This window comes from Lycorma delicatula, chromosome 7 (assembly GCF_047948215.1).
Source record: "Lycorma delicatula isolate Av1 chromosome 7, ASM4794821v1, whole genome shotgun sequence".
Taxonomy (NCBI): Eukaryota; Metazoa; Arthropoda; class Insecta; order Hemiptera; family Fulgoridae; genus Lycorma; species Lycorma delicatula.
The window spans coordinates 8,731,588-9,012,690 of NC_134461.1; the positions used below are offsets into that span (position 1 = coordinate 8,731,588).

A 281,103-nucleotide genomic window follows, 5' to 3' on the forward strand; every position below is an offset into this window, starting at 1 on the left:
CTATTGAGAATAAACATCGTGACCAGTAGTTACAGGCTGGCTGTTATAAGCGGTTACAGAACAGTTTCGTGGGAGGCAGTCTGTGTTATAGCCGGAGTCAAACCAAGATATCTTGGCTAATGAGCATAAGGAACGCTACATTTCCAAGGTAAATAACCTATTGACATCAGAACGAAAGAAGGAGATTGAAGACCGGGGCCTTGCGTCTTGGCAGGTCAATTGGGACGAATCCCCCACAGGTCGCTACAAGCACGGTATATTTCCTATACTGTCTAATTTAGATGCGATTAGATGGGTCTCTCCCAATCGGTATATCACACAGTTTCTCTCCGGTCATTGTGCCTTTCAGGCGAGTTTGGCTAGGTTTCGTTTGGTGGATTCGAGTCGATGCCCGGATTGCGGGACTGACGATACAGTGGACCACGTCCTCTACGTCTGTCCCCGATACGAGATCGAACGTTCACGAGCTGTTAGGGAACTTGAGAGAATACATTCCTTTCTGGATCTCCGTATTAAGTGGATGATCCGCGAGGAACGGTATATAATGGCTGGTTTTCTTCGCGCCCTTGCGATGTGTAGGTCTGCAGAGGGAGTTTGATCGAGGTACTCGAACGTGGTAGGAACCCGGGTAGGTAGGTTGTAGGTAGGCGCATCGGCATCGTGCCACGGTTATGTCGGTATTGTTTGTGATTCGATTTGGGGCTCCCGCTGGTGGGGGTGGCTACGCTGCCGGGGTATGGTAGTCCGTGAGACCGGGGACGGTCTTGATTGTGACTTGGTAATGCCACGCGAGACACCATGATGGGACCGGGTAGTGGTGCGGGGTTTATACCCGGTTCCTACGCGGGCCAGAATGAGGTTACGTTCCCCTTGTTAGGTGACTTAATTTGGGTGTAAGTATGAATTTCTATGTTGCGTAAAACACAATTTTGATCGGTACGAGTGTAGCACTGATTTAACTTTAAACTCGTTCGTTTTCTGAGGCATTCACAGTCACGAACGGTGCTGTCAAATCTGAACTAGGCGCGGGATTCCTGCATCCGCGGTTCCGGTCAGTTAGTTTGAGGGAATCACGTTAGGCTGGATGTGAAGATGTCCGTTTGAGGCCTACTTGAAGACGAAATTTGATATGTATTTACTGATGCAAATGTCTGCCGAGACGTTTACATCGGTGGCATCCCGATCTAGTCCTGCCTGATGACTGGGAGATGTAATCAGTTAGAGGGTAACGTCACAACGTCGGTGTCTTCCCTCTACGGGGTTGGGATTACTTTTAGGAACTGCCTGCTTACCTTTAGATACGTCTTATTCAACGGTACCTACCTCTCTAGTGCAACCTTAACTATATTTTCGTAGCACTGGACAGGTCAGATAAACTACAGAATTTATCACACAAATGCCGACTTCAAAAAACTTATTAAAACACCAATTTTTTAGAAGTTTTGTTAATTCTATGTTAGTCAAGATATTAATGGTAATTTCATTGTTACTAATTCAAATAAAAAACTTTCAGATCACATCATCCTATATAGCATAGTAAGGAGTATAATAGGTCACAAGACAAATAAAAATAAAGAATTAAGAAATTTGCTAGGTTTTGAATGACGGTTGTCGGTGATGTTAATTAATTTGAATTTTAAACATTTGTAAGGATACACTGAACCAAATTTACAAAAATAAAACTATTTTGAATTAAATTTTTTAAAACATTTTATTGCGATTTACTTTATTCTGTTATATGCGGTGGTTCAATGTGTCGTTATAAAAATTTATATTTCAAATCGATATCATCGAAATCACCAAATAATGCTATTTCTCAGGATATTATATGGTAGTGAAATTTGGTTGTCACCAAAATGAAAGAAACATTTTAAAGTCGCTCAAATAGAATTTACAAAGACTGGAAGGATTTTTTCCGGTTACACAGTGTATCATTATGGAAATAACGTACTGTAGAAAATAGTATATGGAAATGAAATAGAGACAATTAAAATGAAAATTTAGAAATTATATTTAATCAGAAGTTGTTGAAGAACGCTAAAAATACAACGAAGAGACGATGTAAACCAGGGCGACTTCAAAGCAGATAATTTTAATTGATATGATATCGGAAAAGTTTGATTTATTATCCAAGCCATGATGCTCAAAAAAACATGTTTTTTGATGATTACCATTAAAACCAGTAAACTCATTAATTGATTTCTTTTTTTTTTTCTAACGACAGTTTGTGTACGATTCATTCACGAAATTAAAAAATCGGAATTCAAATCATTGTAAATGGATAACATTTCCAAAGGTACAATTCATTTCAAGAACTTAGAATTTTGTGTTATAGCCTTTTATTTAATTGTTGACTTAATAGATCAGATAACTTTTCCTGAACGGTGTTGCTTTGCTCTTTATTACTTTCCTAATAAAGGCAAATATTGGTAACAACCTAAAGCAGCAAACTTTAATTTAAAAAAAAAATTAATTAATATTTGAACAAATTTTTAAAAATTAAAATATAGTTCTAACTCAACAGTTAAAAAATGCCATAAATGACTTTTACAACAGATCAGACAAAAATCATTAGTAATTTTTCTAATGCAATACACAAAAGTATATCGTAAACGGGTCGCGCGTTAAATTCTTTTTTAAAAATATTAATGTGAAACTTTAAAATCTGTATTACAATTCCCTTCAATTGAAATACGTAAGTATTATAAGCGTGTAATAATATTTCTTATTAACCTCCGCGACGGGGATGTTTGGCAGTAAGAGCTCTGCCTCCTGGACCCTCCAGTATTCATTATACTCATGCTTGCGAGAATAATAACCTTAAATTGAACGGATTTTAATTATAAAATCCGTTCAATTTATAAAAACTATCAGTGTATTGTAATTTCTTCAGAGCAATAGTCTGGTCAGTACAGGACCCACTAAATGGTTTTTGATTTCCCGTCGCGGCTTCGCTCGAAATTCATTATCAGTTATAAACTACTATCATAATGCTACCAAATCTCATAAAAATGGATTCAAAAGCGGTAGTATAAAACGGCAAAAATGTAAAACAAATTATGTTTTTTTTGACGCAATCTGTTTATAGCACGCGCTAGATGTCACAAAGATCTCAGTTTTCTTAACCGTGTGACACGTAACTGTACATCGTCCTCTGTAATGGTGTTCATGTTTAATAATGAATTATACTAATTCATTAGCTACATATATATCTGTAACACCTGCAATAATAATACAAAAAGAAGTTGTAATGAGATTATTAGATATGAAAAAAAAAAAAATATCACTTTCAAAAGGAAGTATTAATTGATCATTAGTTTAATTAATATAAAATGATAAACAAACCGTTTGCTATAAATTGAGTAATTATTTTTAAATTTGTTCATTCTTATTTGGTTGCTCTAATATAATGGACGTGTGTTATTACACTAGATTTCGCTCCTTTATTAAGTTAAAAGGATTGGAAATAGGAAGGTATACGAATCGATCTGGCCGCATATTAATAATCCGACGCTTGCACCTAAAAGATTGGCTTTCTTAGGATTTATTTATGATGGTGACGCTGATTTGATTAGGTGTCAAAATTGTCGAATTAGAATCGGTATGTGGAATGACGATGATGAACCTTTTGTAGAACATCTTCGTCGTACGCCTTCCTGTCCATTCTTTAGATAACCATTATCATTGTCATCATTATAAACGGTCCTTTTCAGGACCACCCGAAACCCCCCGAATCGATAACCGATTAAATCATAATTCCCTTTACACGTATTGTAAATCGATTAATGATTTGACAATGTTATCGAAACGGCCGGTGCCAAGACCAGGATGTAAGAGTGGTGAGGCCGGTAAAAGATAATAATAAAGATCCTTTTTTCTTTTCTTATATTCCTATCCCCCAGAATTAATATTCTCTTCCCGTTCTTACGAAATATAATCATTTTAGAAATAAGTGTCAAAACGTCAATAGCTAAAGAGCTTCATCGTCAAGCTCGACGTAATTACCCTACAAGAAGAGTAGTGTTGAAGGGTATACAAGACCAATATCAGGCCGATGTGGTCGAGATGATTCCTTACGCTAGAACAAATGAAATCGGTGTATATTGACGATGATTAATTGCTTTTCAAAAGTGGCTTTTGGTGTTGCGCTAAAAAATAAAACGGGAACGGAAATTGCTAAAGCCCTGAAACTTATACCGGATAAACATCCAATGCGTCATTTTCAAAGCGATTCGGGTAAAGAGTTTTACAATCCGTCGGTGAAAAAGTTGATGAAATCGTACAATATAAACCACTATTCTACACATTCGGATAAGAAAGCTTCGGTCGTGGAACGTTTTAATCGCAAACTGAAAACAATGATGTGGCGAAAATTCACGGAACAATGTACAATTAATTTACGAAGACGAAAGCAACTTATTAAAACTTATACGCCCTAAAATAATTACATTACTCGTAACTAATTATATGTAAATAATCTTCAGATGTAAACGGTTTATCTTGAAAAACCTACACGCACACACAACAGCTGTTATTCAATCTGTAAAACTAGTTCTATTCGTCAGACAATATTCATTTTAAAAACGTTACCGCTAGTTTTTACTAAAGGTAAGGTTTTTCTTTGTAGAAATTTTTACGTAAGAAAAAAAATTATTTTAAGCGACCTTAAAAAAAGGAAAAAAAAGCTGTAAAAGTCAATTGTTTCCTTCGGCTATGGATACGAGGTTCCGTATCCGTAAATGAACAGGTGTGGGAAAGTAGTATACATCTCAAGAAATCTTGAAGTTAGCTGTTTAATAGGTGGAATATTGAAATATAGGTAAAACATGTATCGTTGCTATTGAATCGGCCGTGGAATTTGAAATTGTCTTTGAATAAATATTCGGGTTCTCGTTAAAGCAGTTTATTACAGCAGTTATCAGGTGGCAGGAATGAAAAAAGCGGTATTATTTTATGTAAATATTTAAGTTACAGTATTTGATTTTATAAAATATTTTTTTATAAAACGGTATTCTAATTTACATTCAAACAATAAATTTAGAACACAATTTCAGACGCGTAACTGCTTTTCTGTTACAACAGACATCTCGGTATTTGCCTGTTCAAACGAGGAACTAAAAAAGCTTTTGTGATCTTCAGAATCCGTTCAGTTATTTATATAATAATTCAACAGACGTTACTCAGAAATTCTCAACGCGCTTTAAAATCGGACTGATATTTATTTTACTAACGTAGTTTATCCATTAACTGGATTACGGGTATCTACGATCTATCGCTAAAAATATCCATCTATCCTTAATGTTACTCGATTGAATAAGATAAAAAGTATTTTTCACCTACGTTGAAGTCTAAACCTAGACAGAGATACCGAGTAACATCTACGGTGTACCCAAAGTAACACGCACAAAGCGGTAATTAACTCGTGACCGTTTTAAAATGTACAATATTTAATTTCAAAGCGTTAGAAAAATTTAAGAATATTATTAAAATTAAGAAAAATCAAAATTATATTTTTTTTAAAAATTAACTCGCACCAGAAGAGGAATTATACGCCCGCGCCCTTTATTAGAAAAATTTCTAATCGTTATAATCAGAATGAAACGATTCCGCAAAACTACTTTTTGGTTTGTTAGAATGTTCACTTTTGTACTACTAATTCTGATAATATTTATATATTTATCTTTCTATTTGCACAGTAACAAAAAGCTTACATTATGTTACTGTTACTTTATTACGTTACTTTACGAATAATAAATGAATTTTGTTGCGTGTGAAAAAAGCCATGCCTGACCGGAATTCTAACTCGAGACCTTCTGATGAAAGGCTTTTTTCTTTTTCCTGTTTAGCCTCCGGAGAAAGGCTTTTCCTGTTTAGATAATTCTTCAGAGGATGAATGAGGATGATATGTATGAGTGTAAATGAAGTGTAGTCTTGTACATTCTCAGTTCGACTATTCCTGAGATATGTGGTTAATTGAAACCCAACCACCAAAGAACACCGCTATCCACGATCTAGTATTCAAATCCCTATAAAAGTAACTGCCTTCATTAGGATTTCAACGTTAGAACTGTCGACTTCCAAATCACCTGATTTGGGAAGACGCGTTCACCACTAGACCAACCCGGTGGGTTCTTGATGAAAGGCTGAGACGCTACCACTCCACCACGGGGAACAGCAATTATAATAATAATAATAATAATAATAATAATAATAATAATAACAACCGTGCTTTAATTCCATTGTTTAGTTTTACAACGCATTGTTTACGATAAATAATAATAATGCGTAATAATTCACGACGTATAATAAGCTTTGTTTAAAAATATTCAACCGTTTGAGAATTAAGAAAAAAATAAAATAATACTTTCATCCGAAAAAGACCGCTTCTTAGTATCCGATTAGAATAAACAAATTATTAATATTATAAATTTATATTAATATTTTTATCAAAATCAATATTAAAAGTTTATAAAACATTTCCGATTGTAAAAAAAAAAAAACGTGTAAAATGTCGCAAGTTCTTAAAATATCATTTTACTTTATAGCCAAAAAAAATAATAAATTTTATTTTGCAAAGTAATCTGTCACAAACAATCAAACCGATATTTTTCTTTTTTACTACTACTGTAAATACTAATTAAACCTTAGTTTTATTTTTTAGTAGTCGTTAAACATTTCTATACTCGAATCACCTTTTCAGATCAGGAAGCCAGTAAAGTGGCTCTGTGCGGTGATAAGTTTTTAAACGCTGTTACAAAATCATTTTATATGGGATCTAAGTCGGTTATATTTTTTTATATTCACAAAGAAATCAGTTTTATTATACAATTTGAACTATGGTTATACGAATTAAAATGTTTTATTTGGACAAGAAAGAATATGACCATTTTTTTCTCAGAAATGTGCTTGTGTGTGTGTGTGTGTGTGTCTGGTGTATTATAATTGCTATGAGGGTTACGGATTTATTTATTATTTACAAAACTAGCTTATTATATTAGCAACATAACGATGTATTGAAACACATAATAAGTTATGTTATACGGCACACAAAAAAAAAAAGGAATTTGTGGTCATAAATGTGTCACTTTTATTTGAGACCTAATAAATCTTTTCTGACAAAAGATATCGGCATCAATGAAACACATACCGATTCGTAATGAATAACAGTATACAGTAAAAATAGTTTTTTGTCAATCTGAATAGCCTTTTAAGTGGAGGGGATTTTTATAAAACGTAGTTTTTACTGAATCTCTTTCTTTATACTAACATATGTTACTTTATTGTGTGAGTGAGTACGAGTGAACTGCAGTAAGTTACTTACTATCGCAAACCGGCGTTACGTTGGTAATATATTATTTCATTATTTTTTTCAAAATTACATCGGTTTTTTTTTTATTCAGTGCGATTTTTTTCACATATTGGGCGTTTTTTTAAATTTGTGATTTTTTTTTTATTTGCCGTAATTTTCTTTTTTCGAGACAATGAATGACGAACAGATTAGGTTTGCTCTTGACGAAGGACTTTCAGATTATGACGAAAATGACAGTGACGACCTTGAGGGCTTGGACGACATCAAAAATACTGAAATTAGGAGTAACGATTTTTGATGATCCAGGTCATTCGATTAGTGATACTGACACGGAACAGAAAATAAATGTAGCCGGTTCAGTTCTACATCCACATGCTGAAGGAAACTGTAATATATTTCATGAAATCCATTATCGTTCTCCAGTGCAGTTGGATGTTGAAATGCAACCAGCTGTTGATTTTCCTCTCCAAGATGAGGAACTTAACACGGCGGAGTTACAAGAAAATCCAACTGACCGGGCCCAAAATGACGAAACAGTTACAGATGACGAAGGTTACGAGTTGAAAGGTCGTCTGCCGGTTCTTGGAAATCCCTGGTTAGTTTGTACTGATAGGTGTAAATATGACACACTAAACAGTTTGCCTTTTACGGGTCCGGAACCAGGTGCATTTGTAAAGAATCCCGACCTTTTGGCTAAATCCGCTCCTCATAAGAGAGGTCGGCCTAAGAAGCGTGGTAGGAATTTACAGAATGTGCCTGAATATATTCCTGATCCCCGTATTCATGGGCAGACGCCGTTTGCCGTATCTATGTTGTTTTTTGGGGCTATCCTTGAAAAAGTAACATCACAAACTAATTTGTATTTTCAAAGCCGTAGACCTGATAGACCATTACCTAAGGACAGAATTCAAGGTGACGTTAGTCTTGACCAGACGAAACGTTTCTTTGCAATCATCCTGGAAATGGGTCATACTGTAAGACACACTTTACAAGAATACCGGTCGACTGACGAGGTTTCCCATTTCGCTTGGTTTGGGAATACATTACCGAGAACTGTCTTTCTTCATATTTTGAAGTATTTACACTTCACTAACCAGGATCCACCAATAGAATCAGAAATGCAAACTGGTAACTATGACCGTCTCTGGAGAGTACGCGAAATATTTTAATTTGCTCGTCAGAAATCTCGTGAACTCTGTAATCCACGACAACAAATTGTAGTTGATGAGGTTTTATGCGCCTACAAGGGTAGAGTCTTGTTTCGGCAGTATATACCTAGTAAACGAAAGCGCTTTGGGATAAAGGTTTACAGACTTTTCGATAATTCTGGGTACACATTCGATATGAATGTATATCTCGGGAGACAACGAGAGGAACAAAATGTAAACGAAACGATTACTGAACGTACAGTTATCAATCTAATTGCAGGTTATGAAAATTGTGGATATCATTTGTATATAGAAAATTTTTTTTCATCCCTGCAATTATATCGACGACTGAAAGATGTGGGAATTCTAGCTTGTGGAACAGCTCGATCCAATCGTGCTGGAATGCCAGCTGAATTCACACGAAACAGACGTAAACAATTAGGTATGACCAGACACCGGTTAGCCTGTCGTACGACACTGGATGGAATATCTTGTATTCTATTCAATGACAAGCGAATGGTAACACTTCTGTCTTCTATTCATGGGCCTGCTGAAGAGGGTAAATACAGTGTAACAATTCACGGTACAGAAAATGTCGTGAGACCTGTAATGATTGTAGATTACAATAATTATATGGGGGCTGTTGATCAATCTTATGTAAGAAATCGTGAATTTTTACGTCTTGAAAGTTGTGAAGCAAGACATTTTCCTAAACGTGAGGGAACAAACAGTTTTAGACAATGCGTTGTGTGCTCGGCAAACGGCATTCGCGTAAGATCAGTCTGGAGGTGTGTGGCTTGTGAGGTACCACTCTGTATAGACGGATGCTTTCTCGTGTATCACACACGCCAAAATATCACCAACTAGGGGTAAGAGCTTTTTATTTATAAATTTATTACTTCATTTTATTTGTTTAGGTTATTTATTATTTGTCATCTATTTCATTCTTTTGTTTTTTTGGGGAATCTCCCATATTGCGATTTATATGTTGGTGTAAAAACTAGTGCGCGCTCGTAATTTCTTATTTTATATATTATATATATATATAATATATATTACGATTTTATATACATAGTAACACAAAAAATACCTGTTGTTTGTACCGAATTGCTTGTAATTACTGGGGTAATTATTATGCGTTTCATGAACTCTATTGCCCCCCCCCCCCCGTGGCGTGTAACAGCAATACTCTGTTGTAAAAAAAGTTTTTTTACGTAATAAATGCTCTAAGGAAGTCTTATAATTTTTAAAATAAATTTTACATTATATGTAACGCTAAGAATAAAATAAATAACTATAAAAATTTCTCGAAACTGATATGCTAATTAATCTGTAATTTATGACACGGGTTTTTCATCATATTTTGCCCAACTTTCAACCGATTTGCTTGAAAGTATTTTTTTTTAATCAGCAAACTATGTTTCATAAACATAAATAAAAAAAAAAAAAAATTTCGCTAATAAAAAACGCGGTAGAAATGCGCAAAAAAAATTCTGCAATTAAATTATCGTAATTTTTGTACGGTTTCAATTTTTTTGTTGTTACAGGCATAAAAATATCCAATCGTAAGGTTTTTTTTTGTCAGAATCTGTTAAATCTCGTTAATATACTGTAATTTTTTGAAAATTTTTTCACAAGAGGGTAGCATAAGACTATGAAGAGAGGCAATAAGATACCAACTATTTTTGCGGAGCGCTAAGAAGCGCGGAGCATTGTGATGGGAAAAGGTTAAGGGATATCGTGTTATAAATAAACAGAATGTCGTTGTAATAGACCGTCTAGAAAGTTACGGTTACAAGTTATACGGGTTTAATGTTTTACGTTTGATTTACGATTAAGGTTTTCATTTGGCGCCGACTGAATCGAGTTATTTACGAATTAGATGACAGTTATATTTAAAGTTACATCACTTGTTAACAAAAACGATAAAGTATACCCGTCAAGGCTAACACATGAAGTCACCCGGTACATTACAGCACTAATACGATGAACGCACACGCTGCAGTAAAATCTCACTATTGCAAACAACAGCTACGATAGTTATTAACGCTGACAACAAAGCGTGTAGCCGATGATGTACTATATTCTATTCTGGAAGTTTTTTCATTCATTTTGTACTTAACTGATCTCTCCCTAACACGGAAATGTTCATAAAAGTATTAACGGATCCGTTAAAAAAAAAACCTTAATCGTATAAAAAAATCAATGATTGTAAAGGGGATATTTGAATTATTTTACAAAAAAATGTTAATAATTAGAAAGTAAAATATATTAATGTAATTATCATAACGACAAATCAGTTACAACAATTACGGATTTGTACATTTGCAGTTACGAACATCGACAGATTACTAGTTAATTGTTTTATATACAGAATTATTCCAAATTGAACCGCAATCTCGAGAGGTGATTTTACAGCCAAAAATAGGAAAAAAAATTGATATACACATAGGTCAAAGAACGGTTCGTTAGCGAGTTTCGGCTCGCGAAACAACATTTAGCCCTGCTTTGTGCTTTCTCTATGAAATTAAACGCTTCTAAAATTCTCGGAGTAAAAATCTAGCGGTATATTTGATACCTCCATATGGATTTTATCGAAGAGATCGAGTAAAATTGGTCCCAGACTTCTATCTTACTTTCACGGAAAATACATTTTTCTTTTAGAAAATTGATGTACCTAGTATCTATTAAAATTAAACAGAAATATGAGAAATTCAACTTTAAATAGAGACAAAGCGCACAAACCGGATCGGAAAAGTGATACGATTCTAAACAAAACAATTTTCATAAAAATGCAAAAATTATAAAAATAAATTTCAAAGACATTCTTCTAAAACATTATTATTTTTCATAGGTTGTCAATAACAGCTGATCAAGAATTAAGTTTAACATTTGAATACTGATTTGAGCGGTTTTGTGGTGTTATTGTTCGGTCAGTCATTCATAATGTGCGATACCACAAATTTTTTTTCTTTTAGAGTTGACGGACTTGCTCATTTACAGTACAGTAAATCAATAAGTGGTTTTGGGGTCTGGGAGACGTGAAATGCAAAGATATGTCAAAAGTTTCCGGAAGTCGAATCATAGTAAATTGATTATAAGAAAACTACCCATTAAAATAGGTAGTTTTCTAATGAAATCTACCTAAAAGTAGGGATAACAAATGAGGATTTATTTACTTACACAGCAGTTAAATGACAATTACATATTTGACCATTAGTACATGCAGTATTAAAAATACCCATTAAGAAACTTTTCAACTACAATAATACATATACAATTAAATCAAGCAACAATTCATAATTAATATAAAAAATAACTTATAAAATGGTAAATATTAAGTAAACTAATTTAATTTAAATAGCTTAACACACAAACATAAATATATATATATATATATATATATATATTTACACACATGATTTACTCACAATTCAGCAATTGCTGATAAACATTTATCACTTATGCTCTCCGCATTTCAGCTTGATATCGATCATTTGATATACCAAAAAATGATGAAACACGTTTCAACAATTCTCGTCTTTCAGGTGTCAACCTTCCTTGAAATCGAACTGCATTGGTGATATAATGCATAGCAAGCCATTCTAAAATATATAAATAAAACTATATTACAAAAAAAAATCAATATAAATTAATATCATAATAGGTTGATTCTTTGTATTTTATTATTATTTATATTTTATATAACTAAAAATAATAATACACAAATAATAAATAACAATTATATAAATTTTATTTATTATTTTACATTATTTGCATTTTATTATTTAAACGGTAAAATAAACTGAATTTTTTAAATGTTCAAATTCTTTACATTATTAAATTCATTTATTATCAGAATACAGTGATTTAAATAAAAAATGTCAGTTAATAAAAAAGAGCATCAAGAAAAGGAAATAAATTTATACAGTAACAGAATATTCTGCTATACCCTCACATAGATCTAAACTATTCCTAACCAAACTACACCAGGACAGTAGTGCCCACACAACTCCAGTATAGGTGCACTGCTTTTGATTTTTACCGGAGCATTAATAACAATGGATAAGTGATAAAATTAGAAAATCAAATTTTTTTCCAAACCAAAATTGTTTGAAACATTACTTAGGTTCTCAAACATATGTGCTTTAAAAGAGGATTTCAAAATGAAAACACTTTACAGGTTCCATAATGACATTAAACATCAAGAATAGTAGTAAAAACAATATCACAGATGAAATGATAATCAAAACATCTATTAAGCAAGCCGGTTGTAGTGATAGGCATGCTGGCTTCTAAATCGACTGGTATTGGGTTCAATTCTGGCATTTTTCATCGTTCTACTTACATAATCATAAGAAAAAATCATTTGTAATTGAGAGCATCTCTGTTGAGTGAATAAATAACAAAGTGGCTACCTGATTTAGGATAAAAGTCACTCCCAAGTAATGGAACACCTATCTTCAAGATTAACAAGCATCCATGACCAGGATTATTAGGAAAAGTAAAGAGTGCAGAGTTTTCTGCTGCCTTCTTCACAAAGTCAAATATATTTTCACACAATTATCCCAAATTCAAAAAATAAAGTTATTTTGTCCACAAATGACAGTTTCAATCTGTTCACAACAGGGACTGTCTAAATTAGTCAACATCATACTTTTAAAGAAACCAAATTTCACTGGCGCCTCTACTACTTCAGGTGCTTTACATGTATTACAGCATCATCATAAAAGAGAATGGAACAGATCATGTAAAACAACAAATTAATGTATCCCTTTTCAGTCCAGAAACAATGTAATACACTGCCTCCAACCAATTCAGGACAATTAAAAATATTAATTACATACTGCCTCTAACCAACTCAGGATAATCACAAATATTAATTAAAATATGTTTATCAACAGAAGGATTCATGTAATTTATCATTATACTACTTAAAAATTCAAACTATATAATAAATCCTACGCACATACATTTTAAAGTCACCCCATTTCATAGCTGTCTGTTTACTATTTCTTCCATATTCAAACACAAAAAATATTTATAGTGATAATAAATTAATACAATTTTACAAAGCCCATAGCAATGCTATTAACTGCTTTAATAATATAATTTCTTGAAAAATTCTGGCTTAGACAGTGTAACCTCATTTTTTGCTATACACAAATTGTTTTTCATAGACACCACTACCTTTTCATTCATACTGCAGATTCTATTTTTAAATCTGTGAACAGGGTATAAAATAATTTTTATATAAAAGCAGATATTAAGAAACCAAAACCACTGACTGCATATACAGAGAGAAGATATAGATAAAATACTACTATATTATAATACTAACTAATTAATAATACTTTAGTAATATAAATGTTATAATACTTGTTTAAATTTATGTCAGAAAGATAGTACTGCACGTAAAATACGATAGAATTAACAGCAATGTCTAACCGACAGGAGAGCATAAATCCAATCAAAAGTATTAATATTTAATTGGCATCGATTAACATTAACTATCTGCTTTTGTTGTTTATAAAGCGCTACTTATGAAGCATACAAATAATATATTTTATTAATTTATTCTAAAATATCTTTTATCCTACAAATTTACAAAAGAAAAAATAATTAAATTACATTTTTCATTTACTAATTTTGAGATACTCCTATGATCAATATTTACCTCAACTGTTCAAGGTAAATGGTAAGGCAGTTCCTTTTGTTATCCATGAAGTCAAGTAAGCACTTGATATGCTGTATATAATTTTTACATTTTATTATGAATACCGCTGCTTTTTATAAGATAATACTGCAGAAATTAATGAATCTATATAGTATAAATTCATGGGAAACATTATTACCTTAATGATATATTCTTATCTTGTATGAAAACAAAGGTTCGAATCCAGAACCTTCAAAATGAAAGACAGAGATATTAATTCCACCACAGACATTAGCAAGTGAAAAATTATAAATATAATAATAAAACACAAAATTTAGTAAGAAAAATATACAATTACAAAATCTGTAGTAACAGCACATGAAGCATTTGAATATATTAATAATATGAATTATAAATATAATAAATGTAATATTTGTAAAATAAAGCATCATCAGTTTATCAGAAAATAGAGTAATCTACACAAGCTGGTAACTTAAACTCAAGTCAATAAATTAAAATATAAATGTTCATTTGCAAATTCCTAATTGATAAAAGAGATTCTGTATGTTACTCAACAATTATTAAATATGCTGATGATGCCACGGCTACTTTCTCTTACAACTTGTTTTTTTTGCAATTTCAGATTTATATAATATATTCAAGTAAAAGAAATTTTCCAATATTTAAAAATTTAATTTAAATTTGTATTAAAAGTGTATTTTATACGCATTTCTTTGAAAAAAACTGTATAATGTACTTTAAATTTTCTGCAATGATTCATGACTTAAACACATGCAGGGGTTCAAGCATAGGACTTTTTAATTTATTACTTACAAAAAAAAAGTGTAAGTAACCCTCCTTGTGTTTTACTTAAATATATAATAATAAACATTTACTAGTGCCTACCTCATACAAAAACTTGATTTTGATTTACATTTTTTATTTACATCAAGAAGAATAACTATTACTATAAACACTTGCTTCTTCATGGCACCTACATCACACCTATTCTTCTTAAATATACCTCTTTCCTTCTCAAGTTTCCATTCTTAAGTATATTCTACCTCCCTCCCACAGTCAATACTCAGTTAACAAGACTCAGGTCTAAATCCAGTCAGTCAGGTCTACTCCTAGACAACTCAGGTCTAAATCCAGTTATTTTAATCGGTTTTTTATTGGCCATGTTAAAATTGAAATTTATTTTCTAGGAACCAATTAACAGCACTGTTTCAGGAATGAATTGAATTAAATTTTGGGTAACACCTAAACCTCAGATACACATCATCTATAATCTTGGACAGGTTAATATATTCAGTTCTTAGAAATACATTCAAATGAAAAGATAAATATAATTTTAAGAAGCAGATATATATTTGCAGTTATAAAGTATTTTCTTACCCACATTTATCAGTAAAATTTACCTACAATTTCAAAAATAATATGAAGATCTTACTTTGAAATAACAGACACAATTTTCGTTATGGTTCTTTACAGCACTTCCAGTAGATATCGGTTGTAAATTTTTGCGTATTTAACTGCACAAAGAATAAATTTTATTTTTCTTCAAGATAATAACACACTGGAATTTTCAGCTGGGTTCAAGACCTTGAATAACATATAGAGTAAGATGTTCAAAGTAAATAGCTAGTTACAGCTTACATTTTCGATTATTACACTTGTAAAGTTAAATTTCAAATAATTAAAATTAAAAAAATTTGATTTAAAATTTACACACATAAAACATACTTCATGATTACAAATCACCAAAATTAACCTTAAAATAGGCCAAGATTCTTCCATTCTTTACTTTTAATCTTACCTACAGTACTTAATTAGATCAGTAAATCAATAAAATCACTATAAGGAATAACATAATTGAAAGCTAATACTCTCACTATTGTAAATAGCAAACAGTCAGTTTTACACCTCATATATATATTTTTTTTATTCCAGTTCATAATAAACTTACTAAACATTTTTTATTACAAATGGAAAAGAGGCTCTGTAATATTAAAACATTGATGTACAAAATTTGAAAACAATGTATATCCTTTTTTTGAAAACCTTTATAATGCACAAAAAAATTACCATCACCTATTTTTAATAAAGTACAGACTACTACTAAAGAACCTAATACAAAAAATTATTTATTTTTAATTCTTTATTTAAATAATCCATACACTTATATAGATTAATAACATTTGGTATTTAAAGCCATTAATTAAGATAATTACTTTTTTCAAATCACTTAAAAATACCAGCCCCATCAGGTACATGACTAACAGATATATTAGTTCAAGGGGCATAAATTTTCAATAAGATTTGTTTATACATTTTAATCAAACATACATAAATCACACAACAGAAAATTTCAATTTAAAATATTAGCATTCATTAATTTTAAAGAAAGAATTAACAGTTTTATTCTTTAATAATATAATTATGAAGAATCAGGTCATTAAAGTATCATAATATGAGATAAAGATTTAGAATTTTTTAATTTATTATGATTAATAAATTTTGATATAGAATATGTATGAATTTTATTTTTAAATTGTCAATATCAAAAACAAAATAATTTAACATCTCAAAAAATAAAACCTCTCTTTAAGATTCATTGTACTAACTGCAATATAACATATGGAACTATTAATTAAAGTTAACAGAAGATGAATTCTAAACAAAGATCAGAGATAAATATTCCTGAAAAATAAGTGATACAATAAGATCATCCATTTTCTCCATTTACAGTGTATCACAATAGATCTAATTTTATGAGTAAAAACTATTTTTAACAGCAGAATCAAACTAAAGTTTTAGGGAACATTTATAAGACAGAATAAAAAAAAAAAGAAAAGTATATTGTTCTAATTTTGGATCATGTCTTGCATTTAAAAAAAATATATATTTGTAAATATCTTAACTGAGATGCCAAAAATCGGTTCTATGGTAGTAACAATCATACAAAAGCCCCTTACCTATACTCCGTTTTGTGCTTAATAGATCCCATTCATTATTTTCTTGCGTAATTTCTACTAACACAGAGGGGTCCTTCATTTTTTTGGCCTAATACCAAGTTTATTAACCACTATCTATATACTAACATAATCACTAACACATAAACAAACACAACTTTCAGACAGACTTATAGGCCACATACTAAGGCATCCTGGAATAGTCGCTTTAATATTGGAAGGACAGGTAGAAGGGAAAAATTGTGTAGGCAGGCCACGTTTGGAATATGTAAAACAAATTGTTGGGGATGTAGGATGTAGAGGGTATACTGAAATGAAACGACTAGCACTAGATAGGGAATCTTGGAGAGCTGCATCAAACCAGTCAAATGACTGAAGACAAAAAAAAAAAAAAATGGCCGGCCTCCGTGGCGCGAGTGGTAGCGTCTCGGCCTTTCATCCGGAGGTCCCGAGTTTGAATCCCGGTCAGGCATGGCATCTTCACACACGCTACAAATCATTCATCTCATCCTCTGAAGGAATACCTAAGCGCGGACCCGGAGGTTAAAAAAAAGAAAAGTAGTTACGGAATTTAGTTCGATCCTAATAAGTATCAGAAATAAAACGCGCGAACCTTAGATGACACTGAATTTTCATAATTTTCTTTCAGTAAAATGAATGTTATTGAGCAACTAAGTGGAATAGTTAATTATATTAATTTTTTTTTACTTATAATTATTCCTTTTTAATAATATATAAAATATATTTGAAGAGATAATGGTTAATTTGAATTGGTTGGTGATTTTTCTCTTAAAACAAAACTTTTATTTACATAAATTCATCCATTATATTTATTCTGAAATTACCCATATTTAAAATCAAAATAAAAATGTTGGGTTGTCAACCCACATTGAGGTAAATGAGCATTTTCTTAATTTAAAAATGTAACATTTCAAAGCTGTCATCTGTAATAACTAAGAGATAGGTATACACTTCTTCCACACACACTTTAACTATATACTGAAGTAAAAAGAATTGTATTTGAATTCATCTTAATTGTAGTGTTTGTCATTTTTAAATAGATATATATTTAATGACAGCTGAACGAATAACAACATGAAGCCCTGAGGCTTGTATATGGGAATTTGATGCATGAAATTTGCAGTGTGTGGAGGATGACAAGGTATCTAAACCTAGAACCTTCTGCATAAAAGGAAGAGATATTATCACTCTATCAGTTTTGATGATATAATAAAATTATATCAAAGTTATGACCGTCTTGAACAGTAATTGATTTGCTGTTACGGTAATTGTTTGACCGGTTTGATATACAAATATATTTTTTCTCTTTGTTCGTCTCTTAATTTTAACACACATTGTCAATTATCTGTTATACATAGTATTTGTCTTCCTTTACTGCTTTACAGTGGCAGCTTGTATATAGGCACTGTGGAACTGCTGCACTCCCTATTTTCACTTGATATTATCGATAACATTTAATACACTAAGTCCTTTTTTCTTTGATCTGTATTTATACTTGTACAACACATACCCTTAAGCTTAAAATTTGATTGCCAAATCCATCCAAAAACACGCTGGAAGGACGAAAGAGAAGGAATTAGTAAAAACTAATGTGTCTGTTTCTGTGTACATAGAAATTTAAATTAAGCACCATTAGACTATAGTGTTTATAAGCAGACATCTTATTAAGTTATATAATAATACTAAAAAATATCTATATTGACATTTTATTTATTCAGTTAAACTGAATACAGTTTTTAAGCACAATGTGCTTAAAAATCATGTATTCTTGAATGTGATTAATTGTAGAATTAGATTATTATCCTGCTTCCGACTATTCTATTTGATTCATTTTTTTCACTTCTTTTATTTTACAGAAAACTTTTAACGATGGCCTTAAAAAGGCCCAGAAAAAGATTTTCTGGAGCAGCACCCCCACTAAATTTAGCTATGAGCCACCACTGCTGCTTTAACCATTTACACTATCAGCAAACTCCATAACTTGAATATCTTAATATATAGTCCACCCACCTTGTTCTTTTAACAGGATTTTGTCACTAATATTCTTTCCTTTCCAATTTTGACCAAAAAATGCTTCATTTCACAAAAAAATTAACCCACCTTGTTCTTAACATTCTCCTGCAACACTATCCTTTAAAAGTCCCTATTCTATTCTCTAATTTATGATTTTCCAAATGTCTATGTTTCACGGCTATATAGCATTTTACTCCACACAATACTTAAAATATTTCTTTTTAATTCAAAAATTTATGCTTGATATCCACAGATTTCATTTCTGTTTAAAAGTTTTACATGCTTGTGCCAATTAGAATCATCCTTTGTAATTTTATTAAATTATAAAATTTTAAATTTTGGGGACACCGACCCACAAAGAAAACATCCTTATTTAGCTGACGGTGGCCCTCCTGCAACACACTACGCCACTGTTCTGTGAAGTACTTCGCAGCAACAAGTTGACTAATTGCCAGTGATCGTTACACAGCCCAGACGATGTGTACATAGAGCACTGGCCTTGCAGAAAATCGCTACCGTTAATGCAAATTGCAAGTTTACAGTACGGGGCCAAAGGCCAAGAAATGATCCATTTGAACTGTAAATGTCAGATGAATGAATGCAGAGATATAACCAAATTTTCTATTAATCGTGAGTGATCCTGGTGTTAGCAACAGATAGCCCTCAATTGAATTTTGAAAATCGAACAATTGGTTGGGAAGATATTGTAAGAGCACCCCACTGCATTCCCCCCCCCAAAATAAATCCCGTAGTGCATCCAAATAGTGTCAGTTGGTAGCTGGTGATGGTAAGATACCTTCCGTTAGGGGTCAAGAATTTTTTTCAAAGCACTAGGACTGACCGTTTTAGATATTTGCATCGGCTTCGTTGCGTGAATACCGGGAAAATTACCTAGATCGAAGAGCAACGGATCGTAAAACATTCGAGGATTTGCAGAGGCGAGTTTGAGAAACAAGGTGTCCTAGAACCATTAGAACATTTTGTGAGAAATTCCAACGCCATAAAAACAATATTGAATGCGGCACAGGCATCTCCCACCTCAAGCGTCAGAAGGTTGTCCGCTTCGGTTTCGTTTCGTAACAGAGTGCGTGGTGGATGTTATACGAGCAACAATTATTAGTTTCATTCTCGAATTGCGTACCAGAATTATTACAGAGTGATTTTGATTAACGGATGAAATTCTGTCGACGGTTAATTTGAAAATGTGAAATTTGAATTTTTTCAAATAAATCTTATGGAACTCTTGGAAGATATTCCGCTTGCAGATAAAAGTACAGATGTGGTTTTTTAATGATAGCGCATCTGCTGACTACTGTCACCATGAATGAACCGTTTAAATAATACATTTTAGTAAGCGATGGATCAACCCACCGGGTTGGTCTAGTGGTGAACACGTCTTCCCAAATCTGCTGATTTGGAAGTCGAGAGTTCCGGCGATCAAGTCGTAGTAAAGCCAGTTAGTTTTACACGGATTTGAATACTAGATCGTGGATACCGGTGTGTTTTGGTGGTCGGGTTTCAATTAACCACACATCTCAGGAACGGTCGAACTGAGAATGTATAAGACTACACTTCATTTACACTCATACATATCGTCCTGATTCATCCTCTGAAGAATTATCTAAACGGTAGTTACCGGAGGCTAAAAAGGAAAAAAGAAATAAGTAAGCGATGGATCGAAAGAAACGTATCGGTAAACGGCCACCTCGATCTCCCGATCTCACGTCACGGGCTTTTCCCTTTGAGGTTGGACAAAGTCGTTGGTTTTTTCCGGTCGTATTGGCATACAAGAAGAATTGAGACATCGTTTAATAAAATGTCGGGCTATTATTAGGAATAATAATAATACTATTAGACAAGCCGGGCTAGCATGGATTTGCCGAGCTGCACTAAGCGTTGAACAGAATGTCGGCCACATGAGGGAACTGGTTCAAAGAAACGTGTGAAGCTTTATCACGTAATCGGTTTGATATGTTTTTTTAGAAAAAAAACAAAAAGTATGATTTTTATTTTTTAAATCTATCTTTTATCGGTTTTTCTTTTATCGATAAGTTTTTATTTGTTTTCTTTTGCGTTATTTTATTCAAACATTAATGAAAATTATTCTGTTTAAAATCGTATCGCTTTTCCGATCCGTAATCGCATGAAAGAATGAGAAAGAGAGAGGCTATGAGAGAGAAGATAATCACATGAGAGGAGATCGCGTGTATTTATGCGATTTGTTTCTAATTAAAGTTGAACTTTTCACATTTACGTTTAATTTTAATAGGCGTTATTTGCACCGATTTTCTCTGTTTTAAATCTTTTACAAAGGTCAATAGAAATGTTCTTTATCGGTAAATTAAGATAGTTATTTATTCAACATCTAAAAAAGTGTATTTTAAACAAAACCTTTTCGTGTTTTACCCCGTTTTTCTTAAAACCTAACTGAGATGGAGGTCTCAGTTAGGTTTTACTACGATCGCTTTTATTTAATTTCTTAGATGAAATCCATAAGTTAACTTTAAATTTACCTCTCGGGTTGTATCGAAAGAATTTTTAGTGGAGTTCAATTTCACAGAGGAAGCACAAAGCAGGTCTAAATATGTCGTGAGCCGAAACTCTTTAAGGACCGTTTTTTGACCTATGTTAAGTGAACTTTCTTTATCTCGGCTATATAAATCATCTTCCGAGAGATTTCCAGCTATTTGGAATTACTCTGTGCGTACTGTATATGTCCCGTATAATTGTACATATGTTTTAGTACGATAATTAGCCGACACGTCATTGGTAATCGCCTCCAGAACCTGGTTATCTATTGTTTCTCAGTAATTATAAACGTTCTGGAATATAACCTTGTCTTATTGTAACGTATTATTCTTTAGTATTCGACTGGTTCTCGTTTGCGCAACATTCACGTTGTTAGCGTCAAATATTACAATGTATTTGTATTAATCTTATTACATAATTACGTATTTCCATTTGCATGTACGTTAAAGCAAGTCGCATAATAATTTTGCGTGTAATTAAAAGTAAATTTTTTTAAAAATACACAGAGTAGATAGAAGTTTACTTTTTTACGCAGAGTAATATTTAAGTACGGGAACAATTTTACACTGCATATCTGAGAAGTATTTGGAGGCAGAAAGAAACGAGGGTTCTACACAGTTAAAAAATCTGCATTATGTGGGTTTTTAATTTTTTCCGCCATCTTGAATCCGCCGTATCGAATAAAACTTAATTTATTTAAATTCAAGGTTGACATATGACACGTGATTTCGATTTAAAATTTTACAAGAAAAACAATGACGAAACCGTTTTTCTGTTAATGCCTTCTTATCGAGAAATAAGCATTCAAAGATGCGACGACGAAAAAATCGTGTTAACAATAAAAAACGAAGTAAACCGCCCTGCAGGAATAACTATATTGCATTTTACATTCGTAATGAGTACAATGACTATTTCATTGTTTTCGCATAGCGTTCGATTTGATGATAGTCAGAGGAACGAGATTATATAATTCGATAATTTTTTTGTACTAATAAATTCACAACGATATATTTGTGTACTTGTTTTATTTCTGTTGTAATATATTTTGCGCTACTAATTAATATTTGACATTATATTATTGCTGTATTCTATCACGTTCTACTAAGAGATACGCATTCGAACTGCTTTTATTCACGGTAATAAAATCCTCTTTACTACGGTGCCTGTATGAACCCACACGTACAAAATTTCCTACGCATCCACGAGTATAATCTTTACAAGCAATCGAAAATGAATTTTCAGATTAATTTTACGGCAGTAAGTACTAGTACTTCTCGATTGTTAGAAACGTTTAATCGGAATGAAAATCCTATAGAGCTATATTTATTTAATAAAATTAGATTTATAAATTTATATTTTAATTTACGTAAAAAAAGATTAATACGCGATTTCAAACCGGTTTAGAAACGGAGTTGGTAACGAGCTCTCCTGCTACGACAAATGTCATTTGACCTCACAAATTTCTTAACTTTTGAAAATGTATAACCAGTTAATGCCGTTGTTATCACTACTAACCTTGGCAGTCGTTAAGAGTCTATTAATTCAAAATTATTAATAATATAACCGGCACTCCTCAAGAAATATCGGGATTATTTTTATGTAGTTTACTAAATGTAATTTAAAAAAAAATAAATCCTTAGTTTTTCAAAATGATTAAAAAATTATCTTCAACCGATTTCTAAACATATGTACCGTTATATCCCACGGTGTATTGCAATAAACAGAACCGACGATAAAACAAAGAAAATGGATTTACTACGTTTTTAATATTTTGTTGATTTTATTGTATACAATGAGCAGTCGATAAGAATTATTATTCTAACACAATTAATAGTTAATATTCCAGTATCAGTTGCTACACCATGCGTTGCGTTTTCGTGGCCACAATTCCAACAAAACGCGAACGACTTAAGTGATATTTTTTTAAGATTACGTGTAATAAGAATAAAAATCGGGTGGGGTTGCGTTAAGGCGCACGGCTGTTAGTTTAACGTGAAACGTTACAGACCGTGGATGAAGTTCCTGTTGGATGAAGTTATCTGTAGATTAAAAAGGGAGAGCCACCGTCGTATTTTTTGACAGGATCGGGATTCTATTGGTATTTATCGACTTGTTACAGGTACTATACAAACGAAATGCCTGTGCATTTTCGCCCGAGAATTTAATCCGAAGAGGAACGTTGCTTTACATCTCTGTAGAATCAAATTCGATCACTAACGCTGCAAGATTGACAAACGGATTGTTTTCAAATACCGTTTTGAAGCGTTTGTCCGCTGCACGCCAGCGGTCCTGCATCGATTCGACTGATATTGATATCTATCAGCCCGGAGACGTCTTCAACAGATGTATGATGGGTGTTATCTTCACCCGTTATATCCATCAGTTCGGATACAGCAGCGATAGAGGTGCTTGCGCCGTCGGCGTTGTTCACTGAGCGCGCCGTCCCAGCTTTGCGACGCTCCCAAAACAAGTCTCGCTCGCTCGGCACCGGACATTGGGGTACCTGTGCCCCGCCCATAACCTCCCCTTTCCAACGATATGCGTAATTTATAATTCCGACTGGCTTTTGTGCGGGCTGAGGCTGACATATTGAACTTTTTTACAGGTTTAATTTAATTTTTTACAAATAAATATCGTCCAGAATACATTTATTATTATTTAAATCGACCTATCTCGAAAAATCCTAAACAGAAACACACGAATTATCCCGTTACCGCTTCTACGTCGTAAGCTACACCGAATGGAAATGAGCGAGAGCGCCAGTTTTGTCCGATCTGCGCTGCGCTCCCTCACCGCCAACGCCCTCGCCAGTGGTGCAAACTCAGAATCGTAACGGTGTGCTGGCCGTGTAATTTATTAAAATGACACCGCGTTTACGTCTCCGAGACTAATAGTTTGTTAGTTTCTGGTACCCGTTTGTTTCTGTGTGATTTTAAAGAGGTTTCACGCCAAAAAAAGAGATAAATTGCTGTGGATGTTTCTTAATATGTTTTACTTTAGTAGATAATATTTTTGTTTTCATAAAATCAGCAGGTGTGCACAAGTTACAGAGATGGATAATTATACTCATGATCCAATTTTACAGAGTTATGTTTGCTTAATTATGATTAAATTATGTTGTAGATTCCAAAATTTTCTAAATTTAGCTTCTTTATACATTATACAGATCTATTCTAAAAACCCATTCTGCCTTGTTAGATAACAGATAAAGGATACTAGGTGCGTGATAAGAAACGTTTTCCTATTACGGTCGTGTTTAAATACTACAAATTTTTTACACCAAGGTACATGTATTTTTTTTTTATAACAAATTACGAGATCAAAGCTTTAACAAAAACATCAAAGCGTGTCAATTTTTCGAATTGTTTTTAATTTATTGCCGTTAAGTGTGGGAACAAAATCTTTTGGCCCGTTAAATTATTTATATTATATCATAATTAAATATTTTGAGTTATAAATATTTATTTGTTATCGAATTTATTCTTTTCAACTAATATATGAAAGAGCTTAGAACATTAGGAATGAGATTTTTTATCATTATGCACACTCAATTGATTTTGTGCCTTATTATACGAATACATGCGTTTTCTTATAGAGTAAATTTTATTTCATATATTTATTTAATCCGTTCTGAATTGACGATTAAATTTTTTTGTTTTATTCTTTTCCGGCTAGTTACAGAAACGTGTTTTTATTTTGCTCAGCATGGTTTATATTCCTGTGGAGATTTGAAAACCCGTTCTGATACTCCTGAATTTGTTGTGTAATTAAATTTTTACTTTTTTTTCCAATATATTTCTTTTTTTTTTTTTAATTTAGTCCAATTTAAAAAAATTTGATTTGTATAAACAAATATTATATAAGAATATAAGGTGAAACTGTGTTCTTTTTAAATATATATTTTTTTATCATTTTTGTAATCCCAAATTAATTTTATATGGATACGGTTTTAATTTATCATGTTGTCCGCTGCAGCATCCAATTCTATTTTTATACTCGTGTTATTCTATATAATATTTAACAATTTTGCTAGTTTTTATCCGATTATTTCTAATAATCGATTTTGTCGAAAAATTGTTTGTAAAATAAACCAGATAAAAACGGACAAATAAAACTAACCGATTTCTGATGATGATTGTAAAAATTCTTTTTTCTTTATTTTACGCCGCTTGACTTATATGAAAGTTATAAACTCATATACAGAATGAGAAAGTCTAAAGACTTATACCCTCATGCAATTATGCAGGCCGAATTAGTTTTTGTTAAACAAACTTCCTAGCTCTGTAACTTTGTAATTAGCCCACGATTGTACATAATAGAATTAAATAACAAAACTTTCCTCTATAGAATAATACATTTTTTTTTTTTTTTTTTTTTTTGTCTTCAGTCATTTGACTGGTTTGATGCAGCTCTCCAAGATTCCCTATCTAGTGCTAGTCGTTTCATTTCAGTATACCCTCTACATCCTACATCCCCAACAATTTGTTTTACATACTCCAAACGTGGCCTGCCTACACAATTTTTCCCTTCTACCTGTCCTTCCAATATTAAAGCGACTATTCCAGGATGCCTTAGTATGTGGCCTATAAGTCTGTCTCTTCTTTTAACTATATTCTTCCAAATGCTTCTTTCTTCATCTATTTGCCGCAATACCTCTTCATTTGTCACTTTATCCACCCATCTGATTTTTAACATTCTCCTATAGCACCACATTTCAAAAGCTTCTAATCTTTTCTTCTCAGATACTCCGATTGTCCAAGTTTCACTTCCATATAAAGCGACACTCCAAACATACACTTTCAAAAATCTTTTCCTGACATTTAAATTCATTTTTGATGTAAACAAATTATATTTCTTACTGAAGGCTCGTTTAGCTTGTGCTATTCGGCATTTTATATCGCTCCTGCTTCGTCCATCTTTAGTAATTTTACTTCCCAAATAACAAAATTCTTCTACCTCCGTAATCTTTTCTCCTCCTATTTTCACATTCAGGGGTCCATCTTTGTTATTTCTACTACATTTCATTACTTTTGTTTTGTTCTTGTTTATTTTCATGCGATAGTTCTTGCGTAGGACTTCATCTATGCCATTCATTGTTTCTTCTAAATCCTTTTTACTCTCGGCTAGAATTACTATATCATCAGCAAATCGTAGCATCTTTATCTTTTCACCTTGTACTGTTACTCCGAATCTAAATTGTTCTTTAATATCATTAACTGCTAGTTCCATGTAAAGATTAAAAAGTAACGGAGATAGGGAACATCCTTGTCGGACTCCCTTTCTTATTAGGGCTTCTTTCTTATGTTCTTCAATTGTTATTGTTGCTGTTTGGTTCCTGTACATGTTAGCAATTGTTCTTCTATCTCTGTGTTTGAACCCTAATTTTTTTAAAATGCTGAACATTTTATTCCAATCTACGTTATCGAAAGCCTTTTCTAGGTCTATAAACGCCAAGTATGTTGGTTTGTTTTTCTTTAATCTTCCTTCTACTATTAATCTGAGGCCTAAAATTGCTTCCCTTGTCCCTATACTTTTCCTGAAACCAAATTGGTCTTCTCCTAACACTTCTTCCACTCTCCTCTCAATTCTTCTGTATAAAATTCTAGTTAAGATTTTTGATGCATGACTAGTTAAACTAATTGTTCTGTATTCTTCACATTTATCTGCCCCTGCTTTCTTTGGTATCGTAACTATAACACTTTTTTTGAAGTCTGACGGAAATTCCCCTTTTTCATAAATATTACACACCAGTTTGTATAATCTATCAATCGCTTCCTCACCTGCACTGCGCAGTAATTCTACAGGTATTCCGTCTATTCCAGGAGCCTTTCTGCCATTTAAATCTTTTAATGCTCTCTTAAATTCAGATCTCAGTATTGTTTCTCCCATTTCATCCTCCTCAACTTCCTCTTCTTCCTCTATAACACCATTTTCTAATTCATTTCCTCCGTATAACTCTTCAATATATTCCACCCATCTATCGACTTTACCTTTCGTATTATATATTGGTGTACCATCTTTGTTTAACACATTATTAGATTTTAATTTATGTACCTCAAAATTTTCCTTAACTTTCCTGTATGCTCCGTCAATTTTACCAATGTTCATTTCTCTTTCCACTTCTGAACACTTTTCTTTAATCCACTCTTCTTTCGCCAGTTTGCATTTCCTATTTATAGCATTTCTTAATTGCCGATAGTTCCTTTTACTTTCTTCATCATTAGCATTCTTATATTTTCTACGTTCATCCATCAGCTGCAATATATCGTCTGAAACCCAAGGTTTTCTACCAGTTCTCTTTATTCCGCCTAAGTTTGCTTCAGCTGATTTAAGAATTTCCTTTTTAACATTCTCCCATTCTTCTTCTACATTTTCTACCATATCTTTTTTACTCAGACCTCTTGCGATGTCCTCCTCAAAAATCTTCTTTACCTCCTCTTCCTCAAGCTTCTCTAAATTCCACCGATTCATCTGACAACTTTTCTTCAGGTTTTTAAACCCCAATCTACATTTCATTATCACCAAATTATGGTCGCTATCAATGTCTGCTCCAGGGTAAGTTTTGCAGTCAACGAGTTGATTTCTAAATCTTTGCTTAACCATGATATAATCTATCTGATACCTTCCAGTATCGCCTGGCTTTTTCCAAGTGTATATTCTTCTATTATGATTTTTAAATTGGGTGTTGGCAATTACTAAATTATACTTCGTGCAAAATTCTATAAGTCGGTCCCCTCTTTCATTCCTTTTGCCCAGCCCATATTCACCCACTATATTTCCTTCCTTGCCTTTTCCAATGCTTGCATTCCAATCTCCAACTATTATTAAATTTTCATCTCCCTTTACGTGTTTAATTGCTTCATCAATCTCTTCGTATACACACTCTACCTCATCATCATCATGGGCGCTTGTAGGCATATAAACGTTAACAATCGTTGTCGGTTTAGGTTTTGATTTTATCCTTATTACAATAATAATAATACATACGTAACAATTTTTAAATGCTTATTAAATCGTCAATTTTTCTTTAATATTAGCGTATAACTACGATAGTTTGCATCCAGAAATTATATTACCAGATGACTTCCGATTTACTCATTTATAACAGAAGTAAAATTTCATTAATATGAAAATAAAAGTGAAAACCAAACGATTTTCGCTATCTATCGGTTATAATAATATTCAGACGTTTATAAAACCGTATTTACTTTTTACAGACTTCTCGGTCGATAAATGATTTGTGCGAAATACCGACAGAATATTATGATTACAAAATCCAGCAAAAGGTAAGGAAATTCATTCCCGTAAAAAGGGATGATTCGTGTGTTTGTTTGTCGTTTTGATGTACGCGCTCGCATTTTTATTTTGGCTGCTATTGGCGCAGAGCGGATCACGTATGCACGGGGGAGCTGTGCGCAGCTCACAAACGATTCATTCGTTCGAACGATTTATACTTCTTTATACGAACGATTTATCTAAAAGTATATTTGTGTTTTGGGGATGAAAAAGGGAAATATCGGGGTTAGAGCTGCGTTAAGAAATCACAAGTCAAGAAACAGCTAATACTTTTCAGGATTTTGATGCCTTTCGTTGTTAGTACGTTAAATTTATGAACGTATTTAGTTGCAGTCGGCAGAAACATTTAACAGAATCATGTGTAACGAAATGTAAACTATGTAACATTTTCGTGGTGGGCTATACACTCGCCTTTTTTCTTGTATTAATAACTACACATGTAATCGAATAGTAACTAGATTCGTCTTGGTGTGCGATTTACGCAAAAAACTACTAGATAGATCTTATTAAAACTTTGCGTATTTATATGACAAAAACTTTGCAAAATAATGACAATGCCGCTAAGGAGCGGCTTTGTCATTATTTCCGCTTAGAATTATCACGATACTCGTATTAGTGTTTAAGGAACTAAAGACACTCGTTAAAGAAAATAATTAATCCTTTACTTCATTATATTTCTGTTACCACAGTAAAAGAAAAAAAGATCTGGCAGTTCAGATTTATATACTTTTAAATATTTTAATATTTTGTTGTACGATTATTATAAATTTATTATTATTATTGTAATTTTAGCTTAAATTAGCACGTTAGGGAAATTTTGGATTTTAATTGTTTATTTAGCTGTCGATATTGAACTGTCGAAAGTTAAAAAAGATGCATTCAAAAAACTGAAGTAACCGTTTTTATTTTTGAGTATTCTAAAAGAATGAGTACATCTGCGTCCTCTGAAACAACTGAAGTGCGTGATTCTCGGTTACCTTCTGGCCGAAAGGACTACGCCCAACCCACCGGGTTGGTCTAGTGGTTAACGCGTCTTCCCAAATCAGCTGATTTGGAAAGCCGAGAGTTCCAGCGTTCAAGTCCTAGTAAAGCCAGTTATTTTTACACGGATTTGAATGCTAGATCGTGGATACCGGTGTTCTTTGGCGGTCGGGTTTCAATTAACCACACATCTCAGGATTGGTCGAACTGAGAATGTACAAGACTACACTTCATTCACACTCATACATATCATCCTCATTCATCCTCTGAAGTATTATCTAAACGGTAGTTACCGGAGGCTAAACAGGAAAAAGAAAAAAAAGGACTACGCCCAGACTCGAGCTGCCATAAATTTGTAACGGAAGTTGCTGTTAAATTCCTTACTGTTTAACCTCACGCGGTTAAATTCCTCACTACGATGACTGATGTCATCGTAGAGCTATCATTGTCGCATAAGGTGACCGTGGAAACGCTTTACCTTGCGACCCGATTTTCCAAAGTCACGTGCCAACTTACAACCGTGTAGTAGCCCTGAAAACGGCTGTTTCGGGTTTTTGGAGTAGGGTGGCCCTGAAGAGGGCCGATTGTAAGTTTTGTGAGGTAGCCCTGTGTAGAGTCGTTGAATCCGGTCGCTGGACTTTGGAGAAGTCGGCTCGACTTTAATAGGGGAGTGGCGATGAGTTCGAAATTGTGCCCCGCGTAATCTCCGGTTGGCGTCGCTCGTCTTCCGCCGGCGCGTCCGAGACGGTTCTCCCCCAGCGACCCCGCGTTGGGCCGACTCCTGCTAGCAGGTCGGTCGGTTATCCGCCGGTCAGGGCACTTGAAGCCCGGTAAGCAGGGCCGGGAATGTGGCGACCGCGATCAGGCTACCTCGGCGGACCGGCCAGTTCTGCTGCTCCGGCGGAATGTTAGCATCACCGGGAGATCTTACATCCGCCCAGCCAAGCAATCTCCTTCTTGTTCTTCTATCTTATTCTTTTTCTTTTTATCGATTTATTCCTGCCGGTATTCCGCGAGAGATTGCGCTCACAGTACTGGAATCCTGCCTATAAAGCCGACCAGCGCATGATGGCGCCGTGCCGCTGTGGAGGGATGTTAGGCGGTCAGCTACCTTTGAGGAATGGATGCTTGTGCAGGCGCGTAGGCAATCGCGCCTAAATCTGAACGGCTGACGTCGCTGTCGCCGATATAAAGCATAGAATCTGGCAACTCGCTTTAATGCACCGATTAAGTATATGATTGTGGGCGTATTGGCGCCATAAGAGTAGTGTGTTCGGATACGAAAAGGGGAACCAAAACCGATATATTGTACGTTAGGAACGGTTCATTTACTTCCGACTTAAGAACCGTCGAAGGTACGTGAAGCACAGTCGGAGAACATCCTAAATCCAAAAAGTGTTCTAAACAATATAAGAACCTATAAAAACTCCTTTCAAATGATTTCTTTTCTAGTTTTTATCAGTATTATTTTAATAACAATGACCGTTACTAACACAGCAAATATCTAGACTGTTAAGGGGGGAAGGAAGCCCTAACGAAGGCTAGCCTAACGATAATTTAAAATAACAAAATTTTACATTACCTTTATATCGAGCCGGAATTATTATAAGATGGATAAAATGTAGATCATATTTACTTAAAAGAAATTCAGATACATCGATCGACTTCAGCTATACTAATGTGGAAACAGAATTACGATACAGCAAAATATTTCGCGTGTAAAAAAATCAGTCATTTAAAATACTACGTGCAAATAAATCAATTTCTGGATAATGATATGCATCCTCTGTGGCAACTCATTAATTGAGAAGAGGAAACAAGGAATGCCTTAAATCTTACGGTATTAGTCGGACAGTAGAGTCTATTATTAGAGTTTAAAAAAGGGAAAGAACATCAAACCGATCGAATCATATAAAATTATAAAGTAATACTACGCTTGCGATTACGATTAAATTTTTGTATTTTAGCACCGGCTATCAAGATTATTCAGAGTTCACCAAAATAATCTTGTACAACAGGCAGCCCGACGTCTACAAAATTAAAGAACTAATAACAATAATTTCTTTTTACTAAAAATAATTCAGAGCTAATTATAGAACTAAATATAATCGTAACGTTAATTAAAAACGATGTAAAGATATTACTTTGACAACGTAAAATAAAAACGCGTAAGTTTCACAAAAGAGATATTAGTGTTTCATATTCAAAGCGAAAGACTACATGACGTAAGATCTATAAATTTTCGGCTATTTTAATTCTACTTTAAATATTAATTTCTATTTACATTTGTACCAAGCGTTACTATAAGTATTTAATTCTACATTGTTAATCGATTTATAAAATTCTCTTAATCGCCTAAGAAAATCAATAATATTTGTACGATGCAGAAATAATAAAAAATATTTTTCAACTTTCCATCTATTCTCGTATATTAAAATAATAGAAAAATTTTATTTTTTATTTTAGGTGTCGCACACCTCGTTCGGCAAGTAAAATTATTTTCGCCAAAGATCAACGCATGTGATTACTTCTTTGTAGACCGACGCTTGTTTGCCGATAGTAATACTGTGGACCGACACTGATCTATCATATAGGTTCTAACTTACTGAATTGAATAAACTACACGACTACACATTTGCCGTGTTATTTTACGTGTATTTTAGTGGATCCGAGTAGGTCTGAATTAACTGAGCTATGCTGGGATCTTCAATAATTATCAGAAATGAATTAACCGTTTAAAGTGTTTTATTGCAAATTATTATTCTATCGATCGTTTTTATACCGATTATATTTTAATTTTTCTTTTTCGATTCCAATCTACGTGAAAAAGTTATCCGATTGTTGCGTCTTATGCCGGGTGTCCGAAAAAGGGCACCAAAGTTTTAAACAGAATCTACTTTCTTACATTTAGAAAACAAATGTACCCGATTCATTATGTGAAAGTGCAATGTCTATAGGTTTTTCCTCTTACCGCTCAATAAGAGCACCGTTTACAGAACTGAACTCCGTCAAGCCGACAATCCACCTCGTTTCACACTCTGAGAATTATGCCTCCAGGAATCGCTTTCTTGCTGTTATTCTTCGGAGCAGGTGGTGAATTGACTGGATTTTTTCTTGATATACGATCCTCTTCGCTTAACTCCAAAAAAAAAAAAAAATTCATGTCATCTAATCGCGATGCCCAAGGAATTGGCTTTTCCCTTCCGATCAGCCGGAAGGAAATTCTGTTCAACCTATCGTGGTTCACAGTCCGCCCAGTATCTGCACGGTGTCCACGCCTTCATCCTGTCGGAATAGTCTTTTTTAGCGCGTTAGAGTACACTATGCACGAAATAGTATATATTTAGAAAAAAAAAAAATTGCCGAAATGTTCGATTTTGTATACACATATTCATTCATTCGCGCACAGTTCCACCGAATCGTGTATATTTTCTGATTCCTGTACTCACCGTTTACGGTGATTTACAACTACGCGAAAATGAAATGTCGCTTCACCAAAATTACAAATGCTCTTCGAGCGGTTTTTATCGGCAGAAATAAAGTCTAACGTGCTTGTTACATAATAAAATCTTTACGGTTTATCGTTACGTTTAATTTCACGGACAAACAGCGTTATTTATTTTTACGAAATAATATACGTTCTGTGCTTTCTCTTACGGCATCCATCACGGTATTCAAGCTCTAGCTAATAAAATATCGACCTTGGCAAAAGACTTACCGTATTGTTGGGGGAAGCTAACCCTGAGTACTATGGACAGGTACTTGCTGGCCTTTAGCGGCCTAGGCGTGGCAGCGAATTGCTCTCTAGGCAAAATAAATTTTTATTTATTGATGTCATATATCTTTTAGTAGTTGAGGGGTGCGCCTACCCACTTTAGTAATATATGACAAGAGAGTGGTGGGGCACGCAAGCCGGTGGTGTATGGCACCGTCCTTAGTCCGCTCACGCTGTTAGGTAAGCTTTAGGAGCTATTTAGGATACCGGTCGCTAAGTTGTTTCGAGTGTCAGTTGCCGTTCGTAGCACGGACTTATGCTTTGAATGGGATGGTGGCGAAAGAAATGCCAGACAAACCAAAGGCCTAAGCCTTTTTTACCACACTTGAAGTATTTTTTGTATATATATATATAATTTTTCCATAAAATTGTAATAAAATTTTAAGCTACTGCCAACTATAGAGTACGATGAAGAAATAAAACAAAAGGAAAGATTTCGTAAAAACAAGAAACTGACATGTAAATCTCTTAATTATTACCTTCTCATTATCAGTTTATGCGATTCTGTAAGCACTGCTTTTTTGATTTCACATTCATGAGCTTACAATCCAGTAGCTGCCGTATTCATCCAAAAACATAAATAATTAAGATTGGTATATTACCGATCCGACGTGTCTTGACACGTAATATCTACTGCAAGCAGAATATCTACTGCTTGCAGTAGATATTCTCGAACGATATGCTGTACACATTTCAGATTCGATTCAAGTCGATATTTTTCTCTCGCGAAAAAAATTAGAAGATATTTCATCAGATGAACAACTTTCTTTCTTTCATTCTTTTTCCTGTTTAGCCTCCGGTAACTACCGATTTGGATAATACTTCAGAGGATGAATGAGGATGATATGTATGAGTGTAAATGAAGTGTAGTCTTTGTACAGTCTCGGTTCGACCGTTTCTGAGATGTGTGGTTAATTGAAACCCAACCGCCAAAGAACACCGGTTTCCACGATCTAGTATTCAAATCCGTGTAAAAATAACTGGCTTTACTAGGACTTGAACGCTGTAACTCTCGACTTCCAAATCAGCTGATTTGGGAAGACCGGTTAACCACTAGACTAGACCAACCCGGTGGGTTTAGATGAACAACTTAAAATCGCTTAAAGTCACGTGTTTCCGACCGTAAACAAGTAGCTGAAATTTCATTTTTTTATAAGAAGCACGTGTAAAATTTAGTCCCTTTTTCCGGATGTATAACGCTAAGTGCGTAAGGATGAGTGCCTTAGAAGACTTTAAGTGTTGGTTGATTTTTATTGTTCATTAAGACCTTCCAGAAAACGATGAATCATTCAATGTAATCACTTTCGTAGATGACAAGACTTAATATTTTTGTTAAAAAAATATTTTAAAACAATGGAAAATACGACGTTAGAAGCTCAAACAATTAATCAGCGGATGGATTGTAAACATCTAATTTTAAATATGGAAAAATCCATGTTTAAGTTTGAGTTAGGTTTCTTTGTAATCGGGCTTCTCCGGTTCTTCCCGTGAATAGAATTCGGGTTAACGATAAAGCTGTTATTTCTGTTGGTCACGAAGCGAAGTTTCTGGGTAGTTTTTAAGACTAGTTCTCGCGATATGACCAAGTTTATTACTTTTATATAAAAATTTAGCCGTACTTTGTCCTAAATAAAAATCTAAAATTGTGTTCATTATTAAATATTTATTATACCAACATATATTCTCGTATAAAGTATATTATCATCTTTTGGGTCTCGGGTCAACAAACATGAATTTTGTAAATCTACATTTAATATATTAAATATGTTAACTTTTTATCGAGTTTAATCATATTTGTATAATTTTATTGGTGTTTATAATTTATTTTCTACTTCCTTGATTTATGGCAAATGTATTTTTATGTTCTTATCAAAATTTTTTTCTGAATCTTATTTAATTTATTACAGTAGATCTCTTCTTTTGCTTTGTTTCTCTTAACGGAAAAGACATCAAAGACAAATTTTGTTTGTATTGTTTGTGAACAGTTGAAAGAATTTTAACGCAGATTCCTCGAAGATTGAAAGCGGAATGGGTTAGATTACACTTAAATTTTTGTGTCTGTCGAATGCTAAACCCCAATCAGATGCCATTTTTGTCGATGTGATCTTTATATTTTTTGTAACTTACATTGCCGGTTTTCGTTCTTTTTCTTTAGAATAGGTTGTACCTATCCAAATCTATCTATCCAATTTTATCTACCTACATCAAATAATCAGTGTCGTAACCAGAACTTCTGTCTAGCTGTCTTTCGAAAGTTTCTTTTTAATTTTTTATTTGGATTTTATGCTAATAACCAACGAGTATTCGTTCAGTACGTAATGCTACTAATATTCTGCTTATAAAATTTAACGAACGCTAAATAATTAAAATATTATGTTTGTTAAAAACTCGATATTTATAATTTTTTTTAACATAATTACAGAATTTTCAGTTGACCTCAAGGCTATAACATACCATATAATTTTACGGTTGTACAGGTATATGAACAAAATAAATGATATTATATTTGATTAGTTTTGTAAGTGGTTTTAAATCGAATAAAAACTTGTCGCACAACTTACGTACAATAAATAAATAAATAATTTTCTTTAATGCATTTTGAACCGTATCCATTCAGTCAACTGTCAACGTTTGTGTAGTATCTTCAGATAATTGCATTAACCGAACATTACATTATTTATAGATTATTTTTATAACGTTTTGTATTAAAATTATAAAACGCAAATGTTCAATTCGTTAAATCATTAAGTTACGCAGCAGAACCTTTTAAATTTAATCTACATTAAAATATTAAATCGCTCTTTTATCATAATGTATATTTTATGAAGCGTATATATAATTAATTTATACTTTTTTTTATTAATTCACAAATATCGATACACTTTAGCTGCTATGTGCAGAGCATAAGCAATGTAGTGATTTTAACAGATAAATTTTATTTGGTTAATCATAAATACTGTAAATAGTTACATAGGAATAATATAAAATAACCGACTCGCATTCTTTTGTATATCATTCAGTTCGAATAGTATTAAACGTTTTTAGATTTTTCGGCTTACTTCCCTTAAAAGTAACAAGAGCCGAATTTGGATACTTCAGTTGTGACTAGAAGTGTTATGAATTTTGGTATACGTATTTAATCTTAAGCGTAATTTTTTTCCTACTTGTTCTTTCCGATATATTTTCACGGTATAAATACACAATAAAATTACACGTCACCTTCTAAACTATAAAACATTCTACCGTATTTTTATTCATCGATTATAATTTTACAGTAGTTAACACTCATACCGCTGTTTAAGAATATTAATAATATTTTTATAAAAATCGGAAGATTTGATAAAAGTGTTCAATCATATTTTCCGTCGTATAATCTAAACAAATATTTTGAAAAGGAGTACGATAAATATTTTAATATTGCTTTATTAATAACCATCGTTCTATTTCCTCTAGTACTTTGCTTACCTGGACTACAAAAATTTCAACAATCATGTGGTGCCTGTTACAATATTTTATGTTTATTTAATGACTTTTCCAGTTCTTACGAATTTCACGTTGAATTTTTATTTCGTTTACAAAAAAGGATGAAAATTTCACATCGCTTACTAAGTACGTACACGGTAAATATTAGACGAGGCGCATTAGAACACCTCACACCATCGCAATTTGTAGGAAAGTAAGATGGCTGCATTATGATTTAAATGAATATTTTTCTAAAGTCAAAAATGCATTCAGATGTTTTGTTTAATCGTTTTTATACCAGATATGAAATTACACCGTTGATAATTTTTTCATTTAAATTAGAAGATCATGTCCGATTTGGATTATGGATTATTTATCATATTTCAATATCCGTAGTTGTAGCTCTTTTGGCCACCAAATCAAATGAAATGGTAAGATAGTTTTTTTTAAAAATTATAATGATGTTTAAAAAAAAAACGTAATTATGCTCATTAAGATGTTTGTTAGTTATATTTACACAACTATTTTAATCATTATTCACACAATATTTCAATGTTTAATACTTGTTGGGGTAAGCCGACTTGGAATAATTACATTTTTAGTTTTTATAACAAACAAGAGATAATTTTAACCGTTTAAAGGAAATCACGTAACCGACTTTAAATTAAAATTTAAAGATTGATTTCAGGAGACGAAGACATCTGTTGTGTTTAATAAATATTTTATTTGGACGTTTGTAACCAAAATAATTTCAAGAATATTTTATACTTGAACTTAAATATTGAATTTAGCCGACAAAAAATTATTATATCACAATATCTACGGATATATATTTAATTATTTTTGTGTTAAACACTGCTACCTAACAAAACATTTAAATGTTTCATAACGATCAAAATGTAATATTTTCTCAGGTTCGTGCTATCATAAAGGATTTATTAAAGATGGGCACAGTTGTTATTGATGTCGACTTAAAGGATGAGGTAAATACAGATTTATATAGTGAGTAGATGTTAGCGTTTGTGGATGCACGCAAAAGTTGAGGATTTTATTTATTAGTTTTAGGTTTGTATGTAGAGCTAGCACACACACTCAATAGAAAAATGTACATGGACAAATTGACAAAGGTTTGGCTAAAAAAAAAATAATGTAAATTTAGAAAATAGTACAAGTTTTGGATAAATCAGTGGTCAAGGAATATCGTCCCCTACTAATAATTCGCATATGTTCTAGCAAAACAATATTGTCTCGAATAACCCATTTTTATAAGATATATTTTTAAAACTAATATTCAATCTTTACAAGCATTCATGTCACGTATCCATAATTAATAACGTATTGATACTTCAAGAACTTTTTTTTCAAGTGGAGGCTCAGAAAAAGATTTTATTTTCCACCAGATTCCTTGAAAACTCACAAAAAGTACATTATCAGTTGCATCCGGACAAACTCGTATAAAATTACTTGAATTATAATTCCACATTTGATGATTTTATATTTTTTTTAATTTCTTATAAATTTTAATATTCTAGTCTTGAATATTTTTTAAAATTTCACTTTTACTTTTTTATAATTTCAGTTACAAACTTTTGCGGTGTTAAAAAACGTAATGTAATGCATTTTCATATAAAAAATACATTCGCTTTGTACAATAATATAACGGAATGAACAAAGAAATCTTTAAAACTAATAATTTCTTTTATAATCCTTGGCGATTAGATTCATTAATAATAAAAATATTTTAAATTCCGTTTTTGAAACACAGTACAACATAATTATTATAAATATAATATTAAAAAAACAGTTTACCAATGTATTAGTTGATTTCTTCATATTTATAACAATGTGACACTTACAAAACGGAAGTAATTATTTTAAGTTAATTTATGACTTTAACATTTACAAAATTTTTATCTTATGACGATCAATTGTTACGTTTCTAATTTTATCTTGTGAATTTGATATATTTTAATTTTAAATTATTATAAATTCCTCCTGAAGATTGCAGAGTACCCGAAAACGTTTGAGGAATTCAAATAATAAATTGGCAAGCTGTTTTTAATATTATATTTATAATAATAATATTTTACCTATACTGGAAATTTGCACGGTCAAAATTTTGAAAAATATGGCGTACATCCCTTGTGGTAAGTCTACAGTTCAAAATATCTACCTATAACGATACAAATTATCAACTCCTGATGCAAATATCTATCGCATTAAGAGGTAATAGATAATTGTAAATCAAGAAAATGGAAAATCTCATACCGGTAATCGATTTAAAATAAACTAAACTTTACTGCCGAGTTAAATTGATTGCCGACCTCCGTGGGGGGAGTAGTAGCGTCTTGGCCTTTCATCCGGTGGTCCCGGGCTCGAATCCCGGACAGGCATGGGATTTTCACACGCTACTTGTCGTTCATCTCATCCTCTTAAGCAATACCTAACGGTGGTCCCAGAGGTTAAAAAAAGAAGTTAAATCGATTATGCCCTGAAAGTCTTTCATCGCTAGACAAACATATAATCATCGATAGGTCATTCGACGTTGTAAAATATTTAGCTGTCCTCATAAACAGAATCTAGTTACGTGAATTTTTCCACAGTGTGTTTGGGCAAAAGTACAGAAAGAATTCTTGAATTTCAGTCACATATTCTATAAAAAAAATACGGATAAAATGTAAAATAATTATTCCTCTTATGAATAATTTAGATTCAACTTCAAAATGAATGTGAAAGTTAGTCACACGTTTTGGTTACTGAAATTATTCTCTTGCAGTTACCGCTTACAGAATTTCAATCAGAGATAACGTTGTTCATGTAGCCTTCTTAATTTGTAATTTATTCGATGAGAAATGAGACACCATCTTTTTCAGAATGTTGCTAAGGATTGCTTCAAATGAAGCATTCTGTATTTTAACTGGAGAAATGTGATGTACAGCTTCGCAAAGTTATTTTATCTTTATGCGATTTTTTTACAGATCTATTACTTGATTAGTCAGCTGCATGCGACTCCATTTAACGTGGGTGGAAACTTCGGACTTGTTATAACTAACGCTGCAATTATTAAGGTATCAGATTCTCATTTTTACATAGTTAAACGTGTAACATATATTAATAATTATATAATATTCCGTTTAGAATCGTTTTCATCGAAAAAACCTCCAGAAAGTTTTACTTAACCTTAGTAAATCCTAATATTTGGTCTTAAATTAAGCATATTAAATTTCGGCACGGAGGATTAATTTAATATTTCACACTTCCACTACAAAATTCTCTGGTTTGGTGAATATATTTTCTACGTATTCGGGAACTACTGAGTGTTTTAATCGATTAATAAAAAAAAATTAATTGCTACATCCTACATCTAATGGAGTGAAAACGAAGTTGTTCGTAAGAATATGTCACGTTCGCAGTAATGACTGACTCCTAAGCTCTGACGTCAGAATGATTTCCCTGTTAATGAAGTGGCAGAACAATTTACAATGTAGTAGTCTTTTCTCTGCGAGATGTTTACTGCTTCTAAATTTCTGGATCCTCAATTTATTATTATTACGCTTTTTTTCAATCGACAATCAGATCCTAAGTGCTTTAAACTAAACGATTAGTGGATGAATTCTAATGATGCGGAGGACGCTTTCCTTCCATTTGCATTCTTAATATCTGCGAGGCTGTGAGAGTAACATTACTTACATATGAGTAAGAAAATTTGGAAAATAATTTGGTTGTAAAAATCATCATTCTTTGTCTAAGGTGCTTAGGAGAAAATTCCTGTCTCCCAATTCAATACCATAAAAAGTAGCAAATAACATTTTTTTCTTGATCTTTTCTTTCTTGTGGCGAATAATAACTTTTTAAATTTTTGTAATAAATTGATTTCGTTGTAATGACCTGAAATAATTGCATTGTTTAAAGGATTACCGAAATCAAAATTAAATCTGGTTGACGTTATTATAATTTTTATTTAAATTTCAATGAAATTTGGGTCGGTACTTTTATCGAAACATATATATACCGTAATTTTTTTAATATTTTTGTTTTCAGAACACATTTAAAGAATAGCCCTAAATCTTGTATACCTTCAAAAAAATACTTACAATTAACCGATTTGCTATTTTATATTAAAAATTCTTTATGTAACTCACTTTTTTCAACTTTGATTAGTATTAAGAAAATAAATTATATTTTGTTTTTTAAGATTTTATTTAGTAAATTTAAACTGTAATCGCTCCCTTGGATTTTTGTACATTTCTTAACTACTTGATTAAACAAATTACAAATAAATTCCTGTAAACAGGGCCCTTAACAATTATAAATTAGGCATTTACAATAAAGAAATCACACATCAAAGCAGCAGCACCAGAAATAATGAAAAATACTGCCTGACCAATTCGTATAACGTAAATTAAAAAAAATGTTATATGAAAATGCAGAGAGCCACATTTTCTTGGAAAAAAGCAGCTGTAGTTTTCCATTGCTTTCAGCTGCGCAGTACTCAGAGGACCGAGTGATGTTGATGTGGCCGTTTAAGTCATTGTGACTTACGCCCCTAACAACTACTGAAAGAGCTGCTGCCCTCTTTCAGGAAGAATGTATGGAAATAATTAATTTATTCTTTCTTTCATAATTTTTCCGCAGTTATACGTTGTACGATAAAAACAAATATTTCTTAACGAAAAACTATATAATTAGTATGTAACACTACTATTATAATCTAATCGCTGACATAAGTTTTTCTTTTTTCTAGGTTCTAAATGAGATCGTAAATCAATTAATATTAATTTTCCAGTCGGATCGTGATGAATTGTAGAACATATTTTTAAAATATTCAAATATATTATCTTAGATGAAAAATAAATAAATTTTTCAAGACAATTAAGAACAAAATGAAACCATTAAATTTTCTGATTTGTGATTTTACCTTATTAAGATTTTAAAAAAACCAAATATGTAACACAAGTAAACTTAATAGTAATATCTCCAAATTGTAAATGTATTAACAGAGTTTATCATAAAATCCTGAAAAAATTTAATAAATTATTATTGAATTTAATAAAATAATTATTCTTTCGACATATTTACTGAAGATAAATTCATTAATTATCCTTGATTATTTTTATTAGAAAAACAACAACGTAAACCCTAAGAAAAGGTAGAGACCGTTAATAGTCACAAGTTGTAATACCGCAAACAACATATCTGGCTTAAATTAAATTTTATCATCGCTGAAGAAGCGATTTTAGCATCGCTTCTTCAGCGATTCGCGGATAGGTAAAAAAGATGTGTTATAAGCAGGAGAGTCGATGCAAGTTTATCGTATTTAAAATGAAACTTAAGGAGCAACAAGACGGATTGACGGTTTGTTATTTCGATAATTTTATAGCCGATGGAGTCCAGGTCAAAATGAAACGAGGACACGCCAATGTATTTAGGAGTAATATTAGGTTCTTTATTGTAGGCCCTTATATATGTATATATATATATATATATATATATATATAGGTCTTGAAAAATTACTTCGTTACAATGTTTGGGATTTGTATGTCGGTCTGGAACTCGCACATTAAAAATAAAATGTAGAATTTTATTCAAAAATGGTTAGAAATATTAAAAATGATGGAGAAAAGACATAATAAACCTAATTCACGTCACATACAATTATGGATAGCTGTATCATAAAAATGACAGATATACAATTGAATGCAGTGAAATTTGTTTAATACGGGCTCGTTGAATACCCGTGGGAAAGTTGAAATATTTTTTTTTACAAAATATAATTAGACAAATGAACAGTTTAAACTGTAACGTTCTATAATAAATATCTTACGCGTAGTTTGAATTAATTATAATATAATATCAAACATTGTATTTTAATCAACGACCCAATAAAGTTCCGCGATTATGGCAAACAGATTAGATACTTGCAAAATTTCACTATGGGTTAATAATATGGTTACTGAAACTTCCTTTAACGCTTTTAAATCGAAATAAGTGAATTTATTATCATATTATACATTCATTATCGAAAATAGAATCTATGAAATAAAAATTGAACGTTTCTAAACAAAATATTATTTGATAGAATTTATTACTGCTTGTATAATCTGGGAGAAACAATACTGAGATCTGAATTTAAGAGAGCATTAAAAGATTTAAATGGCAGAAAGGCTCCTGGAATAGACGGAATACCTGTAGAATTACTGCGCGGTGCAGGTGAGGAAGCGATTGATAGATTATACAAACTGGTGTGTAATATTTATGAAAAAGGGGAATTTCCGTCAGACTTCAAAAAAAGTGTTATAGTTATGATACCAAAGAAAGCAGGGGCAGATAAATGTGAAGAATATAGAACAATTAGTTTAACTAGTCATGCATCAAAAATCTTAACTAGAATTTTATACAGAAGAATTGAGAGGAGAGTGGAAGAAGTGTTAGGAGAAGACCAATTTGGTTTCAGGAAAAGTATAGGGACAAGGGAAGCAATTTTAGGCCTCAGATTAATAGTAGAAGGAAGATTAAAGAAAAACAAACCGACATACTTGGCGTTTATAGACCTAGAAAAGGCTTTCGATAACGTAGACTGGAATAAAATGTTCAGCATTTTAAAAAAATTAGGGTTCAAATACAGAGATAGAAGAACAATTGCTAACTTGTACAGGAACCAAACAGCAACAATAACAATTGAAGAACATAAGAAAGAAGCCCTAATAAGAAAGGGAGTCCGACAAGGATGTTCCCTATCTCCGTTACTTTTTAATCTTTACATGGAACTAGCAGAATGATGTTAAAGAACAATTTAGATTCGGAGTAACAGTACAAGGTGAAAAGATAAAGATGCTACGATTTGCCGATGATATAGTAATTCTAGCCGAGAGTAAAAAGGATTTAGAAGAAACAATCAACGGCATAGATGAAGTCCTACGCAAGAACTATCGCGTGAAAATAAACAAGAACAAAACAAAAGTAATGAAATGTAGTAGAAATAACAAAGATGGACCACTGAATGTGAAAATAGGAGGAGAAAAGATTATGGAGGTAGAAGAATTTTGTTATTTGGGAAGTAGAATTACTAAAGATGGACGAAGCAGGAGTGATATAAAATGCCAAATAGCACAAGCTAAACGAGCCTTCAGTAAGAAATATAATTTGTTTACATCAAAAATTAATTTAAATGTCAGGAAAAGATTTTTGAAAGTGTATGTTTGGAGTGTCGCTTTATATGGAAGTGAAACTTGGACGATCGGAGTATCTGGGAAGAAAAGATTAGAAGCTTTTGAAATGCGGTGCTATAGGAGAATGTTAAAAATCAGATGGGTGGATAAAGTGACAAATAAAGAGGTATTGCGGCAAATAGATGAAGAAAGAAGCATTTCGAAAAATATAGTTAAAAGAAGAGACAGACTTATAGGCCACATACTAAGGCATCCTGGAATAGTCGCTTTAATATTGGAAGGACAGGTAGAAGGGAAAAATTGTGTAGGCAGGCCACGTTTGGAGTATGTAAAACAAATTGTTGGGGATGTAGGATGTAGAGGGTATACTGAAATGAAACCGACTAGCACTAGATAGGGAATCTTGGAGAGCTGCATCAAACCAGTCAAATGACTGAAGACAAAAAAAGACAAAAAAAAAAAGTATAATCTTACATTTTTTCATTTTTTCAGGTTGTAAATGTAATTATAAGTCAACACTAAATTTAAAGCTGAATGATGATTAATTGTAGTAGGTATTTTTTTTTTTTAAATTACAGAGCAAATAATTGAAATAATATCCATTTTTTAAGACAACAAGTAAAGCGGAAATCCATAAAGTAGATTGTAAAAGTCGGTCGATTATAATTATTCATTTAGTAAATTAAAATAATAAAAGCACACTGAACTTATAGCAAACATCTACCCTTAATCCTGGTTTGTGAATATCATTCAATAAAATAATTTATTATTCTAACAAAATGATTTTTTTCAAGGTAAAATCCCTTAATAACGCAAAACTAAATACAATTTTTGTACAGAGCTGTCCCTCTGATTTGGTCCGTTTAATTTCTAATATCATATATATCTTAAATGTTAAATATATTTTCTCATTCACATCTTTTCAGCGAAAAGGAAACTCTTTAGCGCTAAAAAAAAAATAATAAAATAAAATATATCAATAATGAGATTATTTATGTCAAAGCTAACATTACAAATGAAATATTGTTTTACGATAGAGAAAATAAGAGAAATATGATCATAAGTTACTAACTAATGATTTTTGTACAGAGTTGTTGAAATTGCATGCCGTAGATTCAATTGTTTTCCACCGTGTTATAAAGTTTTCTTGAAAATAATTAAGAATAAACGAGTCGCAGTAAGATTTATTAGATTGTCTGCAAACTTCATAAGAGTAATGTTTTTTTCAAATTATAACATTGAAAGCGGTATAGAAGTAAATGCGGTACATTTCAATCGACGCACCGATTTGGAAATGAGCATACATCAATCAATTTTCCGGCTTTTTTATTGTATTCGTCAGGCAAAGTGGAATGCATTGAACCGAATAAAATTTCCTCCTCAATTAAATATCCCTAATGTTTATTCGGTGATCTTCCATCACCGTCAAACTGTTGTTTTTTTTTTTTTGCGAATTTGCTAGTAGAGAGCCGACCATATGATTTGTTGCTCCAAATTTATTTTGGCCGTATTTATAACGATGTCGAAGATATAGCTTTGTAACTAAAATACATATGATTTTTTATATTTTCAGTTTTTCCCTTCGACTTCTTTCCACTTTTTTCAAACAATAATTAAATGTATACATGTATCATACGATATCATTCAAGTAAGTCATTTTCAGCCAAAACAAGAATGGAACTAACTAAAGACACAACCGAATGTTTTGACTACTTTTCTGCAGATACTCTGGTTTAGTCAACAGTCACAGTTGTTATACAACAAGGCACGTCCGGTCCCCATCAAGTAGTGCAGATAAATGGAAAAAAAAAAGGTTTGATTTTTTTTTTCGTACCTTATATATACGGCGAGTACCCAAAATTTTTGCGCATTTAAAACTACTTCTAGTCTTAGGGGAAGAATGATGAAGACGTGAAACAAAAGGAAAGATTTCTTAGAGACGAGAAACGGGCATCCAAATATTCTATTTGAATACGCATACAGGTTATTTTATTTCACAGTCGATAATTTACGAGTGGTAATATGGAAAACAACTCGCCTAACTGCAATTATGTTTGTCGACGCTGAATGAGAATTTCTCATCGAGATTGAATTGACGGGAGAATTACCCATCGGAGTAAAATTTTAATTAGGTTATACTCTATTAGAATTAAAAATCTAGGCGTAGGAAAACAATTCTTTTCTCTCAAAAATGATCGCTTCAAAATAAAATAAAATAATCCTTTTAGTTTCACGACTGAAATATATATTGAAAAAGAGAAGTTCTTTCTAGCTTACGAATTAATACCGTCTTTTGGCGAATTGGTAACCAAGTACAGTACGCTAAGGTAGACACCACATTGTTATCGACCACCTATACGCGCTTAACCGTGTGATATAAATTATAATGTAAACGAGTATATAAATACCGGGTGATTTTTAAATATGGAAACACCTTTACACTGTATATCTCGAAAGTATTAGTAGGCTGATAAAAAATCGGGTTCTACACAATAAAAAAAATCTGCATTAAGGGTTTTTATTTTTTTCCGTCACATTGAAACAAACTAAATTTTTTAAATAGAAAGTCGGTCAAATGACACATTATTTCGATTTAAAATTTTACAAGGAAAAAAATGGTGACACCCGTTTTTCTGTTAATGTCTTCGTAAACATTTAAATTTGCGATAACGGAAAATCCTCTTCACAATAAAACGCGCTGCGTGAACAATTTTATTGAATTTTACAATCGTAATGCATACAATAACGAAATTATTTTGATCGCGAGGATATGTAGAATAGAGGTGAGAACCTGGCTCTCTTGAGTTCTGATTCCTGTTCCTTGTCGAGGTTAAACTTAAGTTAGAGAGTCAGTATCGGGATACAGCGACTGCGTGTCTTGTTTGTATGTCGAGACAAAGTGTTCGTAATGTAATTTTTACATAAGGAATTTACCCAAATAGATTATTGTAATTCTGAGGTGTATGGATTTCCTTAATTTTACTGCTCGCTGTTACATCAGCATCGCTATTACAATTTTACAAGTATCAATAGATTCATTAAAAACCAAAAAATAAAGCTCAACCCGGGGGATAGGATTCAATTTTGTTATCGCTGAAGATTAGATTCATATAGACTTAATTTCTGGAATTTTCTGTAGTCTTACCGTTTAGACCGACTAACATATGCTTCTAAATTTTCTTTTCGTATCTGATTTTATTGGGGTGTTGGGCGTCCACGAGGTGCGTTTTGTAGTCCTTCAGCCACGCTTTCTGGTAGAATTCTTTACTTAGCTGTATATTTTTTAGGTATAAATAAGTTGAAAATGATGACTGAGAAATAACATCAGATTTTAGTAAGTAATTTCTGTTTATATAATTGGAATTAATTAATTTATTAGGTTTTCCAATTTGCTCGTACGAGGTCGAACTTATTAACCTTAAATATTGAGAGATGCTTTAAACAGAGATGATAATCTCGGTTCAAATTACTGCGTACAATCAGCTGTTATTGTTATCAAAGATTATATTTTAGGTAAACCGCGATAATAAATTGAAACCAAAAATTAGTTAAGGAAAAACTCTTATTAAGATGACTTTGAAAGGAAAACACATCCGTTGGATGAAGTTCTTAACATAAGATTTATAATTCTTTCACCGTTCCTTCTATGTATACATATAAATGTAATATAATGTATGAGGAGTATTCACCAGAAGATGGAAACATAATATAGAAATATTATAATACGGAAATAAATGAAGGTACAATGAAACATATCTGCAAAAGGTTAATTTATGAAATTTAAAGAGACAAGATTAAACAGACTGGTAATTGTATTAAATGTAACGAGGAAGATAATCCTAAATAATATTAACAATCTTAATCCTAAAATGTATAAAATTCGGTTAAATTTCTTAACTTGACGCATTGCTTTTCTTAGAATTAACAGATTGCTGCTTTTGCTCTAATCTCTGTAATTCATATAACTAAGCAAATGGGAATACTTTTTTTTTTACGACAGTAGTGGGAAAATTTGCCTCAACCAAACACCCAGTAGTCCGTACATACTGAGTGTGTGGGGTTCCCCGCCTACTGCAGCGGGACCCGCTTATACTTTTTCCTGTTTAGCCTCCGGTAACTACCGTTTAGATAATTCTTCAGAGGATGATATGTATGAGTGTAAATGAAGTGTAGTCTTGTACATTCTCAGTTCGACCGTTCCTGAGATGTGTGGTTAATTGAAACCCGACCGCCAAAGAACACCGGTATCCACGATCTAGTATTCAAATCCGTATAAAAATAACTGGCTTTACTAGGACTTGAACGCTGTAACTCTCGACTTCCAAATCAGCTGATTTGGGAAGACGCGTTAACCACTAAAAAACCACTCCCTCACGCATCGTGATGCTGGAAATGCCGTCGATGGCATAACTTCATCACTACGCGCGTCACGGGCACACCTCACATTCATACAAATATTTACACCTCTCAATCACACTCTATTTACAAATATATAGACACTACATAACACATTTTGACACCATTTACAATCAATAATATAGCTCGGAACACATACACCACAGCTATGCCGGCCTAAGACAACAGGAACGCGTCCCGCGGGAGCCATTGGTGTCGACAATGCCGGGGCACCCCCGTTCCCCACCCCCGAAGGCTGGCGCCCATTGCTGCCCTCAACCGACATCTCCGTTATCCACCTCGCGGTCCTCCTCTATCAGTTTCTGCAGTAGCACCCTTTTAAACCTTTTAAGCCTTTAAAAAGGCAAAATAATTGTGATTCTTTTAACCCAAAAATATCATCACGCTACGTGAATAAAATATTATAAGGTTATTTACTCGTCGTACATCGAATTATTTAATGCTATCGATAGTTTAAATATCTTTTGTTTTTAAATGAATTAAATATTTCTCTCAGGTCTTTAATTTTACAATTCATATTTCAAATACGTACCACGTTATGTACAAAATACAAGCTTCTGGCTAGATTTCGTCATACTCATTAAATCCTTTATGTATTTATTCTCGATCGGCTTCACTGAACGTACGCATACAAGTATGTAAGAGTTCAGTAAAGTGAAATATGATCTGATAAAAAAAGCGTTAGGGCTTACTCTGAAAGCATTATTATTAAATTTTTTGTAAAGTCTACGTACTGTTTTAAATGAGGGCGACCACCGAGTTTGAAAATGTACACGAAACCGTGGTATGTAAGCATCGCTCCTTTCGTTTCATAAAATAAACAACACGGTTTTTACGCGCTGTTCAATAGTCAAGTCTTCTTTTGCCAGCCATCTTGGAACGATACGCAAACAGCGGACTCGGAAAGAGAATAAACGAATATTCGTGAACTGCTGTCGCTTCTGCTCACATAAAATACATTAATAACCTAAACAATTATTGCCAAAACAAATGACGGATCGTTTCGTGCGCCACTCTGTAGAAAGTAGATATAAAAATATGCGATTTGAGGAAATGCACTTTATTAGAAACTAGCGATTAAAAATGAAATCGCTGTTTTGTTCTCGACTTGAATAATTGTTCTGCATATGAGGAAGAGAGTAGCCGTGACTTTACTTGAATGTCTGATCTGAATTAATGCAGTACCGTAAATTCTTCCAAGTTAAGAGGGTTTTGGATGGGAACTGAGAAAATATTTCTAGGATGTTCTGTATAAATTAAATTAAACGATAATTACCCAAAACTAAATTATTCCGTTCGAAATTTCTGTTTATCATTATTACTGTAATATTATCTTTTTGTTGAATATTTTATTTTCATTCGTCTGGAATATTCTACCGTTTTTGTGACCTTTGGTTTCACGTTTCAGTCCACCGAACACGCTTTTCTTTTAGTCGATATATAAGTTACCGCATCGTTTCAGTTTACTGTATTTTTTCATATGTATAAACGATTTACATTATAAGTTTGCGTGCTACGATAAGCGGTGTTACAATTTTAACGTGTTACCTTATTATCCTGAATTTATTTGCTTACTATTTAGACATGGATTGCTTAACTCTTCGCGTAAATTTTAATATAATGTATCTTTTAAGAAATATAAAAGTGTTTTTTATATAACTTTAACGATTTATAAATTTGCGTTGTCCAATTTGAATAGAAAAATATTATAAGTAATGTAAAACGAAATTCACACAAATATCTGAAGACACGATCTATTAATTTAAATGAAACAATTATCAGCGGTGTACATGCATATGTTTTATAAAAATGATTAAACAAACGTTCCCATTTGAATGAATTTACTTCAGAAAAGTATTCACTTAAATCATAATGCAGCGATCTTATTTTTTCTATTAATTTTGTTGGTGTGTCATGTTCTAACGCGCCTCTTCTAAGATTTACGATGTAATATTTTCATCCTTTTTTGTGGACGTGATAAAAATATAACGTTAAGTCAATATTAATTTAATTTTAAATCGTTTACCGTAATTAATTTATCGACCTCAGATTGCCTGGATGGTGGTCTACCGATCGGTATATAAAATGTTTAGCTTGCGATTAACATTTTCTGTCGATCAGTGTGCATTCTACACTTCACTTTTGGTGTCTTAAGAAAGAATATTATGGAGTATTAACTATTAACAGATTATCGTTTTTTCTCCGGTCTGTGTAATTCACATATCTAAGCAAAAGGCAATACTTGTGTTCGTTTTATCCCACAAATATCATCACGGTACGTGAATAAAAATACTTTATTATAAGGTTATTTACTCATCGTACATCGAATTACTTAATGGTATCGATAATCTACCCTTAGAAGGAAAAAATTGTGCAGGCAGGCCACGTTTGGAATATGTAAAACAAATTGTTAGGGATGTAGGATGTAGAGGGTATACTGAAATGAAACGACTAGCACTAGATAGGGAATCTTGGAGAGCTGCATCAAACCGGTCAAATGACAGAAGATAAAAATAAAAAATGTACCCTTAAAGTAACTTTTGTTTTCAAATGAATTAAATATTTCTCTCTGGTCTTTAATTTTACAATTCATATTTCAAAGATGTACCACGTTATGTAAAAATACAAGCTTCTGGCTGGATTTTGTCATACTCGTTAAATCCTTTATGTATTTATTCTCGGTCAGTTTCACTGAACATAGGCATACAAGTATCTAAGAATTCAGTAGAGTGAAATACGATCCGATAGCAGTAAAGCTAATCGGTGCGTATGATTAATAGAAACATATGACGGTTTGAAATTAAGATAAAAATTCATTTAAATCGTTTTTCAAGCGATGATTAACATTACTTTCAGGAAAAAGAAGACATTTGAAAACATTTAGAGTTAGACTTATGTTTCTTATGTTTGATCTGGTAATCAAAACCGATAAAGATATATTCATTACATCTTTAATATCCAATAAAGTAAATCGAAGTATATCGTATAACCTGATTGAAAAATGAACTTTCAGACCTATAATAAAAGTCGTAAATTTTAAAAGTAACTTATCCAGTCTTCTTCAAGTTTCTTAAAAAGCATTCGTATAATTTTATTTCTAAATAAAAATATGTTCTTTCATAAGGTGATAATCGGCGATTAAAAAATACATTTCATTTTTGTCCTAGCGACAAAAGCAAAATAGGGCGAATTCGTGAGTCGTTTACGGAGTTGTAAATTTGTAATTTTTTTTTGTAAACAGATTATTTTCGCGAACGTAAATTGACATCAATTTAAGCGGCGGAAGTCGCTAAAATTTTAGTTTTAAGGATTCCGAAGCCGTTTTTGTTGGCCGATTCCGATTTATTTCTGCTTTATTAGAAACAATCATTGACTCTCACAGGAATTTCCCCGATCAACCGTACCGTAATATTCATTAAGAAATAAACGTACCCGTAAAATACCATTCACGAGCATTTATTCTTATTATAAGCGACAGTGGTAATTATTCTTGAATAATTAAAGCGATGTTTCTCGTTAGATAATTTCAAGATATTAAAAAAAAAATCTAGTTGTAAATGATAAGAGAGAAATAACATTAACATTTAGAAAGTAATTTATGTCTTTACGGTAATAACGGAAAGTAGTAAATTTGTTAGGTTTAAAAGCTTAAGCTCGTCTTGAAAGGAATACTTATATCTTGAGATATATGAATTCCATCGATTAAAATTTGAAGGTTTTACAGTAGAGTAAATGGCAGAAATTTTACAATTTATATGGCAGAAAGGCTCCTGGAATAGACGGAATACCTGTAGAATTGCTGCGCAGTGCAGGTGAGGAAGCGATTGATAGATTATACAAACTGGTGTGTAATATTTATGAAAATGGGGAATTTCCATCAGACTTCAAAAAAAGTGTTATAGTTATGATACCAAAGAAAGCAGGGGCAGATAAATGTGAAGAATACAGAACAATTAGTTTAACTAGTCGTGCATCAAAAATCTTAACTAGAATTTTATACAGAAGAATTGAGAGGAGAGTGGAAGAAGTGTTAGGAGAAGACCAGTTTGGTTTCAGGAAAAGTATAGGGACAAGGGAAGCAATTTTAGGCCTCAGATTAATAGTAGAAGGAAGATTAAAGAAAAACAAACCAACATACTTGGCGTTTATAGACCTAGAAAAGGCTTTCGATAACGTAGACTGGAATAAAATGTTCAGCATTTTAAAAAAATTACGGTTCAAATACAGAGATAGAAGAACAATTGCTAACATGTACAGGAACCAAACAGCAACAATAACAATTGAAGAACATAAGAAAGAAGCCCTAATAAGAAAGGGAGTCCGACAAGGATGTTCCCTATCTCCGTTACTTTTTAATCTTTACATGGAACTAGCAGTTAATGATGTTAAAGAACAATTTAGATTCGGAGTAACAGTACAAGGTGAAAAGATAAAGATGCTACGATTTGCTGATGATGTAGTAATTCTAGCCGAGAGTAAAAAGGATTTAGAAGAAACAATGAACGGCATAGATGAAGTCCTACGCAAGAACTATCGCGTGAAAATAAACAAGAACAAAACAAAAGTAATGAAATGTAGTAGAAATAACAAAGATGGACCGCTGAATGTGAAAATAGGAGGAGAAAAGATTATGGAGGTAGAAGAATGTTGTTATTTGGGAAGTAAAATTACTAAAGATGGACGAAGCAGGAGCGATATAAAATGCCGAATAGCACAAGCTAAACGAGCCTTCAGTAAGAAATATAATTTGTTTACATCAAAAATTAATTTAAATTTCAGGAAAAGATTTTTGAAAGTGTATGTTTGGAGTGTCGCTTTATATGGAAGTGAAACTTGGACGATCGGAGTATCTGAGAAGAAAAGATTAGAAGCTTTTGAAATGCGGTGCTATAGGAGAATGTTAAAAATCAGACGGATGGATAAAGTGACAAATGAAGAGGTATTGCGGCAAATAGATGAAGAAAGAAGCGTTTGGAAAAATATAGTTAAAAGAAGAGACAGACTTATAGGCCACATAGTAAGGCATCCTGGAATAGTCGCTTTAATATTGGAAGGACAGGTAGAAGGGAAAAATTGTGTAGGCAGGCCACGTTTGGAGTATGTAAAACAAATTGTTGGGGATGTAGGATGTAGAGGGTATACTGAAATGAAACGACTAGCACTAGATAGGGAATCTTGGAGAGCTGCATCAAACCAGTCAAATGACTGAAGACAAAAAAAAAAAAAAAAAAAAAAAAAACAGTAGAGTTTCTTTTAATATGTAATCGTCTTTATAATGTTAGACAATTACTTCTGAATAAGTGGAAAAACCATACAGTTAAGTACATGAAATGTATTAAGAGGTTAAGTCGTTAAATCTATAAAGACGGAATTAAAAAAATCGATAAGCGGACTACGTGTAGGAAAACGATAAGGGACGTTAACGCTACCGTGTATAAAATTCAATTGTTTGGTTTACTAAAGGGTATCGATTACTTTATCATTGATCAGCCTGATGATTATATTAATTTATATTATTTAATATTAGTGAGAGAATAAAAAAGTCGAGTGGCTGCAAACATCAAAATAAATTAATAAATAAATCTTTATTACGATCACAAAAAAGATACATCTTATATACATCACTGTAAGATAAATTATAAACACCAATTATAAGATAAAAATAATAGACGTGTTTAAAGTATATATTAATTATTTAAATACCAACTCGTGACGTGAAATAATGCTAATTAAAAATAAAAGATAACTAAAAAACAATTACAATTCAGAAATTTATTGAAAATATATTTATGTACGCGTTAAACCGGAGGGAGATAAACGGTGTTATTTTTCTTTTAATTAGTATTACTGAAAAATTCATCAACAGAATAAAATCGTTGGGGGTAAGAGGAATCCCCACGACTAAAACAGATTCTTGATTTGTTTTTTTGAAAAAGGTTAATGTAAGGACTACCGTGTATTATATTTCCTTTATATACCTTATTCCGGTTTCAAATTTCAGAATTTTTAATAACGATACTATTAAATATCACTTTATTGTTACTACTTTCCGGAAGGCGGTAAAAAAGAAGAAAGAAGTATGACATTTTTTTATCCGCTAAGTTGAGTAATTATTCGCGGTGACGTATATACTGATATGTATTACCTTTCCGACCGTTTGATAATATTTATCCGATATATTTTTCGGTTCCGATCAAACTATTTTCATTACTGAATTGTTTTTTTTACAAGCCAGTTTTAATATTTTTTTTCTTGAATAGAGGTCAGTAAAGAAAGAGATTGACCGGTGAATCATATAACTTTATAAGTTAAAACAGATAAAATGGGATGTAGTTTTTTTGTAGTTTGCGTTTTTATTATTATTATTTTTTTGTTGTTGTAATAAACACGAAGTTTATTAAGATATACACCCTCAAGAAATATGTTAAAAGGAAAAAAAATGTTTTTAATACTTGATTTATTTATGAACAACTTGTTCATCGTTTAACAAAATGAGTTATTTACTACAAAGTTTACTTGTTGAATGTATACGCGCGTCTCTCTCTCTCTGTGTGTGTGTGTGTGTGTTTTACGTAATAAGTTAAAATCACAAATGAAATATTTTTTTCTGTTTTTGTTCTCAATTTTATTGTAAAATTGCTTTCATTTCTTCTCAATCGGTTCAAATGTTTTATAAAATACGCACCGCAATTAATCACCATCCAGCTGGAAAATTACCACTAAATCATTTACAACCTCGTTTAGAACCTGTAAAGAAGAAATAGTTTTATTAGCCGAAAGGATATAACACTAGTAGTAAATTATATATTGTAATATTTATAATTATTTTATTATGTTTATAAGAAACGTGTTATTTTATCTTAGAATTTAATTGAAGAAACATAACGAAAAATAGAACAAATTGAATACATCATATATCCAACCGCCCGTGCAAAATCACCTTTTGGCATTAGTGCTGTATTTTGCTCTGAGGTATCTTTATTCTATATTAAAACGGTTCTATATCTAATTTAATTAATATTAGAGTTGTACTATTAGAACAAATCCGTTTATTTATTCCTGACTCCTCGTACGCTTTATTTTGTTTTAGGAGTTGGATTTTGGGAGGATATTATTTTTGGTTTTATTGCCGAGATTAAACGGTATTCACATTTACAACAGATTTTTGGAACATCCGTTTGAGTGTATTTATTAGCGACAAAATTTGTATTAATAAAATGTATTTTTTTATTCGATATTTTAGAAGTAATTAATTTTTATTCCTTCATAGCGATAGATGATTTATTAAAATTTATAAAATTAAAAATAGAAGAAACGTCGACTAAATAACAGAGCGACTAGAATATAAATTTATATAAAAAAAACCTACACAAAATTAATTCACATTGTTTTAAGACGAATCGTTTTTGAAAAAAAGCCGGCAATTAATTGTATAATTTTGTTGGCCATGCTGGCCAAGATATGCTCTTCGTCTTTGAAAAATCCTTCCCATTTTTGAAACTACATTAATGATTAAAATATAGATTAAAAAAAATTTTTTTTTCAATTTTTAAGTATTCCAAAGGGGAGAGATACTAAGTTATTTTAATGAATTTATTATTTAAAATGTTTTGAGCGTTATAAATTTACAATTATGAGTATATATATTTTTTTTTTAGTAGCTCCCTTTTTCAAGGTAAAGCATTCCATTAAAATTGTTTTTTTTTAGTGTGGTGATAATATACTAAAAAAACAATTAGAATACATTCAAAAATATAGCCGTAATTCTAAATAAAAAAATTTGTAAGTTTTTAAGAAGGGGTGAATATTTTCGCCAAATAGTTTTTTAAGAAATTCTAAATAGTAAGGACTAGAAGTTCTAAAATTCTTCTAGTATTTAGTAGTTCTAAATAGTAAGAAAATTCTAAATTACTAAGAACCTAAAATACTATAATTTTTACATTATAAATGCAATGTGTAACTTGCGAGGTGGATTCATCAATTTCTTTTTTATGAAGCAAGATGACTTAAAAATGGAAAATATAGTATTTTTTTGGAGGGACTGAGTATTAAATAATATTAAATAATGTGATCTTGTGGAAAACATTTTCAATTTTTGTGAAAAAACGCTTTTGCTAAATCGCCCCGGTACGATTTTACAATTTATTTCTTCCAGTACATCCGCACTGCTTTTTCAAATTTTTGCAAAAATTGATTTCGTTCTTTTCCCCGGAGGATCGTACCAGTCTATCAAAAGTTTGAAGAAATTGATCGGCCGGGGTCCAGAGTTATAAGACCAAATACAAGCCGATGTACGTACATAAGCACAAATATCCGTCTGAGAAAGCTTGGAGCAATGGAATAAGAACACTTTTTGCAGATTATTCACAATCTGTTTAGATTTATTATTATTTTTAAATAACTCCTTAAGGTACAAAACTTAAAAACAAACAAATTCTTTTGGAATTTTTTATCGGCCCGTGTATTTTCCCGTTACAGGTATAGTTTCTGTAGCAGCATATCGCTTAACTTGCTGCTGACAGTTCGTTATACGTACGTAATTAGTCTTTCCTTCACGAACTCAGAGATATTAACGATAAAAATGATGTATAGAGTACTCCACACCGTTAGCGATTATCCACAAGTCGTTTAACTAAAACTACTTAGAAAGCGATTGCTGATAAAAGAAAGGTGAAATAATAATAAAGTGAGAATCTAACACCGGAGAAACGGTAAACATACAGCAGAGAAAAAGTTACCGTATTGTGAAGTGTTCGGCCACTTTACTGTCGGGAAAATCTTCCTGTTATCAGTAGTAAAGAGAGCCGAGTCGATGATATGTAGATATCTACAATCTACAGTGTGTAGAGCTCATTTTCTTATAAACAACTCTATTTTCACTGAACTCGATGCACGGTGCAAAAGTTATATTTATATTATATAATATTAACGTAATAAAAATAATATAATAAATAATATTATATTAATAATAAACATTATAATTTTTTGAAATTAATTTATAATATTATTTTATATTATAAATAATATTGGAGAAGACCAATTTGGTTTTAGGAAAAGTATAGGGACAAGGGAAGCAATTTTAGGCCTCAGATTAATAGTAGAAGATTAAAGAAAAACAAACCGACATACTTGGCGTTTATAGACCTAGAAAAGGCATTCGATAACGTAGATTGGAATAAAATGTTCAGCATTTTAAAAAAATTAGGGTTCAAATACAGAGATAGAAGAACAATTGCTAACATGTACAGGAACCAAACAGCAACAGTAATAATTGAAGAACATAAGAAAGAAGCCGTAATAAGAAAGGGAGTCCGACAAGGATGTTCCCTATCTCCGTTACTTTTTAATCTTTACATGGAACTAGCAGAATGATGTTAAAGAACAATTTAGATTCGGAGTAACAGTACAAGGTGAAAAGATAAAGATGCTACGTTTGCCGATGATATAGTAATTCTAGCCGAGAGTAAAAAGGATTTAGAAGAAACAATGAACGGCATAGATGAAGTCCTACGCAAGAACTATCGCGTGAAAATAAACAAGAACAAAACAAAAGTAATGAAATGTAGTAGAAATAACAAAGATGGACCGCTGAATGTGAAAATAGGAGGAGAAAAGATTATGGAGGTAGAAGAATTTTGTTTTTGGGAAGTACAATTACTAAAGATGGACGAAGCAGGAGCGATATAAAATGCCGAATAGAACAAGCTAAACGAGCCTTCAGTAAGAAATATAATTTGTTTACATCAAAAATTAATTTAAATGTCAGGAAAAGATTTTTGAAAGTGTATGTTTGGAGCGTCGCTTTATATGGAAGTGAAACTTGGACGATCGGAGTATCTGAGAAGAAAAGATTAGAAGCTTTTGAAGTGCGGTGCAGTAGGAGAATGTTAAAAATCGGATGGGTGGATAAAGTGACAAATGAAGAGGTATTGCGACAAATAGATGAAGAAAGAAGCGTTTGGAAAAATATAGTTAAAAGAAGATACAGACTTATAGGCCACATACTAAGGCATCCTGGAATAGTCGCTTTAATATTGGAAGGACAGGTAGAAGGAAAAAATTGTGTAGGCAGGCCACGTTTGGAATATGTAAAACAAATTGTTAGGGATGTAGGATGTAGAGGGTATACTGAAATGAAACGACTAGCACTAGATAGGGAATCTTGGAGAGCTGCATCAAACAAAAAAAAAAAAAGAAGAAATTATATTAGAATTATATCGTTTTTGTCTTAAGTCATCTGATTGGTTTGATGCAGATCTCCACGATTCCCTACCTAGGTCAAGTTTCACTCCGATATAAATCTACGCTCCAAACATATACTTTCAAAAATGTTATGCTGAGATTTAAATTAATTTTTGACGTAAGAAAATTATATTTCCGACTGAAGGCTTGTTACGCCAGAGCTATTCGGCATTTAGATGGCTCCTGTTCATCCGTTTTTAGTGATTCTACTTCCAAAACGACAGAATTATTCCGCTTCCTCAGTCTTTTCTCGTCCTATTTTTATATTCAAGTGGCCGACTATTTTATTTCTACTGCGTTTCATCACTTTCGTTTTGTTCTTGTGTATTTACATGCAGCAGTTGCTTCGTAGGACTTCATTCTTGCCATTCGTTGTTTATTCTAAATATTTTTTACACTTGACTAGAATTAGTATATCATTAGAAAATCGTAGCGTCTTTATCTTTTCGCCTTGCCCTGTTACTCCGGATCTAATCTTTTATTTGTCGTCATTAACTGCTAGTTCTATTTAAAGATTCCATTTTTTTATTGTTTCTTTCTTATGTTCTTCAATTATTACTGTTGCAGTTCTTCCGCTTTCCTCTCAATTCTTCTGTGTAGAATTCTAGTTAAAAGTTTTGATGCGCCGGTAATTGAGCTAATTGTTTTCTATTCTTCACATTTATCTGGTCCTGCTTTGTTTGGTATCCTGACAACACTCTTTTTGAAGTCTGACAAACTTCCCCTTTGTTCGTAAATATTGCACAACAAATAGTCCAATCTATCTATAGTTTTCGCATCTGCACTGCGCAGTAATTCTCTAGATATCCCGTCTATCTCAGAAGCTTTTTCCAATTCAAATCTTTTAAAGCTTTTTCCAATTCAGATCTCAGTATTGTTTCTCCTCTTCGACTTCCTCTATAACACAAGTTGTAATTCATTTCCTCCAATATATTCCAATCCTATGAACCTTTTCCTTCGTAACGTAAATCGGTATACCATCTTTATTTAACGCATTATAAGATTTTAAGTTGCCGTACCACAAGAAAATTCTCTTTAACTTTTTTGTACGTTCGACATATTTTACCGATGATCATTTCTCTTTCCGTTTCTCAACACTTTTCTTTAGTCCACTCTTATTTCGTGATTTGCACTTCCTGTTTATAGTATTTCTTAATTGCCGAGAGTTTCTTTTATCTTGTTCATCGCTAGAATTATTACACTTTCTCCGTTGACCCGTCAGCTGCAATATATCTTCTGATATCAAAGGTTTTCTACCAGTTCTCTTTGTTCCGGCTAAGTTCGCTTCTGTTGATTTAAGAATTTCCTTTTTAACATTCTCACATTTTTCTTCTATATTTTCTACCTTATCTTTTTTACTCGGACCTCTTGTGATGTTCTCCTCTAAACATCATCTTTTCTTGTTCTTCCTTAAGCTTCTCTAAATTCCACCCGTTCATCTGACACCTTTTTTCAAGTTTTAAAACTCCCAATCTACGCTTCATTATCGCTAAATTATCAATTAAGTATCGCTATCGATTTCTGCTCCCTGATATGCTTTGCAGTCGACGAGTTTATTTCTAAATCTTTATTTAACCATGATGTAATCTGTCTGATATCTTGCAGTATCGCCCGCCTTTTTCCGCGTGTATAATCTTCTATTATGATCGTTAAACAGAGTGTTGGCAATTATTAAATTCGTGCAAAACTCAAAAAGTCGATCCCCTCTTTCGTTTCTTTTGGCCTGCCCGTATTCACCCACAATATTTCCTATGCTTGCATTCCAATTTAAACTATTATTAAATTTTCATTCCCTTTTATGCGTTTAACTGTTTCGTCGATTTCTTCGTGTACACACTGTACCTCATCGTCGCCACGGGAACGTATAGGCATATAGACGTTAACAACCGTTTTTGACTTAACTTTTGATTTTATCCTGACTTCAACGATCGTGTCTCTCTGCTCTTTGAAATACTTTACGCTCTTCCCTCGCTTTATGATCATTACGTAACCTATTCCTGCCCGCCCTTTATTTGACGCTGAGTTAATTATTCTAGATATTTATATTTATTTATATTAATATAATAATTTATATTATAATTATATTTATTTTTATAATTTGTAAATTACTTGAGTATTGTTTTCGGATTTTGTAGGGAACATTCACCAATCTTGAGAACTGCAAACTATTAAAGTAGTTCTAGGTATGAAATTCTATACCGATCGATGTAGAAACCGATTCGTTATGATTTACTACGGGGAAAACGGACTGACCGATGAGAAATTTTCAGGAATTTTATTAGTTACAATTAGAGAAACAGAATTTAAGCACAGTTTTATGTAATTATAAAGACACGTTACGCTTTTAATAAGTACAAATGAGAACTGATACCTTAATGATTATAGCATTACTAATAACAAGTCTGAAGCTTCCACAAGCATTAAACGGTGTCGCATGCAGCTGACTAATCAAGAAATAGATCTGTAAAATTAAAATCTATTAAGCAATTTTCATACAAACAAGATAAAATTACAAACAAACGTAAAGTTAGAATTTATTTCTCAATAATTATTATACAGAATATCCCGATGGAATCAAACCTCGTTAATGAGCATCGTGTGAAATGCGACTTATAATTTTAACGGAGTAATACTCGTATGTCTCCAAATTTAAAGGTAAATTGGAAAGCACAATTTCATATCGAAATGAAAACTCATTCAAGACATGGCGTCTGTAACGGTTCAAAATCAGCTAGCTATAACCGCGTGACCACTATGATATTTTTCCGCTGTAAGTTTCCAATATAGTTTAAGTACTATTATTTCTACTGCTGAATCCATTTTCCAAGAATTATAAAAAAATTACTATCCATAAAAACGGTTCCTATTCTATTCGATTCAAATTTCCAGTTTTAGAGGATATTCCTAAGCAGTAGCGACTCGTAGCTAAAATTAGTGGGGGTGCTGCTCCAGAAAATCTTTTCAAAGCCACGGTTAAAGTTTTCTGTAAAATAAAAGAAACTAAAAAAATAATGAATCAAATAGAATAGATAGTAGCAGAATAATAATCTACATTTTATCACATTCAAAAATACGGTACACGTGTTTTAATCACATCGTGCTTAAACCCCGTATTCGGTTTAACCGAATAAATAATAAAATTTCAATAGAGATAATAATTTTTAGTATTAGATAATAACTTAATATAGCGTCCGCTTCAAAACACTATAGTCCAAGTTTTTAATTAAAATTTTTACGTACACAGAAACAAATAATAATAACTTATTTATTACTAATCGTAATTTATTTTATATTTTTATACGTTCGTAATTTATTTTTACTAATTATTTTCTCTTTCTCCCTTCTAGAGTGTTTTTTGACACATTTGGTAATCAAAGAGCCCTTGCTTTCCGCCATCTTCTGATCGCTACTGAAAAAACAACTAAACCGCATTCGTATTCCTTCCGCCGACGAAACTAGAAAAACCAACGAACAAGGAACGTTCCGAACACCGCGGTGTAAAACAAAATCTACCTTCCACTAGTACGCCACGGCTCTGCGAAAGCGACAGTGCTCTCTCTCCCCCTCGCAGCCTTTCGTGCAGCTTCCTCCTATGTGTTCAACAGCCAAACACCACACCGCTGAAAATATGAAGCCCACAGTTCCATACAAAGATTTTTGTATCTTTTTCATAAACCGGAGGATGGCTACTGACATTAAGCTTAAGGATTATATATTGTACAAATATAAAGAAAGAATTAAAGAAAAAAAGGACTCGTTATATTAAATGTTATCGATAATATCAAGTGGAAATAGGGAGTGCTGCGGTTCGACAATGCCTACACACGAGCTGCCACTGTTCCCTGTACATTCAGACTTCCAAAATAAATACCATATTTTTTAAAAATAACTTTTTTTGTTACTTTCTATTCATTTGCAGCTTGTTTGGTTACTGTCCGTGTAAATTTTTTTATCGAGTGTGTACCGATCCACTACGCAAATCTAAAACTAGTAAATAAAATCCTAAAATTATGCGTGCATCCACATATATAAATATTTATTCAAAAATCAATTTTTACCTCATTTTTTAAGTCGTCATCAATAAGCGCTGTGTTCATCTTTAAAAAATCTTTTACGATTTCACGAACCTGAGAAAAGATAAATCATAAACTTCATAAAACAAACTTAAATATTTAAATAGCAGTGTTTTTACGAAATAATAATTAAATATTTTACTATCGATAATAGGATAATTTCATTGTAGGAATCTCAAGTCGATACCGTTTTAGTTACCAAAATACAATAATCAGGTGCAAATATCAAACATTTCTTTTTATAATTCGGCGCTAAACGTTCAAACGGAACATTTATTAAACGCTATAAGATCTATTGAACAAAACAGATATCCTCACCTGCCGTTTTCAATCTTTAAAATTTAATTTAAAATCAATCGAATTGCCTATTCATCTAAACAAATAAAATTACCCCTTGTAATAAAAGATTACAAGGTATTAGGTAGATTTCCCTGATATTTTATACGATACTATTTTATAAAAGATAACATGCATTTCTAAGTCGGCTTACCACGGCATTTCTATGAATTCAACAGAGAAGTTTTGTACGGATATATAAAATTAATTATGTAGATATAACTAATAAACCTTTTATAGAACATAATTGCGTTTTGAAAACAAATAATTAAATTTATTTTTCAAATCTAACTTACCATGTTGTTCGACCTGGTGGACAAAACAGCTATTACCACATATACTGAAGCATGATAAAAAGTCCATAACCCAAATCGAACGTGATCTTTCAATTTAAAGGAAAGAATTATCAACGGTATAATTCCATATCTGGTATAAAAATGATTAAAAAATCTTTCCCATCCGAATGCGTTCTTGACTTCAGAAAAATATTCATTTAAATTGTAATGCAGCGATCTTATTTTTTCTATAAATTTTGACGGCGTGTCATGTTCTAACGCGCCTCGTCTAACGTTTTCCGTGAACGTACTTAGTAAACGACGTAAAATTTTCATCCTTTTTTGTAGACACGATAAAAATACAACGTTCATTACGAAACACATATGCATTGGAAAAATCATCAAAAATTGAAACAAAGTTGTTTGAAGCATCATATGAACGTTAAAATTTATGTAGTCTAGGTAAACGGATAGTAATAGAAACGGAATGACGGTTATTAATAAAGCAAAATAAAAATATTTATCGTATTCGTTTTCAAAAAATCTATTTAGATTGTAGGAAGGAAAGTACGATACCACATTTTTATCAAATCTTTCGATTTTTATAAAAATATTTCTAATATTCTTAAAAAACGGTATGAGCGTCAGTTGTTGTAAAATTATACTCGATGCGTAAAAATACGATACAATATTTGTTAATTTAGAAGTCGGTCTGTAATTTGCAAATGCATTTTTGCCGTGAAAATACGTTGTAAAGTACTTGTAGGAGTAGATTATACCTAAAATTAAATACGAATACCAAAATTCATAACACTTCCAATCATATCTTAAGTATCCAGATTCGGCGGCTATTGTTTCTTTTAACGGAAATACACCAACAATTCTGCAAATGTTTAATACCAATCGAACTGAATCGTATAAAAACGAATACGAGTTGGCCATCTCGTATCACACCGATATTACAATTTATTGTATTTTAGTATTAAGAAAGTAAAATGAATTCTATTTAAAGGACTGTATCGCATATACTGTGAACACACAAGCTGAAGTGTTTTTTTTTTCAAACGATAAATAAAGTACTAAGTATGGAATTTCTTTTATAGTCGCACTATTAAATATACATTATGATAAAAAAGCAATTTTATATTTTATCGTTTAATGTAGACGTTATTGTTAATAAATTAAAAAACTTATTGAATGTAACTTAATAATTTTATGAATCTTCAATTACTTTGAGGAATTTTAATGCAAAAAAGTGATTCGTCAAAAATATATGTTACTTAGAGAGTATAATTTTAATGGCGCCAATGAAAATCATTTATTTTTTATATTTAAGTGACGTAACAAATATATACCCGATTTCAGAGAACTTTAAAACTAATCAAATATGCATTCTATTTTTTTTTTTTTTTGTATATGCAAGGCGTTTGTATCTGCAATGCTAAAATCGTACGATACGTAACAGTAAATTATACACCTATTGAAAAAAAATATATATACTATAAAGAAACAGGGGAAATTATTCGACTCGTAAGAAGGAGCTTGACGTTTTTCATTATTCATTTCAGGCTGAATTTGTTGAAATTTTAACCTACTCGAATATACTAATAAACTTTACAGATATATATATATATATATATATCGCCAGCGCCGCTGTTAATCAATTAATCACTAACAGTAAGTAACCATTTTCTTTCTAAGAATTTTTATTGTATTAGAATCTTTGTCTTAATGTAACAATTTTAGTTAGCTATTTTGTACTTCTCACACCATTATCATGTATGTTTAATTGTATATTACATTGGCAATTACGCTAAACGGTAATAATAATTATTAAAGCGAATATTTAATAATAATTAAAATACTATATACATTCTATATATTTGAAATATTAATTGTGTATAAAATAAAAAAATGTTTTCTAGAAAGGCAACTACGTTAGGCAAAGATTTAACTGACGCAGTCGGTAGGATACCTTGACTTCAATTAGCGCATTTAATTAACTTCGATCTCAGTCGTTAACAAGGTAGATTAAAATTAGGGCAAACTTCGGAAAGATTATTGAACGTAATTTTTCGTTTGATGTCATCGAAATTCCACTCTGTGAATTATGAAACCTTACCGATGGTGAGGGGGCTTGCGTGCTCAGTGATACAGTGCAGCTGGACCGAAGGTGCAACCATATCGAAGAGGTATCTGTTGAGAACCGGATTAAGGAATGATTGCTGAAAGAGGGCAGCAGCTGTTTCAGTATCTGTTAAGGGCGTAGGTCAGGAAGAGTTAAAACAAAAGAAGTTAAAACTCTTTAACTTCTAACTTTAACTTCAACTGAAAACAATGGAAAACAACCGCTGGTGTTTTTTCCCAAGAAAATGTAGCTGTCTGCACTTTCATATAACATAGATGGAGGCGCCATCCTTGGTAAAATATTCTCTCTTTAAACGTAAAATTTAAAGACGGAAATAGATAGGTTAAATGTAAATGTAGTAAGAATCACTGAGGTTCGGTGGGATGAGGAAAACGACTTTTGGTCGAGTGATTTTAGAATAATTAACTCAGCGTCAAATACAGGGCGGGCAGGAGTTGGTTTCGTAATGAACAAGAAATTAGGGAACAGGGAAGAGTATTTCAAAAAGCAAAGCGATGGAATCGTTGTAATGAGGAAAAAATCAAAACCTAAGCCGTCAACGATTGTACACGTCTATATGCATATACGTGCCCGTGATGATGATGAAGTAGAGTATATATACGAAGAAATTAAACACATAAAAGGGGATGAAATAAAATAATAAAAATAATTAGAGATTGGAATGCAAGTATCGGAAATGGTAAGCAAGGAAATATTGTGGGTGAATACGGGCTGGGTAAAAGAAATGAAAGGGGGAGAATGAAAGACTTATTGAGTTTTGCACGAAGTAGATTATATCATAGTTTAGCAAAAATTTAGAAATCAACTCGTCGACTGCAAAGCATATCCGGGAGCACACATCGATTACAACCGTAATTTAGTTAATATTGAAATGTAGATCGGGGTTTACAAACCCGAATAAAAGGTTCCGCATGAATCGGTGGAATTAAGAGAAGTTTGAGGAAGAGGAGGTAAATATGACCTTTGACGAGGACATCGCAAGTGGTCTGAGTAAAAAGATAAGGTAGAAAGTATAGAAGAAGAATGGGAGAATGTTAAAAAGGAAATTCTTAAATCAGCAGAAGTGAACTTAGGCGGAACAAAAGGAACTAGTAGAAAACGTTGAATATTAGACTATATTGTAAGTGACGGATGATCGTACAAAGAACAAGAATACTAGCGATAAAGAAGGATTTATCGACAGTTATGAAATAATATAACCAAGAAGTGCAAATTACGAAAGAAGAGTGGAAAGAGAAATATCATCGCTAAAATAGACGTTGCGTACAGGAACGTTAAGAAAAATTTTGTGCTACGTAAGTTAAAGTCTAATAATGTGTTAAATAAAGATGGTATACCGATTTATAATACGAAGAGAAAAGTCGATTGACGGAGGAAATGAATTAAATTAGAATCTGATGTTATAGACGAAGAAGAGGACGTCTAAGAGGATGAAATTGTAAATACAATAATGAGATCAGAATTAAATAAAGCATTAAAAGATTTGAACGTGAGAAAGGCTGCTGGTATAGACGGGATATCTGCAGAATTACTGCGCAGTGCAGGTGAGGAAGGGATAGGTAAATTATAAAAACCGGTGAATAATATTTACGAGAAAGGGGAAGTTCCGTCTGACTTCAAAAAGAGGGTTATTGCATGGATAAAATCCTACGCAAGAACTACCGCGTGAAAATAAACAAGAACAAAACGAAAGTAATGAAATGCAGTAGAAATAATGTAGATGGACCACTAAATATAAAAATAGGAAGACAAAAGATTATGGAAGTAGAAGGATTTTGTTATTTGGGAAGAAATATTACAGAAGATGGAGGAAGCAGTAGCGATATAAGGCGAAACGAGCTTTCAGGTAAGAAATATAATTTCCTTCTACGGAATTCCATTTATGCTTGAAATAAATTATGCAGTTAACGATAAAGCTGTTATTTCTGTTGCTATTGAAGCGAAGTTTCTCGGTAGTTTATAAAGCGACATGTTCTCGGGAAATGACCAAATTTAATATCTCAAAATTAATCCGTACTTGGGCTAAATAAAAAGCTAAGATTAAGTTCATTATTAAATATTTATCGTGCTTACTTAATATATTCTCGTATAAATTATAATATCATCTTTTAGGTATTGGGTCAACAAACGTGAATTTTGTAAACCTTCATTTAATGAATAAAATACGAGGTAAGTCAATTATTATCCGCGATTTAGTTATACTATTGTTTATGTTGGTAGTACTGTCGTGTTGCGTAGATGACGCGTGCGTGGTGTAATTGTTGTTATGTCTGTGCAGGTTTGTTACTGCTAGGTTAGTTCCATTATCGCTGTCCTGCCGTTAACCATGGCTGCTCCGCTTTCTGTTTGTATCAAAGAAGAGCAACGTTCAGCGATCTGTTTTTTGTGGTCGGAAGGTGTATCAGGGGCCGAAATTCATCTAAGACTTTCGGTACAGTACGGGAACAGTGTGTTGCCGCAACGGAGTGTACAAATGGATCGAAAAATTCAAAAACGTTCGCACATGTATTACGCACTACGAAGGAGCCGGACGACCGTTTACCGCCACAAATGAGGAAAAACTTGAGCGTGCACGTGACACGGTTTTCTTAGACAGACGAGTAACTATTAATGAGGTGGCACATCGTCTGCAAATTAGTCACGGTTCTGTCTACGAAATCATCCACGACACACTTTGGTCTGTGCAAGATGGGTCCCAATACAACTCACACAGTCGCATAAACAAACGCGTTTGGACATCTGCTAAAAACATTTGGATCGCTACGGTAACGAACGGGACATCTTCTTATACAGAATCATCACCGGTGACGAAACACGGATCCATCATTACGAACCGGAGAGTAAACGGCAGAGTATGGAATGGAAACATCCAAATTCACCCTGCAAAAAAAAGTTCAAGACCCAACCGTCCGCACGAAAACTGACGCTTACGATTTATTGGGACTCACTAGGCCCAGTACTGGGTTATGAGGAAAGGGCACAACAATAAATAGTGCGCGTTACAATGAGATGCTTACTGCCAAGCAGAAGCCTGCAACTCGAAGCAAACGCCGAGGACTGCTGTCGAAAGGTGTTGTGTTGTTGCACGACAATGCCCGTCCACATACTGCTGCCCGCTCTGCTGAAACGCTCTAGAAACTCAACTTTGAAGTACCGGCTCATTCTCCGTATAGTTCTGATCTTGCCCCTTCTGACTACCACTTGCTTGGTCCACTCAAAGAGGCATTAAGGGCCGTCGATTTACCTCGGACGAAACAGTGAAAGAAGCGGTGCATTCCTGGCTCGCAGCTCAACCGAAAACCTTCTTTTATGAGGGCATCAGGAAGCTTATGCAACGATGGACCAAGTGCGATGAAATGCAAGGGGACTATATCGAAAAATGATGTACATGTAAGTCTCCTATTTGTACACTGCGGATAATAACTGACTTACCCTCGTACGTTAACTTTTTATCGAGTATAATAATATTTAGATAATCTTATTTGCGTTTAGATCTGTAATAAGTGTATTTTTGTCTATCGTTTTTACGAATTATTTTCTGAATCTTATTTCATTTATTTATTTACGGTAGATCTCTTCTTTTGAGATTTATTTCTCTGAAAGGGGAAATAGATCAAATAAAATATTTTATTTGTTTATTCTATTTTGTTTGGTTTACGTTTACGAACAACCGAAAATCTTTTAACGCAGAATCCTTGAAGATTAAAAGGGTATGAGCTATATTACATTTAAATTTTCACATCGGTTTAATGCCAAACCCGTATCCGATGATGTTTCTGTTGATTATTCGATGTGTTCTTTAATTTCCTTCTTACTTATATTGACATTTTCCGTTCCTTTTTCCTAGAATAGTTTGAACCTATCCAAATCTACAATTCCCATTTCGTTTTCCTTGATCTAGTAATCGATGGTGCAGCCAGATTTTTTATATAGCTGTTTTTGGAGAGTCCTTTTTTATTGTTTTTACCAGGAACTTATGCTAAAGGCTAACCTAGAGGCTTAAGTATGCGTTAAGTAATCCTACTAGTATTTTACTTAAAATATTAAAAATATTATGTTTGTTAAAAACTCAATATTTATAATTTTTTGTAACGTAATTGCTAGAACTTGCAGATGAGCTTCAGTCTTGCTATAACATATTGTATAATTTTATGCAAGTACTCGTATATGTAAAATCAAATGAAATTATATTTCATTAGTTTTATAAGCGGCTGTAATCGGATAAAATCTCGCTGCACCGGTTACGTGTAATAAATAAATAATTTTCATTAATACATTTTTAACTGTATCCTTTTGTTAACCGTCTACGTTTGTATAGAATCTTCAGATAATTGTAGGAATTATTTTTACATAATTTATAACGTTTTATACTAAAATTATACGACGCAAATGTTCAATTCATTTAATCGTTAAATTACATACCAGAACATATTTAAATCAATTAAACATTATGTTTATAATAAAATATAAAATCGCTCTTTTATCGTAATGTATATTTTATAAACCGTATATGTAATTAATTTCATATTTTACAATTATTTTATTAATTCGCAAATATCGACGCACTTTAGCCGGTATGTACTTTTAACAGGTAAATTTTATTTCGTTAATACAGTAAATACTGATATCGGTATAATAAAAAATGACCGACCCGCATTGGTTTTTATATAACACTTGGAATAGTATTAAACATTTTTAGATATTTTGTTTTATTTCCATTAAAAGTAACAAGGGCCGAATTTGGATACTTCATATACACTGGAAACGTTATGAATTTTGCTATTCGTATTTAATTTTAGGTATAATTTATTCCTACGCGTACTTTCCGCTATATTTTCTTGGCACGAATACACACGTCAATTACAGGTCAAATTCTAAATTAACAAATATTCTATTGTATTTTTATTCATCGGTTATAATTTTACATGTAACACTCGTACCGTTGTTTAAAAATATCAGTAATATTTTTATAAAAATCGAAAGATTTGACAAACGTGTGCAATCTTCTTTCCCTCCTATAATCTAAATAGATATTTAGAAAACGAATAAACACTTTTTTGTTTTATTATTAACCGGTCATTCGATTTGTATTAGTATATGGTTATTTAGAAAACATAAAAATTCAGATGGTGGTTATAACAATTTTGTTTCTTTTTATAATAACTTTTCCAGCGCGCATGAGTTTCATACTGAATATTGTATTTTTATCATGTTTACAAAAGAAGGTGAAAATTTTGCATCGTTTACTAAGTAGCTTTACTACAATAAATATTAGACGAGGCACATTAGAGCACGATACACCATCACAATTTATAGAAAAAGTAAGATCGCTGCATTAGGATTTGAACGATTATTTTTTTGAAGTAAAAAATGCATTCGGATGAGAACTTTGTTTAATCATATTTATACCAGAAACGCAAGTATACCATCGATGATTTTTTCAATTTAAATGAAGCATCACTTTCGAGTATTACGAGGATTATGGCCTTTTTATGATATTTCAGAATACGTGGTTGTAGTCGTTTCGTCCACTGCATCAAAGAAAATGGTAAGATAGGTTTGTTTGTTTTTTTAAAAAACCTAATTATATTCGGTAAAATGAACGTTAGTTATATTTATAAAACAAAAGTTTCCATCAGTTTTCCTGAAACTCACAAAAAGAAAATTATCAGTTGCATCCGGACCAATTCTTATAAGATTACTGTTAAACTGTAATCCGAACCTTGATGAGTCGGTCTTTTTTTATTTTTGTACATTTTTATATCCTAGTCCTGAATATTTTTTAAAGTTTTACTTAAACTTTAAATTTTTTCATAATTTCAGCTACAAAATTTTTTCGGTAATAAAAACTGTAATATAATGTATTGCGATATAAAAAATATTCTTTCGCATCGTATAATAACATAAAGAAATAAAAAAAGTACTCTTTAAAAGTAATAATTTCTTTTATAATCCTTGACGATTTGATTCATTAATAGAAATAACAATACTTATCCTATAATGGAGATTTACTCGGTGAATATTTTTGATGTGAAAAACATTCTGTACTTCGTTGATGGTAAATCTGCGGTTCAAAATATGTAACTTATAATGATACTGATTACCACTCCTACTGCAACTATCAATCGCGTTAACAGTTTTCGGGTAATTTGAAATCAAGAAAAAGGATAATTTCACAGCAGTATCGATTACTGAAAGTAAACTAAAATTTGCTACCAAGTTAAAGATATTAGGCCTTTTCAGGTTCTTCCATCATCCACAATGAAGTTGGAGCTTATAAATATTTAAATTTAATAAACTAATTAATTGGTATAGAACCAATAATTTTTAATGACGAATTCACTTTAGATTAAAATTTTTTGAACTTATGTAATAGCAACTCATCATTCTTGGTACAACTTTCACTTTTAGTGAATTTTAGTGTTATTACTTTTCAAATTCAAAGGAAGCAAATTAGGAAGATACAACTCTAGAATGCGATGGAAAAAATATGATATTTGAATATATACATATTCAAATGTCAGAAACAGTAACCATTTTTAAACAAACTAAACATCACAAAATACAAAACGAACATATTAAAAGAACATAGGAAGCTAGATAATGTTAAAAAATACTATGTCATAAAAGTACATAAAAGATCAAAATCAAGTCATTCACAAATTTAATTTTTTTATTTTACGTTCTTTTTTTTGTAATTTATTATTTTTTTATTTTTTACGAGTTCATATTCCCTAAACATCATTAATATTTTCAGAACATATTTCATATTTTCAGAGTTCTTTTCATTCTCTATGGCAAACTAAGGAACTCATTATTGTCCACACACTATTGTTCATACTACAAAATTTATTTATTCTATTTTTTTTTTGTCTCTCAAGCCAATATATTTTTTGAGCATCATTTTCTTCCCTCTATGTTACATAATTCCTAATCAAAACTCTCTCAATAGTTCCTTCAATAATGTTTTTATTTTGACCGTAAATGAAAATTTATTTTTCAGTTTCATTTTGTATCCAGCATCAATGGCAATTTCTCTTATTCAAGCTGCAGTCTTCATCTGATATGTTTCCACATTCAGGTATATTCTGACATTTTCCTTTTAATTCTAACACGAAATACTTGTTTTATTTCACCGATTGACCAATTACAGCCGGTTTCTGTAATAAAGGCTCTATAATACATTCTCTTAGAATAGTCCTATTCTCTAAAATTTTTCTCTTAAGACTGTTCTCTTGACATTTTTATATATAAGTATGGTTATAAAACAAACACATTAAGATGGGTTATGAATTAGTGACAAATTAAACAGATCTTATTGGACATATAAAACCAACCGACACACTCCCGCACAAATTTTATAAGAACTAAGTTAACCAAAACAAAAAATACATTGCAATAACATGAACAGACAAAAATATAAAAAGAACTATTCTTGGATTAAAAGGTTTACACGATGAAGCCTTTGGAACAAAAATCAAAACAAACAAACCACTGCACGCACAGCATAATCAAACATAATGACCCTGGAGTACACAGTAAACTGTAAATTGCTGATGCTGTAAAATGATCTACAATGAATATATTATTGTGAATATTTTCACTACTCACAGTTCAACCCGTTTATAAAATATTATATAACTAAAAGACTGAATCAAAATAAAAGAATACAACACTTCAAATAAAGAATAATTAAAATTACTAACCCTTAGTACTTCTTTATAAGCGGTAATTGCAGGTCTCTCCATTCCTGCTTGCTGAAATAACTTTGCCAAAGCCATATTCACCTTAGGTGTTCTTTGCTTAGCCGAAATAGACTGCAATATATTGATAGCTTCATCAGACTGATGTAATTTTACATAGCACAAATGTAACCGGTATTTAATATCTAAAATAATTAATTCATAAACCAATTTCAATTAGAATTTCAAAAAAAATAAAAATAAAACAAATCAAATAATAGTTGATGTTTTAATTACAAAAAAAAAATATTTGAGGTTCAGTCATGTCGTCTGCTAAACCCTAAATTAATCAAGAATTTAAGTGAAGCAAGAATAAAATGTCCATTATAAACAGACTGAAAAGAGGATATGAGTAACATACTTTTAACATAAATTATTACAACAAAACTTTTTTTTGTCAAAGCAATTTGCAATGTCAACACACCCTAAAAAAAGCTCTTCACCTATCTTTCCCATGCACCACTATCACTTAATTCTTTTCTCTCTTTGAAAACTATTGGAGTCTCTTATAACGGTGAAATTAGACTGTTGCTTTTATTTTAAATAAACAGGTTTATAGAAAAGTAAAAATTGTATATAGAAGATATATAAGGGTTGGGGGAGAAAATAAGAACTTTTAGGTAAATAAATTCTGCTATAAGTATAATAATTTATTATCAATATAACTAGTATGATGATCTACAGAGACCTCATGGATGCTGTGTGCACTGACACAAACAAATATTTATATTATACTATCACTATATTAAGTTAGGTTTTAACTCCAAGTTTTCCTCTATTTTTTTTTTTTATACACTTATATTAGAAGGGATTCATCATTATTATTCAATTTTCTGTAAATAATTTTTATTCCAACTTTTTAATTAATTTCGTTAAATTTACAATATGACAGAAAATTTTATTTACTACATTCACAAATTATATGAGAACCTTTATTTATCATGAAATGTGATGTTCATGACATGAAATGAGTGACATTTAGGTTATTAACCGTCAGAAAATCAACATATAATGAAAAAACTTATTTAAGGAATAAAAATTACATGAGCAATGGTAAATCAAGCGCAAAACCCGAATCAAATTTAGTACCGTTTTTAATGCAATTAAGTACTGATTGGATTATAGGTAAAAAGTGTGTGTGTGTGTGTTTATGCATGTGTGTGATAAAACAAGCATATGTCATGAGAGATTCATAATCAACACCTAGCCAAAACTACATAAGATAGATTGTTGTATGTTTGTATATACATTCATCTTACAATGTAAGTGCACACACGAAAGGATTTTTTTGAAATTCTAATGGGGGTAAAAATTAAATTTACTATCATTTTTAATTTTTTAATGACAAATAATATATCTACTTGATTTTCGGTGTGTATAATCATAATTTGATTATGTAAAAACCAATTTGTAGATTTTTTAAATTCCATGTTTAAGGGTTTTCAACTTTTTTTAAATTCAGAAATTTTTTGAATTTCTCAGAAACAAATGAAGATATCAAGATTATTTTTCGTGTGTGTAATCTTCATGTGAATATCTAAAATACCATTTCTAGATTTCTTAAAATTTGACCCTGAAAGAGGTGAAGAAAGGTAAAAAAAATGTTCAACAACGATTACAAATTTTCCTCATTTACAACTGTACTGATGAAATATTCAATAGATGTGCGCTTCCAAATACTCTTCAGATAATCATCTAAAAAAAGAGAGAAACAAAGTACGATCAACGCTTATCAGTGTTAAATGGTGTAAATGGTGTTTATCAGGTAATGCTAAAGAGTAAAATACATTTTTACTAGTATGAAGAACAGATAACTAGCTAGTATACTGACATAACATATTGGGCATATATATATATCAGGAACCAGCTCTGCATTGAGTAACAACTACTTTTAAGATGGAGGCCAACTGACTATTCTGAAACCGGCATATTTAAAATAACTCAAAAGTTTCAGGTCCTACACTGACCAAACTGTTGCTCTGACAAAATTACAACTCACTGATAGTTTCTCATAAAATGAACATGCTGTAGTATTTATGATTATTATTGTCGCAAGCAACAGTTAATGTTGCTTATGAGAATAATAATTATGTTAATTAAAAACAAAGAGTCAAGGAAGCAAAGACCTTGGCTAGATGGGACAAGGAAGTAAAGCGAACCATGGCCAGCTAAACATCCACTAACCCACCGGGTTGGTCTAGTGGTAAACACATCTTTCCAAATCAGCCGATTTGGAAGTTTAGAGTTCCAACTTTCAAGTCTTTTAAGGGCAGTTACTTTTATACAGATTTGAACACTAGATCGTGTATGCTGGTGTTCTTTGGTGGTTGGGTTTCACTTAACCAAACATCTCAGGAATGGTCAAACTGAGACTGTACAAGGACTACACTTCATTTACACTCATAAATATCATCCTCAGTAATACCTGTAAGGTCATTCCCAGAGGCTAAACAGGAAAAAGAAAGAAAGTTAAACATCCACTAACCATAATTGAAAATCCAATAAGTAACCAAATAGCTCTGGGGAAGCCAGTATATATTATGGCGACTCAGTGTAGCAAGCCATTTTGGTTTGCTGGTGACGGATGAATAACAAACTCAAATACCCATTCAAAACCATCTATCAAATCGTAGTGTACCAGACCTAAAAAGGTCTGTAGTGTACCAGACTGGCTACTACAGCATTGAGCACAAACAAGCCATGATACAGAGAAATATCTGTGCCATTGTGATACAACTAAGTTCACATCGTCCCCACTTCCATGCGCCCGCCTGGTCGCTAAACATTTAGAATACATTCCTATGTATTCATAATGTATGAATACTTTATGAATACATAATGTATTCATGAATTCTGAATATAAATTCCATTTCCAATATTCTGAATTATGAATAAAATTCTGAATAGTTTTTGTAGGAAAAAAAGAAAATATCATCACAGTAACCATCAAATGTACAGATCACTGTACCAAATATTAGCTGTATTTTAATATAAACTTTAAGCATTATTTTTTATACTTGTCATTTTTAAAAATCATGTTAAAACAACCAAATTTTTATGAGAAAAAGTAATTTCTCCTTTTAACAAATGCACCGGCGCCCGCCGCACGCGCACACACACACAACACAAAACAAACAAACAAACACACCCATGTGCATTTCTATCTTATAAATTATTTTAAAAAACCTTCCAATTATTTTTCTCAGAAATATTATAAATTAATACAATTTACATATGTAAACAATACTTGTATTTAAATATTTCAAATAATATAACAAATATCTCAAAATAAGCTGTCAATTACAAAGTAAAAACCATTTTTTATTAACCTTGCAACAAGTTTTTTTTTGTCTTCAGTCATTTGACTGGTTTGATGCAGCTCTCCAAGATTCCCTATCTAGTGCTAGTCGTTTCATTTCAGTATACCCTCTACATCCTACATCCCCAACAATTTGTTTTACATACTCCAAACGTGGCCTGCCTACACAATTTTTCCCTTCTACCTGTCCTTCCAATATTAAAGCGAATATTCCAGGATGCCTTACTATGTGGCCTATAAGTCTGTCTCTTCTTTTAACTATATTTTTCCAAACGCTTCTTTCTTCATCTATTTGCCGCAATACCTCTTCATTTGTCACTTTATCCACCCGTCTGATTTTTAACATTCTCCTATAGCACCGCATTTCAAAAGCTTCTAATCTTTTCTTCTCAGATACTCCGATCGTCCAAGTTTCACTTCCATTTAAAGCGACACTCCAAACATACACTTTCAAAAATCTTTTCCTGACATTTAAATTAATTTTTGATGTAAACAAATTATATTTCTTACTGAAGGCTCGTTTAGCTTGTGCTATTCGGCATTTTATATCGCTCCTGCTTCGTCCATCTTTAGTAATTCTACTTCCCAAATAACAAAATTCTTTTACCTCCGTAATCTTTTCTCCTCCTATTTTCACATTCAGCGGTCCATCTTTGTTATTTCTACTACATTTCATTACTTTTGTTTTGTTCTTGTTTATAAACCGTAAAAATTAATTATTTTTTCTTATCAAACTTTGGAGGTATTGAATCGACTTAAAAAAAAAAAACATACATCGTTTAAAATTTCGGTTTTTCTACCGGTGGTGGGCGTGCGATTTTAAAAATGTTTTTTTGCAAATATTGTTATTTTTTAATGTTATTTCTATTAAAACGCCGGTTTAGGTAAGAGTAGGTGTTGCGATATATACGCGTGAGGTAGAGTAGAACGTGAAAAAATTTACTTTCGTAAAATGTTTGTGTTATTAATGTACAAAATACCGTAAAAATTAAAAACGGTAATTAATTAAAAGCGGAGTTTGAATTTGTTATTTGCCGCGATGCGGAAAATTTAACGTGAAAAAGGTCTACTTACTGTTACATAACACAGAGTTTGTCATAGAACAAGATATTAAGTCTATACTGTACTCTCCTACAGTCATCTTTTTCACATACGTAGTACATATTTTTTTGCGTTATTATAATATTCGTGTAATTTTCATAGCGTTATTATAATATACCTTCACTTTGTATTCTTTTCTTTTCAAAATGTCGATCAGATATCCCGAGCATTAAAAAAATCGCAAAACGATGCGTTATTTAGAAATTCATGATCCAGTCGATGCGAGCGAATAGTAAACTTTTTTTGTGATCGAGGAATAAATGATATTAATGAAGTTTACAGCGTACACAACTCGACTTGGACTTGCAAAACAGGAAGGCTGCAAAATGTTCTGTTTTATATGTGTAAATTAAAAAAATATCTTATATTTATTTCAAGTACATAAAATAATTATACATCGTAGTTAGTAAATGCTATTAGGAATAAAAAAAAATCTTTAGGAAATAGTAAAAAACAACCAAATACGTAACGCGAAAGAAAAACTATTAAAGTAATAATTATAATGTAAATCTAAAAGCGCAGCTTTTAAGTGTAATTTGGTTTTAGGACGATTCGAGTCGAAAGCGAAATCAGCTAAAAACAGTCTAAAGCTTTTATATTGGAAGGACAGGTAGAAGGAAAAAATTGTGTAGGCAGGCCACGTTTGGAATATGTAAAACAAATTGTTAGGGATGTAGGATGTAGAGAGTATACTGAAATGAAACGACTAGCACTAGATAGGGAATCTTGGAGAGCTGCATCAAACCAGTCAAATGACTGAAGACAAAAAAAAAAGTCTAAGGATTAAACATTTTATCTCGTAAGATAGAATCGAGGTTGGGATTACTTCACCATTTAAGTTTATTAAAATCATTTCCTTTATTCGAGTGATAGGAAACGTTTGTCCATTTTCATTAACGGTACAATTTTTTATTAATCGATACGTAATACAGCCGTTTGTTTAAAAATGTTTTCGTTTAATTGCTGACTAATGAGAAAACCGTGTATTGTGACCGCTACTTAATAGAAAAGTATAATTTGTTTAAATAAACTTCGATAAATAATAACATTATTAGTTATTAATTTTGTCGTTGTTTTATATTAGTATTTAATTATCGTTTATTATAATTTTACATTTTGTAACAGTCGAGTGTCGCCGTACATATTTTCCAATGTTTTTAAAGCTTAAAAACTCGTTCCATAATGATGATAAAATAACAAGGTTGTTATGTTTTATTTTCTGGTTGTTTTTCTGCTTACCTATGGGGTTTCATTACATTATTGAATCGCGTAAAAATTAAAGGAAAACTAAACAAAGAAAAATAATTACGTTTTAGTGTTCTTTTTAACCCGATTCGACTTTACGCCTTTGTAAAACTTGGACAGATTTAAAAATGTTAATAATATAATTAAAATTTTCTCATCACCCGATTTTCTTTCTAAATTTATTTTTATAAATTTTATTTATATTAAATTTTTTTATTTTATATTTATATAAAAAAATATTAACACGAGATAATGAAAGAGTTACACAAAGTGCGAATTCAGTTGATATTAATTTTAGAATCGATAACAAGAACAACCTTAAACCGATTGCCGTTAATCGATCGCCTTCCAGAACATACATTTTTTCCCTGATCGGCTTAGATTCTTATTTACAAAATATAAAGACGGATGATTACGTATTTTTAATACGAATTTGAATATTCACGATGATAATAATAACTTGATAAATGAATTTCTTGCTATTATGCGACTATATGAATTTAAATTATACGTAAACAAATCTACACGTTTACAAAACAGTCCCGATGACGTAATTCCGTCTACCGGCTGCACCGACCATATTTTCAAGAAGAATTTAAAGTACCTACTTTGAGAGAAATAAATATATGTCAAGAAAGTAATACTACACGTAAACAAATATAAAAATGAATTTAATTTTAAAAATACACCGTACAATACTCGTTCGGCAGGAAAAAATACTTATACCGCATTCTTTTCAAACAACAGTTTGCAAACATTAATTTTCGTATTACACCATTATATTTTCTAAAGAAGGCCCCGACCATTTTAACGTCCAAATAATAAAGAGTAATCCAGTAAAATAAATAGATGAACGGGTGAAGCACAATTGAATATATATATTAAATTACCACATCGAAAGAGAAAAATAATCCGCACTAATAACAATAAATTTAACATATAATGAATATCATACGACAAAATGAATAATATACTAAAAAAATCCACATAGGCAGTATAAATTCATAATTGTATTCCGTTGTCTTTTAAATATTTATTGTTGTGTTATCATAGTTATCTTGTTTTTTATTTTTGGTTTTATACAATTTCAATGTAGATTTAAATAATTTTACATTCTGATGCTATGCATTTTTATTTACTTAATTTTTCAATTTAAATTTTTACGTATCATGTATATTTATTTAGGTAATTATTGTATTTTTCATTAATTCCTTTTTTAATCTTCCTGTTATAATAATATGAACTCGCGGATAGCGCACAAGGTTTCTTTTGCTATCTGCGTCAAAGATAAATATGTTGAATAAAATTATATATGTAATTTTCAATCGACGATAAACGAATATTAAATGTTTTAGGTATTTTTATAAATGTGTCATCCAGTCGCTAAACACATATCAAGACTTAAATATTTTTTCAGAAACGTCAAAAGAAATACTAGTATAATTATGATAGCTACCTGATTTAGAAGAAAGAAGCATTTGGAAAAATATAGTTATAAGAAGAGACAGACTTATAGGCCACATACTAAGGCATCCTGGAATAGTCGCTTTAATATTGGAAGGACAGGTAGAAGTGAAAGATTGTGTAGGCAGGCCAGGTTTGGAATATGTAAAACAAATTGTTAGGGTTGTAGGATGTAGAGGGTATACTGAAATGAAACGACTAGCACTAGATAGGGAATCTTGGAGAGCTGCATTAAACCAGTCAAATGACTGAAGACAAAAAAAAGAAAGGAATTTACGATAAACATTTGTTTTATAAGTCATTACTTACGTCTTAAATACGGTAACAATATATTTCAAATTTTATAAAAATCAGATGCCAGTCCATAACAACCGTATTATCATGCAATTCTAAACCGATATGAAAATAATCCCGTTATTTAAAGGCTATTCTGTGAAACGAGAATACAGATCTATGATAATTATGTTAATACATTAAAATATGTTTAGTATTACACAAAGTGAAAAGTAGAAAAATATTATTTTAAACAGCATTAATGAAAAAAGATTCTAAAATACGTTTCGCAAGCATTTATAGTGTTTCGTTTACTTTCCTTTTCTATCTTCAACGGTGTTCATTTTCCTTCGGCTTATCATATTACCGTACGGAGTAAATTAAAGTTTGGAAACGGGTTGAAACCGTGGATGGTACTTACGTATTAACGCCACCGCAGCTACAGCTTTAAAAACAAAGTATTGTTTTTAAATTTTTCACCGAAATCCGGTGGAAAATGGGCGGATAAAGAGTTTAACATAGATTCAAAACAGTCTCTTTATTAATTTTAATAAATGGTTATTTATATTTATTTATTTTATAAATATATTTAACCTACGCTCGCTTCGCTCGCTAACCTTGATTAATTTACAGGAGTGTTTTGATTATTTAAATAATAAATAATTGCAATAATTACTGAATTTATTAAATAAATACGGTGTTAATTAATCAAGGTTAGCGAGCGTAGGTTAAGTTTGGTTAAACTATATTTATAAAATAAATATATTAAAATTAATAAAGAGACTGTTTTGAATCTATGTTGAACTCTATATTGGCCCATTTTCCACCGAAATCCGATTGACTACTTTGTTTTTAAATAAAGTTGTAGCTGCGGTGGCGTTAATACGTAAGTACCCTGTGGAATACTAGGAGGTAGAAATAAATATGGATCTACGTAGTTAAAAAATTTCTACTTTATGAAACGTTTGAAATCTTTTGTCAGCCATCTTGAATCCGCCATATTGAATATATATATATATATATATATATATATATATATATTTTAAACAGGAAACGATACGTGATTGTAATGTAATGTATTACGGGAAAAACAATGGCGAAAACCATTTGTCGATCAACGCTCTCGCCTTTTAATTATGAGCAATGAAATTTTGAAAAACGGAAAAATCGCGATAGAAATAAAACGAGTTAAAATTCCCCCGTAGTAACTTTTTTATTACGTTTTACCTTCAGAATTACATCCAATGACAAACATTATTCGCTAACTAATTAATTAGATTCGCCTAATTAAGGTCATATTTTATTTAGGCACATTTGTTAACGATTAAAAAATAACATTTGAATAACATTAAAATCTGGAGTTAAGCTTCCCTCATCACCCCTAACATATGGAAAAAACATCAATCGGTAGGTAAGGATTTTCAAATAAAAATACAAATTGACTGTACTAATTCGTTTAACTATCAGAAGAATAAAATACATATACATACACAAACATGCGCGGGCGCACGCAAACTCACACAAAAATGCAAACAAAAACAATCAAACAAAAATCAACAATAATTTGATGTTTATAAAGGATTAGGACACACACAGAGAGAGAGAGAGAGAGAAAGAAAGAAAGAATGAAAAAGAGAGAGTGTGAGAGAGAGTGACCGAGCGAGAGAGGGGTTTTAAACAAATTATTCAATACTACTTTTTAAAATATAATACAAAAACGTAATACTTTACATTCTATATTAACTATATAATTAAAAAACGAAACATAGGTGACCACTTAAAAATTAAATATATACGTATTTTAATTAAAATCCTTATGTTTTAATAATTATGTATTAGATAGAACAAATAAAATATGTAAAAAAAAATACATACCAAGATGTTAAAATAAAGACGTTAATTTTGTCTATACAAAGCAACACACACATTGATGATACGTAAATTTAAACCTCGACTGGATCGGGTGAGTTAGACTGTATACTGTATGTTCGTTCATCTCCGCGTACAATCAGTGATCTTCGATTATACACGTCTTAACTTGAACAATATAGATTAATGTTACTGTTCTTGTGGTACAGTTTTATATGAATTACGTAACACACGTGCGCGCACCCTCACATATACACTCGAGATCTATTTAAAACATAAAATAAATGATTAAAATAAATCTTACAATAAACTGTTAAACATAATTTAAGATTCATTTTATGCGTAAATATTTTTATTTATTAATAACAGTTAAATAGCTAAATAAAAGTTTATTAAAAACAAAAAAAATAGATTAATATCAAAAAATTAAATTAAAAAACCATTTAGAAATCGAACCCAGGTTTTAGAAAATATACTGATATAAATTAAGCATACCACTCTTCTGATCACCGTAGCGGAGTGGTAGCCTCTCGGCATTTCATCTGGAGGTCCAAGATTCGAATTGTAATCAAAATATATTTGATTACATATAAAAAATTATTTAAAAAAAAACTTAACTAATATTTATATTAACATTAATAAAAAAAAGGAGACATATTATAAAAACCCTGCAAAAAGTAAAAAGTAAGAATTAAAACAAATTGAAAATTTTAAACAAAAAAATATAAAATATTAACAAATATAAAAAATAAAAGAATACCTTGTGATCTGGGGGTGTCCATGTTAAAAATTGATCCCGAGACCTTCAGTACATTAGTCATTTGCTGTACTATCTCTACTAACTGTGTTACGATAACAGTATATTATCAAAATGAAAATGAGACACAATTAAATATTTTGTTCAATGTTAACAGCTAATTACTATATAAGAACGAAGTAAGACAAAATCTGAACAAACATAGATTAAATTTCAAACATTACTTTTTGTTAGATTAATAAAAAATAAATCTCTCTTTGTGTGTGTGTGTGCGCGCGCGCGCGTTACAACTCTCATTATCGAGAGCTTTACCTACTACCATTAAGAAAAAAAAAAGAAGTGCAACACTGTCTGCAAGTAAAGAATTAAGTAAAAAATTATTTTACTCAGAGTAAAATTTTAAGATACTAAACCCATGTTGATAATATTGTCACACACCCTTGATCATTTCTAACAATCGAAAATGAGGAACTCCTGAATGAAATTACTCAAACACATAGTCAAAGTGAATTGCTAATGTAATGGAACCATCTAATTAGTATAAAAATGTGACTGTGACCAGAAAAAACAAAAAAGAAAAAGATTTTTTATGCCTCGTATTTATGGAGGGGTTTGAATTATTATCAGAAAATATCGTACTTACTTAAAGAGACATTAAATTATATGAAAGCGTTTATCTATTCTGAGTAAAATTTTGAGATACACGATTCATAAGGTCCATATCTCCCTGTTTAAACAATTGCGTCCAAAATAAATTGGTATCAGTGTCTCATATAAAGAAAAAATAATTTTAATTTTTATCTAAATCAGTTAATCCAGTCTGGAGATAAGGAAAAAACAGATTATGTACACAAGTACCTTAATGATTTTGGAATGCTTTAGTACTAAAACTGTATATTTAAGTTAGAGAAGGTCCATGAAATCTTTGTAGCTGCAAAAACCCTGAAATGCAAAATTAGACCTGCTTAACATACTTTTTTAATATATATTGTGTAGCTGTACAGTATAACTACATCCTGTAAATAAGTACACACACACACATATATATATATATATATATATATATATATATGTAATTATTTATTTTAGGTATATAGTTATATTATACAGTTGTATATATATTTAATGATAGATAAGTTAAACTTACCATAATAACTTATCTATTTACTGTGTTTTGTTGGTTTAAATTTCTTTTCATATTAAATTTAATTAGCACAGTTAGTCAGTATGTTAATGAATTATTTGAACTTTCAAAAAATTATGAGTATATATATATATATATATATATATATATATATATATATAAAATTATTTAATTGAAAAACAATTACAGTTTTTTGGCAAGGCTTACAAGTAATTATCTCCTAAAACTGCCATCAACATTGCAGGAGAGTCAAATGATGAAATTATCACATTTGAACCTCCGAGACTCTATTTAATATTTATTTATATTGATGGCATAATTAGATGGGAAATTGACCCTAGTATTAAAATGACCAGTTGACATCCTATGAACACTTTTCTTTAATTGCACCATAGAACTAGAATATATCATGTAAGATGAAACAAATATAATAGGCATAATTTAGTAAATTAATTTCAGTTTTGTTTTTGTAATTAAGTTAAAATGCAGTTGGCTTTTATCATAAAACATTTGGATCGTTTCACGTTTTAGAAAACATAAGCTTTTGTTAGAAAAGTTACTAACTGATTATCTCCTTCATACTGCTTATGAAATGTGTGTTCAGGTTAACCCAATATTAAAAAATCTGATAAATACAGAAAAAATTATTTCTTTTTTCACACCACACCTTAGTCTACTTTTTTTTTGAAAAGTTGGAAATGATTGCCTGTCAAATATGGTAATAACAGTATTATGTAGTCAATGTTGGCAATATCGAAATGAAAAATTATTCAAATCTTTCATTTCAGTATAGTAATTTTTTGTTTAAAAAAATTTCACTTATTCAAAAAAATTCAAGTTAATTCATAAAAAAACATGCAAATGAGCTATCAGAAGAATCTCTTCTACAAAGTAAAATAAAATGTTATAAGTAGTATATTTGGTAAAATAAGCAAATAAAAAATTAATAAGTCTTTATTACGATTGGAGTATAAAAAAACACTATAGATCATGTCACTATAAGATAAATTATAAATATAAACAAATTATGAAATAAAAAATAGATATATATTAAGTTCATTTTAATTATTTAAATATAATTACATAAAATAATGTTAAGATAAATATATTAAGTATTAAAAAACATTACTACAAAATCATTCAGAAGCCGCTATTGAAAATTATTTTGATCATATATTAATTACATATGTACACGTTGGACGAGCTACAAATAAATCTTTTTTTTTTTTTTCAATTAGTATTATTTAAATAAATTCTGTGTAAAAATATTCAGGAATTGTGTGAGATAATGATTAAGGAGGAACTGAGATTGCTTGATTGCTTTGTGGGGAAAGAACTGCGACACAAAACAAACCGAAAGTACCTCAGCATGATGCATGACAAAATCCTGACCTACAAGCAGCATACTTCCTTGCCGCGCTGTCTGGCTATAACTAGATATTAATATGTTCAATTCAAATTAATACATTATTTAAGATAAGTAGATATGAATATTTGTTTTAGTAATGCGTGATGATAAAAGTTCCTTGCTGCGCTGTCTGGCCGGCGCCTGGTAACTTGCTAACGAAACGTTTTCGGACCTATGTTTATATGAACTTTTTATTTTTAGCCTCTAGAATGAGTTGTCAAAGTATTGCCCTATCCTCCTGAATCACGCTGTATATTGAGTTTGATTACGAATATAAATTGATTATTAGATGATATAAATAAATAAGTGAAAATCTCGTTATAAGCTCCTTTGTGTATGGTTGGCTGTTATAGTAATACGTTCATTCATAGTTTAAGTGAAAAGTTATTCTCTTTAATATTTTATGTAATTATAAGTTTGTCAAGACTGATAATAAATTATAATAATAAAAAAAATAAAATAGTTTAATATTAGACAACATATAACGGATGGTCTGTTGTTAAAAAAAAAAGAAAAAACTGATCGTGAATGAAACGGTTTGCGGACCAAATTTTACATGGAGTAATTTTTGATGACGCTTTGTTGTTTATAAGTAGAGGTTGTTGATGATGTATGTCGATGAAAAACATGATGACTGTACAAAAAAAGTTACGAAATCTAACCAGTCTTGCACTTATTGGCGGGGAATTGTCGGTAGAGTATTACTCAATACTACAGTGCCTCTAGTCGATATTGTTGTTTAAACCTAATCCACTTGTTAATGTATCCAGTTTACTTTTTAATGACATATTATGATTAAAGAAAGTTTTATTTTTTCGTTAATATTATTACAATTTCTGAAATAAAAATTTGCAATTGCTTTATTCTTTGTTTGTACTATTCAAATTATTTATCAGGTTAAAAATGTTAGACTCGAGATTAAATTCATTTATTTTTACAAAATAAATTAATACATTTAATAATAATAAATTAATTAATTTACAGTATTTATCTCTTAATAATGTATCCAAATAGTTCTAAATAGTAGCAGCAAAACAATATAAAAAATCAAATAAAACGAAACAAGTTAAATATTTGGTTATACTTTGGGTTATTTGACCATTAATTAACCAGAGAAGTAAAATACGTCCATCGTATATCAAATTTAACAGTACGTGATATAAGCAAAGTGTATTTCTGTGTAAAAAGAAAGTTTTTAAACATGTAATTTTACATGTTTTAAGTCTGGTAACTAGAGTGAAGCATACTAGCAAGAAAAAAATTCGTATCGGTATCGTTATTAAAAATATACTGATTACTGAGGCTCCTGGGTTCAACTCGCAGATAATTTACCATTTGTTCACCGATATCAGTTCGTGTCGTTAATTATTTATAAATCAATATATACTTAGGAATAACACAAAAAAGCAACTAATTTTTGCTTGGAAAGGAAGCAAGATATAACATTTTAATAAATTTGTATAAATATATTTTTCAAATTTATCGGCTTTGGTAGTAGTTTTTATTTAAACAATTATATATATATATATATATATATATATATATATATATATAAAGGAGCGGAGCTACCAATAAAATTTTAACGAAGTTTATACAAAAAAATTTAGAACATTCTATCAGTTTTTATTTTTGTAATTGCAAAGGTTTTGCTATAACAAATTTGAATGAGAAAAAAATAAATTTATACAGAGTAATACATTTCAATATATATAATTAAAATTGTGCGCGCGTGTGTGATTATACAAATAAATAAATAATTTAATTAATATATTATTTATAAAGAGATAATAACGTTTACTTAAACTGAAAATTACTTCAAAATTATGTAAGACACCCGTTCGCTTCAGTTAACGTACAGACATTAATATTCGTAATAGGGAGTTGTATTCATAAAACACAGTTCTAACATTTACTGATTAGCATCAGTAAATGGCAACATAGCGTCTGTCATAGCTGACAGACGCTATGTTGCCATTTAAACTTGATTTTTTCCCGCCTTGCCAGTGTACTCGCCACAGTTGGGTATCAGATAAATCGCTGCGTTGCATTTGTCTTATATCTTATTCAATTCATTTTCATAGAATAAATCTTCCTTCCAACAAGCTAACCCAGTAAGGAAATTAATAAAAAAAATTTTTATTACTTATGGTAAAATTTTTATAATTTTTTTTCTTAATTTAATAACGAATCATTATATTATCATTTTACTATTTTTTATAAAAAAATAAATATAAAAAAAATAAATAACGTATAAATTATTGCTTGTTTTAAGTACTCGAGTTACCAGAGATTTTCTTATAACAAAAAACAGAAATTAATTCTGAATCAAATTAAAAAATATAATCTGAGATTAATGTTCATTAAAACGTCGATTATTCGGACCTCCATATCTAAAACATTTTTCGACTTAAAAGCGGTGACAAATCTAAGAGATAAATAAAAATAAATATTAAAATATTGTTTGTTGAACCAAGACTCGGATTTAAGCAAGAGTGTATTTGTAACGAAGTTATTAGTTACGTAATTTCACAGCCGATGGTAAATAATGACGTAATGCGCTAGCATTTCACTTAATCAATTTTACCTTCTCAATTCATAGATTTAAAGCGTATGAAAAATACCAAATCTTGCCGGGATTAAACCCAGAACTCTCCACTGATTCTACTGCTCTTTCCGTCGTGTGTGTTTCCTCAGTTCATTCAGGAAATGTTATTCTGTTTTATATTTGCGCTAGATATAGGCCGACATTTTTTCATTATATTTTATTCATTTACTAATTATTAACTCGTAACAAAAAATAAAGCTAATTAGCCAACCCGTTAATTTAAATAGTTATCGATTCTTCGACTGTTTTGTTCACAAAAACGTTTTTCTGCAATTACACTCTCAAACTGTTCCTTCATAAAAATAAAGATTATATGAAAGTAATTTGGAAATCGTAAAAGTTTTATAGTCATTTTACTAAAAATTAATTAAACTTAACAAAATTAATGATCTTCTCCACCAATAGTATTTTATGGGGGACTGGTGCATATAATTTTTTAGCGTCTTAAAAAATTATTATTTATTATTTTCATTTCATTAAAATTAAAAAATAATAAACTGTACTTAAATTGTAATATTTTTTTATTGTTATAATTATCCGAGATATGATTATGCATAAATGTGCCGCAGGGTTGAACATAGAGCAACGCCCGTGCGAAGTTACGTTGGGTAACTAATTGTAGTACTAGACTGCATCTTAAGCGAAAAATAATATTACTGTCTTTTTACCTCATACCGAGCGTGGGAACACATGCACAGGTAAGGAGTATTTCAGACCTTTTTTACTTCCTTGTACGAAGTAAAGGAAGTATTGTGATCGCGAAAAATTTCGCTTTTCAGATTTCAACCAAAATATTCATTTTGACCATCCCTGAATCCATTTGACAGTTTCGACGTGACCTCTGTACTTATGTATGTATCTCGCATTACTTAAAAACTATTAACCGTAGTATGTTGATATTTTGGATTTAGGACTGTTGTAACATCTAGTTGTGCACTCCTCCTTTTTATTGCAATCGACTGAACCAAAAGTGTCCAAAAAAAGCCCACTATTTCTTAACTGCAGTAATAAGCCCTGATTGAGAGCTTTTCAACGATATATCATACTTATTTTCATTGGTTCCAGAGTTATAGCCAAGTAAAAGTTTAATGAAATATTTGGATTTTACAAGGAGAAGGCACCTCTCATTGTAAAAAAAAACTTTTACTATGAATAATAATTCAGTAATAACCAAAAAGAAAAAAATATCATTAATTTTTATGAAATAAAATTACATACTTTTTCATTTAAAAAAAAACGTGTAAATATAATTTAATTTATTAACCTGTGATTGTAAAAAAATTACAATAAATAATAATTCAATAATATGAAGAAAAAAAATCAAAAAATTCTTTATTAAAGAATTAGAGGATCGTATTTCACTTTCAAATGAAATAAGTTTATACCAAATGAAGCAAAAAATGTGTATATGTAATTTAATAGGCATACAAGGAAGTCATGTGGTGTCCCACATCAATTTTTTTTTTTTTTTAATTATGACAGTGAGGTAGATAAATATTTTCGTACGTAAAAAATTAACGGGATTCGGATCCAGAACCTTTTGGATATAAATCAATTTTGTGATACATTTAATCTGATAAAGTAAAATGAAGTGTACAATGTTTTGTCAACCAGAACGGTAGTAATAAAAAAAACAAAAAAAAAACAAGAAAATTGTATCCTGTTACCATTTTAATACGTATTATGTGTTGACAGTTAGTGAAGCGTGTCAATTGATTTAATTTCTAATGCAGTAAATTTTTTGTAAAAAAATACTCTTCCCGTACATTTTTTGGGTCAATGAAATCAAAAGAATGAATTCGTGATGTACAAAAAATTTCAAGTTTTAAGTCTGTTGCGTAATTAAAGAATAATGGAGGGCGCGCGCGCTCACACACACACACACACACACAATGTTTTATTAACTTACTCGTATGTATTGTTAAACCAGTCAGAGTGACGTTGCATCTGAATTAACGTTCTTTTTGTATAGTAAAGAATTCTGGGTTCGATTTCCGGTTACGTTATCTTACATTATTATCAAAATTCATAACATGAAAAATTAAAAATCATAACCTAAATAAAATTGGGTGAATAGTAACTGACGTTTGTCGGCCTCCGTGGCGCGAGTGATAGTGTCTTAGCCTTTTGTCCGGAGGTCCCGGGTTCGAATCCCGGTTAGGCATGGCATTTTTACACGCTACAAAATTATCATTTCATCTCATCTTGTGAAGCAAGTACATAACGGATGGCCCGAGGAAAGGAACAAATATATATATATACTTTGTATGTTGTCAATACGATTAAAATAAATTAAAAAAAAAGAAAAGAAATGGTTATAAATATTCGTTTTATTTATCGAGAGATAATTTTACAAATTATACTGCGCTATCGTAGACAAAACTGCTCGCCGACGCGCTGTCTACTACTCCAGTTGCTATGAGACGTACAACTGTTTCAAGGTTAAACTACACAACTGCCGTCTCGAACGCGCGGCTGCATAAAACACGTTTAACAATAATAATAATAATAATTTACAAATGTTTAATACTGTCTAAAGTAAAGCCATTCGGTTTATTTCTTTTTCACACCCTCCGAGATTTTTATTCTACTTTTTATTTTTTTATCATTTTTATTTATTTATTTTATATAGCATATCTCTCGATTTTTTTTTAAATATTGTTTTTTAACATTAATGCATAGTATTTAAACTGTTCTGAAGGAAGATCAAGTCTATTCTTTAACGTTACTTAATATTTATTTTTACATTTAGTATGTGATTTTGTGCTGAAACCTAGAATCGAAATCGCGACTTTCAACTTGTCAGTCTTTTTTTAATAGGTAATATCAAAATAAGTATTTTTAAAACCAAGAATCGAACCCGCTTACTTCCAATTACACCAATCTTTTTTCTTTCCTTTTTTAGGTTTTTTAATTATCTTAATTATAGACAAAACCTACATTAGAAAAATTGAACTCTGTGAGAATCAAATTGAGTCTAAATTTACGTACTTATTTTTTTTTTATAAGGATTATGCGTGCAATTTATAATAGAATCTTCAATCTATGGTTATTTTTTTAATGCGTAAAACTGATACAGATATTACACATATGGAGTGCTGTCCAAGCTGTAACCGAAGCCTAAAGATTAAATATAAAATTAATACAAAAAATTTAATCTTCTTTAAAAATAATTCCTAAATTCTTTTTTGAACAGAGGAAGGTTAAGAAGTGTAACGATAATAACTGAAAAATATATAACACTTCAACTTGACGAGTACAAAACCTGGCTTACTCGCAGAAATGAATTTACTATTTTAATTCAATAATTTATTATATTAGGTTGGAGGTTGTGTGTGGAAGTATGGTATTGACATTTTGAAGTGAATTAAAATTTCAAGCCTGACCGGTATACGAAACCGGGATCTTTCGGATGAAAGGGAAGATATTACTACTCCACCTCGGCGATTGGCGAGGTGATTAGTTGATACGTGCTGAAGTATTAATTACATTAACTTATAAACTTAAAAGAATTGTAATAAAAAGAACAAAGATAGAAGATAAAAAGTATAAACTTCTATAGAATGTGATTTTTAGTGAAGATCTAACAAAATAATTAAATAATTTTTTTTAAGTAACGGAGTAACAGTACAAGGTGAAAAGATAAAGATGCTACGATTTGCTGACGATATAGTAATTCTAGCCGAGAGTAAAAAGGATTTAGAAGAAACAATGAACGGCATAGATGAAGTCCTACGCAAGAACTATCGCATGAAAATAAACAAGAACAAAACAAAAGTAATTAAATGTAGTAGAAATAACAAAGATGGACCGCTGAATGTGAAAATAGGAGGAGAAAAGATTATGGAGGTAGAAGAATTTTGTTATTTGGGAAGTAGAATTACTAAAGATGGACGAAGCAGGCGCGATATAAAATGCCGAATAGCACAAGCTAAACGAGCCTTCAGTAAGAAATACAATTTGTTTACATCAAAAATTAATTTAAATGTCAGGAAAATATTTTTGTAAGTATATGCTTGGAGCGTCGCTTTATATGGAAGTGAAACTTGGACGATCAGAGTATTTGAGAAGAAAAGATTAGAAGCTTTTGAAATGCGGTGCTATAGGAGAATGTTAAAAATCAGACGGGTGGATAAAGTGACATATGAAGAGGTATTGCGGCAAATAGATGAAGAAAGAAGCGTTTGGAAAAATATAGTTCAAAGAAGAGACAAATTTATAGGCCACATACTAAGGCATCCTGGAATAGTCGCTTTAATATTGGAAGGACAGGTAGAAGGAAAAAATTGTGTAGGCAGGCCACGTTTGGAATATGTAAAACAAATTGTTAGGGATGTAGGATGTAGAGGGTATACCAAAATGAAATGACTAGCACTAGATAGGGAATCTTGGAGAACTGCATCAAAGCAGTCAAATGATGAAGACAAAAAAAAATTCAAAAGAAAATATAGATTTCTCTTTTAATACAGTTTCTAAAATACATTTCCTGTTTCAGTAATAATAATTATTAAAGTATTCAATACATAAAACAGTAAAATTAAGATAGTTCCTGTGAGATGTTCATTGTACTAAGAAATTTGTACTTATTTTCAGTAGGCCACTAACGGTAGCGAAGCGCAACAAAGAACAAATACATATAAATTATATTTACTATTTATACAAATAATGTATCTAGATTTAATATAAAAATTAGGCATTCCTATAAAATTATTTAAAACATTAGTCATTTTATAAATTTTACCTTTATAAAATTATTTTAGTTCATTTATAAAACTGATGAATTAATTTTATAAAAAATTTCGCGATATTGATGTATCAACATCAAAGAAAAAAAAAATTAAAACATCCTTCTTATTTTGAATAAAAAAAATTTGTAAACTGGAAGATTATTAAATAACTAGAATAGATTTTAAATTTAAAAATATCAATAAAACACGAGTTTCATCTAAAAAATTCATCATATAAATTGTAGCAAGGTACTTTTAAAAATCATGGTGAAATTTTAATTTAGTTTTCATTAAACTATAAATGAAAGAAAAGAAATGTTTAATTTTAAACCGATATATTAAAAAAAAAAAGTTGTATACAATAAATTAAATCAAATGTTCATAAATTAAAAATAATGTCCTAAACTGTGTGGATTTCCTTTCTAGAAAATTCTTCAGTTACCATACAAACGATATGCATAATAGTAACCGATTTTGATGAGACTGAGAAATGTCTCTTAATTGGCACGACATTAGAAGTTTTACAAACAACTTTATTACTTTTCTTTGTTTTTGACTGGTCGACGATATTAAGAGTTTACTCGCTATATTTTATGTTCTCTAAGACGGAAAAGATATTATTATTTCATCAATTAATATAATGAAAATTGGTAAATATAAAATTAATTTGATTATAAATTATTTTCTTTTTTTTAAATTTAAATTAAATACCTTAGAATAAATAATTCATAAAATCATTTTATTAAAACATTTGAAGTGAAGAAATTCGAAAAATTCAAATTAGCTTAGTATGGTTTTAGCAGTCAACTACTGATTTCCGTTGAAAGAGGAAGTTAAATCCGTGCGTAAATATTTACTTGATTTACTGATAATCTATTTTTATTGTAATTGTCCAGTTTTTAGGTAAGATAATATTTAAGTTTATTATTTTATTTATTAATATTATTTAACTACATATGTTTCGTAAAAATCATGTTTGTAACTTTCACGTAGGTTAACAATAAATTTTAATCTATTGTAAGTTTAATATTGGATAAATTTATATTCTCTGAGAAAATAAAAATATAAATTACAACTGTAAGTAAAAGAAATACTAAAGTTTATAAATATTTTTTAAGGTGGATTATCTACGTATTACAGTTTAATTATCATATAATTAAAACAGTCAGGCAATTTAATAACCTAATAAAACGATTACGAAAGTTCTTGTTATAACAGTCACCTTTTTCTTTTAAGATAATTAAATCATTACGTTAGTTAAAAGTTTGTGTTTGGGAATATGGGAAGGAAATTTGTAGTTTGTAAAATAAATACTATGCCTAAATGATTTTCGATCCTGGATCTTCTAGGTGAGAGGCTGAGTTTTTACTACTCTACCATAAATATCAGCGAAGCGATAATCCTACTTAAAAAAAAAACGATTAGAAGTGTAGATTATGTTTGTTTAAAATAATTATCAGTTAAAAATACGTAAAAGTAAACAATTTAATTAAACGCTTACCGTATTGTAAATGCGATGAGTTTTACCAAACATTAGTATGATTATTTAAAAATAATATTATTTCTGAATTGCTCTTGATTAAACTGAACTAAAATAGAAACACAATTATGTTATTTTTAAATACAACTATTTAGTAGAAAATAATATTTTCCCTTACAATAAAACCACAATTGTTATTTGTGCTTGAAATATAAAAAATAATTTATATGTATACGTGTACTAGGGGTAAACTAACTTTTAAAATAATATAAAACAAGTGTTGATTTATTTCTTCATCGCAAAGCTGAACAATTGCTACTGTAAAACAGTTAAAAAGATTAAACGTGTGTCCAGTTTAGTCACGTCTTTCTATACCCCGCTTATTCTTTTCTCATTTTACTCCCTCACTCCTTTCAGTATGTTTTTTTTTTATTATAAGCTATAGTGCGTGTATCTTATTTCATGTAGCACGTACTCATTTTTGTCCTTGAAAATTGACTAAACAGCATTTTTTGTTTTTATCCCTCTCACACACACACACACACACACATATATATACACACACACACACACACACACAGAGAGAGAGAGAGAGAGAGAGAGAGAGAGAGAGAGAGAGAGAGCGCAACAGATTAAAAGACTTTGCTTTAAAGGAGACACAGAAGCGACTAATGGTTATAAATAACTGGTAATCTATTCGATAGTTTACAATAGAAAATGAATATAATTTTATGCTACCGTTTTTTTTTTGTCTTCAGTCATTTGACTGGTTTGATGCAGCTCTCCAAGATTCCCTATCTAGTGCTAGTCGTTTCATTTCGGTATACCCCCTACATCCTACATCCCTAACAATTTGTTTTACATATTCCAAACGTGGCCTTCAATCGACAAAACCATTTGTCGATCAACGCTCTCGCCTTTTAATTATGAGCAATGAAATTTTGAAAAACGGAAAAATCGCGATAGAAATAAAACGAGTTAAAATTCCCCCGTAGTAACTTTTTTATTACGTTTTACCTTCAGAATTACATCCAGTGACAAACATTATTCGCTAACTAATTAATTAGATTCGCCTAATTAAGGTCATATTTTATTTAGGCACATTTGTTAACGATTAAAAAATAACATTTGAATAACATTAAAATCTGGAGTTAAGCTTCCCTCATCGCCCCTAACATATGGAAAAAACATCAATCGGTAGGTAAAGATTTTCAAATAAAAATACAAATTCGTTTAACTATCAGAAGAATAAAATACATATACATACACAAACATGCGCGGGCGCACGCAAACTCACACAAAAATACAAACAAAAATCAACAATAATTTGATGTTTATAAAGGATTAGGACACACACACAGAGAGAGAAAGAAAGAAAGAATGAAAAAGAGAGAGTGACCGAGCGAGAGAGGGGTTTTAAACAAATTATTCTATACTACTTTTTAAAATATAATACAAAACGTAATACTTTACATTCTATATTAACTATATAATTAAAAAACGAAACATAGGTGACCACTTAAAAATTAAATATATACGTATTTTAATTAAAATCCTTATGTTTTAATAATTATGTATTAGATAGAACAAATAAAATATGTAAAAAAAATAGGATGTAGAGGGTATACTGAAATGAAACGACTAGCACTAGATAGGGAATCTTGGAGAGCTGCATCAAACCAGTCAAATGACTGAAGACAAAAAAAAAAAAAACTTTTTGTTAGATTAAAAAATAAATCTCTCTTTGTGTGTGTGTGTGTGCGCGCGCGCGCGCGCGTAAAGTAGTAATCGGCTACGATAGATAAATTTAGAAATAATGAAATTATATCATTACATCCTTATGTACCACTCGTTAATCTTTTCTATAATCTATAATAATTTGTAGTTCAGCTGTTTTTCTTTAAAATAATTAGCTATTGAAGAAGTTACAATCTAATTGTGGAAAATTCTTCACATACTAATCTGCAATCGAACCCAAGACCTTTGGTATATTATGTAGCAAGGAAGTACGCTTTCTGTGACACGGTTGCGGCGACATTACATTGTTATTGTTAATTATAATATTCGATTTTTTAAATTTCTGCTTTAAATTAAAATAAAACAATGTTTAGTAAAAAAGAAAAATTATAAAAGCACGCACGCGAATGTACTTTTATATATATGTGCAATAATCACGTTTACGTGCGTGGTTATAATTAATTGAATATTAGGTAAAATTAAATAATTGAAAGCCTCATCATTACTCGTTTATGTACCGTTAGCCATGTTCTTTAGCTAACAGATACAAGTGAATTAAAAAAATTGCTTTCATTTATTCATTAGTCTAGTCTTTTTTTAATAAAAAAAAGTAAAAAAAAAATGAAAAAGAAATTAGAACAAACATTTTGGCTAAATTTTTGTCGAAAAAAAATTAATAATAAATCTGACCATGTAACATAAAAACCGACCGTTTTGATCTACAGAACATATCAATGTAAATTTCAAGAAAAGTGAGAAAATATTTGTAAAGTATTTCATATGAATAACAAAGGCAATTTATCTTTCTAAAATAGATAGCTAATTTATTAATTACCAAATGTAGACACAGGCAAACGGTTTTGTTGTTAAACAGAAATCTAAATTTTTAAAACAAAAAACAGAACTTCAATAGAATATTGAAACCCGAAATAATTAATAAGTAAAGCACATTTAAATAGAAATAATACGTAAATAAAACGTTTAGTCTACAAAAGATTCAGCAAAACCCCTCTTATAGTGTATCGGTACTTACTTGAAAGCAAATTATTTTAGTTACATATTTTTATAAAGTAATCTGTACTTAATTTTAATTAAAATAACAAGAATAAAAATATATTTGGCAAACCTAAAAATAATCATTTTTGCCAAAATAAAATGTTTAGTTCATTAAACTCCCAAATTCCTCCAATATGTTAACCAATATAATCACATTTAATTGTGTACTAATTTCTTATTACAAAATATTATAATTTGAAAGAACTTACCTCATTTACACGTACAATTATTTTCTATACGGTTGTCAGATTCACGTAAAATATATTTAAATATACTGAATTCTCTAAATACAAATAATCAAATAAACAAAATTTGATAACGGTTTTAAAAACACAACTACAAATCGTGAAGAAATAAACTTTATTTACTGTATGACAACGTTAATCTTTAATAACACTTTTAATATATTAATCACTTTTAATAGATTAATATCAGAAAGAAAATGTTAGATAATATTATTATGTAAGATTTTTTGATTTTTTTACATCGCTGAATATAATGGAAACAGCTAATAATATTATAATCAATTATAATTTTTCATCAACGTAACACACATTTTGATCTACGTAGTTGTCTTGATGAATTTCGACGCGACCAGGGGGAGAACGTGAGAGTCAAATGCATTCACATTATCTCTGCTCTCTCTCCCCTCTCTCAGTCAACATACGTACAAACTAACCGCAGTAGTAATATTTTTCCTCCGTTCTATTGTTCAGAAGCCATCTTTTTTTTATATTGTTAGGTTATTTTTACTTTTAATAAATTGAATCTCGTGTATTAAAAGTGATTAAATACGATGACTGAAGTTTCGAATTTTTTTTAAAAATATTTTTTGTCCAGATAAATTTTTTTTGTGTGTAGTGACAGGGTTATTAATCCTAGGATATCATATTCGAATCCTAATCAGACTCATTAAAACTGTACGAACCACTGTTTTACAGTGTAAAATTTATTATGATGTTTGGTCATCATTACTTTCAACGACAGTGTAATATATGTCTATAATGTCAGTTTAAACTTCAAAATCATCAGTTAAAAGTTCTGATCACTTTTAAATTGATAACGATGTTTTGAAAAAAAAAAATCGGGCATTATTATTTTCAGCGAAATCGGTATGATAGGTGATAAAGGTTGTAAATGGATTTTTTTGTATGATAGCTAATGACGTTATCTTATATATATTATACATAAGAAAGGGTACATCTTATATTAAATAATGATTTCTGAAAAAAGGGCGTATGTCAAAAATGGTCCACACAGACGATTTTTAACGAAATTTTGAAAGGCTTACTCGAAAGTGTGTTTTCCAACTTCCTGGAACGATAGCCGGCAATTTCATGTGTCTAGGTCCAACCGTTCTCGACATACTAGCGCGAGCGAAATTCGCATATGTCAGTTCACCTTATGTAAATGAATGAAAGGTGGTTTTCATGCGATTTTTTAAATTTATAATTTTTTTTACGACCATAACGACGCCCGACGTTATGGATCGGGTGTCGTTATACAAAACAATTTGTATACAAGAGGTACTTTCATTAACTTTAATTTAATTGTGGAATAAGTGAAGGTTGATACTGTAAAATTTAACATTTTTTCAGCTATTTTATCAAAGTTTTTTTTCTTATAAAGTAGAAATACTAATAAACTAGCTTAAATATAGGATCAATGCCACTTTTTTTTGTCTTCAGTCATTTGACTGGTTTGATGCAGCTCTCCAAGATTCCCTATATAGTGCTAGTCGTTTCATTTTGGTATACTCCCTACTATATTTTAAATTAACTGTTCTTTCTACAGTAGTAATCTATGCCTTTGTAATTGTCATTTCAGACATTGTAAAAAGACAGGAGGAAATGTTATAAGTACAGCGACTTAAAACAAACTAATAGTAACTTACTGAGACAGGCTTTCTTGCGTGACCCCACATCAAAATGAAATAAAGTGTATTGAGAATGGACCTAATACAAGGTCCTCAGATATTATTTGCAAACAAGTTTTCTTCAAATTTATTCCCGTCAAATATTCCATATTTACTACATCTACTTCAGAATTAAAAAACACGATTCAAACAAAGTTTAAGTAGAGAATAGTTTAGAATTTAAACATTTTGTTCAAGGTAGAAAAGATTATTTATAGAGAAGATATCTAAAAATATTAAGAGATAAATTATTATGGAGATTTTAAATGTCTTATATTCATTAAGAATAAATAAAAATTAGATTTTGCTATTGAGAACCAAATTTACAAATACCTTTTTATGATGAAATATTATTTTTGAGTCCTTATATATTTACAATGTAAGGTTTTTATTGAATTTACCATTTTATTTCAATTAACATAATTTTCAATTGATTATGAAGAGCGATAGAAACATTAAAGAAATTTTTCATCTGCTTTAAAAGTTATATAAAGCACAAGTTTTGATTAACAAATATTTATGAATGAGTGACAATTATCAATATAGGTCTGCATATTTTAGATAACAATACAGAAAAAACATTCTTTGGAAATTAACAATTTATTATAAGTTCAACAATTAATTATACAGACCGTTAAGGTTAGGAATGGATCTAAACAAGTGTAATCCTGATCTAGTAATAAAATTTATTTGATTTGAATGATAGCAAATGATTTGCTATCATTTATATACTACTATGCTAAATAATTTATTAAAATTTAAATTATCATTAATTTTATGGGTTACAGATCAATGACCAATGAAAAGGTAAAGTAAAAGAGATGTATACATCAATCTAAGATTTAAAATATGAAATAACTGCTGTGTTGAAGACATTGTTGCAACACAGGTTGAATTGCAATTCAATTTAAAATAATATCTGTTAGAAGTTAACGCAAACAAAGCAGTTGTTAATAATACCAATAAAAACATACAAGATCTCTCAAAACAATTAGATCTCTCTTAATCACACAGAATAATTAGTGCATACTGTATGAGGACCCCGCATCTTACCCTGATCACCAATTTTACACTGAAAGTACAAACGATATGCTTTTTTAATTTTTTTTTTTTTTTTTGTCTTCAGTCATTTGACTGGTTTGATGCAGCTCTCCAAGATTCCCTATCTAGTGCTAGTCGTTTCATTTCAGTATACCCTCTACATCCTACATCCCAAACAATTTGTTTTACATACTCCAAACGTGGCCTACACAATTTTTCCCTTCTACCTGTCCTTCCAATATTAAAGCGACTATTCCAGGATGCCTTAGTATGTGGCCTATAAGTCTGTCTCTTCTTTTAACTATATTTTTCCAAATGCTACTTTCTTCATCTATTTGCCGCAATACCTCTTCATTTGTCACTTTATCCACCCATCTGATTTTTAACATTCTCCTATAGCACCGCATTTCAAAAGCTTCTAATCTTTTCTTCTCAGATACTCCGATCGTCCAAGCTTCACTTCCATATAAAGCGACACTCCAAACATATACATTCAAAAATCTTTTCCTGACATTTAAATTAATTTTTGATGTTAACAAATTATATTTCTGACTGAAGGCTCGTTTCGCTTGGGCTATTCGGAATTTTATATCGCTCCTGCTTCGTCCATTTTTAGTAATTCTACTTCCCAAATAACAAAATATTTTAAATAAATATAAAATTTGAATTAATTTAACATTCAATTTTTAGTAATATTAATTTAATATTAACAAACTTTCATTTAAAAAAAAAAAAAAAAACATTTATATTTTAATAAGGTAATTAATTATCAACAGTAAATATTATTATATTTCTGACGGGAAATGAAATAAAGTAATTAGTGACGTTAATTGCAACAAAATAAAACTATATTTAACTAAACTGACAATTAAAGGCCAATTCACGAAATTTGTTATCTGCTTTGCTGCTCTTCGTGGCAGAATGGTAGCGTCTCAGCCTTTTTTCTGGAAGTCTCGGGTTCAAATCCCACTCAGCATGGTATTTTCATACGCTACAAAATTCCATTTCGATACCTCACGCACTAGCTTCAAGCTTATTTAGTAGTGATATCATCAAGCAAAAAAAAAAAACTATTTAGAATAAAAATAATTTTTCAATTTTATTATTTTTGTCGATGAATATTTTATTTGATCAAGTTAATTAGTGTTATTTTTGCTCGATTGCGTAGTATACAATGTAATATGTATCACCTAAAGTTTCATTTCCCTAATTATGTTTTAAAAATTGTATACTAATTATTACTCGAGTCAATTTTAAGATACGGTATTACTGTTTAGGGTCATGCTGAGGATTGTTATTCAAATGTAATCCGTTCCACTCAAAAACAAGTAATTAAAATTATTCTAAAAGCTTATAACAATATACATATTGTAATAAATATCCAAGCTTTTCATAGAGTCCCAGACTTCTATCATCCAGAGGTCTGCTATATCAAAACATTATTGTGGATAACTTTTTCCCATCAAACTTTTTAAAAATAAAAAACATGAACTATGAAACTCGTAACACATTATTTTATACACCAGCCTCATAACAAGTATGACTATCGTAAACATTGTTTTTTTTTACATTGTCATATCCGGTCTCAAAGATTTTCTCAAATTTGTCACAAAGCACATTTCATTTAATTTTTCTTAATCGAATGAAGTGCTGGGTTCGAATCCCGATCAGGAATCGTATTTTTCATATCCTACAAAATTCCATTTTGATATCCCACGTACAAGCTTCAAGCGTATGTGGTTATATCATCAATAAAAAAGAAAAAAACATCGTAAATAAAAATTCGTGAGTAAAAATAGCTGAAAAAAAATAAAAATAAAATTTAGCTTATTTAATAAACTACGAGTGATAAACATGATAATAAAATAAAATGTTATATTTAAACAGAAATATTTTTATAAATCATTTTCTTTTTCCATCCACATTTCTGTACCCGCTTCGGGGGACAATTCAAAAAATTCGGCCATCATTCATTCTTCATTCTTCTACTCGAATCATTGCCTACTATAAATATAGTTTTTATCATTTAATAATATAATTTTGTTCATATCAAGATTCGTCTTTGTCTAATCTTCTGATCTTCATCTAATTTAGATCCTGTAACAGGTCTTAAGAATCTAATCTCTCTCTTTTGCCATTGTCTTTGGCTATTTGACATTAGTATCCGTGTTTTACTTTTATAGATATTTCGTCGTAACTATAAAAAACTTTAAGAACTTATCTCACAACTGAAAAATAAATACAAAAACCTAATAAATCAATATCTAAATCCGATTTGTATGTAAATATAATCTTTTGTTTGATTTGTTTTCTAAACGATATTTTCCATAAAAACAAATAACTTGTTCTCTTTGAACTTCAGTCATTTGACTGGTTTGATGCAGCTCTCCAAGATTCCCTATCTAGTGCTAGTCGTTTCATTTCAGTATACCCTCTACATCCTACATCCCTAACAATTTGTTTTACATATTCCAAACGTGGCCTGCCTACACAATTTTTCCCTTCTACCTGTCCTTCCAATATTAAAGCGACTATACCAGGATGCCTTAGTATGTGGCCTATAAGTCTGTCTCTTCTTTTAACTATATTTTTCCAAATGCTTCTTTCTTCATCTATTTGCCGCAATACCTCTTCATTTGTCACTTTATCCACCCGTCTGATTTTTAACATTCTCCTATAGCACCGCATTTCAAAAGCTTCTAATCTTTTCTTCTCAGATACTCCGATCGTCCAAGTTTCACTTCCATATAAAGCAACACTCCAAACATACACTTTCAAAAATCTTTTCCTGACATTTAAATTAATTTTTTATGTAAACAAATTATATTTCTTACTGAAGGCTCGTTTAGCTTGTGCTATTCGGCATCTTATATCGCTCCTGCTTCGTCCATCTTTAGTAATTCTACTTCCCAAATAACAAAATTCTTCTACCTCCATAATCTTTTCTTCTCCTATTTTCACATTCAGCGGTTCATATTTGTTATTTCTACTACATTTCATTACTTTTGTTTTGTTCTTGTTTATTTTCACGCGATAGTTCTTGCGTAGGACTTCATCTATGCCGTTCATTGTTTCTTCTAAATCCTTTTTATTCTCGGCTAGAATTGCTATATCATCGGCAAATCGTAGCATCTCTATCTTTTCACCTTGTACTGTTACTCCGAATCTAAATTGTTCTTTAACATCATTAACTGCTAGATCCATGTAAAGATTAAAAATTAACGGAGATAGGGAACATCCTTGTTTTACACTTTTTTTTACCTGGATAAAATAAAAGTATCTATTTTTAAATAATTTGTTCAAAATGGTTCCTTTGTTCCTGTAAACAATAATAAAGTTTTTGTTAAAATTCACAATTTCCTTTTATTAAAGTCGGTTTAGTTATATTCCATTGGATTGGCATCTATCTAAATCATCCTCATTCAGTGCTTGATGCGCTTGAATTTTATACGGTAAAAATTTATTCATTTTTAACGTATTGAAAACGGGATAATGTAGTTTCACGGGATATTTTACGAACTGAGGTCTAAGGATTTGCTACTATATTTCCCAATATTTCTACCAGAGTTAATTCGTCTAAAACCTTATGCCCTGCATGTTTCTTATTCATGACAGATCCCGTTTCTTGGAATTTTTTTATAGTTTTCAAATGTAACAGTGTGAAACTTTTTATTTGATGCCGTTCATTAAACGCTTGGACATTTCTAGAACATTCATTTTGTTCTCCGTATTTAAATCCATTAGTTTAGTCCTTTCTTTCAGATTGTAAGTCAGTTTAGAGAGACAAATTTACTAAAGACAAAAAATTTAAGGCCTAATGGTAGAACAATAATAAACTAAAAGCCAATTTTAACTACAGACTACAACAGTTTAAATCAAACATGATGATGAAATAAATACAATAAATACTTTTTGCCACTAATTTTATACAATATGAAAGAAAACAATTTGTAAAAATTTACCATAGAAACTAAGATCCCAATAATTGGCAGAAAATTATAACCGGTTATAACAAGGTAATCAATTTTTCAAGATGTTGCCAGCAAAGAAGTAGGTACCGTATCGTTGGTTTCTCATATTGTTTAACTGATGTTATAATGTTGTGTTTACCGGTACGTTTTTTTTTAATGTTGGAGAAACCTAAAGCCCATATTTTTAAGAATAACGGACAATTTCCGACCTAATGCTTTGGGTCAGTAACACTGTATCCCAACGTAACCTAAAAACACTACATTTATAATCATTCTTTCAATACCGGTGAACCAATTTTTATTTCATTTGTACCAAATTACTTGTCATCCAAAGGGCCTTCCAATAAGTTGTCACAAGCCACATCGTCTAATTAAAAAAAAAAAGAAAGTTTTGTGGGAATTTAAAAAATAGTTATCACAGTTTTAACCCGTTGGACTGAAATTTAAAAAAGTTTTACCCTAAATGGGTTTTTGCACCTACCGAACGAAGGGGTGGGCGGATTTTAATTTTCTTTTCACAAAAATACATTATTTTTTCCGGTTGTCAATTAATGTAATTAAATGTTACCGTTGCGAATTTAAAACCTTCGAGTTGGGGTAAACGTAGGAGAGAGGGTGGGTTCCACCCATTTGAAAATAATTTTAATAGGTTCCTCCCGATAACGGTATACATTCCTGCAAAAAAAATATGATGGGACTGATAGCTGTTGAAAAACAAATGCGATAACTTTTCAAATGATCACTTGGTATTTGAAAAAAACACTATTAACCAAAAAATGTTCAGAATACTTCTTTTATTATAAAAATTAAAATAGCCATTTGCTAAGTTAGGTAAATCTAAACGAAAATAATTGCCGAAGTTCAATTATGTTTATTTTTTAGTATAATCTCCCTTAACCTCAATGCACTTAGCGTAACAATATTTTAGGCCTATTACGCAATTTTATTTCACATTTTCTATCCAAATATTCAAAATAGTGATTTAGAAAATTTGACACGTACTGTTATTAGATAATTTGATACGATGAGCCATTTCTTTAGATTCAAGAATAGATAGAAAGAGCTAAATCTTGCAAGTTTAAGTGTGGAACTTCAGTTTGATCATGTAACAGTTGATGAATAAATTGACACGTCTTGAAAAATCAGACCTTTTTTCTTATCAATTTGTAGTCTGTTTTTCTTGATCTATTTACTTAGATGCCAAAATAATTTGGCATAAAAGTCGTTTTTTTTTTTGCATAAAAATCGTTTGTTTTTTTTTTAAGACAGTTAATGAAAAAATATTTGTTCCTTGTATATTTTGTCATTTTTTTTTAGAGATACTGACCGTCTTTTTCGGTGGCAATCCAGTCTTTTATGATTATTTTAATATTTTTCATCTCGTTTGGGTCTCCGCTGTGGTATTTGACTTGAGGAAAGTAACAACAGTTTGGATGATATATCTGAAGGAGTTGTCTTCCGGACGGGGGTTTTTATGTGAACCGTCTGCCATAGCAATCATGGAAGATAATTTTCTCGAATAAAGTGACGCAAGATAATATATCGCAAGCTGTTGGCGGTCGGGTGGTCGGGCGTGCCCCGAATCATCGATCCTGTCTGGGCCTCCCACCTGACTTCAAAGTTAGGTACTGCCTGACTCGCCGTACCGACATCCCAGAGCCCGCACGTAGAAGAAAGGGCTCCGATATTCTTACGCGTGAAACAATCCCTGCCGAGTCCCAAAGTAACCGACCCGAGTGGAACGGTGCAAGTCTTCGATAAAGCAAGCTCACAAAAGCTCACCTCTAACCCGGTTTCCATTACCGGGAAGGGGGATAACACTCCCCGTTCGCGTTCCGCTCAAGATAGATCAAACAGACCACGGACATTCCTCCCGCATCCGATAAAGCACCAAAAGCAAAAGTTTAACCGTGACCTTCTCGGACAGCTCGGGATCGGCAATCCCGTACTTCACAAGGGTATTCCTGAGCAAACCTATTGCCCGACGGACAACATAGTGAAAGCACAGAATGCCATGTCGTTGCCAGATCCAACGTGTGCGTGGATATAACTGCACGAACGTGGATTTTGTTCAGGACGTTATTATTACGCGTAGGCATAACATATTTAATTTCTAAACTTTTTTCATTAGGCGTATATCTTACATTTGTTGGATTTTTTTAGACGTTAACTATTTATCTAATAATAACGCGATATAAAATCACAATAAACCGTACAAATTGCGATGAAAATTTTGAAGCGATTAGTATTAAAGGAATCTCAGATGGAAATGAAAAATAAAATTAATATAAAGATGACTATGTACCTTTTTAATATATTTTTTTCTTTCGAAAGCCGGAAGGGTTTGAAGATATTTAACTGTAGATGATGTATTATTTTCTTATTTGTAGGATTTTTTAAAGATTCTTTTAGGTGCTATAAATATACGCGAGCAGCAGTAAAAATTATTAACCGAATTAAGTAAGTATTTGTGTTGAAATGTATATCGGAAGATATGGATGGAAGCAAATAAATTTTATAAAATTTTAAATGACAAATACTGTAAGAAACGTATCTGGGAAACATTTGTATTTTTTCCTTTTTATATAATATTTTTAATTTCAGTTATAAAATATTCTGCATTATTTTATATAATTTTCTAATTTTTTCAGTTGAAAAATGTATAATCTCGGTGTTCAGTTAAACAAAAAATAAAATATATTATTAAACATTTCTGTTCAATTAATTATTGAATATTAGTTTGATAATGTAATGAATATTTAGTATCGGTATAAAAAAGACATATATAAAAATAATAAAAGCTAATTGCCGACTACATCCATCGGATGAGGGGTAAGTAATCATCTGTTTGTACAAATCCAACCGGTTACAACCGACCTTCGGGTTGTAACAGTTTTTTGATCTGTTAAATCCTAATAAAGGCAGTTACTTTTATACGGATTTGAATACCAGGTCGTAGGTTCTTTGGTGGTTGGGTTTCAATTAACCGTCCGTCTCAGGAACGGTCGACCTGACATTTCATTTACATTCATACATATAATCCTGATTTACCCTCTGAAGTAATACGTCGGAGGCTAAACAGTAAAATAGAGGTCTTTGATTTGGAAGTAATATAGAATATTTACCGTGGATAAAATTTAAAAATTTCGTTATTTTCAAATTTTAATGACTGTATTCCAGAAAGCGATTAAAAAACTCTTTTGTTTCTTGTAATTGTTTTTCGAATAAATTCCTCGTTGTCCGGATAAAACGATAAATGTGCGCTAGGTAAAGTTATGAAAACAAGAAAGCCCTAAATAAAACAATTATTGAAAAAACAAATACTCGACTACTCTAGTCGTACTCATCTACCTAGAATAATTTTGAAAAAAAATAGTTAATCAAGTTAATTTTTTTTTTTGTTACAAGCGTTTTATCAGATACGGTAAGTTAGCGATGTGGAATTTAATATTACCTCTACATCTGATAGTAGTCAGGTGACTGTGTAGACTATATGGAGGTGATTGATGGTCTGCACTTTGACTAACTGACACTTGAGTACGACATAAAATACACAAGTAATATTAAATTTTACTCTCTGAATAATTTCCGAAAAAATTATTAAGACTAGCTGACCGTTCATTCATTCCGACTCCGATGCGGTATTTTGGATGTCAGAAATTCGGAAGTACTGCGGTGCGATGCATAAGGAAAGAGATCTGACCTTGTAGTGACCCGTTACATCCGGATAACCGTTGAAAAGATCCGCCGGTTTTTGTCAACTGCCATGGGCATCGATCTGCGAGATTGCGAAACTGTCCGATTTAAAAGGAGGAAGTAGCGATCTAAAAAATAAACGTATTTAAAAATCCGGCTACTTCGAAGCTAGAAAAATCGTACGTAACAGATCACAGAAATTTGCATCTTACGGTTAGGTTTTAGCAGTTTTCTCCAAACCTAAAAAACAGTAGACTCTTTTTTTAACGATTTATTAATAATGACGAATTGAAAAGTCTACCGTTTAGAGAAATAGTCCGAAACCGACGCAGAAAAAATTGTCTCAAAACAAAAGATTGCTACACAACCTAGGATGAGCTTTCGACCAGACAAAAGGTAGAGGAAAATGAAGCTAAGCCGTAAAAGAAGTTTGAACGTAATTTACCGACGTTAATTCTGACGATGATTGCTTTATTATTTTTTTTTAATTTACATTTTTAATGAGCTAATAACAACAAACTTACTACCTAAAACTAGTACCTACTATTTTAAATAATCTAAATATACTTTTGTCATTTCCAATATATAGGCGGCGGGAAGTTTATAATACGTGGGCATTTTAACGGGATCAAATAGCAATAGACCGGAATTTAGGGGCTCCGCACTTACACATTACATTGTCATGTTATGATTCTGCACTTCCTAATTGTTTTTGGCAGTCGTTTTTTTTAATTTTTAACTTCTTCAAAGCAGTAATGCTGTAAGATAAGTAATTGAAAAACAAATCTATGCTTATTTCGGAAGTCACGTTGTTTTAAAGCCGTTTAAAGCTTTCATAAATCAATGCAACGTTTTGTTCTGAATTTATACTACTACAATCGATATCTTACATTATTTCATGTATCGAAATGCTACAACCCAACAATACATCTGGTGATAGCAGAGTAAAAATGTTCCGTTAAGTATTGTAAGTTTTGTTGAAGTAGTTTGAAAATTTGATTGATGATAGATCACATTGTTTGTATAATTAACTATGTTGTAATAAATGCCGCAAAACACAATGTGTGAAAAAGAAAACGATTTAAAACTTCAGGTAATTTTTGTTACATTCTGATTGCTGATTATTTTACCATACCGTTAACGTTAGGTTATATGTATTTTTTTTAATGAAATTATTTATACAGAGTTAATTAAATTATTGGTTTGTAAAGCTGATATTTTAACGTTTTTAACCGCTATCCTCTTCCAACCTCTTAACTTTGTTTCCGTTATTGCCCACGTAGGTTATTTTGATTTATTAAATTGACCAACATTGTAACGTGATACTCGATAAATTGCTGACAGGTTTGATTAGTTTAAATAAAAAAACTCTCGGAAGTATAGAAAGAAAATAAAACTATATGTTAACAAATATAGTTAGTTGAAAACTTCACAAAATATTACATTGAAACTAATTAAACCCGTACTTATGTGTTAAACGGGGATTCATTCGATTTGCGCCGTCTTTAGTTTACTTTTGCTATTATAAGTTGTACTAATTTTAATATATAACGTTAATTAGACGAGGTTAGGAACGAAGCAAATGTAGGTTTTGTTAGGTTAGATTAACATAATCAACATAGCCTACGCCCCCTCCGTTCGCTAACTTTGTATAATGAACGTTAAATGTGCCAATACAACTTATTAATACCAAGACTTATTTTTAAATTAAATACAATAAATAAGTTACAAAATAACAACAGAAAAACAATGCAAATTGAGTGGCTCCTGTTTACACATAAGTACCAATAAATTGTTACTTATTACTTGACAATGTAATGACAAAGACGTAATGTAAGACAAAGATGTAATGACAAGAAGAAGTTTGCTTGATAGCAAACTTCTTCTTGACCACATTTATGCTTCATTTTGTTATTTGCTTATCCCTGCATTCTTTCAACTATGTATGTGCTCTTGACAGAGGATTGATGAAATTTTGAGAATGATTGATTGTAAGATCATAATGCTTGTTTTAAGAGTACACTTATCATACATTATTATGGATCCTGGAGCTGTATGTTCCACAATTATTGGCATGTCGGCTCTTCTGTTGTTCACAGTAAATAGAAAACACTTGTTTGTTTCCTGGCAAATTCCTCCAAAATCTCGTTTCTCTTTGATTAGTCTTCTTTCACTGGACATCCTTTTTCAAACAGTGACTTATTATTAAATAATGGTTCCAGTCAATGCTATTATGATTTATTTGTAGTTCTCATTAACAGAAAGATATGGTTATAATTTCGTAACTGCTTGAATATATGAAAAAAATTATTTTATTCATACCTAGTTTAATCCTTGAAAACATGTATTTGGGCGCAGCTGCACTTCAACACAACAATCTCTTTTTTTTTACATCACCAGCTTTTTGTGGTCTTCTGAAATGTTCAATCCCATTTTTTGGTTATTTGCACATAATTTAATTTTCAGTAAAATATTCACACACCTCATGTCATTTTTCACTTATAAGCTCATATGGTTAAAATAAAATTGTGGAAGGTAACTGCATATTGAAGAAGGTCAATGATAAGAATGATGATAGGAAAGTGCAGTGCAGCAGGTAAGATAAGAAACAAACAAACTCTGTTGAACTACTATTCATCCCTATCACTCCATTCTAGTTATTAGGTCATTGTTTTTATAATATTATGATAGTGCAGGGAGAATAAAGGAAGTGGATAAAGGATAGTGTGGGGAGGAGGAGAAAAATTGAAAAAACCCTTATTTATTTTTTACTGTTTATTGTATTAGTTGTTTTAGTGAGTGATCATTAATAATATATTGATTTTGAATAAGTATAAGGGCATTGATGAAAAACTTTCTTGTTTTGAAAATCACCAGTAGTGTTTTTTAGTCTGGATAATGTAACAATTCTATGTTAATTTAATTTTTATTTTTTCCATATTTGTATAAAATAACCTTATTCACTGGTTATGCTGAATATCAAAGTTTAATAATTTTTATTACTCGTGAAAGTGATTTAACTGTTTTGGGATTGAGATAAGAATAAATTTTCAGAAAATATTGTTTTGTTTTCATTTTTTAAATTATGACATTGTAAATTAACTTATCTTCGAACATTGATCAACACATGTAAAAAATTAATTCATGCACAAGTTAAACACAGTTTCCTTATTGTGACAACAAAACTTGTAGCAAGTAAGATATTTCCTACAAAGGAAATATCAGTAATTTTTTTAAAATTACATATTGCATATATCATTGCAAGTTCCTAAGAATGTTAATAGAATATTGCTAAAGAGTATAGGAAGTAAAATCGATGACAGCAAAATCTAAGGAAAGTAGAAAGGAGTTATAATGTAGTAAAATGAAGATAGGATCTTAAAAATCATGTTGTGATGTTTTATTTCTGTTGTGGACTTGCACAGATGTGAGACTTATGTAGTAAAAAAAGAAGAAAGAAAGGATTGGACCAGTTGTTATGGGAGTAGAGGAGATTGGTGTCAAGTTGAAATTTGAAGTAATGAAGAGAGTATTTTTCAGACTGCCCTAACTGATCCTAAACAATTTATAAGAAAATGGTCATAATGTTCACTTTAAGTGAACTGCCCTCAATATAATTTTTATGAAACATTCCAAAAAATAATTGTAATTGAATTATTAAAGAAACAAGGAAAATTTTGTAAGTATGGTACAACACAAAGAGCAATACTAAGTTGCAAAGGGGCCTCGCAAACAATTAAATCAAATTATTAACCAGAAAATATAACTTCTAAATACTGGTAAAATGAACTGGCAATCGGTTTCAAAAGAAAAATGTGTAAAACAATAGTATTTCATATAATATATACAGACACACACATACATATATACAGTGAATGATCATTCAAGGTTTGGTTAAATAGTGGTCATTTTGAGGAGGAATCGTAAAATTATATACTGTATTGTGTTAGTAAACTTGTAATAGACATGGGGTTTTATACTGTAAAAATTAAGGATTATTTAAGGAAGCTAGCTTCTATGGAATATGCCTAATGTGGTGTTGAATGTATTGCTCAATAAAATGCAGTATGTAAATATAAAATAATGTTTAATACACAGTATAATATCTACTTAATTAAATAATTTACATTTAACATGTTTAAAGTAATTTTAATTATTGGCTACAAATAAAAAAATTTATTTATTTTTTAAAAATAATTGTTAATTTTGATTTGTTTCTCTGCTAGTCTTTTCTTTTTGATAGATTTTCAATTTGATTTTCAGCCTTTCCAAATAAATCTATTTGTATAGTATTGTTTAATTCAGATACCATTTTTTTAAATGGCATATAACGTGTAGACTTTGCCCTAATGAAAACGTCGGAATGCCATCTTCTTCCACATCATTATTTTCATTTGGGTTTTCGAGCTCAACAATTTCATTTGCTATTGCAAACAAATTTTCTTCGTAGTTATCATCGTGTTCTGAGGTTAGTCCCCCATCCTTTGAGTCGCAGTACTCCCGCTGTTTCTTCAGCACACTCGTCCATTAATGCTTCAATTGTGATACTTAAAGGCAGGTCAGTGCAATTTTTGAAACAGTCAGTGATTGTTGATACTCTTACCAAATCTCATGATAACTTTATCCAGTTTACTACATCAAATACAGTAACACATTTAGTTAGGTGTTCAGACTCTTCCATTCTTGCAGTCAGTGCTGAGAGAATACAGTGATGATGAAAGAGCTTGAATGATAGAATAATTGCTTGAGCCTTTAGAGGCTCTGTTTCATGTACAATATTATTGCACATAATACTTGTGACATCAAGATTGAACAATATTGACATCACACACTCTCATTCTTAAATGAGCTTCTGAGCTTCTAAAATGATATTGCTTAATTTTTTATGATTTGTGCAATCTAAAAATGATAAAATTTTTTGAAAATCACCCAATTTATTGCATGTAATGCACAATATTTTTAAAATTTCTGTTGCCCAGTTGCGCAATAATTCAAGTAGATCGCCAGTGTTTGTAGATTGTAAACAAAATTGTTTTTTTTCTGATTTTCTATAAACATAATATGTGGCCTTTTTATTGTTTCTGTTCAGTTCGATTTTATTTTACAAGTGTCTAAATTTATTTACTCAAAAATTTAAACTAAAAAGATTTCTTATTGAAATTTATACATATTTATATACATTTATACATATTACATATTTATTTACATATTTATTACATATTTATATATGCCTGTTCTTTGGGACCAAAATAATCCAAATTATAGTGACAGAAATGCAAAATCATCTACTTTTAAAAATGATTAGACTTCTATAGAAGTAATCCAGATGTTACCTGACTGGATGTAGTTATAAAAAAAATTTACGTGTTAATTTTTGGAAAGAATTGCTGAAAGTAAAGCAGGCTGTAACAACTGGGTCTGGGACTGACAACATTTATGAACCTCACCTGTTTGGTATTTTAATGAAATTAAGTTCATTGTGGACCAAGAAACTCCACATAACAGCCTGTCAGCCTTGGAGGTAGAAGAATCTGAAGAAATGATTAATGTAAGTAACTTATTAAGTATTAAACAAATTATATTATTATTAATATAAATCTGTTTTACTGAAAATATTACATAATTTCTTATTAAAAAACTTTGTAAATTTTTCAATCTGGTACTAAAGAATTATTTTGTAAAAAGTTACAAATGTGCAATGCTGAGCTGAATAATTTTTCAGTACAACTTTGACACACAAAAATAAATGAAAATATTACAACACAGTATAATTATTAAAGACATTACTATTTGAAACACTATAATACACTTATGTAGAATAAATAAGCAACAAATGTTAATTAAGTTGGTTTGGTTGCAGTTAAAAACCCCTTCATCTTGTCAGGTACTCTTCCTTCATTGTTAAAGTATTTACAGAGTTGGTCTCTTATTTCAATGGCAGAATTAAAATTTCTGCCGTGTTTGTGAACTTGGAGAGGTGGAATCTGAGGATCCGCTTGTAATTCATTAGACATTATCAGATGACTACTTTCAGTATAAAATTATGTAAATAAATGTATGCTAAGGTATTCATTACTATTGCTGTAAGGTAAGGTAAGGCGAGGCTGTAAGGTATAACACTATTGGTATTTTCTGTGGACTGAGGTTTATAGTTGTTTTAAACACTCTAAAGCATTGTGTTAAAAGATACTGAATGCATTCTAAACAATCTTTTGGGCTGTAATTGAATACTTATATTTCCTTGTTAAAATTCTGTCTAGAATAAGGTTTCATTTGCTATGCAAAAGAATGTTATGACTTAAGAAGTATCTTAAACTGGGTTAGTTTTGGCAGATATAATTGTTTATTTACCAGACAAGTATATAACTCAATGCCATTGATAACCCCTTCATCCGATACTCTGCCATAACAACTTATATCAGCCATAAAATATTCATAATCTGGTCTTGCAATCGCTATTAGAGCGATACTATGAAACCCTTTATAATTAAAATAATGTGAACAAGTTTCTGGTCATACTTTAACTCCAATATGTTTCCCATCAGTAGCACCCATACAGTGTGAAAATTGCCACTTGTTTTCAAACTTTGATGCATCTTCCATTTATTCCTCTTCAGTCCTGGGGAACTGCAGCAAAAAATGCATTTTTTCAGAAAAAAGTTTTTTGATTGCTGAAATGAAAATACATAGTGCTTTAACTACTATATTAGTAAACTGTTAAAAAGTGAATACTTTTTTAATCTTTAATCCAAAACAGACTACTTCATAATTAATGTAAATTTTTATGAAATTTAATGATTTCGCATTCCTGTCTAATTTTCAGTCATTTTCCTTTCCAGGATTCTCTTGACTCTGATAAAGCTGAAGAAGGGCATGAACAGTCTTCAACTTCCTGTACTCCAGTCCTGCCATTTGCTTGTTCTACATCACCAAAAAAGAAAAAAATGAGAACTGAAGTTGTGCAGTGTGAGAAGACTAAATCAATTCAAAGCCTTCAAAAAGAAGAGGACGAGAATATTATTTTAGCCTGGTCGTATGCAATAAAGTTGTCTACAATGACAACATTACAGCGCTTACTGGCTGATAAACTAACTGATAAGTGAAATTTTGATGAAGGACCAGTTAGATAACTTAACAAGAGAGACATATCTTTACACAAGAGAACCTCCCGAACAATGTTCATTCTTCTGTTAGTAATTATTCTGCAAATGAAAATGTTTAATTATATTAAACCAACTTTCAAAAACTGAAACTTAATAATTTTCTTGGTTTGTAAATAGGCGGATTATTTTTTATTTCTAAAATTCTATATTGTTAATTAACATTAAAATCTGTTATAAAATGTAAACATATAAAATTTGTTTTGCCACCAAGAAAGTTTTTTCAATTTTCCATATTGATACTATACTGTTTAAAAAAAATCAGTTTTAAAATTACGAATTTGTTATAAGCTACAGAAACATCATTAAATTACATGTTCGTGTACTGGCAGTAGTAATAGACGGCACCAGTACTTTTGTGTATTTAATAATTTTATCAGTAATTAAAACTAAATAATAGTATTAATTAATAATAATAATTGTAATAACTGAATAATTAGTATTATTGTAATAATTTATTTAATATATTAGTAGTAATATAATTTTAATAGTAATAATTCTGAACCTACCTTTAAATATTTCTTCAATGATTTTATTATTGCTTCGCATGTATCCTGAACAGTTACTGAAAATACACTGGTGGGGAATTCTCATAGAAAACCAAAGTTCTTTAAAATATCTGCCTGTACCTAGAAAGTTTAGAGTAACAGTCAGTCGCATTCTTGCACTAACTGATTTTCTCATTACATTATCTTCTTAATGATAGGTCCAACAATTCTGAGAAGTTCTTCAAAAATTTTGTTGTTCTCCAGTAGTACTTGTAATCATAATCATCAACATTTTCTTTAAAATTTGCTTATCACTATTTGTACTTTGGTTAAAATATTCTCTGCATCACAACTTTCTTTTGTTTTTTGGTTTGCAGCCATTTGTAGTAAGCAACATATGAACAAAGTAGCTAAACGTTTCTTTGTATCCATATTTCAGGAGTTCTGTACTAAAAGACTATTACAGGTTGTACAATAAAACAATTTGAGCAAGTTGTGCAGCCTTTTAAAACTGCTTGGACAGAAATATTACGTAAATATTTCATTTTCAAAATATTGTACAATCTAGGTTGCTTAGTAATACTGCATGTGTAGCAGAGGCTTAAGGGTTGTAGCTTGCTCTAAGTTTTAGCAGGTAAAAATACAAATTTTACATGCAATAATCTGGAGTTAGGTGTGTGACATATTACATTATGTAAAATCATAATGGATCTTTTATTTTCATGCTTCATTTTCTCATTGAATTTATTTTCTTGGAAAATTAGGATATCATCCATGATTTTTTATTTGCATATCAGTGCTTATCTATTGTTAACATGTTTGTCTTTGAAGAACACCTTGGTCTAAGGACCATGTTAATTGCAAGTGGTCTTTCTTTTTCGACAACAGTGTTCAAGCAAAACATTACCGTTATACGATCTGTACTTAGGTTCCCACCAATGCACGTTGAACCTTTAACTCCTAAGGTTTTATCAGGTATAGCATGAAAAAAGAGACCGGTTTTGTCCAGATTAAAAACATTGTGTAAATGGTTATTTTTGATTATGCCTGTTCTATTCTTAACAACCAATCAATTGTTAACATAATTTTCACTTACTCAGGCACTTTCTCCACTTACCACAAGAAAGACAATATTGTTTCAAGTGCAGAACTTATGAAGCCAATTAAAAAAAGCTTTAAATTGCTCATTATTTAAAGATTTCACAAATAATAAAGCTTTTTCTTATATCACTGGCCTGCTGATCGGTAATCCTCTACTATGAGCTTCATTAAACCTTGCAAAAGTAAGCTTATTAATTTGTTCAAATTATGACCGAACAAATTTTGTTCGAGCCTAAGACCCATATGGACCCTCTGCATTTAAAATGCTATCAAGAGAATAAGTTACAACTGGATTTGATGCTTGTATTAACTGAAGTAACTCTTTTAATCATTGGTTTAACAAAGGAAATATTCATCTCTTTAGCCACTCTTGCACTTTTGCTTTAAGAGTTCTCATATTTGGAATTTTTCCCAATTTGCAACAATGTTACGGTATGTTAGTGAGAACTACAGAATTTGGTTTCAATTTTCCTAAAAGTTTTTTGGAAACCCATTGTTGAAAGTTCCTATCGCTCATACTATTGTGGTAGTGGCCTGTTTTTGGCTAACTGTGTATGTCAGTAAGGCATTAGGAACAAACCCATCTTTTCCTCCTGCGTGAATTATGATAACCTTTTAAAGCCTTTGGAAACTGGTGGATGAAGCCCTCACTGCTGTCATTTTCCCACAATTTAGCAGATGAATGTGAAGCTAAAATGTAACTTTCATCTCAATGTGTGATTGGTCTATTTTCTTCTCAAAATTTCTTAATGGCTTTCAAATAAAAATTCTCTTCATAGCAGTATCTGGTTTCTTTGTCAACAATATTCAGTTATTTGTTGTTTTAGTAAAAGGGTAGTAATAACTACCGGGCGATGATAATGCCCAGGCGTTTTTCGCCCACAAAAAAAAAAAAAAAAAGATTGTAAATTGTGTAATATAAACCTTAAATTTGTTTCTCCTTCTTGCCAACAGAGATCATTTTGAAGCTTATTTTTTATTCTTTTGATAGTATGTACTGTTTTATCTGTCAAGTAAAAATTTTGATTTCTTCTGAAGCTTGAGTAATCAATTGTCAATCATTCTATGAGGTTTTTGTCTCATGCGATTTTTATGTGGTGTACAGAAACTTGACTCACCATTTTCATTTGAAAACATGCTTTCAGCTTCCCTTTTTAAATATGTTCACACTAACAGATGCACTAGTAGCTTTACTAACATGAAACCGAACCTGTTGCTAGGGAATAAGAAAACTGTCATCTGATTTCTTAGATTTGTTGAGCTTAGCTTCTTTTTCTTCCATAAAATTTAACATGTTATTTATGATTTCTTTGCTCTGAACATACAGTTTTTTATTTTTTAATTTGCTTTTAGTTACAGGATTCATTGTTAACAAAAAAAAGTCACTAAAATAAATTATTTTGTTTCTTGTGAATGCACTAACACTATTATGCCCTATAACAAAAAGAAACTGCAATCCGTTTTTAAAACCTACACATAATATACTTTACGAACAGAAAAAAATTATAATTCTTTAAAAAATTTTACTTAATAGATTTAAATTAAAAGCACACAAATAAATTTATTAAACTTGCCTTGTTACAGTTCAGAAGATTGTGATCATACTGTCATGTAAGAAGATACTAAATATGTAACATATTCATAAAGTAAGGGTCATCGGCTTGAATTTAAGTACAGCAGCAGGTCTGAACACAGTTTCATGCATTCAGGGCCATCTATTGGTTATTTATGAAGCCACTGCAGTTGTTCTGATGCTATAATCATTTCCCTGCCAGTGAATGCAGATCGCAAGTCCACGACAGTTGTTTCTACCGCAGTTATGAAGTGCGTGCTGTAATTCGATTTTTGTATGCAAAAAGATCTGAAACTGCTGAAATTCATCAGAAGTTGTGTCTAGTATATAGACCTACAGTAACGAGTGAAAGAAAGATTAGTCAATGGTGTCGAGACTTTAAAAATGGTTACATAAATGTGCATGACAAAGAGCGGAGTTGCAGGCCCAATATTCAGACTGATGAAATCGTTAAACAACTGAACCAAAAACTGCGATGACATCACAATTCACAAAAATGAATTTCCACGTGTTGGATGCTCCTCTATCTATATGACTATCACAGAAAAGCTTGGATATCACAAATTATCGTGCAAGTTACTGAAAATGCTCACCGACCAACACAAAGAGCAAAGAATGTACAGTGGATGAGCATTTTTGGACCGCTATTGACAAGATGGAGATGATTTGTTTTCCCACATTGTTATGAGTGATGAGACGTGGATATCGTACAACAATGCAGAATCAAAACAACAGTCAATGCAGTGGTGCCATTCAAGTTCCCCAAAACCGAAAAAGTTTAAGTAATCTCCATATTCAAGTCGAAAAATGTTGGCTACTATTTTTTGGAATGAAAAAGGCATTATTTTGGTTGTAGCAGACATTACAACTGACATGTACTGCAAAACACTTACCAAACTGAGATGTGTGATCCAAAATCAACAATGCTGGAGTTGTCTGGTGTAATCCTCCTTCATGACATGTGTCCTCATACCGCGGTGCCTTAACCAAAAAGAAGATTCAAGATTCGTTGGGAATTTTTTAACCATCCTTAATATAGTCTCAACCTTGCACCTAGCAAACGACTAGTTCCTCTTCTTGCATTTAAAAAAGTGGCTTAGTGGTCAATGGTTTGAAAACACAAGGATCTCAAGACTGCCGTTATCAATTGGTTTAATTCCCAGGTGGCAAACTTCTATGCAGAGGGGCTAAAGAAACTAGTGCAGCGTTACAAAAAGGTGCTTAGAATAGAATGGTGATTATGTGGAAAAGTGAAGTAGATATGTAGTATACTAAAACTAAGTAAAACCTTTTCTCATAAGTTAATTTTTTTTTGATGATCAAATGACCCTTACTTCATGAATATGCCTCGTACTTAATAATTGTTATATGTTATAAATCCAAGCACCTACACGTCTACTGTAATATGTGCTGCATAACATTAATCATACTTTAAACATAATTTAAAATGCAAATGTAGATACAGTAATTAGACAATGATGTCATTGTAAATATGATTTTATAATATTATTTATGTAAGAACAATTTATGTGTAATGCATGCGTAAAGCTCTTCAGCCTCCTGTGCAGTCCATTCCCCATCACAGCACCAATCTTCAACTTACAGTGCAGACCCAATAAACAAGTTTCATTGAAGAGAAGTGAAGGAACATGCGCAACATTTTGTTTTCATGATTCATTGCCTTATTGCAGTAGGCAACAGTCTGCCGACTTAATTCAATAAATTGCATGTGTGTTTACAATAATTGCTAATGTACAGTACACATGTACAGTCACCACTATGTAACGGTGAACTTGGAGTGATTACAATTACCACCCAACATAAAAACATGTTCCTCACTCTTAGTAATCCCCCTTACCAAATAATTGTTGTATTTATAACAAATGAATGCAACAATTTTGAAATGGAATAATCAGCTAATTCTGTATTGTACATTGTAAAATGTACTAGTGGATGACAGAATATTATCTATTGCTAATTACATGGTAAATATTTTGATAGATGATTATTACTGTAAATTTAATTAATTACTGGAAAATGGATTATCCAATTAATTCCTCAGCTAGAACTCTTTCCTCTCTCTCATAACCTATTTTCAGGGTAATTGTCACTATTATCACTGTCGCTACATAAAGAGACAATGAAAGATTCTGTCAGAGAATCTGTTAACAATACTTGGCTCAATATTCATCTTCAATTTTTTTAACCTTTTCAATGTTCCAATGTTTAACCTTTTTAAGGTTCCCAGTGTTGAGGCTTGCAACATGTTTTACCTCTGATCATACCATCTCAATTAGATTTAAATCAGGATGGTAAGGTGGAAGCCACAGAACTTGATGCCCACTTCTCTCCAACAGTTCGTCAAATAGGTATCATTTTCTGTTAACATTGTTCAAGTTAATTAGTACACACAATTGTGGTTAAAGCATTTGAGATGAAACTGGAATATGATGTTTCTGAAGCCAAACAGTCATGTCTTATTTCTTGCTTGATGACACCGGAAGTTTTTCAGACAGGTATTTATTTACAGAGCATTGTCAATAATTACTACAGACTCAAGAGGAAAGTTAGAAACTAATTCTTCTTCAACCCACTTTCAAATATTTTTTAGTATTTATGCTATCATGGTAATTACCACTTTTTGATTTGGCTGTCCAAATTAACATTACATTTGGAATCAAGTTCATTTCACCTCTGGCGTGAATTATAATTAAGCTTTCACCTTTATTTATTGGTAAATGAAGTCCTGCACTGCTGTCGTCAACCCATAATTTTGTCATTGAATGAGATGATAAAAATTAGGATTCATCTAAGTATACGATCTCCCAGTCACATTTTCTAAAATCACTGCCTGCAAATTAGAAAAAACCTTTTCTGCCTCATATAATTTTTTCTAACTATAATTTTCCTTTTATTTTCTGTTTTGCACCATTTAAAACCTAATTCCTTCAGAATTATTCTTAAGCTATTTTCATTGCCATTAAAATTAAAATTTAATTTTAATTTTCAGTTTGTTACAGAGATTGTTAAATAAATGCTTTATATAAATGCTTCAAATTTTTTAATTTTCATGCAATCATACACGTATGCATAATTTTACATACCTGTCTTTGAAGCTTTTTACATTTTACAACAGTCTTAAATTCAGCCATAATTGTTTGCATGTTAAACTACATTAAAAAGTTTGAACCATAAACCATGATAAAAAGTTTTTACAAATTATCGTATCTTACATTAATCGACCATGTAACAAAATACACTACACATGTCAAAAGAACCGTACCCAGAGGCTGTACTACAGAACTGAGCTTTATGTACAAGGAAAAGCAAAAGAGAAAGAAAAATAAAAAAAAATAATTGTTTTGTATTTGAAACACAATATCACTTGCTTAATACTGTAAACACAAAAATACATTGCTTCATAAAAAACTGTTGCATCATGTTTATGATACTAAGAGGTGACTAATCATAGTGTGCCAATGTTTCAGGGATAAATATTATGACAGTGATGAGTGGACTGATCATCCAAGCTTGCCGTTACGTGGCAGCTACTGTACTAGCTTTAATTTGATGTAGCTTATTATCAGCAGTATCCAACCACTCATTCTGTCAAGCCTTCTCTAAACATTTCAGAAAGTTTGTATGATCAGCTATAATGAGGACAGCTGACAGTGGCTGAATAGAAAAACTTAAACAGAACAAACCAGAATAGTTAAGCCATCTCTCTGGGTTACATCATTAGCAAAGAGTAATGTTGATTAAATAGTTCTAAAAAAATAACAGAAAGTGTAATGAAGAGAAAATAAAATTACATGAAATGTAAAAGGAAGTGAAAGCCATCAGAAAGTCGACATTTTAGCTGGATCTAGAATGGCAATTGATATGGTGCAAGAGAATCTATTTCAGGACAGATAAACTGTATTTTGAACTAATAAAATGAGTTTAATGTAAAGTTTTACTTATGTTGTAGTGTATGTTCTTCTTAAGTGATGTTTTTCAACTATTATAGCCTGCAGTTTTTTTTAACGTTATGTGATTGTGTTGTATTATATTATGTGTCGTATTATATTATATTTAATTATATGAATCTTAAAAATATTATTTCAGTATATCCATTAATGTATACATTATTATTTTTTATGTATGTTGTATTATATTATGTGTCGTATTATATTATATTTAATTATATGAATCTTAAAAATATTATTTCAGTATATCCAATAATGTATACATTATTATTTTTTATGTATGTAATTATTTGTTATTAGCTGCCCTTTGGACCACCTCCTGTGTGTCCTGATGCTTTGAAGCAGTTGGAGCAGTATTTATTGGATATAGAACAACTTCCTACGTACAACTATGAGAAATCTCATAAATTTTGGTCAAGAGAACCGCAGCTATCAACACTTTAAATTTTTCTCCTTCGTTGTTTGCTACAACCTTAAAAGTAAATATCTCATTTATATTATTATTTTATCTCCTTAACTCATTCTGATATGTAGTCACTGGTACTGAACTGTTACCTCCTAGTCATTTTGGCTAGTTTTTTCATATTAATATTAAAATAAAATTAATATAATATTTGACTTGAAATATGATCGAAGGTCATAACTGAAATCTACTTATGTAAATAAATAAAATAAAATTGTATAAAATATAAAAATAGATATTAAAAATCTTGTGTGTGTGTGTGTGTGTGTGTGTGTGTGTGTGTGTGTGTGTGTGTATATATATATATATTTAAAATGAATGTTTGTTTGCTTGCAATGAAACTTTAGTGAGTAGTTGTGTGCACGCCCACAAAGGTTTCTGAATTAGTTTGGACCCGCTAGACAGCGCTGGGGTCGAGATGTTTTGAAAAATTGCATTTATGGTTCGATTTGGCTCATATTTAGAATATATATTAGTTACATGAAAATAAATATTTTTGTGAAAAATGGAAAAAGGGAAGATGTGAAAAAGAGTGAGGTTAAATTTTGTGAAGTTCCATAATGTTCACTCCTTTAATGTTTTCTCAAACTTTTATTTGAATTCATTTAGTCTATGTATATACTCAAAACTAGCAATGGTGAAGCATTGCCAGGTCAGCTAGTATTAATAAAATGTTGAATACTCAAAGTGCTGTCAAGAAATCTTTTCATCGTAAAATTATTACACTTAATACGTGAAATACACATTCATCTAATACACACTATGTATTAAAAATATATTTGGTTAAAATTTATCTTCATGATAAATTTATATACCAGTGATAGTGATAAGAAATGTGGTTAATGACCGTACTAATTGGCACATTACCTAATATATGTTTAACTCAATATGTTGCACTTCAGAATAAGACTGATGTGAGAACTTCTTGAAATCGTTCTTGCTTCTTACTCTGTATCTGGTGATTAATATTTTTAAATGCAATATATATAAAATTGGAAACATGTCAATGTACCATCTGAACAATTACATTTTTTTAAAGTAAAAATTAGATTTTCTATCTTTAACCTTCTCTGGTCTTAGCTGAAAAGATAGGAAATTCCATGTTTACTTTTGGTTAATGGATTTAATATTTCTTCTATATTACAAAATTATTAATTATAACATTATGTAATGTGCTACATGAATATTTGTTGTTGTTTTAATATAGCATAATTTTATGTGTGAATTGTGAATCTGAATCATTGAGACCAGTATAAGTAATGGTTGAAAAAAAAAATCATAAATAATTTTTATGTGTTTTCTACACAATGACACTACCTGTTTAAAATTTTCACTTTTCATCACCATCCCAACTGTAATCAATATAGAAAGGTTTTATTAAATCTGTGAGAATAGTAATTGTTAATTAACAACAGTTTGTTGTATTACATTAACTCTGAAGCTTTATTATACTAGGTGTCCCAAAAGTCGCTTGACCAAGAAATCTATTCGTAAAAGATTTGCTGAGTTGGATATTGCTCATGGTAATGTGCATTGTATTTTTAAAGCATTGAAACTAAAAGCTTATCATTCACTATTGCATCAAATTTTAACAGAAGATGGCTTTAACAGGCGTGTTGAGTTTTATTAATGGCTTGTAATACGCTGTAAGGCATAGCCTAACATTCAAAATCACATTTTGTGGACGAATGAAACTTTCTTTAAACTATATATCAATCGTCATAATTGTGTGTACTGGATTGACACAAGGTACTTGAGGTACTAAATATTCCAGGCATCAATGTATGGGCTGGTGTATGGAGTGATGAAATTGTTGGTTCGTACGTTTTCAGTGGCACTGTAAGTGGCGATTCTTACCTTGAAATGTTACAAGAAGTAGTTTTACCTTAGCTACAAAATAATCCTTTGTTTGAAAATATAATTTAATTTTTAAAATCTTTAAAATCATCACATATTTACAAATTTTTTGTTAATATTTGATAAGTTATTTTCTCAAATCGGTAATAATTTTAGTTTTCAGTAGTAATTTTCTCAATTCAGTTTTCAATTTTTTTAATAGTTATATATATTTATTTATAAGTTTACCATAGATTACATTTCTAATCTTATAATCTGGTCTCCTTGTTTTGTATATAAATGAGAAAGAATAGTTACATTATTCTCAATATGTTATATGAACATAGAAGAAAATGTTCTCTTAACTATCACTATTGCTGTTAAATTCATTCTCTTAAACAAATTATTTCTTGCACAGATTATTTCAAGTTTGTTATTATTGTTTAAAAAACAGCAAAATAAAATGCTATATTTTTGCTCATAAATGAAAATACATGAAGTTCAATGACATATAGATTGGTAGTGATCCAGACTCACAGGGAAGACAAAAGTTTACTTGAATATTTGTTTGGAACAAATCACGTGGGTGTGTATGATTCTTAATTTTTGAGATTCTAATTATTGTAAAAACGTTAATCATTTTTTCACTTATACTATTTCAAATCCTCTTTTTGTTTATTTGTTAATGAACAAAATAATTTAGATTATTGGATTAGATAAGTAGATAACTGTTACAGCAAATGTATTAAAAGTAACCTTTTCTTTATTGCATTGCATCTTAAAATGTTGACATATTGAAGTTGTTTATTAGTATTATTATTATTATTATTATTATTATTATTCTAGTACTTGTTTATTATCTCACCGCCATTTTTTTTATGCAACTTCATTTCATGAGAAAATGAGTATAACATGTATTTAATGTAGCAAAGAAGTACATTTTTTTTAATGAAAAATAAGAAATACAAAACACTTTAGATTACGTTCACTCTGTGTTTGACAAATCATATGTATATCAGTGTAAAATGGTAACCTAACCAAACGTAACTACGCTAGCTTCGCATATCTAATTAATGAGCTTAGCGAGTGAACAAACAACCTACGCCCACTTTACTTGCTAACAGACATATTTTTTTGTTTTAATACATTGTAATAATAAATTTAATTCTTTGTTTTTTGACAAAGAAATTGCATAAAAAAAACTGGCGGTTTGATAACAAACAAGTACCATTATTTTATTAATACTAAAGAAATTTTTAGTTAAAGATAAATATTAAAATCTTTTTTTGTATTAAAATTTCAGCCTGAACGTGACCCAAAAACAGGGGAATTGCTAAGATTCAAAGAGGTATTTGTGACTGATTTTGCTGATGTTGACGAGTTTAATGATAAAAGTAGTAGTAATCCTGCTAATAATGAAATATCAATTGATTTTGAAAATTGTTAGTATAATTTAACTAAATAAAACTATTTGTGCATGCATATACATTGTTAGTAAATTAGTTTTTAGTCGTTTTGTTAGTTATTTAAGTTTACATTAATAAATATTTAATTTAAACTAAGAAAAAAAGAGTTGATAGATTGACTATTATATTTTTAGAAAAAAATTGCTCTTTCTGCAGTTTATTCATTGACATTAAAATTACTTTACAAAGTGATGTGTACATTATTACAATTTAAAAAAAAAAATTAATTATTAATGTTGGTAAATTTGTTTTAAATTTACTTTTTTATTTTACTTTTTTATATATAAATATATATATATATATATATATATATATATATATATATTTTTTTTTTTTTTTGTAATTAATTTGTATTGATTGCTACATTAATTTTTCTGAAATAAATGTCAACAGCATCAAGTGAAATCAAATCATCAGTATTTAATATCATCATCTGAGGGAACTGATTTATTAGATTTGGCTTTAGTCATCAGTTTTTTAGCTGTTTTCACATCCCTCAACTTCAGCATGCTGTTCTTTTTGAGACATTTTAAATATTTTGGAACTATCACATTGAAAGGATGCAGTTTATGTTACACCTGGACCCAAAAAATTACCACTATTTTTTTATTTTATAAATACAAATATAAATTTAAATCATTTTATTTCTGATGTGTTGTTAACCCCTTTAACAAGACATATTTTGGTTTTATCTTAAATATGGATAACATTTTAGTATTGTTTGTTATTAGTACTACTTTATAAAGGCATTAATCTGAAACAGTCATTTGTTTTTTAAGAAATTGGATTCTGTTTTGCAGATGGTGAGAATTACTCTATTGCCAATATAGTATTTTCAGCTAAATCAGTTAAAAAAATGGAAAAGGTCCATTATTATTATATAAGTATTCAGTATTATTGTAGTTATTTTTTATTATTAAAATATTTGAAGTAATAATTTTTAAGTTAGTTGAATTATGTTTATCTTACCTGAATAAATTGGGTTATTTTTATTATGTTTAAACCTTTTATCAAACTTCTTATATTATTATTTTGTGTTGAGTATAATGCATATGAAATTTAGTGATATGACAAAACAAGAAAATTAAGCTGTGTATGGTAATCTATCGATAGTGTCATTGATTTATTTCAAACAAACCCTATTAATCGGTTTATTATAATTTTGGGAAAAGTACCTAAGTTTCTTTCCCTGTATTAATAGATACTTTTATTTGAGAAATAGGTTATATATTTTGGGACCTGGTAATTGCTGAAATTGTCAGTTTTAGGCTTTCTTATTAAAGAAATGTGTTTTGGTTATTTTAGTCAGTTTGGATGATTTGATATTACAATCCATTGTAATTTTATTTACATATATCAAAATGGATGAAGATACAGAAATAAGAAATAGAGATTATCAGTACATTTGGCTCCTTAGTATTCAATATAGGAGGCTCATTTTCACATAATTTTATTCCTAAGATGCATTTATGTAGAATGTATTAAGAATTTTTATTAACATTCTACACTATATCTTTTTCCTTGGCATTGAAAATTGATAATGTATTATATACACAAAAGTTAAAATGTTTTATTTATATGTATGCAGTTAGAATAGAAAATAATGGCATTGTATGGACATAATGTTATGTCCATGTTATGTTATGTTATGTTTTTGACATAATGATTAAAGTAAGTGAAGTTATACTCAAATGCCTATTTTTAACTAGTAAAAGAAATTTCAAACATTATTTTGCTGGAAGAAAATAAAAAACTTTTTTAAATTTTAAAGTAAAACAGGTAGATCATTTTGGATTTTTACTCTTAAAATTATCCAAGTTATCATTTTACATTTTTTTAAATTTAAACAATTTTATAGATATCAAAAATAACTAGATGATGGCATATTATCTTCACTTTGAAGTTAATGGTTTAGCGCTGATTTTTTATTCTATTATTCTGAATATATCAAAATATAAAATAAGTTATATACATTAGCTTAAAATAATATATATAATCATAATATAAAATTACTGCCGAGGTGTCATTTTGTTCTAACAAGAATTTTGTAAAAATATTGTTAAGAAAAAAGTAATTTTATTAAATACTGTGAAATCTTATTCACGCTTCGCGTATTCGCAATTTCATTATTCACGTTGTAATATTTTGCGATGTCTTTTCTATATTCACGGCTAAAATTTTCCATATTTGCATACATTACAATATGTAGTGACAAAAAATCAAAATATTAAAAGATTTAATGGCGCAGGTACAAAGTGAAACGTGAAGAGGTACAAGATACGATCTCTGAAAATACCCAAGGCAGTAAACTATCGCGTGATCTTATCCAGTTTTTTATAGATCCATCTTAGAATAGAAGCTTAAGCTTTAAGCGCAGATTTGAAGACGCCATGCAAGAATACACAGAACTTCACGTGGATTTAAAAACAAGAACAAGACAAGGAAAAATTACAAATTTTTATAAATATAATCCAAAATACTGTAGGTTAGTTTTGTAAATTTCCTTTACAGTAATTTTAGTTTTAGTGTACTGTAGTACTGTTTTTTTTTGTTTTTTTTTTTTTACTTTTTTAAGGCAGTTACTGAGTACAATTTGAACATGTAACACAGTTTTCTAATACAGTACATACTGTACGTACTGTAGTGAGTTTTTAAAATAAATAGTTTGGTAAGTGCTTATGAGTTTGGTAAGCTTAGAGTAAATTAAGAAATATACTGTATTTTGTTAAACACTTTTTGTGTAGTGTACCTATGTATTGTACTAAACCAGTGCTTATAATTAATGTTGCCGTCTGTATTTTATCAGTAACATCACCCTAAGAAAGTACACATGAATTTTTTTCATTTAACATAGAACTTAACCATTCTTCCTTAAATGAGTATTAGTTCTGGTTCTATATTTGTTTTCTGTATTCACAGCATTTTTACAGTCCCTTAACCCCACAAAATAAGGAGATGTTACTGTACAGTGCTTCTTGAGTTTGGACACAAAGGGAATATGACAAGACTCTTTGTTAAAGGCGCGCCTGCAATATAACTGTTATATTGCTGGATCTTGTTGGTTGTATAAAATACTTTCTTTCATTTTGTAATAAATACAAATAATTTTTTGTATTGACATTCTTTGTGTGGTTTTAAGATGATTTTATACATAAAATTACTCTTCAGTTAAAGTGTAGTAGTAATAATAATAATGATAATAATAATAATAAAAGACTACTTATTAATTTATACTAATTAACAAAGCACATTATGTGAACACATTTAAAAAATAATGAGATATTATACTGCATACGGTATTTATTCAAAATGAATGTTGTATTATTTTTATAACATGTAATTACTTACATGTTACAAAAGACTTGCAAGTTATGGGTGATCTGTACAAAATAGAAAAACTTTTCAAATTCTTGAGTTCTGTTGGGCTTTTTTTTAAAGTTACTTTATTTTAATTTTGCACTCCATCGTTACATATTGATAATTCTTAGTGTAATTTTTGTTTATATACTATGCAGTTTTAAGAGTAAAATGATTGTGCTAGACAGAAAAAAGGGAAATTCAATGGACATAACTATAAATGGTAGAAAAATAGAAAGGGTAAAAAAGTTTACTTATTTGGGAGCAGTTTTTTCTGAGAATGGCCAAAGAAATTAGTACAAGAGTACAGAAGACTAGTGGATTTTATCAGAGTGTAAGAAGTCTGTTTTTATCTGTAAGAGGTATCCATTTTCTGCTAATGTAAGAAATTTGCAAAAATATTTTTTAGAAAAAATATTATTATTGAATATATATTGCTCATTTCATCATTCTTAATTTTTATGATGTACCTATTTGTTAGTGACAGTATCTAACAACTGTTCCACAACAAAAGATATTAAATCTGATTCTCCAAGTGTTTTTTTTTTTCATTAATTTGAAATAACTGTATGTGTTTACTGACTGAATCATTATTTTTTACTGAAGCAGAAAAATTCAGTTTTCATTTTCGATTGAATCCATTCTTTTCTCATATAATTTCAAAGCAGAATTTTCTTTTTCTCTCAATATGAGGCTTTATTTCTTCATTAAAGAAATTACAAGCAATGGTAACCATATTTATCCACAGTATATTAGGGAAGCACTGTATTACTACATCGCTGGGCATACCAGAGTTGTTAGGGAACTTAGGAGAATAAACTCCTTCTTTGATTTGTGAGTCACCTAGAGGACTCGCATAGATTGAACAATTGTCACTGACTTCCTTCGATTCCTCGCCCAGCATAGGATGACCAAGGGGATTTAGTAGAGTAGGAACCCGGGCGGCTAGGATCTGCCTGGACAGTTTGATTAGCTGAAGATAGGTACTTTGGCGGCGAGCCATGTTTAGTTAGATCTGAGATGATTATAAATTATAGCTAAATTAAGCTGTTGGCAGAATGGCGACTGCACTGCTGAGAGCGTGGATCCCATGCAGCCGTGAGGTGTAACGGCATCTCTACGATGGTGAGGTGAATGTCATAAGGGACTCTGCAATGGAGCTGAGTGGAAGCAGGAGGTCTGTCCGCCTCTCCCTTGTAGACCAGACCGGAGTCCACAATTTAACCTAAGTCGGGGGTATGAACTAAGTTGAGTTCAGTAAGAGAATTTAGGACTAAATTTTGTTGTTGTGATCAACATTTTTGATGGTATGTTGTGTTTAAACTTGCCTCAAAAATTGAGACATTCACGAAATTGGCTCAATAAAAGTAGAAGTAGGTGCTGGGTTCGTGCTTCCACGAACTCGGTCAGCTAGTTTAGAGGGATATGATGTAGGACATTCAAGAAGTCCGGACAAGGCCTACAGTGAAGGCAGTAAGCTGAGTTAATAAATCACTGATGCAAATGTCTATCGAGGCATTTACATCGGTGGCATCCCAATAAGGCCAGGCTTATTACTATGAGATGTAAAAAGTCAGAGGGCAATAGACGACTCCCATTAAAGGCCACCAGGGCTAGAAATGGGGGCTATTAAAGGCCACAGGGGGTGTGGCGACCGGAACATCACTAGGTGGGTGTCTTCCCCTATGGGATTGGGATGTATAATACATCATTAAATTACTAAGATTTGGGATTCAGTTGATTTCAGTTTTTTGTATGTATTTTCTAATCTTGTAAGTGTTTTTGTAAACTGGAGGTGAGATTTATAAATTGATGATTGTCAGAGCTCCTTCCTTTATACATCTCTTAATTAGTTAATTTGTCTCAGTGTAAAAAGTTAAAAAATTATTGTGCATTGAAGTTTTAAATTCCTATCCTCATGTTATGTGATTTTTTTTTATGAAAGTTCTGTGTTATAAGCGAAATTTTTTTTTGTGTTATAATTGTGTTTAATATATTTCAATATTTAGTGGTTTATTTTTATGTTTCATGAAACAGTGATGAGCACTCCTCCTGGTATGAAGTGTGGATATGACTTTAATGTAGTAGATACACAGCAGTTCCCTGTACTTCCGGCTAAGAAAAATGTTATTAATTTGACAAACATTTTACAAGTAGAAGATTCACTGGGTTTAACTATACAAGAGAAGAAAAAAGATGTTAAGAAAGAAGAAATAAAAGAAACTAAACCAAAACCTGTTGCTAAAGTTGTTAACATTGATACTGAAGAACAGGAAGAAGTTATTCCAGTAGTAAGTTTTCTTTTGTTAATGTTAAAGAGTTATCTTTTCAGAAATTCTAATTTCAAGCCCCTTTTTATGTGTGTGTGTGTGTGTGTGTGGGGGGGGGGTGAGCTTGTTCTCATGCACATGCATGCATGTGCAAACTTATGCACTTCATTTCTGCATTTTTTATAATCCAATACAGCAGACTAAAGTTTGCTTGTGTAGTAATATGATATATGACATTTATAGCATGTGAAAATGCCAAGGCTGATGAGAATTCTAACTGAAAGTTAATTCATAAACTCACTTTTAAATTTGAGAAAATCTGTTGTGAACATAGCATTTGTGATATTGCTGGAAATTGTTATTACTAACAAACAGATGAAACAGTTACTATTTAAAGTACAAGAAAGGTTTTTTTATGAGTAGAGAAGTGAAAATAAGAAACTGCAGTGTACAATTTTATGATGTTATATTTGTGAAAGTTTTTGAAAATTGAATCTTTCTTCAATCGTTATTATGTAAATGATGAAGAAACAGAAAACCAACATTCAAGTTGATTTTCCACTACATCAGAAGCATCCCTAAAGTTCTTGATGAGTAATAGAAACATGCTACAAAGTGCATAGAGATTCATTGCAAAATGAATTCTTGTATGAATGGAATGTTACTTTGTACTTACATAGTGTAAATTTTCTAAATCTTGACTGTTAATTGTGGTTAACAATTTTTCTGCCACATTTTGACATGTTTTGTTTAGAATTAGGTCAGATTTCCTAAACTGTTAATGTTAGTTGACTAGGTTTTCTCAGAATAAAATTTTCTACAAAATTTTGTTTACTTGCAATTTGATGAAGTTATTGCTTTGTCAAACCTAAAAAATTTTATTTTGCGACATAATTTTTTTGTGTTTTGCAATAGTTTTATAAAAAATTACAAGAAATTCCGTTCTAGGACCTGTTTTATTAATTTTTCTGATTATAAACTATTAAACCATCAAATCTATCACTCAATTTCAGTTCCAAGAATCTCATTATGGCTTCTTTAACCTTTGGAGCATAGATTAAGACAAAATTGTTTGCAAGCTACATGTCAGAATCTAAGCATTACCATACCCATGTTTATATGAAATTTTTTTTCTTTTTTTCACTTGTCATATCCTGAAACTCTGTCCATTTCATTGTAAGATACCCATTTATTTCAATTTTGGTTTACACGTATGCTTGTACATGTTCATGTTAGCAGTTCTGTATTTACAACAAATTTTCCCAAACCTTAAATAGGAGTTTATGAATAAACTTTTAGTGAAAAACAACCTGGTCAAACCTAGACATTTTACATTTATAATATTATAAATAAACCTTGAGGCTTCCTTTAGTAGATTAGCCATAAAATGATCCAGAAATGATAAAAATAAATTGATAAAACTGAATTTCTTGTAAGTTTTTTTAGAAACCTTAGCAAAACACAAAGAAATTGTAGCAGAATACATTCTTTTAGGTTTGACATAGCAATAAACTTCATCTAATTGTTAGTAGAATTGCCATAAAGTGATGCAGAAATGATAAAATTGGAGTTACCCTAGTATATGATTGTGGAATATAATTGTATATATTAAACTAAATTTTAAGATATATGAATGACGTCCTTTTTTTAATAAATATTTGTAGTGGTTTATTTTAATATTATTTATGTTTATAGGAATCTAGTATTCCAGTTCTGAAGATTTCTGAAACGCCAAGTTTAAAAGTTTTAGAGAAAGCTGACTGGGCTGAAGAATTGGCTGTCAAGCTAGTTCTGGATTTCAAAGAAAGAGTTCCTAAGATGGCTTATAAGTGGGATTTTGAATTAGATCCATTTCAACAGTTGGTAAGTGATATTTTTTTTTATTGATTGTTGTTTATTAATCAATAATGCTATTACGTTATTGGTGTTTTTTTATTGCACGAGGTATTATTTGTGTGTTAGAAAGTTACTGTGGACTTTTATGACGTTTTTATGTGCGTAATTGTAATAATTAATGGACTGTATACCTTGATGCTTTAATGTTGGGATATAGAAGTATATGGAAATGTAGAATTTAAAGTAAGGATAAAATGTTTATGGCTAAAGTCATGCTTAAATAAATCATTTCATAGAATGCTAGGTGCAGTTTTATTGTATGTTGTTGGTATCCGTTTGATTTTAATGAACACAACAGCAGTCAGTGGCATTTAAAAATTATGTAAATAAAATAATCTAATTGGTTATTATTCTTATTGATTATTAATAATAACAATTATCTGTTTAATTAATTGAAAAAATAATCATCATTAATATTGCATTATTTATCTTTTCATCTTATCAGCAATAAGCACTGTAAGAAACAATGCAATGGATCTCTGCTTTTATTAACTTTGTTAAATCTTAGAACAGTAATAATGTGTAATAACTGTTTCTTATTTTATAATACATGTATAAACTGCCTTTAAAACTCCCATATTTAACTCTGAATTGTATAAATACTCCTCATGTTTAACCATGAGGGTTCTTAATTTGTTTATTGTGGATTTCCCTTTTTTTATAGAATTTTTTTTTTTTTTTTTTTTTTTTTTTTTTTTTGTTGGTGTTACTTTTATTTACAGTTTACGTTTAATTTATTATTTATTTTCTTCCAATTCTTTTTTTTTTCCTTATATTAATTTTTGTTTCAGTTTTTTTATAAATATTTCTCTTTTTTTTATATTTTTCTTGTTTATTTGTTGGTTCTTTTATGTTTTGGTTATTTGAGGATGATTTTTTTTTGTTTTGTCTTTTGATTTTAAGTTGATTCCTTTATTTTTGTTTTTTATTTTTTTTTATTTTTTGATGTTTTAAGTTTTTTATATTTTTATTTTGGTTTAATTTATTTTTATTTTTTCAGTTCTATGAGGTTTTTAAGATTTTATTCTTCAGGTTTTTTTTAAATCGGTTTTTTAGTTTTTGTTATTTTAGTTATAGATTAGTTGATGTGGGTTGATTAGAATATTTTGTTTCTGGTGGTTTAGTTGGATTTTTTCAATGGTTAGGTTTTTTTTTTGATAGGTTTACTTTAAATATTCTTAGGTTTTATTTTTTATTTATTTTTTTTTTTTGTTCGGATAGCTTAATTAAAAGCCTAACATTGAAATTGTTATTATGAATTTTTTCTCTGGACATTTATAAAATTTATTTATTTATACATTGAAAGTGTATTGTTTTTTTTAAACTATATAAATAAGAATAAAGTGATTCCACTTGAAAGGTAGTTAGCGGCTCCTTTACTTTTTATTCTTTTAACTGGATATAATCAATTTTTTCATTAACAGTGAATAGCTTCTATTTAGCTTCAGTTAAATTGAGTATGAGGATTATCCTTAAGATTAAGTCAAAATTAATTGTAATTTTACTTCTTTACTCTATTTAAGAGAAATTGATTATTCAATAATTTTTATTTGCAAAGTAAATGTTATATTTAACTATTCTCCTTAGTTTCGTCATTCTAGTATTCCTATTTTTCATTCATGTATAAGTCCTATAATTAGGATTAAGATTGTAACTGTTGATGAAATCAGTCATTCTTCTATAATTATCATTTTTGTTGAGAATATTGGTATGATTATTGAGATTTCAATATCATCGAAGATTAAGAAGATTGTTGCAATTAAAAAGAAGTGAGTAGAAAATGATTTTCGTGTCGATGATATTTTTGAAAATCCACATTCGAATGGTGAATTTTTTTCTCGTCTTATTTTATTTTTTTAGAGATTAATATTGTGAATGTTATTATTATAATAATAATTAATCTTAGTGAAATTATTGTTATTGTAATTTTGATTATCTTTTTAATTTTTTTTTAATCTATTAGTTGGAGGCTAATTATACTTTTTGTACTAAAAAGATTATTATTATTTTCCTCATCAGTAAATTGAAAGATATAGGAATAATCAAATTACGTCTACGAAATGTCAGTATCAGATTGCTGCTTCTAAACCTAGGTGATGTCTGGCTGAAAAATGTATTTTTATGCATCGTACCATTGAGATTATAATGAAGGTTGTTCCTACAATAACATGAATACCGTGAAATCCTGTAGTTAGAAAAAATGATGATCCATAAATTGAGTCTGCTATTGTGAAGGTAGATTGTTGATATTCTCATTTTTGTAGAAATGTAAAGTATAATCCTAGAATGATGGTTAATATTAATGATTTGTTTGATATTGATAATTTATTTAATAAGATTCTGTGATGTGCTCATGTTACTGTAATTCCTGATGAGATTAAGACAATTGTGTTTAATAGGGGAATTTCTAATGGCTTAAATGGTTTAATGGGTTTTGGTGGTTAATTTATTTCAATTTCAATTGATGGAGCTAGTCTTGAGTGAAAGACTATTCAGAAAAATGATACAAAGAATATTATTTCTGAGACAATGAATATAATTATTCCTATTTTTATTAGTGATTTTACTTTATTTGTATGATTTCCTTGGAATGTTGCTTCTCGTGTGATGTCTCGTCATCATAATATTATTGACATTGTTAACAAGGTTAACCCTAATATTATTAAGTTATATTCTTTTGTTTGAGTTCATTTTACAGTTCCTGTTAATATTGTTATTACATTTATAGATAGCATAATTGGTCACGGTCTTTTTGTTACTATGTGAAATGGATGATTTTTTTTCATAGGGTACTTCTCTAGAATAAAGAGTTACAAGTGTGGCAAATACGTATGCTTGAATTATTGAAATTGCTGTTTCAAATGCTGTTAAGGTTATTTGAATTGGTATAATGAATACTAAGATTTTAATGGATGATGTGTTTCCTAATAGGGTTATTAGTAGGTGACCTGCAATTATATTTGCTGTTAATCGAACTGCTAGTGAGATTGGTCAAATAAGATTTCCTGTGGTTTCGATTAGAATTATTATTGGTGAAATGGCTGAGGGAGTTCCTTTTGGTAGTATGTGTTTGAATATCTCATTTGTGAAGTTTTTTCATCTGTATGTTGTAATTATGATTCAACTTGGTAATGCAATTGACATTGATACTACTAAATGACTTGTAGATGTGAATACATAAGGAATTAATCCTATTATATTTCTGATTATGATAAATATAAAGATTGATATTACTATGATTAAAATTTCTTTTTGGTGAGTTATTAATTTAAATTCATTTATTAGTTTTTTTCTATTATTTTTATTATTATATTTATTCGAGATTTTTTGGTTCAGTATCATTTTGGTAAAATTATTGTTGTTATTATTATAATTATTCAGTTTCTTTGTAAAAGTTTAGTTATTGGGTCAAATGTTGAGAATAGTCTAGTTATCATTTTCAGTTAATATAAATTTTTATTTTTTTTTTATTTTTATTTTTTTTATTTGGATTTAGGTTAGTTATAAAGAATAATTTTGTTATGTTTATTATGATTGTGGCTGTTGTTATTATTAATATGATGTTTCATATAATAGGAGATATTTGTGGAATCAAGATGCACATAAAATGTATTTTTTATTTGACAGTTAAATGTTTTTTTTAAACTAGCCTCTTTCATTAAGAGTATTCGATGTTTACTATATTTTGGTTTAAGAGACCATTACTTTCTTTCAGTCACTTAATGTTTATTAGTTTTATGTTTTTATTCATTTAATGAATGATTTTATATTAATTCTTTCTATAGTAATTGGTATGAATCTGTGATTTATTCCACAGATTTCTGAACATTGTCCAAAAAATACTCCTGGGTTTTTAGTTATTAGGCTAATTTGGTTAAGTTGCCCTGGGATTGCGTCTATTTTTACTCCTATTGATGGAATTGTTCAAGAGTGGATTACGTCAGATGATGATACAATTATTCGAATTTGTGTTGAGAATGGGATAATTATTCGGTTATCTACTTCAATTAGTCGAAATGATGATAAGTCATTCTGTGGTTTTATATATGATTCAAATTCTATTTTCTTGGAGTCTGAATATTCGTAAGATCAGTATCATTGATGTCCAATTGTTTTAATAGTAATTGATGGTTTGATTACTTCTTCTATTAGGTATAAGGTTTTAATTGATGGGATAGCAATAAAAATTAAAATGATTGCTGGTATTATACCTGGTATTATACAAAGATTGTTTCTATTATTTGATTTTCTGTTAATATATTATTTGATAATTTATTTTTTGTTATTGTTGCTATTATAATTGTTACTGTTACTGTAATGGATAATAGAATTATTATAGTGTGATCATGGAAATTTAATAGTTGTTCTATAGTTGGTCTGGCTCTATTTATTATGTTAAATTTTATTCATGATGATATTTCTAAGGAAATTATTTTTTTATTTATTAATGAATTTTAAGTTCATGACAATTTTCTGCCACTCTTAGAATGGCTTAGATACTAGTGGTAATTCATTAAAAGAGTGTTCAGGGGGTGGTGTAATTGAAAATCATTCAATTGAGGATGATTTATTGTTTTTAAAGATTGTAATTCGTTTAAATGCTATGGCTTCTCATATGATGAATATGAATATTATAATTCTGATTATTGAAATTAATGATCCTATGGATGAAATTATGTTTCATGTCATGTAATTATCTGGGTAATCTGAATATCGTCGTGGTATTCCCGCTAGACCTAAAAAGTGTTGTGGGAAGAATGTTAGGTTTACTCCTAAATATATGGTTGAAAATTGAATTTTTAATCATTTTTTATTTATTCTTATACCTGTTATTAGTGGGAATCAGTGAATGATTCTTGCTATAATGGCGAATACTGCTCCTATTGATAATACATAATGAAAATAGGCTACAACATAGTATGTATCGTGTAAAATTACATCAATTGAAGAGTTGGCTAGAATTACTCCTGTTAATCCTCCAATAGTGAATAGAAATACAAATCCTATAGATCAAATTATTTGGGGTGATTTTTTTTTTGTTATTCCTAGTATTGTGGCCATTCATCTAAAGATTTTAATTCCTGTTGGTACTGCAATAATACATTACAAATGAACCGGCGTTAATAGAATACACTTTTTTAAAAATATACTGTACAGTTTTTTTTAGCAAGAAACACTAAAATGAAAATGCATTCACTGGCGCGACTACAGTTTTACTACACAGTATTTGGATACTGGGTATCCGATCGATCACTGTAATGCGCAATACTGTTTGTTTAACTTATTCTATGGTATAGTACTGTATTTTTAAACTGAATATTATGACTACTTAATTTACCGGTGGGGATAGGACAGGTAAAATTTATCTTTAACCACGCTCCTCTTCAAACTTTCACTTAAATCGTTTAAAATACGCTATAGAGTTTGATGAACCTGTTTGGATGGTTTTCACAGATCATTGTTTGGCCCCAGTCTTTCCTGGAATTTTGCAAACAGAAAACCCAAGAAATTAAAATAACTACCAACCTTTGTAATACCTCAATGGAATTTATACTGTATGTACTGTACTTGAATTGTACATACTGTATACAACGTCTTGTTACAAACCTTTTGTTCACCCTCAGACCTGAGTTGAACAGGCCTAAGATAAAATGTCACATCCTTACATATAAATCGTAAATGTACATTTTGTTAATGAAGAAATCTCAATTCCTTGCATTGCGATTATTTGGTTAACTTTTTTTGAATTGCAGTATTTTAAGAAATGAAAATACTTGTAATAACCAAGTTTATGATGCATCGATAACTTGCTAAAAGCAAATTAATTTAACATTTATGAGGTAGAAAACAAACAAATCTCAGAATTTTGTACGTTACAACTAAGTTCTTGTTACAAGTGAGCTTGTTATTCAAGGGTTCCACTATTTTTAAAATAAATAGTAACTAAAAAAACCTACATAAATAAATGAAAGTTATTATAAACAAAAAACAAAATTAATTGTTAAAGAATGAGATCAATTAAAATTTAATCTTTTTTCTGTTCAGCCTCTGGAACCACTATAAGGAATCATTACTTCAGGGATGAATGAGGATGATATGTATGAATATAAATGAAGTGTAGTCTTGTACAGTCTCAAGTCGACTATTCCTAAGATGTGTATACGTCTCATTTTTACCATATTTTATTATACTATCTACACATTTTCAAATTACAAAAAATTCTTACAAAACATCTATTAAACTTAAATATAGTAATGATAAATATAAAGTGAAGCTATTTATATAGAGTATGCCATTACATTTTCAGGGTAACAGACAAAATTTTATAACTTCTGGATAGATTATATATAATGCATCTTTCATGACAGAAAGATTACTGGTGCAGTAATTTGATCCTTTACACTGTCTATCATCGTCTTGCCTTAATGTACATAAACATCTGAAGAATAAGTTAAACTAGTCAGGATTCCTTTCTCTCAGAATAGTAATGTTCACTGTATAGTGTAGCATGATGGCATTAGTTGTTGGGACTGAATACCAATGCATTTTGATTGGCTTAGTAAATTCACAGTTAACAGAAGAATGTAACCACTTTTTATCTAATCAGTCTCACATAGAATTGTTGAGAATGGCTATGCCATTTTTCAGAGATTACAGATTTCTTAAAAAAAGGTCAAGTGAAATTGTTTAGTTATGGTACCTTTCTGTAATAGTAAACGACATGAAAACCTACAATAAAATAAAGTTGTATACTGTATTCCAAAAGAATAGAAGATGAGGCAGGACAAAGAAAATACTAATTCGGTTCAGAGAGAAAACCATCATAAATATTATTAGTAATATCTCATTAGCTAATTCAGAACTATTACTCCAGAAGATGGTGGGTCTTGCAATGCTTTTTTTTTGTTATTACCACTAACTGAAGAATAGTTTATAATTTATTAGGTAAAAAATTTCAGTACAGTAAATACTATTGAAAATTTTTTTATTACTTTAAGATATGTTTCTAGTAGAGAAACATAGTGAATTTTTGGAATAAATTATTTATAAAAAAATTAAAACCAGTGTGTCGGTGCATTGACACACTACAGAAGTGAAACTTCTTTACGCAACATTATATGACTTATTAATGATACAAAATAACATACACACAATACAATTTTTTATTGATAAGAAATTTGAACTAGCAATGAAATACACATATAAAAAAAAGAATGCGCATATACGAATTAGCTGTGTATAAAGTAAGAACGAGTGTGTGTTTACACAACTCGCGTGTTAGTATCGATCTATCTATAGTTAGTATCGACACATACAACTAGTGTATGACGTTTTTTCGTGACACTCTTTTTATTTCAGTTGACTCCCCATCCTGAAGCCTGCATTAAGAAGCTTTGCTTCAATAATAATTATTTTAGATTTAAAATAAATCTTTTAATGAGACAAACTGCGTGAAATGGACAAACATAAGTTTTACAATTGCATAAATAAATCAAAATCAAAACAAAAAAATTAGTTTCATGAATTTCTATTGAGTTTCAACCAATGTTTTTTAGTTGAATAATGAGCAAAGAATATAAAGATTACTACTATTAAATCATTATCATAATAGAGAGAAAATTCACTTTACAACTGTTATTGACACCAATAGAGGGAAAAATATCTGAGAATACAATAAATATTATTTCATTGAAAAAACATTTAATATATGATCTGGAGCAGCATCAAATTTAAATAAAAACATTTTCAAATCTACAGATTTGAGTTTCTTCCTAAAAATTCTCAGGACATAAAATTAATGATAATTTTTACATAAAATTACTGAGAAAGAGGTTACATAATGTAATCACAAGCGTTACTTTTAAAAGTTTACAAAATGTTTGAATTAAGTATAAATATAATTAAATCAATATTAATCATAACAATTATTATTTTAATTTATAATAATATTTAAATTAATACTTACTTTTAATGAACTTGTAAAGCCTGGTTATTCAATGGGCCACTATCCAAATGGTATGGAATTACAATGGTGAGATACTGCAATGTGACCCAAGTAAATCCATAAATTAAATTCAAAACAATAAAACATACATACATAAGACAAAAAAAAAGGCCTCTGGCTTTACAATAGATCTATTTACTTAAGTTTATTACATTTACTGAAAGTCACTGCACTGAAGTTGGCTATTAAAATAAAACTATAAATCTTTCTGGTATAAAAAAAAGAACAAATTGACCTACCAAAAATGGTCTGATCTTAAATTTACTGGTCAGTCTGGCACAAGTGACTTTTAATCAATCAGACTTTAATGGATGTATATTTCTTCAGGTAAATGCAAGATAATCGGGGAAGTATCATCCTCATTATTAATAATCTATCAGAAAATTTTAGTCATGTTCTTGGTAATTTTTTTTATTACGCAGCACACATACATTGTATCCTGATAAAGAAGTGTTATTAAAATTAAACCTTATCAAACTTGGACACCATTTTAAAAAAGAACTGTTTCAATATTTTTACTTAAACAAAAACAAATGTTTTTATATTTAGATTACAGAAAGCAATCAGATAATGTTGATCTACCTGCACAAAATTAAATTTAAAGTTAAATTTTCACAAGAAAAAACCTACTTCATTTCTATAAATTTTGACTAGTTCGCTTTCATCCATAATTAGCATTAGAGGACAAACTTATTGTATACAAACAATACCAGGACTTTTCCTGGTATCTTTGAAAATCTTGGTGCCTAAGACAGCAACCTCTAAACGGTCAATCACAAAATCTATACAAACATTTACAAATGTACGAATAAGTTAACTGAAATCAAATAGGGTAAAAATCATAAATGCAATCTAGGATTGATAATCGATTCATAATCGAACAGTACCTTCTGTTTTCAGTACAAAGAATTCTGAATGAAAATGTCAGAAGTGATTTATAATGACAGAACTGTGGCAGCTTCTGTACAAGTTCAATCAACAGCCTGTAGTACATCACAAGATTCTCCTTTAGTGTTTTGGACAGGATACTTCACCCACTACTTTATGATGATACACAATCAATTATCATTTTAAAATTAAATCATGTTAATTTTAACTGTGTCTATTAATTAAACTGCTCTTTGATATGCTTACATGTGATAATGAGGCAGACTAGATCTCGGCTCAGGAAATTAAGAACAACCATGAGTCGATGTTCCCCAAAGTACTTCTATTAATGTTGGGTGAAATACCACTAAAAGTTGTTTTAATCTGTAACTTCCAGTTATCTCAACACAAAGGCACTTGCTAGAAATTTTAATTAACTCTGAGAAATAATAAGTGAAAATCACCATCTAAGGTTACTTTATAAAAATATTTCTAATGTGGCTCATAGTACTGGGAATTCCTTCTACAGTACAGATGTAGTCGTAGTCATCACTGGATGATACATTATTCTGTAGCGTGGTAAGTTCTATACTACTTGGCAAGTCACTATGAGTATTGTGATGTAAGGCCATTAATTTTTTGCAATGACTCAGTGAATGGTCTGTAATCAGTTAAGATAGATGCTCAATAAGTCCAACAGTTTAACCAACGTCCATTCATATATAAATTCCTTTGTACTGTTACATTATATTTAAATTTTATTAAATAAACCACCTAGTACAGAATATTGAATCAAATCTTACCTTAGTTTTATCTCAATATTCTGTTCTTGATGGTTTAATAGAATAAATATATATATAAAATCAGGGTTCACTCAAATTTTTAAAACGTGATTTTTCCTGACTCACTGACTATTTTCAGAATCTTTCCTGATTCTAAAAAACCATGATATACATGAAGTTTAATATTTTTCCAAACAACACTCAAAATAGTTTATAACTGAAAAGTTTATTTCAAAAACCCGTTATGTGCAATGATACTTATATGGAATGGAATGTAATGAATTTCTGAAATAGACAATTCAATTATGATTTTTCAACTCGGAAATTCAAAAACTGGTGATATTTACAATATCATCAATACAAAATTTCAATGTAATATGAAAAAATATCTCTCAATAGAAGTATTGTAACTTTATTCATTCAATCATTGATTCATCTGTGGTATAAATTGACCAGATATTGTTCAAGGAATCTGTCCTGAATTTTTTTGGTCAAATTCCTAATTTTATTATTCTGTCATTGTTAGCTGTTTCATTGCTGGCAAAATGAACAAATTTTAGAAGTATCTGAAATCAGTTCCAGTTACCACAAAGAATTGATGTATCCCAGCCAGTCAGAAATTTTGGGATATTTCACTATCCCCTTGTGTATTATTATGGGAAAAAATTTCCTCATTTCATTAGAAACGGTGTCAAACCCCTGGCTGTAGCGATAAGAATGTTTTCTTCAATTTTACATCATAAAATTTGTAACATTTCTGTTTGTTTTTGCTACAATAACGTTTAAAATTAAAAAAAAAATTTTATATACAGGTTATCATAAAAGAATGGTTCGGTTTTGAACATGGTTTAAATTAAAACAGAATTACTAACAGTTTATGTTTTTTATTTTTAAAATTTGCCATCTGAAACATTTTTTTACATAATTAATAAATTTCAATATGTGCGCCCTTAGTCGCTCGACAAATGTCCAAATGATACTCAACTTCTATCTAAACATTAGTTAACATTTCTTCGTTAATGGTTGTCATTGCTTCATCAATCCTGTTTTTTAAGTGGTTTAGGTTGTAAATATTTTGTGTATAAACAACGCTTTTGATGTACCCTCACAAGAAAAAATCACAAGGTGTCAGGTCTGGGACTCCTTGGAGGTCAAAGTATGGGTCCTTGCCGACCTATCCATCGATCTCCAAATTTTTCGTTCAAAGCGTCCGTGACCGATGCATTGAAGTGCGGGGGAGCACCATCTTGTTGGAAATGAAGTCGATGAATGTTTTCGAGTTCATCCGGCTGAGTAAAGCAATAATCTGTTAACACGTGAAGATCAAGATACGCAACTCCATTAATTGTTTTTTCAGCAAAGAAGAAAGGCCCTATTACACGATTTTTCATCACACCACACCAAACATTAACTTTAGGCAAATTGCGTTGTTTCTCAATAATTGCGTGTGGGTTTTCAGAGCCCCGTATTCGTGAATTGTGTCTGTTAATGCATACATTCACGTGGAATGTAGCTTCGTCTGTAAAAATTATATCGTCTAAAAATGATTCGTTTTCACTTATTCTGTCCGACATTTCAACAGCGAAATCGTAACGTTTTACACCATCATCAGGTTTCAATTCCTGCAGTATTTGAATTTTATAAGCATGTAATTTCAGTTTTTTATGTAAAACTCTGTGAACTGTAGATTTTGGAATACCTAATTGTAGCTATGGAATTATGGAATAGTAACTCGCTAAACTCACCGCAACAACGATACAAGAAATGACGTGGTTACAACTGCTGATAAACAAACCTTTGGGTTGGAGGCTTTCAGGGATACCAATATAACATCTAGAAATTTCCCTACAATCTTCCTATGAATTACTGAAACCGCACCATTATTTTATGATAACCTTGTATTTCAGTAATTGTTAAAGGAGGGGAAAATAGTACATAATAACAATGACACTGCCGAAATTATGGCAGAAGCTTTCAACAAACTTTTAAACTGCGAAGAACCAGGGAAACTTCTGAAAATCGACATAAACACACTCATAAAATCCAAACCAGAAAACATAAATCTCCCAACAGCCCAAGAAGTTGAGACTGCACTCAAGGAGCTGAAAAACTATAAAGCAAGCAGGGAAGATAAGGTTTTCGCAGAAATGTGGAAATATGCTGGCAACTCAACTCGGACATCCCTAACATCGCTCTATCAAAAATTTGGACGACAGAAAATTTGGGCCACTGGACAACTGTAATTCTCCCACTACACAAGAAAGGGGACAAGAACAATCCAGATAACTACAGAGGGATATCCCTATTGGACTGCGCATACAAAATTTTATCCAAAATCTTGTACAATAGAATCAAGGAACAACTGGAACATGAATTGGATGAATATCAAGGAGGCTTCAGGCCTTGGAGAAGCTGTTCAGAACAAATTATCATTTTAAAATTGATCATGGCATACTATAAAAAACAAAAATAAGCCTCTGTCTGTAACCTTTGTGGACTTTAAAAAAGCGTATGACTAAACATAGACCCTCAATGATAAATGTACTAAGAAGCTTCGGAATTCACCCAAAACTGATCAAGAAGATTAACAATTACAAAACACATTAACAAACACAAAATCCCAAGTTAAGTTTAGAGGGGAATTCTCTGAAACATTTATCATAAAAACTGGATTGAGACAAGGAGATAGCCTTTCACCACTGTTGTTCAACTGTGTCTTGGAATGTATAATGAGAAAATAGTTCAAAGTTAACCTGAAGAATATAAACCCCCCCCCTTGCAAATAAAACTTCAGTAAATGGCCAAGAGATTAAAATTGTAGATAAATTCATGTATTTTGGAGGAATCATAACATACAACCTCAATGAAAAACCAGCTAGGCATAACAGAATAAATAAACTGACTAGGGCGCAGCATCTTACCAAGAACACCTACAACAAAAAAAAGTCTCTCAATTGCAACAAAATTTAAACACTATAAGATAGTCACACAACCAGAAATTACATGTACAAGTGAGACCATCTTCAAAACAACCAATACTGCAGCAATAGACAAGATCCTCAAAATAGAAAGAAGGTTAGTCAGAATGTGCATAAACAAAAAATATTAAAAGAATGGACACTGGAGGCTCACTTCAAATGAAACAGTCTATAAAGGAATAGAACCAGTAACCAGCACAATAAAAAAGAAATGGATCTCATTCTTGGAACACCTAATCAGAACACCAGAAAATAGAATCATCAGGAAAATAATAGAAAAATTATGGAATAACAAAACTAACATAAAATTAATTTTAGAAATCAAAGAAGACATGAAGAAACTCGAAATTACAGTGCGAGATTTGAAGAACAAAACAGACAAAATTAAGAAACTTGAAGGCAAACAAACTACTAATGACTTCAAGAAAGAAAACCGTTTCAAACCAAGAAAGAAAGTTAAGATCTGAAAGAATGAAGAACTGGGCTAAAAGGAAACTGAAAACCGTCCTATAAAAATTGACTAAAGTGGTCTAATGTGGGCCATACAATTAAAAAAAAAAAAATAAATTCTTAAAGCTTCTTTATTCTTGGAGTACGTAGTATGATAGTTATATTTTTTTCTTTACCTCTGAACTGGATATGAAGAGGTAATTTGGCATCGTCAACTTCATGCCACTCATCTTCTGATAGCTAGCTCCATCTGTTCTATAGTTTCTTTTTTCCATTTCTAAACACTGTTCTGGAAGCATATTTCCATTATCCGGTGAAATGTCTGAAATGCTGTCAGGCTTGTATAGAGAAATATACTTTCTTCGTTGTCACTCAGCAGTATGGAAGTTCTTAATCACTCAGTTTCTTTTGTGTTGGTCTACATCAGGGGTTCTCAACTTTTTTGTGGTACGGGGTCATACATATTGCTATTTTATTTATTTTGTTATTTCAACTTTTTGTCATGGGCAAAAAGTTAAATAATAGGTGTACACATGCACCCTCGAAGCTATAAATAGCTTCGAGGGTGCATGTGTGCCCGCAAGGAGAAGGTTGCGAACCCTTGGTCTACATGATTTGAAGTTGCTACAACCAGAAAATCTTCAAACACTGTTTGAAGATGAACAATTTTGTAAAATGTTAATTTGTTTTTTTTTTTTAACTGTGAAATATTTAATAAACCATAACCAAAAAAAAAACTAACCTAATTCATAACTAAGAGAGATAGGATTCGATATAAAAAAAATAGGATATCTGATATGAAAGTTTTCATTTTATTTTTACTCATAACAAAATGTAATACAAATTTAGCATTTTATAACTGGTGTAAACTGACTAACTAAAAACACATTATACAAAAAACTTTCGAAAATAGTACGAAAAAATAATCTCCTGTTATACAACAAACAATAAATCTGTCACATAACAATTGGAGTTCATAAAATAGGAAAATGAAGCAACAGAAGCTAACAATGTGACTGCAATCTGCAATCATATTGTCTGATGTTACTTACAAGCCACATAAAATAAGAAAGCATTCACAACAGGCCAAGAAATATTAACAGTGTATATTGTAAAAGTGGGTTTTAGAAGCCAGCTTGGCCTGTATATAATGGAATCTTTAGTGCCGGCACATCTCATGGCTTTTACATAAATCTGAGTAATGCCCACATATCTCACGGCACCCCAACCCCGTAGGGGGAAGACACCCATTTGTGACGTTAGCAGTCGCCACACCACCCCCTCAGTTTCCAAGCCCTGAGGGGCTTTACCAGAGGTCGTCTTAAGACTTTCTAACCGATGCCACTGACATAAATGCCTCGGCAGACAGCTGCATCAGTAAAATACAAATCAAATTTCGCCTTCACATAGGCCTCAAACGGACATCTTCACATCCAACCTAACATGATTCCCTCAAACTAACGAAAACCGCAGAAGCGCAGACCCAGCACCTAGTCCAAATTTGACAGCACCGTTCATGACTGTGATTGGCCCAGAAAACGAACGAGTTGAAAGATAAATCAGTGTTACACTCATACCAATCAAAATTATGTTTTGTGCAACATAGAAATTCAGATCTACACCCAAGTAAGTCGACCAAATTAAGTCATCTAACAAGGGTAAGTAACTTTATTCCTGTCTGCGCAGGAGTCGGGGACAAACTTGGCACCCTCACCTGGTCTCATCATGGAGTCTTGTGCAGCATTACATTACCAAGTTACAATCAGGACCGCCACCAGTGGAATGAAGCCACATCCCCGGTCGCACAGGCTACCATACCCTGGTAGCGCGGCCACCCCTGCTAGCGGGACTGCCAAATCAAATCATAAACAATACCAATATAACCGTGGCATGATGCCAATGCACCTACTACCTCCGACCAGTCCAATGCCTAGGCCGGAATCCTAGCCACCTGGGATCCTGTCGTGATCTTACTTCATTCCTAAATTAGTAAACAGTGATCTTTTATAGAATAAAAAATTTCAGATTTATCCTTGGAATTTTAAGAAATGAAATTTATTTAATGTAGGTAGCAATTTAAAGATAATCAATGTTTGGCCGCTGAATTTTTTCCAGTACAACAATTTTAGTTCAATGAAATCTTGCTATAATGGTTTCAAAAAAACCGACAGTTTTTGTCACTATAATAAGATTGTAGAGAGAGTTAAATACAGACTTAAAAATCAATGCAAGTTTGATCTACTTTTTACAGTGAAGATAATCTTTAGAATTTTAATGTAAAAATAACTTAAATAAAATTTCCTATTATGGAAATAAAATCTGAACATATAGATAAGAAATTAGTTTGAATCATGTGATAGAAGATTTATTTTGTATTAAAATTTTAATGAAAAATTTTAATTATTTTATTAGCTGACAATCCAGGTAAATTCTGATACTGCTACCACATACAGTAAGTGTTTATCTTCTTTGAAAATGTATTTTGGCAGTCAATGTTATTGTGTGCATGCGAGTTTTCTGTGTTTGTTAACAAATTTTTTGAAACATTAGCTTTTTTGACATATAACCTTGTTATAATTTGGCCATCCAGTGACAACTTATATGGAGGCGGTTCAGAAAGTAACCTCCATTTGGGTATAAATAAAAAATCTGCATAGATAAAATTTTTTTATTTTAACAACTTAAAACTGCAGCTTTTACAAATTTACAAATACCTTCTTCATAAAATTCAGCCGCCTGGGTACCTAGCCAACCTTTCATGGCATTTTAAAGTTTGTCGTCATTGAAGTGCTGTGGCGCAAGCCAATTCTTCATGTGAGTGAAGAGATGAAAATCACTTAGTGTCAAGTCTGCGCTGTAAGGGAGATGATAAAAAATGCCTGATTGGAATTGATTCAGAAGTTCTTGAATTTTGCGAGTGCTGTTAGTATGAGTATTATAATGCAAAAAAAACAACATAATGGCTTGCCTAAGTATCACAGTAGGCTGCTGAAGTAACTGCATGCGTCACACAGCACTTTAATGATGACAATGAACTTCAGAATGCCGTGAAAGGTTGGCTATGTACCCAGACCGCTGAATTTTATGAAGAAGGTATTCGTAAATTAGTGAAACGCTATGACTAATCCTTGAATTTAAATGGCAACTGTTTTGCAAAGTAGTTAAAAGCTACAGTTTTAAGTTGTATGTAATAAAATATTTTTAACTACGCAGGTTTTTTATTTATAGCCAAATGGATGTTACTTTCTGAACTGCCCTCGAATGTTTTTTTAACGATAACGTGATAAACGAAAAAAAAAAATCAGTTTCAGTTGGGTTAATTTTGTAATGCACTTAAATTATTATCAAATGTTACAATTAAAAGTGAGAATATTATGGGATATTATAAAATATAGAAAAAGAAAAATTACTTTTATATTTTTGTAGCTGAATTTCATTTTCATTTTTTTATTTTTTAGGACTTTAAGTTCTGCAGTCTTAAGCACTTTCCCTTTAAGTCTATTTGAAAATACAATACTGAAAAAACTGATTTGAATTCAAAATAGTGTAAAGTAATATATTTTATTAGAATGCATACTACATTAACACGGATATCTGAAATAAGGGAAAAGATTAAGTCAATCTAAATTTTTGATATCGTTTTATGATTTTTTGCCTTTTTTATACATAGTACACAGCTATATGTAATTTTACAGAGCTAAATGTATTAGTACTTAAATAAGTACTAATAGTACTAAGTATTAGTACTTAAATAAGTACTAATAATACTAAGTATTAGTACTTAAATAAGTACTAATAGTACTAAGTATTAGTACTTAAATAAGTACTAATACATTTAGTAACAGAATAAATATTCTGTTCAGTTTATTACTAAGTACGTATACATAGTTAAACGCGTTTCTATATACCCCTTAAAAGAAAAATTTTTTTTAATACGTGATAATAGTTTTTTTGAGGAGGACATCGTACTATATTTGTTATAATTGTATCCGCATTATAGCGGGGTTGCACTGTTTTAAAATGAATCAAGTAATAAGTTAACTGAAAGTTCATTTTTTGTAATGAAAGTATGCTGATTGTTTGTAGAATTAGGAGTCCAGCTTTATCCAGTAAGCTCCTCACTCATTCAGTCATTTATTGGGCTTTTTGTATTCCCCAACAAAATTAATTTTAGGAGTTAAAGTTACTAGATGGGCTCCGGCTGTAAGCACATCTGCTTCTAACTAAACATATAAATGTCAAGGATACAATAATTTTATGGGTTTAATTATATTTATATATGTACGTCCTTAACACAGATCCAGTGGGTACCTAGCCAAAATCCACAGAAAATCTGGGAAAGTAGCAATCATAAAAAGCCCTTAATAGTAAAAAAGAAATAATTTGCCCGTAGAAGATCAGGAACAAGACAAACTAGTCACCTAGAAGAATGCTTCAAGAATATTATCAAATAGTGAGCAGGTTGCTCTTCTCAATCGTCAATTACTAGGAGATGAGGCATTTTTATTCAGGATGGGTGCAACACATTATTAATTTTGTGTTAAAAAATATATTTTACCTTGGTTTAATTAGATACTAAAGAACCACGTAGGATGGGTTCTGGAATTTTTTTTAAAAGAAAATTCCTTCTAGTTCCCTGAATTGTGTAATGTTTGTGTTCAGAAGTATCTAAGTAAACTTTTAACTGTTCCAGTAATGGTGGGTATTCACCGGAAAGTATTTTTTAATAATTAGACTTTTCATAAAATTTGCTCAACATTAAACAAAGAAAAAAAGATTGTAGTTTTAAAATGGATGTATTTGACAGGCATTATTATTTTTATTTAAACTGATAATTTGTGTGTCTTTCAAATGGTTGATATAAGAATTTTACTTAATTTTTTTTTGGGGGTTAAACATTTTGAAGACAAAAATCTAAAAAAAAAGAAAAACTCTTTTAGGGAGAATTAAAATTTCCTACTTTATTTTAAATGGTAGCAAAATTTGACGTTATGTAAAGAATACAGAAAGCATTTAATGCCTAACCCGGTGGGTTAGGCATGCTAACCCACCGGGTTGGTGTAGTGGTGAACACGTCTTCCCAAATCAGCTGATTTGGAAGTTGAGAGTTCTAGCATTCAAGTCCTAGTAAAGTCAGTTATTTTTACACAGATTTGAATACTAGATCGTGGATAACGGTGTTCTTTGGTGGTTGGTTTTCAATTAACCACACATCTCAGAAATGGTCGAACTGTAACTGTACATGAATACACTTCATTTATATATCATCCTCATTCACCTTTGAAGTATTATCTGAAAGGTAATTACTGGAGGCTAAACAGGAAAAAGAAAAGAAAAGGATTAAGACATGCTATGAAGTTAGAGGAAGTCTCATTTGATTGATAAAAATTGATTGTTTGAAAACATATCTTTTTTATTACTTTCTTCTGATAATATTGAAATTAAAGAAAATTAGCAATTTTTTTTGTGTGTTTTTATTGGTTGGTTCTAAAATTTTTTTTAATAGTTTATAAAATGATTTCCAATGCTTTTTTCCAGAATTTAGCAAGTACACTTTGCAAAATAACCAATCATTTTTTTGCAAGGGTTAGATAAATAAATAAAATGCAATTTAGATCATAAAAAAATATAATTGAACAAATTCTATAACATTGAATCGAAAATATAAATAAAATTATGTAATATTTTGCGGTGCTCCTATGAGGAAGTTATCTCCCCATGGCATTGAAGTGCACACTTGGGGAATCACTTGTTTATAATATTAAAATGCATGCAACTTTACATTATATATATATTGTCAAGTTATATATTTACATTCATTACCTGTATGTATGTGTCTTAATGTGTCTTATATCTCATGTACTTTATACATGTACGAGGTGTGATAAAAAAATACGGTGAATGAATTTTTATAGCGGCAACTGCCGACGCTATATCCATATGCTGTAATTTGTCCAATAGCATGATCAACTGAGACAGCCAGGGACAAGTTGTAACACGTTCCGGGTTACCAGTCAGCTGCCAGAGCCGCTAGAGTGAGGTTGTGTTTATCGTGTCTGTCGCGCAACATGGATTTTGAACAACGCATTAACATTAAGTTTTGTTTTAAGTTGCAAAAGAGTGCCAAAGAAGCTCATGAAATTTTAGAATCGGTGTACGGTGATAATGTGGTAACTCTAAAGACTGTGTACAAGTGGTATGACCGATTAAAAAACGGAAATGAGTCTGTTGAAGACAAGCAGCGTGCGGGACCTCAGTTGAAAATGTGCAAAAAGTGGAAAAAATGGTTTGTTCAAACAGGCGAATGACTATTCGAGAGCTATCGGAAGACCTTAACATCTCGTACAGATCCGTTCAAAGCATTTTAACTAATGAATTGCAAATTCGAGTTTCGAGAATTGCAGACGAGTGAGTGCAAAATTTGTTCCCAGACTTTTGAGTGATGAACAGAAGGAAAGTCTTGTGTCAATTTGCACGGAGTTGAAGGGTTGTCTTCATGCAGATCCGGACCTCATGGCCAAAATTGTAACTGGAGATGAAAGTTGGGTTTATGGCTATGATCCTGAGACCAAAATGCAGAGTTCCCAATGGAAAACCAGTTCATCTCCTCGCCCTAAAAAGGCACATCAGTCAAAATCCAACATCAAGGTCATGCTCGTTGTTTTTTTCGATAGTGAGGGCATAGTGCGATCAGAGTTCGTTCCAAGGGGAACAACTGTAAACTCTGAATTTTATAAGGGTGTACTGCAACGTTTGCGAAACGACGTACGAAGAAAGCGACCAGAAAAATGGACCAATGGCTTCCTTCTTCACCACGACAATGCGCCATGTCACACCTCGCTTCTCATTCGTGAGTTTTTGGCCGAAAAAAGTGTTCCTGTCTGTCCACATCCGCCATACTCGCCAGATTTAGCACCATGCGACTTTTGGCTCTTCCCAAAAATTAAAACTGTGCTTAAAGGAAAACGTTTTGACAACATTGCTGTCATTGAGAGGGCCACGACCGAGCAGCTGAAAGCCCTTCCGAAAGACGCCTTCCAGAAATGCCTCCAGTCATGGAGTCAACATTTGGATAAGTGCATTGCTAGTCAAGGACAGTACTTTGAAGGAGATTAAATCAAATTCTATGTAACCTTATTACTTTTTTTAATAAAAAATTATTCACCGTATTTTTTTATCACACCTCGTATATGTGTACTGAAACATTATCTATTTTAATACTTCCTTGCTGTGACAAATTCAAGTCTGCAGTTTTAAGTGCCATTATATTGACTTTCTCATTCATTAGTTTGTTAGCATCCTAATATTAAAAGTAGCAGCTAGCCGTGTTAACATTATTTCTAAATAAAAACAATTGCATCTTATTTGAACTTGAAACTGAATATTGCAGGTGATGCAATCACCTGCATTCTTTTAATACCAATGCCGTGTATAAATACCAATGCATCTTTTGCAATAGTTTGGAAATGTACACTGATATCTAGCATTTTGAAAATAAAAATAATGAAATTATTACTGAATGTTGCAAGTTCCTTGCTTTTTATTAGGGTATTGCATTTATTTGCCTATGTGAATTATTAAAAACATTGTTTTTAACAGTTTTGTAAAATATATTACCCTATTTCAATAACATACTAAAATAATTTTTTTTTTTACAGATAGGGTACCATCATAACAACAGCATTTATTTTTCATAAATCACTGTTTGTTGATGTAAGTGTTTTATTGTTTTAATTCACAACTTTAGTATTATTTTTACTGTTATTATTATTATTACTTTTACGTTAAAGTGCCTTAGGTAAGATAATCACAAAACACCGAGTTGGTCTAGTGGTGAACTTGTCACACACATCAACTGATTTTGAAGTCAAGAGTTCTAAGATTCAAATCCTAATTAAGGCAGGTATTTTTATACAGATTTGAATACTGGATCATGGATATCGGTGTTCTTTGGTGGTTGGGTTTCAATTAACACCACACATCTCAGGAATGGTTGACCTGAGTCTGAGCAAGATACATAGTTCATTTACATTCATATTTATTATACTCTGAAGTAACACCTTTCGGTGGTTCCAGAGGCTAAACATTTAAAGAAAGTAAGAACGGTAAGATAGTCACAGACACCACTATTTGTATAAGTAATAGATTTGTAATCATTTCATTTGAATTATATTGGATCATCATGAACAAGAGATTAAATTTCATTAATTTATTGGTTTGTTGATGTTTGTGTTTAAATATTTAAAAAAAATTGTCTTATACCCGGTTTCAACAATAAGCATTTTTTTTTTCTTTTTAACTTCCTTGTACGAAGTAAAGGAAGTATTGTGATCGTAAAAAATTTCAGTTTTTCAGATTTCAACAGAAATATCCACTTTGACCATCCCTGAATCCATTTTGACAAATTTCGGTGTGACATTGTACATACATATGTATCTCACATAACTCAAAAACGATTAGCCATAGGATGTTGAAATTTTGGATTTAGGACTATTGTAACATCTGGTTATGCACCTCCCATTTTGATTGCAATTGACTGGACAAAAAGTGTTTGAATTTGAATTTTTGACTTTTTCTTAATTGTAGTAATAAGCCCTCATTGAGAACATTTCAATGATATATCATAAGTGGTACTTATTTTCATTGGTTTCAGAGCTATAGCCAAATAAAAGTTTAATTAATGAAATATTTGGATCTTACAAGGGGAAGGCTTATCTCCCTTTTTTTTTTAACTTTTTTTTTTTTAATTTAAATATATTGATTTATTAATAATTATTAACCCCTGATTGTAAACAAATTTTATGATAAATTTTTTTTTTTTTTTTTTGTCTTCAGTCATTTGACTGGTTTGATGCAGCTCCAAGATACCCTATCTAGTGCTAGTCGTTTCATTTCAGTATACCCTCTACATCCTACATCCCTAACAATTTGTTTTACATATTCCAAACGTGGCCTGCCTACACAATTTTTTCCTTCTACCTGTCCCTCCAATATTAAAGCGACTATTCCAGGATGCCTTAGTATGTAGCCTATAAGTCTGTCTCTTCTTTTAACTATATTTTTCCAAATGCTCCTTTCTTCATCTATTTGTCGCAATACCTCTTCATTTAAATAATAGTAATTCAATAAAAAAATTTAAAAAATAGAAGTCATTAATGAAATAAAATTTTATTTACTTTTCATTTAAAAAAAAAAATGTGTATATGTAATTTAATAGGCATACAAGGAACTTATGTTTTATCCACATCAGATTGTTTAGTTCTACTATTATGTGTATTGTACAGGGCGTTTCATAATGTTCTTCTGAGTTTCGAAAATTCATTAACAAAAAGCTATTTCATTCATAAGAATAAAACAAGTACTGTACGAAAGAGTACTTCAAATAGGTTTTTCCACATATACTAGGCAGTTAGTAAACTATTTGCTCGTTAGGCGTCAACAGTAGAGAAAACGGTTGCCATGGGAAGCAAGAAGTCGTTTTGTGTGTTAGAATTTCACTTGTCAAAGTCAGTGCAAATTTCTGTGCAACGTGCGTTTCGGTTGAAATTTCATAAGGGGCCACCAAGTGACAATTCAATTCGTGCATGGTATAAATAATTCAGTGAAAGTGGTTGCTTCTGCAAGCGAAAATCAACTGGTCGTCCATCAACCTCAGAGGTCAATGTCAAACGTGTGCGTGCACGTTTCATTCGCAGCCCGTCAAAATCGACTGCGGCTGCAGGCAGAGAATTAGGAATTCCGAAAACAACAGTGTGGAGAGTTCTCCGTAAACATTTATTATGCAAACCGTACCGTCTTCAATTAATCCATAGTCTTTTTGTTGGAGATAAAACACATAGGCTCGGTTTTTGTTTAGTTACAGGAAAAGATGTTGTTAGATGAAGGTTTTCTAAACAAGATAATTTTCAGCGATGAAGCTACTTTCCATATTAGCTGCAAAGTAAACCGTCATAACGTGTGAGTTTGGGGAACTGAAAACCCACACGCTTATGTGGAACACATTCAGGATTCTCCGAAAGTAAATGTGTTTTGTGCGATCTCTCGTGAGGTAGTGTATGGGCTGTTCTTTTTTATGGAAACGACAGTAACCGGCATGATATACCTGGATATGTTACAATTATGGCTTATGCCTCAGCTACTCAACGACTTCATTTTCCAGCAAAATGGTTGTCCTGCCCATTTTCATAACAAGGTTTGACAGTACCTTAACACAACATTACCTCGGCACTGGATAGGACGTGCATCTGAAGAAGACCAACACATTATGCTGTAACCACCAAGATCATCAGACCTCACGCCATGTGATTTCTTTCTCTGGGGATACATGAAAGGTAAGGTGTTTATCCCACCAATGCTGCACGATATCGCTGAGCGAAAGGATTGCATAATCAACGCAATCAACTCTTATCGAAAATGACATGTTAGAACGAGTTTGGCAAGAGCTAGACTTTCGTGTTGATGTGTGCCGTGTCACCAGAGGAGCACATATTGAACATTTATAGATTTTAACAAAAACTGTTTGAGTCCCTGCATCACCTTGTACATCTTTCATTTAGGGAAGTGAAATACTTTTTTTGTACTGAATTTTTGTAACTCCTAAGAACATTATGAAACACCCTGTATTAATGACAGATTGTCTTTTGTCCCTTGTTCTTATTATTATTTATCAATAATTTAATTTGGAATCTTGACCATTTATTGGTAACCATTTTCACTGGTAACACAACTGTATCTAGCATGAAGATAATTATTTTAAGGATTTGAAAATTGTTTGTTAAAAGTTTAAACATTATACATTTAATAGATTGTACTTTAAACATGGATAAAACTGTCCCATTGTGCTTCTCAGGTAGATGTAATATTTGTTACTTCTCTATAAAGTACCGTAACTCTCAGATGAAATCTGAGTTACCTTGCCCAGACAGGAAACTGATAATTATAACTTTCTAAAGCCACGGTCTTAGTCTTAAGGAATCAGCCCTCACATTAGCCTCCTGCTTGACTGTGTGCTGTGCACTCAGTGCAATTCTACGTCATTAATGGATGAAAGGTCTAAAATTGCTTATGGCAATTCCAGACTAGTATAGACCCAAACTGGTTTGTACTGAGAGCTTTAGTGCTTCCTGACAATCTGAACATAAAATTACACATCTATTAATATAACTCTTGCCATCGCCTAGCTATTGGCAAGTGCATCCATTTGCTGATAAAATCAGCAAATATATGCCTGAAAGACTACTGTATTTCTCCAAAGCTCAAAACAAGATATTTTGTAAGCAAAAAAAAATACAGAATAAATAAAAAAGAATGATTACTAAGGAAGATAAGAATGAAAATTTTATTACAGTAATAATGTTATAATCTTCAGCTAAATTCTATGTATGTAAAATTTGTATCTAGTAGAAATGAAAGGACTATTAATTAGTAGGTACTAATGTTCTAAGATCAACAAAAATTGAAATTGGTAATATGGTAAAATTGGTAACAGTTCTTTTTTTAAAAATGTATGATACCTTCAGAAAATAATTACAATACAGATTAAAGTAGAGGTTCAGACCTTCTTGCCATCCAGAGAGCCCATACCTTGTTATTTGAGACTTTTTGTCATTCCAGGTATTCTTAGGTTTCTTAAATTCCTTCAATAACAAAAAAAATTGTGATATTAACTTTTTAACCAACTTCATTTTTAAGTATAAAAACCTGAAGAATGTAGAAAAAAGTTAGGAATCCTTGTCACAATCAAGGTCTTTATAATTACTTATTTCCTCCACCCTTCAAAATATAAAAGTTATTTTGATGTTCTAAACATTCTTTTCAAAACTTCTACTTCTAGAGCAAGTAAAAATCTCAATGATCATGATCATATATATATATATATATATACACACACACACATAGGGTCACTCCTTTTCCTAATAATCTTCAATTATAGCAAATTTAATTGACTTCATAATTAGCATGATATGAATATTTAAAAAAAATCAATTATTGTTGAAATCTAGGTATATAAAATTAAACTTCTACTTACATATTACCATCAATATGATCTTTCCATGCCATAATCCACTTTGTAGTACTTCTATTAGTTAATTTTGTTATATGATACAAACAATACCTGTTTTAATAATTTGTAAGGGAAGTTACATCATAAATCACGTTAAAATATATTGTAACATGATATTTATGATATGGCACTCTTATCCATAGAAATTGAAAAGTTTCCCTCCTTTGTAAAATAAATTACAAAAATTGTATTTTGCACTTATTTGGTCGTATGATATTTTTCTGGAAATAATACCTACCATTTATATGTGTAATGGTAGAACATAATCAACATAGTACTACTTGTGCTAGATTAGGAGTATACAATTATTTATAAGAAGAAAATTTAGCAACAGCTCACCTTTACAACAGGTGCCAATAAACATGATAATTTAAGTTAAATGAGTGACCTTTTTCAATTCACAGAAAACCATACCAGATCAAGTTCTCTCATTGCCAATCCTTAGTATCCGATGAAATATAAACTGAACTGAAAATTATGTTTGTCTTCCTAATATCAGAAATTTTTTGAGATTATTTACGTGGTTGTTGTATTTGTGAAAGACATCAATTAGTATTGTTAATCAAATTGTATATATTGATGCTAAGTTATTATGTGTCAGCTTGCTACATTATACTACCCTTACTACACTATAATACTTTACTAAACTATACCTATACTATACTCTTACTCAACTGTATGTATCTACTTATCCCATGTATTTCCTAACCCCCTTAATTTGGCCTGGGAAAATCTTTAAGGGCTAGAGTGAACTCTTTATATAGTTGTGGTGTAGGTTTACATGAATGATTTGATTTCTTCTATCTACTTTCATTTCTTTATCCACTCTCTTGAGAATATTGTAAGTAACTCTTCCTATCCCCAAGAATAAACTTAACATGCTAGAAGACTTTTCTGACATCTTCAATCTTCAGTAATGCATGAAGTATGGTAATAAGTTTTCCTGAAGGGTAATACTTACAAGCTCCACTCAGATATTTTTATCTGAGCATTCAGCATTACATTCTGAATGCTGAGCACATTCAGGATGTCAAAAGGTTCACCATTTAAAAGAGTTTTGGCAGCTCGTAATAACAGCAGTCATTCTTCAAATACTCTTGCACTCTCCTGTCCAAGATCTCTGTTCTCCTCAGGTTTACTGTAGGATGTTATTTCCTCAATTCATATTTTAATTTCCTTATTCACAGCAGTGTTATGCAGCCATCCATGGTACATACAAGCTGAGAAATAGAGAAAATTTACCATGCTCCAGTTTTTTAATTTAAGCCATGGTTTTATTTATAAAATCAGTCTATTACTCTTTTCAACTTAGAAAATTAGTGTGTCTGTACAGTTTCCATAGGAAATAAGATGCCTTGAATGAATTTTCTTCCTGCTTGGACCTCCTATCATCTACGTCAGAAGTTGGACTTCTATCATCTAAGCAGTTACGTTTAGTGCCATATGCTTCTCTCACTCTGGTAAACAAGGTGGATGTTTTCTTTTTGTTCTTCCTCCACTTGTGGAGATCCTATTTGATCCCTTTGTATTTCTTTCAGTACTTTTTTCTTTTGCACCCAATGAATGTTCCATTATTAGCCAGAGTCAAAGTGGCTGGATAGGCAGTAATGTGCAGCATTAGACCTCAGCAGAGCAAACTCATAAACAGTTCTAATCTTCCGAACAGAAGGGATTCATCATTCTCAGTCCATATCCAGCTTCTCACCAAATAAAAATTTAAAAGAGAATAAGATAACACGTTTATTTTAGTTTATCATTATCTACCGTTTCCTTTGAAATATTGCTGAAGAACAGTTAGTTCAGTGTCATTAGGCATTCAAGAAGGGAGTGTTGGGAAACATGTCACCACTAATCCATTTACCAATTTTTGTATAGCTATTTATTATAAAAGTGTTAAAAAACTACATTTTGGTATTCATTTTTCTTTAGTTTAATAGATTGAACATTCCTTAAATAAAAAGAATGTTATATATTTAATATTTATTCATTTATATTATTATTATTTTAAATTAAACTACTATAAACCACCTAGTACTGACAGTTGAGATAAGACCTTACTTTTATCATGATAGTACTTTTACAGGATCCTGCATCCTCAATCATGATTGAATTCTTTTTATTAAATTACACATTAAAATAAATATATTAAAAATATTGATATATTAATAATATTATTAATATTGATATTATTGCTGCATCATTAAAATAAAATCATGGTTTGTGCACATGGTACAGCACAGTCACAGTGCTGTAACAAACATTACATCATGTGGTTTTATATTAATAATGCAGCATATTGTAACATTTTAATATTATTAGTATTTTTATTTTAATGTTCAATTTAATAATATGGATTCAATCATGACTGAGGTGCCTTATCACAATTGTTTATACTAAGTGGTTTGTTAGTAGAATTTAAAATATATAATTAAACTGTACAGAGAAATAAGATGAATCTTAAAAAGATTAATTTCAATAAAATAATAGTATATTAATATTATATATACTCATATTATATATATTATATTTGTAAGTTTATTTTTCTACATATCACACAGCATTCATTTGTGTATTTTTTTTATTTTAATAACATAAAACCAAAAGAAGAAAATTAGTACGTCATAGAATTTCAATTATTTAGGTACAATTTTTTTCAGTAGATAACAAACTATAACTGTTGCAGTTTGTTCATTATTTCTCATTTATGTTACGCTAACCAGTGTTTTTCTTTTCATTTATTTGTTCCTATTCCTACTCATTGTTAGGCTTTACAGTGCTGTAATACTACTTAATCTTTTAATTGACTATAAAGGATAGAATGAGTTAGAAGGCTTATACATTGTAATATTTCAGATTGTTGAATATTAAGAAGGATAGGGAATGAAAAATGCCTGGTTCAAAATATTTGGAGCGCATAAGATTTTACGGCCTTCAATTTTTAAAAAATAATTGTTTTAATAGTAGAAATCTTTTTTTGTTAATTGAAAGAAGCTAGAAGTTCATGGCCAAATTGTAATTCTAAGAATTTTTTACTCTTGAACATAAGTGGTTTGGGAAGAATGTTTAAAATATTTTAATTTTTTTGTAATTGAAGAGAATTAGATGTCTGGTAGAAGGAAAGTATGTCTGAAATGAAATTTTTTACTTCATTATTGAGTTTTTTACTTGTATTTAAAGAAAGAATGTATTTTTGAACTTTAATATTTTTAATTTAATTAATTGAAGGCAACTAGAAAGCCTGGGAGGCACGGAGCCCAAAGTTTGTTACCTTAGGTGTTTACTTCTCCTGGAAGCGTAGAGTACATTTTAAAAAATGAATAAAACATTTTTATTTTTGTTAATTTGGCTATATAGCCTGGAATCAATGAAGTTTTTGTAGGGCAGTGCAAAATACACAAAATTTGATTTTGGTTGCTTAGACAGTTGGAAGTTAATTTGCAACGCTTGTACATTTAATTCTACATGAAAGTTATTAATTACAGAATGATTTGCCTCTTTCATGAACATCAGTGGAGAATCTCTCAGCATTATGAAGCTGCATGTGATGTTTTTATGAGTAGTTTTTATTATTGGCTTTTTTTTTATAGAAAAAAATTAATTCATTTAACACACAATAAATAAAAGTTCAAAATTTTGTTAAAGCTATATATTTTTTTTACTTTCATTCACATAAATTTTCTACAGAACAATCTTTCTCATTTTAATTATATTAGTTTTGTACTATATAAGATTTATTTGTATATTAGCTGCATAAGATTTGTTAATAACTTGTCTCATTCTCTATAAATGTGATTGCTAATAATTTGTAAGTGTTCAGATAAAGTTATGTCAGTTAGTAATTTTATTCTTAGGTTACTTTTTCTGTTACAGAACAGGTCACAGAATTAGAGGCTAGATGCAAGCAACTAGAAACTGATAATGCTGCTATGGTACAACATAACCTTTCAGCTCAACTCCTGGAAGCAGAGCTTCGTAATCAACTTGTAAATAGTGTCTCTCATGATCAGTATTCACAATTAAAAACAAATATGTTATCTACTGAAAAATACCTGGTTAGTAAAGTAAAATACTGCTATTTTGTTGTTTACTAACAATTAAGCATTTAATCTTATTCAGAGATAGATTTACTTATGGTGAAATCAACTTTTTTCAGTACAGAATTTTTATTTTATAATTGAGAAAAGATTCAAGTAAACAAATTTCCTGAAGCAGTTAAATTGCTAATTACTGCTCTCATTATACTGCATTGCTTTTGAAAGTAGAATATCTAACACAATATTCATTGCGTGTTAGTTGTTTGAGGTATTTATTTACCTCAGTTTATCTTGTTGAAAATGTAACAGGTGTCTCACTTTAGATTCTATTTATGTTAATTTGAAGGTGAAATTTTATTATACATTGGCTGTTAAGATTATGATTTCAGATATGAAGCCTTTTTTAATTTTATTTTTTTGTAAACAAGTATACACAGTTTGTCTGAAAAGTTTTCAAACTAAATTTCTGTAGTCAATACACGTAGCGGCATCTCTTGGACAACCAAGGAACTATGTAGTACGATGTCAAGTGTGTGTACAAAATTTAATCACGTTTCATCACTCCAGTCTCAAATTATATTGACTGTGACATTGAACAGGGAAGTGCAGTAAAATTTTGTGTTCGACCTCAAAAATCTTTGGTTGAATCTTATTCTATGTTACAGTAAGCATTCGGTGATGAAGCCACATCTTGTACTACAACATACACTTACTGGAAGCGGTTTAAAGATGGTAGATAGTCGTTGGATGATGATGAATGAAGTGGGAGGCCGTCAACAGCTGTTCATGATGAAAATGTTGCAAAAGTGCATGCACAACGGGTCAAACTGTCCCAACTGGTCAAACCATGAATTCTAAATTCAATTTGGAAGTAATAAAATGTCTGATGTGTCACATTTGTCAAATGCAGCCCGAGTACCGGGATCCAGGCAGTTGGACTCTCTTGCACAACAATGTCTTAGCACACATGGCAACAGTTTTAACACATTATTTCGTCACAAACCAAAATACCATCTTATCCAACCCAACTTGGCTCCAGCAGACTATTTTTTACTCCTGAAACTCAAATTGAAGATGAAAGGCCCCTTTTTCGATGACATTCCGGCCACCCAAAAGGCTTGCACTGAGCAGTTGAAGGCAATCCCACAAAGTGATTTCTCCAGAGCAGTTGACAGGCTCTACTGGTACTGAAACAAGTGTATAACTATAGAAGGGTTCTATCTAGAGGGCTGATGTGAGTAAATTTGTTTATCTTTAAATCTGTATTTGTATTTTGATTTCAGACATACTGTGTATATTAATTGTTAATATTTATTTTATTGATGAGTGCATTGTTAAAATATATTCATGTTATACTGTATAATATGCTATACTGATTAGTTTATAATATAGTCTAACATTCACATCTTCAGAAATGTTACTTGAACTGCAGCTGCTGGATTTATTACAGGCTGAACTGAAAGCTGAAAAGTCTAAACTTTTGGAAGAAGTAGAAATTGCACTACAACAGGTGAAAGCTTTAGAAGGCATACTAAAAGCGCATGATTTTCAACATGATGCACTTCAGCGTCAGATTCTAGAGTTAAGTGCTGTAAGCGATGACAAAGCTACCATAGGCAAGTATTTACAATATGATTTTTTTGGGAATTTTTAAATTATCTCCTACTATTTTTATTTTATTTTTCTGTAGTCTGCTGTAATTGATTACTGTGTTTTAACAATGATAATCTGTAAGAAAACGCTTATCTGTTATTAAATTGAAAATAAATCAACAATTCTTATAATCTATGACTGTTAGCAGTGAGAATATTCATTTTCACCAGATCAAATTTTAAATTAATGGATATATTTCATCTTATTGCTTTTTTCATTTAATTTTTTGGTTATTTGCAATGATGTTTAGTTTTGCTAATTTTGGAATTAAGAATACCATAGTGTTTTATATATTTCTGTAAGTCATGTACAGGAAACAATGTACATGACCTGTAGGTCATCTAATATCTTTTTGAAACAAAATCACAATTCAATGTTTTCTTTTTGTTTTAGTGATCAAATGCAAAAACTTGTTAAAAGTACAAATTCTGATTCCAAAACCTGTCTTCAGTGAATGGAACAAAAGCATGTATTTCATTAAATTCATTATGAGACTATATGACACTTAATATTTACTTAATTTCGTATTATATGAAAAAATTTATTGAATTGTGTACAATTTTTGTTAGAGATTATGTTATTTTAGTTAAGGATCCAGTTTCTTGGTTTAAATCTTTTTTTTTATATTGCAGTTAGAGTTATACATATATATATATATATATATATATTGCAGGTCGATTAACTAGAGAGTTGTCTATGGTTTATCAGCATGAAACAGCATCAAATGACACAGTTATAAAACAGCAAGCAAAACTAGCTTGTGTTTTATTATTGTGTTTTTGTATGTGTGTTTATACAAATATATGATAAAAATTGCCACTCTCTGTGGCAGAGTAGAGCATCTTGGTCCCCCAGGTTCAAATCCCAGTTAGGCATGACATTTTTCATACGCTACAAAATTCCATTTCCATATCCCACATACACTAGCCTCAGGTTTGTATTTTTCTAAGAATCAGGTGTGTATTTAAATGGATTTATTTTGTTATTAATTTACTTGAATTTTTTCCAGATTATTAACTGATGTCATACATGATTTACATCACCGTTATCTTGGTAGTATACCTCTGGTAACTATGGACACAACAGGAAATGTTATAATACATCTTCAACAAGAGTGCCAAAAGCTTAAAGACTCATTGTTTGAAAAGTATGTTTTAACTTCAAAAGAATTAGTCAGAGCGCAAATAAGAGACAATGATGATGTTGATGACGAATCTAAAAAGAAAATTCCTTACAACTGTAGGTTACAGGTATGTTTCAACTAATTCAATATTGTGTATTTGTAAATTTGTTTGTAAATTACATTGATTCAGTATTTAATTGTTGATTAAACTCATTGTGCGTGTATTCATTAAAGTTTATATATGATATTATTAATTATATATATATATATATGGTACGTATAAGTATATGATACTTATGATACGTTTATGAACTTTGGCTAAGAAAAGAAGATAAATGACTTTGAGTGTTATAATATAACTAGAAGTTATGAAAACATAATAATAAACATTTTCCATATTCAGTTTAACTTCATCAGAAACATTTTGTAGAACATTTAGTTAATGAATGCTTATTAAAGTATGGATGTTTATTACAACAAATATTTGGTAATCAGAGGAATTTGGTTATACAATAAACCTTAAATATAAATTTTATTTTTATTTCTAGTTGTTATATAAAAAATTATGTTTTAATACTAACAAAACAATTCTGCAATAGAACTAATTATTTTAAAACTTTTCTTAACTTTTCTTTACATAGTGAAAACATATTCTACACAAGTGCAGTTAACGAGCCAGTGATGAAAATGTTAGGAACTGCTTTTAAAACCCAGTAACATAGATTTTTATGGTTTTACCTTAGTATTGGATAAAATAATTTTAACTCCAATTTAATAATTAATATCTGTTAGATTATTATTGTAATATTTTTGTACAACTATTTTTATTTATTTTACGTTATTTGATATTGGAAGTTTAATATTTGGTTGAAATTTATAAGAAGATTTACTTTGTGTGTACATATAAGTAATTTTTTTTATATTGTAATGTCATAAAGTAAAAAAAGTAAATTAAATGATATACCGTTTTACAGTTGAAACAGTAGGTATGTTTATCTGAACATCAGAGAGTTGGTGTATATAAGAATTAGCACCTATTACGATTATTCATATAAGTATTGCTCATTTGAATTCAGAGCATTCCATCAGTCAAATTGTTCTTAGAAGATAGGAACTTATTCTATTAGTTATTTAAATATCAGTCATATTATCTGTATAAATAAAAATGTAAATGTTCGTTTAATCACTAATTTTGTCACTAAATTTCTCTAATCACCGATTTTGAATGGCCTGCCATAACTTACATAGAGTTTTACAGTAGGCTTCTGCATTTCTGGTTATTCCATGTGGCATGAAATCAATCAGCAGTTTGCCAAACAGATCCCAAAAGACTATGGCCATCAGTCTGCATCCAAATAGCTGTGGTTTGACCCTTTGTTGGTCTGGTTGGTGATTGAGGATAATGCCATTCACTTGACTGCCGTTTTCTTTCTGGCATGTAATACGACATCCATGTTTCATCACCGGCAACAATTAAGGAACTCATCACTTTTTTCTGTTTGGTGGATCAAAAATACCAAAGCAGATTCCATTCAGATTCTTTTGTGATGTTCCGTTAAGACATGTGGCACCCAACATGCACAAACCTTTCTGAAGCCTAAATGGTCTTGAACTATGCGACTGACAACAGCTCTTGAAACATCAGGAAAAAGAAGGGTTAGGTTGGAAATCATTGAGCAACAATCTTTTTTGATTTCATTGACGCATTTCAACAAATTCTCTGTGATTATTGAGGGCTTCCCTCAAACGTTCTTCATTATGCACATTAATTCTGTTATTTCTAAACTTTTCACACCATCTTCAGATATTTCTTTCATTCATTACATTATCACTGTATACAGCAACCAATTGCCTATGAATTTCAGCTGGCTTAACATTTAGATGGTTTAAAAAACATATGACTCCATGTATTTAGTAGGTGGCAACATAGATTTTCCTATTCATTTTATAATGTAATAATTCACATGTAATCAAAGATATTGCTACGCGACAACTTACAGACAACAATGCAGTGTGTACATAACTAATGTGGCCTTGAATGATACAGGTTCACCAAACTTAAGGAGAGAAATTTGTTGGTGGTCTTTACTTTAGAGATTGTATAATTGCATTAATAACTTAATGCTAAAATTCACACATTGAATGAAATTTTTAAATGTCACACGAAATTGATCTTTTAAATGATACATTGCCTTTTGCTACTTTCAACCATATACCTGATATGCATGTGTAGTGTTTCCTTGTAACTAAGAATTTTTTTTTTATAACCAGTCAGATTTGCTTCACATTATTTAAATATATGAATATTATTTTACTTGAAGATCATAAAATGTATTTATTTCATTTCAGATTGCTAGGTTTGATTTTATATTTCTGAGAAAGAGAATATTTTTCCTTTTACATGTTTGTTGTTATAATTATAAACATGTTTTTATTATGATTTGTGTTAATACCCCCCATAATGAGTTTTTAACATTCTGAAAGTCTTACAGATAAATGTTTCATATTATTAACTCATATTATTAACTTAATTAATATTAATTATTATTAATTAATTATTATTTCATATTATTAACTCCTAAGAACATTATGAAACACTCTGTATTAATGACAGATTGTCTTTTGTCCCTTGTTCTTATTATTATTTATCAATAATTTAATTTGGAATCTTGACCATTTATTGGTAACCATTTTCACTGGTAACACAACTGTATCTAGCATGAAGATAATTATTTTAAGGATTTGAAAATTGTTTGTTAAAAGTTTAAACATTATACATTTAATAGATTGTACTTTAAACATGGATAAAACTGTCCCATTGTGCTTCTCAGGTAGATGTAATATTTGCAATTGTGTGGGTAGAATTCTCAATAATGATAAAAAATATGTGAAATTTTATTCACTTTGCACATATGTGAAATTTCTGTATGTTTTATTAGGTGATAAATTCTCATTGGAGGATCAGATTCATTTTATTTGCCACCAAATCAAACTGAGCTGTTTTGCTGTGAATCACCAAATAAAACTCTAAGCTTCTTATTGTTATTAAATATTTAATATGATTGTGTTTATTCCCCTCCGAGGTATAATATCATATCTTGGTGCTCCCTCAGAAAGTTAAATGAGTTTTCATGATACAAAAATGATCATACTGTAGTTTGGCGCCCATAAGTATGAATCATGTAGACACATATTTAAAAAAAAAATGTATACTTATCTATATTTGAGGTGCCACCAGTGTTCAATTGGAGTGAATAGGTTTGTCTGTGGCTGTGAAAGGAGAAGCTTTGTTTTGCCCTTGAAACATCCTGAAAAGATCACCACGATATCTTTAAGTAGAGAGTTATATCCTGGTGATTGAAGATTTATTTTTGGTTCGTAGTGGATTTTGCAAAATGGGTGAAAAAACAGAACATTGTTGGATGAGACAAACAGAATTTGTGTCAAATTTTGTTTGAAAACTGGAAAATCAGCTTGGGAGACTTTGAACTCTTAAAAATTTATTTTGGGGATAAATCTGAGCCGCTTGTTCAACAGATTCAAACATGGTTGCTAATCAGTTTGAAAGATGACCCCCGGTCTGGCTGGTCTTCCACTTCAAAAATCAATGAGAACAATGTCAAAATTTGCAATTTAGTGTGCTCTGACTGTAGGCTTACAATTTGGAAGGTGGCAGATGATTGAATTTTGAACATCCATCGAGTGTCCTTGAAATTCATATGAATTTCATTTGAAGTCGTAAGACCAACAGAAATGACAGTGTTTCAAGACGTGATTAATCGGGCCAAGACTGACTCACATTTTATAAATAGGGTAGTCACAGGTAAATAATGGATATTTATGGGTATGATCCAGAAATAAAGGCACAATCTTCACAGTGGGGTTGGTTCAAGTTCACCAGTACTGAAAAAACACGACAAAGTTGTTTAAATGGGAAGACAATATTAGTGGTTATCTTTGATTCCACAGGTATCATGCATTATTATAAATTTGTCCATAAGAGACATACAGTCAACCAGAACTAAATACTGAATTTTCAGTATTTACATGAAAATGTGTGGAAGAAAAAGTCTGCACTATGATGAGACAAGAATTGGATCTTCCATTACGACAATGCACTGGCTCATCGTGCATTCTCAATCATGGAATTTGCAGCCAAATCTCAAATTCCTGTGCTTCTGCAACCCTCCTATTCCTCTGATTTACCCCCAGCCAACTTTAACTTTTCCAAAATTGAAAATTTGCTGAAAGAGAACCAATTTAACTCGATTAAAGATATCCAAGCAAATAGAGAGAGGGTTTGTAACACTCAGAAAGAAAATTTCCAGGAATGCTTCCAAAAGTGGAAACACTGTTGAATCTGTGGGTTCAACAATCAGAAGGGGTCTACTTTGAAGGAGCTTTATCACAATAGCCTATAAATACTGCTATTTGAAATTACAAGCTAGTCTTAAAAACCTTCCAATCACACCTCATATTTATGCCTATGAATATATAATCTTTGCTAAAAAGAATAGTCATTTTTTCTTAAAATAATGTTGCTTTTATGTTGTGTTATACACTTAGTCAAATACCAGGTGTGTAAATATGAAACCAGAATTTTTGTATAATAAGTACATGTTTATTGTATGAAAATGATAAAAAATATTTTATTCAAAATATTGTCCATTGCTAGTTATACATTTTCTCATCTCTCTGACAATTTATGAAAGCCATGCCAAAAAAAACTGTTGCTTTTTGAGGCAAACCAGTCATCGAGCCATTTTCATACATTTTTATAAGAAGTGAAGCGCTGCTCAGCAGTGCGTGTCCCATCGATGCAAATAAGTCTGTTGAGTAAGCCGCATGCAAAAGTATTTCCCAACTGAACGCCTCAATCGTTTTCTTGACCGATTTTACTGTGTGTGATGGTGCATTAATCATGAAGTAAAATCGTTTTGTGTTGTCTTTTTTGATATTCTGGTCATTTTTCATGCATTGCTTGATTCAAATCGATCATTTGTTGTAGATAGCGTTCAGTATTAATGGTTTCACCAGGTTTTAGCAACTCATAATAGACCAAACCCTTCTAATCACACCAAACACAGAGCATTGTCTTCTTTCCATAGTGATTTGGCCTTGAAATTGATATCAGTGGTTCACCTGGAGTTACCCATGATCTTTTACACTTAGGATTCTCAAAATATATCCACTCTTTATCGCCTGTCACAATTTGATGGAGAAAGGACTTTTTTTTTGTACCTAGCAAGTAGCGTTTCACAAGTGGTTTTTCAGTTTTCTTGCTGTCCTTCATTCAGTTCATGTGGAACCCATTTTCCCATCTTCTGGATCTATCCCATGGCTTTCAGACGTATGGAGACAGCTTCTCGTGTTACATTTAATTAATCCGTGAGTTGTTGCGTTTGAGCATCATCCTCATCCAACAATGCTTGCAATAAACTGTCTTCAAACCTTTTTGGTGGTCTTTTAAAATTACACTTTTGAATTTTTTAAACCACTCAAAGCACTGTGATTTACCAAGAGCATGTTCACTGTAAGCTTCGACAAGCATTCGATGCGATTCTGCAGCAGTTTTCTTTGAATGGTAACAGAAAATCAATACTGTCCGCAAATCGTAGTTTGTAGGTACAAAACTCGACATGTTCAATGCTATTAATACTATGCTGTTGTATGAAACTTGTATTGTTGTGAGTTGAAAATCTTTGTCAACTGTCAAGAATATGATGCCAATGATGTGGTTTGACGGTAACTACATTGACAGCTAGGACCATTAATAGACAAATTCCGGTTTCATATTTACACACCTGGTATATGGTTGTGTATCAGTATTCTAAACACACTAACATGTTGTTAATATAACATTCTCCAAGGAGTACCTTCTCCTTGTTACTATAGAGGCTGGCTGTTTAGTGAACATCATTACTCTCAGTAGAAGTAACTGTGAATATGCCTCTTTTATCTGCAGTCCTTTACATGCATTACGGCTATGAGAAAACTGGGTCAGATAATATCAAATAGCAGATTAATTTATCTTTTTTTTTGTTATGAAACAATGCAATTTATGCACTGGTTCATTTCTGGAGGAATTTTTTTTTAATTACTAATTTAATAAATGTATTTATTGCAATATAAATAAGTATTACTACATTTTTGCCTCTGAATCTTTAGAAAATTGCAGTTGAATTTATCAAGGTAATGTTATTGAATTATTTTAGGAGTCTTAATGAAAGAAAATGAGTCATTTTACATTTCTTATCAAAGAGGCCTATGAACAGAGTCATTAAGGATAAGGGCCATGACTGTTCTCCAGACTGTTTTGTAAAATATTTATATAAGAAATCCTAAGAGGCTGTGGAGAAAAACAGTTCCTTCAGGCCTCTCTATCCTTGCTTTTAAGTTTAAGAATGTTGTTACTAGATTGCATTTGAAAGATATTAATATTATTACAAGTGCAGTAAATTAAAATGATTGTTTTATTTACCGATTGAAATATTTTGTAAGATACTATTCAATATGTTGCGTTTTACATTTAAAATCTTTGTATTGCAGTGGTCTGATAGTAAACATGCTAATAGTGGAGTAGGACTAGCAACATCATGTTTATTGTTTTCTTGGCTTGAGCTATTATTGTTTGATGTAAGAATATTCCAATATGTCAGAAGGACTTCAGGAAGATGTGAGTACATATGTTTTTTAAGTTATAATGAACTTGGAGTTATCTGAACCTCTTTAATCCAAACGTATCAGTAATGTAAATAAGAAATGAAGAAAACTAATTTTCTTTTACTAACTTTATAAAGATTTACTCCAAAGTTATTTTGTATGTATTTATAAAATATTAAATTTTTTCCCCCCCCCCAAAAAAAAACAATTAACATAAAAAAATATGTTCGTGAAATAATCAGACAAGATTTTAAAAAATATATTATATAAATAACTCGATGGTTATGTTCTGGATTTCGCTGATCATTTGGTAGGAATCATTTTATGTATTATAATAATGCTGATTGACAAAAAAATTTTTTTTTAATGTGTGATACCATTTCTTGAATTACTTTTTTGTATACATTACAGATCTATAAACACAATTTTTTTATAACCCTTAGTTTTAATTAATTTATGCTTAAAAAAAAAATTAAGGAAAAACATAGTTAAAATCTGTAAAATTTATAATTCTGCATGGCCATACCTTTGTTATATGCTTCTCTTTTATAAATAGCCTCGGGCACATCCCACAATAATGTCCAACAGTAATCTGCTAGCATGTTAGTATTCCATTTCCCTTTATAGCGGCTTTCCATCACCGAAATGTCTTTGTGGAAATGTTCATCATTTTTCGTCTCTGAGTTGTCAAGAAAGAATCCAGATGTGAGTGGAGGAAATGTATTTTCAAAGACATATTACATCCCATAGCTCTGTATGAAATAAAAAGTTGATAACAATATCGTCGTAATTGTCGGATTTTTGTTTTCCGAGTAAATTTTTACAAACATCTTTAAATGAAGCACAAGCTGCAGTTTCTACATTATTTAACATCAAGTTAAATACATCATCTTTGACCGACTCTCTTATTTGAGGACCAGCAAATATTACTTCTTTAATTTTTCCTTCACTTACATCCCAAAATTTCTGCCTGATATACAAAAATCCAGGACTATCCTTCATTGCTTTTACAAAATTTTTCATTAGCCCTAGATTAATATGGAGAGGGGGTAAAAATATTCTTCTGGGTTCAACTAAGGGCTCATGAATAATATTTTTCCTGTTTGGAGTTAAGTTTTCTCGTTTTTTTTCACTCTTTGGTAACATAATGTTTATCCCTAACTCGGCTGTCCCATCACAAAGAAAACACATGTACTCAGTATAGCCTAACTACACGCCTAACAAAATAGCTATAACTTTCAAATCACCACATATGTTCCAGCTATATTTTTTATAATTTATTCTTTCAAGAACGTCTTTCATCACATCATATGCCTTTTTCAAATTAATACCATAAGCGATCGGTATCGAAGGATATTTGTTACTGTTGTGTAGTAGAACTGCTTTTAAACTATTCTTGGACGAATCTATGAAAAGGCGCCAGTCCTCAGATTTACGTACTTGTCCTAAGTGTAATATAAGATCATCAATATTTATTCAATAAACCAAATTATTTTCATCAATAAAGTACTGAGAAAGTTCTTTTTGTCGTCTTTGAAATGCCGAAATGTTTGTATTTTTTTTAAGTAAATTGCAACGTTGCAGTCTTGATCCTAACAGTTGAGCTTGATTTTTTTTGATAAATTTAAATTCCTAACCAAGTCATTTAATTCACCTTAAGGTATAAGATGTGGCTTATTGGAAGATAATTTCAAAATCAAAATCATTGTCTTCTTCAGTACTGCCTGATTCTTCATTGCTGCTTTTCAAACATACAATCACAAGCAGCTCAGGAACTGAAATAATTTCACTGTGAGATACAGATCTGATTGCAGATTGCAATGAAAGATATTTTACAGTACGTTTAGATTTTTTAGAAATTCCAGACACACTTGTTAAACAAAAGTAACAATCAGTTCCATGATCCTTTGGTTCACACCAAACCATAGGTACACCAAATGGCAAAGCCTTCCATGTACCTTTCAGCCATCCTCTTAAATATACAGAACAATGACTGCATACTATTTCAGGAGCCCACTGAAAGTACAAATGATATGCTTTTTTAATTAAAGGTGTAATGTTTTTTCTATTTGATTTTACAGTAAACTCACCACATACTTAACAAAAGGCATCCACATCATTTACACAATTTCAAGGCATTATGACACTGTACTGTCAACAAAGTTAACACAACAATAAGACTAAAGAAAATTAATTCATTCCTAAATCCAGGGCTTAATACAAATAACACAGCTGTGTTTTCAGCTACAGGTTTTAGCTGTGTTTTCATGTATATGCAGGTTTTCATGTATATGCAGGTTAAAACCTACATATACATGATTAATCTTGTTCATGAAGGCTCATTCTTCAGCATTACTTATGATTTCATAATACATGACTTATGATATTATTTAATTCTTTGTCTAGTATTGTTTATTTATAGCTTACAAATTACGTTAATTGTACGTTATTGTTTAACAAAGTTAAACAATAAAAAATGAGCTAACAAAATAGAATGTAGGAGCTTAAAAAGCTAACTGTGCGTTGAAAATTGAAAAAAATCCTTTAATTAAAATTAAAAAATTTTTCAAAAATGGTGGGTGATGAAAAGATTCTGAGTCATATTCGTTTTCAGCATTAAAAACGTATTAAAATCATGTATTTCATGTTAGGAAACAAAAATTATGTTTCTCAGTGTAATATGAACTAATGTACTGATTATGGCTATTAAATAATGAGACTAATGTTGTAAAATATTTTATTTAAAATTTATACATATTTAGTTATTATCCCCTTCAATATACACACCTCCTCTATCTCTACGACTCTTCATGCGAATTTTCCATTGTTCGAAACAGTGCTGGAGGTCTTCTTCTGTGAGTTCTTTCATGACACGTGCCACTTTTTCTTTTACAGCTTTAACAGCCTGAAATCTGTTCGTTTTAATGCAGTTTTGATCTTGGGGAACTGATGAAAGTCACATGTTGCCAGGATAGGTGAATAAGGCAAATGGTCTAACACTGGCATGTATTGCTTGGCTAGAAACGTCTTGACAGACAATGCAGTGTGAGCCGGTGTGTTGTTCTGATGAAGGACAACACATGACTTGATTTTCTACAATTCAGGTCGTTTTTTTCTTATTTTTTCACGAAGTTGAGCAAGGATCTTAAGGTAGTAATGTTGATTAATAGTTGACCTTCAGGAACCCAGTGAAGGTACGCAATCCCATTAATATTGAAATAAACTATCATCAATGTTTTGAATTTTGATCATCATCTTCAACATCTTCTCAGCGATCTTGGAAACACTTAAACCACTCAAAAACCTTCGCACATGGTAAACATTCATTGCCATATACTTTTATTTAATAAAAGATAAGTTTCATTAGCGGTTTTTCCAAGTTTCATATAGAATTTCACGATAATTCTTTGCTCTAATAAAACACTTATTTTTCTCAGCAAAACAAAAAAACAAATGTTATCCAAACAAGGCCACAACCAGAATAATATATCTACAGAAACTGGAGAGGCAACAATCGAAACAGAAGGCTTCACCCTACACGGATGTCAGTTGTACAAATTTGGCGCAAACGTAGTTCTTCTGTAGCAGCATTAGTCTCTTTATTTAATAAGCCACCTCTCGTAGTATGGTATTTGTATGGGAGGCTTGTGTTAGCAGACGTTATTAAGTTAAAAAGTCATTGAGGATTTTAATAGGGGGGCTCATTATATAGATATGTGTCGTGGAATAAAAAATGTTTTTTTTTTGGGAAATTGTTCCAAAAATTAATGTCTAATTCCTCCAAGATCCTCTAAACAATATTTCTCATTTCAGAGCTAATAAACTCAACTGATATTGTAGGAAGATTAAATTAGATTCTTTGGAAAATATATATATGCATGTGTGTGTGTGGGATCCTCCTCAAAAATATCTAAACAGCAAAACTCAGCATGCTGTAGAACAAACTGTAATGCACATATGTGATTTTTCATGTAAATCATTCACTGCCAGGCAGCTAGTGTGTGTGTGTGTGTGTGTGTGTGTGTGTGTGTGTGTGTGTGTGTGTGTGTGTGTGTGTGCGCACACGCACGCATGCACGTGTTGTCATCACAGTTTTGCATTTTGTTCATATATGAAATATGTTGAACAACACTGCTGCTTTAAGTTTAGCTAAAAGCTTGGTGATTGTGATATCTCCAAAGGAAACAATATTTTTTGACCGGTTTGATGCCGCTCTCCAAGATTCCCTGTCTAATGCCAGTCGTTTCATTTTAGTATACCCACTACATCCTACATCCCTAACAATTTGTTATTTGTCTTACATATTCCAAGCGTTACCTGCCTGCACAATTTTTTCCTTCTACTTGTCACTCCAATATTAAAGCGATTATTCCAGGATGCCTTAATATGTGGCCTATAAGTCTCTCTCTTCTTTTAACTATATTTTTCCAAATGCTTCCTTCTTCATCAATTTGCTGCAATACATCTTCATTTGTCACTTTATCCACCCATCTGATTTTTAACATTCTCCTATAGCTCTGCATTTTAAAAGCTTCTGATCTTTTCTTCTCAGGTACTCATATCAGCCAAGTTTCAGTTCCATAAAAAGCTATGCTCCAAACATATACTTTTTAAAATGTTTTACTGACATTTAAATTAATTTTTGATGTAAACATTTCTAACTGAGGGCTCGTTTCGCCTGTGCTATTCAGCATTTTATATCGCTCTTGCTTCTTCCATCTTTAGTAATTCTACTTCCAAAATAACAATATTCTTCTACCTCCATAATCTTTTCTCCTCCTATTTTCACATTCAGTGGTCCATCTTTGTTATTTCTACTATATTTCATTACATTTTGTTCTTGTTTATTTTCATGCGGTAGTTCTTGCATAGGACTTCATCCATGTCGTTCATTGTTTCTTCTGAATCTTTTTACTCTTGGCTAGAATTACTATGTCATCAACAAATCGTAGCATCTTTATCTTTTCACATTGTATTGTTACTCCGAATCTAAATTGTTCTTTAACATTACTAACTGCTAGTTCCATGTAAAGATTAAAAAGTAACGGGGATAGGGAACATCCTTGTCAGACTCCCTTTTTTATTACGGCTTCTTTCTTATGTTCTTCAATTATTACTGTTGCTGTTTGGTTCCTGTAAATGTTAGCAATCGTTCTTCTATCTCTGTATTTGAACCCTAATTTTTTTAAAATGCTGTACATTTTATTCCAGTCTACGTTATCGAATGCCTTTTCTAGGTCTATAAATGCAAGTATGTAGGTTTGTTTTTTTTTAATCTTCCTTCTACTATTAATCTCAGGCCTAAAATTGCTTCCCTTGTCCCTATATTTTTCCTGAAACCAAATTGGTCTTCTCTTAACACTTCTTCACTCTCCTCTCAATTCTTCTGTATAGAATTCTAGTTAAGATTTTTGATGCACGACTAGTTAAACTAATTGTTCTGTATTCATCACATTTATCTGCCCCTGCTTTCTTTGGTATCATGACTGTAACACGTTTTATGAAGTCTGACAGAACTTCCCCTTTTTCATAAATATTACACACCAGTTTTTATAATCTATCAATCGCTTCCTCACCTGCACTGCGCAGTAATTCTACAGGTATTCTGTCAATTCCAGGAGCCTTTCTGCCATTCAAATCTTTTAATGCTCTCTTAAATTCAGATCTCAATATTGTTTCTCCCATAGAAATAATTATAAATGATAAATGTATCATTACTATTAAAGAATAAGTTGATAAACACTTTAGTTAAAACATTTGTGTGTGTGTTTACAGTTTAAAATAGCTGAAATAGTTGTCTACTGTTTATCTATACTAATTATATTCTCATTGTTAGATATGGTTACGGGATGAAAAATCCAAAACCTTTTAATCAAAATCAAAATTTGTGTGTAAACAACCATATATTACTGTCAACTGGACAGTGTGCTTGTGTTCACCTTTAAACAATTTCAATGATAGTACTAATTTTTTTAAAAATCCAATGATTAAATTTAATATTATTTATGTTAGAATGAAATTTTTTTTGTTATTCATTAATGAAATGTAAAAAATAAATAGTAGTTTCTGGTTAGTGTGCTGATTTAACCTGCTGATTTGGAAAATTTCTGGAAAAAGGTTCAATGATTGTTCATTGAGTTAGATAAATTCCTGAAATGCCTTATTTTATGCGTTTAAATAGTATTTTGTGTTATGTTTATACGCTTGTATTAAAATTGTTTACATCATAAAATAAAACGCAAAAGATAGAACTTTTAGCTCCCCTTCATCGCTTGCCCCTTGATGATTTATGATAATTTTCTTGTACATAATTTTCATATCTAATAAATATTTGAGGGATGCTGATACAGATTTACACTATGGAGTGCTCCTTTTAATGTTTTTACTTCTTTGTACGAAGTAAAGGAAGTATTGTGATCGTGAAAAATTTCAGTTTCCAGATTTCAATGAAAATATCAATTTTGAATAGTTTCAGCGTGATGTATGTATGTACATACGTACGTATGAATGTATCTCACATTACTCAAAAACAATTAGCCGTAGGATGTTGAAGTTTTGGATTTAGGTCTGTTGTAACATCTAGTTGTGCACCTCCCCTCTTGATTGCAATCGACTGAACCAAAGTGTCCAAAAAAATTTGGATTTTGGACTTTTTCTTAACTGCAGTAATAAGCCCTCATTGAGAGCTTTTCATCGATTTATTATAAGTGGTACTTATTTTCATTGGCTCCAGAGTTATAGGCAAATAAAATTTTAATTAATGAAATATTTGGATGTTACAAGGGAAGGCACATCGGTTTGAATCAGACTTATCTCCTTTTTTTTTTAATTTTAATATATTGATTTATTAATAATTATTAACCTCTGATTGTAAAAAAAATTTACGATGAATAATAATTCAGTAATAACAAAAAAATGAAAAAATATCAGACGTTTTTAATGAAATAAAATTTTATGTACTTTTCAATTTAAAAAAATTTGTAAATGTAATTTAATAGGCGTACAAGGAAGTTGTGTGTTGTCCACATCAGATTTTTTTATGTTAAATTGAAATATGGCAATTCAGTTTTGTATATTGACAGCAGTCATATTTAAGTTGACTAGTTGCCATATAGAAAGAATGCCATTTTAACACCTTGCTATATAATTATATAAACACAAATGTAATCAAATTTATTTGTTATACAGTTACTGATTTGACTTTCTTAATGAATTATTAGTTAAAAAAGAGGTTTGGTATATCCCCTTATATCATTCTTTTAGATTGTGTAGAAGATCCTTTGAAAACACAAAACTTCCATCTTTCTTCTGATTGGTTTTTTATTTGTAAAATATTTATTCTAAAAAAAAGTTTTCTATTGTACACTTGTTTACAGTTTTTTTTTCTGTGTAAGTTGAACTTTTCTTTCCTTTAAACACTCCCAAGGCAACTCGTCCTCGCCGTTAAGCAAAACACAGTCACCTCCCTTCTGGGGCTTTCCCACCAGGGTCTCCCCAACTTCACTAGGACACACTGACCTTCCTCTTCTGGAGAGCCGATATACTTTTCCGCTAAGGATCTACCCATCTCGTCCCTATTCTAACAGTTCCAGATGTGCGTTTCATGGAGTCTTCACTTCGCAACCAACTCATACCTTGAGGGTTCTTTATGTCATCATCGGGGAATCCTGACCCCCCTATTCATGAATGTGGGTGGACCCAAACATCCTAGGCAAAAAGATTACCGCCTTGGCCCTGCACATCGCCACACTTCGACCCTTTTTTTTTAAAAATTATAATACTCTGTCACACATACATGAGTGCATCTCACCCTACTTCTATAAAACTAAATAAAAATTAAATAAATAAAAATCCTCTTGATCGCAGCATCATCAAGCATGGCCATTACTTCCTTACAGCAAGCATTCCTCATCACATCCTGTTCCTAGCATTGTAGAGCCAACTACCCATGACTGCTCTCTTCCATCATGCCCAGAATTCTACCAACCATTTTCTCCACGGCATTCCATTCCCTCCTGCCTAGGAGCATGTACCTACGATTGTTGCCTGGGTGAAATTCTTAAAAACCAGCATTTTGGTAATTAATTGTATTGTTATATTAGTTCTGCTGTTAGATTCTATCATTAACAGATGTTTAATTTATTTATATTAACATCAAAACAAAACAAATTTACAGTTCAGTTTTTCATTATTTACTGAATACACCATACATTACATACATGCTTTGTTAATTAACAATCTTTAAACAACAGAAACATCAAGCACATGCAGTCACAGACTCTAGCTATATAAAGATGTCAAACAAACTTGAAATCTGTATACGTTAAGTTGAACCTTAATTCTTTCTAAGTTACATTCCATCAGTCATTTTCATATTTCTGATCTGTGAGTGTTTTGTCTGAATGGACAATTATATTTAAATATGATTTTTCGTGTAAGTATATTTAATTAAATTATAAGTTTAAATTTCCTTTGTATAAATCTGAATTTTCTTCTTCTGTGTTCTATAGATACTTGTCAAGATGAGATGCGGCAGCCGCTTTTAAAATATGTTGAAGATTTTAGAGGAAGGGCTGATAGTACTTCTAGTACTGCATCTGGATTTTATTCTCCATTTGATACTCCACATGGTAATTTTGAATGTTTTTTTATAATCATAAAATGTTTCAGCACCTAAAAAACACTGCAAATAAATAGGAGCATAATAAATAAATGTTTAAATAATACTCTTGTTTTCATTTTTATATATTTTTTTTTTATTGCCTTAAATACTTTCTATTTACGAAAAACAGGAAGTTCTGTTAGACTTCAAAAAGAGTGAAATAGTCATGATACCAAAGAAAACAGGAGCAGATAAATGTGAAGAATACAGAACAATTAGCTAAACTAGTCACGCATCAAAAATCTTAACTAGAATTCTGTACAGAAGAATTGAGTGGAGAGTGGATGTTAGGAGAAGACCAATTTGGTTTCAGGAAAAGTATAGGGACAAGGGAAGCAATTTTAGATCTCAGATTAATAGTAGAAGGAAGATTAAAGAAAAACAAATCAACATACTTGGCATTTATAGACCTGGAAAAGATGTTCGACAACGTCAACTGGAATAAAGTGTTCAGCATTTTAAAAAAATTAGGGTTCAAATACAGAGATAGAAGAACAATTGCTAATATTTACAAGAACCAAACAACAACAGTAATAATTGAAGAACATAAGAAAGAAGCTGTAATAAAAAAGGGAGTCCGACAAGGATGTTCCCTGTCCACGTTACTTTTTAATATTTACACAGAACTAGCAGTTAATGATATTAAGAACAACTTAGATCCGGAGTAACAGTACAAGGTGAAAAGATAAACATGCTACAATTTGCTGATGATATTATAATTCTAGCCAAGAGTAAAAAAGAGAAGAAACAATGAACGGCATGGATGAAGTCCTATGCAAGAACTATTGCATGAAAATAAACAAGAACAAAATGAAAGTAATGAAATGAAGTAGAAATAACGAAGGTGGACAACTGAATGTAAAAATAGGTAGAGAAAAGATTATGGTGGTAGAAAAATTTTGTTATTTGGGAAGTAGAATTACTAAAGTTGGACAAAGCAGGAGCGATATAAAATACCAAATAGCACAGGTTAAATGAGCCTTCAGTCAGAAATAAAATTTGTTTACATCAAAAATTAATTTAAACGTCAGGAAAAGATTTTTGAAAGTATACGTTTCGAACCTAGCTTTATATGGAAGAGAAACTTGGACAATACCTGAGAAGAAAAGATTAGATACTTTTGAAATGCGGTACCATAGGAGAATGTTAAAAATCAGATGGGTGGATAAAGTGGCAAATGAAGATGTATTGCGGCAAATCGATCAAGAAGGAAGCATTTTGAAAAATATAGTTACAAGAAGAGATGCAACATATTAAGGCATCCTGGAATAGTCGCTTTAATATTGGAGGCACAGGTAGAAGGGAGAAATTGTGCAGGCAAGCAACATTTGGAATATGTAAAACAAATTGTTGGGGTTGTAGGATGTAGGGGGTATACGAAATGAAACGACTAGCACTAGATAGGGAATCTTGGAGAGCTACATCAAATAGTCAAATGACTGAAGACATAAAAAAAGTATTTTTATCAATTGTAACCGCTTGGAACATGGAACTATTTATTAAAAAAAAAAAAACAAATTCATTACAGAAGGGGGTCCTGTTTGGCAAATTTACTAGCAGTGAATATGTTAAGCAGGTTAACTGCTAGGAAAAAGTGAAAAGGAGATAGTGAAAAAGACCCCTCACATATATACTTATTTAACAAATAACATTCTTTTAACAAATAGAGGTTGACATTTTTGTTGTCTGTTAAAGGTTGGGGTTTATATAATGTCTGTTAATTTACATTTCTTTGGACTATTAAAAAGTAGGATGGAAGATTTGTAAATCAGTAAATGGAGAAAAACATACTGTAAAAAATGGTCATGTTTATTTTTATATTAAGTTTGACTAATTATTTTGGTTTTTTGTACTTTTTGAAAAAAAGATTGTTGATAAGTAATCTCTTTGTGATTATAATATTTAGATATTCTACATTGTGGAGTAAAACTGGGGAGGGGTTTACCTAGCTAGATAAGTCTTTATCAGGTTGTGTAAGAAAGTATAAATAATATTGCTATTTTTGTGGTTAATCAGTATGTTAATCAATTTTGTTGTGACTGTTGAAATCATTTTAATAAAATTATTAATCATTGTTATATTACTTTATTGCAAACTTTGCCTGTTTAAATTCAACCTTATCATCTGTAGGTATGGTTTTATTTTATTGTCTAAATCAGGGCTTCTTAAACTGTGGGTCGCGACCCCCAGGGGGGTCGCGAGACTACTGAAAGGGGGTCGCAAAGATCTGATACTTTTCAATCATTATAAATAAAATTTTAAAATTAGTATACACACTACGTACAAATATAAATACAAATAAAAATCATACAAAATACTATTGTAGTTTTATTATAACTATTTTTTGAAAAAAGTGGCAATGCAAAACTGTTATGTAGAGCCTATAAATGAAAATATGGAAGTAGCATTTAAAATAATAAATACAACGCGCTCCTCGATTTTCAACTGAACGTTCGACATTGATGTCTGGCCGCCGGCGTCAGTGTTTGCAAGATAACTTAGTGATTATAAGTACCCAGACGCAGCGTCGCCTTACAGCTTACACATACAATACGGAAGCATAATCAAGCTAGGCTAGGCGAATCGGCATATTATTTTTATAAAAGAATAATAAAAAAAATTAAATGAAAGCTTCTTTTTCGGCGTCTTTGTGATACGGTGCCTTTGTGCGCTGCACACTTTGAACACGCCATGCGTCGGGGTTGATCTGATCGTAATTTGTTGTCATTGCACTGGTAAAGATTCGAGTGTAGTTATTTTTCTGTTTGTACTTCAGTTTGGACTCAGCTTTGTCTTCGTAGTGACATGTGTGTATTTACTGTGTAATTTTCAGTTGGTGTTTTTAATTATTACGTTAAAGCTCAACTACATTTTGTTTAATTATTTATTATTATTTAACCATCATGGATAAATGGCTAATTAAAATTCCAACTAATAAGTCTGCCACGCCGTCACAACCAAGTTGCAGTGCTTCAAATCCGACTTCTAGCAAAACAAAAAAAAGAAAATATGACGAATCATATTTGCAGTATGGCTTCACATGCTCTTCTCACAACAATGAAGAACAACCAGTGTGCTTAATTTGCAAAGAAGTTTTGGCTGCAGAAAGCATGAAACCGTCAAAACTGCAACGCCTTTTGTATACTAAACATGCAACGTTATCAAAAAAGCCAATAGAATATTTTGAGCGTCTTTTGCAAACATCAAATAAAGAAAAGAACACTTTGGAGAAGTATGTTACTTTGAATGATAAATATCTATTGGCATCGTATGAAGTTTCGTATTTGATAGCAAAAACGAAAAAGCCTTTTACTATTGGAGAGCAACTTTTACTACCTGCAGCTATAAGAATGTCTTAAATTGTTCATGGAAAACAGTATGCTGCTGAAATTAGTAAAATTCCATTATCAAATGACACTGTGTCCAAAAGAATTTCAGACATTAGCAATGATCAATTTCAACAGCTTCTTATGAGGCTTAAAGACAGCTCAAAGTTTGCAATACAACTGGACGAGTCGACAGACATTTCAAAAATGGCACAATTGTTACTTTTTGTAAGATATATTTATGAGGGAAGCATTCATGAAGATATACTGTTTTGTCGTCCTCTGGAAGGTCATACTCGTGGAAAAGATATATATAAAAAAGTAAATGAGTTTTTTGAAAAAGAAGGATTAAATTGGAAAAATTGTGTTGGTGTGTGCACGGACGGTGCTGCAGCAATAACCGGACAAGATCTTGGTTTTACAGCATTTGTTAAAGCTGGAAATGATCATATTACATTTACACATTGTATGATTCACCGAGAGGCACTTGTTGTTAAAAAAATTGCACCAGAATTAAACACTGTGTTTTTTGATGCAGTCAAAATCATTAACTTTATTAAAAGTCGAGCACTTAATAGTCGATTGTTTAAAAATTTGTGCATTGATATGGATTCGGATTATACAAGTTTATTGTTACATGCTGAAGTTAGGTGGCTATCAAAAGGTCGAAGTTTGAAACGATTATTAACTTTAAAAGATGAAGTTCTTATATTTCTAACAGAGCAAAATTCTAATTTGGCCGATTATTTTCAAGATAATTTATGGCTTCTCAAGCTATGCTATTTGGCAGATATTTTTGATAAAATCAATGATATGAATTTATCAATGCAGGGAGTCTGCGTTAATATGTTTATGTTAAAAAATAAACTTGAGGCCTTTGTTAAAAAAATTCTTATATAGAAGAACAGAGTGGAAAGTGGATCGCTCGAAATGTTTCCATTTACTGACGAGTATATAATTAGTAACAATATTTCAAAAAAAGATACTCCTATAACAAAAATTATAGTTAATCATTTGAAGGATATGGAAGTTTACATGCATAGGTATTTTCCCAATGATATCGATACACAACAATGGATTTGCAATCCATTTTCAATTGAAATGGAAGAAATTAATTTTTTAAACTTAAAAGCACAAGAAGAATTTGCCGAATTAACAAGTGATACTACCTTGCGACTTAGATTTTCTCAAGTGCCTGTGCATGAATTTTGGATAGAAATCAAATCAGAATATCCCCTACTATCGGAAATGGCAATGAACAAATTACTGCCATTTTGTACAACATATTTATGTGAATCAGCCTTTTCCACATTAACTTACATAAAATCAAAATACCGTTCAACTTTAATAAACGTTGAAAATTTATTACGATCTGCACTAACTCAAATTGAGCCTAGATTTAATTATTTGTGTAAAAATAAACAGTCACATCCGTCACATTAATATTGTTTGATGTTAATAATATGTTTTTATTAAAAAAATTGTTACAAAAGTTTATTTTTTCTATTGAATATATAGATATAGTTTTATGTTTTCTTATAAAAAAATTGTTACAAAAGTTTATTTTTTCTATTGAATAAATATATATATAGTTTTATGTCATTCTATTTATTGTGTTTTATTACGACCGATATCCCGTCAACGTTTCCAATTATATATATGTGAAATGAATGGGTACGTATTCTTTAATCCTTATTTTATTTACATTGTAAAATAGTGCGATATTACATCTACATCTACGGTTAATATATATTTCATTATATGGAGGAGGGGGTCGTTTAAAATTTCCTAAGCTTGAAGGGGGTCGCTATATAAAAAAGTTTAAGAAGCCCTGGTCTAAATAATATATTTTATTGTATTTGAAGTTGAATATATGAAACTAATTCAAATTTTTTTATAGTATTAAAATCAATTTTGGCATTCTCTGTCACTGTCTGTTCCTTAATTTGTGACTTGTCTTGCCAAGGGCTTTTTCATTGTTTCTCTGAGATCTTGATGTATGTCTGATATTTCCTTTCACACCTGTCCTGACAGCAGAAGTATATTTCAGTTTGGATTTTCTTTTGTTATTTTGTTACTGTAGCTTTTTTAATCAAGTAAATTCTCAGTTACTACTTCATTGCATACATTTGTTATCTCAGATCATGGGTACAATTTTGGACTAATTTAAGAATAAATCATTAAGTTAATATTGCCTTGAAATCGAGTAAATGTCTTATGCCTGCAATTATGCCATTTGTATTTATTCATGTTTTATGAATAAGATTTAATGATAAGTCATTTCATTAGCGTAACAATAAAAAGGAATTGAATATAGAATTTTTTAAGGCATCCCTGTTTTTATTTTGAAAAGATTTTGTACTGAATTTTTTATGAAATCTTTTGAAAACAGCTAAATAAATAAGAATAAAAAAGTTTCAGTATTACACTTAATAACCCATAATGTTATAAATTATTAAGGTCGATTGGTTTTAAAATAATCATTTGTCTGAGATTTCATGACACTTTCAGCAAAATCAATTATTTGTAGTTTTAATAATCAAAATTCAATCTTAATTGAAAATTAAAAATAATTTTAAAGTCAAAAAATAAAATACTAGTAATATATCAACCGATAAGATTTGTTAGTATTTTTCTATTGTAAGCAAAAAATAGTTAATAATTAAAAAAAATGAAAATCAAAACTTTAAACGTAAGCATTTTAAAGAGTAATGTAAAAAAAAATTTTTTTTCATCTTCAGTCATTTGACTGGTATGATGCAGCTCTCTAAGATTCCCTATCTAGTGTTAGTCATTTCATTTCGGTATACCCCCTACATCCTACATTCCTAATACTTGTTTTACATATTCCAAAAGTTGCCTGCCTGCACAATTTTTCCCTTCTACTTGTCCCTCCAATATTAAAGCAATTATTCCAGAATGCCTTTATATGTGACCTTATAAGTCTGTCTCTTCTTTTAACTATATTTTTCCAAATGCTTCTTTCTTCATCGATTTGTCGCAATATCTCTTCATTTGTCACTTTATCCACCCGTCTGATTTTTTAAATTCCCTTATAGCATCACATTTAAAAAGCTTCTAATCTTTTCTTCTCAGGCACTCTGATCGTCCAAGTTTCACATCCGTATAAAGCTACGCGCCAAACATCCACTTTCAAAAATGTTTTCCTGACGTTTAAATTAATTTTTGTAAAAAAAAATAAAGATAAATCTGTATTTATTAATTTTCTTATAGAAAAAAAACTCCAAATTATTTGTATTGTAAGAGTTTGTTAAATCAATGACAGTGAGGAAAATCATAAGAAGTCAATAAATTTTGAAATAAAATACAGGGTTATCATAAAAGAATGGTGCAGTTTTGAACATGGTTTAAATTAAAACAGAATTACTTACAGTTTATGTTATTTATTTTTTAAATTTGTCGTCTCAAACATTTTTTTACATAATTAATAAATTTCAGTATGTGCGCCCTTAGTCGCTCGACAAATGTCCAAACGATACTCAACTTGTCTCCAAACATTAGTTAACATTTCTTCGTTAACGGTTGTCATTGCTTCGTTAATCCTGTTTTTTAAGTGGTTTAGGTTGCGAATTTTTTGTATATAAACAACGCTTTTGATGAACCCCCACAAGAAAAAATCACAAGGTGTCAGGTCTGGACTCTTTGGAGGCCAAAGTATGGGTCCTTGCCGGCCTACCTTTCGATCTCCAAATTTTTTGTTCAAAGCATCCGTGACCAATGCGTGACAAGTGCGGGGGAGCACCATCTTGTTGGAAATGAAGTCGATGAATGTTTTCGAGTTCATCCGGCTGAGTAAAGCAATAATCGGTTAACATGTCAAGATACACAACTCCATTAATTGTTTTTTCAGCAAAGAAGAAAGGCCCTATTACACGATTTTTCATCGTTAACTTTAGGCGAATCGCATTGTTTCTCAATAATTGCGTGTATTCAGAGCCCCCCATATTTGTGAATTGTGTCTGTTAACACATCCATTCACGTGGAATGTAGCTTCGTCTGTAAAAATTATATCATCTAAAAATGATTGGTTTTCACTTATTCTGTCCAACATTTCAACAGCGAAATTGTAATGTTTTACACCATCATTGGGTTTCAATTCCTGCAGTATCTGGATTTTATAAGCGTGTAATTTCAGTTTTTTATGTAAACCTTTGTGAACTGTTGATTTTGGAATACCTAATTTGACGCTTCGATGGGGGATGGACTTCCGAAGACTTCTAATTGCCAGTTGTCTAATTAGTTCAACTGTTTCGTGTGTTACACTTGGTCTGCCGGTTGATTTCTGTTTCTTAACCGATCCGGTTTCTTCGAATCGTTTGAACCAACGTGTTATGTTATTTTTGTGTGGTGGATCTCTTCCGAATTCACGTTGAACTAAAATTACGAATTTTAATTCAGTCATCAATAAAATTCACTTTGCTTTGTCTTTATTCGAGAACATAGTAACTCACTAAACTCATTGCAACAACAATACAAGAACTGACGTTGTGGTTACAACTGCTGGTAAACAAACTTTTGGGTTGGAGGCTTTCAGGGATACCAATATAACATCTAGAAATTTCCCTACAATCTTCCTATGAATTAATGAATCCGCACCATTCTTTTATGATAACCCTGATTTATAAAAAAAAAAAATTGAATTGTTCATATATATAAAATATAATTAGAATATACATTAATTTAATGCGTTTTTTAATTTTAATATTCAGAACAAAGTTTTCATTATAAAAATCAGTTAATTAAAATGAAGTGAAAAAAAAATTAACATTGATTTTAGTCTCAATCAGAGATATTTAGGCATTGTAAAGTGTAATAACTTCAAAGTGTCAGGAATTGTAGTTTATTTTGAATACAATCATTTTTTTACAAATTATTAAATTTTAGTATAAAATATAATTAAAATATTAACAAATCTTAATAATTATAAATATTAACAATAATCTTAATACTTAACATCATTCAAAGAAATTTTTTTTAGTATTTTATAAATTGAAAAGTATAACCATTTAACTGCTAAGTTTAAAAAATGTTTTATTAAAACGTATTTTCTGAACTTACAAAATGTTATGCAAGTTATTCAAAATTTTTAACTAGAATTTATCATATGTTCCTAGACTTTTCTTGCAGCGACCTATCACCTTTCACTTATCACATCATTTTGATAAGTGGGTCGGGACTGTTGGTAAAGTTGGGTCAGAAGCTATTGCCACATCCGTCAGAGAGTCGCAATATAACATCAGATTTTTTTTTTTGATTTCTCAAAGAGCAGAAAGTTCAGCAACCATGAACAGGTAAAGAATAAGATGCCAGAACAGCTTGGACACAAACAATTTTTACTATTGGAAAGAGAAAAGTGGGAAACCTGCTTAAATATATCTGGAATTATTTTGAAAAGTAGTTTTAGTTTTATTGATACTGAATAAATATTCATTTTTTTACAGTTGTTTGTCTAATTACAGAACGATATATATATATATATAATATATATATATATATATACAGAGTGATTCAGGAGGATAGGGCAATACTTTGACAACGCATTCTAGAGCCTAAAAATAAGAAAAAAGGTCATATATAAACATAGGTCCGAAAACGCATCGTTAGCGAGTTATACAGGGTGAAAGATTTCGCCTGAATTTCAGTTCCACCGGGTAAATTAAGGCTTTCTGAAATCTGGGAAAGTCAATTAAGGGGCAAATTCAATTGTTTCTTATGACTTTTGATCTGGAAAATAGAAAAAAATAGGTCCCAGAACTGTATCTCTCTTAGTTTCTAAGGTATCCCATGTAAAATGCCAAAAATAGGGTCAAAAAACACATTTTTTTTACCTTTGACGTACAATAACGTTGTTAAATTGGCAATAAATCATACATTTTTTAAACATAAATTGTAGAGAATTTAATTATAAGAAGATTGATCTAAATAATGTCAACAGAAAACAAATAAAATTTTAAACATGTTGACTCTTATTATCAACAAAAACTTAGAAGAAAATGTTATAAAAAAAGAAAACAGATGTGTCTAGTAGATACAATAATTTTAGACCTACGGAAAGCAAATTGGCAACACTGATTTTTTTCATCACAATTTGTTTAAATACTACTCATTTTTGTCAGTAAATTGTGGTAATATGTTAAATATAAATAACCTTTCGCTGATCAATCGTGTTTGCAGTATTACGTCGAATTTTTATCATAAAAATTTCAGAAAACTGTTTAAAAGTGTAATTTTGTATTCATTTCAATGCATAAAAATATTGCTAGAAAATATCCCCTTAGCAAAACGAATTGAAATGTATTACCAACTTGATGGAACTTTTACACATTTCACTAATGAAGTAAGGCAATGTCTTGATAAATAGTTTGCTGGTAAATGGATAGGACGTGGAGGGCCGGTTAATTGGCCACCGAGATCCCCAGACCTCACTCTGTTGGATTATTGTTTGTGGGGACGGTTGAAAAATAAGGTTTACAAGCAAAAAGTAGACACACACGATGAACTGATTGCTCAGATTCTCAACGCTGGATCTATAATCAAGGAACGCAAAGATACCGTTAGACTGGTAACACAAACTCTAGTACAATGCGTTGAAAAGTGCATTGAACACAACGGTGGCATTTTTGAAAGTTATTAAACTATATGAAATACTACTTGTAAACAGCATTTTATCATTATCATAAAAAACCAGCAAGTATTCTTTCTTCCTCCAGTTATTTTCTACTGTACATAACGAAAAAGTTTTTTCAATCTGTTAAAAATAATTCTGTTTTGTTGTTAATTAAAGTCGACATGTTTAAAATTTTATTTGATTTCTGTTTTCTGTTGACATTTACATCAATCTTGTAATTAAATTTTCTACAATTTATGTTTAAAAAATGTATGATTTATTGCCAATTTAACAACGTTATTGTACGTCAAAGGTAAAAAAATGTGTTTTTTGACCCTGTTTTTGGCGTTTTACAAGAGATATCTTAGAAACTAAGAGAGATACAGTTCTGGGACCTATTTTTTTTCAATTTCCCAGATCAAAAACCATAAGAAACAATTGAATTTTCCCCTTAATTGACCTTCCCAGAATTTAAGAAAGCCTTAATTTACCCAGAGGAACTGAAACTCAGGCGAAATCTTTCACCCTGTATAACTCGCTAACGAAGTGTTTTCGGACCTATGTTTATATAAACTTTTTTCTTATTTTTAGCCTCTAGAATGAGTTGTCGAAGTATTACCCTATCCTCCTGAATCACTCTGTATATATATTTATTTAATTACAGCAAATGAAATTAAATTTAGAAGTTAGTTTTTTCCATTTTTAAATTATTTTGTGTTATAATTATTTAAATTAGTATTTGTTTACTTATTGGTGGATTTTATTTTGCTTTTTTAATATCTGTGTAGCTGTAATAAATTTTTTCCTTGTAATTTTATTAATAATACTATATTTATTTTTAATTTCAGATTCAGATATGGAGGGTGAAAATGCTTGTTCACAAGTTCATGCGCTTAATGCTGAAGTAAATATCTTGCCTATTATTAATACGTTGTATATATTTTTTCTTTTTTTTTTCTAATGTGTTCATTGCAATCTGTTCAACTAGTAAACAATAAGCAGTCCCTTCACAGCCCTGCAAGATGAGGATGATATATATGACGTGTAAATGAAGTGCAGTTTTGAATAGAATAAAGCTGTCTAGTCCAAAATCCGAACAAATTTGGATTTTGGACTTTTTCTTAACTGCGGTAGTAAGCCCTCATTGAGAGCTTTTCAACAATATATTGTAAGTGGTACTTATTTTCATCAGTTGCAGAGTTTTAGCCAAATAAAATTTTAATTAATGAAATATTTGGATGTTACAAGGGAAAGCACATCGGTTTCAATCAGACTTATCTCCTTTTCTTTTAATTTAAATATATTAATTTATTAACAATGATTAACCTCTGATTGTAAAAAAATATATACAGTAAATAATAAATCATTAATAACAATAAAAAATAAATAAATAAAAAATATCTGAAGTTATTAATGAAATAAAATTTTTTTGTATTTTTCATTTTAAAAAAAAATGTCTATATGTAATTTGATAGGCATACAAGGAATTCATGTGTTTTCCACAACAGATTTTTTGAAATTGTGAAAATGTAGCGATATTTAGAAAAAAATTCATATAGACTAAAAATCAATGTATCACTGAAAAATCATTATCAAGTCTTTATTGAAGTATTTAGAAAAGAATTTTATATAAACCTTTCATATCTTTGAAAGTAATTAAAATTAAAATGATTTTGTTGATTACCAAATAATTTTAAAGTGTAAACTAGACTTGCATTGTAGTGTTAGGCAGAGTATTTCCAAGGATTCAGTATATTTTTTAAAGTCTACTAAAGAAAAACAGTTAGGTTTTAATTGCTGGTGTATTTTTTCAATACATGCATTAAGATATTCTTGGTATGGTTAATTTTAAATGTAGTTTTAACTCGCTACTCATGATCATAGATTTTTGTCTTCATAAGAAAATTTAAATTACACTTTCTAATTATAATTACTGAGTTATTTAACAGTAATAATAGAATTGTTTTTATTATTATTAAATATTTTTATAATTAAGAATTGTTTTTTTTTTGGAGGAGTGAAAAACATTACAATTAAATAACAGTAACTAGAATCCTAAAGAAAAATAGAGTTATCAAACATGAGGTTTTAAAAGTCTAAAAGCAAAACTAGAATGGATTTAGAGGCCACAATGGATATAAACTATAAACAACTATATAAAATATAAAAAATATAAAGCAAGGAGTATAAAGGGTTTCTTGTATAACAATAAAAAATAAAATTACCACTGAAATACAACTACCCAAGGAATTGCTTCAAGTCTATAAAATTTCTATATTAAAAAATAGGGAGAGTAAATACGAATAATGTAACATAACTATTAAAATCTGAAAATTATTTTAATGTTTCTAATATTGATGCATCCAACCCCATAGAGGAAGAACCCACCTTGTGACGCTTCTGGTCGCCAACCCCCCTCCATTCGTATTAATTTCGATTTATTCGATTTAACAGGAGTTGTCTTTCGCCCCCTAACTTTTTACATCTCACAGTAATAAGCCAGGCCTCATTGGGATGCCACCAATGTAAATGCCTCGGTAGACATTTACATCGGTGATTTTAAACTCAGCTTTTGCCTTCGCTGTAGGCCTTGTCCGGACATCTTGAATATCCTACATCGTTGCCCTCTGAACTAGCTAACAGAGTTTGCGGAAGCATGAACCCCACACCTAGTTCTACTTTTATTGAGTCAATTCTAGTAAATGTTTCGAAATTCAAGGCATATTTAACAACAGTATACCACCAAAATATTGTTCACAACAATGAAATTTAGTCCTAGTCCCCTTAGTGAACTCAACTTCAGTTCACACCCCAGACTTAGGTTAATTAACAGACAACAGTCTGGTCTACAAGGGAGAGGCGGACAGAACTCCTACTCCCACTCAGCTCCGTCACAGAGTCCTGCATGACATTTACTTGCTTTCAACCATTGTCAAGATGGACCTACACCTCATCGCTGCAAGGGTTCCATGCCCTCAGCAGTGCAGTCACCATTTCGCCGACAGTGTCATGTGCTCATTCAAAACTGCCCACGTCGAAACACTGCTACACCTCACGGCTAACCCATGACCTTGGCAGTGCAGTCGCCATTCCAGCGACAGCTAAACAGTCAAAATAATCACCACAAATACTATCTAACTGTGTCTCAATGCCATTGCCTTACCTCCAGCCAATCAATCGCTCAGACGATCCCTAGCCACCCAGGGTGCTCTATTCTACTATACCTCTTCAGCCGCCCTGCTAAGGGTGAGGAATTGGAGGAAGCCAGCCACAATAGTCCAGTCTCTGCGAGTTCAAAGAATGAATCCATTCTCTCGAGTTCCCTAACAACTTTAGTATGCTCAGCCTCGTATCAGGGACAAACATAAAGGACATGGTTCGTGGTGTCATCAACTCTGAGCACAAGCCCAAATCAACCAAACCAAACCTAGCCAAACTATTTCTAAAGGCACCTAATATTGATGCAACCCAAAAACTAACCTTAAATTAATGTGCCTTAATTAAAAATACAAAAACAGATCAATAATTAAATTCTTGAATAACTTTATCCAGCTATTATTACTTAATGAATCAATCACCTGATTTTGCCTGAAAAATTTTTAAATAAATATCTTTAAATATTTTACTCACCAATAAAGTGCGTAAAGTTGACATATGAACATTTATTCAAATGAATATGTTTCATTCTTGCTTTAAATAACTGGTTTTATCAAGCGATCACCAGTATTATGTATTATCACCAGTAATTGTGTACATAGAAAACTTACATAATTAATATCAAAGCTGGGTTCTTTTTATAATACAGTGGCAAACAAATTAATCCGAACAGAGTATTTTTTTACAAAAAATTTTATTTTTAAAAGGGAAAATGTTTAGTAGCCAAACTTACTTAAATTTAATAGTTTATGTGTCCTTTGTTTTTTATTATATAATTAATTCTCTTTGGTAGTGATTCCACTAAGGTAGAACAGTGATTTTTGATTTCTTCATCTCGAAATCAAACCTGTATCACTGAACTAATAAGGTCAGTTTTTTCAGTTTTCTTTTTAGTATGGCCCATAGATTTTCAATGGGATTCAGGTCGGGGGAGTTCCCTAGCCACAACAGCACTCAAATGTTTTGGTTTTTGAATAATTCTTTTGCTTTCTTTGTTGTGCAAGTTTCTGTTGAAAAATTAGTTCTGGGTTCTTCTGCATAAGCGGGACAATTTTTCTTTGACATATGTTAATGTATTGGTTCAATTTCATCATCCCATCCATGTACATAAGTGTTTCTGGCCCTTCATAAAACATCCCCAAAACATCTTGTTGGCTGGGTGTTTGGGAGATTGTTGCTAGTGTTCTGGTGTAATAGTTTTCTCAACTATTGACTTACGAATATAGGCTACTCTCTTCCCTTGGACAAAAAAATTAATCTCGTCTGAAAATTTAACTTTTTTTCACACCTAAATAGTCCATTCTTTATGTTCCTTTGCCCATTGAAGTCTTTTTTCTCCATAATCTGTGTCAGTAACTGCTTCTTTTTAGGTTTCCGAGCAATCCTTCCCACTGCCAACAATCTTCTACGAACTTTCATATCAAAAACATTAATCCCACTGGCTCTCAAGTCCCTCCCTATTAAGGTCAACAGCTGACAATTGTGGATTAATTTTGCTTTTTCTTTTTAGTAATCGATCCTGTATAGGTGTGGTTTTGTTTTCCCATCCAGATTTCCCTTTTCTATTTGGAGAGACGGAACCTGTTTTCTTAGACCATTTTACAATTGCATTTACAGTACCTAACCCAACACTACACTCGCTGGCAATTTGTCTTTGAGTCATTTGTGTGTCTTATGACAGAGCACCAGCCTTTGACCGCTTCCTTGGGATTATATCTATTGTTAACTAACAAGGTCACCAAAAAATAATTGAAAATGAATTATAAAAGCACAAAAAAAAAATTCTGTTTGTATATGAACTAACAACATAACCTGAAACACCAAAAAGCAAGCAGTCTGCCATAGAATGAAAATTCCCCACAACAGAACAAAATTCCCTTTGTTCAGATTAATTTTTTTGCTACTGGTAATGTTGCTGATTATTTAGAATAGCTATTTGAAGACTTCCTGATCTTATCAAGCACTTTGGAAACTAGTTGTGAAAAATGGCTGCCATTTTGGTTAAGATTGTCGTAGTCCAAATATTTTTACATCAGAATTCATTCTACAGGGTCCGGCATATAAACCTGAAGATTTTTGATGGATAATAATTAAACTGTGTTTTGTACTATTAAAACATTTAATATATCTAATTAAGATCAATTTTTGCAATTTATAGTGAATTACTTGCATAGATATTTTTTTTATTTGAATATTATGTCGTCCAAATGTTTTCCATTACTCCTCACACACTCGCTTAACCTCATTCTAAAATTTGACATTGCTCGCTCAATCATCACTTGTGGAACCGCTTCAATTTCTCGTTGAACGGCCTCCTTGAGTTCTGCAATTGACTGTGGTCGACTACTGAAGACTATGTTTGAGATACCCCCACAGAAAAAAATCACAAACAGCCAGATCAGGTGAACACACTGGCCAAGGAATGTCGCCAAATCAGGAAATCAAATGTCCAGGAAAGGTTTCTCGCAGAACATCCACTGCGATTCTTGCCATATGGGCGGTGCCACCCATCCTGTTGAAACCAAATTTCATGTCCTTGAAAGTCATTCAGTTTCAGTCGCAGAAATTCTTTCAACATGTTTACGTATCGATGTTACTGTTACTCTGCAATTTAACTCCTCAAAAAAATACGGGCCGATTATGCCGAACTTTGAAACCGCACACCACAGTGTAACATATCGACTGTGAAGTGGTTTTTCAAGAATTTGCCGTGGATTATGCGAAGTCCGATAACGGTAATTTTGTTTATTCACAAATCCTGATAGATGAAAATGCGCCTTGTCACTTAAAAGAATAATGGCATCCTGGTGGACATTTTCGAGGATGACCTTGCAAGCTGCTTTGTGAGACGCCCGATCATTTGCATTAAGTTGCTGCATTAACATCATTTTATACGGATGGAATTTCAGGTCAGCATGAAGAATTCATTGTACACTTCAATCAGAAATGGCTAGCACAACAGCACCCCTCGCTGCTAAACATCGTCGAGACCGCATAACAGCTAACCTAACAGCGTTAAGTTTTTCAGGCGTACTCACAGTTCGTTTTCATCCTGTCGGTTTCATTTTTAAAGCAGACGATGTGTTCCTGAAATTCTTCACCCACAACAATATCGTAGTCCTACTAGGAACAGACGCATGTCGATTTAAATTGAAATGTCTGCGAAATAAATGCTGTGTTATTATAACAGAGTCATTATTTTTACAATAGGCTTCGATCACAAACGCTTGTTGTTCACCCGATCATGACATAATGGCTACTGAAATAGCATGAATAGACCTGTCGATGTACAACACCTTCTCATTGACAGTGGTCCCAACATTACAATTACTACAAAGTCGTCAGATTTATATGCTGGACCCTGTATATTAATTAGAAAGTATAGTTGAATATCTAAATTATGACTTCTTTGATGGAATTATAGGTAGCATCTTAGTCTTTTATTCAGAAGATCCCGTTTTCAAATCCTGGTCAGGTATGGCATTTTTCATTTACTATAAAATTTCCATTTCAAATTCCTGCTTACAATCTTGTGGCTTATGTTGTAAATTATTCATAAAAAAAAGTAACAAATAAAAGAGTAGTATTCATATACTACTCAGCATCCCATTTCATAATACATTTTCTAATAAATAAACATTTAAAGCATTACTCCTTTTTTTAAAAATTCAGAAAGTTTTAATAATTTATTGCACACTGGCTATGATTAATTTATTGCAACAATATTTACATCTGAAGTAAATTAATTTACAGGATTTATAAAGTATGGCAACCTTAAATAATTTCTCAACCATTAAAGATAGAAAAATAAAATTTATAAAATGAACCTGCGTTGAAACAATCTATTTTTTTTTGCAATACGAGACAACCGCAACTCAAGCATCGAGGAAACCACCATAAGAAAGCCAACTAAAAAAAAAAAGAAAAAAATTTTAAATGTAAAGGGTAAGGTTTGATATGTTTTAAACGGCATTGAAAGAGAAACTGATTTTTTAAAGGGCATCTTTTCACTGTAAAGATTATTCTCATTTCATTATTCTGTTTAAAGATTATTCTTATTTATTTATTTTGTTATTTTTTCACTTCAAAATGGATCATTTTGATGTAGGAACATTTACTTAAACAATTTATTTTTTTGTAGTTTTCATTGTTGAGCAGTTATTATTTAAAAAGTACTGAGACCAATTGAAAATAGCCATGAAAACATTAAATGCCCACTATTTTGTTGTTATAGTTGTCAAAGCCACTGGGCTTTTGCCAATGCCACTGCCATTTTGGTTAAGATTGTCATAGTCCAAAGTTTTTTACATCAGAATTCATTCTATATTGTAAGCAGAAATTTGAAATGGAAATTTTATAGTAAATGAAAAATGCCATACCTGACCAGGATTTGAAAACGGGATCTTCTAGATAAAAAACTAAGATGCTACCTACAATTCCATCAAAGAAGTCATAATTTAGATATTCAACTATACTTTCTATTTAATATAGAATGAATTCTGATCTAAAAAACTTTGCACTACAACAATCTTAACCAAAATGGCACTGGGCCCTGTCAAATGATCGGTCACAATTCTACCTTTTTCATTTAAAAATTTGTATTGCCCCTAAAGTCTGGCAGTGGATGGCGTATCATACCAAAACATAGATTATTTTGAGGTAGAAGCATTTGTAAAATTTAATATTTCTATGTTTAACTGTTGTAATGTTATTTGAGGGTTCCCTTAGTTGGGATTGAGCATTAGGTTTATTAAACCATAGGTTTAGTTTGATTAAGTTTAATTATTATTATTTAGAATAATACTAGTTTTCATACGATCTGTTTTTAGTTTTTTTGCCCTTTTTGTAGGATCTGGCTTTAATAAAAAAAGGTCAGGAGGTTATATGATTGAAGCCCTTGAGACGCTTTTCACTGAAGGTTGGACAAAACTATCACCAAAAGATTCTGAAGATGTTATTGAAGCAAAAGTATTGATGGTGTAACAATTTGGCGAATGCAGGTAAATTCTTATTATTCTTTAAGTTTTGAATGATGATAATTGATAATAGATTTGAAGTTAAACTATATTTGTTTGATTCAGTTTCAAATTTTTTTCAGTTTTTGTTTTCTTTCAGCTATAACACAGGGCTGTCTCTTAGTTCCTGGTTTTTGGTGGGTTTGTCTTGTATAGTATCAGCCTATCATTATTCAATACTAGCAGACCCACCAATGCTTCGCTATTGCTAGATTTGAGTATATACAGTATCTTTCATAAGTCTAAGGACAAGTTAAAAATAACCGAAAAATCAGTATTTTATGACAAAATCTTTATTTTATACAAGTAAAAATAAAAAATAAAAATAACAGAGATAATGCTACATCATTTTTTAAATGTTTAGTATTTTGTATGACCATACGATTTTAGGCACTGCTACTATATCAGGCATTGATTCAATCAATTCCAGACATTTTTCTTTCATCACCTGTTCCCACAGACTTGCAATTTGAAGTCGTAACTCAGCCTTATTTTTAGGTTTTCTTTTACCAAGTTGCAGTGCCATCCGATTCCATAAATTCTCAATCGGATTTAGGTCAGCACTACGAGCAAGCCAGTCCAAAAATTCCACATCATTTGCATTTGCATCAAACCGTGCCTTGGTAACTCGTGATTTACAACAAGGTACGTTGTCTTGCTGGAAGATGAAATTCTCACTCGACAGATTATGGACACTAGGAAGCATGAATTCTTCCGTTGTTTTTATGTACTGTATGTTGTTCATTGTCCCATCCATTATTCTAGTGTCCAGCGCCCTCTGAAGTTATGCAACCCCACACCAAGACAGCAGGAATGATGCAGGTTGGTAGAAACTTTTCAGTTTTTGTTCACCTGACCCTAATTTCTCTGTTTGAATACAACTGGAATCCGCTTTCATCAGAAAAGACAACCCTTCACCATGCTTCTTTCAACCGGTTCTTCGTTTGCTTGTAAAACTGACGAAGTTTTGACTTGTGGACAGCGTTTAAAAGAGGCTTTGCTAATGCGAAATGTGATTCCATTCCAGATTCTTTTAAACATCTAGAAAGAGTGGTAGTACTAACCTGAATTCCATGATTTTGTGCTACTTCTGTCGCTAAATCAGGCAAACTAGCAGACCAATTAAGTTTTGATACCTTTATAATTGCTCTGTCTTACCTCATTCATGTTTTTCGTGGTCGACCAGATCGTGGAAGATCAGCGACAGTTTCTTGATCACTATATTTTTTGACGACTTGCTGTACACATGTTTTTGATATTTTTAATCGTTCAGCAATGTCTCTGTGTGTTTTATTTGCTTTCCAGAGACCGATTACTTACCATTTTACTACTACACTAATACTTTTCTTACCTGTTGTTAATAAAAAAAACTTTTCACCAACCTAACCTCAAAGAAAGAAATGCTAATTCATCACCGTTTTGGTGGATAACAGCTGATAATAGTGCCAACTTGACATTTTTAATTACTGTTGGTATGCCTGACACTTTAAAGTTTTTGAACATTAAATTTACTTTACTTTTACTTTTAAATTAGTAATTTTACTTTAAAATTTTTGAACATTACTCTCTTAAAAACAAAAATTTGATGAAAATTTTAAAATCACTTAAGCCCTTTTAACTTAAAAAATAAATTTTTTGTCATTTTTCTTATTAGTCTATTGAAAAACTCTAAAACACAGCTTTAAAATGATATCACACTCATTAGCCTAGGTTACATATTTTACGAGAAATAGTAATTTCTTTATAAAAAAACGGGCTAGCTTTAGCTCATTTAAATGACTCCATAAAATTTGAAGCATCTAACTTAGAAGCTTGCAGTTTTCACCAAAAGATTTATTTTTTAAAGCTGTTTCTCACAGACATATTAGATTTGTATGTAGTTCATAAGTTTAAAGACAAACTGACATAAACAGTTTTTCTAAGGTGTCCTTAAACTTATGAAAGATACTGCATATGGATTAAATGAACACAATTGAAAGTTTGATAAAACATTAAAAAACTGATCATTGCGGAACTTCAACAAAATTTATCTTTTCACTTTATCTTTTTTCCCTTTACCCTTTTTCAATTTTCCTTTTTTCCTGCGTGTAAATTGGTCCAGTAGATTTTTAGTCTACAGCAAACACACATGTGAACATTGCCATTTATATATATATATATATATATATATATATAATTTTATTTAAATTTAATTTAAATTTATATATATTTTTATATATATATTTGTTTGTTTTATAAATATCTTGACACCAGCACCAGCTAGTGAATATAGTGTTTGCAAAAATTTTTCTTTTCACGTGACTAATGTAAATTCTATATATGAACTAAATCAATCTATAAATACAATTTTTTGAAATATCTCGACCACAACACCACCTAGCAGGTCCAAACTAATTCAGAAACCTTCACAGGTGTGCACACAACAACTCATCAAAGTTTCATCGCAATTGAATGAATGGTGTAGGAACACATACAGGGCAAACAAACATTCATTTTTATATATATATATATATAAGATGTGGTGGACGAAATGATTCCGGAACCGATTTAAACTTTCTCCATACTTAAAATCTCAATTAAAAAAAATCGGTTTGCGCCTCCACGTTGGTTCGTCTGGATAACCAGTTAGAAACGTGGAGATTTCTACTGGTGAACTAAATCGGAATCACCTCTGGATCACATCCCCAGAGTTGTAACTCGGGAATTTATTCCCACCCAAGGCTGACTTGCCTTTGAAAGTCAAATATGGAAGGTCTTTTAAGAAAAAATCCACCGTCTGGTAAATACCAGAGAAGGCTGCACTCGGATCCGGTGGGCAGCTGCTTAAAAGGAACGGATGAAGAAATACTGGGCAGCTCGAAAGAGTAAAATAGCACGCTTTTCTCAGAAAAGATCCAACTAAAATTGACTTAAGTGGTCCCATGTTGGCCGTAAAAGCATAATAATAATAATAATAATAAGATGTGGTAAAGAAAGGAATATAATTTTAAAATATGCAGTTATTTAACCAAATTTAAATTAATATTCTACTGATCTCTGCCTTTCATCTAGAGATTTCAGGTTTGAGTCCTGGTTAGGTACTGCATTTTCACATTCAGTCAACTCCTGATTATCCATGATCGGTTTAACCGCATTGTGAACTGAGATGCCTCTCAGAAAAAAAATAAGTTTCAAAAATATGTAAAGAAGCTAAAAATCTGAAGTTTTTTACCGTTCTGCGGTAGGTTCATTCATTTCTTTACTTCTTCATTCATTTGCTACTTGAATGTGTGCTTGTTTTAAATGTGATGATGCTGTACTGTAATATGTACAGTATTAAAATTTACAAATCCTTCTGTTAATTCACGAGCACTGTGTGTGTTTGCCCATCAATTATCCTAAACAATTGGTCATAAAAACTGCTACAGACTTCTGTCGATGTGTTATCAGTCTTTCAATGCAACTAACAATGTGTTAGCATAATTCATTATGTAGGCTTAATAGATGTTTAATAGATCATTAATTTTACTTGCAGGATACTTTCAAATAATTTATACATTTAATCGTTTGTACTTTTTTTTTAAAAATAATTCTTGTATTAATAATATTCTTGTATTTGTTTTGTTTATAAATTTCATGATTTTTTTTTTTGTCTTCAGTCATTTAACTGGTTTGATGCAGCTCTCCAAGATTCTCTATCTAGTGCTAATCGTTTCATTTTAGTATATCCCTACATCCCTAACAATTTGTTTTACATATTCCAAATGTTACCTGCTTGCACAATTTTTTCCTTCTACCTGTCCCTCCAATATTAAAACGACTATTCCAGGATGCCTTAATATGTGGCCTATAAGTCTGTCTCTTCTTTTAACTATATTTTTCCAAATGTTTCTTTCTTCATCGATTTGTCGCAATACCTCTTCATTTGTCACTTTATCCACCCAACTGATTTTTTACATTCTCCTATAGCTTCACATTTCAAAAGCTTGTAATCTTTTCTATTCACGTACTCCGATCGCCCAAATTTCACTTCCATATAAAGCTGTGCTCCAAACATACACTTTCAAAAATCTTTTCCTGACGTTTAAATTAATTTTTGATGTAAACAGATTATATCTCTGACTGAAGGCTTGTTTCCCCTGTGCTGTGCGGCATTTTATATCGCTCCTGCTTCATTCATCTTTACTAATTCTACATCCTAAATAACAAAATTCTTTTACCTCCGTAATCTTTTCTTATCCTATTTTTATGTTTGGCGGTTCATCTACATTATTTCTACTACATTTCATTACTTTCGTTTTGTTCTTGTTTATTTTCATGCAGTAGTTCTTGCGTAGGACTTCATCCATGCTGTTCGTTATTTCTTCTAAATCTTTTTACTCTCGGCTAGAATTACTATATCATCAGCAAATCGTAGCATCTTTATCTTTTCACCTTGTATTGTTATTTTGGATCTAAATTGTTCTTTAACATCATTAACTATTAGTTGTATGTAAAGATTAAAAAGTAATGGGGATAGGGAACATCCTTGTTGGACTCCCTTTCATATTACGACTTCTTTCTTATGTTCTTCAATTATTACTGTTGCTGTTTGGTTCCTGTAAATGTTAGAAATCGTCCTTCTATATCTGTATTTGAACCCTAATTTTTTTTAAATGTTGAAAATTTTTTATTCCAGTCTATGTTTATGATTTGTATATGCATAAAACTCGTTTCAAGATATATACATAATGTGGTTACAGTGGGTGATAAATGAAAACGTATATTGTCAGTTCAGCAACACTAGTCATTTTAGAGAAGCTGCATAAAGGATTCACCATGAAGCAACTTTTTACAGAATATAATACTGGAGATAACACTGTGTGTGATATTTGTAAAAATAAGGAAAAACTAATTGCATTTTCATCAGCTTCAGTTTCTTCCAGTGGAATGAAGCGACATAAAACTGTGAAAAAGTCTTCTTATGAAACGCTTGATAACACTATGTTCATTTAACGAGCTCAGAGTAATCCAGTAGCTGGGCCCATTTGCATCTTGCTGCAGAGCAATAATTTTTCCAGCAGTATGAAACCGAAGATGATGAATTGTTTGATCTCATTGTTTCCAACATGTTCCTGGTAATTAGAAGATGTTTTCAACCAGTTCGATTTAACTGTTGTTTCTCGGGAAAAAAAAGAAACTGTTGTTCCACTTCAGTGTTTATTTCTACCCAATAGTAATACTGCGTAGTAAATCTGTTGAATTGCCAATTAGAGCTGTCAAACTGTCAGCTTCTTAATGAACATTAACTTGAACAAAAATAAATAAAGTCAATAAACTGTTTGCTGTTTTGTGAGAACAGGTTATTTGCCTAGCAGACTGCTGTTTTATAAATATTAAATACACTGTAAGGTAACCGCTAAGATTGATTAGTTTCAAAAATGAATTAAATCTTATTCATGAAAATACTATAATATTAAAAGGCAGAATGAAAAGGTCATAAAACTGTCAAATTTTGTGATAAAATAATGCTGCCCCACAGAATTCTGTTTTAACAATAACTGACAGAAAATCAGTAAGGCAGTTGGAAAAAGCCATTAAAATATCTTCAGTCATCCATCATATAGCCCTGACCTAGTTCCCAACAATTATTTTTGTTTTCTTCACCTTAAACATTCGCTTTCATCACAAAAATTTGACAATGATGAGGAATTGAAAATTGGCTTTATTATGTGATGTAAGTCACTGGTGTGGAATTTCTCAAAGAAATGAAAAAGCTTGTGAAATGCTGTAAAAAATATGTTAAAGGGCAGCTATGTGGAAAAGTAGTAAATAAATGTGTTTTTATCCATAAATTATCAAGGTTGTTCATATTTCAAAGTTTTGTTTTTACTTCAAAATGGATGTTAAAAACATGCTTCATTTATATAAAGGTGTTTCTAAAATGGTTGGCTGGATACACTTTTTCAGATTCTACTTGTAAAATTAAATAAAAAATATCCTTAGGAAAAATGGTGATTTCTCCTTCGTTCTCCCTCTGTTCGCCATTTTCTTATTTTTATATAAAAATTTATATCTCAAGTTGTGATTGGCAAATCACATTAATATTTGGTTAATTATTAACAAAAAATCAGGACTTAAATACTTTTGCAAATTACAAAGTGGCAGCAATGTTTATTTTTCAATTTTTTATATCTCCATAAATATAAGTTTTATCAAACTAAAATATTAAGCCTTATTTTGAACAAAATGACATTTTGTTAACAAATAGCTGAGTTATGGCAGAAAATTTATGTTATAATTTTGTGTTTGTTTTCATGTCCACCACTTTAGGTTCAATTTCATTAATTGTTTTATTTATCGTTAATTCTAGTATTGTAAATTAGTATCAAATTAAGTAATAATTTACTCACAATAAAATCGAATATTACATAATAATAAAACAATCGATATTACTTTTACACTTTTGAATAATTTTTCTACAGCGACTATTACTGCTGATCATGTTAATAATGTTAAAATGAAGCTTCTTTCAACAGGAATGGTGTTCAAAACTACCACAAACAGTGTATCTGCAGCAACAAGAATCTTCATGGTACCTTCCAATTTAGCCATCAACAAAGATTTTCCCTGAACATATGGGCAGGTATTTTTAATGACTATCTTTTGGGTCCTGTCATTTTACCAAATCATTTAATTAGAGAAAATTATCTTGCTCATTTGGCTGAAAATCTTCCACATTTTTTTGAAGACATATCTCTATAATTAAGAGTGAGTTTCACCATGATGGAGCTCCAGCACATTACAGTCAGTCGGTATCAGATTTCCTGCATGAAACTTTCAATGAAAAACAGATAAGCCATGAAGGGCCAGTGTTCTGGTCTGCCCAACCACCTGACTTAAACCCTCTTGACTTTACCTGTGGTGCCATTTGAAACATATTGTTTGTTTATTCAACTCCAATACTCAACATTGAGGATCTTCAGCAAAGGATCCAAAATGGATTTCAAGAAATTATGAATAATCCCAGAATTTTTGAACGGTTTAGACAATCTCTCGGTAAAAGACTGGAGACTCGTGTAATTTCTGTTGCTGGGCACTTTAAACCTCTCTTTTATCTTTTAACTGTTTATTTTAAAAAAAGGTGTACCTGATGTTCTATAACAATTAATGCAAGATTATCACAGGTAGTTGTTTTATTTTTTTAATTATTAGGTTTATTATTGTAAGAGAATTATTAATTAATTTGATACATATACATTACTAGAATTAACAATAAATAAAAACAATTAATATTTAATTTTAAATACAGACTTTTGGTCAGGTGATTTTAGAGTAATTAACTCAGCTTCAAATAATGGGTAGGCAGGAGTAGGTTTCATAATGAACAAGAAGATAGGGAGGAGAGTGGAGTATTTCAAAACACATAGCGATAGAATCATTGTAATAAGGATAAAATCAAAACCTAAACTGACAACGATTGTTAACGTCTATATGCCTACAAGCGCCCATGATGATGATGAGGTAGAGTGTGTATACGAAGAGATTGATGAAGCAATTAAACACGTAAAAGGAGATGAAAATTTAATAATAGTTGGAGATTGGAATGCAAGCATTGGAAAAGGCAAGGAAGGAAATATAGTGGGTGAATACGGGCTGGGCAGAAGGAATGAAAGAGGCGACCGACTTATAGAATTTTGCATGAAGTATAATTCAGTAATTGCCAACACCCAACTTAAAAACCATAATAGAAGAATATACACTTGGAAAAAGCCAGGCGATACTGCAAGGTATCAGATAGATTATATCATGGTTAAGCAAAGATTTAGAAATCAACTCGTTGACTGCAAAACTTACCCTGGAGCAGACATTGATAGCGACCATAATTTGGTGATAATGAAACAGTAACAATAGAAGAACATAAGAAAGAAGCCGTAATAAGAAAGGGAGTCCGACAAGGATGTTCCCTATCTCCGTTACTTTTTAATCTTTACATGGAACTAGCAGTTAATGATGTTAAAGAACAATTTAGATTCGGAGTAACAGTACAAGGTGAAAAGATAAAGATGCTACGGTTTGCTGATGATACAGTAATTCTAGCCGAGAGTAAAAAGGATTTAGAAGAAACAATGAACGGCATAGATGAAGTCTTACCCAAGAACTATCGCATGAAAATAAACAAGAACAAAACAAAAGTAATGAAATTAGTAGAAATAACAAAGATGGACTGCTGAATGTGAAAATAGGAGGAGAAAAGATTATGGAGGTAGAAGAATTTTGTTATTTGGGAAGTAGAATTACTAAAGATGGATGAAGCACGAGCGATATAAAATGCTGAATAGCACAAGCTAAACGAGCCTTCAGTAAGAAATATAATTTGTTTACATCAAAAATTAATTTAAATGCCAGGAAAGATTTTTAAAAGTGTATGTTTGGAGCGTCGCTTTATATGGAAGTGAAACTTGGACGATCGGAGTATCTGAGAAGAAAAGATTAGAAGCTTTTGAAATGTGGTGCTGCCAATTTTCATATCTGGAAAACTCACTTGTGACTTGTAGAGCAAGCCCTAACAGATTATGATCTATATCAGATGTGAAAATATTAGAAGAAAAGATTATGAGAAGAAAAAATTATAAGCTTTTGAAATGTGGTGCTAAAAAGGTTCATCAAATATTTAATAAATACAAATATTTTTATTTAATTAGTAAACTTAAAATTCAAAGAATAACATTAATTATAAATAAACACGTCTTATATCTTTATCACTTGTTCATAAATAAGATTTATATAAATTACTGGAGGTAAAAGATTATAGATGTAGAAGAATTTTGTTATTTGGGAAGTAGAATTACTAAAGATGGACGAAGCAGGAGCGATATAAAATGCAGAATAGCACAAGTGAAACGAGCCTTCAGTAAGAAATATAATTTGTTTACATCAAAAATTAAACAATCGGAGTATCTGAGAAGAAAACATTAGAAGTTTTTGAAATGCGGTGCTATAGGAGAATGTTAAAAATCAGATGGGTGGATAAAGTGACAAATGAAGAGGTATTGCGGCAAATAGATGAAGAAAGAAGCATTTGGAAAAATATAGTTAAAGGAAGAGACAGACTTATAGGCCACATACTAAGGCATCCTGGAATAGTCGCTTTAATATTGGAAGGAAAAAATTGTGTAGGCAGGCCATGTTTGGAATATGTAAAACAAATTGTTAGGGATGTAGGATGTAGAGGGTATACTGAAATGAAACGATTAGCACTAGATAGGGAATCTTGGAGAGCTGCATCAAACCAGTCAAATGACTGAAGACAAAAAAAAAATTAATATTTAATTGAATTGAATGTAAAGTGAAGGACATGAAAACAAACACATAATTACAGCATAAATTTTCTGCCATAACTTGGCTATTTGTTAACCAATTTAAAAAAATAAAATGTCATTTTGTTCAAAATAAAAGGCTTAATATTTTAACAACATTTTAATAAAACTTATATTTACGGAGATATAACAGACTGAAAAATAAACATGGCTGCCATTTTGTAATTTGCAAAGGTATTTAAGTCCTGATTTTTTTCTAATTTTACAACTTTATTACAAAGACGCTTACCAAATATTAATGTGATTGCTCTATCTGAACTTGAGATATAAATTTTTATATAAAAATAACAAAATGGCAGACAGAGGGAGAACGAAGTAAAATTTGCCATTTTTTCTAAGGATATTTTTTGTTTAGTTTTACAAATAGGATCTGAAAAAGTATAGCCAGCCCACCATTTTAGAAACATCCTATATATACATTAAATACAAGGTTTACTCATAAAAAGTTCAAACTTTTTAAATTATGCGTCGACGTCTGCAGATGTCATGCTCTGGCCACTGTGTACACCTAGCAGCATATCTTGGTAACATATCACATTTTTTCTGGGTTCCGATCTATGTGTTAATTGTCTAGCAATTATCGATTGAGAGAGGTCGTGCATAAGCTGCTCAACGAGTTAGTGAAAAAAAACAAAAATGCAGGAATTGGAGGAACAATGCATTTGTTTGAAGTTTTGCATAAAACTATTGAGATGTTCTTGAGGAAATTGTCATCCACAGTTGCATTTACAGGCAGTTCCTGACAAACTTCAACTAGATTCTGCTTCTGGTCATCTGTCCACAAATGCAGCACGAATTTTGCACTGATGCAATTCATTGCAAGTTTTTCACACAGGATTTGATGGCAAGATCATACACGTATGCCAACTTCTTCAGCAAGCTCAGTTAAACAATGAATTACTGCACGCATACTGTGAACATGTTGGTCATCTATTGATGTGGAAAGTTGTCCAGTCCTTTGGATCTTCAGCAACTGAATTTCTGCCCTCCTTAAAATGCTTAAACCAATCCTAACACTGCATTCGGCTCATGGAGTCATCCTTGTATGCTTGCTTAATGCATAAATAAAAAAAGATCATAAGTTTGGAATGAATATTTTATAAATATATATATATATATATACTGTATCTGAGAAGAAAAGATTAGAAGCTTTTGAAATGTGGTGCTATAGGAGAATGTTAAAAATCAGATTGGTGGATAAAGTGACAAATGAAGAGATATTGCGGCAAATAGATGAAGAAAGAAGCATTTGGAAAAATATAGTTAAAAGAAGAGACAGACTTATAGGCCACATACTAAGGCATCCTGGAATAGTCGCTTTAATATTGGAAGGACAGGTAGAAGGGAAAAATTGTGTAGGCAGGCCACGTTTGGAATATGTAAAACAAATTGTTAGGGATGTAGGATGTAGAGGGTATACTGAAATGAAACGACTAGCACTAGATAGGGAATCTTGGGGAGCTGCATCAAAAAACCAGTCAAATGACTGAAAACAAAAAAAAAAAACATTTACATTTACACATGCCTTTATATTATTTCAATACCTACCAATATAAGGTTGGGTTGCGTTTTATATGGGACACCCTGAATATCAAACATTAATATTATTTTTGGTAAAACTAATAACACATACATACATGTAAAAGAATAATTCAAACTGTGTATGCCATTCCTGCCTCTTGAAAAAATTAACTAAAGTGAAATTTCACAGTTTTTCATGTTCAAATTTATTGGTAATTTCTCATAGAAAGAAGAGAGATATGTAAATAAACCACTGAACCAATCTTTTACCTTGAGAATTAATTGCTTTTTGTTTCATCCTTCCAGGACCAATAGTTTTTTAGATATGATGTTTTCCATAAACTCTTACAATCACAAAAATAAGTGTGCGCACCGTAAAAAACGATCACCAAGGGTAAACTGCTTAAATAAAAAAAAAAAAAAAAAAATAGTTTTACAATCCTGAAACAAGCGGGTAAGTTACAAATTTTTTTGAACTGGTCAAGTGCTTATGTTTTTTTGGAACACTTGAAATATATTGACCTCTACAAACTGATGTTTCTATTATATTGTTTATGTTATTTCAATTTCAATATCTGAAATATTGTATTAAAGAGGAATATAAAAATTAGATGTAATGAATGTAATAATATTTATATCGGTAAAACTACCAGATCACTTAAAAAAAGGTTTAGTGAACATTACACTGCTTATAAAAACAAAGACAGAGGTTTATCTAAATCTGCTGATCATATGTTGCAATGTACACATAGTGTTAGTGATTTTGTCACTTTATCCACCAATCTGATTTTTAACATTCTCCTATAGCACCACATTTCAAAAGCTTCTAATCTTTTCTTCTCAGATACAGTATATATATATATATATTTATAAAATATTCATTCCAAACTTATGATCTTTTTTTATTTATGCATTAAGCAAGCATACAAGGATGACTCCATGAGCCGAACGCAGTGTTAGGATTGGTTTAAGCATTTTAAGGAGGGCAGAAATTCAGTTGCTGAAGATCCAAAGGACTGGACAACTTTCCACATCAATAGATGAACTTTCCACATCAATAGATGACCAACATGTTCACAGTATGCGTGCAGTAATTCATTGTTTAACTGAGCTTGCTGAAGAAGTTGGCATACGTGTATGATCTTGCCATCAAATCCTGTGTGAAAAACTTGCAATGAATTGCATCAGTGCAAAATTCGTGCTGCATTTGTGGACAGATGACCAGAAGCAGAATCTAGTTGAAGTTTGTCAGGAACTGCCTGTAAATGCAACTGTGGATGACAATTTCCTCAAGAACATCTCAATAGTTTTATGCAAAACTTCAAACAAATGCATTGTTCCTCCAATTCCTGCATTTTTGTTTTTTTTCACTAACTCGTTGAGCAGCTTATGCACGACCTCACTCAATCGATAATTGCTAGACAATTAACACATAGATCGGAACCCAGAAAAAATGTGATATGTTACCAAGATATGCTGCTAGGTGTACACAGTGGCCAGAGCATGACATCTGCAAACGTCGACGCATAATTTAAAAAGTTTGAACTTTTTATGAGCAAACCTTGTATTTAATGTATATATAGGATGTTTCTAAAATGGTGGGCTGGCTATACTTTTTCAGATCCTATTTGTAAAACTAAACAAAAAATATCCTTAGAAAAAATGGCAAATTTTCCTTCGTTCTCCCTCTGTCTGCCATTTTGTTATTTTTATATAAAAATTTATATCTCAAGTTCAGATAGAGCAATCACATTAATATTTGGTAAGCGTCTTTGTAATAAAGTTGTAAAATTAGAAAAAAATCAGGACTTAAATACCTTTGCAAATTACAAAATGGCAGCCATGTTTATTTTTCAGTCTGTTATATCTCCGTAAATATAAGTTTTATTAAAATGTATGTTAAAATATTAAGCCTTTTATTTTGAACAAAATGACATTTTATTTTTTTAAATTGGTTAACAAATTGCCAAGTTATGGCAGAAAATTTATGCTGTAATTATGTGTTTGTTTTCATGTCCTTCACTTTACATTCAATTCAATTAAATATTAATTTTTTTTTTTTGTCTTCAGTCATTTGACTGGTTTGATGCAGCTCTCCAAGATTCCCTACCTAGTGCTAATCGTTTCATTTCAGTATACCCTCTACATCCTACATCCCTAACAATTTGTTTTACATATTCCAAACGTGGCCTGCCTACACAATTTTTTCCTTCCAATATTAAAGCGACTATTCCAGATGCCTTAGTATGTGGCCTATAAATCTGTCTCTTCTTTTAACTATATTTTTCCAAATGCTTCTTTCTTCATCTATTTGCCGCAATACCTCTTCATTTGTCACTTTATCCACCCATCTGATTTTTAACATTCTCCTATAGCACCGCATTTCAAAAGCTTCTAATCTTTTCTTCTCAGATACTCCGATTGTTCAATTTTTGATGTAAACAAATTATATTTCTTACTGAAGGCTCGTTTCGCTTGTGCTATTCAGCATTTTATATCGCTCCTGCTTTGTCCATCTTTAGTAATTCTACTTCCCAAATAACAAAATTCTTCTACATCTATAATCTTTTACCTCCAGTAATTTATATAAATCTTATTTATGAACCAGTGATAAAGATATATGACGTGTTTATTTATATTTATTGTTATTCTTTGAATTTTAAGTTTACTAATTAAATAAAAATATTTGTATTTATTAAATATTTGATGAACCTTTCTTAGCAAGGAAAAAATTCATATTTAACTGCTTGCAGCAGGATGTTCAGTTGATACTGTACTTGAATTAAAGATTCCAGTTTCATGCATTTCCAACTTTTTAAATCTAAAATATTTTCATATTAATTTATTTAGATTTCAAGTTGTTAAAGTTGAATTTGTTTGTACGAATTATTGTAATGATAACAGATTTATTGCAAATCTCCTACCAAATCCACAAATGTGCTTCTTTTCCAAAAAAAATCCAGAATGTGATTTTTTATGGCAATTTTAAAAACCGTATTTAGATGAACTCTAAATTAATTTTTATCGCCATTGCTTATTTTTTTATAACTTTCTAAATTTTACTTTTTTGAATAACTTTTTTTTTCATGTCTGTGAAAAGAAAACTGAAAATAACATTCAACTGTTGTTTTATCTTTTTTATACAGAATTATTCATGATTCTAATTGTGATATTTTCTTGAATTTTTTTCTTTTTTGACTACAGTAACACAGTAATATCAAACACCAAGTTGTATGAAATATAGATTTGTCATTTTATTACCACTACATTTGTGTTAACTTTTTCTTGAAATAATCATTTTATATGTTCCTTCTATCTGTTTTTCATTATAGACTTTGGATACTCATACTGATATAGCATATACAGTATCTACTAAAAGAGGACCTGTAAAATCCAGAGATTTTGTTGTGTTACGACATAGAGCTGCTGTAGGTACTTCCTTTGTTATAGCTTCTGTTTCAATTGAAACACTTTAGTTCCTGAAGATAAACAATGTTAGGTTTGTAAAAACTATTTATATTTTATATTTATTAACCATATCTATAGTTTTTAATTTCTTACTACTCAATTTCAAGTTTGTTTTATTTTACATCGTAATTATTTTTTTATTAGTATAATTTATAGTGGAATAAAATAAATCCTGATTGTAACAGTTTTCTTACAAAAGTCTAATAATAATTACGACATCTTTGCAAGTTAATTCAATTTATTTTAATTATGAGAAGTTTAAAGATAGTGTTTCTAGATTCTACTGATCATAATTGTGGTATTTCAGACTGTTACTGAATAATAACAGTATAAGAGAAATTACAAATATAAAACCAAATTATAAGGTAAATAAAATTTTTATTAAAAAACAAAAATCCCAACTACTAATTTTATACTTCTTCTTCTGGCACTACAGCTCGGCATAGGCTTTGGCCTCCTCCATGATTCGTCTCTAATCTTCCCTGTTTCTTGCCTCCTCTCTCCATCTTTTCACCCTCATCGCTCTCAGATCCTTTATTACAGCCTGGAGCGAGCCCAGAGATAACCACAATGATGTTGCTTAAGGGCCGATTGGCTACTTCCCAACGAATCCGGGTTCGGATGGCTGGTCTCCATTCAGTACATTACGGCTCAAAAGTACCTGGGTGTTATCCTTGATGAGAATTTTTGGTTCAAGGAATATCTACAGTATGTTGCAAAAACGGCTGCTGATGCTTTTAATGGAATCCATAGAGTCAATCATTGGGGATTGAATTACCCCCCATGGGGGGGGGGGGTAATGATTGGGGATTGGGGATTGAATTACCGTACCATGCGTATCCTTTACAAAGGTGTCAGCAAACTTATTATGCTGTATGCTGCCCTTGTCTGGGCTCACCGCTTGGTTTTTAGGTATTGCATGGCCATTTTGCTGCAGGCCCAGCGACTCCTCTTGCTGGCTATTATACAACAGTCTCATGGGAGGCAGTCTGTGTTATAGCTGGAGTGGTTAATGAGCATAAGGAGAATGCTGCATTTCCAAGGTAAATAACCTATTGACGTCAGAATGAAAGTTGGAGATTGAAGACCATGGCCTTCCATTTGGCAGGTCAGGTGGGACGAATTCCCCATAGGTCGCTACATGCATGGTATGTTTCCTATAGTATCTGATTTAAGTGTGATTGGATGGATATCCCCAAATCGGTATATCACACAGTTTCTCTCCGGACATGGTGCCTTTCAGGCGAGTTTTGCTAAGTTTTGTTTGGTGGATTCAAATCAATGCCCGGATTGTGGGACTGATGATACAGTGGACTACGTCCTCTATGTCTGTCCCCGATATGAGGTCAAATGTTCATGAGCTGTTAGGGAACTTGAGAGAATACATTCCTTTCTGGATCTCCATATGAACTGGATGATCTGCAAGGAGTGGTCTATAGTGACTGATTTTCTTCATGCCCTTGTGGTGTGTAGGTCTGCAGAAGGAGTTTAGTCAAGCTATTTGATTGTGGCAGGATCCCGGTTGGCTAGGGTATCCGGCAAAGAGGCGCATTGGCATCGTGCCATGGTTATATTGGTATCGTTTATGATTTGATTGGGGTGGCTGTGTGACCAGGGGCGTGGCTTTGTTCTGCCGGTGGCAGTCATGACTTGGTAATGCCGCATAAGGCTTCATGATGGGACCAGGTAAGGGTACAGGATTTGTCCCTGACTCCTGCACGGCCGGAATGAGATTACATTCCCTTTGTTAGGCGACTTAATTTGGTCAACTTATTTGGGTGTAGATGTGAATTCTGTGTTGCGTAAAACATATTTTTGATTGGTATGAGTATAGCATTGATTAACTTTCAACTTGTTTGTTTTTCTGAGGCATTCACAGTCACAAACGGTGCTGTCAAATTTGGAGAAGGCACAGGGTCCATCGTTTCGGTTAGTTGGTTTGAGGGAATCAGATAGGGTGGGTGTGTAGATCTCTGTTTGAGGCCTACATGAAGGCAAAATTTGATCTGTATTTTACTGATCCAAATGTCAGCTGAGGCATTTACATCGGTGGCATCCTGACCGAGGCCTGGCTGATGACTGTGAGAGGGTCTAAGGACGATCAGTTAGAAGGTCTAAAGTCGACCTCCGGTAAAGCCCCTCTGGGCTCGAAATGGGTGGTGTGGTGATCGGTAACATCACAAGGTGGGTGTCTTCTCCCCTATGGGGTTGGAATTGTGGAGCCAGCATGTTCTTGGCCTGCCTCTTCTCCTAGTCCTAGTCTTGTTCCTCTATCCGTTATCCCTTGTTGCAATATCTGTTTTGTCATTCTTTCCAAGTGACCCAGCCAACCAATTCTTTGTGACTATTACCCTTACAATTTTTTGTCTTGCAGTATTCCCTCTATTTCCTGATTTCTTCCTATCCTCCATGTTCCTATTTCAAAAACAGGTCCATATATTCTCTATATTATTTTCAGCTTTGAAGGTGTTCACATGGTAAATAATAATTCTACACAACTACTTAGAATAATTATGAAAACGAAACAAAAAATAGATAAACCAGTTATTCTTTCTTTTTTTACAGGCATATTTTCAGGATATGTAAATTAGTTAGCGATGTGAAATTTAATATTACTTCTACATTTTATGTTGCAGTCAGGTGTAAGTGAAGGCTACATGAGATGGTGACTTTAATAGCCTTCACTTTGTTAAGACTATCAGGCGCACCCAAATACAACATAAAATGAAGTAATATTACATTTCATTTTGCTGACTAAATTATGCCTATAAGAAAAGAAAGGAAAACTTGTTTATCTATTTTTTAACAAAAAAAAAAATTAACAAATTTTTCTAGGTAGAGTGTATAATTAGTAGTCAGGGTTTTTATTTTTTAAGTAATTATTTTATTTAGTGCGTTTTTGTTTCCATAACTTAACCATTTAATATACTAGTCATCTTGATATGGTGCTGGTATAAGTTTTTTTTTTTTTTTTAATTTTAGAAACGTTCTGTTAAAATAGAAATTTGTACATGCGTATGTACTACTCGATTATTTGTATATGTGTATAAAGCATGTATGTGCTAGTCACGATGCGTTCCTGCTTCCTTTTGCTGAGCACATTTTTCACTTATGTCTCGAGTACAATGAATTTTTTTCAAAACTCAAAAAAGGTAAAAGGTGTTTCTTTTTTATCATTTTATAGGATAACATAATTAAAATTTGAAAATAGTGTAATTTTTTTATTTTGCTCCTCAATGTAGTTCCCCTCTTCTAGATAATGCAGTTTAAGATAGCTTACATTATTTCCAGATCGAAGACCTGTTATTACCCAAAAGTTGGTTGTAATTGGTTGGATCTGTGAAGCTAGAGAAGGGAACTACTAACAAAAATATATGAAAGTTAAATTCATTACCATTCCTTCTAAAGACATAATCAGGTCAAAATGGATGTGTTTAAAGTCCATATTATTATTATTATTATTTGCAACTGGACCCTGTTGGATCACGCAAAGCTTTTATGATTCAGTTTTTGGCATTTCCAAATGGCTTTCATTTTTAAACTCCATATTAATTATTTAAATACAAACACGTGAAATAATGTTAAGTTAAATACATTAAATATAAAACAAATTACTACAAAATAGTCCCAAATTTAGAAGCTGCTATTGAAAACTATTTTGAGCACGTGCTTAAGAACACATTGAACAGAATGCAGAAGATAAGTTGTTATTTATTTTTACTTCTTTGTACGAAGTAAAGGAAGTATTGTGATCGTGAAAAATTTCAGATTTCAATGGAAATATTCATTTTGACCATCCCTGAATCTATTTTCACTAGTTTTGGCATAACCTCTGCATGTACATATGTACGTATCTCGTATAACTCAAAAATGATTAGCTGTAGGATGTTGAAATTTCGGATATAGAACTTGTAATTTGGATTTTTAACTTTTTCATAACTGCAGTAATAAGCTTTCATTGAGAGCTTTTCAACGATATATTACTAGCGGTACTTATTTTCATTGGTTCCAGAGTTATAGCTAAATAAAATTTTAATTAATGAAATATTTGGATCTTACAAGTGATCTTACAAGCATATCGGTTTGAATCAGTTTTCATCTCCTTTTTTTTAACATTGTTCTTTAATTTATTTTTTTAACTTAATATTGATTTATTAATAATTATTAACCCGTGATTGTAGAAAGATTTTAGAGTAATTAATAATTTAATAATAATAATAATAATAACAAAAAATTTAAAAAAATATGTAAAAAAATCAGAAGTTATTAGTGAGATCAAATTTTGTGTTCTTTTAAAAATGTGTATGTGTAATTTAATCAGTGTACAAGGAAGTCATGTGATGTCCACATCGGATTTTTAATTATTACTTTTTTCTTTAATCTATTAACAGTAATATTGTTTCTGTAAAAGATATATGTTTAATTGTATTTTAAATAAATTGATACAAAGTATTTTTTAAATGGTTCAGTAATTTATTCAAAATGCAATGGGAGCAAAATAAACCCCTTCTTGGAAGTTAAATTATCGTATTCAGTTCTATAAAAAGAGTTCATTTTACAGGTTGGTAGAGGTAAATATTGTTATTTTTTTTAAGAATAATTGATTTTTGTTTAACAAAGATTGCACACTTTCATATACATAAACACCTAGATAAGTTAACATTTTTAATTTTCTGAACGTCGATTTACATGATTTATTTTTATGCGCATCAAACAGTGATCTGATAGTCCATATTTCTTGAAAATTTGTACTATTTTTTTAAACTGTTATAAAAATGTTTAAGATGAATAATTTTATTTTTGATTGTAATTAAAACAAAACTATTTTATATTATTTCAGAGCCGAAAATGGTCCAGGATGTTTTGTAATTTCACCACTGCTTGGTCATGGTTCTAATTGTGAACTCAGATGGCTAATAAACACTGATATTAAAGGATGGATACCACAAAGAATCATTGATGCTGCTTTCACCTCTTGTATAGATACTTATATCTTGGATGTTCGAAAAGTAGTCAAACAAATCAAAGAACTCCCAAGGTCAAGTATGAAATTATTACATAAAATTCCATCTATGGATACAAATGTTATTCCAGTTAGTTCCAGTATCCTGCTTAGGCAACCAGAGACAGAGTCTTCTCAAGATTCACCTTCTTCTTCTGAACATTCTGATAGTAGATCTTCTTCTGTTTCAAACAAAAAAAATTCATCTGATAGAAAGAAAAAAATAAGTAAATGAAGGAAGGAAATCGCATTAATTCTAAACTCTGTCCTGTAAATCAGCTACTTGGATATTATAATTTTTAATGCTTTAAAAAATACTGAATTACAATGAAGTTTATGACTGAAGTTTTACTGTGTAAAAGAAAAAATAATATTTTAAGTAAGTATTAAATATTTTATATGTTATTAATTATTAATATTTAATGCTGATTCTTAATATTTCTGTTTATATATAAAGTTGCTCAAGTTTATCAGTTTTCTATATTTTTATAAATGGATCAGGTATAACAGATAAATTTTTTTATAAGAAAAATGATTTTTAGGGTTTTATAATTGGCATCACTATACTAATCCGGTCAAAACTTGTTTCATTCTGTCTTTTCTTCATCGATGAATTCTACACTCTTCATCACTTCGCTTGTAAAAACAAAAAGCTCTGCAGGACGAGGTATTTTGTGTTGACCCTCTGGCATAGAAACTGTGGAATTAAGAAAAGGCATTTGGATACGCAAGGTAATTATTCTAAAGGTGTACTGTATTAAATCACTGGATGCATGAAAGGCATACATTTATTACTGTAAACTAATTGAAGTACTTATTATAAAAACATCGGAATATAGAATCGTAAATTAACATATGTGATAATATAAATCGTCTGTAAGTAAATTGCAAACAAATAATGAAATATAACTATTTATGACCCACAAGAGGGAATAATCAAGCCAACACTCATGTCCATCACAAAAAGTCCACACGATCCGTACACCTCAACCTCATCTTACCGAGTGTTTAACTTGTCAGCCGCTCGCAATAGAGCGCGCTGAACCCAAAGACAGGCAGAACATCGACCATCATTCACAAAAGACTCCAATCATGGTGTTGCAAGGTGCAGATGAAGATGCAGTTGGGCATGCACCAGATCACTGATCCTGCCTGGGTTCCCTTTGTGAGCTGCTACCCACAGATTTAACCAGGGAGTCAGGTACTGCCTGACCGTCTATACCGAAGTCTCAGGGCTTACCTGCAGCAGTAAGTGCTTCAATATGGACACACCAAAGGAACACTACCTGTGAAGGCTTAAGTGACCGGTTGCACAGAACAGTGCAAGATTTTGGCAGAGCAAGCTTACATCAGCTTTGCCCAAACCCAGTCTCCACTACCATATTGTGGGTAAGTCTGTTTAATTTTTATGTATATATACAGTACATTGCTTAATTTCTGATTAAACATAACCGGCCTCCGCCGTTAGGCTATGCGCAGGAATGTCAAGTGTTGTGGCAGTCGACTGCCCCCCTGTCTTACCTTTCCTTTGGCGTCCCATCAGGGTCCTCTCAGTTTCATCAAGATGCAGTAGCCCTCCCTTCTGTACGACCACTACATTCCTCCACTGAGAGGCTACCCTTCCCGTCCCTACACTAGGTTGCCGGCTATGCCTTGCGCGAAGCCGGCAAACCGCCGCGTCCCCCTCTCACACCTGAGGGTCCCAAATGCATCATCGGAGCACCCCAACTGACCTTCATTCTTGCATATGAAGGAGCCAAAGCGTCCTCTGCATCCAGGCTGCCTCCCTGGTCCTGCACGGCGACCACGATTCGCCCCCTGTAATTTTTTTTTTCTCACCCATCCGCAGGACACAACACAAGTAATAAAAAACACACACTCACTCTCACACCACCACTTAGCCGCCATCAGGAAAACGCAGTTAAGCCTAGTAACACACCCATACAGAATACATAATTAATAAAAGTCTACTCTTCCCAACCGTCTCATTCGTCAGCTTCATCACCACTAGTCGTGGCAGTCTCCACTACCAGGAGAGGGATAAGTACACCCATCTGCACTCCACGCAACATTGAATAAAAAAAAAGTTAATAGTTATGTCTCCCCCTTTGCTGCAACCAGCTCAGGTCTATCACTTCTCGTACCCTGCAAGGGCTATTTTTCATTTCTTCTTTGTTCGATACTATAAATATTGGTGGGTTTTGACCTCCTCCATAACCCTCTTCGAGAAACTTCAATCAATTCTCTCAATCTCCTAGCATCCATCACTATTATATCATCTACAACATCAATCATCCATCTTTCTCGAGCAGCTGCTCCTTCTTATTTTAGTCAATCTTTCTCTTAGGTATAACTCTCACTATTTTGGCTCCATCAATCTCTTCACACAGCCCAATTAGCTTAATCTCTATGTAGTTTTTAAATTAAATGATAATCTTTCCCTCGATCTGTTTAGTTTCTTTTCTTATATAACCTCTAAAGCTCTCTCTTGTCAGGCCCAGATCTTCTTAGCTTCCATCATAATAATGGCATCTGTCAACATTTCACATCCAAAAGCAAATTAAGCCTGTATAATTTTTTTTTTTCATTATTTACATAATGTTATTTTTGAAAAAATATATACGTTAGTAAAGTATTTTGAATTCCCCTGTTGGATTCTTTCTGGAATAATATGCATCCTGTTTTTATTACTCATAGTATTTCTCACTTACTTATATTTTCAAAACACCTTAAATTTCCTTTCATAGTAACAAATTTTGTTTAGGAATATTCAAATTACTAGACATTAAATCATGTATTTTGTTTACTTCAAGTTCCATTTTGTTACTGGAGTCATCATTCTTAGTGGAAGTTTTAGCATAAAACATTTGTTTAATAAACTTTTTTTAATTTATTCAGGAAAATTTTATGGTGCTTTTATCCTGCCTTAGATTATTAATTTACCAAAAACAAAAGCGAACTTTATGTAGAACCAAAAAATTAAATTTTGAAATCTATAGTATACCAAGTTGTCTATGGTTTGAGGGAATCATGTTAGGTTGGATGTGAAGATATCCGTTTGAGACGTACGTGAAGGCGAAATTTGATTTGCATCTTATTCATGCAAATGTCTGCCAAGGCATTTACATCGGTGGCATTCTGACCGAGACCTGGCTGATTACTGTGAGATGTAATCAGTTAGAGGCTCTAAAGACGACCTCCGGTAAAGCCTCTCAGGACTTGAAACGGAGGGGGTGGTGTGGCGACCAGTAACATCACAAGGTGGGTGTCTTCCTCCTATGGTGTTGGGATGTTTATGGTTACTTCTGAAACTTTCATACCAATTATTCAAAAGATTTTTTTTGTTTACTGTCATTTATACTTAAGTTTTTTTGAAAAAAAAAAAATTTATATACAAGCAAAACAATCTACTTTATATTTTTAAATAAAAGATACCATATGTTTCTGTAATTTTATGAAAAAAAGTTGAAAACTAATAAAACTATATCTTGTAACATTTACATTTACTAAAATTACACTAAGCATATAAATATGCAAAATAAAAAATATTGAAAACACATCTATACAGATTATTGCACATACCTTTTCACAACATACATGCTCCTCACGTTTTGAAAATTAAAAATATTTTGCTATATAATTTCCTATTTTGTGATCACAAAATGTACGCTTTTGAATTTTTGTTGCAGTAATTTTGAAATTTTAAAATGGTACATCCTTTTTACATGATCATCTATACATTCCAATTTAGATCCAGAGTAACAGTACAAGGTGAAAAGATAAAGATGCTACATTTTGCTGATGGTGTAGTAATTCTAGCTGAGAGTAAAAAAGATTTAGAAGAAACAGTGAACGATATGGATGAAGTACTACGCAACAACTACCGCATGAAAATAAACAAGAATAAAACGAAAGTAATGAAATGTAGTAGAAATAACAAAGATGGACCACTGAATGTAAAAATAGGAAGAGAAAAGATTATGGAGATAGAAGAATTTTGTTATTTGGGAAGTAGAATTACTAAAGATGGACGAAGCAGGAATGATATAAAATGCCAAATAGCACAGGCGAAACGAGCTTTCAGTCAAAAATATAATTTGTTTACATCAAAAATTAATTTAAACGCCAGGAAAATATTTTTGAAAGTATATGTTTGGAGCATAGCTTTATATGGAAGTGAATCTATTCACTTCCATATAATACCTAAGAAGGATTAAATACCTAAGAAGGATTAGAAGGTTTTGAAATGCAGTGATATGGGAGAATGTTAAAAATCAGATCGGTGGATAAAGTGAAATGAAGTGTTGCTGCAAATTCATGAAGAAAGAAGCATTTGGAAAAATATAGTTAAAAGAAGAGACAGACTTATAAGCCACATATTACGTCATCCTGGAATAGTCGCTTTAATATTGGAGGGACAGGTAGAGGGGAAAAATTGTGCAGACAGGCAATGTTTGGAATATGTAAAACAAATTGTTAAGGGTGTAGGATGTAGGGGGTATACCGAAATGAAAGTAGAATTATAGAATTTCTAAAGATGGATGAAGTAGGAGCGATATAAAATGCCGAATAGCAGTGGCGAAATGAGCCTTCAGATTTGTTTACATCAAAAATCAATCTAAATATCAGGAAAAGATTTTTGAAAGTATATGTTTGGAGTGTAGCTTTATTTGGAAGTGAAACTTGGACGATCAGAGTACCTGAGAAGAAAAGATTAGAAGCTTTTGAAATGTGGTCCTACAGGAGAATGTTAAAAATCAGACTGGTGGATAAAAGTGACAAATGAAGATGTGTTACGGCTAATTGATGAAGAAAGAAGCATTTGGAAAAATATAGTTAAAAGATGAGACAGACTTATGGCCACATATTAAGGCATCCTGGAATAGTCGCTTTAATATTGGAGGGACAGGTAGAGGGGAAAAATTGTGCAGACAGGCAATGTTTGGAATATGTAAAACAAATTGTTAGGGATGTAGGATGTAGAGGGTATACTGAAATGAAACGACTAGTACTAGATAGGGAATCTTGTAGAGCTGCATCAAAATAGTCAAATGACTGAAGACAAAAAAGAATTACTATACATTCCACTTGTAGGCAGCATCATATTACCTTCTAATTTTTTTTCTAAATAGCCTATAAAATTTCTCAGATTTCTTGCTGATCTTGTTCTTTTCTTATCATTCTATAGATCTTTAATCAATCTTTACATATACGCTTCCATCCACCTGATACTAACATGTTCTGGTCACTAGGTAAATTATTTTATTCTTTTTTCATCACTTGTAGGCGGAGTTTTATTCATCGGTTCTTGAAATCTTTTTATTTTTTTCCTTTTTCTTGACCTCTTATTACTGTATTCAAATTTTTGTTTTGGTTATCACTCTTGTGTAGTTAAATCACTATTTATGTTTTGTTATTTTTCTTTATAAATCGCCTCTTGAAATATCTTTTCGATTAATTTTCCTTTTCTTGTTGTCATTTATCCGGATCATTGAGTTTTGCTTCTCAACTTCTCTTTAATTTTAATTCTTTACTAATTTTTAAATTTCTATTAGATTTTGGTCTCATCATATTTAACACTTTAAGAAACAAAAGAAATTATATTTACGTAAAAAAGGAAAAAAAATTTGGTAACTGGCTACTGAGAGCATGGGACAACATAGTATAAATATATTTTTTATGATAAATTGATTATTAAAATTTTGAAAATTATTAAAATTACCCTCAGGGTCTTATTGAAGGACATAAATTTTTAAATAGGCTCAAGACAATTTTCAAACTATTTACAACATTTTGATTTTGTATTTCTCAAAAATTTTGAAAACCAACATTTTATAGGTAATGTTCTTGCAACGTAATTTTCACACATTTTGTGATTTTTTTTTTTTTTATACAAAATTTCCATTTTAAACTGTGTACAAGATGAGAGCTGAAAATTTTTCCCGATACCTGTCAAAGGGCAAAAATCAAAGGATGCGATCTGGTTGTGCATTTTTGAACCGTTACAAGAGAGGAAAAGTTAATATTTTTATATCTATTCAGGCAAACCCAGTCAGATTTGAAGATCATGGCAGCTGTTTTCTGGGATAAAAAAGTATCTTGGTGGTAGGTTTTACTGGGCTGGTACAATCACAGTAAAAGTATATTGTAAAATACTTTCAAAGCAGGCACGTAATTCAGAACCGATGATTTCGGTTACTGTCATCAGGAATTGTTGTAATAATTAAGACATCTAACTGGAGGTTATCTTCAACAATTACAATATCGGTAATAACATATTTTAGTAGAAAATATATTGGTACTGAGGCTGTTAATTCTGTAATTTTACCAACAATATTTTGAATAAGTAATGGGTGTAAAAAACTTGATTAATATAATTCTTGTTTATTTAAATAAATTTCATTCTAAAATGTGTTTTTTTTGCATACATATATTCAAGAATTTTTAATTTTAACTTGATAGCTAATAAATCTGTTATAACAGCTATAGATCACAATTTATTTTTTTTTTCCTGTGTATAGATAGAGGTTATTGCTTAACTGATGGCATATCCTACCCTATGAAATGGCATTTGTATGTGCATAGCCCCCTTAGTTTAGTACTGGAATGTACTAATCAGTAGCGGAAAATCCTGATTCGTTAGTACATGTCTTGCGGTGGTGAGGTGTATACTTTTCTTTTTTTTTACTTTTAAGGCCGCAAAGGACCACTTTAGTCAGAATAATTGAAGTCTCTTTTGCCGATCTTATGGCCTTTAAGTTGTTAGCGTTTACTTTCTCTCAATATTTAGTCATTCTTAAAGATCTCGCTTTACGATCCTCTTCTGAATAAATCCTTTTTGTATAATTAAAAGTTGTTACTTTAAAGTCTGTATTCGGATCTTTAATAACAAATTTTAATTTTTTGGATTTATTAAGTAAATCTTTGTAAGTCAAATTTAATTCTCGCACGTCTTCTTTAATTTCTTTGATCCATAACGCCGGATTTTTTGAAAACCAAAATCGATCGATAATTCTCTTAGTAATCCTATCCTGCCGTAATCGTAATAAGTGTGAACAGAAAGAAATTCGCTTCTTTTTCATAGTATCGATTAAGGATTCCAAGTTTTCATACAGAAATTTATTAGGTAATAATCTGTACTGATTTTCGCGTTTATATTTTTTGTTTATGCAGGTTCTAAGAATCCTGCGTTCAACTTTAAGCAAAGGTTCAGTCCTATTTTTCTGATTTAATCTAAATAAAGTCTCGCTCGCGTAAGTAATTACCGGTTTAACCGCAGTTTTGTAACGTCTAATTTTAGTGTTGATCGAGAGCGATTTTTTGTTGTAAGTATTTTTGGTTACTAGTAGCACTTTAAATAATTTATTAATTCTTTCGGTCCGATTTTGTTTTTCGTTAAAATTACAAGTAATGATCTCTCCAAGATATTTAAATTTTTCTACAAGTTCTACTTTGTTTCCATTAATATTTGCAGAATTAATAACTAAAGGATCTATAGCCATCATTTTAGTCTTTTCATAAGAAATTTTAAGTCCAAGTTTATTCGCAAGTTTTTCTGTACTTGTTATTTGTATTCTGGCTTCTGCGATACTATTAGCTAATAAAGCTAAGTCGTCGGCAAATCCTAGGCGATTTAAATTTAAGTTATCTCTTTTGTATCATATGTGAATATTTTTTATATTTTCCGCGCATCAGAAATTCTAGTGCACAATTAAATAATAAAGGCGAAAGTCCATTGCCTTGTCTCAGTCTGGATTTTATGTAAAAAAGTTTGGAAAATTCGCCACGAAACTTCACTTTAGATTTTGTATTTGTCGATGTTAAACCGATAATATTTACCTATTTAGGATCCAATCTGAGATTTCTCCGAATTTTTAACATCGAAGGCCTATGTATGCGATCGTACGCTTTTTTTAAATCGATAAAAGAAATAATCATCTGTTTTTGCTTTCTATTATAAATATCTATAAGTAATTTCAAAGTAATAATTTCATCTGGACAACTGCGCCAAGGCCGAAAACCACCTTGGTAATCGCCTAGCTCACTTTCTAGTCGGTCCTTAATTCTATTGTAAATAATTCTAGATAAAATTTTATACATACAATCCTATAACGAAATTCCACGATAATTGTCTGGATTTGTCTTGTCGCCTTTTTTGTGCAAAGGATGTATAATAGCTGTCGTCCAATGTTCTGGAAGTTCTTCGGATTCCCAGAGAATTATGCAAAGATTTCTTAAGTGATTCTCCTGCATTTTTCCAAATTTCTGCAACTGTTTGCTCTTCTCCGCTTGCTTTATTATTTTTAAGTTCTTTAAGTGCATTTTCTACTTCTTTATAAGTCGGCGGTTTTCTGTTTGATTCTGGCATTTCAATTTCTCTATTAACACTTATTTAAGTAAATCTTTTGGTTCTTCGCAGTTCAAAAGCTTATTAAAAGCTTCTGCAAGGATTTACGCGTTTTCTTTATTATTAAGTGCAATTTTACCAGATTTATCCTTAAGCGTTAATGTCGGAGCATCGTATTTTTGTAACCGATTATAAAACAGTTTATAGTAACTTTTAGAATTATTTTTATTACAGTCCTGTTCAATTTGATTAATTAAATTATTTTGATTTTGTCTCTTTACATTATGAATAATTTTGTATGCGATTTTTCATTGATTAATAAGATTACAATAAGATTCATCAGATTTATCGCTTTGAAATTTCAACCAAGCATTATGCCTATCTGTTATGGCTTTATTGCAATTTTCGTTCCACCACTGGTGTTTTTCCTAGGATTTATAGGTGAAACCTTTTTTGCGATATCTTTTAATTTTGGAATAATTTTATCCAAATCAGATTCTACAAGAATTTCAGTTTAATTTTTATAATTAGAATTTCCAATTAATCCGCTAGAATCATATTCTCTTTTTGGTTTATTCTTTTTGTTTAATTTCCGTTTTGTTGGCGTAAATTTTATTTTGATTTTAACTAAATAATGATCAGATCCGGTATCTGTTCCATTTAATACTTTAACATTTTGAATCTCTTTATATACAGATTTATCCATACAGACGTGATCCAACTGGTATTCACCTTTTCTCCAGTCTGGATGCTTCCATGTTTTTAATTAATTAGGTTTTCTCATAAAATAAATCGATTTGGAGATTAAACCGTGATTTCTGAAAATTTCTATTAATGTGATTACATTTTAGTTCGTACATTTTTGTGCAGGCCATTTACCAATATTTATATATATATAGAATTTTTGTTAAAATTTAGTACTTTTTAACCGGTTCCGAATTTTCAGATGAAAATCACAAATATCTTGAAAACATCAGTCCTGGTGCTCTGTAAAATTTTCTACCCCCTGGATGTGTTAACCTATTCGCTCCCAGTGGTACCCGTCGGATGATATTTTCAAGCGCCTGTGGGGTGCCATTTGGAAACTGGGAAAGGGGTGTGAATAAATAAAAATAAAAATAAAAATAAATAAATAAAAGGGGTGTGAACTGGAAAGATATTACTGTAATATCTTGCCAGCTACTCGTCCGATTTTCACGATTCAAATGGTGTGTCTATCAGCAGGTCAAGCCCTAACTGTTTTACACATCAACTACACTCTTGATCGACCAGATCGTAGTTATCTGGAAATTAAATCATTCAACCCTATGTTTTGATTGCACTCATCCATCATAAAACATACTGATCTGATCTTTCACTAAATACACCCAAACCTGTGTTCTAGTGCAGCTGTAAAGTATAAACTTATGAAGACTAAAAAGTAGAAAATAAAAAAAAAACATTTTAAAAACCACTCTTACATTAAATATTCTAAAAGTAGAAAATAAGAAATATTTAAAAATAAATTTTAAAGCACTGCTATTAGATTAGATGCACTAAAAGGTAATAGTTTTAGGATGTCCTGAATATCGTCCAAAAACTATTTTTTACCTTTTAGTGTGCCTAATTTAATAGTGGTGTTTTAAAAACATTTTTTTTATATATATTTTTTATTTATGCAATTGTTTTTCTTCATAAAGTAATGAACTATAACCAAAACGTAGGCACCAGAATGTACCGATCACTAGCAGAAAATCCCGATTCATTAGTATCAATTTCTAGAGTTAAATTTTTTAAGCGTTAACTTTCGTTATATCGATTTTCATCATTCAAAATAAAATATTTTACACAAGAGGTAATCAATTTTGGGCACCTAATTCTCCCATTCCGAGATGCCGCCTGCCAGGGTAATCCGCCAGGAGGTCCTAGCTGCGGAGGTGTGCCATAGGCACACCGTGAAGCTTGTTCTTAACCTTTTGCCATCACAATGATCTGCGGTTGATTAGCGCTCCGCGAAAATATGTTTGTATCTGATTGCCTCCCTTCATAGTCTTATGTTACCCTCTTGTGAAAAAAATTACAGTATATTAAAGAGATTTAACAGATTCTGACAAAAAAAAACAGTTACGATTGGATATTTTTTATGTTTGTAACAACAAAAAAATTGAAAGGTACAAAAATTACAATAATTTAATTGCAGAATTTTTTTTTGCATTTCTACTGCGTTTTTTATTAGTGAAATTTTTTTTTTTGCTTTGTGTTTATGAAACATAGTTTGTTGATTTTAGAAATAATATTTTCAACCAAATAGGTTGAAAATTGAGCAAAATATGATGAAAAACCCTTGTCATAAATCACAGATTAGTAACGTATGTTAGTATAAGTGAAAGTAGATTCAGAAAAGTACGTTTTATAAAAAATCCCACCACTCAAAAGGATAATCAGATTGACAAAAAACCATTTTTACTGTATACTGTTATTCATTACGAATCGATGTTGTTACATGTTCACCGATATCATTTGTTAGAAAAGATATTTATAGACCTCAAGTAAAAGTGACATATTTATGATCACAAATTCCTTCTTTTTTTTTGTGTCCCGTATATCATAATTTATTATGTGTTTCAATACATCGATATGTTGCTAGTAAGATAAGCTATTTTTGTAAATAATAAATAAATCCGTAATCCTCATAGCAATTATAATACACAAGTCACACACACACACACACACACACACACACACACACATACACACATACAAGCACATTTCTGAGAAAAAAATGGTCATATTCTATCTAGTCTAAATAAAACATTTTACATTGTATAAACGTCGTTCAAATTGTGTAATAAAACTGATTTCTTTATGAATATAAAAAAAAATAAATGACTTAGATCCCATATAAAATGATTTTGTTACAGCGTTTTAAAACTGACGTACATTGTACTGTACTGTACTGTATTAAACACGTACATTGTACTGTAATATCATTAAAATAATACAATGATACTGTAATAATAAAATAGTAAAATAAAGTACAGTATTTTTTGAGTACAGTAATTTACTGTATAACTTAACAAGAATCTACTCAGTATTTCTCCATTAAATGTGAGTCAATTTACGCGATTTCATTATACGCAGAAATTTTCCGGAACGTAACACCTGTGTAAATTGAAGGTCCATTGTATAATAAATGTATATATATATATATATATATATATATATATAATAAATAAATCTAAAAGTATAAATATAATTAACCAAACTTGACCTACGCTTGCTTTACTCACTAGTCAAGGTTAGCAAGCAAAGTAGGTTAAGTTTGGTTCGATTATAATTATTTATTATATAAAGTTAGATTATAATTTTAATTTATTTTCTCCTTTCAGTGGCGCCATCTTACAACTAACTGACTTACTAAAGTGACTAACTACAGATCAGCTATGGGCATCTTCTTGAAAAGTACCTACACTTCTAATATACCTGTACATCACATATATAAACATCATAAAACTGAACAGTACTTTGCTGGCAACCTAATAAAAAATAAATATATTTTACTGGGTATTAAGTCAATTTATTTAGTATTTTCTAACTGGTACTTTAAAATATTAACTTTGAACTAAAGTTTTATATATCAATTTTAATTATAATACAATTAATTATTTAATGAGTTCCTATAAAAATATGTTAGCCAGTAAAGTCCATAGATGTATGTTACTTTTTGGTTATGAAATTGTATACATATATATATATATATATATATATTTATAAGTTTACATTGTTACGTAAAACTAACAGAAACTACCTCTCTATCTTTGTTTCTGTGAGTGTTACATAAATTGTTCTATAATTTAAACATAGTTTTAAAATTTTAATTAAATTGTTGTGATCGTATTAATAAATATTTATATTTTGTACATAACTGTTAAATAATAATTGAAAATCTTTTGTAGCATTTTAAAATATACGATAACATTTTCATAAATAATTTTAATTTTACATATATTTTTATATATTTATATTTTATGAATGATTTATAAATTATATTTTATAATTAATTATATATTTTGTAATTTTTTTAATAAATTGTATTCAAATTTTATAATACTTTTTATTTGTTATTGCACCAAACATTTTTGCAAACTTACCAAAAACAAATGTCATAAATAAGGCTTAAAATCTACTTACTTAATTCCATATTTTTTTTTACTAAAGCCTGTTAAAAATACAACCTAGAAGTTTTAATTTTTTTCTTAATACACTAATAAACATGAATTTTTCCATATATATATATATAAAATTGGTGAAATTTATATATATGCCTCTTAATTTGAGGCAATGTGCAAATTAATTTGTGAAATTAAGAGGCACATTGTGATTTATATAATTTTTATTTGATATATAATTTTTTTTTAACTAGGTTCTTTCATTAAGATGGTTCTTTAATGTTTACTATATTTTGGTTTAAGAAAGTAATACTTTCATTTTCAGTTACTTAAATGTATTTTTACTTTATTTTTTAAAAGCTTTTATTTAACTCGCTTTAGGAATAATCAAATCTTGCAACTGCTATATCTTTTGATCTATCGTATGAAAATGATTGAAATTTGGTACACGTATGTAACTTCGATGTGTAAAAATAAATATTTTTACTTTTTTTTAGTCTTAAAAAAAATACAAAAAAACAAAAAAAATTACAAAAATATATTTGATTACATATAAAAAATGATTTTTTAAAAAAGCTTTTATTTAACTTTGTTATTTTTTTTTATTTTTTACTTCCTTGTATGAAGTACAAGGAATGATTGTAATCGCGAAAAATTTCAGTTTTCAGATTTCAATGGAAATATCCATTTTGACCATTCTGAATCCATTTTGACTAGTTTCGGCATGATGTATGTATGTATGTATGTGTCTCGCATAATTCAAAAACGATTAGCCGTAGAATTTTGAAATTTTTGTATTTATTTATTTATTTTGTTGTAATATCTAGTTGTGCACCTCTCCTTTTAATTGTAATCGATTTGACCAAAAGTGTCCATAAAGGTCCAAAATTCAAATCTTTTGCATTTTGGACTTTTCTTAACTGCAGTAATAAGCTCTCATTGGGAGCTTTTCAACGGTATATCGTAAGTGGTACTTATTTTCATTGGTTCCAAAGTTTATAGCCCAATAAAATCTTTATTAATAAGATTCTCCTATTCAGTTAGATTGACAGTTTCTTAATTATGTTCTATTCATACATTTAAAGAAATTAACACAAATCTACATTGTGTTATGTAGTTTGCATGTTGTTTAAAAACACTTTTTTCTATGTTTCTATTGATTGTTAGAAAAAATTTATTTGCTTTATTATTAATTTTAGTATTTTATAAAGAATTAAGACATCTCTGATTTGCAGACTATGCAGTAAACAAAAGCATTAGAAATGAAGGTATAGAAGATTAGAGATTTTGGTTTTAACAAATTGCACATTGCTCTCCTTGTAATAATAAAGTAAAAATATATTAAAATTAGTAACATAGTAATATCCAGGGAATGGTGTCTATTCTTGGAAAGGTTAATGGTAAACACGAACTCATCAAAATAAGTCGTCATCTATAAATTGATTTTTAAAAACAATAATTGCAATTTAGAACATAAGAAAGTTTAAAATTCAGGACCTAAAATTAAAGTTCAACTAAAATAAAGTAAAAATTTAAAAAATTAAAAATAAAAGTTTATTAAGGTTTTTTGAAGTGATTAATAAGTACATGTTGAACTGATAAAATTTTGTTTAAAAAATTAACTGTTTACTGAAAAATGGGTAGATAAAATTACTTTCTTTTTCGATGATGTTTCATCATCCAATTCATTATTATCATCAATAAATTTGGCATTTCCCTCTTTCAGAGCTAAATCCTGTAAAATGCCACAGCGTTTATATTTCCTGGAAATCCAAGTTGGACTCGTGAATGATTCAGGAATTCATTGGAATTTTGAAAGGAAAATTCTGAATTTTCTTTCAAAATTCCAATTCTTTGTTAAATTAAAGTCCAGGTTTCTTTTTATGGGCATGGTTAATCCTTACTGTTTCATCATTAAATCTCCTTAGTAATAGAGTGATTAACCATTCTTTAAAGTATATCTAGAATATGAAAGTATTACTGACTGTGGAATTAGTTGGAATCAATCACATCAAATAAAGGAAAGAGTGAAGGGGATTATTTATAGTTGCATCAACAATTATATTCATTAGCGACTTAAATGTAACTACTTGATCGTAAATAATAAAATAAACACCAAAAACAATAAACACAAAATAAATTACACAAATTAAGCAAAACCATTAAATTATGTTCTTCATCGTGCTATCAGAGAGAAAGTGCAACAGTTTTTATGCATTCCTTCCAGTTTAGTAGAAACTTCACATCTGAACACAGATCTAATTTTGTCGAATAGTTCTGAAGATTGGCCAATCCATGAGCAAATGGTATATGAACCATTTTACATTGCATGCTTCACAGTACTGCTGAGGAGAGTCATATAGATGGGCATGGGTAAACCTAGTGTGTCCAATCCTCAGCCAAGGTAGGATAACTTCGTCCCTTCTGTTGCTTGGGAAAAAAGGTTTCTCAAACAGTCTAATACGTTCTCCCAGATACTATGTAAGGACATGGGGGACAACAGCCAGAACTTACTTAGAGAACTGAGAACATAATTTATCATGGATTGTTTTCATGAAGTCGCTCCCATATGTACTACTGGGAGGCCATTTATTGATGCTCCTTTGGCAGCCTCATCAGCCCATTCATTCACAAGGATGCTGCAATGGTCAGGGACCCACTTGGTTTGCTTGGAATTTCTCCCGCCACCACCCCATTCGGTCGTCCTAAAGCATAAGATCGAATGTCTGTGCCATAAATGGTTACTGAGCCTCGAAATAGTTTAGCGACCAGTGTCCTAAATAGCTTCTACAGCCTACCTAACAGCATAAGCAGACTAAGTGTGATGCCATACACCACCGGCTTACGTGTCCCAACCGCTCACTTGTCATATATTTGCTAAAATGGGTAGGTACACTCCGTCAACTACTAAAAATATATATGACATCCATAATAAAATTTATTTCATCTAGGCAGCAATTCACTGCCGTGCCTAGGCCTCTGAATGCCAGTAAGTACCTGTCCACCATTTTTATAGCACTTGGAACCATAATAATTGGTTGGTGGTCAGCCATACTCAGGGTTAGCTTCCCACAGCTATGCGGTAAGAGTCTTTCCCTTAAGTAAACTATAGATGCCGATTGAACAAAGTAACCGCATCTAGGAACTCTCACACGGTCTGATAATGCGGCTTTCGCATTGGCCAGTTGCCCCCCCCTCCCCCCCCCACCAAGAGCAGGGAAGTCAAACATCAGGTGTTCATTTGACTGTACCTCCACACAAGGCCTTATCCGCCTGCCAGCTGATAAGCTGCCAGGCAGATATTGGTTCAAGTTAGCATGATTGGTGAGCACCCAGGCACCCATTGCCCTTAAAAACAAGCTCAAGACATACCATCCCCCCAAATCCTGTATAAACTTATACAAGGATCTTCCCTTAGTCGTGTTGTCCCATTCCAGCTGCCATGCTTCCATCACGACGCTTTGCAGCCTCTTCCACAAGCAGGAGATGGGCAACTGAACAAAATTTAGATCTGGTTCATTGTGATCACCATTCCACTCTGGTACTGGCCCGGCTCGAAACTGCATCCCAAATACCTCGGCCTCCCGGCCTCTTCGCAATTTTCACATGGCTGCTCAAAGTTTCACCATTAAATCGATTGGGAGAGCTTTCCCAATATGGTGGTAGCCTCGTAGGAGGTTGTTTTAAAAATACCAGTGCATACAATTAAGGCTCTGCGCTGGGCACTCCTTAAATTCTGAACAAGTGCTCTATTCATATCCAACCTATGCGCCCAAACAGGTGCCGCATAAGATGTCATGCTTTCGAAGATACCTCAGTACACCATGTACATTTGACAGCCCAACAACCCATAGTCTTTCCGAGCAATCCTCCTAAGTTTGTGCATTACTGAGACAGCATCCGCTGCTATTTGCCTAATGTAGTTGCTAAAAGCAGTTTTTCATCAAACAAAACACCTAGGTTCTTATGAATTCTAACTCGGTCGATTACACAGCCTTTATATTTAATATGGGGGTTACGACTGTATGATAATTTGTCTGCACCCTTGAGAAGCATAAACTTTGTCTTGGGCACAGAAATCTTTAAATTTTCAATGTCCGTCCAGCCCTCTGCAGTTGACAAGGCCGCCTGAGCCCGGTTCTGTAGCTGTGGTTGTGAATTACCACGAACTAAAAGGAGATAGTCATTGGCGAAAGCCTGTGCTGTGACCCCTTCTGGAAATATCAATCCCAGAAATCCGTCGAATACAAAGTTCCACAGCAGGGGACCGAGAATGGGACCCTGCAGGCTTTCCCTGGTAATGGATTTTTCCACAACTAGGTGCACATCCTTAAACAGAGCCAGGGACCCATACCAATCTTATTTATTTATTCTTGAGGGTATCGTAAATTATTTGGACGATGGATTCAGTTCGTCTGCAGCTCATGCTCTCAAGTACACTCATAGAGCCTGTAATTACCAGGAAGTTGTCAACAGTACGAGTATCGATAACTCTTCAAGGCAGAGTAAATTGCGTAGGCCTTGCAAAAGAACACAGAGAAATAGGTACTAAGCTTATATATCTCGGTGTCGGGGAATATAACTGAATAGCCACATCCATTGGCCAAGACAGCCATCTGTATAGATGTGAGTGTATCCATTGTACTTCTTGGCCATCTCGCTAAATTGGTCTCTAGCAGACTGGTAATGTGGGTCCCATTTACAACTTCCAGATGGTAAGTATTCAGTCTTTAGAGATGCGTATAACCAAGAAGCGCCGCATCCTATTTCCTTTCTGAGAATCCTAAGAACAGGCAGATCTAGTTCCCGGTGATAGCGAAGCAGGTTGAAAGACTGCAGTAAGAGGATTTCTTTCCCTCGAGTAGTAGAGTGCTAGCATGCCTGGTCGTTTGCTGTGAGCAGTTGGAGAAACAGGACTTGCTGATTGCATACTTGATAGCCTGGAATTTCCTGCTGTAATGTAATTAGAGTTCATAGAATTCCATCAGTAAACTTGGTATAGAGGTAGTGGCAAATGCCCCTATTGATATGCGAATTCAGGTATTGTGCAAGGAGTCTAGTAGGTCCTTAATTTTTTCTCTCAGAGTCATTGAGGATAGACCCATCATATTCTAGCTTCTAAAAGTTATACTAAGCTTATTTAAAAGATTGTTTAATTTGTATTAAATTTTCAGGTGCATTTTAATCTAATCATTGCTTTGATAGTTATTATAAAGTTAACTCATAATGACACAAAAATTTAAGAAAAAACAAATTTATGAAGTTGATCTCATATCTTCATCCTGAAGAGTGAAGAAAAATTTGATTGCTTGTATAGTGAAAAGAACTGAAGGAGGTCACATCAAATTTAGAAAAGAGAGTGTAGCAGGTTGTTAAGTCTCAAATTCAACAGTAGGTTTCAACATATTTCTACATAGAAAACTGAACATGACAAACAACATAACTACATGGTAATAATGAATACAGAAGTTTTACATATTTGAACAGTTTTATAGATTTTAAATTTGAAAATAAAAATGAAGAAAAGTAATCAAAGCATACAAAAAAAATCCCTTTCGGCACGCTGGAAGACGGAGGTAGATTTTACCGGTGCTAAGTAAAGGATAAAAAAGATTTCCACCTTAAATTTAAGAAAACTTTAAATTTACTCAATATTACAATGATAGCAGGTGAAAAAAAGTTTCACATGTTTAGCCCCATCTTACGATTCCAGCAACAATCTAGTCATCCCTTACCGTAAGGGTTGGTAATATCAAAAATTTTCAGACAAAAATTTTAGGTAATGTTTAGAGGACTAACGACCCAGTTTAAATCGATTTGATACTGTGCCTATTAAGGGAGGTATGATTTTTTTTATCTTTGAAACCCCATTTTTTCCATCCCCTGGGCCAATGGTTGGTGATATCAAAAACTTTTAGTGAAATAAGTTTTAGGTCTTCATCCAAAGAGTAGTAGGAACTTTAAATGAATACGATATTTTACTTAACAAGAAAGTTATAGCGATATTTTGTTTTTTCGAAAAAGCCCCCCATGGTCGATTTTGCCCATTAACAAACTTGACCGAGATTTGGAGTTGTTATATTTTATATATCAATTTGAAAATGATTGGCACAAAATTACGGCAGTTATTGTGTCCACAAGAAAGTGATATAGATTTTATATATATAAGTGGTTATATAAACTTTTGAACTGATGGTGATTTTGGAGTCTGGGGGATGTGAAATGCGAAGATATGTCAAAATTTTCTGGAAGTTGAATCATGGTACCCATTACAATAGGTAGGTTTCCCATGAAATCTGCTTAAAAGAAAAGAAAACCAGGGATTTTTCTGATAGTGTTACCATACCCATTCAAAAAATCCTTGTTTTTAGGAGGCAGGAACTCGGCCTTTTCCTCTCTTTTCATCCTGCTATATGACAATAATTAGTATATAGTATGCATTGTGCAGAAGTTAGGTAACTAATAATATCATTTCTCTCTGCTCCATTTAGCAGATTTTGATCAGAATTTTTATATAAAATTATTTGAAATTGTTCCCCTCACCTTAAACCTGTCTCGCCAGCCTTGACCTTTCTTCTTTGATGAAACAATAAGAAGAAAGTTTGAAGTGAAGATATTGAAAATGAATTTTATACAAAAATACGTGCTTATATTAAATTTTCATTGGAATTAGGTTGATGTGTATTTAATAGAAGAGATAATAATTATTGTATTTTTTGTAGGGTAGATGATAATTACAGCCGACATTAATAGCAGGTGATCTCATGGCGGAGTGGTAATAGGGGCTTGGCTTTTCATCTGAGGGTCTCGGTGGGATTGAATCCCCTGACCAGGCATGCCATTTTTCATACAATAAAAAATTCCATCGCATAATTCCCTAATACAAACTTTTTTTTAAAACTAATGTGGTGAATTAATTCATCAAAATAAACAAATTATTTATAATAAACACATAATAAAAATATTGATATATTGAATCATTTCTACAATACATATCAAGTCTGCTCACAAAAGTAAATACTAGAGCTGAGAGCAAGAGTAAAGAACATAAAGAAATCAAACAAAAGATTTTATCAAAATCAGAGGCGGCTTACATATAGGCACTGTGGAACTGCACCAATCCCTATTTGCACTTAATATTATCATTAATTAATATAATGAGCCCTTTTTTTCTTTATACTTGTACAATATATAATCCTTACACTTGAAGACATTAAATTGGTGCTCCAGGAAAAGCACAAGGATTTGATGGCATCAATACGGAATTCCTGTTAAACTGCAGAAAATACGCAAAACTTTGGCTGGCCAGAGTCTTCACTGACATAGAGCAGACCAGCAGCGAACCCAGAGAGTTCAAGCAATCGAAGGTAGTAGCCATTTTAAAAGCGGAGAAACCAGCAAACATACCTAAGAGAAATAGGCCTACACCATTGCTATCAGTGACATATAGATTACTAGAAAGGAAGGCTTATCTAGAACAGAATCTGTCAGAGAATATTTGATGTTATACCAACTGAACAACCAGGCTTTAGGCCAAAACGAAGTTGCTACGACCAAGTTCTCTCGCTCATGAAGTACATTGAAGCGGGGTTCCAAAGAAATCTTAAAACCTCTGCTGCATACATTGATTTATCAACCGCTTATAACACTGTCTGGAGAGAAGGGATGATAGAACAAAGATATTTCGTTGAATGCTTTCATTTAAGGAGCACCTAATGAGAACTGCAAAGAAATTGAAAACTACAAACAACATTATACATAAGCTCTGTGGAACAAAATGGGGAGCATCAGCTTCCTCTTTGCGCACATCAGCTCTGAACCTCGTCTTCTTGGCTGTGGAATGTTGTGTGCCAGTGTGGCTTAACACAGCCCTTATGCTCATAGAATTGATACTTGAGAATGATTGCTGGGGCTATCAGGTCTACTCCTGTGGAACGGTTCCCAGTATTGAGCCACATACCACCCCCAAATTTGTACCGTATGATTGCCCTTATAAGAGAGTATAAGATTATGGACACTTGAAACCTACCATTACATGAAGGCATTGAGGATGCCAATCATGGTCGCCTTCCGATCAAGAAAGCCACCTTTCAAAACAGCAATTGCTGTCACAGAGGAAGAATTCAACCTGACTGACACCTGGTATCAAGAATGGACCACAAGCAGAATAACCAAATTCCATGTACTACTCAAAAGCCGCCAGGTTTTGACTTGCCATGTAAGACATGGTCAACGTTAAACACAATACAAACTCAACATGGTAGGTGTGCCCATTTCCTGTGTAAATGGGGTAAAACATCGATGCTTCTTTGCAAGTTTGGTGAAAATCAGACTATTAAACACATCACAGAAGTTTGCCCTAGGACAGCTTATGAAGGGACTCCTGAAGATATCCTGATGGTGACTCCAGAATCAGTAGCTTATACTAATTTGTTAGAAATTTTTTTTGTAATCTTTGACTGTAATTGGTGTTGTGTCTTAGTGCCATACGCTAAATAAATAAATATAATCCTTAAGCATAATGTCAGTAGCCATCCCCCAGTTTATGAAAAAGATACAAAAATCTTTGTATGGAACTGTGAAGTGTGTGTTGTGTGCATGTGCCCATGGAGGCTGCGAGGGAGAGAGAACACTGTTGCTCCAGCAGTGCCGATCATGGCATGCTGGTGGAAGATAGGTTTTTTTTACTCCGTGTGTGTATGGAACGTTACTTGTTCGTTCTCTTTTAGTTTAGTCGGTGGAAGTTATTCGAAAGTGGATTTAAAATGGTTAACAGTAGATTTAAAATGGGAATACAGATGAATTGTCCTACTTCAAGGCTAGAATATCAACAATTAAGCCTATAGTATAACCACAATAATTAAAGTTACATAACTTAATTTTATTGCATTATTTCCATTTTAAAAACTTGTTAAATATATGAGACAGCGCAAGGAATTTTTTTTGACTTTGCTGGCTTTTTTGAACTTATTCGTAAAAGTTTTACATGAATAAAAAGTAAATAGTCTATTTGTTGTAATTGATTTTAATTACATGAAAAAAAAACAGAATTGAAGAGAAAGAAACAAGAGTTACAATGTTAAATAAAATCACAAGTTTTTTTTTTTGTAATAAAAACATTATTCTTAATATACTTTGTAACTTATTATATCATTTAATTCTACTTTTATGTTTTAATTATTATATTATTATTATTATTCTTTCAAACTCACTTAAAAGTAGCACTAAAAAAAACAAAAAAAAACATATGATTTCTGTTATTTCTTAATTAAAATAGTTTCTTGATATTTATAGAAAAATCATGTTATTAAATTTTAATATAAGTTTAATTTTACTTAATACCAGGAAACTGATTTCTACTTTCAGAAATTGTAATGTATTTTAATTTTCATAAAATATTTCTTGTCTTGATTTAGTTTTTTATGACAAATTATACAAAAGTGTAAATAAAAATGATCATCGACATAAAAATCTTGCTTAATTACTTGGCAAGCTTGAGGAAAAGAGGCTTCATTTTGATTGGAAATTTCAATCAAACATCTTCTGGCTAGAAAACTTGAAGGTGCTAAACCATAAGTAACTGTCTGTAAATTGTATGGAATGATTGATGAGGTGTCATTATCATACCATAGGATTCTTTGCAATGAAAAGTCTAGGATTGATGCGAATTTGTCTCTACATTTTAGGAATATATTCTGATAGCACGTAGCTATGAGTTCTAAAACGAATTATAATTGAAAATAAATCTTGTTGTACTACCGGGCCTGTAGCAAGAATTGAATGAGTGATTGGCCATTTCAAGTTTTCGCATTACCATCAAATATTATTCTTGTTTTGGTAGTGGAAGATTCACAAAATACGGCGTGATGGGGCAAATAAAAGGTTTCAGATGAACCTTAGACTGAGATGAATCTACAGGTTGCATGCGATCCAATTCTTGATATCCTTCATGTAATGGAAGTTCTTCCTTGAGTTCAGGATTTTTCTTAATTCTACGCTGTAATAAATTGAAACGATGTTTGGCATTTGCAAATGAATCTCCTAAAGTACAATTTGCCTTACGAGGAAGAGACACAACAAATCTGCCTCGTTGATCACGAAGTGTTTTTCGCAGAAAGATTCCTCCTTAGTCGGTAAGCTATCTTCTATCTTCGGATCTCCAAAATTATTCTAATTGAGAGGAAAGCTGTTCATTACTAACAAGAAGTGATATGGAATTTGAATTGTTTTTCCGTTTACTAGATTTAGTAGGGAACTGACCAGAGACTATAAATCCAAGATGAGTTTCTTGAAGTATGGTATGACTGGAATTATGAATTAATTGAACAGGCTTAAGTAGAGAAAGATAATATTGAGCTCCCAGGAGAATGTTGATTTGCCCAGGAATATTGAAATGAGGATCGGCTAGAAAAAGGTGAGAAGGAATTTCCCAGTCTGTTATGTTTACAAAATCATTAGGTAACAAACCTGTAATGGATGGCATTACATGACATTTCAAGTTAAAATTAAAATCTTCATATCTAGAATTAATATTTAAATCAATGCTTAGCTTAGATTTGGTAACGACATTGTTAATACCTGTGATCGGCATGAGAACAGAACAGGTTCGGTTTGAAGCACAAGTTTGGCGGCAAACATTTCAGTACAAAATGAAATCATCGAAGCGAAATCAAGTAAGATTTTTGCTTGGATGAAATTACCTTTTTTTTTATCTTTTACATTAACTACAGCTGTTGCAAGTAAAACAGACTTGTTAGATTCTGATTTTAAAGTATAATATGAACTATTAGCCGAAGGAGCTTGATTCGGCTTGGAAGATTTAATTGCAGGCTATTGCAGCGTTTTATCTAAATGAATTAGTGTATGGTGCTTCCGTGAGTATGTTTTACATTTATGATTGCTTGGACAATCTTTGACAAGTTGTTTACTTACACAATTAAAACATAATTTTTTCTGAAATACAAATTTTTCCTTTCATTAACATTATAAATTAAAAACGTATCACATCGATACAATGGATGGTTGCTAGTTTTACATAATGTACAGATAAAATTATTAGAATTATTTATATGAAATACATTTTTACTTAAACTAGGTTTTGAATAATCATAATTTTTGCCGCTAAATCCATTAGACGGCTGTGGTTTTTGATTACTTTGAATCGTGTCTGTGGATTCAAGTAGTCTACGCTTGGATTCTAAGAAAGAAATGAGTTGTTTTAACTTTGGATATTCATTATTTTACAATGGTTTTTCCCAGTCTCTTAAAGTATTTAAATTTAAGTTTTGAGTAATTAACTGTATTATAATAAATTCTAAATAGTCAATATTTAGATTCTTCAATGCATTAATATTTGAATGAACTTGGATAAATTTTCCTTTTTTAATGGTTTTAAATTAATTTCTAAAGCATGTTTAGCTGTTATCTAAAGCCTTTTGTTATCGTAACGATCTTTAAGTAATTTTATAGCAGTTTCATAATTTTCAGACGTTACTGATAAAGTTTTTATTACATAAGTGCGTTACCCGTTAAGAAATTTGTGAGGTAGTAAAATTGGTCAACATTAGAAAATTCTTTTCGGTTGTGGACTAAACTATTAAAAAGATCAAAGAAGTTATGCCAAGCCTTCACATCACCGTGAAAGGGCTCAATTTGTATAGGTTTTAACGTAATTGGATTTGGTTTGCTAATCGCTTTAATTGCATCAGTTACTTCCGAAATTTTTGAAATGATTTTCTAATTTTTATGTTTTAATTTAAGTTTGTCAAAGAAATTGTCATATGTCTGTCGGTCTTGTAGGTCTTTATGTAACTCTATTTCATATTGAACTTGAAAAAATGCCTTTTCGTATTCTAATAGTTTGTTGAATTTAATAGTAAATAGATGGTAATCATCTGATTCGGGGTTAAAGTTGTCAATAAATGTTTTTAATCTTGTTATGCTTTTTTTTTACTATGTCTTGTTTCGTAATTAAATATTTAAGTTCCATTTTTATAGAAATGATACAAACAGAAATAATATTGAATTTGAATGAAATGAAGTTATTATATAATAGTATTAGAAAGATAAAAATTATATACAAAACAATGTTGTTAAAATATTGTCTATTCATAAGGTTGAATGAACTGAATGAGCGACACTGTTAAATGCACTCAACATGGAGGTCGTCAATATACCGGGAATCTGCTTATTTGTGGGTCGCGGGAGGGGCTCGGTAATCGACATTACGAACATTTCGGGCAACAATGTTGGGAACCTAACCTCATAGCGAATAATACAGGAAGATTTCACGAGTGACCTTTTGGGAATATTTTTTGAAGTCAACCTGGGACTACCGACAGAAAAACGAAGGAGAAAAAGAAGGAAGCCTACAATGAATCAATCACGCGCCTTTACTCAGACGGTGAAAGTAAAAATGAAAGCAATAAGAGACAGAAATCGGAACGGGTTCCGTACTATCATGGGTAAAGAATGTGTTAGACTTAGACCACCACCAGCACGACAGGGAAGGAACATATGTTGGTGGACGCTTGAAATCGAGATACTGAAAGCAGCAATATGAGCAGCTCGCATAAAATTACAAAGAACTAGAAGAAACAGTTTCGACGAGTTAAGCGGGTTGAAATCCGGTTTAAAAGCTCCTGTAAAAAAGGTTGGTAGCAGTCAAAGATGTGGCTCTTTTGGAAGACGTTTTTCCGTGGATGAACTTCAATATAATCAGAAAAGAAAAGCCGATAAATATTAGACGAAAGAACAAGAGTTGTCCCCTTCTGTACCTTAGATTAAGTTAAATTTAACGCCCTTACAGGTTACTGGGGTACAAATATAATATATATAGAAAAGCCGAAAAAATTAGACCGATGAACAAAACTGGTTCCACACAGTATCTCAGATTACAATTATCCAAATTTTGATTTTTCTGCAAATATGAATAATATATTTTTTTTATCCTTGTAATCTGTATACTTTTTTCTTTGAGCCAAGGAATAAAATAACAAATGTTAAAAATAACTTTATTCACTTTCATTTTACTTAGCAATACATTCAGTATCTCTCTTTAGTATAAAGTTAAACATAATTATTACCAAAACATAAGTTATCAATTAAAATTACTACATCTTTAAATATCTGTTTTTATTTTAAAAGTGACCCTTTTGTCATTTTTATTGATACAACATCTGCAGTTATCATTTTTTATATTTTTCCTTCCAAAACTAGTTATATTTGTTGTAGTATCTTTATTTTTTGCCGCTGTATGAGAAAATCTTGTATCAGGACCTCTTATATCACTTTTTATTTCTTTATATGTTGGTATAGTCTCTGCTGTAATAAAGTTAGTTGCACAGGATTTATCATCTTTATTTCTTATTATTTGTAAATTACTTTTTTCATTTAATGATCCTGCACTTTCTTCCTTAATTGGTTTATTTGATTTAGTCATAACTTTAACACAAGGTTTATAATATTGTTCTCTTTTATCACCGATTGTTTCTAAACTCTCCTGAATTAGTAATCCCTGTTCAGCTAACTTTTTATTTTCTTTATAAAAATCTATTAATAATGGTCTTTGTATAAGAGTTGATTTGTCAAATTTTGAAAAAAATACTTCAGGTCTTTTTGGTTCCCAAACATCAGGACATCTGTTTATGCAACATTAAAGAATTCTGATTAGTTTTTTCTTGCTTACATTTTTATATATTCAATGCAATTAAAAACCCATTTGTATTACTGATGAAGAGGACTTAATAGTTTTTAGAATTCCTTTCAACAACAAAGTTTGATATATATATAAATGATGTATATATATATATATACATTATATATATAATGTATATGTAAATGAATTTGATATATATATATATATATATATATATATATATATATATATATATATATATAACTTTTAATTTTGCTCAGTCATTTATGTAGAGTTTTCATCAACATCTGATATTCTGCCAGGCAGCAGATCCCCTACATCACCTCTCCAAAGATCAAATAATGCTGTACTAAAACTCTAGTCCTAAACTAAAGGTTGGTAAGAGTAATGGAAGACACGGGAGAAGAACAGTTTGGTTTCAGGAAAGAGAAAAGAACCAGAGATTCCAATGGTCAGACCATTGGAATGATTCCAATGGTCTACTGACCATTGGAATCTTTCTTAAGACCTTTATTCTTTCTTAAGACCCCATCCTTTACTAAGGATGTCTTAAGAAAGATATTTAGAGAGACGAAGAAGAATGAGTCTTGCGTTTCATAGATTTATAGAAGGTATTTGATAGAGTCAAATGGAAAAAAATGATGTAGATTCTTAAAGAGAAAAAAGTAGAATTAAAGAATTATACACGAGACAAACAACAGCAATGAAAGTAAATAAAATATGACTTACTGCGTGGATCTAGGTCAAGGAGTTAGGCAAGGATGTTGCCTCTCACAGACAATATTCAACATTTACATTGAAGATACAATAAGGAATATATTAGAAGAAAAAAGGAAGAAATAAGTATAGTAATACAAAAAATAAGGCGCATAAGGTTTGCTGAGATGATAAAAATAGGAAAATGAGTACCATAATACTGACTATGGTGATTGAGGACTAGAAGAGCACAATGGAAATAAAAGGAAGGAGAGAAATGGCCAAGAAATCCTTCAGCAAGAAGAGAGAATTGTACATAGTAAAAGACTGGACGTAAGAGCTAGGGAAGAGTTAGCCAAATGCTGTGTATGAAGTGTCTTGTATGGGAATAAACGATGGACGATGAGGAAGGGGGAGAGGGATTGGAGGGCTTTAGAGATGCAAATATGGATGAGGATGGAAAAATAAGATGGGATGGATAAAGTGAGGAACTGTATGGGAATAAAGGATGGACGATGATGAAGGGGGATAAAGTGAGGAATGAGGAAGTAATGAAGAGGATTAAAGAAGAAAGTGTACTTATGTGGGAAATACAAAAAAGAAAAGAGAACTGGTTTGGCATGTAATTAGAGGAAGTGGAATCTATCTTGACAATTGCATTGGATGGGTAAGTAGAATGAAAAAGGGAACAAGAAAGAAGATGAAGTCAACAGATTAGATGAAGACTGGAAATTACAAGGGAACAAAGAAGAAGGCTTGGGACAGAAGTGGATGGAGATATCTGAATTCTTTCACTAGCTTTAAACTCAAAAGCAAAGTGTTTCCAGATCTATATTTTATATGGATTCTTTTCTTATATATATTTTTTTATAAGAATGACAGAAACTGATATATATTTAATTAATGCTAAGAATTTAATAAGTAAAAATATTTTTAATAAACCATATAAAAAACTAATTTATTAAGTTTTATATACTTTTTCAGAAAAATTAAATTAAATTTTTCAGAAAATTAAATGCTGGTATTTTATTTATCCTTATTAGTATTTTAATAGTGATAGTAGAAGAGATAAAATGATTCCAAAACTGATTATTGAAAATAAACACTGGTAGTATCATAGCGCAGTAGCCACTAGTGTTTTATTTTTTGTATACCTATCTGCCATCTATTCTGTTCAGTTTTGTTAAAACAGCAATTCATAAAACATCACATTATCACTCCTGCTAATTGTGAGGTACGTGATAATTGTTTAGTCAAAAGGATTGTGGAAACCATGCCATGTAGAACCATAATAATTATATAAATAGTAGGTCTAAAAATGATTAGTACAAAAATTCAAAATTTAAGACAGATATTATTTATTGAACCTAAAATGACAGGTACAATGTTTTGAGATCAGAAGGAAATTTTGTAGACAAATTCACAGAAAATGAATTATATTAATGTAAGAAGTTACTAATAATAATAACCTATAGACCTTATTAGTCACCAGTGAACAAATATCACAAGTTGCTTTTCTTCTTTGACAGTCATGCAGTCAATTCACTCAACATATAGCACAATCTGTTTATGAAATCCAAGCAGGAGATTTTTCATCATTCCTCATGGTCTCATGATCTTCATTAAGACAACATCTTTATTAACCCATCTTTATTAACTCTTTATGACCCAACATCTTTATTAAGACAAAAGTCTAGCTGACCTTGTCATCTGAAACCAATTAATGGATAGAATTAATAATTCCAACTAGATATTCTAACAAAGTTCTTTAAAATAGGTTTGTAAAATTTTGTCATACTAAGTACTTGAATATGGGCATGAAAAGTGATATAAGTACTACGTAAAATTTACTCTGATGAGATCATTTTTTTTCACCACCCACACTTCTTTTTTTTCTGTTTAGCCTCCGGAACCACCATCAGGATTATTTCAAAGTATGAATTAGGATGATATGTATGTCTCAGGTCGACCATTTCTGAAACCCACCCGTTTTCCTTTGATCCCTTCTTTCACATTGTTGGCTTTTTGAATGCAGATCTGAAGTCCCTGTTAGTTTATTCATGCTGAGGATTTGTATCCTTAAAGTGTGTAATAGCTAGTGTATCCTTGATAATAGTAGGAGGATTGTCATGGATGGACTTTTGTTTACTGTTTAGTGGCTGCACAATAAACATACCGGCTTTATTATATACTAGATAAGCTAGCTAAGGTCCTCCCAAGCCCTCCCCCAAAAAATAAATACTGTAATGTAATGAGTATGAGTATAAAAATAAAATATGAGTATAAAATAAAGTCTTTTTATCTATTTTAGTTTTTTTTATAAAAATCTAAATTAAGGATCTATTGGAAATAACTTTCGAATAGTCCTTGTATTTAAAATTATTTTAGTAGCTTAATTATGATATTGTGTTATTATTACCCAGGAGGTTCTTCTATAGCATCTTTTGGAATTTTATTTTTATATATCTCCCCTGGTATGTATCGATCTATATTTTCAATTTGTAATGCTTGTGTTAGAAAAGTCATTGAACTTTGAGTCTGAACAATTTTTGAAAATCTGTAGTCATCTGGATTACCAACTGGCCAACTTGGACCCTTGTATGGTGATTTATCTTTATACCAAAACTGAGGTTGTGGGTTCCATGGTCCTATTGGTGCATATCTAGAAATATGTTAAAACACTGTTACACAGAAAAATTTGAATGATTTGACTTTTTCATAAAATTATCCTTCTATGCAACATGAAATAAAATTAAAAATGACAGAATAACTTTTGTGTTTTTATTCTAGTGTATTAAAAATGAATCTACTCATCTTTTTAGATGAGTATATTAGAGGTGGTGAACGTTTGTTTATTCTAACAATTTGTTTTTTCTAATGTCATAAAATCACAAAAAAATTTATTTCAATTTGGGATGAGTATAACTGCCACATGCTGGATCCATACTTGCTACATAATAAATATTAAGCGATACAATGGCTTCAAATTAATTCAGTGAATTGAAACTTAATAGAACACTTACGTTACTGTTATGAAAATGTACGTAATAAAGCATAACTCTAGCTTCAACTTAATAAAAAGGAAAACTTTGGTATACCATGAAGCAAAGTAGGAGATAGAACTTTTTGAGTTAATCATGAAAATAGTGTTAAATTAGGTTTTTAAAAAGCAGGATCAAAAAAATGGTTACAAAACATTGTAACAAAATCAGTTTTTTATGTACAGTAAACAATCAAACCAAATTAATAAAATTTTATAAACTTAAAAAAAATTAATTTACTTCTTTTTTTTGTTAAACTTATTTTTGGAGATATTTGCAAAAATCTTCACTTCTTGCGACTCCCTTAAGATTGTTTACATCTTTCAGCACGTAAACTCATGAATTCCTAAAAGGGTATGAAAAAATGGGAAATTTTCATTTCTCCATTACTTCTTCCTTTTTATTTCCGGTTTTTAATGGATTAATAGTATATAAACTAACATACAGTAACCAGTTTGCTTAGATAGGATAAGTTCTTTTACATTGATCCCACCAAAACTGTTATGATTTGAGGCAATTAAAACAGACTATGATTATATGAACTTTCTGTATTTCACCAGCATAATGATATATTTGCAGAATTTTATTTGCCAAATAACTCAACAGCTCAATGCCATTTTATTAATTGTTATAATTGCTTAATTTTTAAATAAATCTGAATAAACAATATTAAAAAAAAAACTCTTAAAACAAATTTCAGTTGTGTCATAGAGAAACATTTCAATTTCATTAAACAAGTTAGGTATGTGTAACCAAACAAGGAAAATAATTAATTGTTTTCTACTTTTGTAGATAAAGCAGTTTAAATCAATTCTAAAAACCTTCCCTACTCAGAAAAATACAAAGATATTTTTCATCCTTACGAAAAAACAACCGAGTTTTTATTGCCAAACTATTTGGCATCATAGATATGACAGACAGATAATTACAGAATCAGAATAAAGCATGTTCTTAAAAGATATTAAACAAATTATGAATTATAATGCTTCTGAGAATAAAAATAAATTAACTTTAAATTCTATTTATCTCCAGTAATTAATGAGTCCCAGTATATATATATATATATATATATATATATATATATATATACATACACACAACTGACCCAGTAAATAATAGAATGAATAACTCTGACTTAATCTTTCCATTGACTGAACTAAAGAGGAATTTAAGGTGCTATGTAGAGTAAAATGCTACATAAAATTCTTAAAGTACAAGGGCTGTTTGGAAAAATTTTACCCAATAAAGAAAACTAATTTTTAAGATTTTTTCTACATAGCTTGTAATTTGATTCATTACACCAATGACTTACCAACTTTTTAATCTCCTCAGTAGAATTCGATTTGAGAAAGTCAATAAATTAAGCGGTGGTCTCAGCTTTGTCCAGCGAGTCATTTCTCAGGTTTGGGAAGAGGAAGTAATCACTGGGAGGCAAATAAGGCGAATGTGAAAGCACTTCAGGAGATTAGGGGTAGCAGAAAACCCCAAGATGTTTGTGTTGATGCAATAACATGGTGAAACAGACTTTCTTTTTGGTCAAATTTGGACGTTTAATCTGAATAGCAACCTTCAATCAGTTCAGTAGTGAAGTTCATCCAAGGAGATGGTCTTGGCTGTTTCCAGCTATTCTATATGCACAAAAACCACAGTCTACAATAATCCCAAAAAAATGCAGGCATGACTTTTCCTGTAGATAGAACAATTCTTTATTTCTTTGACAACTTTCACCTGTCCCAACCCACGTTTTGATCTCTGGCTGTAATGGTGAATAGTGTTTCATAAAACGCCAAAGAAAATCAGTGGAATCACATTTAAATGTTTTAACACACATTAGAAGTGTTCAATCTAATTCTAATTCATTTTTGGTTGACTGTTAACAAACACAGTGCCTATTGTGTTGGAAGTTTTTTCAAACCCAAAACAACATGTAAAAAAATATATAATAAACACAGTCTATTAAAATGTTTGTAATGGCAGTGAGCTCACATACCTTCACTCAGTGATCTTTTTAAATGACATCGAGGATATTTGTGTCATTTTGTTGATTGTAGTGGTTTTTGGGTCTCCCAAACGTTCATCATCTTGAATGAATGTACTACCACGTTTAATTAAGCAGACCTCTTATTTAGAATCATTAGGAATCTTTTAAAATTAAATTAACTCTTTATGTCAGGGTTATTATTTCATTTAAAACAAGTATTTTAATAAATAATAATATTAAGTTTACTAAATTCCTTTTGTTGGTCTGCAGTGATCAATATTGGTATTAAACATGGGTAATCCCCAAACCATCAAGCTATGTTTCATATAATAATTACTTTATTATTCAATGATTTTAAAATAAAATAGTTTTTACTATTTTAATATTTTCATTTTTACCTTAAATAGCCAATGACATTAACTTTCCTAAATAATATATTTTCGGTCTAATGAAATTAATATTGTTATCGAACTTCAATAATTTGCTAACCATACAAGCCATGTTAAATATATAAATGTTCATTAAATTCATTCATTTTTATGTCAAACTAATCTTTTTTTATGAATTTTGGAATAATTCATATTTATATTCAACAGATAGAGACAATAAATTTAGTAAATAACAGTATATCATTCTGAAGTGGAATATGGAAAAACTCCATCAAATGTCTAAGCCAATGCAAATATAAAAAATTCATATCCACTTTATTGTGAAAGTAATCTATTTTAAGATAATTCATATTATGTGTTAATAGACAATATCCACTTTATTGTGAAAGTAATCTATTTTAAGATAATTCATATTATGTGTTAATAGACAATATCCACTTTATTGTGAAAGTAATCTATTTTAAGATAATTCATATTATGTGTTAATAGACAATGTTATTAAATTTATAAAACATAATCTTATAGGTTTTAAGAGGTCAATATTGGAATTAAACGTTGGTAATCCACATTAAACTATCTATGCCACATTGCACATCTAAGTTTTCAGTATATTCATTCAATTTATTATATAACTAATCTAATTTTTTATTGCATGCTAATCTTTTATTTTTTTTATTTTGTGTTTTTTTTATCTTTTATTTTCATGTTTAAAGAGCTCGACTTTAAATTTAGCCATTTAAAATTTGTTCTCTACCTTAATTGCCACAAACAAGTAACTAAACAAACCATATTAAAATTTGCAACACACCATCTCTAAAGGATTATAGTTTACAAATATCATCGTTATTTTTTCATACTTGTGCCATCTTTCTGTCAGGCAGAGAATTTTTCAAAAACTTTGGTAAGAATCTAAATAAGAAGAAGAGACTATATTTAGAATTGGAAATTTTGAATTTAATACATTCAAATATTTGGGTAAAATGTTTTTCAAACAGATTAAATTATAATATGGGAAGTTATTACAAAACATTGTTTAGTGTGTTTGTACCGCAAGTCTACTTATGAATTTTTTATATTCACTTATAAAACAAATATTATTAGCATCATAAAATGTTTTTTTAATATATGGTTTTTTTTTTAATATATATTAGGAATTAATGTAAAACTGATGATTCATCATACAATTTATACTTTTTAATGCATAACTTAATTACTACACATACAGTTTATCCAGTAATTAATATTACGTATAACTGTTTATGACCATTCTTAAAAATTAATTTATATCATAATTCAAAAAATCATTCACAGAATAATACACCTTATCTATCATTTAATCTTGTAACTCATTTTTGAAGGATACTTTACTTAAGCCTTGATATTGTGGAGGAAGCTTGTATGTATATAATGTGATCTTTTTTTGGAAAAAAGCATAGTAATATAATTAAAAGTTGTATTCTGATTCTCAGATAAATGTAACATTGCTAATCACAATGAGAGAATTCCCATTGATTAACAGTATTATTTTTGTTTGCCATAAATTAAATTTCTGAGCATTATTATTTGACAAATTCTTTTGGGATGATCAAATTGATTTTGTTCAACTAAATACCAACTGAACTATTAAGCACATTAATAAAATGCTAACATTGTCATCATTAATAATAATAATGTTAATAATATATTGTTAACTCTGCATGGAGGGCCTTGTTGTATCTGGTGCATTATGTCCAAGATCTTTTTTCTTTCTCTTCAGCAGTGTATACACAGCATCTTGATTCCTTTCTTTCAGTAAGTTTTTGCAAACCTGTACACTCTTGTGGTTGAGCTGGAATATCTTTCAACTGGAACTATTATAGTGTAAGGAAACCTGGATTTGATTTGTTGTCCCTTTGCAAATTTAATGTGTTCCTTACATAAAATATACGAGTCAGAATTGATGACCATTCCTCCCATGATGTTAAAAGCAATTTTTTTTTAATAGTCTCTGATGTTTAAACTACTAACTACATGTATAAACTCATATTAACCCTGCATATAACTTCAAACGGCAAGTTAGATGTTGAATATTTTTTTTGTTAAAATGTTCTTAGTCTAACCCTGTATTCGATTTATCAATATCTTTATTCTTTTAGCTTCATTAAAGTATACATATGTGTTATGTATACTTGGTGAAAATAATGACTACATAATACAGTTCATGATCTGTTCATGACAGTTATGGTAGTACCTGTAGTAAAGAGTTAAAGAGAATTACGAGGAAAGTTTTATCACAAAGAATTCTGGGTTTTGAACAAATGGAATAAAATTTCATAATGAAAGTCTTCCCTCTCAATTATTATTAACTGTATTTGTAAATGATCAATTTCCTTTAGTTGGAATGACATTAAATATTTTTTTCACATTTCCTATAATGTTAATTAGTACAGTACATGAAATGCTTAAAAATTCATGTTTCACAATTAAAAATACTTTCTTATGTTAATCAGGTAATTTAAAATAATGAATTACGTGTAAGGATTTAGTGTTTGAGATCGAAGGTTTGATGTACAGTCCAATTTCAATTTAGTATATGGTGAATATTCCAATAAATATTTATTAGTTACTTCTGATGGTGTTTGAGTCATCTAGTTACCTTTATTTATTTATATTTCAGTGTTTTATGTTAAAGAAACAAATTAGTCGTTTTTCTGTAAACAACATGCAGTAATAATTTAATTATTTGTTTTTTTTAAAACTTACAGATATAAAGAATATTTTTTTATTGATTAATAAAACTATTGTTTATATTTTTTGAAATGCTTTCATAGTGTACACTATTTTATACCAATAATATGTACTTGTTTATTACAAAAATATTTAAAGTAATATTGTTAAAAATATAGAAAAACAAAAATACTTTCAAAGTACAATTGTCTACTAGTTTCAGATTGCTCAGCTACAGTTCAATAATCTGATTTGAACAAATTACACTGATAGACAAAAAAAAAATTGTAATGTTTCTCTAAGTTTGATACCATTTCTTGAATTGTTTTTTGTGTATATTACAGATCTGTAAATACAATTTTTCTATCACCCTCAGTTTTAAATAAATTACACTCGAAATAAGTTAAAGAAAAATATAGTTAAAATCTGTAAAATTTATAATTTTGCATGAACATACCTGTGTTAGAATAATTTCGCTGATTCTTTTCTTTTATAAATAGCCTCAGGCACTTCCCAAATTAATGTCCAACAGTAATCGGCTAGCATGTTGGTATTCAATTTCCGTTTTTTAGTGGCTTTCCATCACTGAAATGTCTTGGTGGAAATATTCACCATGTTTGTCACTTACGCTCTGAGGTTGTCCGGGAAAAAATCCAGATGTGAGAGGAAAAAATGTATTTTCAAAGACGTATTACATCCCATAGCTCTGTATGAAGTAAGAAGTTGATTAACAATATTGTTGGATTTTTGTTTGTCGGGAAATGTTTTGCCAACATCTTTAAATGAAGCCCAAGCTGCACTTTCTACACTATTTAACATTGAGTTAAATACATCATCTTTGACCAACTCTCTTATTTGAGGACCAACAAATATTCCTTTAATTTTTCCTTCACTTACATTTGGAAATTTCTGTTGGCGTACAAAAATCCAGGACTATTTTTCTTCATTGCTTTTACATAATTTTTCATTAGTCCTAGCTTGATATGGAGAGGGGGTAAAAGTATTTTTTTTGGGTTCAACTAAGGGCTCAAGAATAATATTCTTCCCATTTGAAGTTAAGTTGTCTTGTTTCTTTCACTCTTTGGTAACATAATGTTTATCCCTAGCTCAGCTGTCCCATTTGCAAATAAAACACATGTACTTAGTATAGCCTAACTGCATGCCTAACAAAATAGGTATAACTTTCAAATCACAACATATGTTCCAGCTAGGTTTTTTTATAATTTATTTATTCAAGAACGTCTTTCATCACATGAAAAATTAATACCAAGTCTCTTTCAAATTAATACCATAAGCTACTGGTATCGAAGGATATTTGTTACCATTGTGTAGTAGAACCACTTTTAAACTATACTGGGATGAATCTATAAAAAGGCGCCTGTCCTCAAGTTTATGAACTTGCCTAAGTGCAACATAAGCTCATCAATATTTGTGCAATAAACCAAATTATTTTCATCAATAAAATACTGAGAAAGTTCTTTTTGTCGGCTTGGAAAGCCCAAACTTTTTGTATATTTTTGAAGTAAATTCCAACCTTGCAGTCTTGATCTTAACAGTTCAACTTAATTTTTTGATAAATTTAAATCCCTAACCAAGTCATTATTAATTCACCTAGTGATATTAAGATGTGGCTTATTGGAAGATAATTCAAAATCAAAATCATTGTTATCTTTAGTACTGCCTGATTCTTCATCACTATTTTTGAAACATACATTCACTGGTGGCTCAGGAACTGGAATAATTTCACTGTGAGGTAGATGTCTGATTGCAGATTGCAATAAAGGATATTTTACAATATGTTTAGATTTTTTAGAAATTCCAGACACAAACAAGCAATTAAACAAAAGTAACAATCGGTTACATGATCCTTTGGTTCACGCCAAGCCATAGGTACACCAAATGGCAAATCCTTCCTTCAGCCATCCTCTTAAATACACAGAACAATTAGTGCATACTATATGAGGAGCCCACATCTTATCCTGATCACCAATTTTACACTGAAGGTACAAATTATATGCTTTTTTAATTAAGGTTTAATGTTTTTTCTGTTTGATTTTACGATACTCACTACATACATAACAAAAGGCATCCACATCATTTACACAACTTCAAGCTATTATGACACTGCACTGTTAACAAACTTAAGACAGCTATAAGACTGAACAAAATTAATTCATTAATCCAGTGCTTAATACAAATAAGACAGCTGTGTTTTCAGCTACGTTTTGACCTGCACAAATATGATTAATCTTGTCCATAAAGGCTCACTCTTCAGTATTACATATGATCTTATAATATGCTAGTATGATATAATTTAATTCTTTGTCTAGTATTGTTTATTTATAACTTACAAATTATGTTAACAAACTTAAACAATAAAAGATTAGCTAACAAAATACAATATAGGAGCTTAAAATGCGAACTACACATTGAAAAATGAAAAAATCCTTTAATTAAAATTTAAAAATTTTTCAAAAATGGTGGGCTATAGAAAGATTCTGAGTTCATATTTGTTTTCAGCATCAAAAACAGATTAAAATCATGTGTCGCATGTTAGTAACAAAAATTATGTTTATCAATGTTATTATTATTAATTTAAGAGTTAATAAAAGTGAATTCAATATTAAATTAGGTAATTTCACCACAGTTATGAGAATTAAATTATTTATTAATTACATCTAACATTTGAAGTGTATGAGCTATGAACTTATTTATTCATATTTTTATGCTATGTACTTGTACATAGTTTTCATATATGATATTAGTTTCAAATTAAAATTTTTGTTAACAACATACCAAATTCAATTGTACTATGTGTCTGTAAAATAGTAGTGAGGTTTTAAAATCACAAAATGAAGAGGTAAATCTTGAAGAGTTTTATCTGTTCAGTAAATTTTTATATGCGCTCCTTTAACTTCCTTACAGACATCAAGACAATATATAACTTCGCCAGAGAACATCCAAATGTTTTAAAACAGTTCAGATTTTTATTTGAGCAGAAAATACTTATGTCTTTACATAAACCCAAAAGTAAAAATCCATAATAATAAGATTTGGAGACTATGAGCCCAGGCTACCAAAACTTCTCATCCTTTTCTTTCTTTTTCCTGTTTAGCCTCCGATAAGTACCTTTTAGATAATACTTCAGAGGATGAATGAGGATGATATGTATGAGTGTAAATGAAGTGTAGTCTTGTACAGTCTCAGTCTCAGAAAAGAACTATTTGAAGTATTCTTTCGTACAGTACTTGTTTTATTCATATGAGTGAAATAGTTTTTTGTTAATGAATTTTCGAACATTATGAAACTCCCCGTATAATATTCAGGTCTCATGCTGACCAAAATAATGTATGTAAAGTACATAAGATTATGTATGCAGCTAAAGCAGTATTAACAAACTGGTAGTGACAAATTATGATGTATGTTTGAATCATCTTAGATGAAATTTTAATTTGTATATGAATGACAAATTTGGTAAATTTATTTTTACTATAAAAAAGATAAAGTTATTTATTTTATTAATATTCAGATCAGTAACTTGCATTCTTGATCTAGTGGATCAAGAATTATTATCTGGCAACTCATATGTGAGAACCCACTTCCTCTTTTTTCCATCAATAAAAATAAAAATTTCTTATGTTTAAAATATTACAAAATAAAAATTCAATAATAAATCTCTACAACAAAGCAGAGATGAGTTTTGTTTATGTGTAGTCTACAATTTCTAGTATCAAAATTGAAATATCAAGTTTTGAAATTACAAAACTTAAAAATATTAATATCATATACACAATGAAAATCATGCAGACAGCATTATATTAGTATCACTATACTGATAGCATCATAATCCCGTACAATAATTATCACTTTCCTACATGAATTGACAAATTTCATCCTAATTTACATTTCACTGCAAAATATACATACAATAAATCTTTTCTTAACATCACCGAATTCAAAACAGATAAAACATACTTTTAAGTGTAGTCACACTACATAATCATTCACAATACAAACATACAGCTTTTTTACTAATTACATTACCTAATACACAAACTTTTGTCAGCCAACAACTATATTAAAGCAGTGGTTAATACAATCAAATATCTACCAGGTAATGGCTACCCTCCCATACTTACTCAAAACATGTTAAAATACAGAACACTGCACAATACAGAAGAAAGAATTGTAACTCTGGCTACAGAGGGCTTCACGCTCGGCAGATTACTCGGAAGGAAATCAAATTGAACATTAAAATATCTGGTCCAGATTTGACAGCACTGTTTGTGACTGTGAATGCCTCAGAAAATGAACAAGTTTAAAGTTAAATCAGTGCACACTCATACCAATCAAAATTATGTCTTTCGCAACATAGAGACTGCCCAATTTTGACAGAAAAGAAATGGCACTGATACCTCAAATACCAAAATCATTGTCCAAAATTGGTTCATCCATTCTGAAGCAGCCTTGAGCAAAAGACAGGCCAACATTCATACATTCTTCCGAAATTTTTCAAAATCTTTTTTTTTAGTAGTAAAGGATCATGAAATGTCAAGATCTGCAAAAACTCTAAAATGCAAAGTTGGACCAAATTAGTATACTTTCCTTATATGTAAACTGTAGTTTTCCTTTATTTATATACTGCATAGCTTATAAACTATGTAGCTGGGAAAAAATCATTTACAAGATCATATAATAAACTGATGAACAAACCCAGAAGTACAGAAATTATACTGTATTGACTACACTAAATATTATATTAAACATACAAGATACAAGACACATTCACTCATAGATATAAACACTAAACAAAACAGAATTAACTTTTACAAAATCAACTCATAGAAACGGTACACAAACAAAAAGGTCTATCCACAACATGCACATTTTTCACATAGTAAACAAAAAACAATAACACATTTCTACAATATTAAATTTACAATCACTTCAAATTGAATGAATCTAGTGAAAGTAAACTGCTAATTAAAATAATTCTTAAATATCTAACTTGTATGACATAAAATTATCTAAAAAATATTGGATTAAATTATGTATATTATTTACCTGGATATAATACTGTAAATTACTTATGACATATATTAAATTACAGATAAATAAAAATAAATAACATAAAAAAGGTATACACAAGAAAAAAAAAACCTGATATAAAATCAGAAAAAAGAATAAAAAGAAAAATGTTTATTTATTTTTTACAAAATATACTGATACTTTAATTTTTATGAAAATATATTAAAACGAAGATTATATATTTATTTAGGCTCCATTTTATTAAAGTATAATTTTTTTTATTCTGACCAAATTATACAATGTGTAATGTTAAAAGCAATTATTCTTAAACTGTACAGCAAGATTCATATCCACTTGGATGGGTGTGTTTGAGCATAAGTAAAAGAAAATATATTTTACTTTAAGGGAAATTGTATTCAAAATACAAATGTAGGTCAATCAGCGATAATAAATAATACAAAAACGTAACCTGATAGTTTTATGCTTTCTATGGCAAGAATTAAAAAATAATATCAGTGTTAATGATTTAAACAAGTAATCAATTACCACTTGATCTAATTTACAAAATGAGCATTGATAAACAACTGCTTTCTATTATTGAGAATAAATTACTGTATATAATCAATCTTTGTTAATTTAGATCCTGTTACAGATGAAAATTATGAAATTCATGTTTTAAAAATACAGACTTTTACTTAAAGTAAGCTGTAACTGTAAATCTACATTAAAAGATCACATTCAGTCAATGACAGGACATTATTTTCTGAATAGTTACTTGTTCTAAAGATGTGCCTTGAGGTTAGCAGGTACAACAGAATTTTTTTATTATGAATAAATTACTGTATCTAATCAATCTTTGTTAATTTAGATCCTGTTACAGATGAAAATTATGAAATTCATTTTTTTTCTGGATTCTTCTTTACTACTACTTCTTTAAAATATTAAAATTGAATGAAAATTTTAACAGATGAGTAAAGTACCATCGGGTAATGATAGCATTAATAATTAAATGTAGTAGTAGTAATGTACTGAAACAATAGTTTCAGCCTACATTTATCTGAAATAATTTTAATTTAGGATAAACCCTGTTGCCATTCCTTTTAAGACTATAAATTTAAATAGTGCATTTTTAATGTGGTTAAATAGTACGACTAAAGTAAATAAACTAAGATAGGAGTTACTATCAACTATTAAAAAACAATTTCCTAGCCATTAAAAGACATGTATTATTAACCCTACAATGCTAACGTATGTAAATTGTTTCATTAATGCTACATATCGTAAAATTTATGAGGATTTAAAAAACAAATTTTTTTTTATTTTCAAAAAAATATTGTATTGAAAAAAATACATAAAATAAAAGATTTACAAAGGATTATTTTAGAAGTCTTTGGTTTACTTATCTTGTGCACAGTTTACACAGCATTTTCCTCGGTGCTCTCCACAGATCGGCTTGTTGCAGCAACAATCTTTCATCTCTTCACTGATGGACAAATTCCACAAATAATATGAGGCTGGTGTTGTGGTTGAACAGCTTGATCTACTTGAAGAGGTACTTTCAAAATGTCTGCAATACACTCATGAAGTTGACGTGACAAGTTTGGTACTTCCAAGCGACGCTTGGAAGCCATGGCTTCCAAGCTAAGCCATGGTTTAACCTGATCACAGTGAATTTTGTGAGCAAATTCTCGTCTTTATACTTGCTACTGGTTTAGGCCCAATTTTATGTTGGATATGTATATGACATATGAAATTACCAAAGCTATGTTTATCATGCCATAAAACACACAATGGGGCCACCTTTTTGACTTACAACTAGAAGACATTTGATTACACAGTTGATCCATTGAATCTACTCCACTTTTAGTAACCTTGTATATTTCAATGATGTGTAGCTTCTTGGAGTTCGGGTCGATTGTTGACTTTTCATCACATGTTGGTAGTAGCAAGACTACTTTATTATTTTTTACATTATAGGATACCACAGTTTTGAATTCATCAAAGCAAAACATACTCAATCCAATTTTTCTGCCCTTTAGATTGACCATTTTAGGGAGTATCTCGTGTTTGTCCTTACAAAGTCCCAACAATAGTTAGTTTGTAAGGATGATCAAGTAACAAGGTGGCTAGAGGCACTGAATTAAACCAATTATCAATTGTGATATTCTGATTGGAACCATGAATAGTTTCTGACAATTTTTTGACAAAAAATTTCAGCATGTGGCAAATTTCCAGTTTGCATTGTTTTCACAGTATAAGGAATTGCACCTACCATGAATTTAGTTGAACTCTCACACATCATGACAATCTTAATCCCGTATTTTTCAGACACTTATTAGGGATATACATTCTGAAGCAACAATGACCTCAAAATGCAAGTTACTGTTCATCGATTGTTACAAATGACTAAGGTTTATAAGAACTTCGACAGGCTGCAAGAAAACAATCCCACACTTCTCTTATTGGTGAAAAGCTTTCTATGTTCTTCTCAAGTTTCAGCATGATTAAATCTTAAACATTCTAATAAAAAGTCAAAGTGATCACAGCTCATCGTTGTATGATACCTTCCACCACAAAATTCAGGGTTGAAAAGTTCCTTTGAGGGCATATGGTTATCTTTTTGGGTCACGGAGAGACTAAGAGACCCAAAAAACTCTTAATTCCAGGGGAGACAATTCAGAAACTGTAGCGTATTGCTCACGATACTTTTCCTCGCAGCAATCTTAGGATTAATATGCAAAAGAATTTTGCTTTTAATTTCATCAGTGAAAAAGATATTAATTATTCCAACAGGATCTTTTTGTTTTTAGCTTCACCAAGTCCTGTTGTGATATAAATCACATTTTTTGCTGTTGAGGACCTATTTTGTGCCTGAAGAGGCTTATTCGTCCACCTGTGACCATTTTTCCCTTTTAAACTAATATTATTGCTCACTACAATTAGGGAATTGTCACGGGAACATTCAACATTCACTTTCATTTGGTTGGTGGGAGCAGACTGTGGTTCAATGATACAGTACGACTGAAAAACTCTCTATAGAAAAGTGAGGAATTACAAGAATTCTGTACCAGGATTACAAGAATGACATTGGGAGGATACCTTATCCGCTTCACAAGTTGTGAGGAACACTCTTCACCAGATGACTTTCTAACCAAATTTCTGTCAGTGACTACAAAACTAAGTTCCATGTTTGAATTGTCACTGTTTATAACAAAAATCATGTTCTAAAGCATCAGTTTCATTTTCTGAACCATTACCTTCAAAACTTTAATCACTACAATTACCTTCAGTATTAATTCATCTCTGATCAAATGAGCCAATTTATAGCTTGAAAACTTTAAAACACCAATAACAAAAAATAAACTCTTTAAAGAAAACAAAAAACTCTAAAAATTAAAATGTAAAAAAAAATCCTAACACTATAACTAATGTATTGTAAAATTTATAAGTGGCAGTTAAAAAATAGTATAACGGACAGCACTCAAGAAAGCTGAACAGCTACTGACTATTGTGTCTAATGCTTGAAGGAACGTAACAGGATGAGCAAGTCTATTGTTTCAACACACAGGGGAGGAAGCATGTTTGCTGTTCATAAGATTTACGATACATTAGCTTTCTGGAGTTAACAACATACCAGAAATACACATTGAAAAAAAAACCACATAGAAGATACTTTCAAAACAGATTAATTCTGAAACTTCAATTCTTCTTATTTTAGAAGATTATGGTCTTTAGACACTAGATATAAAACATGAACGGAGAATTTTAACAGTAAGACATAACACAATTAAATTCTAAACTTTGAACATAAATGTTGTAAAATTAATGAACTTTATTTTATAACAAGACAATTATAGAAAACATTTTATTTAATAAAAGTTTAATTATAAACGAGATACATTTTTAAAGCATAAAAGGTAAATCATTTAAAGAATTATTTTTAGCACAACAAAGAGCAGCACGACAGTTGAAACTGGTTGATTAAAGAAAAGAACAATGCACCTATCTATATTTATTATCCTTATTATGGATGGATTAATATAATGTGTAATCATTTTATTACGCATATCACGATGTTATACACTATAGTTCCACTATGGACTATAATACAGATACTCGCATTTCATTTGATTCAGGAAATGTACAGACAAAAATCATTACTGCATACTGTACGCTGATGCCACCTACTGGTAGATTAGCTAACTACATACTAACACATACACAAATATCAACTAACTTTAAAATGGTTACTCAATGTCAGTGTGATCAAGACAAATGATGTGGTGATAAAATGATCGCACTGTAGAGAAATGTAGAAATTATAATTTTCTTAGGGGACAAACAATTTGTAGAAAGAACTCTTTTTGGGTTTAAAAAGAATAAGGAGTTTCTTCGCTGACTTTTTAAGATAATTTAGTAATTTTATGAACCATTGAAAATTAAACATATGAGGCACGTTATTTCGATCAGATATTGGAACAAAAAGGTGATAAAATATTTGAGACCGCCTACTTACCATCAAGCTGAATTTGATGTAATTTTTTTTTTGTCTTCAGTCATTTGACTGGTTTGATGCAGCTCTCCAAGATTCCCTATCTAGTGCTAGTCATTAATTGATGTAATTAATTTGGGCAAATATAAAAAAATGACTCTACCATGCAAATGACATCAATAAATGAAAAGAAATGGTCGGAAAGAAATTTAAATAACTGAATACCAAATTACGGAAAAAGTATTGTGATCATGTTTTTAAGTATTACAGTATTATGGACTATGGACATTAATACAGTGTTTAAAAGATCTAACTTTTAAATTACTACATTTATCTTATTACAATAAATAACTGAATATTATATAGTTATGAAGGCTAAATATATATCACATGAAATAAATAAAAATAAAGTACACAAAACAAAAACAAATAATTAAATAAAATTAATAAAAACAAATTAAAACTAATAAAAAATAAAAAACAATCACAGAAGAAGCTATTTGTAGTATATAGTTTAGTCTGTCACGTATAAAATATCCTTTCCCAATATGCATGAAAACTTCACTTACAATACCTGTGAAATTATATCGTTGTTGTTAATTAAATACAAATAAATGAGTAGCATTTCTTACATCTCATTTCTAATATATTGGATCGTACTCGGGCATTGAGTATTTAAAATCTCATCCTTTTCATTTCACAAACTAGATTATTCATTATCTTTTTTAACAAAAAAAAATTATTGAAGAGAATATAAATAATTTCTAAACTAGTAGACAGCAGATGCTGAATAACCAAACAGCTGAAGTTAAGAATAATACATATATTACAAATTTAAGAGATAATAAAAAAATCAAAACTGTATTTAAAAATAACTATATTTAGTCATTTTATTACATTTTTTATTACATTTCAATTTTTTAAATAAATTACATTTTTACAATTAAAATCTATATTTGTTATTATAACAATGAGATTTATAAAAGTTGAACCAAGCCAATATACTTTAATGAAAAAAAATTTAAATATTCTTGAAAATGTAAAAAAAAAAAATGGTACAACATTTAAGCTATTTAAGATTTAATAAATCAATTAAAAGTAGGTTTTTCAATTCTTTAACTCTCTGAAGAATTAGTGATGCAAAATTAAAATTTTAAACCTACTTTCCCAATAAGTAAAAGACTTTGTCTGCTTTTTCTATGAGTCACTCATATAATAAATTAGAATTTGTTATTTATTTTGATGCTGAATGAAGTACTTCATCACTGTAAGCTTGAGGAATACCAGAATGACCAGGCACAGATTTTGTAACTGGTACTTGACCAAGTGAAGGATCAAGTCCTTGCCAACTTCTGAAAAACAATCGCAAAAGTTAATTAATAAAAACATTAAAAAATATATTGCTGAAATTTCAGCTAATAAGGAAGAAAAAACATTCAGAAATATAAAGGGTAGGGAAAAATGTCTTCATATTTTAATGAAAAAATAAAACATGGTCTTATTCTCTATATACATACTTCAAATAAAATTTATTAAACCAAATATAAGACAGATCAACCACCTTTTGCCATTTTTGAGGTAAATTCATAATATTATCACTGCGTGTTTCTGGTCGAAAAAATGCGATAATTGAGTTTCACAGGACTCTTTTGAAGTACACTTTATACTGTTAAAAATGTATGTTAAGAGCAAACAAATAGTAGTCTTGACAGTGTAAAATCAAGACTGTACATAGTGGTTACATCAAAACTTCCCAGCCAACCTCATTCAATTTTCGATACATCACCAATAATGTGTGTTATCTGACACGGTCATGATGAAAGAAAACAACTTCCCTATCAATCAATTCTGGTCACCTTATTTTGATTGCTTAGTGTAATTTTTCCAGTTGTTGACAGCAGAGATTAGGAATCAATCATTTGACCGAGTGGTAGTAAATCATAGTAAACAATTTCTTTCCTATCCCACATACACACAGCATCTCTTTTTTGGCATCAATCCTGGCTTTTCCATAGCGGACTTCACCTTGCTTAAACCACATCATCTTTTCAGTACCAAGGTGATCTATTTTTATTGCCCACGATGATCCATTTCAAATATAGTTTGATTTCATTTTGTTTTACCAGCAATTCAGAGATGAAAATTCGATCCATTAAATTTTTCATTATAAAATCATGTGCCACCCAAAAATCAGGCTTTTTTTAACCAGCTTCAACAAATGGTTTAAAAACGTTTTGTGATCAATGTTTAGTTCTTTACTGAAATCACTACCAACACAAGGTCCATCATTCACATCAAAATTTCCTGATTGAAAATTTCTTGAACCAGCTTTATACCACATTTACTTATACTGCACCATGTACATAACATCAAACATTTTTTTTAGCAGCCTGAGTCACATATTCTTCCTTTTTTTGTAACAGAATTTCAAAATATACTGGATTTTTGTTTTACTTCTCAATGAAAAAAAAAAAATGATCACTTCAAATTTCAAAACAGTAGCCACATTAATTTTTAAATCATTAAATCTCTATTTTGTATTTTATTAGAAAAAAATCATTAACATTAATTAAAAATAAAATGACATCTCATTTTGTTTATATACATATGCTCAAATATAAGAGAAGAAAAATCAGTTCTACAATTTAAAAATAACCTTACAGGGCACACATATGACTGCATTAAACATACACAAATCCTTCAATGAAATTTAATTAACATGATATAATTTTACACAATTCCAGTCAAATATTAAAAGAAACACTGACAATGAATAACAAAAAAACAACAATTTTTTACCTGTTTGACAGATTTGAAGATAATTTATCAAGTGGCATATCTGCTCACAACTGTATAGTGCCATCATCTCCAGATTGAACTGTGATATCCTCAACATCTACATTATAACGAATTTTATTACTTACTAACGACACATCAGGATCTAAATTTGTATTACTTTCTGGCAGTTCTACGTAATAATTTCCACCTATAAAATATAAACACAAAAACATAATTAAAAGACTTTACTAACTGACTGTTTACTCGCATACAATAACACTTATTTTCTTAACAACAATAAGCATTTTGGTTTACTTCTGCATTTTTGTTTATTATAACACTGATTTGATTTATTATTCATCATCATTTGAAGAAAAATCATTGGCCTTTCAAAGACATTTAATTCAATTAAGACAAGAAAATAACTTTTTAATGGGGCAGATAGGAAATGCTGACCCCAGTTTACACTGACTTGCCACCAGATTTAACAATTAATGCTGTTAGTGATAAAACTGTTCACATAATTGTGGTTATGAAAAAACAGCAATGTACAGTCATGTTGGCAGTACTTGAAGACAGCAAAAAAAAATTCCACCATTTATTGTGTTTTAGAGAAAAACCCTTCCAAAAAGTGAAAAATTACCTCCTGATGTCATTAAGTGCTAAGAAAAAGAATGGATAAATAATGTGCTAGTTTTAGAGTGGGTAAAATGTGTGTGTGAGAGGACACACGTTTTACCCACTCTAAAATTTTAAAAATTTTCAGTGATGGGACAGTTTCTGTGGATATGTAACAGATAATTTGAAAAAATAATACTTTGAGAAAAGTAAAACAGTGCAAGTTTGTATTCTACTGGAATGACGTCACTACCCCAGCCATTCAATGTTTGTATTAATTGGCCTTTCCAAGCTCATTTGAAACATTTTTATTAAAAGTGGATGGCAACTACAGTTCTGTACTAGTACAGAAAGACTGAAAAAGCAGTTTGACATAAATACGCGAATGGATCTAGGCTGCATGGTATCTTACTTCGTATGATTAGGTGGTGTAAAGCTTCAAGAAATACTGCATTTCTAGTTGGAAGTGAAGACTACTGTTTGGAAAATGAAGACGAATCATGCCCCTGCTGAAATCATGCCCCTCCTTCTTCAGATTTACTGTATTAGTTTTGAATTTGCTTGTCTTTTAAAATGATTGTAGGATGTTGCTACAATAAACTCTTTGTTCTTTTTCTGTTTCAGATGTTGCCTATGTGTATTTCCATATTTTTTACAGTATTTATCAATGTAACATAATTTTTTTACATAATGTAGTATTTAATGACAATTTACTTTTAAAATATATATTTTATTATTTTATTTTTATTGCACAAAAAATAAATAGAAATCAAATGAAAATTTTACGTTTTACCTTTTTTCCCAAAAACTAAACCTTAATTTTCAGGTGCCCATTATATGCAAGGACGCAAAAGACAAGGGTGTATGCAAGTTACAGTAATTAAATATGTAATTTTTCAAATAAATTACACCAATGTTTTTAACATTTATTTTTTATAAAATAAATTAATTTTATATATATACAAAGGCTGTCCCAATATAACTATCAGTAGGACTCACATTTCCAAACAATGATATCAAGAGATCCAACAGTGATATAGGAATGTAGTACAACTCATAGAGTGGACTATGAAGTAGTTTAGATGGAGAGAGAATTCTCAGTGTTATGTACATTTGAAAAAGTACATACACTTAACCACACTGTTGTATATTTACAACAATTATTCAATACACAAATCACTCTCATTACCTTTCACCGCTTGACTGCAGAAGAAATTCTGGACTTAAAAGAGTTAAGGAAGAGGTTAGCCAACTACTATATAAGGAGTGTCTTGTTGGGAGTAAAACACAGATGATGAGAAAGGACTGATTTAAGCTTTTGAGATGTGAATATGGAGAACGATGGGGAAAAAAATATGAACATATAAAATGGTGACTGATAAAATAATGAACAGGATTAAAGAAGAAAGAGCACTAATGCAAGAAGAGTATAAAAGAAAAGAAAATGGTTAGGACATGTGGTTAGAAGAAGTGGAATCTTGACAATGCTTTGAAAGAGTTAGTAAAAAGAGAAAGGAAGCAAGAAAGAAGAAGGATGAAGATAATAAACAAGGTGAACTAGAAGCTACAAAGTGATGAAGGGGAAGGTGATCAAGGACAGAAATGGATGAAGACAATGATGGTGTAAGGATCCTGCCACAGAACACCAGTTGATGATGATGATGAAACACATTTTTAGACTCTTTCTAAACTGGAAACCACTGACTGGGATACCAATAAAGTGGTTTACAGAATTAAAAGCAGATAAATGTCTGCTTTCACAGTTTTACATATTAAAGGGGAACTTCTTTAATATAGATGGGATTGGGGAAAACAATTACTTATTACAGGGCTCAATTAGTTTTTCAGTAGATATCACAAATTAAGTATTAAATAAGACTGTAATGAACTAAGATTTTGATGATGATAATTAAAAAATAATCCAATTTCATCATTGCTGTTCTTTGTGTTGTAGATATGGGTCCACGGGGAAAAAACTATCCAAACTTTATACACATAGTAGCTAATAACTTAAGCAATAATCATAACTGATTAATACATAATACCTTAATCATACCTTAATACTAATACCTAAATCATTATTGATTATTTTTAAAATATTAATCAAGGTGACTTCATATCAATATAATGCTGAGTTCTTCCTACAACACTCCACTGCAAAATATTAAAAATTTGTTTAAAATTATTACATTAGTGGATACATGACTTAATGATGTGTAATGAGTGAAGGAAAAGTTAGACAACGGTGTAATACTTTAAAAATGGCTGTCCAAATGTGCATGACGAAGAGCAGAGTGGAGAGCCCAGTATTCAGATCGACAAAAATCATTGAACAAGTGAACCGAAAATTGCAATGTGATCGGTGATTGATGATTAGCTGATCGATTTCCGCATGTTAGAAGCACCTCTAACTACAAGATTTCACAGAAAAGCTTAAATATCACAAATTATGTACAAGATGGGCACTGAAAATGCTCACCAACCAAAAGAGCAAAGAATGTGCAGTAGATGAGCATTTTGGACCACTATTGCTATTGACAAGATAGAGATGATTTTTTTCCCACACTGTTATGGGCGACGAGACATGGATATTCTACACCAACACAGAATCTAAACAACAGTCAATGCTATCTCCGTATTTAGTTGAAAAATGTTTGCTACTGCTTTTTGGGACGAAAAGGGCAATTTTGGACGAAATCAACCAATTTTGGTTGATTTCATGGAATATGGATCAACAATTACAGCTGATGTTTACTGCAAAATATTCTCACCAAACTGAAACGTGCAATCCAAAATTGATGATATGGAAACTATAGAAAACAACCAGGAACTCAAGACTGCCATTTTCAGCTGGTTCAATTTCAGGTGGCGAACTTCTATGCAGAGTAGTTAAAGAAACTGGTGCAGTGTTACGAAAAATGTTTAGAACTGAATGGCGATTATGTGGAAATACTTTATGAATGTGCCTCGTATATTATGCAAACATGACGTACATCCCTTGATGTTCCTAAAATTCTCACATAAGTCCATCACAAAATTGAAAAGTACATTTCCTTTTATAATTTTGTTTTTTAACATAATTAAATATGTATAATTTGTTCCCTTGGAAAAATGAATAGTGTTGATTGTCTATAATTGACTTGAAGGAAAGAAAGCCTAACAGCAATTAATTTCTCAATATTAATTTTATTCTGGTTGGCAATCCATAACTAATACTGACTGATGATAACAATAGATGAATTTTTTGTAGCGTGTGAAAAATGCCATGCCAGGACTTGAAACAAATACTTCTGGATGAAAGACAAATCACTCCACTACAGAGATCAGCCCTTTTATGAATGAAATATTTTGTGATTAAGTTATTAAAAAATAATAATTATTTCCAAAATACAGTTAGTTTTGATACGATACCTGGTATAACATCTCTAAAATCACTGGTTGAAATTTCACTCCATGATCTTGCTTCATTCAATGCCATTTCTGTTTCCATTATAGATACAACTGGCTGATAGAAGTCTTTTTTGTTTTCCAGAACTGCTTCAGGACACGATATCATTACATACATTTCTATCTAGAGAGAAGAAAATATGTTTACAAATTATAAATAAAAATAAACTCAGTACAAATGCATGATTAAAAAGTTATTATAAGCACCACACCTATTAAGAGAAATAACAGTTCAATTTGTCTTTATATAAAAAAGACCAGTCTGGCCTCTCTTCACCAAACTCTTGATAAGTTTGATTAATAAAGATTAAAAATTTTCTATTTAGTTCTTATTCTTTCTAAGACAAAATACCACTTAATTTTGTGGATTGACCAACTCCAAATGAATACCTTTTGTCTTCCTTTTTTTTTTTTACAGTTCTGATACTAAAAGGACTGCAGGTGGTTCCACTTTCATCTGTCTTACAATCTTTTATTTATGCTATTGGGAAGAAGGTAATAGATGTAATGATGGCAAAAGATTTAGATATTATGGAGTTGAATAAAGTTAAGTAACAGGCAAGAGCCAACAGAGAAGTAAAAATTAGATATAGATCACTATGAAGTGATAGAAGATAATGTAGAAATCAGAATGGGTTTAATTGTATAAAGGAGTAAACAAGGTTTGAGTATGAAATAACAAAAGAGATTTGTTTCAACTAGGAGAGAAGAAATTTTCAACAGAAAGATTGGATGAGATAGGTAGCCAAAGTAAAAGAGGACAAAGGTATGATTCAAAAGTTTTTCAGGAGTACCTCAACGGATAATTGATTGATTAGTAAATAAGAATCACATCAACAATTAAATTTATGCTATTATTACATAAGATTCACATACATGTGGCAGCAGCTATCTATACTTTTCTGCTTTCTACTAAATTCTACTTTCAAAATAATTCCTTAACTAAAAAAAGTATATCCATTTAATTTCAAAAGATTTCTTAAGGACTACTTAATTTCATTAATATTTAAACTATCCTCTTATAGACAGGATATGTCCTGTCTATAAGTTTTGTATATAGTATTATATCTCCTAATGACAGAAATAACAAAACCAGATATTACTGCTTCATTTTTAAATAAGTGCTCTTTAAGAACTAAGATTAAAGTTAGTTTATAATATGAGGCATGTTCAAAAACTATTCCAAAAACAAGCCGTAAGTTGAAAACTTTGAACTGAGGTGAATAGACAGTACATGCATTACAGCACATTCATGATTTTTCCAGTCTCATCAATTAAGACACTTCTCACAAGTATGTGATTGATTGTTAACATTTGCATGTTACTATATCCCTTGAATCTATGTTAAAATCATAAAAGACAAAAGGTATTCATTTGGAGTTGGTCAATCCACAAAATTAAGTGGTATTTTGTCTTAGAAAGAATAAGAACTAAATAGAAAATTTTTAATCTTTATTAATCAAACTTATCAATCTATGCATTTATTAGTACTGATAAATTTTTTTATATCATAGACAGATTTGAGAAATAAAATTTGCAGTCAGAAAACTAGCAGTAATAAAAGTATTACGAGCTATTTATTAACAAGATTCAAAAAAATTATTATACACAGTTAGCAATGTAATAACCTTATCTATGAAACCAAAAAAGGTATCCTAAAGGGATTTAAATGTAAACTACGTTTAAATTTAAGACATTCGTTTCATTTTTAAAATCCCATGAAAATACAGAAAATAACTCTATGTATGAGTGTATTGTGTGTGTGTACGCGCGTGCACATGAGTTTATGAGTGAGTGAGCATGTGTGCACACATGCTTGAGTGAGAGGGGGGAGAGTGAGCAATAAACACTATTGTTTTATCATAGAGTTTGAGAGAAAAATAACACCTTTACCCTGTTTTGAAGTTAATCTATGGCTATTACCAAGTACTTGACTAATAATTTTATTTTGATGTAGAAACACTGGTTAAAAGCAAAAACTGGACAAAACTATTTTTTATTTTCCTAAAGTGTACGTTGCAATCTGTTCAACTATTGAACAATTAGCCAAGTCCCAATGAGATCAGGATGGTAAGTATGACATAAATGAGGAGTAGTGTTCTACAGACTTAGGCCGACCTTTCCTGAGATGTGCGATTATTAATTGAACCCAACCACCAATACACACTGGTATCCACCCTATTTTACTAGGATTACTAGGAAATTTTATTAAAATTTGAACCTTAGAACCTTTGACTTGAAAATCTGCTATTAAACAACTGATTTGCAATGAAGAATTTACCATTAAACTGGTGGAAATAACTATAACAATTAGTTATCATTCTCATTTTAAAAAAAAAATATTTTTTTTGGTTGAACAACAAATGACAGATGTAGCACATAAAGTTGCAGACTTATTCTTTTATGAATTCATGAAATGGATGAAACATTTAAATGGAAAACTAAAAACTCAATATAATAGAATTCCAGATGTTTAAATACGGTTAAACTTCAGATGAGAGTGACTAATGTAATGTAGGTTTTCAGACACAAAATCCAGAGGTTCACTCGCCTTCTGTTTTTCTGTTGCAGTGTGAATAGGATGGCCAGATCAGTCTTTATCAACAACTATTGAGTGCTCTTGCGAGAATTTATCAATTCAACTGTGTACTGTTTTACAATGCAATTCACAATTTATAAAATAACTGTGAGGTAAATTTACACTGAACATTACTATAAGCGTAAGTGAATCGATTTTAATATCACTAAACTATTTTAGAACTACTATCATTAGATAGTACATTACATCTTCTGCAACCTAATGATTCGGCAACAATTAGAACCTCTTGACAATATATATTTGTTTCTAGTATCCTGGAAACTGAAAAATATGAGGAAGTCTAAAGTGCCAACATTAAAAGCCTTGTTTAATAAACAAATTACCTTAGATGGGAAGAATTTTTATATTACTAACCTCTGGGAAATTAGCCAATTTTGCTACAGTTGGTTTACCGATTGAAATTACATAACATTTTTTCCCTTTTCTTCTTATAAGAGTAGAAACTCTTCTGATTGCTTCTAAAAACCCATTTACACCAAGCGTTCCTACAATTATACCGACAGTTTTTGCATCTCTCAATTTCTCAATAAAATACCAACAACGCTGCAAAGTTTTTCCAATATCAACAGGTTCCAACTGGCCATTTCCAGAGTAACACAAATATATTTCCTGTAAAATAAAACAAAATAACACAAATATATCACTTGCAATGGTTTCACTTTATATTAAGATAAAATTCCTTGAACCATGTGATGGCAAGTAATGCATGGTGGAAATAAATTAATTCTATCACACTACCTGTGCCCCAAAACGCATAGACCATTTCCTGGTAGAGTAAGCTTCTGCAAAAAAAAGCACTAAAGGAACTAGTCATGTGCCCGATAAATTGCTGGATTAATTCACCAGAAAAACTATTCTCATAATAGGATATTCAAGCCTCATATGATATATTTCAAATTATACCTACTTAAAAAAATCAGAAAAGTTCATATGAATACATGAACAAAATGTAATAAGTACAACTGAGAATAGGTTGATCTGAATTTTTAGAAATAATAATAGAATTTAAGAAAAGGGTTATAGAGGTAAGAATTTTAGAGGTAACTCTAATTATTAGGTGAGAAGTAAGGCTTAAACTAACAATGTATTACATTTTACAGAGTAATTTTTCATAAGTGATATTTTGAGTCGCTGACTAAAACATATTCAGAAAGATAGACGTGGTTCCAAGAATAACATTAATAAAGTTAACTTCATAGATCTTTACTTTTTAGATCAAATTCTATTTTAATATTTGATTTACCAAAATCAAATGAACTGTTCTCAGAACATCAGCAATTAAATAAATAATTATACTCTTAATTTTATTGGGAAAATGAGTGGTAAATTTTTTTGTACTGTTGTCTTCTATAATTTCCTAAAATTGCATTTTATTTACAAAATTTTTTTTGCATTTCACGCAAAACTGAAGCAAAAGCATGATGTTTCAATTTGTAAACATTATCAAGTTAGCCCATTACCTCAATTTGGGTCTGTTTGTATAGGATTATGGTTGGGCAATAACTTTGTTTACAAAAAAAAAACTTGAAAAATAAAATTATTTAGAGCAGGTTAGCTCAAATTAAAATCAAATTTTTACCAATGGTCTGACCTCTTTTGATGACATACACAAAACAAGCCAGTAGCACAGAAAGGTCCAGTTTTGAAAGTACAGTGTTTAGAAAAGTAATGACATATTCATTGGTTTAGCTAATACTGGAAAAAGGTAGGTAGTTTGCATTACTTAATTCATCATTTATATTTAAATAATTTCTTTTTCAATTGGATATTAATTAGAGAAATAATATAACATTATTAATATCTTATTACAATAAAATAAGAGAAACATTTATTAGCTGCAAAATGCCAATTTGAAATAAACTCATTGGCTTAGTACAATTTGATTGTAATTCTATGTGAAACAATATAATGATTTTTAAACAATATATTAATTTATTATACCTAATATAAATATAGACACATGTTTGGATGACATACTTAAGGTCTATATATGTTTTTCCTTAACGTATCTGAACATTTTATTCATATTTCAAAATTTTATGGTAAGTGGTATGTAAATGAGATCTCAAAAACAATTTTGATCATTTCTTCAACCGAAAACAAACAATAATTAGAAAAAATTACAATACCTATAACAATACAAACATTTTCTTTAGTTAGTAACTGTTTGAAAATGTTGAACACATATTATGGAACATGAAAATGAAAAGTAATCTGTTTAAATTAATAGTAATTATTAATTTAAATTTTTAAATAATGTAATAACATTACAATAACATTGAATGAAAGAGGGCTATTCAAAATGGTGACATCACTCCAACAAAAATGTGATGAGAGAGTATGTTGATTACTGAATGAAAATTTATTTCAGAAGCAACAAAAAGACTGTGTTGTGTGTAAGAGTGACTACATAGTACCAGTCCATTCTTAAGCAATTTTTCTTAATTATTTGTCACACATTATACAATGTAGCAAAAAAAAAATTAATTAAGAAATTATCGTATTAACAATGACAGCTATGAAATAAAATAAGAATAACTCTTGGATAGATAACAACTAAATATAGACAACAAAAACAAGGTAATGGTGAAGTAGCGAATAAGACATGAATGTTATAAGATGAACTGATTCAAACTGTTTAGAATTAAAGAAGCAGCAACTTCACCGAGTACTGCCTCCACATTCTCACAGAACCTATCCAGAAAAAATGGGATCAAAGATAAGAAAAGGAAGAACGAAAAAGGAGAGGATTATCAACCTGGAGAGGAATACAAGTACCACCAGGAATTTGTCCTTTCCAGGATCAAACAGTAAAATAATATAGGATCCTTAACAATAAAATAAAATTACACTTACGGCTTAGCGATATGCGAAAATTATAAAGTAATCGTGACTCTTTTGGCCTAATAAACACGATATCTTTTGACTCATTACTATTATCTAGACAATAACCACGTCCTAATTTATAAGTAGAATGTTCTGTACCACCACTTAAAAGGCAGCATGTCTTTGAGCATGCGCAACTGTGATTTTTATTTTTAATAGGTTCAGCCATAACAACATCACAGTCAGATAATCCATCACGAATAAATTCTAAACAAGCAAAAACAAACACGCATATTAAAATAAAATACTCTTTCACATGTAGCAAAAGACCTGGTAGTCCAAGTTAATCAGTTGTATAACAACACAAAATCATATACCAGGTGTACAAAAAAAATGTGTAAGGGTTTTAATTTTTTACACAATATCTTTTGGACGAGGTGTAGAATGTTGATTTAAGACTAGAATAAAAGAGAAAAAATATAAATTTTAGCTCCTACCTTTCCAGTTCACAGTGCCACTAGCAAAGATTGTGACTCTGTACAGAATCCCCATTCTGTGTTTTGCAGTTTGCTAAATGTGAACCCAGTTACAGTTCAACACGGATTTGTAGAAAGTTTAATTGTGAGCCTTCAAGTGACAATAACATTCATTGATGGTGTAATCTGTATGAAACAACCAGATGTTTATGTAAAAGGAAGAGTACAGGAGGACTGAAGGTGTCTGAAGAAAATGTTGAATATATTGGGAAGTCTTTCCTGGTAGTCATAAAAAATCTGTTAGGAAGACCGGCCATGAACTAGCAATGCCAGTGATGAAACTGTGGAATGTTTTAAGGAAACGCTTACATATGCATCCAAACTGTTTATAACAGTTTTGAAGCAACCTGACTGCAAGCTTTGAAGCCTACAGACTACAATGTGTACAGTGACTTCGTAACTGAATGTTACACTATGAAGATCGTCTTCTGTTTAATAATGAGTCAACATTTCATCTTAGTAGAAAAATTAACACATATAATGACCATATCTGGAGATCAGAAAATCCCGCTGTACTCCTACAATATGAGAAGGACTTTCCAAAATTAAGTTTACAAACCGACCTTTTTTTAGCTGAAGCAAGTAACTTGCTTACTTGGATATGTGGCTGTGGATATGTATGTGGCTCTTTCCTGGCAACAAGATGATGCACCTCCTCACTAGCACTGTGAACAGGATCGGTCAGCATGGATCGAATGACAAAGCTTGTTTGTGAACCTCCACGGTCACCTGATCTGATCACATGTGATTACTTTATTGGGATCTTGTGTACATGCCTCTATTACCTACAATCTACCCGATTTGAGGAAAGGATTGAACCAGCTGTCATTTCCATTACTCCAGACATGCTAGTTAAAGTATGGGAAAACTCTTCTATGAGCTGGGCATGTGTCCCACATGACGAAGTGCTCACATTGATCAAATGAAGGGAAAAACTGTGAAAGAATTACTCTCATTTTATTTGCAATTCATTATTGTAGTCTAAGTTAAGAGATATTAAATAGCTTTAAAATCATTGATATTCTTTTCATACACTCCGTACATACTATGGTTACTGTTACAAAAACACACTGTTATGTTGATTTATACAAACATGAAAAGGAGGAATTCCATTTTTTTGGAATCCAGTGGCAATTCTCAGTATTTAACTTTTCTTAACTTGTCCTGGTGTTTCAAAAAATTATTGATTGTCACATCAAAAAGTCATTTAGAATAAATTATTCATTCCATTACTTTGGTAACATATCTTCATAATTTGTAGTTTACAAACTTCAATTGGTCCATAAGGTATTAAAGGTAATGTTGTTTCTACTCAAAATTTCAATGTAAAGAGTAACAGAACTTAAAAATATGGAGAAATTGGAATAAGGCCGTTTTTCCATTACAATTGTGATTTAACTAGTATACAGTAAACTAAATGTATTTTTAATTTATTTTTGCATATAAAGGTGGATCAGGAAAAACAAGAAATTTTGAAATAACTATCACCAATGATAAATATTTTTGCAAGTTTTATTGTTGAAAATTAAAACAATATATACCCTATTAAGGCTGAAATAACAATTTTCAATTTTTAAAAATAATGTCGAGTAGGTGGTGTCCTCCACTGTATGCATTCAAAGAATCAAATGTGAAGATTTTGCACAGCACTATATCAAATATAGCATCAATGTGGAAATCTTGCAAATTTTCTCTTGAGTTCTGGTTTTCAGCTAAGCAATTGTACCTTGTCAAGGGCTGTACACTTTGTTCAAGGCAGCCCCAAACAGAAGTCGCACATTGATAAGTCCAGCGATCTTGAAAGCCAAAGAATCTCAACAAACCGTGAGATTACATGGTCACCAAAGAACGGTCGAATGGTTATCAATGATGTTCTTGCAGTATGGGCCACGGCACCATCTTGCTGGAACCACAGATACCCGTTTCAGGGAAGTTTTTGAGTTGTTCTGGCACAGAAAATTCAAGTATTTAAACATACTTTGTATGTTTAAATACTGTGGGAGAATACTCACAGTCATTGAATATTCTCCCACATCTTTAAAGAAATATGAACCCCATCAAGCCGCATCAGATAAAACACACCAAATGGTAACCTTAAAGCTATGTAAAGACTTATGAGCTACGTAATGTAATTTAAGATTATTAGGGGATCAATATCATTTTTGTTTGTTGACATATCCATTAACATGGAAATGCACTTTGTCCCACATCTACAAATTTTCAATGAAACTAGGGTAGTCATTGATCTTTTTCATCATTTTTTCACAAAACTGCAGTCACACCAAAAGGTCCATTGGTTTTAACTGTGCCACAATTTGCATTTTGTATGGAACTGTAAGTCCTGATGGAGTCTTCATGGAGTGGTTGTCTTGTCAAGGTACAAAGCTGATAATGTTTATGAGCAAAACATTGAGACTTATTGTGAACGAAATCCAAACAGCTTCAATATTCTCTGAAGTTCTCAGAGTTTATGGAGCTCCTAATGGTTTCTTCTTTAAAGTTGAACCAGTCTCCTCAAAATTCTCAACCTCTGGATTAATCGTATGGCAAGACAGAGCACAATCATGACTTTCTAAATTGTAGTGATACTGAAATTCCCTGTAAGCAGCGTGTGCTGTCACCGTTTTTATAATATGCTTTCATGGCAAATGCACATTGGAAACCAGTCCACCGATCCAAGGCAAGGTTGTTCTCCCTGCCTCAACAACACAGTCATGAAATGCTGCCATTTTACATGGCTGGCTTTACAAACCTTACTCTGTTATAAATATATCTAAAAAATTTATAAAAAAAATTTGTGAACCTTTTGGACAACCTCATCATAATTATCCAAAAAACTATAAAACACACGTAAAGTCAAATGTTTTTTCATTTATAATTTCATTAAAAATTGAAAAATAAACACCAATACCCTTGAGAGAAATTATTATAAATAAATTTATAAATTCACTATAATCTAGTTCTCAAGTGTCTTGATATTTCATTATATCAAACAGATATTTCTATTAAAATATGAAGACTAATCGCACACAAAATTAATAAAAAAAAACTTACTCATATGATGGCTATAACCAACATCAAAGACTAAAACTAAAACAAACGGAGATTTCACAGCAGAACAATGTTGTCTTATAATCGATACACATTTTGTAACATCAAGAGAATATTTTGGAAATACATAAAACACTGGTAATCAAACTGTAGGACTTAAACAAGTATGTCCAAAATGTATAATACCATCTGCATTTATATGTTCAGCTGCTACTTCATCAACACAACAACTGCAAAGAAACAAAAATGATTATCAATTAGAAAATAATTACACAACATTCTCAACTGGAGTCCACAATGATGTATGTTGAAAATAAATTATGTTATATCACTATAAGTAGCACAGTCTTTAAAAATTAGCTATATGAAAAATATACAATAAAAATAAGATGGGGAAATCAAAAATTTAATCGCATTTATCATAATTACTTGATCATAAGAGATATTAAACAGCAAAATCACATCCCCTTTCAAGGAATATAATTTTATTTGCCCAATAATTTTATTTGCTTGTATGGTTATCATAAAAGTAGCATGTTCAATAAAAAAAAGTAGCAACCAATTTGAAAGTCTTGTTTTTTACTTGTTTTTTATGGCCAAAAGATTTAACCCCCATTAGAAATTAATTCCCATTTACTTGAAATATATAGTGACATCATAACTAATTATAAGTCATGATTGCAAACTGATGAGTTCCATTCAAAAGTAGGCACAGTGACATTGACAACAATGCACATGGAAGTGCAAACTACACCACCCATGATTATCTTCAATACTGAGATGAGTGTTTTAATTAGCAACATAGCTTATTGCCAACTTAACACAAATAACAATATTTTTAAGCAGTTTTTTTAATATTGGTATGGCAAAAAAATATCATGATGAAAACAATCACCTCCATCAATGTAGGTTATTAAGGATTAATCATTTCTTATTAAAAATGAAATGAAATTCAGTTGATATATTATTCCCATCTTCATATGAAAGAGTGTTGAACAATTTCCTCTGTCAGAAAGATGTTGCAGAACAATTTTCTTTTATAACTAAGATGGTGTATGCACTAAATACGGACTCACTGACAATGAAATTTAATGCAGTAGTATATCTGAAAATTGTGAAGAGACTCTCAGAAGAAAGTCAATTTAAGATGGATGGCCAGCTAAAGGCATTGTATTTTTAAGTGTCAATAAATACCTATCATAGATTTTCAAATGGATGTGATATAGCACATATAGTGGCAGTTGATGTGGTATAGCAGCATCTCCCTAGCAATCTCATCTGGCACCTCACAAACTTCATTTTTTCAACCTCATGAAAGAGGGCTATTCAAAATGGTGATAACACTCCAACAAAAATGTGATGAGAGGGTATGTTGATTACTGAATGAGAATTTATTTCAGAAGGCAACAAAAATACTGTGTTAAAATCAAGGGGGCATTTACACATCTATTTCCTGTGTAAGAGTGTCTACATAGTATCAGTCCATTCTTAAGCAATTTTCCTTAATTATTTGTCACACCTTATACAATATAGCAAAAAAAAAAAAAATTAAGAAATTATTGTATTAACAATGACAGCTATGAAATAAAATAAGAAAAATATAAATCATGTCCACAGAATAATAGCCAGATAGCTAAATATACATTATTATTAACATCTACACAAACTACATATATTTACTTGGTAAACTTAGTTGCCATTACACACCAGTTGCTAGAACAAAATAATGAATGAAAGAGGCTGGCTCAACATCTGGATAGTGCTCACTATTTTTTATTGTTTATTGTTATAATTTTATTGTTTATATTTTATTGTTAATATTTTATTGTTTATAATTTTAGGTACTTACATATTAACGCCACCGCAGCTACAGCTTTATTTAAAAACAAAGTAGTCAATCGGATTTCGGTGGAAAATGGGCCAATATAGAGTTCAACATAGATTCAAAACAGTCTCTTTATTATTTGAATAAATGGTTATTTATATTTATTTATTTTATAAATATAATTTAACCAAACTTAACCTACGCTCCCTAACCTTGACTATTTAACAGGAGTGTTTTGATTAAAATAATA

General features: G+C 31.0%; 3 protein-coding genes and 2 pseudogenes across 4 annotated transcripts; 2 read left to right on the forward strand and 3 right to left on the reverse strand.

The window, feature by feature from the left end:
• The first annotated feature begins 109,183 nt into the window (after positions 1 to 109,183).
• LOC142327937 (uncharacterized) lies at positions 109,184 to 163,096 on the forward strand. The gene is made up of 7 exons (XM_075371328.1): positions 109,184 to 109,468; positions 122,966 to 123,144; positions 126,268 to 126,406; positions 131,825 to 132,078; positions 133,753 to 133,920; positions 154,694 to 154,748; positions 162,970 to 163,096. The coding sequence occupies exons 4-6, from the start codon at positions 131,827 to 131,829 to the stop codon at positions 154,730 to 154,732; spliced, it is 459 nt and encodes a 152-aa protein (XP_075227443.1). The 5' UTR covers positions 109,184 to 109,468; positions 122,966 to 123,144; positions 126,268 to 126,406; positions 131,825 to 131,826; the 3' UTR covers positions 154,733 to 154,748; positions 162,970 to 163,096.
• LOC142327799 (cytochrome c oxidase subunit 2-like) lies at positions 137,701 to 138,341 on the reverse strand (annotated as a pseudogene).
• Positions 138,436 to 139,050, reverse strand: LOC142327800 (cytochrome c oxidase subunit 1-like; annotated as a pseudogene).
• A 1,527-nt stretch (positions 163,097 to 164,623) lies between the features above and the next one.
• Positions 164,624 to 231,113, forward strand: LOC142327936 (uncharacterized). Of its 2 annotated transcripts, XM_075371327.1 has the most exons (9): positions 164,624 to 164,749; positions 165,796 to 166,036; positions 172,459 to 172,585; positions 181,083 to 181,202; positions 192,037 to 192,092; positions 199,194 to 199,344; positions 213,551 to 213,717; positions 218,527 to 219,067; positions 230,404 to 231,113. In XM_075371327.1, the coding sequence occupies exons 2-6, from the start codon at positions 165,860 to 165,862 to the stop codon at positions 199,230 to 199,232; spliced, it is 519 nt and encodes a 172-aa protein (XP_075227442.1). In that variant the 5' UTR covers positions 164,624 to 164,749; positions 165,796 to 165,859; the 3' UTR covers positions 199,233 to 199,344; positions 213,551 to 213,717; positions 218,527 to 219,067; positions 230,404 to 231,113. The 2 variants fall into 2 exon arrangements, with proteins under 2 accessions (XP_075227442.1, XP_075227441.1); XM_075371326.1 differs by lacking the exons at positions 213,551 to 213,717; positions 218,527 to 219,067; positions 230,404 to 231,113 and adding an exon at positions 205,857 to 205,963 and having other exon boundaries at positions 192,037 to 192,356.
• Positions 231,114 to 264,037: 32,924 nt separating this feature from the next.
• Positions 264,038 to 273,180, reverse strand: LOC142327786 (2-(3-amino-3-carboxypropyl)histidine synthase subunit 2-like). The gene is made up of 4 exons (XM_075371119.1): positions 272,970 to 273,180; positions 269,981 to 270,140; positions 265,973 to 266,159; positions 264,038 to 264,525 (listed from the first exon to the last, which is right to left on the reverse strand). Exons 2-3 carry the CDS (start codon positions 270,132 to 270,134, stop codon positions 266,017 to 266,019), a joined length of 297 nt encoding a protein of 98 aa, XP_075227234.1. The 5' UTR covers positions 270,135 to 270,140; positions 272,970 to 273,180; the 3' UTR covers positions 264,038 to 264,525; positions 265,973 to 266,016.
• Positions 273,181 to 281,103: the final 7,923 nt, after the last annotated feature.

Coding starts and splice junctions, on each gene's coding strand:
- LOC142327786 (XM_075371119.1), bottom strand. CDS start 270,134: ATGTATGTAATGATATCGTGTCCTGAAGCAGTTCTGGAAAACAAAAAA. Junction 266,160..269,980: donor TTTTAGAGATGTTATACCAG/GTATCGTATCAA, acceptor TATATTTTATAG/GTGGAAATTATTACGTAGAA.
- LOC142327936 (XM_075371326.1), top strand. CDS start 165,860: ATGGACACAACAGGAAATGTTATAATACATCTTCAACAAGAGTGCCAA. Junction 166,037..172,458: donor CTTACAACTGTAGGTTACAG/GTATGTTTCAAC, acceptor TTTGTATTGCAG/TGGTCTGATAGTAAACATGC. Junction 181,203..192,036: donor TCCATTTGATACTCCACATG/GTAATTTTGAAT, acceptor TTTTAATTTCAG/ATTCAGATATGGAGGGTGAA.
- LOC142327937 (XM_075371328.1), top strand. CDS start 131,827: ATGAGCACTCCTCCTGGTATGAAGTGTGGATATGACTTTAATGTAGTA. Junction 132,079..133,752: donor AGGAAGAAGTTATTCCAGTA/GTAAGTTTTCTT, acceptor TTATGTTTATAG/GAATCTAGTATTCCAGTTCT. Junction 133,921..154,693: donor TAGATCCATTTCAACAGTTG/GTAAGTGATATT, acceptor TTTTTTTTACAG/ATAGGGTACCATCATAACAA.